Source organism: Aptenodytes patagonicus, chromosome 4, assembly GCF_965638725.1.
Source record: "Aptenodytes patagonicus chromosome 4, bAptPat1.pri.cur, whole genome shotgun sequence".
Lineage (NCBI taxonomy): Eukaryota > Metazoa > Chordata > Aves > Sphenisciformes > Spheniscidae > Aptenodytes > Aptenodytes patagonicus.
The window spans coordinates 68218757-68507114 of record NC_134952.1 but is presented as its reverse complement, the minus strand read 5'-3'; the positions used below and the strand labels follow the sequence as shown (position 1 = coordinate 68507114).

The 288358-nt window shown below is 38.7% G+C and overlaps 1 protein-coding gene across 1 annotated transcript; it reads right to left on the bottom strand.

The window, feature by feature from the left end:
- Positions 1-98007: 98007 nt before the first annotated feature.
- Positions 98008-203730, bottom strand: IQCM (IQ motif containing M). Its single transcript, XM_076337542.1, is given in 13 exon segments — positions 98008-98067; positions 98069-98142; positions 122261-122419; positions 161219-161353; positions 164381-164525; positions 165888-166132; positions 166248-166338; positions 182791-182882; positions 196418-196507; positions 202043-202147; positions 202706-202846; positions 202849-202933; positions 203635-203730. Coding segments are annotated over 13 exon segments (1518 nt in total).
- Positions 203731-288358: the final 84628 nt, after the last annotated feature.

Here is a 288358-nt window from a genome sequence, read left to right as displayed (position 1 = left end):
GTTTTATGCCACCTATGACTCACAGAAAGTATTAAACTGGTCTAATAAGGTGAATTTGGTATTATATAAAAGGTTCTTTTAATATTTTTCTTTATTCATCAACATCCTGTATTTATTAGTAAGGACATTGCCTGGTGACAGATCTCAGCTGCAGATTTCTTGAGGTGATACTGTTGCTTGTTTTCAAAACAGCAAGTGAACAGACAAGAGAACAAATGCTTTCCCTGTACTTTGAACTCTGTTACCCGCCCCCCCCCCCCCAATTTCACAGTAGCATCATTTCTATCTGTGTGTCTGCTAAGCAGAAGCAACATACTTTTTAATACAGCTTAACAGTTGTCACTTGGCTGATAATTTGCATTCTTAATGTTTCGACTTGCAGTCATCATCATTGAGCTGGCCCTTCACAATCTTAGGGCACTGATGTGATTTGAAGTATTTAACCTCTTGGATGAAGGGAACTGAAGCTCTGAATTTAAAACAGGAAAAAGAAGCTTTGCTAAGATTAAGCAGAATGGGGGTGCATGATACTAAAGTATTTGTATTAAGCGCTAGTTTCCTCCCTTTAAAGAGGCACACTGGGAATGGCTTTCTCAGCTGGAAGTATTGTTATGTGTATGTAGCACACATCCCCAGGGAGAAATGCTACGTATGATTTACTTCTAGTTTTACAGTTAGATTTTCTCAACATAGATTGGGAAGCTGCTTCCAGCCTCAGAGCTGCAGAACAGTGGGGAAATGCTGCTGACCGGAGCAGAGCAGCATCAGAGCAGGACCCCGTCCTGGGGTGGCTCATCACGGCCTCTGACTACACGGTATCCTATATATTTCATAGAGCTGAGATATATAAAGTGTCTCCTTCCCAAAATGCATCCCAGTTTCAGAGTATTGTTATGTTTAGAAATAATTTTTATGACTCTCCTATTTAAGGTAAAATATTATGGTTGAGATAAGCACATAGAGGATACATTTATGTACCCAGTAAGGTACCTATGATATGAAACACTATACATTGGCAGTAGATGAAATGATAGGTGATTTTGTTGGGTTTTTTTTTAAGTTGCAGATTGGAAAGACATTTGAGCGGCATCCTCATGGAGACCCACGAATCGCTTTAACCTTGGCAGAACAGTGTCAGCTGGCATTAAGCTTTACCACGGCGATAACACGGCACAGAGGGAGTCACCTTGCCCATCCCCGCAATGCCTATTATGTAAGGCGCTGTCTACTCTGCCGAGCAGTTTGGGATTTTTCCCTCGTGGAGAGTGACAGGTCCCGGGCCAGGTGATGCCGAGGGCGGCAGCGCAGCCAGGCAGCTGCTGGCACCCGGGCAGCATGGCGGCCACACCTCCCTCGGGCCGCAACGCTGGGGAAGGTCCTGCTGTGGCTGTACGTTCAAACCAGAAAACAGGTACTACAGGAGTGTGAAGGGAGCGGACGCAGGGCTCTCCCTCTTCGCTGAGGAAGCCGCTTGTAGCAGGTGGAAAAATTACTGAATAAATCTTTCATCACCTGTGGGATTTCCCTGCATCATATGAATGTTTGAAGGTCACCCTGAGAAACCCAGAGAGCTGCAGGACACAGACGTTCCCGAGAGAGCCCTTTCCCCTTGATGAAGTTTCCTGCTCATGAGCAGTATTTTCCCTGGGAGGCAATTTCTCCAGACTCCCTGTCTAGCCCCTGGCTCTGGGCAGGGGTGGAAGTGGCGAGTTCAGTTTTTTGAAGCTGAATGTTGCTAATTATTCCCCCAGTGAAGTACAGCTACAGGTACCATCTCTCTTCTCTGTTTCTAAGTGACTACTCTACAAGACCCAGAAGGCTTGGAGAAAAGTTTCAATAACCTACTTCAAAAATATACTAAAAAGTATTTGTTAATACCCAAATTACACGTTTCAGCTCAAATTATGCTTTTAAGCTTCAAAGAATTCGATAAACCCCTCACACACCTACGCACCAGGCCTCCTAGATGTGACTCCCACTGTTTTATAAAGAGTGGAAAGGAGCAGAGAAAACCAGACTGGTTTTACCTGGGCAAGTCTGTGAAGGGTCTGTCCCACGGCAGCTTCCAGCAAAGCCCCCACAAGGTCTTTGGTCACTGGGGGAGCGTACCCCTTTGCTGCAGCTTCTCTCAGCTGAAAGTCTAGTCTGCCTAGTGTGCAATTTCATATGCACTAATCCTGCAAGCTCTACTGTTTTGCTTAAGCATTGGCTATAGATAAAGGGGGTGGTGGTGGTTATACTGCATTATTCATATACGTTAACTAGCCCAATTTAAAACTTGCCTTCTTACCCCAGTATGGAAAAGAACAAAAAGTTTCAGTGAGTTATGTGACATCATTCATTAAAATAGTGGAAAAATACGTCAGACTGAGTTCTCCAGTTCTGCACTTCTTCTAAACCTCCTCATCGCTAGATTTAGGTGGATTTCAGTCTGGACATGGTCCTCACTCTACGTCTCCTTCTAACTTCATGGTCCAGAAATAGCTATTAACAAACAAACAAGCGGAGCATTAGCCCTCAGTATGCTTTTTCAGAAAAACACCACTAAGTGTCATCTCTGTCACAGGACTTTCACAAATAATAAGAAGCCTTCAAAAAGTCTCATTTTTGACAAAGCAATGATAAGTCACAGCAGAGAGGAAACTGAATTGTATTTCAACATCATTTGCACTAAGCTACTTTTACAAAACTTAACCTGAAATGTTGGAATGTTTTCTGAATTTTCTCTTGCTGTCCTCATATACAAGGATGTCTGAAAGCTGATTTCACGGCCTCTTTGCAGATGTTGCTAACATCCAAAGAGACATCATGCACTGTAGTGGTGGGATAAAGGTCTACTTTCTGTTAAATTACCAACTATCAGACAGGCCACCAACTATCCATAAGGCTAGTACTGTTAGTCAGAACTGATCTTGTCAGGATTTAAGATGATGGACACACAGTCTCAACAATTCTGGTCATGTCTTGCTGCCGGTGAAGGAAAGCTACCTCTGTGATTAGTTACACTCGCATAATGTAGTGTCTAATTGTTAGTCCCAGTCCTCCTTTGTACCTCTGAGGGCTTGTTTTGACTCTTAGTGCCTCATAAATTAGTTTCCCTGTAAAATCATCAAGGAGAGCAAGAGACAGAGGGAAAAGTCCCAGATAAGGTGACATAATTGCTTTCTCTGCCGACTGAGCTTTAATAGAGCTGCACAGTCACAGGTATTTAAAGTTTGTTATAAGAGTCCCCCCTGTCAACAAAGGGAGAGGAAAAATTATTATTCGTGAACTTCAATATTCAAAAATAAAAGAAGCTAAGGAAATAGCTGACAAGATGTTAAAAGCCTATTGGCCTTTTTGATGGATCACCAAAAACTTGCTGAAACACCAATTGACAGACATTATATAAAATCTAAAATCATCAAATAAGTGAAGAGCAAGTTGAGAATCTATAATTCTGAAATCAGCAGAAAAGACCCATTGACTTAAGTGGAAGGAAAACCTGGCCATTAAACAGCAACTTGCCACAATCATAATATAAAACCTAATGATGAAATCACAAGGCCCCTTACATTTTATTGCTCCTGTATTTCTGTCTCTTTCACTGACTCATAAAAGTGACAACAGAATAATCTCTATTCCTAAAGCAGTCCTCATCGATAATGGAGCTGATGTAAGTTTTCAAACTGGGCCTGATGACATAATTATGAATTATAGCATTTTTATTCTTCATTCCCCCCACCCAGCCCAATCTATCTCTGTGGCATTCCTGTGCTCTCTGACAGAGGTATAACCCCCCAGCACGGGATTAGTCTGCAATTGCCGCAAATGCAAAGTGCTCACTGAAGGGATGGAAGTAGTAACAGACAGGAGGAGGAATACCTCCACCTGCACCCTACTGCAGAATAAATTAGTAAGAGACTTTTAGTATTAGTGACAGAGATGAGTCAACTGATATCTTTTACTTTGTCTAAACGGCTTCCTACTTTCTTTTTATGAGTAGCTCTAAGGGACATCTTCAGGCTTTTTTAAGCAGACGATGGTTAGCTGCCTATTGACTTCATTTTTGGGGTTGCAATAGAGTGGAGATAGGTCTTTCAGAAGGGAGAGGAGTCACTATGGGACAAACATAGAGCTTTATAAAGCTTTAGAAAGCAATCTTTGGAGTCTACCCCTTAGTGTCTGGGCTCAGGAAAAGGTGAGAACCACAGCCAAGGGTGCAACAAGGATGGGCTGAGGACACTCAGATAAACATTTCCAGAGGCTAGTGGGGTGGTGAACGGTTGCTCCCCCTGGGCTCGTAGGTGGTATGAAGCTTGGCAACTTCATGTTCCTCACTGGGACCAGGCAACTCTGCTTGCAGCAGTAAGGGAGGGCTCTCCGCGCGGTTGCTTAAGTTGCAGCTGGTGCTTCTGGCTACCGAACCTGCATCTTTGGAACGGAAATGGTGCAAGTTTAACTTGGAGCCTTGCAGCCTAACTGCTTTCAGACTGCTTCTTCTCATGGATTTAGTTATGCAGCAGTACAGGACTATGCCCGAAGTTTCTCAGCGGCTTGGTCAGCAACAAACGTGCCACCGTACACTTCCCTCAGAAGGGCGTGAAACTCCCCTGCCTGGCATGGAGGGGAGAAAACTCTCATGCTGCAATTTTGAGAAAAGGAACAGTTATTACAATATACTAAAATGTTCTTGACCTGAAAAGGAAGAAGGACAGAGAGACATGTACATATTATGCTGCCATATGACCACCAAAAGCTAGTCCTTTTTCCAGACCCTGATACAAGGGAAACTCTCGTGCAACCTGACTGCTGTGTTGTGAAGACCATCTGCAGCTCGCAGGAGCATACGGGCCTGTAACAAAGTGCATAAATTTCAGTCCTTGCCCTGGTAAGGAGGCAAGGCATCCCTTTCTATGGGATGCCTCCTCTGAAGAAGAACAAGGGGCCACACCAGAATGTGTCCCTCCAGAGGAACACCAATGTCGTTGCAAAAATACTGGAAACACACATTTCCATTTTTCCTACAGTCACAAGGCGAGAGAATTAGGTATTTTGTATTATTATTTTATGCTGGTATGTTGTGTGAAAGTTAGTCCAAGGGAAAAAAGTGATATAAGGTGATTTTAAAATTTATTCCTGTGTCATTGTTATTGTTGCTGTTTCTAACATTTGTAGCAGGTCGGCAAAGCTACTCAGAAAGTAGCTGCCTCTTGTCTAATACCACAAACAGTATTATAATTTTAAATTTATGATTGCTTATCTTTTCAAATTTCATAATCACATCTTCAGTAGAAACACACTGTTTATACCCCAGAGATAAGGATAATGTTCCCACCCCAAATGACATGATTGTCAATTTGTGACAGTAACAGAAGGTGTCTTGTATGTGACTTCCACTGCTCTTGCTATTTTTCATTTTGAAAGCATGCCGTTGCCTTGTGTCAGGCAGGATTTTCTTCTTTCAGTTCAGCTCCTCAGCAAAGCAACCATCTGAAGTACCAAGCCAATTATGTATGTAGCCTACTCCATCCACCCTTTCAGTTGGCAATGGAAGAGAAGACGGTTTCCCAAATACATATGAATCTCTGTATTTCTGTAATTTCTGAACAACTTAATGGCATCTAAATGCAATCACATAAAAAAAGCTTATTTTTAGTCTTTCAGACCTGAGATAGGAGTATTGCATATATTAATACCCCGAAATAGTTAATATTTTACAAAATATTGAAAATTGCCACTGCCAGAAAAAACTATATTAAAATAAATATAAACCAGTTTTAAATTTGGAAGAAAAGTACCTAATTCCCATCAACTTGAAGGTTAAAGAAATTGCAGAGGATAAAGTCTCTTTAACAGTGTTACAAAATGCAAAGACCAGGAATATGTTATTTGCTTACTAACTCTGTTTTTATATTGAAGTGGAAAGACGGACAGACACACACACACACATACACACGTTTGTGCTTTTTTTTTATTGTAGCTGTAGTGTTGTAAAACCTATGGAGGGAGGGTAGATCAGTCTGAAGGTAATTATGCCATTACATTCACATACAGAGCATGAATCTACTTTTATTTGGAGTAACTGCATGCTGAGAGTTGTGGTACTTCAGCTATTCTGGTCTTGTTAAATCTGTTGGGTAGACAAGTCATCCTGTGAACCATACTTTGCACTTTCCTCAGGTAGACAGCTGTGTTGGAGGATTTTATTTGCCACTGCTATGCCTTGTGTTGTAATTCTCCTCATGACAACAGAGCACAAAATGTTTGATGAAAATGAATGAAATGGTATTTTATAACCATATTTAATGTCCTCCACCTACATGTACAGGAGGCTGTTGAAGAAAGAGCAAAAGAGAATAATTAGCTAGATAATTTGAAACAAAATATATATTAATGAATCAATGAGCTTGTGTCCTGGTTTTGGCTGGGATAGAGTTAATTTTCTTTCTAGTAGCTGGTATAGTGCTGTGTTTTGGATTTAGGATGAGAATAATGTTGATAACACACTGATGTTTTAGTTATTGCTGAGCAGTGCTTACACAGGGTCAAGGCCTTTTCCTGCTTCTTATACCACCCCACCAGCAAGTAGGCTGGGGGTGCACAAGAAGCTGGGAGGCGACCTGGCTGGGACAGCTGACCCCAACTGACCAAAGGGATATTCCATACCATATGACGTCATGCTCAGTATATAAACTGGGGGAAAGCTGGCCGGGGGTCTGCTGCTCGGGAACTGGCTGGGCATCGGTCGGTGGGTGGTGAGTAATTGCATTGTGCATCACTTGCTTTTTATATTCTTTTACCATATTATTATTTTCTCTTTCTTTTCTGTCCTATTAAATTGTCTTTATCTCAACCCATGAGTTTTACTTTCCCCTCCCCCCGAATCTCTCCCCCATCCCACTGGGGAGGAGTGGGCAAATGGCTGTGTGGTGCTTAGCTGCCTGCCGGGTTATACCACAACAGCTTGTAAATCTAGTAATTCCCTACTAGAAAGAGGTGTCCTATCCCCGCTCTCCTTCAAAAAGTGTTCCTGTTATACTAATAAGACATATTGCAAAGATGCCTGGAAGAGCTGGCCCTTTGCATATGTCCTGCATGTCTGCTTATAAAGTCACTTTAGAGAAGTCAGGACAGTCTCCATTTAAGAAAGCCCTCTCAAAAATAAGTTAGTAATAAGAACTCTTTGCAATTACTGTTCATGTCACAATTTAACTTGTTGGATCTTGGGGATAAGTCAGGTGCAGCGGCTGCTAAATTCATGCACTCAGTAGTGCGCTTCCATCCTACCTGTAAGCCAATTGTTAATACAGATTTTCCATTGATTTTCAGAAATGGACCATCTGGGACTATTCTTTGTCACTGCGTTTTCTGCATTTCAGATGTTCCTGTTTTCCTTCATTTACTCCTGTTGTTTCACCTCATCTTCTACTTGTACAGCCAGTGAGATAATCATTTACACACATGATCTTTTATCCTTGCAGTCATATTGAATCAGTATGCTCTTTTACTCATGCTCAGCTGTATTGAATCAGTCACTCAGTCATCTCACATCACATTCAGGTGGGCAGCCAGGCATATTTACTTCCAGACTTACTCCCAGTCATATTTCCTGACCTGTTCGCTTGCACTCATTTGTTACCGCTAACCCCTAAGCAGCAGCTTTAGCTCAAGAGAACTTTGATTCATAGAATTACTTCACCAAATTCTCTTTTGGAGTTATATTTCTCAGGCATTCATTAACTACAGGTTGCTTTATTTTTATGTCTTTGAAGGAAACAAACAAAGGGATCGTGTTTTGTGGATGCCTCCTGTGCTCGTAGCTTGAGCATGTTAATGAGACCACAGAATTTGTCTTTTAGTGGCTATATCTAGATCTGCATTAGCTTCCTAGCCAGCACGACTGGGACCAGACTGATTTCAACTCTGAGGATGGGATATAATATGATTGTGTATGCATATACACATGCATATGTACATGTACATAATTAATAGTGTCCAAATAAGAACTCTTGTTCTTTTCCTTTATTCCTCATAGATAGACAAGACAGGAAAGCTTTGTCCAGGGAGATGGTACACCTGATTTGATTAGCTGATGAAAAAACCCCTGTTGGCTAGTTGGAATAAACCTGACGCTTTCTGAGCCACTGAAGCCCATCCTTCAAGTTGCCACTTCTTCCTGTGCTTTTCTCTGTAAATTTCTCTGTAATCATATGTGGACTTATACCAGCAAAATATGATTATTCATCTAGTGAACGACAGCACAGAGAGAACAGTGTATGTGTAGTTTTGTGAAGTATGTAGAGATTCAGGGCAGATGACTGTTACCTATTTCTGTTCCTTGTGCAAACAAGGTCTGTGTTTTATGAGTGATCCCATGGAGAATATTTCAAAACAGGAATTAATTCATTAGTTCACTGCTCTGCTCCAGCAGTAGCAGCTACACTAGAAACCCAGCAGCAATTCTCTTTGCAAAGCTCTGCCACAACGTATTCTTAGCAGTGCTAATGAGTGCACATTTCTCTTTTACACAGGAGCTCTATCTGGTATTACAAATCAACTGAAAATATAAAACTTTGATTATGGATAACATAGATAGCATCATATTAGTAGTAGCAGCTGCAGATACAAGGCGACTGATGGAGTAAGAGAGCTACTGCTATTTTTCTCTGCCTTGTACTTTGCTGATCTATCTTGTCCGGGTAAATGCTGTGATCACATCCATTTGCCATCTCTTGGCAACCTTCATTTCTCTTCTACATCCACGACTGGTATTCTGTGACTTAATTTTGTCCACTGAATGTCCTGTTTTTGAGCTAGCTGTCCTACTTAGTTGCAATTACATCTCCATGTATCACTGATGAATAATTTCCTAGATGGATGTTTGTTATAAACCCATTCATTGATCTTCCTGACTTGCCCTGAAATATTTAACACCTTATATATTCCTCTGTGCTAAAAAAAAGCATTCTGTAGAGACCTTTTATTTCTGCTCTATACATCATTGTTAGCAGGATGCATTTTTTAAATACTTGAAGAGAGAGATGAGCTGATTCTTCAGAAAGTTACAGAATTTATGAGACACTACAACCCAGCTTTGTTCTCTGATCCCCCTTCTCTCAGGACCTGTGCTCTGAACACCTGTATTATATTTATCCCTGGTTTTGCTGGAATTTCTCATTCTACAGAAACCAGCATTTTCGATGAGATGTATCTACGTTCTCTGCATTTGCTTCATGCTCAGACTTTAATTTCCTTGCAGCAGTTCCCTTACCACAAACACGAACTTCCCATCATTATCTCCTTGAATATAAACGTAGTGAGAGCTGTGGATGTCAAGTGCTCGACCACTGTCATGCTTATGGACCACTCACGGAAAGCTTCTTTCAGGCAGGCTGTAAGCAATGCAGGTGGCATTAATATTTCTCACAAGCTCATGTTTCTACTTGCACCAGCTTGAATGTTCCTGGCTTCCTTTGCTGTCACTACTGGGACAATTCATGCTTGATATGGTGCCAGGAACTTTCTAACCCCAAACCAAGATACTTCAAATGTGAATGTTATGAACACAAAGTCAGGGAATCGCATCCAGTATACAGGCAGAGAAGCTGCAGTTAAACAGTATATTATTGGTCAGTATAGGTAAAACTGATGCCAGCCTCCTCATTAAACATAGGTGGGAAATTGCAAGGACTCTTGCTATATTCTGCCACCACTTGCAGTGGCAATATAAGATGTGGGCACCTTTTGTGCAGCTAATCTCCTGAGAGGAGCTGAAAGGGGAAGGCTGAATGAAGGACCTTGCATACAACCCTTCTCCTCACCAGTACACGCACTACGATAGTTGTCATCTTGGTAGTAAATCTAAAAATGGGATATTGGCAGTGCCTGAGCATCAAGGTCAATTCTCAACTACTCTTGTAATTCCCATTCGCCAAATTCTATCCCACTGCAAAGAGATAATGGGCTTGTGACAGACAGCTGATCTCAAGGGTATCACTGAATACTTTATCAGTTAATTTAAAAGGTTTCGTTCAAGTCGGGGCCATGATTTACGTAGTTGAATTTAGGTTTTTTTCACCCTTTTCCAATGAAGCTTCCTATTTGTTTTTCAAATTCTTCCATTGAAGAAATGTTCAAAAGAAGGATATTCCTGAAGTGTGCCCTAACATATAAGAATAAAGTCAGGATGGCTCAAACTCTGGAGGAGTGATTTACAATTTATCCAATGGGTAAATAATATTTTTCTTAAGTAGCACTGACTGCTCTTCTGCACTTGGAGGAACAGAAACTCAAGACTGTCACTGCCTAACTTCTCCTCTTTCTTCTCCTGTTTATTCTGCAGAGGCCAAACTCCCTCTATACCTTAATTAAGAAAACGGTACTTCTCTACATTTTACAATAGTTTGGGTTCGATGGTAAAAAAAAGTCTACTATGCAAGCCCCTATACAACACTGCAGTATAGATTGTTATGCTCTGGATAGCAATAACAGTGATAGTAGTTATGATTAATATACCCCATAATCAACATAATAGAGATATGTTCAGATCAGTAAGACAACCTTGATGATGATGGATGGTTAACAAGAAGTTTTTCTCAGCTCCAAAATCATGGATTGAATATTCAGGACAGAATTTGAACTACCTCGTTCTTAAACTGTTGTTGTTTTGGGCAATGAACAAAATTTGGCCTCCTGTGCATTATTGTTTTCTTCATTCTCCTGGGTTGTATGCTGCTCAGGGCAGGGACCTGCTATTCCTATTTGCTCTGTAAAATCCCAAGCATGCTCCCGGGTCTTGTAATAAATAATAAAAACCAGTTCTAAAACCAGAGCAATAGAACTGCTTTCAAACAAGGAATTTAATGCTTTGCATAGCACTGACTTCCATGTGTTTCTCAAAGTATTCCTTGTGAATTTAGTTGCTTTTGATAATTACATTGCAGGAAAAGGAAACAGTATTCATCTGGCTACTGTGCAAATGTAAGCTAGTGTGATAAATGCAGTCTTTCTCCTGTGCACATATCTTTTTACAGCGTCTTTCTTAACAGTTTATATGCAGTTGCTGTTCTTCTATCCTGAGATAAATTAACATTGAATAATTGCAGTGTGAGGTCAAAATCAATTAAATGGAAATTACAGTTATTTGTTTAAAACGCTCAAGTAATATTTTATATCACAAGTCTCTTAGGTGACAGGTCAAATGGGTTAATCAGCAACCAGTTTTCTCTGCAATCCTGACTCAAATTTGCCTTTAGCAGGAGTGATAGAAGAAAAGTCCCAAATGCCTACTTATGGTCAGTGGCAAAGATGTGGGGGTTTTGGGAAATTGCAAAAGTTATTGTCATCTACCACTGCTTTGCTATTAATGTGTCTTACTGCACCTGGATAGCATGAATTTTAAATGGTGGAGAACTATACTGTGTGCCCCTGAATGAACACATCTAGCCTTCTGGCTCATTCAGAAGTTTGAAATGTCTCAGGCCAAACACTGTGTTACACCATCTTTTGGGATGCAGATTTTTCAGCTAAACCCTAGGTTTTCCAAGTAGCCCTTGCCTGTCAGTAAAGCAATGTCTCAATTTCTCTATCTCCCCTCTTTCCACCCAAAAATTGTGTTTTTTCCAATTCCTCCTCATTTCCTGCAATCATCAAAATTGTAAAGCAAGTATTGTAATGCCAGAAGCAAAGATCCACATCTTTAATTGTAAAACATGATATCGGTATATCCATGATACCTGTATTGAAAAAATAATGAGAATGTTGCGAACTCAGTGGTTTGGCTTAAAAAGTGATTTTAACTAATTCAGAGCTTGTTAACAAAATGTAAAAAGTGTCACCTTCCACAAGCAACTAACTTAAAACAAAATATCTTCTTATAAAAAAAAAAACCAAACTAAACTAACAGGCACAACTAAACCTGGCTTACAAACTGTTCACAGAAAGTTTAAAAGATTACTACAGCATAGTGTACATGTATTTCATCCTCTCATTTATAACTGCCCTCTTTGAAAAAAAAAAAATCCCCAGTAGACCAGCCAACACACATATACTGTTCATCCCCAAACGTTGGCCATAGTTTCATCACCATGGAAGACATCAGCTTAAAGGTAGACCACCCAGTATTTAGTTTTGATGCCAAGGATGATGGGTATGCCTCTGCTGCAGGTTGCAGTGTGTGAAGGTGTAGCCAAGCCAGCTGTACTGCATTTTGGGGGCACTACCAGGAAAGGAACCACAGCAGGATGCAGTTCAATGGGGCAAGTTAAACAGGGCTAAGCTCTATGATGCTATGGCTGGAAGGTTTTCTGGGCCCAAGCAATCTGGCAACAGCCAGCTTGGTTATTTCTGCACTAGTTTCTGATGGGATAAAAGGGGGGTGAAAGCTTCCCGTGCAGCCTCTGGGGCAGAAGCAGAACATTTCTGCAGCTGCCTTTGTGGTAGTGGTGACAGTCTGTTAGATGCTGCATAATACCAGCACAAGGAGTTTAAACAATACTGATTCTGGTGACAAATATTATAAAAACAAGGCTTTGACTACTAATTTGAATGCTAGGAAGCATTTTTAATTTAACTTCTTCCATATCATGTCTTCTTCGCCCGGGGAAGTGGTTGAGTTCCCATCCCTGGAGGAATTTAAAAGACGAGTAGATGAGGCACTTAGGGACATGGTTTAGTGGGTGGTGGTGTTGGGTCGATGGTTGGACTCGATGATCTTAGAGGTCTTTTCCGACCTCAATGATTCTATGATTCTATGATTCTATGATTTTTCCTCCTATCATTGTGTCTGTAAAGTTCAAAAGTAGGGGAGAACATAGCCCTGCCTTTCAAACAGTACAATGTCCACCAAAAAGGCTGCCAGTGCAGGCAGTTGGTAGTTGAAGGTCTCAGGTGTGGTGCTGCTTGATGCCATAAAGTCCCAGGAGGCAGGTCCACTGCCTTCCAGTTCAAGTCTGATGCTTTCCATGTTTGCGTGGCCAGCAGAACTGCAAGGAATAGCGCCAGGCAGCAGGAAAGAGACACCACCCAGGCTTCATGTGCACAGGGGCTTAGGGTTATAAACAGCATCTTTCCAATGTAATGATATAATCTAGCCCTATGTCTTTGTCTTGACCAACATTTTGCCTCCACTGATAGCAAAGATGAATCTTAAAAACACCCTCAAATACAGTCATGCTGGAAATTTGTGGGTTAATCCTCTGTGCTTCACCCTCAGTTGCCATCAAGACTTCCAGTGAAAGTACTGCCAAACTAGCATTTCCAAGATGGTCCATTTCTGTTATGTATTTGCAATATATCAGGGGACAGTACAGGAAACCCCTTGCTGAGGGCCTTACAATGCACTACTATTGATTTTGAGCCCCTTCTACTCCCCTGTCCTCCCTCTCTCCTCCATAGAGTCAAGGTAAAGAGAGAAGACTCAGGTACCTATCTGATCTACTGATCCATATGATCTATTTCATATGGACCCCAGGAGCAACCTCAGTGTCAGCAGCTGAAATAGAAAATTCAAAGTAAGCAAGATGTTTTCTAGATGGTAGATGACCATTTTCCATGTGATTCTTGGGAAGATGGGGTCGTGGTAAGTCAGGAAGTTTGTTTGGTTATGCTAAATTTCTTACTGGCTATTATTCACTGCCTTGGTATATATTTTTGCTGTTGTTGTTGAAATGCAATTTGCAGCTCCAGACCTAATTACTGATGTCAATACAACTTTTTATAACCACTTGCTTTTCTCTAAATAAATAAAGCATAGAGTTCTTTGCTGTACCGTAAATAATACCATGGTGACCTCAGCTAGGTGCATAGTGAGATGGTTTCAGCTTGATTCAAAACACAGATAAATGTTTAAGATACCCAAATGGATTAGGGCTCAGAGGGATCTCCTGGATCAGCAAGTCCAGCCTACTGTTTTGGGCAACCATGCTCTCTAAAATACCAGCTCCATCTCAAAGCTGGAACAGCTTCTTGTCCTATCTGCAGCTAACGGGGTGATGCTCTAGAACCTGACACAGGAATGCTGCTCCAGTGGTTGGAAAACTTATGCTGTTTTTTTAGATTATATTTCTTTTGGGGTCCTTTGCCTTAAATAGTGTTTGTCCAACTCACACATTTACCCAGAAAATAATTTCTACTATACATTATTGATCCTAACTGTCCGTCATAGGTGGGCAGCACAGTTTTCTTTTTAAGCTTCTTGTTATTCATTTTGCTTATCACTGTGGGTATGGAGGGGTGGTTTATAAAAAAAAGAGGGAAGAGCTAAATTCTGTGTTATGATTTAAAAGATAATGGAGTGACGCTTAGCTCCTCCCTTGCCTGTAGCCCCAACTGTAGTTGCTTTTCTATACTCATCCTCTTAATTGTTCAATTTGTTTATTTAGTGGCCAAGAACATAGGCTTAAAATATGAAACTTGCATCAGTCATCAGGGTTTTCATTCACTGTTTCCTATAAAAGGAAGAGGACAGATATGTGTAATGTAAATGGATAACTATTTGTAAGACTTACACACTGAGATGATAAAAGAATTAGGTTAGTTGTTTAAATATTAATAGCTAGGCTGTTATGGGGTTACTTGTTTTCAGACTTCTTGTTTTTGCTCCCCCTTTCTTTGTTAAATATGAATCCTTTTTCCTTACTCTTCTTTCTTCCTCCTACTTTTCCATTCCCTTTGCTTTGCTGCCTTTACTTTTCTGCAAGACAATGCCTTACTTTCTATTTATTTGTTCCTTTCTCTTTTTAAAAAAAAAAATTATTTTGCCATTTTCTTTCTCTTTTTAGCTGGACAACAAGAGAAAAAACACATGGAGTGGTGAAAAGGAAGAGCAACATCCTCTGTGAAAGTTGCTAGCAAGGAATCCTCACTCTACTCAATTTTAGACTGGCCCAAGAATGTAAAGGAACCAAAAAGCACCGAATTCCTTGCTTTTTCTATCATTCAGTTACCTACATGTTTTATAGGCAATAGTGTTAAAATATTGCTGTTTCTTAAATACCTCTTGTTCTTAATTGTTCTTAATTGTTCTTAAATACCCAAACAAATAACTATGTCAACTAATTTTTCCAAGGGTTTTCACTGAGCTATTATTGAACAATAGAGCATTTCACTGCTTATCATATGATCAGTTTTCTAAACTGTACCTTACAGTCATAAGTACCAAATAAAATTAACAACCTTCTCTGATAATATAATTACTTATGGTCTCATATTGTCATACATTAAATTAACTGAGAATATGTAATTGCTGTCATTAATACCTCCTGTCTCCTTAAAGAAGCAAAAGGCAGAGGCAAAAGCTTATCCATTGTGTCTCCGTAGAAGCGTCTGGACTTGGCGGATGGATTGGGTCTCACCTCCAGGAACACCCCCTCAAACCCATCAGGTCTCACTATTTTTGCTTTGCTAAAAATGCATAGATATTAATCCCTTCACAGAGGTCACAATGTCAGGGGTGTGTTGTGAAAGATGGTGCATCTAATAGCCACGCAGGGTGTCATCGGGTGTCATAGGGTGTCAGACAGGATGATTTTCTGCCTGCAATAATACCATTGAGTAAAGCAGAGTAGAATCAAATGTGTGCTGCCTCTCCTTAGAGAATACATTTTCTGTGCACCAGACCATAGAGGGAAGTACAATGAGACCTTTTTACATGAATACTCAATAAAATAATAGACTTACTGAGGTAAGTTATTTTGAGGACACTAACAGGTGAAATGATACAAGAATGAACCCACTTAAAGAAACACCTGAAAAATAAATTCTGCATCTCAAACTGATATAAAATTCACATACCGGCAGGGAACTTCAATGAATATTCGTCTTGTGCAACATGCTTATGTGTGTAAAATGGGTTTGTACTGTACTTCGGCTTTAAAAACATTATTCACTGTTTCCTAGTACAAAGCCCCAGCAGGCATGCACTTGGCTAGCTAGTGAAGAACTCTGCCCCAGTTTTCCATAATGCATTCATGAAGGGATTTGTAACAACCAGTGGTTACTGCAGCAGAAAGACTAAAATGTTGTACTGTGGCACTTTTGAAACAAACACAAAAGTTCAACCGCTACAGCTCTTACAGGCTAATGATGTGCTATAAACAGTGGCATATTGCTAGCAATGTATAATCCATACTCAAAGCAGGCATTCATTAAGACTTATAATTTCTTTTCTATATACAGGTTCTTCAGGTTAAAACTATGGATTTCAGAAGCCTCTATTGGTGAGTCAGCCTCACTGTGGTAAGTACCTGCACCCTGCAGGGCTCAATTTACCGAGAGCTTTACGGAGAGTCCCCAGCATATATACCTCTCAGCTCCCTACATCTCTCAGCTCTCTTTTGCGCAGAACAGCCATTGTCTGAGCACCTGTGATGAGGCCAGGAAGGTCAAAGGGCTCATCGGCATATCAACAAAATGTAAAGCCTGGGGCTGCAGCAAACGAGCCTGGAGAGCGAGCAGCAAACTGCAGTCCAAATGAGGCTCAGGGCTGGGCTAGAGTACTGTAACTGTTAAGCAAGAATAATTAGGTCATTAAATACAAGCTGGGCTTAGTTTAAGGTGAAGAACGGCACCTCCTCAGCCAAGAAAACTTGGCTTATCAGAATTGGTGTCCTCCCAAACCCACCTTTCCTTCTGCCTCACTTTAACACTACTGAGAGCTTGTTTCTCTCTCTCTTCTGACTGTTTTCTTTGTTTCCAGCAGTTGCCAAGCCTCTCTTCCTTAGTTTCATGATCCCCTTTTTTATTCTTCGATTTTTTTCTCTTTCCGAAGGTCTCTGTATTAAATAAAGGTGTGGCCTCAAGCTGTATGAGGAAGAGTATGGAAAAAAGTTGGAAGAAAACTTTACCATACAAAAGATTTTTTCTAAATCGATATGGGAAGGTATATACAGTCACTGAGAAATAGATGTCATTTATGGGCATCTCTCTCTTCACACAGCTTAGATCTCCCTTTGAACCCGACTTCATCAAAAATAGAGCTCAGAAACCTGCTGAGATGGTACAGTACTCAATTACAGAAGAATGTGTCTTATGAGTGACAGCATTGACGAGCTATGTTATTGCAAATTCAAATAGTTGGTAAAATGCAAAAGGAGATGGATGACCACCCTCCTGGAACTTCTGCCCATGTACCCCAGCAAAAGAGCAAGAGCAACGTCTGCCCCGGGAGGAGTCTGGCCACTACTCAGCAGCTCAATCTGGGCACTGCAGCGTTGGTCAGCATCCCCATATGAAAAGGCATGATCAGGTATGGCTACACCAATAGGATTTCATTCTCAGTACCAGAAGAAAGGCTGTTGGATTGAATGAGCTTTATTCCTAAAAGGGGAATTAACAATAAGCATTGTCCAATACAACTACTGTGGGATAAATACATAATGTTACAATGAAGAACTTTGTAATGACAGGCCATGCAGTTTCACAGTGTTCACCCTGAAAGATGCAAAATCGATCATTTTCGCATTTGCAAGATTGGATTTAATCTATAATGACTGTATTCATATTTGATTTCAACCCTTGCAAATACTGGATAACAGCTTTCATCTGTGCTGTTTGCTGGAACTGACCCATTCTACCCTTCTGGAGAACCCAATATTTAGATGAAGAATAAAAAATACTGAAATTGGTAAAAGAACTAAAAACTTAGAGGTGTGTGTGCATTAACACTGGCATTAGTGCAGACGGTCTTTCTAGAAACTTGAAAGATGCGTGTATCTCTGGAGAAAGAAGGCTTGAATTAGAGGAAAAGTGCCTGTGAGGAAAGCATTTTGCTCTTGAATCTCGGAAGAGAATTTTTCCCTCGGAAATGAAACAAAGCATATGCTGCAGGTCGCATGGGGCAGCTATGGCAGAAATCAAGCTTCTTAATGTACAAGTCTTAGGAGCTCATACCTTTCTCATGTGCCAATCTCAAATTAACGCTTTCATACCCTGCAATTCATACACAAAAGATAGTTTGAAATGTCTTACGTACTTTATTTGCTTCCACAACCCTTGTGTTATTTCTGCATAGCCTGTTAACCTTTTATGGCAGGATGAGAATATGACAGTCATGTATTGGGATAATAGCATGTACGATGTGCTCAATTCTGAGTCATATAATTTATGAAGCAGCAATATCAGGGACAAGGGTGGAGGTTTGGGGGAATTGGGGGAGAGGTTCAATCCAGGAGCCTTAGCTGGGCCTCTTAATACTACTGTTATGTCAATAAATCCTAATAATAGCAAAAATGAACCGGTTGGGAAAGTGTTATCATCCTTTTTCACTGCAGGCCAAGGAAGTTATTAGTTTGATTTGCAGTCAAGTCTCTAGTAGAGCTGGATGGTTGCCTGGATCCAAAAGTATTCGCCCAGCACATACAGCGAGGGACATGGGACCCTACTGTGTGCACACCCTGTGAGGACTTCAGGCTATAGCAGCAAAGATGTTTAAAAGTCACCTTGCACAAATATCCAGGCTGCACAGGCGCTGACCTGAGTCACTGAGCCTTTTGTGTTTTTTTCCCTTGTGATAATAACTTAACTTTAAAGTGGTAACAGTGTGGGGTGAAGTCCATCTCCAAGGCTTAGCGAAGAGTGGTAAAACAGAAGAAAATGCTTCTGGAAAAAGACAGTTTACAAAAGTCTGATTACATTTTTCCAAATGATTTGCTGCTTGTTTAATTATGCATTTTTGTTCCTCCCGTGGTGGATCTGAACTTTGCTGACTGAAACCCAAAATTTCCCCTCCCAAATGGTGAAATGAACCCCCACATACTGAAGCTCAACAAAACCAGCAAAAACCTACAACTGGATTTTCTTTCCCTAAAATTACTCCTTACCTTTTATAACTCCTACACAAATAGCTGTGATATTGTAAATATGATAAATCCCTCTATGAGAGCTGAATATATTGATTAGGAGCAAAATAGTCATGTGGGCTGGACTAGATTGCCTTATTAAGGATTCAATAGCTAATTGCTTGCACAGTGGGATGAAAAAGAAGGAAGAAATAAATACAGAGAGAAATATATGTTTGTTTGTGGAATGGTTGATGGGCTGCTGGCCAGGGCAGGCTGAAAAAGACTGCAGGAGTTTTGGATACAGTGAGAACCTATTACTGCTGGTTGGCATGGAACAAAATTCAAAGGAAGACATCCACAGAGTGCGGTGCCTGGAACAATATAGCTGTGGTTCAAGGGTTTCTCTTTTATGGCCTGATTACAAATGCAATATAATGAAATGAACCTTATACTTGCCCAGCTCCTTTACTCCAATGATTTCAAAGAACTTTACAGAGCATAATTAAGGAAGGAAAGATATTTGACCTGAGAGCAAAACTTGGAGATGGACCTCCCAGCTTCCCACCCTTTCCTGTCTTCGTTGTTAGATGCATCTCTGTTTACTGGATTGTGAATAGTAGAGCATGGAGGCAAAGCTAATTAATAGTAAAAATCTTGTTTGTGTGAGGTAAAAAGGGCAGGATTATGTGCATTTGAGTGGTAGTCTGAAAGACAGAAGGTGTCAAGCAAGAATAAAGAATCAGGTAAGCAAAAAAGGAAAGCTAGAGGCAGAAAAGGAGCAGAACGAATACATGTTAGTAAAGGAACTAAGAGGAAATGTGGCAGCCTTGAAAGGATTCTGGGAAGAGTGTTGCACGTCAAGGTGGGTTTTGTAATATTCTTTGTCCACAGCAGCTCAGAAGAAGTGCTATCCCCTTTAATAGTAAACACGGTTGGTCTTTCTTCCTTCTAAATAAAGGTTTGGACATAACTCTAGCTAGTCCTCACCAGCCAACGCAAAGCAAAAATCTACAGCTTCAGGGAGAAAAAGGAAAATCCTTAAGTCCTCTCCCTACTATTAATTTTCTATAACTTCATCAGCAACAAGCAAAGGACTATGCACAGTGCACAGAGAGAAAACGATAGATTAATTAGCTCCCAGCAGATCTGCAGTTCCCTGGCTATGAAAAGCCTTCTGTTGAAAAGAAGTGCCCAGTCATCCTATCCCGAGCAAGCGGAAAAGGGAACGACTTAACACCTTCCACATTTTAGGCAAAAATGAATAAAGCAGAAGTGAGCTGGACTCTTAATAAATGAGGAGGAAATTTAAAAGTAACACCATAGTAGCTGAGAAACTGAAGTATGTTTGAAAAATAAGTGGTCAGTTTTCACCAGATAAAGTAAAATCCTAGAGCTGTGGACGATTTAGGTTTTATGCAGAAGCAGCAATTGCTATTGCTGCAGAACAGCTGAAGAAACTGTCAAAAACTGTGAGCAGTTGCTAATTGGCTGATCTGATGAGACAGGCCACAGGTCAGTGAGGTCTCTGTGTCACTGAAAATCCAGCAAAAATAAGGACAGTAGCCTTTTTCTAAAATTAGTGTTCCAGGACCGTAGGCTGCATGGCTTCTTCAGCAAACTGTCCAAGTGAAACAAAGCAGAGCTTCAGCAGCATAAATCTGTCTGTAATACAGTTAAAAATATGGAATAAATATCAGGATAAAGGTACTGCTGAAAACCTATAGGAGTGCAAACTTACAAGCTGTGGACAAATACTGTGTCATTAATTTTTAAAAATAAAAATGGAATGGTAAAAAAGAGGCCTAATCTGTAGCACTAGGACCTTAGGAAATTACTGAATAAAATGTCTTAAGGAATACGGACAAAAAAGGAAAGCGCACCAGGTTGCCAGTGGACCTGCAGGCAGCAGGGACACACACGCATCTGCCTGGAGCCAGGTGTGCTCCTGCAGGATCCTCTCCCAAGGGTCTCCCAGGATAAGGTATCGTCTGCAGCAGGAAGAGGAGAATCACTCCACAGAGATGGACAGTGATGCTCCATTCACGAATGCTCACAATGGGCTTGGAGATCCTTGATAAAAGGAGCAATGCAGTATACATGTGAAGTGTTATTATTATTTCTGTTACACAGGTTTATTAAATTTAATGAGGACGTTGAGGGATTCCATTAATCGTAACCGCAATACCAGTGTCTCTCAACATTTTCTTGATTAAGCTATTGAAAATATAACAGCTCTGAGTGCCTTGCGTTTTTACACCATGAGATTGTTAAGTGCACTCTACATACAACTGCATTTACTCATTACACTTGAATTCTATTCCGGCGCATACTTTGTCTGCTCGGCCTCTTTCACAGTAGAAGAATATGATCCTACGTAAAGTCCACAAATATATTTTTCCTGTAACACTCTGCAATAAGTGAACATTAATTTATGCTAAATTACAATGGAGCTTCCATAGAATTACATATTACATCTACATGAGTATCCAGGGAGCAGCTTGATTAATATCATTATCACAATGAATAGTAGAGGAATTAATGTGATTTGCTGCTAACTATAACAGAGAAGCATTTAAGTTTTACTTTTGGAAGACATCTTCCTTATTTTCCTACACAAAGTCTTTCCAATTTGCAGGTAGAAAGTGTGGAAGTGACAGTCAGCTGAGTAAGGCCTTTCAGGAGCAGAGCTGTTGGATTTTCACTTGTTATTAGGCCTTGCTTTTTTTAAAGCCCTGCTGTGAATACATGCATGTCTTACATCTACAATTTTTTTTCTGTAATTTGAAATACATTTTACAATTAAGTTTGCATTTGCTTATAGTGAATTTGAAAAAAGCTTCTCCAATACACTTGCAAGTAGTGATAATGACTTCTTTCCCTGTTATTAAAAAGCTATTAAAACTAAAAAAAAATTAAAATTAGATACAATCCTGGTCATAAATAACAAACAACCATTAAAAAACATCCCAGTAAAATACACAATTACTTGTATTATGTATTGCTGAATATTTCTGTTGCTGTGGCATCTACAGAGCTCAGTTCAACCAGGTAACATACGCTTACAGAGATACCTTTGCAAACTAAGTAGATGAGCCCCATAAAAAATTAGGAGAAAGCAACACAAATGAAAAGAAATTTTAAATAAATTTGCTGCTTAAAATACCTTTTAATGGACAAACAGTTTCTCTTAATATGTCATCAAACTAGCAAAATTTTAAGAATTTAAAGAAAATAAGGATACACAGCTTCAGTGTACAAAGCTATTGACTCTCAGATACTTGGTCTTCCTTCCAGATACACATAAACAATGAAAAAAGTGCAAGGGGTGGAGCGAAGATTGTAGAAGATGTTACAAGTTCCTGTTGTCTCATTTTTTTTATTTTACTACATCAAATTTTTGCAGAATACTACTAGCTCATTCTCCAGGGCGTTTTGCTTTTGAAAAGTGAGAGGGTTGGCATTTGTGCAGTCTGGAGCTTCAGTAACGCCCATCACAACCACAGCAGAGAGAGCAGCTACTCCTGTCTTTTATGAATGACATAAATACAGACTTAAAACATCCTGAAATGGTGATCTTGGGGACATTACTGACTGTGCTTAATCTCACTAACCTCCACCTACTTATGATTAGTGGCTGCTGATATTCTTGAGGGATAACTGGCACTCATTGGTGAATTTGATAGGAATGCCACTAACTACAGGGTTTACAAGCGTAACTTTCTAACTACGAATGTATTCACTATTGACAAAGACCATGTTGATTACTTAGGGATGTGTCAGTCATGTAGCCCCCTACTTCCAAAACAGCACCCAAACAGGAGCCCTCACAGTTTCCTGCTGTAACACAGAGCCATAAATGAAGCTATAAAAATAAGTTGGAATTTTTCACAGGTCTTAGAAGTGTAACATGATGACAATCAGCCTTCTACTTATCACTTCAGGGCTTACTTAGTTCACCTAGTACCTAGTTTTGTATCTAATTAAAAGGTCTTTGCACAGATTTAAAGGGAACAACTGCAAGGTGTGGTTGTACTGGAGCAGCGTCCTGCTGCATGTAGAAGAAAGGATGGACATGTGGGTTCACCTCCTGCAGAAGTGCCCAGTTGGCCTGGTTCCCCTTCCCTTTGCAAGCCACATGCTTGGGGTGAAGATCTGCTGCCCTGAACTGCAATTTCTCAGTTACTGGTTTGCTTTCCCAACTCTGGGGATCTGTGGAGCGAAGGGCCATGAAGATGAGTAAGGCACTGGAGCATCTCTCCTATGAGGAAAGGCTGAGAGAGCTGGGACTGTTCAGCAAAGCGGAGAAGAGAAGAGAAGAGAAGAGAAGAGAAGAGAAGAGAAGAGAAGAGAAGAGAAGAGAAGAGAAGAGAAGAGAAGAGAAGAGAAGAGAAGAGAAGAGAAGAGAAGAGAAGAGAAGAGAAGAGAAGAGAAGAGAAGAGAGGAGAGGAGAGGAGAGGAGAGGAGAGGAGAGGAGAGGAGAGGAGAGGAGAGGAGAGGAGAGGAGAGGAGAGGAGAGGAGAGGAGAGGAGAGGAGAGGAGAGGAGAGGAGAGGAGAGGAGAGGAGAGGAGAAGAGAGGAGAAGAGAAGAGAAGAGAAGAGAAGAGAAGAGAAGAGAAGAGAAGAGAAGAGAAGAGAAGAGAAGAGAAGAGAAGAGAAGAGAAGAGAAGAGAAGAGAAGAGAAGAGAAGAGAAGAGAAGAGAAGAGAAGAGAAGAGAAGAGAAGAGAAGAGAAGAGAAGAGAAGAGAAGAGAAGAGAAGAGAAGAGAAGAGAAGAGAAGAGAAGAGAAGAGAAGAGAAGAGAAGAGAAGAGAAGGCTCAGGGGTGACCTTATCAATGTGTATAAATACCTGAAGGGAGGTTTTAAAGCAGGAAGAGCCAGGCTCTTTTCAGTGGTGCCCAGTGTCAGGACCAGAGGCAGTGGGCACACACTGAAACACAGGAGGGGCCGTCTGAACGTCAGGAAACATTTTTTTTTACTGTGAAGGTGACTGAGCACTGGCACAGGTTGCCCAGAGAGGTTGTGAAATCTCCATCCTTGGAGACATTCAAAAGCCATCTGGACATGGTCCTGGGCAACCAGCTCTAGGTGGCCCTGCTTGAGCAGGGGCTTGGACCAGATGACCTCCAGAGGTCCCTTCCAACCTCAACCATTCTGCGATTCTGCAATTCTGTGATTTAGTGGTCTGCAAGGTACAATAGGCATGTAAAGTCCACAAACAAAATGAGAAAAGCAGGTATTCACTAAGATAAAGGACAGTGGGGCACTGGAATTGCTGGAGACCACCACTTTAGAGATGTGTTTGGCCCATTGGGCAGTACGAATCTTTTTTTGTTGGTATGTTGGCAGAGCAGGAGTAAGGAAAGACTTGCAGAGTGCAATTGTTGAGACTAGGAATAGGAAATACAAATGCAGAGTGTTCAAGATGCTTTCAAAGTTTATGGTCATAAAATTCAGAGCCTGCAAATGAAACATGCAGAAAGTCTACAAGCTGAGCTTCTATGACTTCTTTTTTGTCTGAGGTGGTCTCAGTAGTTATTTGCTTTTACACAGATTAGAGAAATGTCTTACAATAGATATTAATTTTCCTCCTATCACAATGACTATCAAATAAAGCAAGTTTTTGTACCTATTGCCAACAAGTAGTGGTATATTCCTTTATCATTATGTGCTTTGAATATCTTCCCAGAGAAAAATTAATAACGGATTTTTAAAGCAGTTCTGTGTCGTAAGAACCAACATGATAAAAAATCCTAACAGTGCCTTCTTCCTAACATGACTCCTATCCTCTCACTGCATCCATTGTGAGTTGGGTAAACAAAGGCTAAATTAGCGCATGAGTGCACTAGATATTATTTTGTGTGGTAATAAGGAGTGAAACTGAAAACAGGATAATTAAAGCTGAACTTCAGGAGACATACCCTGACTACAAGGTTTATTCAGTTCATTTTCCATAGCAGAAGGCAGAAGTGTTTCAAAATTTTAGGCTGCACTTGGACAAAACAGTAGAAAAAATGATGTAATAAGCAACTCTGTCTTCGCAGGAAGAAAAGGAGACAGATCTAATGCATTTTACCGATCCCCAGCTTCTCCGATAGCATGTTTACTTGCAGTAAGTTTTTGCTGGGGGGCAGAGAATGCCATTTACTTAGTTCACGAAATGTCTTCAACTCAGCGAGCTTTAGATGAAGCTTCTGGACATTGCAGACATGAGTGGTTAGTTAGTTCACAGTGCACTTCCATAATCCAGCACAGAAAAAACAGAGAATTTTTTTCCTGTCCAGTAGAGCAAACGTTTTATACAGACCTACGCTTCGCCAGGGCAATGAAGTTTACTGGCCCTATTCTTTTCTACCAAACATGAATTTTAGTCTTAACATAGGGGTTACGAAGCCTTGACAGAGACGTCATGGGTGATCCCTGCCAGTGGGCTGGCTCTCTCTTCGGCAGTGCCTGGTGGCAGCCTGGCGGCCCCAAGACCAGCCTGGCTCCATGCTCAGACTTTTTGAGGCTCCTAGTGTGGCTACTCCGCTGCCCAAGCCAGGGAGAAGCAGGATCTCCATTTACTGCACCGAGGCTTGAACAGTCTGTCTTTGTCAGGATTTTATGAACACTTTTATTAAAAACATTAAAGAAAATGTGAAATTAGATAGCTCAGTGATGTGAAATGTTCCATGCACAACAACAGACTGTGCAACATTTGAGTTTCCTTTCAGCTTTTACTTTTGAAAAAATGGATTCTGGGGAAAGAATTTTTTTTTTAATAAGGAAAAAAAAAGTCTTTATTAGTGTTTTTAGAAAAGGCTTGTCCTTTGGTAAAGCCATTGTGCTGCATTTATGCAGCAAATGGTGTATTAATGGGTTTTCATGTACATTTCCCTGATAGATAAGCAAAATTGTCCATAAAAATGAACAACTAAAAACATACTAAAGAGGTACCTAGAAACAAAAGCCTAAAGCTGCGAATATAGGTTATCTTCCCGAAGCAGGATTGTTAGCTAGGAAACAATTGTACAGTTCCAAACATAAAAAATATGATCTACTGCCACCTCCCTCTTGTGGACTGCTATTTATAGTGACAATTGGACAGCAGATAGCTGTTTAGCAGTTTGATGTCATAATTTATATTCCAAGTGACGTAGATAGCTTTTTGAATGTGAATAAATACAAATGTTGATTCCCATCTATCAACATGTATACATTCATTATCTCCCACGTTTACCAGAAAGCATGCATGCTAGGATCACTGCCACAGTAATAATTACTAATACACAGCAGGCTCTGAAAGACCTAAAAATTTTGCTAGTTACCATGAGAAATATTGCCCCCAGGAAATGCATGATTCAAAACCGGTTTGTACATGGTGAATGCCTACCCATAACCATGCATAATTCAAGTAATTCATGAACCATAGGAGCCTCACTTGTTACTCCTGAGACAACCAACAAATGTCATGGTATGAATAATAGAAGAACATGTATATTTGTACAACACATCAAATTATCTACTGTAACTCCTCAACTCATTGCAGCTACTGGCAATTATCCCTGTGTTAGCAGACACTGAATAAGTGGAATATTTACATGGTGGGCTTTAAAATTCTGAAACTGCTTGTCCTGAGTGGTCTCTGTTGCTTTGCCCTGCATAGGGGGCTCATCGAGCGCTATCTAATGCTAAGTGTTCCTTTTACAGCTTACAGCTCAGAGCGAGTCCAGTGCCCAGTTTCTTTTCCAGTGGGCTATTTTAACTTTGCAAATGTGGGTGTAAATAAAATTCATCTCACATCATTCAGATGCAGTCACCATCATTTAATTGTGTAACTAACTAAGCTGGTGAGGAGGAATGTATAATTTGTCAGGTCATCTACCTGGAGAATAATAAGGCTCTGATCTAGTGCACATCAGCACTCCTATGGGTTTGAGCACTTGTATTAACCTGGCTGGGTTTCATCTTCAACACTTCAGATTTCTGCAGTGTAGACATCAAGATCCCTGTAGTTGTCTAGGCTCCTTTTATACCCAATCGAAGAAACAGGCACTACTCGTTTCAACAGCTAACAAACATAATGAAAAAAAAGTATTCATTTTGAAGGTAGGTGACTAACATAGGACAGATTAATTTCTCTCCAGATGTGTCTATTCCTTCCACTAATTAGAAAGGGTCTAGAAAGAGCCCACCTTAAATGCAGACATCAAGCTTGCAAATGTACAAATTTAAGGGAGCTGAATCATACCTTTATTGTAAACAGAGCAACTATTCCAGGTGTGCTATGCTGAATTTGTATTTGTATATACTTAAGATCACAACTCCACTTTCTTTTTTTGGACCACCTGTTTCTTTTCTCCAAACATAGGCCAGATGTTAATAACTCATCTAGATTATATGAATATGAAAAAATATATTAAAAATCTTTTTAGAAGTCAGGTCCTCAGTGTCCCAAAGTCAATTGCTGACTGCGAAAGTGTTCTTCATTTTCTGTTCAAAAAAACCCCAAAAAACCTTAAATTATTTTCCTGGGTTTTGATTTACGGAAAGCACGACCTTACCAAAGAAGGTTGTATCTTCATATTTTGTTTCTTTTCTAATCAAATTGTTGATTTAAAAGGGTATATTTTCCAAAAATTAAAAACATTTTTAGCTAATCTAGACTCTTCCTGGTGTGAGCCATTTAGTGTTTTGAAATGAGAATAGTACAGATATTTGCCAGAAAATCAATGGAAAATCTCAAGCAAGAAGAAACTTGTGTATTTGCTTCTTAATAAGACACATAAGTTTGCCACTTGGCCAGATATTTCCTAGTACATCTGGGCTTTTCTCTGTAAATGCCAGGTGAAGTTGTCAAGATACAGAAGTGTTTTATTGTTGCTGCTTTTGTGTTTTTTTAAACTGACTAATAAACATACACAAACAGCCTGCCTGCGAATGCAAGTGAACCATATTCCGGACATTTTTCAGCCTTCGAAAAATAGTCTCAAGTTAAAAAAAATGTCGATCTAAAGCAACCCAGCAGTATCTGGTGTATTCAAATGTGCAGAAAAATTGCAGTACGGCAAGTCTCAGGCACAGAAGTTGCACAGAGTGGAGTGACACCACTGATTGGGATTTTGCCCAGTCTGACTCGCAAAGGCCGATACAAAGCCTGCTCGGTGACATGAAAGAAAAAGCCACTACACATTAAGGAGCAATAAAGAACATCATCTGCAGTTACTGAGGTCACAGATGAAATGGAGGATAATTTTACCCAACCCTGCAGAAGATGGAGGCTTTCAAGGCACTTCCCTGTTTACATGCAGCATCATTTTTTGCTTTGCCTCTTCCCAGGCTGGGCGCGCAGGAGCTGGGCTGGCCAGCAGGCAGGCGGCGGGTGTGAGGCTGGCCCCGGGGACGCGTCCCTTGGCAGCAGAAGCAAGCTGTACTGCAAAGGATCAGCATCTTCCCTGCGCCCAAACAGCCTAGAGCGAGCCCTAGATTCAGGCTTGTAACATCTACTTGATTGTAAAATAAATGGTGCAGTCTCTAGAGTAAGAAAGCTTTTTCCTGATGTCTAACCACACGTACCATTACCCAGTTTAAGCTTGCTATTTTTTATTCCGCTGACTGAGGATGTGAAAAACAGATTATTTTCTACATGCCTTATGTATACTTGAATATAGCCACCGGGTTTCTCTCAGTCCTCTCTAAGAAAAACCAAGTCCATATTTTCATATAGACCATGTTTCTAGATCCCTGATGATTTCTTAACTGCTCTCTCTGTTGGTTTCATATTTTTCCTAGGAAGCGATGTCTCAAACTGGTCATGGATTTCATCGGTGAGGAGTAAAGTGGCCTTACTTCGTATTTTTTATATATGGCACTCCTATTTATGCGCTTCAGGATGAAACTTGTTTTATTCCAACTGTAACTATTGGTTATTTTACTCATGTTGAGTTTGCAATCCATCAGGTTCTTTTCTGCAGAGTTACTGCCTACCACATCAGTACTCCTCCTGTAATTGTGTGCAGTTGATTATGCCTATTTAAGTGGAATACTTATCACTCATCTCTACTGAAATGCTTCTTACTGTATTTCAGACTATTTATATAATTTGACAAGAACTCTTTGATTCCTAATCCTATACTCTAAAGTTTTTACTCCCTTTTATGTTGTCTGAAAGTTTAATAATGTATTTTGTTATACAAGCAGTAAATGAAAACATTCTTCAGTATCAGATGTAGGACAGGTCTGCATAGAACCTGACTTGATACGTGTTTCATGACAAACCACAGACAACTTCTTGTTGACTAAAGGTTTCAAGTTGTTGCTTTTATTTCAGAGCAGTTTCAACTAGACCATTCATTTCCAGCTTTCTTAAGAATGTTGTCAGATGTTGCCCCTATTCACAGGCAAGTTACACTGGCTATAGGGGGCAACCTGATGGGACAGAGATTCTGAAACTGAAAATAAACGTTCCTTATGGTATTCTGGAACCATTTTCTGTGTGGTTCCTCTTGACCCTGCAGATTGTCCTAGCAGGTTTCTCTTCTGCTTACATACAGGACTCCTGGCCTAACTCTACTGCTTTCATGTTTGGCATGTAAATGGCAGGAAGTCTGCATTTTGGCAAGAGTCTGTTTGCGTTCTACTCATAGGAAAGGTAGATAGATAAAACCAGAATTCCCAAGAGGGCATAGCCAACAAATAGGCCCTTTTCTGAGTTTGGGATGCATCGTTTTCCTTTTGAGCTGCAGTTAGTTAGGTCTTCATCTACGTTTTTTCCTCCTGGTCTAGCCCTTTTTTATTAGTTGGGATTATAATCTCTGGGGACAAGAACTGGCTGTTTCAGGGTGGTTGTGCAGTGCTAGCACAGTGGTCACCAGTGCTGGCTGAAGTGTGTAAATACTACTTGAATGATGAATTGATAATAATCAACCATACTGTATATTTCCTAATGTTTTGCCAGGTCCTATTAAGCGGATCATGTATCACGGTATCCATAGCTTTTCTTAAGATATTTCTTAAGTAATCAGATCTTCTTGTCTAGAAGATTTCCTTTATATTTAATGAGCACAAAGGTTGCTCCTGTGGAGCAGGCAGCTTACAAGATTGAGGCCAAGTGGAATCCTGACAGCAGATACTCGTTTGTTGGTCAAGAGTTGGTCTTTGTAAAATCATACTGTTCAGCACTCATGTTTCCACTACCCTCTAGTTGCCTCCTTTCCCATTATCTAAGGTTTCATTTCCATATTTACTACTTCATTTTAAGAGTGAAAAAAATCATTTTAAGCGACATGTAAATAAAGACTTCAAAATAATTTCCTTGTGAATCCTTTTCTTTTTCTTAGAAAAGCAGTTACTATGGAAGAAAATTAACAGCTACTACTGTATAGTTTATTTCATACAATAGTGCTTTTAAATGTTAGTTTGGGATTTACATCTTTCTCTGCTTTATTTTGGATAAGCTAATTAACTTTTAAAATAGTCTCCGTTAAGATGCAAAACATGGGAGAAAAGATGGTGGAAGCCAAAAGGTTGACTACAGCAAGAGTTGCATAGAATTAAATTAAACTCCAGCACAGAACAAACTCTGTGGAATGCAGGAGGACAGTCTAATTTAAAAGGGTCTGTCTTGCTGTGCAGTCTCTTTAAGTGTGATCTGCTTTTGGCCTAATTTTCTGCAACAGTGTATTTAATAACAGTGGTCCCTTACTGAGAATACCTTCTGCCTGGTCTGTCACTGTAGAAATTTTGGCTCTGTAATCAGCATATCTTTGTCAATTCAACACTTACATTTCCTTAAAGGAATTAAGAACTCTTAACAGTTAGTCATACAGCTCCAGATGAAGAAATTTTATGCTGGTATTAAAGTACCTCAAATACAAGCCATTCTGCACCTGTTGCTCCTCTGCTTTGTTAGCTATCTATTAAAAAATTAGGAACTTATAAAATAAGAACGCTGCCTTATAAGACAGATTATTTAAAATCCTAGAAAGGACTCTCAAGGGCAGATCAGGAGTTTCACAACAATATGGATTAATGTGAATTTTTTTTTTGGTGTGCTAAAAATAGGTGGGCACCTCTGTTTGACAAGCGTTTTATGGGGAATGTGCATTTTTCATTTGTGAACATTCATCATTAAGTGGCTTTATATTTAAAACATTACCTAATGGAGCTGCATGGAGTTGAGAGCCAACATGTAGAAGTACTTCAAAGCTACTTGGTTTCCAAAGCAGCAGTCCTATTTAAATGTGTACATGCCTTCTGTGACCTTACATATTAGAGGTTCTGAATTTAATTTAGTTTAAATGTGCAATTTTCTCTTTTTTTTCTTCCACTGCAATTATGCAGCATATGAAGTGTATATAGTAAGTCTATGAACATGCTGTGTCTGAAGAGCCCAGCAGACATGCTGAAGGATTATTTTTCTCTCTCCTCACTATTATACAAATAATTGTAGGATTAAAAGTCAAAAGAATCTCTAATAACATCTAAGAGTCTTGCTTCTTGGCCTTTTAGACTGCCTATAGACACAGCAGGATAAAAACAATGCTTGAATTAAGTCAGATTCCTTATCTTAAGGAGTTCTGCATGCTGTATCCATACAGCACTTTATGTATCAGTAGCATATAACTGTTTTTGCCACTGGAACCATAACATGCACAGCTCCAAGCTCACAGCAGGAGTGCGAGGTATCCTGTCTCTTGCTGTATGAGCATCCTTGTTAACAGCAGTGGTGAGACAGGAGGCACACTGGGAGAGTCTCCCTTCCTCTGAGGGTGGCAGTCATGTCCCATCCCCTCCCTCCAGCCCTTCACACTCCTCCAGACTGGTGCTTTAATCCCTCAGCAGATTGTGGCCATTCATCTCAAAGGGGCATAAGAAGCTGAAGAAGGTGGACCTTGGGTGTGTCCTCTGGCAGGCAACATCAGTGGGGGATGCCTGCTCCTGGAGAAGGCAAAGGTCTGTGTTTGCAATCATGGGTGCAGAGCAATCTCCATCTGCATCACCAAGTCCTCCAGTGTAACGTAGAATGAGAGCAGGCACACTGATGAAAGACCAATTTAGTGGGTTTCCCATAAATGCTGTCCTGCACCGACGTACAGCAGGTACCTAACTTGTCAGCACTACTGAAGCTAACCTGTTGTCCATATTTTTACGGTTAAAATCTCCTGTCACATTCTTAGCTGAGGATCAGAGTAAGATCTGACTAAACAAAATTGAGAAATGTAGATTGCTTCATTTCTGTATTTTCACTTTTCATTCCGTGTGCACAGGAAAGAGGGCCGTAACAAACCGTGACTTGGCCTAGACTAGAGAAAATGGATTTCAGCACAACCCCATTTTGTCAAAGGGGATTTCAGTTTCTGCACTCTGAAGGCTTGTGGTTTTGTTGCAGTCTAGAGAAAAACTGTGAAACAGCATAGCCATCCTCATATTAGCTTTACCCGTCACCTATCACAGTTCACTGTCACAGAAGGCTAAGCGGAGATAGAAAACCAAGGTGGCAGCAATCCTGCAAGCGAAGATGACAGATAGAAAGCACAGGCTTAGGGGATCCCAAAGGGAGGTCTAATTTTAAAAGGGTTCATTATGCTACTACATTTCAAATAATAGTATTTGGGAGGGGTTGAAGTTATACACAATGAATTATTTCACATTCTTAAACCACTCACTAATTTATGCCAGACACATGAAAACTATATGCAACTTTTTATGAAGCATGCATCTTGTCCAAATTATCTCTTTATTACTCTCGCTGAGAACTATATGTATGCAGTTCAGAAAAGAGAATGCACATAACCAACAAGAAGGGAAAAAAAGAATTATTGGGAGGGTTACTTCGTCATTTGCTTTGTTCTTGATGCATCTGTATCAAGCCGAGACATACGATTTAACACTTCCTGCAGCACGTATGTCCCAGTGTAAAATAATCAAGGTGAGTTCAAAGGTACACACATCTACCTTCAGCACCATTATTTACCAATGAGTTTCACTCAATCTCAATCTTTTAAATATCTTTTCCAAAACGGAGTGCAATGACTTCTGGCTGGAAAAGAAAAGCCTCATCACTCTCAGCTGTCACCAATTGTCTCTCAACTGAGAAGAATATTTGTTATCTCTTCTACAGTGAATGCTGGCTTTATAACAACAGTCATAGCATGCATTAAATTTACTTAGTGATACATTTGTATGACTGGAGTAATGGCGATTTTCTCCCTTGTCCACATTGCCCCTATACCCTAACGTTAACTAAGCCATGTCTTGATGCACTCTTTTCTCAAGCACTGATTGTCTGCCATAGACACCTGTACTCTGTGCCACGTTCAAATGTTAACAATATAACTTACAGGAGTGGATTGATGTGAAAAGGCACAAAAGTCAAATGGAGCCATTTCTAATTTTATCTTTCTGTCATCCTATGGTGCATTCCTGGTCATGTAATAATAAGGAGAACAGAGGGAAGGTTGAGATTAGATGAGAATAGTAAATTGTTTTTTGACAACTGGCTTCTAACTTTAGGTTCCACACACATCCCTCCCTCAGTCCTACGAAAGTGTACTTACTGAATTCAGCACATGAAAATATAAGAAGCTAAGGCAATGTTTTCCTGAAGCAGAATGAGGGGCAAAGAAGCTCTATACAGGGACATAGCTAATGGAAAGCCCAATAGGAATTTTCAGCTCCTGCATTTTTTAATGCTTTCTTCTTGTTTAGGGGTGCTTTATTATAGTCAATTGCTCCTCCGTCATTAACTTATAGTTTGGCGCTGATAGCTCTATAAACTGCCCTAACAGCCCCCATGAGTACTGCTATACTGATGGATCTGGTTGTGTTTCCATTATAAACCTAGTTCCAGAGATATTTATAACTCAGCCATTCTAATTTGCATCAGGCTTTGGGGAACTTGGCTCATGGGTCAAAGAGTGAAACAATTTTCAGCTTATGTATTTGAAAATAAAAGATTTTAGCCAAGAGCAGTTTGCAGTAGAGAAAACTTTATCATGATTCAGAAACTTCCAGGATAAGAAAATTTATCTTCTCTTACGCAGTAATTATATAATGTGAATTATATATGTTACATTTGTGTATATAAATCCAGATTGATAAGAGACACTGTATTAATTGTTTAAGATGTTTTATTATCAGCATCAAAATATGTTGTGTTCACAAATTATCTAAAAGGTAAAAGTGTGGGTAGTATAATTTCACCTTTGATTTTTGAAAATTTGTAAAAAAATTTGCATTTATAACTGTTTCACAAAATATAGGACAAGAAAATGTTGATGAGGAATAGCAAAAAACCCCAACAACTATGAGGTCATCTAGTTGATTAGTTCCTGTATTATAATGATAACCCAATGCGTCTGTACAAGTAAAAATTCTGACATTTCCTTTTTTGGGGTCCTTACATCTGCCTTGAATGCACACAGTACCACATCCGATCTCTAGCCTATTAACAAGGAAATGAAAGCAGCTTAACTCTCTAAGTTTTGGGCTGGCTGATAGTTACCTTTACAGCTGGAGTGCTTTTCTTGTGTGGATATATTTACATAAATATATTTGTAACACGCATTCAAAGATTTGTTTGAATATTCAGTAATATTTGTCTTCTGGCAAATACTATTCTAACTTATATTTATGGTAATTTTCTCAGTTATTTAACTTGAGAATCTAATAAAATTTCTATTCTAGATTACTTCATTGAGATACTTCTCTTTATTAGTGTTTTCTATTGCACATCTGCTTGATGCGTGTATTTCATTTCTGTCACCAATAGTCTCAGCTCTACTCTAAATGACATAGTTTCTAGTCAATTTGCACTTGATAACTGGTCTTTCACTCTAGCTCCTACTCTGTCAGCAAGTTACATTACCTCCTCTAGGTCACTGATATAAAAACTGAACAGACTCATCTTTAATGATTACCCTTGTAGAGGTCCATTAGTTGCATTCTTCTTTCAGAAGTTCAAAATTACCCTCTGTCTTCAATGTTTAAGCCTATTTTGTATCTGTGCAAATACCTTATCCTTTTCCCCATACTTGCTGACCTTGTAGATTAGCATTTTTTCCACTTTGTATTGTCTATCAAGCTCCCTTAAAGCCCATGGAAATTGTGATGATGGCTTCCTCTCTCTTTTTTACTTCACCTGCCTTTTCCTCCCCCTTTATCCTTACCTGCTCCACTAACATCCCTTTTTAATACGTTCTCAAATGTCTGATCGGAGTTGTTTCCTGCTTTATACGGAACCACCTTCACTATTGTAAGGGCCCTTTAGTTACTTCCCACTCCATCCCTAAACCAAGCTACAAAACAAACTTTTTTTTTTAATTTTAGATGTGTAGGGGCTCTCTTTGAAGTAAAAGATGGTATCATATTGCTTTTAGATATGTATACAAAAAAGTATATTGCTAGTATTGCTAATTCCCAGGATAGTTTGGAAATTGTATATACTATTTACAAATATTTTCACTTGGTTTCATTTTGAATGTGCTTTTTAACTATGACATTTTACAGTTCAGCACTGGTTGGTATTAAATACGCTATTATCCATACTGGCCAGTTTTCAGTAATTACATATTAAATATTTCCCTGAATATTTTAAATCTGTTCAACATATATAAAATAGCTAGTTTCAGCGAAGAATAGTATATGCATATCTGCTTTATCTGCTTTATCCACAGTGTCTGTGTGTTCAGGTTTCTGTGTGCCTAAGCCTCTGGGTAATGGTTGACATGGTGGATGTATGGTTTATATACAATTGCAAAATCATGCCAGAAAATACTGATTTTGTTTCAGATGGACAGGTTTTTTAAATTTCTGTAAAACCCCAGTTCTGCAAACAAATATATAATTAAGATAATGAGTTTGTCCATTGTATATTGAGTACTTATGTATTTAAATTTTAACATATGCAATAGCATTTACAGAACTAGGGTCAAAGTTCTGAAAACCTGATACCACAATTACGTTTGCTAAAATCTCAAATTTTTCAATACCTGAAAGTTAAAAAAAATTGCACTTCCTTTTCATCTTGAAATGTAACGAAAGGTCAATAGCTCTAAGTTCCTGCAAAACTAGATTTCTGAGGATGTTCATTATCAAAACCTCAAAATAAACTTTTAAAAAATTGAGTGTCTGCTTTCATTAGGGTCAAAACAATTGTATGACCCTCGGTTGGACTTCCATCATTCCTATATGGGCATATAATATGATCTGACAGCTGCAAAAGTCAAAACATGCACTTCAACCTTATCAACCCAACACACTCAACCTTACCAAGACAAATCTTCACAAAGCCCATTCTCATTTTGACAAATCAGCATTTTCTGACTGCAAATCATTCTGATTGTTCTAGAAATAATCTAAAGTATTTTGCATAGTCATTGTGAAGTTTGATTCATGGCTACAGTGCTCTGAGATCCTCTCTTTATAAGTGGAAGCATATAAATACCACTGCAAAGAGCACTACAGTTTCTTAGGTTCTTTTAATTTGGTTTTGAACAACTGGGGGTTTTTCTCCCATGAAAATCCAGACTGGTTTTACAAATGAGAAATTGGGGAGGACTTTATCTAAAATATGGTTGAACTAAGTACTCATTTAAGAATTGTATGCAGCATCTTCCCTGGCTAGATCAGTGACAAAAAGGTCTCATTATCTTGACTCTACATCCAGTCCCTCTGTAACCTCCATTTCCAATGAGGATTTAAAACCTTTCTCCTTTGCCTCTTCCAGCTGAAATATAATTGAGCTTCAAAAGGACTGCAGAGCTTGCCTGCTCAGAAAGCCCTAAAATAATAACATTGAATTTTGCAGGACTTCTCAGATTTTCTCTTCTACAGTATCTTCTTAATCATTTCCCCAGCTGTATAAAGGCATCAGTGAGATAAAAGAGCCAATGATTTGGTTTTTTAAAGCTTGCTATTCATGTTTTTTTTCTTTTTCTTCCATGACCATTCCTCAGGAATATGCTCTCTTTCTCACTACAATAAATAAGACTTCTGTAAGTAAGATCTGTGTCTAATGAATGAGTGGACTGTATTATATTTTGACACCATAGTAAAATTTGTCTTCAAGGAGATCAAAAAAGACAAGAGGGAAGAAATGCCTAATGTATGCATTTGAAGTTGCTACAAAAAAGGGAATGTAAATAGTCATGGAAGAATACTATATTGTATTTTCACTAAATGGCAAGGGTCTTTGAGCTGTAGAAATGATCTACTAGACCACCCAAGAGCAAGTAATACATACCATGCTCTGTGCCTCATGTATTCTATCAAGTCCTTAACATGAGGATATATTTACCACACAAAAATTTAGCCACAGGAAAGATTGTTCCTATATTCATTTACTCTCTTATGCATGTATGTTGGAATAATTACTCATGTACTAAATATTGTAAACTAGAAAAGAAATGTTCAGCTGCAGTTATCTACAACCTAATAGCTAGTAAAATAAGCAACAGCTAGATATCTTGAATAAACATTTAATTATAATTAAATGTCTAGTTCTTTTCAATATCAAATTAAGTTCGAATGAATGTAAATTCAAAGAAGATAGCATTTGAAAAGTTATAGGAACAAAGATAAACAGCAATGGTTTGCTTCAAAGACTTAATCACCTGTTGAAGGAGAGCTATGGTGTTCACTGATGTTTGTTGTTACAACAACACACAAATATTGGAGAGAGAATACATTTAAAAAACAAGCCATTCAGATGTAAAATGAAGTTTCAAAAGTAGCTGAAGGAAAAAAATAGAATGTCTTAGAATCTGTGAGTTAACCTTGCAGACTCTTCTCTTACACCATGGGCTACAGAAAGAAGAGTCAAGCCCTGGAGAAGGTTGTGTTCCAACAAGGTAACACAAATGCTACATTGTGAACCAAACTCCTCAAGAACTCAAACCAACTAAAAAAACATATGGTTGGCATTCTTTCCCAAATTAATTGAAAACAGGGTTGCAAATAAATGAAATTCTGTTAACTGGTAAGCAGAGGGGAGAACATGCTGACCCTGATCCACAGGCCCCTTCCTTGACTCAGACACATACGGACAAACAGAAAATCAAAGTTATTGCAGTTAAATGATGTAACTTCTTCCCAATTTGAAACATCAACTTTTCAGAAACAAGTGCCCTTCATCTTGCAGATATGTCACTCAGAAGCTCTCCTCCTGTCTACAGGGTCATGATGCCAAACAGCTGATGCTCTTAGGAAGAGTGTTGGCATGAATTTCTGCAGCTGCTTAACTCATTGCAGGCTGCCTTTTCCCTATGCACAATCCCTAAAATTGCCTACTGGAGGTCCGTGCACATTCAGAAACAATGACAGCTACAAAGAGACATGAACCATGAGCATTGTTTGTATTTTCTGTGATATCTGCATGAACTCGCCAAACCAGCCGTGTCCCATTCCCATTCATTGAATCATTTGCTCTTACTCTGTACTGCATTATGTTTACATGGGATCACTTGCCAGTTTATTCCTCCTTTTTTCTTTTTTTATTTCTATTTTGGTTGGTTTCAAAATTTTTCCTACTGCTACACCCAGAACCTCACAGCACCTTGTCCAGAGGCTTGTGAGTAGACCTGCATCGAGAGAAGGACTGAAGGGAGCTTTCTCTGATTTTGATGGCACCAGGAATGCACTCTGCTGAATCTGCTTTAGCTCTCTGGGTCTGCCAGCATGGTTTCTCCTAGGGATCCAGGGTGTTACATCCAGGGCATTCAGAGAAAAGCCCTGTATAAAAATGCCCAAGTGCTATATAGACCTTAAAACTGTCCAGATTTCCAGCAGGTCTCCTGGGGAATTTGTATTTCAGTTCACCAAAGTTGGTTTCTAATTGTACAGATTCCTTCCTCTAGAAACACTGCAGTGAGGATGCTGTACAGATAAGCCTGCCCTACATTTCCTCTGTTAGAAGAGTCTTCTTGCTTTTCTTACATTTTCCTCTGTGTTGCAAATACATCTCATTTATATGCTATGCACCACATACAACTGAAATGTGCATTAGTCCAAGCAAGATAATAAAAACTGGAATCCTTCAATGTCCTTGCTCTCTTCATTTTTCACTACACTTTCAACAGAATCTCACCTGTCACAGTCTTCAGCATCCAGTTTATACTTTTTTTCTCTTTGCACGTTTTGACTGTCTCTACAGAAAAGGAGTATCATACTAAGGAATACATAATAAGTGCAAGACATATTCTGTCTCGATGATGAGGGACATTTTTCTACTTTCTTGTGGCTACACATTTCAAGAATAGTACTGCAAAAATTGAGATTGTTTCTGCTCCCTAGGGGTACTATACTACTTCTATATTTTCACACCACTTTTCTTACTTTTACCCTTTCTTAGACTACATATATTACCCCCAGGTCTACGAACAATTTCATTTCTGTGTGTACACATACAAGCTCATGTAGAAATCGGTTACAAATTAATGCAACTTGCCATAATAAATAGTATTTTCACCAATGCCAGAGTTTTTACATCTGAAATTTCAGATGTGTGATTGAAACTATTTCTAGTAAATCAAAGAAGCCACTTCAGAAAGATTCATATGTTCATATGTTGAGATGGTTTTAAATGATGTCTTTCTTTGGTGGTAGGTACTGCCTCTGCCTCAGATTAGCTCTGAGACCCCAGGTTGATATTCATTTTTTATTCCAAATTAAATGAGATCCCTGAAAGGTCTTCATGATCTGAGTTGAGAGGGAAGATTGTATCTAAACCTCGAAGGACATACGAACAAGGACTGCCAAATAAGCTAGCAATGGGGAAGTCCTCAAAAGGAACTTTACTACTTTATACCCTCCAGCTTGGCAGTGGTATTAGACCTGAAAGAAGAGTATGCTTGTAAAAGTATCCCATATGGAGGTAGCCATGGAAACATTACTTCTGGGTACCAGAAATCTCTGTTATCTCCTCATTGATACCACTGGGGTCCATTTCATCCCTTATCTTATATCTTCATGGTCCTCTAAGACTCCTTCTTCTGTACCAGTTGTTACACTCCATCCCTCCAAATGATTTGTCAGAGTCTCAGTCATGACTGCACAGTGTGAGGGTCACTTTCGTCCTTCCCCGTCCTGGCTCAGCTGTGCATAACATAACACTGGAGGTTACTCTACTCCTGCTCACAAAAACTCCTATGAGCCAAAATAGCAGATGGAAAAGAGGGAGGCAGAGACAGGTCCTTGCCTTTCTAGTTCAGATACAGACTCTAAATCAGTAGCAGAAGATATGTTGTGGGAGAAGTTGCACTGGTTCTAATTTTGTACCGTGGTGGTCTTTTTCCATAGTTAACAAAGGCGGCGTTTCCCCACCATCTGGTTGTACAGAGTCTTAGAAATTAAGCCTCAGACAGATCCTAGAAAACTACCTAGGCTGGTTCTCCCTGTTCCCTACTAACTGTCTTCTTAAGGCCTTACTTATAAGACTCCTGGGAAAGCAGGAGTCTTCCAGGTACTCAGCTTGGTCAAACATTTTACTGCACTGACAGGTAAAAGTTGTTCCCAATATCCTCTACCCTATTACCCTAGTTTTCTTTAGTTTTCTTTAACCTGCTTTCTACTCGCCCATCCTTTAATCTGTACGTCCAATGTCATCTCAATTTTATAAACATTTTGGGGCACTTTTATTCTCTATACTTCTTCTTGCTTGAATCCTAATTTAACAATAAAAAAGAAATAATAATCATTAATTATAATTAATGAGAGGTAGTTTCAAAATGGAAAGCTGTGCGGTCCCAAATTTCTCCCGATTTGGGACTGCACAGCTCTGGTTTTGGCAAGTGTCCATATCTAATAATAACAATGCTCAATGACACAATGACTTTTAAAAATGAGGTTTAAAAAAATCTGTTTAAGCCAGTAGCCACATTTGTCACCAAAAATTCCCAGTATTACAGAGAAGATGGATTATCATGAGAAGAAGTAATCCCATCAAACTGTCTGCTAATTCTATTAAAATTATGCAAGTGACAAGTACTCTCTTAAGTACTGAATAACCCTTTCAGAAGTATCCCCATCAGTCAGAGAATGTTGATTTTGCACTAACGCTCAGCAGCAGGAGAATATATTAGTCTCTATGTAGGTATATGCAATGCTTATTTCAAAAAGGACACAGAAGTTTTCCCTTTACTACTAGCATGCAATTGTCTTGAATTGCTTAAATTAAATGATTTTTTTTTGCTCCAATGGCCAATAGATATGTATCCTATACTTGCAAAGAGCATAACACTGCTTAGTGTCAATAGGAACATCTGAAGAATATCCTGCATTGATATTTATCACACGGGCTTTTCTTGTGATCGTGTGATATTTTTTTTTTTACTTTCTGCATTTCATTCAATAGCTAGTGCTTTAGTTAACTTGATGAAATTTTATAATGATCCTATGTCATAAGGAATAGAGAAATAGGCATACCTGAATTCAAAACCCTTCAAACACTGATCTTGCCTCTTTTGTCATTGCATTGCCATGTCACTGATGCAAAGTTATTTAAAATGGGTGCAAAGTCTTACTAGCCCCAAAGCAATCGGAGTTTCCTATCTCATTGTACTTGTCTAACTCCCACTGCTGCCAGCGGAAGGGCAGAGAGCCCTCAGACCATCAGTGGACTGAAAGCCATTATGGTCTCGATCTGAGTGTGACCTTGAAAGGGGGTACTTGCAGAAAATGCAATTCAGCAAGTACTTGTGATCAGAAGTTGTAGTATGCCTAGCTTGCATAATTTCAAAATAATTGGAAAAGGTGATTTATCTCCTGCCAACTTTTAAGGGATCTTTATAAAAGTATGCAATATGTCTTAAAGTGTTAAACTGTGTCCTAAGGCTGCTAGATTTTACACATTTACATGATTTTTTAAATCAGTCCTAAAGCTGTTGCTTTTGGTTATTTTTAATGTAGTCCACAGAACTGATACTGTTCCATTTTTACCATTCTTTTTGGTATCTACACAATGACAAGAATTGTTTTTTTGACCTTTAATCTAAAAAGTATTCAGACAAGACTGAGAAAGTGCACATTTGGAAATATTTCCTTCAGAGATAGGGGAGAGCAAAAAAAGAGAAAGAATATGTGTTTGAGGGGAAGAAAGAGAGACTGAGCAAGAGAGCAAACAGTAAAGCACCTCTTTCAGTCTTAGTCTCCAGAGTCTCTGCATTCAGAGAATACAAGCATGCAAGTGGTCTCAAGCAAACATGAAAATACAGTAGACTTCTTGCAAATGAGTCTATAAAAAGAATTAGAAAATGCTGTTACCTGCCAGTGCAAGGAAGTGGAAAGAGTCAAAATTTCTAATCTAAACTCTCAATTCAGAACAGTAAATACATTTTTTTTGAAGGTTGAGGATGTTGAGTTTGCTTTTGCCACTGCAATCCTTTCTCCATCAGCACATCCCCACTCTCTAGTTCCATGCATTTCAGGCTTGAAGTGGGAGTGGGAGTAGAAGTATGGAAAGTCTGCTGGAAGAGCTCTGCTCTCATCCTTTCACCCTTGCCTCATTTACTTGGCTCCAGTTGCACACATTTGCTTTGCCAGCTCTTCCTCTGGTGCCTTCTTCAATGGAGCCCCCCTGCCTGAAATTTCCTTCCTGACCCAATCCACTATGCCTCCACCCCTTATTCTTTAAAGTCTCTTCTCAAAATACTCATCTCATAAAACCTCTAAGCCCCAGTCCTCCCATTGAGTCCATCAGAGAAACAGAGATAAAAAACAAACAACCCCCTGCAGACCTACTAAGACATGAAAATGAGCCAAGTGCAAGTGCTCAGTCACTCTTCCTTTTTAAACTTTCTTACCACACTGTTTGTCTTGTTCTGTCTATCTAGACTGATTGATAATTGTCCTTCTGCAGTTTAATACCTAGACTATGAGTTTCCCAGAGCAGGGTCTTCCTTTTAATAAACGGAGTCCATAAAAGATATAACCTCCTCTTGGCACAGAGAGAATTTGTATTCAAATATTCTTTTACCAATTACTCAATACCAAAAATGACTGAAAAAGCTCACGGAGGGCTATCACCACAAAATTACTATCACAATTTATTTAGCTGAGAAATCCAGATAAGCATCTGCGTTTTCAGATGCTTCTTGAGACAAAGGACTGTATTCATCAGACGCTTGGAGACGCAAAGAAACCATAAACTTTTTCTGGCCAGGAAAACAGTTTTACAGCTGTTTTCTATTGTCAGAATGACTCAAACCATACGAATTAATCTGGTCCCAAATCTTCTGAGATCCACCAATCACTTGCTTTCACCTAGGCAGCTGCAGATTTAATCAGTTAGACTCTGACTTCTGAAAATTTAAAACTGCTATTTAAGTCTAGCAAGGCTCATCCTGAATCACCTCTTTTTTTGATCCCTCTTTCAGGATAGCATTCATCTCTGTGCATGTCAGGCACAGGGCTGATTCACAAAGGCTGTCCTGCTTACGTGCCAGAAGGTTTCAGTAAGACAGAATTGAGGAAAAGGCCTTCTGCTGACCATTTGCAAGGTAACAAGTTCATTCTTTGTTAGCCCAGGATTTGGTTCCCAATATATACAGAACAGAAGCTGGAGTCAGACCAAGGTCATTGCGCTGTGATTTTGTTTGAAGATGGATTTTACTGCATGATTTTAAAGAGCTTTGTGCCTTCTACACTTGAGGCCATTGGATTTCTCCATAGTTACATGTCACAGTTTGAAGGTAAATGTGTTTGATTAAGAGCATAATGGAAGAAGATAATTTTCATGATCCTGGGATGAAGCTTGAAAGGATCGCTGTTAGTAAATATTTTGCTATTCTATTTTTTAAAGATATAGGATCACTTCTCTAACCTACTCCAAAAAAGTGAGCTTTAAATAGCAGTAGATTATGTCATAAGTCCCCCAGGCCATTCTGGGGGACAAAAAAGGCAAATTTTTTGTTTGGTTTAAAAAATGTTTTTCTCTGGTCGTATATCAAAAACACATAAATCAGAGACAAGAACTACAAAATCTACAATCAAAACATGGAACTGACTATTTGCAAAATGCCATCAGATTTACAGAGGAAAAAATAGAATAATTTCTTTAACCATTTCACTAATACTTCTCCTTTTTTTTTTCCACTGGAAGTTGTCTTCTATAGTAATGTAATGCACAAAGTGTTCAGAGAAAACCATGATTTTTTAAACTGATTAAGCCTTTGGGCTAAGTATTAAATTGGTTATTGTTCTGAGGAGCCCATGTGCCAGATTGTGAGTGTGAAGCAGTGGAGAGCTCTCAGCAGCATGGTTCATGTTGATCTCTTTATAAAGATCTCCCCCCTTGATTGGAGTTCAGAGCTTTGTACTTGCAACTTGAAAGCCTGGTGGGCCTGATCGTTCCCTCATGGCGTGTGTGCAACCACAGCTAATGCTCATCCCACCAGCTGCAGGTCTGAGTGAGGCAGGTGGGATGTGTTTTCACAGCCGCCTTCTGTCTTCTTTACCAGGAAAGATCAATATTCACACAAGGAGTCTGATTTAAAACAATCATTTCAGGCTACAGGTTTTGGTACCTTTCTACTTCCTCTTTGCTCAGTCCTCTCTTTAACACTATCTCAGCCTTCTTCTCACAGGGACACTAAAGGTAAAATGTAAAATGATGACAAAATTTAAAATGCAAGTAAAATGTAGCTCTCGACCAGATTAGACTGCCACATACTAGAGAAAACCATGGGGAGGTCAGACAAAGTGAAGCGATCACAGTTCCAGTTTACTGTTGATCTTGGGCCAAACATTTTGCAGGCAAATTTTGCTGTTGCCCAGAAGGCTGAGTTTCTTATATAACGGAGTAATTGGCTTGCCCAGCCTGAGCTGTCACTCTGTCATATCTATCTTTAGAAACTGATGAATTTATTCAGTAATTCAAGACACTAGTTTTAAGGGGAGGCAGTTTACCACCATGGGCCAACTGCTGCAGCCCATTGCCTAGCCTAGACTGCACAGTGTCTCTGGCAAGCTCGCCCAACTCGGTGTTCTGTAAAGCTGATTTTCAGAGGAATTTATCCAAGACAAAGGTATGAGCAATGGAAAAGTGGGAGCAGCAAACATCTTGTGCAACTGACCTGCTGGTCCACATTCCACAAAGTAAAAAAAGAAAACCCCCATTTCATTAAAATACAGTACGCAAAGAAAGACATGAGATCCCATATTCCCATGTAAATCATCTTTTCTAAATACCTTTGCATAAAGTATTGTGTCTCCATCCGCCCCCCTTGGGTTCCATATCCATAGAAAAGGAACTTTTTTAAAAGCACCTGCTCATCAGGTTCATTTTATTTAGAACAAAAAACTTCACTCAAGACAAACTCTTTTTAATTGGCTTGCAATGGCATTATTGACCACTTTGTGCACCCAAATGGATTGCACCTAACTGCTGTATGTGACTTCACAAGGGTATGCATAGTTAGAGTCTGCCAGTCCACTGGCAGGTGGGTAACTAACTTGTTTCCTTTTTCATGGCTAGGTAAGACTGTTTTCCTTGTACAGGAAGAAGATAGAGATTCTGGTTATCTAAAACTGCACAGAGAGGAAGCCCTGGACCAGGTACTACAGCTTTCTAATGCTCAGAAACCCTTCAGTTCCTGCTCTTCAGTGGCAAAACCTGGGCATCTCAGGCAGCAGCATTGTATTCTGTACCTCCCACATTAGGATCAGCCTTGCTGGTGGCTTCTGCCTACTTGTGATCCTGAAGTGCATTTGTAGCATGAAGAGGACATTACATGACACTGCATTGTTCCCTTTCTCTGAGAGTTACGGAGATGAGAGATAGTGAGGTTCCTGTGATGTGTTTCTAAACATCCCTGTAAAGTTTACACTGGTATTTCAAGACTGGGTAGCGTAAATCGAAATTTAAATTCTTAGCTATAACTACAAAACAGTTTTGGTTATTCGCCTTATTTTTCCATTATATTTTTCAAGTGCTTCTATTTTTTCCATCCTTCTTTCCACTGTTTTTCTACTGTCCAGAGGGCAAATATACAGCTAGTGTGTGTCTTACATCTCTTTGACAAGGCAATGACATTTATTTCCTATCCTGCTTTCAAATCCTAGTTACAATAACATCAATGATGCTGTGAACTTTCCTCAAGTTTCACTGATGTGAGAGAGATTAGTAGCACAGCTATTCATTTTATTTGGCCACCTCTTTGCCTAATTAGCCCTAGCTTGCAGCAGAAGGAGAACTGTTGGTAAAGTAGTTTTTTTGGTGTGTGAAAAACAATCTTTTCCAAATTTCACTTTAATTAAATTGAACCAAAACCTAAAAGGTTTCACAATTTCCTATGAACCAGAAATTCTGAGAATTTTTTTTTCCAAACCTAACACATACGATACTTCCCAGATTAAACATTTTCCCCAGAACCTACATCCGCTCAATAAATTGTCATTTGCCTCATTTTCATTGATGCAAGGAAAGTCAGTTCTGCTGAACAGCTGCATGAAACTCCAAGGTTTGTGGCCTACTTTATAGCCAAGACTTCCTGGGCTTTTCTGCTCCCTGTGCCAAGCAGGGAAGGGCTAACTCATGCTGAGCTGATGACCCTGGACTGCCAAGGTCCCCAGCTTAGGAGCAGGCTGCCCCAAAAGTCAAAATTCCAAATTAGATCCTGGGATGCTTTTGGCAAATATTTTGTGACTGAAATCTTCTGGGCTGAACACAGCAGTGTGTTTTATTGGAAAATGTTATTCATAACACTAACTGAGAACAGCATGGGGTTGTCCCACTCCAGTGGAAATTCTGGGAGTTCAGAAGAAATCCCTGTAAATAGCTTACGGAGAAGAGCAAATACTTTCTTCCGTGTCTGTGCCAGTGAAACCATCAGGACCATGCCCAGGGCACATGCTAAAAGAGAGACTGTCTGCAGAATGATGCTAAGAGACTATTTTCTGGTGTCTATCATATGTCATGATCAGGGCTATAAAAACGATGCACAGAATACATGGTAAGTTTCCACAGCTGTTGAAGCCAGGCACTGCTGTTACACGTCTCATTTCCTCCTTGTCCTTTTCAGCGATGGTAGAACTCAGTCATGGTTGTGGCAACATCCTCTGCAAAATTTCCACTGGGAAAGGTGGAGTTTTGCACCTTCCCTTTTTGGGATTATCCACACAACAGCCAGGCTTGACAGGGTCCCTGATCTCTAAACACCTAAGAAATGCAAAGATGTTGCTGATGGCACTGTTATAAATCAGTTTTAGAATTCATTATTCTTTTTTTCTTCTGACCATGCATAAGAACAAACAACCGTACCTGGAAAAAAAAGAATGTTTATACATTATTAACATTATCTTTAGCTAGTTTCATAATTGCCAACACCTAGTGGCACCATGAAGGTCATATTTTATTAGGCAATGTTTGTGTACTTACATATATATCATGATGCCTCTCTCCTGCTTTCTCCATACATAAATATATGTATGTGTGTGTGCATATGTATATTTATAAAAGTACATACACTTTAAAAAGCAGTCCTTGCCTTGTTCACCTTGTGGTCTGTTGGAATGTCTACTGGTGAGATGGCACTTGGGTAACTTTGGGACCAGATGCAGCTGTTATTTGGATGTGCATGTATGCGTGCATGCGTGTGAACCACTAGCTTCCATCTGCAATTGCATTACTGAGACTGCACGTGTGTGTCCTGGTTTTGGCTGGGATAGAGATAATTTTCTTCCTAGTAGGTGGTACAGTGCTGTGTTTTGGATTTAGGATGAAAATAATGTTGATAACACACCGATGTTTCAGTTGTTGCTACGCAGTGCTTACACTAGTCAAGGACTCTTCAGCTTCCCATGCTCTACCGACTGAGAAGGCTGGAGGTGCACAAGAAGCTGGGAAGGGGCACAGCCAGGACAGCTGACCCCAACTGGCCAAAGGGACATTCCATACCACATGACATCATGCTCAGTACATAAACTGGGGAAAGCTGGCCGGGGGGGCCGCTGCTTGGGGACTGGCTGGGCATTGGTCGGCAGGTCATGAGCAATTGCATTGTGCATCACTTGCTTTGTATATTCTATTATTATTATTATTATTATTATTATTATTATTATTATTATTATTATTATTATATTTCAATTATTAAACTGTTTTTATCTCAACCCACGAGTTTTCTCACTTCTACTCTTCCGATTCTCTCCCCCATCCCACTGGGGGCAGGGAGTGAGCGAGCGGCTGTGTGGTGCTCAGTTGCCGACTGAGGTTAAACCACAACAGTGTGATACCATGTGGTGCTAATGGTGATAAAGAAGCCCATGCCAGCCTCTGCTTCTCTGTTAGATCTGGGCCTGAAGGTGATGGGGAAGTGGTCATAAACTGAAATAGCCACAGGTAGTAGTGTGACCCTTGGAAAGCATGGGGTCAAATTTTCAAGGGATAGTCTCTTTTGCTTTACAAATGCAATTTGTGCTTGTAATTACTGAGCTACATTTGAACAAATGGGAAAAGGGGTCAGTTTTCCCCTGCCTCCATCTCAGAAGCTCCAGGCTCAATAGCTGGTCCTTCTGCAGATACAGGCTTCTTACTATTGAGTCTAGGGGTTAAAAAAGAAGGGATGTACCTCAGTCTGAAGATGCTATACCCCTCTCCCACATTTTATATGCAGTCCATCCCAGAACAAAACAGTAAACACTAAAACAGCAGGAACCTTGTCTGTCTCACATGGAGCTGCTGTAATATACTTTGAAGCCAATGCAAATCCCATTAGTAAGTAGTTTCAAAGTCCAGTTAGTGCACAGTACAGCATAGACAAAAATTTTAAGTAGCTAAGGCAGTAACCACATTGAACTTGACTTTTCATTTCAGGAAGATGCCTACATTTCATAGGAAGAATTATTTTCTTAATATTGTTATAAGATGATGTTTTATTCATCTTTTAATTATGTTCAATAGTACTATTCTGCTTTATTCTGTTCTGTTTTATCTTATTCTGCACACGAGACTTCTAAAGAAAGAGACCAAGAGTGAACATGAATCTATGTCACCACAAACTAGGGTTTCCTATCCCGGTTTCAGGGGTGAAGGTGAGTGTCCCACATGTGTTGTGAATCCAGCCCTGGATACACAACTCCAACATTCGTGACATGCTGGGAACAAATCCTGTGGAATTGGAGACTGATGATTCCCTTACGTAGGAGAAGAGTCAGGGACAAGAGTGACGTTTGGGACAACAGAGAGGAAGGATTAAACATGAGGAGGGAAAGACAGTAGCTACAAGGGGGGGAAAAAGCAGAAGAGGACTGAGAAAATCTGGGAGGACACAATAAGAAGATACTATGTATACCAGAGCACACATTCTCACAGAATATACAAAGAGCTCATAACTGTGTTAATGTTAAGAATTATCATTCTTAATTATGTTCATTACTATATTAATAATTATTATCATAATCATTTTAATGGTAAGATTATTATTGACATAGTGCTAATAACTATGTTAATAAGTCCATTAATAACACAGATGCTCTAGCACCCTGAGCTCTGACATTCCTGTACTGTCCAGGAGATCACCAGTAAACCACTGGTGTGTCTCTGCTTGCCTTTAGGGCCAGCAAGCACCAGTTCATCACCGAGAATAAGCCTGTGTGGTGAATCCAGAAAACACAACTCTGCTGCTAAACTGATTTGTACCACACATCGAAATTTCAGGGTGGGGAATTCTTCATTTCAAGTTCTCCAGGTATTTATGATCCAGCATTTTAAAATAAGATGCTGAAAGACCTTTAGGCTTGCAAAATGCTTATAGAAGTGCCTAAATGGGCAGAATTGTAGTTCTTGCTGTCTATCTGAGATGCCTGAAGAAAACTTATTTCTAAGATGATGCTGAGCATCCTTGTAAAAGAAGGCTGTTCAGCAGGCAGCTCCCTGTGGCAGCAGCATATCATGAACTCCACAGTCCATGGAGAACACCAAGAGTCGCATGTCAAGATGGACACATTTACAAGTATTTCGGGATGTGTTCTCCTGCATTTTTAAAAAAGACAGTCTTGAATCTGTTAACAGTTTGGTAAAAAAAAAGGAAGTGTTTAAATACTCAGTAACATTTGCTTTTTAAGGATAGAGCACCAGCAATGTAATTTCAAATTTCATGCAAATTCTCTAGGATTCACTGAAGATCTGCATTAATATAGCTTAATGGAGAGTAGAGCAACAGAGAGGTGCATCCTGCAGCATCCCTGCAACCATTACAATTGGGTGCCTGATTTTCTTCCCATGGCGACATAGTGCCAGAGGCAAAAGGGAAAAGTGAGGAGGGAAAATATGCATCTTGACTTCATCCTAAGATGGAGCTGGTAGAGCATTGAGGGTCCCCTCATTCAGTTATAGCCAGAGGTACCAAAAACTTTCCTTTTCTGAGATGGAGAGGCTGGGTGTGGGGCAAAAGGGAAAAGAAGGAACATGAGACAAGGGCTCACACAGAGACATTTCAGAATGTCTTAAAAGATGCAGGAAAATGAAGAGTTCGTTTTTTTGCAGATCACCTTAACATTATTTTTAACCTCACTTCTTTTATAATGACCCCTCTGGAAGGGTGAAACATGCATTCTTACCAGCTCCTTTTATTCGACTTAAAACATGCGTGCTGAGTTGTTGTTGGCTTTTATACTTGGGAAGTAAAAAGGAGCAGGATGTTAGAGGAAAAATATATTTCTGAAGCATTATTTGTTAAAATGTCTACAAAGAATTTCACGGCCTTCACAAACAGATGAAAGGGAAACAGCTCACAGTTTGACCTTCCAACCTTTCCTGGGGCCTCAGTAGGCGATACTGCAAAACCTGGAGCTGTCTGTTTCTGGCTGAAGCTGCATTACAGTAGATTTGCACTGTAATTTGCCTACTTGCCATGCCCCATACAAATGATGGGCTGCCCCATAGTCTCAGTGAGACTATCAAGGATCACGTGTGCCAGGGCAGCCCTTGTGAAGCCCATCACCTCTGAATCTTGCTCCAGCAAAAATGAATTAATTTAAAAAATACCAGTCAGCAATGAGAACAGGCAATGAAACTGGGGTTCCTGCAGCAGTCTGTGTGGAGAAGATGATGACAACATATTGGCAAATTTGTTAGATGTGAGCTGAAAAAGAAGCAGAACCCTTCCCACCCACTCCAATCCCATAATCAAGCAGAAAACACAAGCGCGTTAGTGCTCATCCCTGAACAGCTGAAGACATTGTCAGACATATTCTGCACTCCCACGTGAGTGGAGACATAAAGCTGGGTGGTATTAATGGAGTAATTTTCATACCTACACCCACACTTTGAGGAACTGTGTTTTGATGACGTTGGCAGGCCCTTGATGCTTGTAGGGCTTGGACAGAGCAGAGCTGGGTCTACTTTCAAGACTATCCCTGGGAGTCTAGACACCCAAGTATGTTCTAGATCCAGACTGTTTCAAAAAAATTTAAATTCTAAAGAAAAGCATACTTCTGATGCAGGAGGTCTGTATAGAAAGGTCTGTATAGAAAACTTGGTCTAACATGTTCCCGTATCGATGGGAACAGTGAAAAACAGAGGGGAAAATACATACACATAAATCCATGAATACTTGCCACACCACTAGGTTTAAATATCAGTGAACAGAACTATTTCTCAAAAAGTTGGAAACTGAAGATTTTACTTGACTGTCTCAGACAATATTATCAACCTTTGATTTTCTAGAAGTTCAGATAAGGTCCCTGGAGATATTTTATCAGTGTGGATACAAAGTTTTTCCTCGCACAACCGTGAGTCAACAATATAATTACTATAGCCAGAAATGTAGACTCAGGAAACCTGTTCAGCTAAAACCAGAGACAGTTATAACCAGGGATGAAATGATCATAAAATTTCATGTGTTTTTCAGCCACTCAGTGAGAAGAGGAAATCGAGACAACTCCAGATGCAAGCTCAGCATCCCCTTGTTCTAAGATGAGGGTATTAAATACACATCACAATTACCCAAGCAGAATCCATAATGTAGATCAATAGTCTTACTGCTTCAGAAACATTGGATTTTATGAGTGTGAAGTGTAGCTAATGGACAAATTTCATATCAATAAAATCTCCACTTCTCCTGTCTGTATATGCATATATTAATTACTGATAATTAATATGCCAGTTAACCTCTTAGAATTCAGCGAAGGTCAGCATTCTTTGATATTTACCTCATGTCTGACTATTTCTTTTACAGAAGACAGGAAAAACCCCAGAAATTGTACTATCACAATGCTGGTCTGGCTTTAAGGTTTAGGGCAAGGCACGATGTTTTCTTTCTGCCCCTTACCAAGGTCCAGGGAGAAAAGGAGAGTCCACCGAGAGCAGGGTGATCACACAACTCCTTTCGTGGCTATTGCTGTTGGAGATGAAACAAGGGGATCAAGTGTGTATTTTGGCAAGTCCAAGTGATTCTCTGTGCATTACATCCCGGCGAACAAAAACACAAGCAATAAGACTGCCAATCTCCATCTGAAACTTAGTCAGTGGGATTTGAGGTTGAAAGAATAAACACAGACGGTTACAGAGTCCAGTCTTTGACCCCAGGAACGGTTGGAGATTTCTGGCTTGGATTCTGCAGGCACCTACTGCTAACCAGCCCTACTATGTCTTTTAAAATATCAGAAGCTCTTCCGGGTTGAATTGGGTATGTTTATTAAATGTACTTCTTGCCCACCTCTCTTTCACAAGCACAGCAGGCTAGTGCCCTTTGTCAGCCTTGCACAGAAGGTACAAAGTTCTTGCTCAGACTCCATGCTTTCTGTTGATGATTTTCCACAATATTGCATAATTCTACCCAGAGTTGCTCACAACACACTTAAAGCGTGTCCCTTATTCGGAGAACTTCCAGTATGAATAACAGAGAGAAAAAACCTGAAGCCGGAGAAAGAATACCAGAGCAAGACAGGAAGCACAAGGGATGGTTGTTAAAAAGGACCGTTAGCTGGAGGTGGCAAAGGAGCAGGTAATCAGACACTGCATCCTCGGATTGCAGAATGTGCCAGGTGGCCACAAACCCTGGGGTTTTGGCTTGGCCACTGCAGAGATAAGGCCAGCTGCAAAGCTTGGATCCTGATCAAATGTTTGCAATCCAAACACCCTGAGAGTTGGGATTATTCAGCGTGGGCCCATGTCTAGTTTATATTAATGTTTATTGCCCCTTGGCCATTTGGAAACTAACTTTCATAATTCACACCTCAGCAATGCATGTTTGGCTGTCCTGATGGCAGGCTACAAATCCGACTCGGCTATCTAGTAGCACTCCTTTCAGCTGTATGGAGCTGCCTTGCATGTGGCTTACATATTACACCTGGCAAGGGCTGAATGACAACTTCACGGCTCACTGTTAGAAGCTTAACCCAAAAAGCACAAAAGACGTGTGCAGACGAAAGATGAAAGGCTTTCATCTTTCACATCCACTCAACACTTTTTGCAGCAACTTTTTGGGTGAGAAGATCAGTGTCCTCTTTGCATGCCTTCCTTTCCAGAAGTCTCACTTGGCAGGCCTGTCACCCACAGCTGTTTCATTGGCTCCTTGGTCGCACGACTTAGAGGTTTAAGTAGGCTCTGAACTGACCTCTCTGCTCTTAAATATAGCTTATACCTATTATGTGATCTTGAAACTTTCACCTTAATGGTACTTAAAGATTGGCATAGATTAACCATCGGCTTCATGCTGGTCAAAGAATAAGACCAAGAACAAGAGACAACAGTCTGAACTCATGCTCCTTGGAGCAGGAAAGGAAGCCAATGATCATAATGAATAAACTTATTTCTTATGCTGCAGAAGATAAAGAATTCAGCCGAAGATCCTCCTGTTTCATTTCACTCCTCTGGTAAAAAGTATATTTTATTAACTAGTCTTTTACGTTTAACTCTGTCCTGTCTTTTCAAGCTGGGAAAAAAAAATCAGCAAAAGATAAATTTCACAGAGTCTATTTCTGGGAGCATGTTGGACACTTAACAAGTTCATCTTCCATGAGCAGCCATTTTGTGTATCAGACCATAATGATTGCTTGAGTTTAGGCTGCAGCACACATTTGCACTCTCTGTTAGATCCCCTTCCTTGATGCAGGAAAGCCAGAGTAAATGTTATCTTAATAATACTTTCTTCCTCTTTCCTCTCCTTGTCTGTTTTTGGTATTTCCCTGTCTTCCCTCCCCCTATTTATAGCATGTCTTACTGAGCATTGATGGGTGTCTTCACAGAAAGCGAAAAGTGAAGGAGGTAGTAATGCTGAAGGATAATGTTTTCTCTAGTGCTTCTAAGTCATCCCTGGAGATCACTTGCCTTTTAAAAAATGAGGTGTACTAGCCTGGGCAGCGCAAGCTAAACTTCCCTTAGTAGCTCCTCTACTTATATTATGTAATGGGGCCAAACCTGGCCCATTTCTGACCTCAAAGTCTATCCTAACTAGCATGACCACTGACGCTATACACTGTGTGAGGTACCCACCATCTGAGTTGTCCTGCTCCAACATTATCAATCTTTCCTTTAAGCAAAAAAAAACCCCAAACAAGCCCATCTGGGATGAACCGACATTATGATAACGAACAGTTTTTATAGTTACACATGCTAACACAAGGCAATTGCATCTCAGGCTCCAGAGGGCAGGATCTAAATAACCTTTTGATTGCCCTGCTGACTTCTGCTGTCAGGAAAGAGCACTTCCCCTGACTGGGGCACTGCTCAATTTATAGAATCTGTTGAGTTTTCATTTTAAAAAAAGAGAGGCATCAGGGGCTCAATTTTCTTCTTACCCCGTGGGGCCGCCTGCCCTGAGCACAGCTGGCACAAAGCCCTCTCGGATCAGGCTTACGGAAGTGCTCATGTTTCACACCCAATCATCAGTGCAAAAACAACCACACAAGGTTAAAAACAATTTTCCACTCATGGAAGTCAACCGGTGGGTGAGACGGACAACTAAACCTTCATAATAAATCCCAGCTGAACAGCTCTGAGTGAAATATTTGCTACTGCTTTTTTTTATACTGAAGCCACAGTCCCAGCCCAGCCCAGCATCTTTTTTGCAGTGGCCACCACCTTCCCAGCCCTCTCTCTACATCTGTGCCATGGTCTTGCCTGGCGCAGCTGAGGGCAGCTGAGGGAAATGTCACTGTGAGGCATTTTCCTACTCTGATTACTCCAGCTCTTGCCTGGCCACAGGCCAGAACAGGCTTTAGCATAGTTTAGGGTTGTCTTAAAATACTCGAGGATGCAACTTGTGTAGCTAGCTGGTGGGGGAGCCAAGGGGCTGCCAGGGCACTGCTCAGCACTGCTGGCCACCTGTACCCCAGACACCAGCCTTGGGGTGCTTGGGGTCCCTCCAGATGCCCCTCAGGGCAGGGGCAAGGATGGGACGTGCAGGGTGAGCTAGCCTAGCTTCACACCACCTTCTGGTGGCATTTCCTTAGGCTGAGGAGACTTTCGGCTGCCCTCAAAGTCCGCTCATCCTTGCACTGTCCCTGCAGCACAGAGAGGTCCCAAAGTGAAGCACAGGACACCCAGGTGTCCTTAAGATTTTCGGGGTAACACCCCTTTGGTATGGAGTACAACGAGTCTCCGGATAGTATTAGTTACAGAAAGCAATGGTTTGTAAATTTGCATCTTTATATTCACTGTTCATTTCAAATTCAGCATCTCTCTCCACACCACTTTCTCCAGCACATTTTCTCCACACCTGGAGACAGCCCTGCTGCAATGACTGTCCACAGATCAGACACCAGGTTAGGTTTGGGTTTAACCTTTAATGTCAAGAAATGCAACATCCTGAGAAAGGAAATATGACTAGACAATTACTAGACAATTACTCTTGTTCGTATACAGCTCCTTGTGGAGAGGAGCCCTGTCTCCTACTTGCTTGTGAATCTTAGTTACAGAAAAATATTGCTCTCCAGCGTAGCCTTGAGAGCTACATGGTGCTGTTTTCATTCAGCTCTGCTGAGGCCAGAGATAATTTGTACACTCTAAATACAAATTGCATCATGCTAATGAATTTGTAATAGTCAAAAGTACTCTATTCATAATAGATCTGAAAAAGCAAAAGACATAATATTAATATATTTTAAAGAAAATCTGTGTCAAGAATCTGGAGTTAATTGAATATAGCAATGCAGACAGTTTTAAAAAGATGCTTTGAACAATATTTACAAGAAATTTACATTTTAATATTTATTTCATCAAAACAATTCTTTACAATCTTGTGCAATGTACAGTCATTAATGTCCTCTTTGCTAAGATGCTAAGCAATAAGTGGACTTATAATTTTCCTGCTTCTGTCACAGTGTACACCTACTTAGTTTGCATACAAAAGACTCCATATGTTGCAGTGCATAGGAGGATCAGGCCCTGCAGTAGAGCAGACTCTCTGAGTACTCATTAAACCCAATTAACAGTAAATTGGATTGTTGCTTTATCATCAGCCCAACCTTGTAACCTCAAAGCCTCCTAATTTGTATGTGACCTCATAATCTCTCTCTGTTAGCATGTATAAATTAATGATGCATATTGCTTAACCAGTGTTTTAGTAGACATTTTTTCTCAACTTAGGATTTTTTTTTAAATAACTATATTTATTATTTTTATAACTATATAATGAAAGAATATGAGTATTGTGAGATTTTATGTTATTTTCCTTGTTTTATCTTTCTAGATCACTAATATACTTATATATAAAGGCCTAATCCCGTCTTCAGTGATATCAGTGGCAAAATTTACCCTTGTATCCGTAAGGGCCCATAATGTGTAGGGAGAAATATGACCCTGATTAGTAGGAGCCACAGAGGAACAAAAATATTCTCCCCTATAGGAAACTAGGGAGGGAGAAAGTAGGGGAAAAAAAAAATCCTGCATGGCTAACTCCATTTACTTACTAGGAAACTACGTTACTCTCACATACAAAACCTCAGCAAGATTTCTAAGTTTAAGCAAACATGTACATGTCTGCACGCACACACAACCCCACAGGAGGCAGCCGAGCTGCGAATAATAGCTATTTCAGATTAAGAATCCCTCCCCTTTGCCCTTGCTGATAATCTTTATTGCCGTTGTATATTCATAAGCAAGTAGATTAGGTTCTTTAGTCCTCTAACACATCAGACGTTAACCTTCGTTAAGGCTGTTTTAATTCATCATTTTCTTTCCTGATTACAACTTCCAGTGTAAAAAGCCTATCTTCACTTTTTTCCATAGACAAAATGGGACAAAAGGGCAAAGTCTAACTAATAACTGGTTCTTTCAAAGACTATCTGCATTTGTTTAAACAGTACAGATTCTATAGTTGTAGCGCCAAAAGATGAGTCTGAATTAGAGTCTTTGTCTCCTATAGCAAGCTCTCATTGAAACACAGGTTCTCAACTCATTTTGGGCTTTTGGGGGAATCAATGATGCTCTAATTTATAATGTATCCAGAACTATAAGAATTGCCAAAGAGGAGGGCAAGCATAGCATTCTGACAATTTTAGATGCATTAGCCCATACCCACCGTTTTGCACAGACTTCCTCTACGATATTCCTTTATTGGTATTACTAGGTGATTTGACCCTTGGAAAGAATAGTTCTTACCCATGCTGTATGTCATTAGGTAATTTTGATGTAAGATTCATGATTTTCATGTTAAGATGTCCACCCCCCAGTGTTTTGTGTTTTTTCTTTTTTTTTTTTTTTTTTTTGTAAAGTGAAAAACATTTCCTTAATCGATGTGTCTGCAGTGGGTGAATTACCTTCCTCAGAAACTTCTCCACTATCTGCCCATGGCTGAGATGTGTCTACTCTTGATAACAACCCAACACAATATTTTAAGTGATCAATTTTTAACAAGGACAGTAGATAAATGTTCTTGAATTTCCTGAGCATCTCATATTGGCACCTTTTTAATGAAATAATGTCACCATAGCTATATTTCAGAGCTCATTCAAAAGAGACCCATTCCTTGCTCAGGAGATTATGGAGCACCCACATAGAGAGGAAAGAGATGCAGCAGCTCTTAAAACATTGGCAATAGTGGGCAACTCAGGGGAACAGGGGTAAAGAGGTCCTAGGTGGGCAGCTCTGTGTGACTGTGTACAGTCTGGTGAAATCCTATCAAGCCTAAGCAACCATGTTATCTCATGAAGCCCGCAAAGGTACAAAGAGGTTTTGTTCTTAGCCTCACTGAATGAGAGGACCTTCCTCAGCAGTCATAACTCAGCTTTATGTCCCCAGCATCCCTTTTTTGTGCATTGTGGCAGAATAGCTTCTGGTCAGTCAGTTCATTACGTCCCCACAAAGGTAGGAGCCAGGAAGAATGCACAAGTGTAAATCAGAGAAGCTGAACTAGAGCCCTAAGTTTGCAAAAGACTTGGCATCGATCACAGACTGTGTGGGTGGACAGTATCTCTCTTTATGCACCAGGAACATGGAGTAATGATTAGGCTTCTGTTTTCTCCACTCGCTTATGCTGGCTGTTGGTACTGCACATGTGCTAAAATACTATGGTGCTTTACCCATAGTCAGTCTTTATGTCATGCCACAGATGGCAGGTAACCTGAAATCACCCAGAGGAGTGCACAACCAGCACTGAGTTAAAATAGGGACTTAAAGGAGAATACTATTCTCTTTCTTTCTCTTTTGATGGTAGCAGAAATATTGGAAATAGCACAGAATATTAAAGAGGTGGTTGACACTATAAAGACAACTGAGCATCTGCATAGTAATAAATTCTGCACAGGCTATCCAGAAAAGGCTTTTATTTTAAAATGTATCTTTAAATAGAGCTGGACTACAGAAGGAAGTTTGACTCTACTCCCTCCCTTGAACTTTGGGCTGAGCCACAGATCTAAACCACTCCCCAAATTATGGGCTACAAAGCCAAGAGGTGTCTATTTTCTAACCTCCACTCTTCTGGACTGTGGCTAAAGTCCCACAAAACCCATCACAAGTTTTCAGCATAGCAGAAAGCAAGGGTGGTCAGCTTCAGAACCCCAGGAATGGGTTTGCAAATGACCTTCCTGGCATCTTCTAAATTTTCAGGTAATTTGTCCGAAGCTGGAATTTACTGTATTCCTAAAACTGACCAGTTCCATCTGGCACTGGTCCCCAGCTGTGCCCCGGTTGCAGCCACGCACAGCTGGAATGTTTGGCCACAGTAGGACTTGCCTGCCTTATTTGTCCGCATGTATCTCTCATTCAGTGTTATTCCAGGATGCCACAACAGTCGAATATTTAGCAACGTGATTACCTTGAAATGTACAGAGCTCTTGATCTCGCTAGCTTCAGCCATTTTGGCTGGGGGAACAGTTGCATCTCCATTATGGCTAGGGCATTGCTATACCATGGTATGAGCCAATTCTCCTAATTTCTCAGCTGGGCTCTACTCTCTGTTCTTGAATCCTGCGCACTGAAAACATATGCAGCCCTGCCCACACTGTCGATTCAATTCTCCTGACAGGTACAGCTTTGTTGGTACAACACAATGTAGTCTTAGCTGTGCCCATTTTTCTAAGTCTTTGAAGTGCAGATCTTACCACAGGTAAAGTGGTTGTGAGTAGAATAAGGAAACTGGCATTTTTTATGTTTAAATCATATGCACCTCAGCGTACCTGTTCACAGGTAGATAATATCTTTCTTAAAAATGTAAGTAGTTGAATCCAAAGAACATTTTGAGGGGGCTCTGATCAGGAAACCAATAGCTATTTGGGCACAGAAGGAATTAATCCTGCTTTCTGTGGAGCTTTGTCTTATAAGTGGTCAGCTCTGGCACGCATGAAACAAACCCAGCTGAAGCTAACTCTGTGTTTGGGGCATTTACAGGGGCCCTTTTCCCATGTGGCTGTTCAAGTGCCTAATGATGTGAGATACCACTCTGCAGCTTTTCCCACAGTAAGGGCATTTACAGCATCTGTCTCCTCTACCCATTTGTCTATTTTCATGACATTTGTAACTTAATTATCTGGGAGAGCTTTAGCCCTCTGTCACATTTGGCTGAAATCTGCCACTGGGCTCAAAAAAAAAAAAAAAAAGACAGACACCCAGGCAAACCCTACGCTCCTATAAGCCTTAGTCCCTTAAGAAACAAATTAAAAAAACAACAGCAATGCTGCTGACAACAGCAAAACCACGCAGTGACAAAGATCACACACTTTCAAAAGCAATCCCCACGATTCTTGAGGAAACAGTGGGGAAGCCACATGAGGGGCAGTGCCTCCTCGCTGTCCCATCAGCAGGGACTGAAACCCCAGGCACGAGGTACCGGGGCACCTGGTCCAGGAAGTGCAGGGGAGGGGGACGCGTGAAAGCAGCTCCATGCGTCCTGTCAGCCCTGGGCTTCAAACAACGCCCTGCTTCAGACAAGGAGAGCAATTCTGGCAGCCTGCCCTCTCCTCTGGAAGCTCCTTTCCAGGCTCACACCGGTTGTATGTCTGGGCTTTATCTGTCTCCAAGCCCTGGCCCTGCCATCCACTGAGCCTTACCAAGGGCACCCTGCTCTCCCCACACACCACGGCCCACAGGGAGAAGTCTTCTGCCAGACCAGGTTTTCCCTCAGTGGCGCCTTTCCAGCCCTGCTTTGCCCACAGCTCTGTGCTGTGCCAGTGCCCCACAGGAGAAGACACTGGGATGGTGGCTTTCATGGATATCCCCAGAGCTTACGTGAAAGTAGCACATGCATAGGTTAGGAAATCTATAGGTTGCTCTGCCACCTACTTTTCCAAGATGATACATATCTGCTGAGGATCTCCTCCCTCTTCTCAGACTAGGTTCTGAACAGAAAAATTGCTTTTTACATATTAATTCTTTAAAAATGCACCTTTCCACCATTGGCTGCTTAGATAAGACAAGGCTGAGAGTTGTTCATCAACACAAAATACTTATTAGCTACTTTAATCTATCTAATGATAGATGAATATATATTTTTCTTCTAGATTTTAGGAAAATTATTCCATATATATTTTACCTTTCCTTTTGTGCCTTTCACCCATGCAGTGCAACTGTCGTCTGCAGCTTTCCTGTCACAGGAAGTGAGATCCTTGGATTAGCACAAAGAAAAATAAACCAACTCCCACCAGCTACAGTATAAGTGTAAATTACCATGTGGATACTTGGGAACTCAACACTTACGCCAATTAAAATATTAATGAAGAATTCTAGCTGATTTTTCTATATTAAAAAGGAGGAAATTCTGAAGTACCTGATTACTGTATAATATGCAATTTTAAAAGATCTCTTTGTTACTTGTTTGGTGCTCTAAATCACATACTTTTGAATATTGGGTTGGATTTTACCCCTTGGTCTTTTTGAGAGGCAGAACAAAAGATAAAAGCACAGGAAAGAAAAAGTATGAGGCAGCCCAGCTTCCCTGAAGTGATGGATTGAGTGGGTGGTAGCCATTTGTCAAGGAAGTTCATCTGGTAAATTCACAACTGACTTCATGTCAAAGGGAATAACTGCATTTCGGCTCCATGTTAGCCAGGCAGATCAGCATTTCAGAGATAACTGGACTGCAGTAATATTTCATAGCCCCCATAGTCTCTTATGTGGGAGGATCGTTTTGAAGAGCTCACCTGCCTGCAGATGCACTAGCTGGGCTGGAAGGGAAACTGGAAGGAAATAATGACAAAGGATTTTACAGGCTGGTTCTATTTCTAAGGCTTATATTTATAAAAGGCAACCAAGATGAGGAAAAATAATTTTACAGTTTCTCCACATTTACTTATTTCCAGTCTGAGCTGATAATAGCAGGTATGCAGACTTTCCTTCTTCAGCCTGTGATTTGCTCTCTGATCAATGTTGAGTATTGACGTATTATTGATGTGCCCTGAATGGTGGTTACCAACTCTGCTGGGACTCTGCAGGTTCAGGCATGCTCTCCATTAATCGTCACATGCCAGAGTTTTTCTGGTCACAGAAAGACTTTTTTTTTCTCCTTAGATCACTGCATTATTAACTCTCAACGCAGACTATTGCATCTTACATAGGCATATATCCTCTTGCCTTTGAGTATTACAGAGAAAAGTAGGCAACTGCTAGGTGCTTGTAGGGGTGGTTCAGACCTCTGGCTGTAAGGACAGCCGCAGTCACAAAACGTTTTGGTGCTAGCTAGTGACCTTGAAATAATTCTTCATTGAAGTTAGGTGAAAGTTAAAAGCAGATTACTTACACTAACAAAATCCAAAAAAGATAACCAACTGCAAAGACACGGATTACATACATGTAGACGACAGAAATAAAAGCAAGCTGCACTTAATCTATTTGCACTAAGGATAAATTTAAAAGACTGTTCTTCACTCCTCTGTATCCAGCTGACAGGCTGCAGATGTTTACCTAACCCATTTGGTAACAGAATACATCCTCTTGCATACCTACATCTCGCACTACAGCCTTGGAGTACGTTCTCTCTTGGCACCATGTGCTGGCTTGTATTTTGGGTTCCTGTCTTGGTCTCCCAGTCTCTTCCACAGACTGAACGCTGTGTCTCATATCCACATGGAAAATCACAGTTATGCTTAATGTAAACATATAAGCAGAATCAATGCACGCAGCGTACTTCTGGCTCTTCACTGAAACGGCATGCATTGATTTTACAGTGACACTGGATTTGGGGTGATGGAATCCTACCCCTCCCTGTAAGTGAAAACATGACAATGACTTACTAAAAAATCACCTTTGGTCTCTTAGGAATGTCTTTAGTTAGATGGTACCAATGTTTGCAAACGACCCAATCTGTGTGCAAAAAACTGTATATGGAAACGAAGCAAAGCCTCTGCTGCTAAGAAATACAAATTTTTGGCCACAAGATTTACAGGAACTATTTGAGAAGCACGTATCAAAGTGTGGCCATGATAATCTAAAGCCAGCTTTTGGCATCTAGTAGGAAGAGGGGGGGAAGACAGAAAAAAGGTAAAACAGCAATTTGGAAAATGGGTATATATAAGGGAGTAACTAAGACAGCAACAGTAAGTGGCAGAATTATCAACAAATTGAAAGACAATCTGTGAATTTTATTTATATCATTAAAAACTTCAGTTATATGGCCTTGAAAAAGCAGGACTGGATCTTCAGCAGTCTACTTAGAGACAAGCTTACTAACCTCATTGGAGATCATCTCACACCAGCTGAGGATCTGTCCCTGTAAGTGATGGAAAACAAAGGGTTAATATAGTGAAATGTAGCTTTCAGCATAAAAAATGTGATGAAAATTCTTGTTCATTGTAAAGAAATACTCTAATAAGCAAGAGCAAAAAACCCAAGAAATAGGTGGTTTGATTTTGAGAAAAAGCTGTACTTAGGGTTTTTTCATAAATATATCATGTTCTTACAACAAAATTGAGAAAATCTATTTTACACTAAAATCAAATGGACTAATTATTTAGAAATACTAAAGGAATAGAGGATGTCATCTTGCCTGTCTGCTCCTTTTGTCTGTTAATCATGTGAAAAATGAGTGCTGCTTGCAAAATTTTGAAGCCTTGAACTCAAACAGCAATGGGGGAAGAAGCTTTTTAACAAATGAAAACCATATTAAAGATGGAGATTTTACACAATTGCATTACAGAACTTTTCCTTATTAAAAAACTGCACTTTTAGGTTAACATTGTTAGACATAAATAAGTTTCCATCTTTCCCCTAGCAAATACAAAACCAACCTTTAACACAACTATGCAGAGCTTTTGTCTCATCCTGTGGGCTGCTAGTACAAGTTCCAGCACGGAAGACTATTCACGTATGAGTAACCTGACTTGCAAATGTATTTTCATTGACTTCAAGTAACAATGTCGGTCATAGCCAATGCTGAATGAGCTCCTTTTAGGAATATGTTCCCAAGTGTTGGTTCATCACACTGAAAATACCCACACTGGTTTATTTTATCCAACAACATTAGGACAATTTGGGTGGTATTATTGGAATATTTGTTTATTTTTAAGGTTTCTCATGTACATCTACATTCTTTAGGAGTCCGCATTTTTTAAACATGGGACAAATTAACTCAAACATAACAAACAGCTCAAATAAACTGGCATAAGAGGCCTGCAGGCCTTCTACAAAATCTTTTCCCCAGCTGTTTCCTCTGGGATACAAAGAAAAATCCAAATACACAAACAAAAACCTCAAATAAACCAAACAAAAACCCCTCAACAAACCAGACCCACCAATAAGCCTCCCTGGCCATTGCATACACGGCTTGAAAGAGGTGCTGCTGCACATATACACACAAGCACTCAATAAAATCACTCCCCAGGGAAAGCACAGAGCAGCTGGAAACCCTTTCTGCGTGCCCTGATTAGCCGCAAAACTGTGCAGCAGAGAGCTAAGCTGGCAACTGAATTTCAGTCCCAAGGACTATTTTACTCCCACATAACTTACTTTCAGCAAGAGGAATTATTCATTTCAGTGCCCTAGATAGAGAAACATATATTCTTTTCAAATAGCAAGACCCAGCATTTAATTGCACAGCAGCATTCAAGATTCAGTGATCTCGTCCACGCACCTTTGGCGTCATGGTATTTTGTGATTGATTTCAATGGGGACAAAGTCCCCCCCCAAAAGAATAACCCTCTCTCCTCCCTCCTTGCTCTCCACTCCATCCCCTCCTCCTGCGACACACAAACCCCCTGGACACTCCATCCCCTCCTCCTGCGATACACAAACCCCCTGGACACCTTAACTACACTCAGATACAATTTGGCTGCTGTTAAAGGTCAATGAGCAATGATTAATAAGGGAGCTGCACTAGCTCTAATTCCAATCACAGTCATTCTGTCAAACTGGTCATTTGGTGAAGCTGCTGAAATGTAGGCACTTGGTTAAGTGGCCATTTCACTTAGGTCTTTAACAGTGAATAAAACTTTCGGGTATTAGATCAAACGAGAGTGACACGAAATGACAATATGATCTGAATTCCAGACAGATGCATGAGCAGACTTTTGGAAAAGAGACAATTACATGAACTACAGAAAAAATAATCTTATATGATTCAGCTAATTGTTGAATTTAGCTATATCTAGAATCTATCTTTACATTGGCTACATCCTTTAATGCTCTTGTTTACAGCATGGGTTATACAGCTGGATGTTCAGGGACTGATATGGGGACCACCTACAGTATATTGCCCCCAACCTGTTATTTCACAGACGCTGGATCTAAATAAGATCTTTGCTTTTTTCCTGCATTGCTGTCACAATTTTTTTAAGACTAATCAAAAAGGGGGTTACCATCACTCTCCTTTTTTGAGACCATAAAAAAGTGCATTTTGCAGCCCTCAAAAGATGTATATATTCTGGGGGGGACGTGTCTTCAGCTTTCACTCTCACAGCAGGACTTAGAAAAATACACCTTATGTGTATGCTTTTTTTCTGCCTTACCTCTTCCTTCATTTCTCTGGCCAAGTAACCATCAGTAACCACTGAATCTCCAGGATACTGACCCCAGGCATGTAATAAGGGCAAAATCTTGACTAAATGTGACTCATTTGGTGGGACGGCAGCCAAGAAAAGAAGTTAGCAGCAGTCCTAATTATCACACCTTCTGTATTGGAGGTACATTTATCCTTTAATACACAAAGACAATATTTATCTCATAAAGAAGGTATTCTGATTTTGAAGATACATTTTTCAGGTTGTCAAATTCAGAATTAAAAGCAGAGGAGGACAAACTGAGTCTCATTAGGAAAATAGCCAACTGTAAGATAATATGGTTTGGCTTTTTTGTTTAACATGTATTAAACAAACATTATTTTAGTAAACTGAAGGGCAAGCAGGGATTTTGCTTTCAGCTTGCGGATTTTTCCTTTTCTTATCTCTTTTCATATATGTATGTGTGCATATTTTCTTCTTTTAACAAAGGGCAACACATGTTCCATATACAAATGAAAACATACTCCTTCTGCATGCACTAGGGTAACATTATGAATTCACTAGTTATGTTTGAATTAAACAAGATTACTTGTGTGTAAAGTTATTTCCATATGTAAATTTCTGTAGAATCAGTCTACACTATTCCAGTTAAAAATGTAAAAAAAAAAAAGTTACTCAACCATAAACAATGGAGATGTCCTATGATTCCAGAATTTTGTGACGTTCAGTACCTGAAAGCAATAAATTACTTATTCATCTCTGAATGAACGGATTTTTTTTAATACTGTGCTTTATTCTTCACTGTGTTCTCTGATCTTAGCATGACTTACATCTACATATTTTGGTGGAAGCGTAGCAGTATATGTTCAGTGGAACCTGATAGAGGAAAAAAAATCAGACCTTTTGTTCATGACAACCAAGTAGCTGTTGATAAAAGTAGAAAACAAGTAGAAAGAAGAATTAGACAAAGGTTAATTGAAGTACTGGCTGATAAAAAGAAGGGTAACATATTTGTAAGTACTTTGTAATGAAACATCCACTGTTAATTTTACATCAGAAATAACACCTATTGTGTGTATATCATTCCTTCTGAATTAATTAAACCAAGTTGAAAGATTATAAATTAAACTGCATAGATGTCTTCATATAAAGCCTATATATAAAGGAATTATTATTCCACTCCAACAGATGGCAAAACTGAGTAACCAAGATTAAGATCTGAATCCAGGAAGGGACTTAAGTATTGCAAGACTGACTGAAAAGCAGGGTCCTAAACACTCTTGCTCAGCTGCTATCTGATGCTGTGAATCCCCAAACTGGATTTTTTGCTTAAATGTGCTCAAGGCACCTCAGGCAGCCCCTCTGAGAATGCTGTTCTTGCCATAGTACCTCCCTCTGGTCCAAGCCCCAGCAGAGACCCAAGGTTACATCCTCCCTCCTCCACATCCCTGACAAATTTGTTATGGTGGGAAAGTGTTCCCAGGGTGGGCCTAGCAGCAAAATAATCAAAATAGCATGTCTCCTCTGCCTGCCTCCAACACACTGACTGTTGATGTTTGGAACGTTCAGGGAGGAATGGGGAGCTCTGGATGCAACTCCCTCCTTGGCCTGAGAAAGCCAAAGCCCCAGCGTCATCTCCCTGCGAGAGCACCCTACAAGTTCATTTGGGTAGGAACACTGCCCTCTTACCAAAGCCAGGATGCCCTGTGCTGAATATCTTAAGATTCATGGGATTGAAAAGGAAGAAGGGGAGGAGCATGCCTCGGTAGTGCCCGCTTCAGGCAGTGAGCTCATAATGGAGGCGTCCCCCTTTCTAGTCCCACTCCATGAAATGTTCATGCATGGCCTACAGCACCCAAACTGGTGGTTTGGGCATGCTCCTGGGGAAGCATTGCATGCCTGCTGGCAGCTGGCTCTTCCACTGTCAGCATAAATCCTGTACCGCAGGGCCATTGCACATGAAGAGATGCTGTCTCTCAGCTCTTATACTACCTCCTAAACTCATGCAACCAAAAGAGCTTTCCTTTAGCTCTTTGAGTACAAGGCTGTAGTTGTCTGACTTCTTGAAACCCAAGGGATATAAGAAACATCCATAAAGTACAAAATAAACCACTTATGTCCCCAAAACTGTTGGTATTTCAGACTTTCCCTTCATCCATTCTATTAGCATGCTGTAGACAGCTCCTCGGGTTGTCCATGCTGGGGTGCCATGCTCTGCAGCCACCTGCTAGGCCTGGGCTTAAAGGTCATAACTCTTACAGTTACTTCAAGTCAGTGGAAAAGCTGGACGTAGAAATCAGAACACCTGACTCCTGTGTGTATCCTTTAAGCTTTATACTATGCTTCGCTTAGAAGTTTCATATATAACCAGTTTGATGTATTATCCACAGAAACCATTAATTGTCCATTGGGATCATTGGGCAATTAATGGCTTCTGTGAGGGTATATCAAAAGGAACAAAGTGAACTATATTTGTTCAAAAGGTTCGTAATCTAGCATGCCAGGATTGACTAAATGAGCGAGGATTGACTAAATGGCCCCAAAAGAGCAAGTCCAATAAGGCAGAAATGTAACCATCACATCTGAGTTGTTCTGAAAAGAAGGCAACTACTGATCTTGAATTACTTACCATTAATATTTACAGGATAATATATGCTTTGCAATATGTGGCACACTCCAAAAATCATGCAGGGAGCGTTTTCACAGTCAATGAGGTATGCAGCTCTTCCTATGTGATTAAATACCTGATCCTAATGTTCAGTCATGTTACTAAATTATTATGCCCAAATCCTTGCCTTTTAGAGTCATGTATGACCTCTGTTTTATGCAGGAAAAATTGCTAGCAATATAAAATAATTGTTTTTATTCACACTTCTTCTGAAGGCAAAATCAGTATCTCGGCACAGTGGCCACTGTATTTGGAGCTAGCTACTCTCCTCACCTTCCTCAGTGCCAGCATACACCATACCACACTTTTCTCCTCTCAGTAGCAAAATTAGGTGAGACTTCACAGGGAAAGCTAAAGACATGAGGCTATTACCAATCTAGGGAAGAAAAGACTTTAAAAAAATCTGTGGTCCCAAGTGTGAGCAACCTGACAGCTACTGCTTCCCTTTTATAATGATGGGACTTTAGCTCCTTCATGGTGCAGTTGCAATCAGTTTATTGTTAACTGAGAGAGGCTGTCTCAGACAGGTACATCACAGGTCATTTGCCTTTTACTCATCAAAACATCTTCACATTGATCTGGAAACCAAGCAGCAGCCGGAGTGGCTGACAGAATACAGGTTCGGTAAGCTCCCAACAAGCCCAACAAGCTCAACATGTCCTATCCTGCACATTTGGTAGTGATGTGAAATTAAAACCTGGATGTTATTTGTGGCTTTTTTATTTCTGTGGCTATGAATAGAGAGACTCTGCTTGGATGTAACTGAAAGTTACTCTGTGCACATGCATGCTCTTTCCAGCCATTTCTTAAAGCCCTTTATGCCATCCAGAGCATTATATCAGCTGTGCTCTGCTGAACAGCACCTTCCAGAGAATATTTCTATAAAAGGAAAATTACATTGATCAGTTCTGTTACATTAGACATAATTTTTACTAAACATCCACTCAGCTGTCTGCTTTGTTCGAACCAACCACTGCCACGCTCTTTAAAGCAGGGAAGTTATGCTGGAGGAACCAGCCAAAGAATTGCAGTAATTGTAATCAACTGCAAAAAGTTCAGAGCCGGCTGGAGACTGATTCAACACCAGGATGCAACTTGTACATCAATCCTAATTAAAAGAGGAAATGGACTTATTGGACAAATACAATGTCTCAAGGCAATTCCTATCACAAACGATAACAGCTACCAAATTTTACAAATTACCTAGTCTAACACCACCCTCAGAAGAAAGCTGAAAGGGTAGAGTTGCTTGAAGAATGACATTTGAGCTAGGTGGAAAACTCCGCTAATGATTTCTCTTGCAATTTCTTTTGTAGCCAAAAAGAACTGTCTTTTTCAAAAGAGTGGAAAACCAAAACTTATAACTGAAAAAAGAAAGTTGGCCTTCTACTTTCCAGTTGTTGATGAAGACACAAAATTTCCAATGTATTTTCACTAAAGTATTTCATACTGGAGACAAAAAGAAAAAGGTGGACTTCTTCCAGTTAGCTTTACTGTCCAAGTCAGGCAGAGGAACTTTAGTCACTGCTCTGCTTTATTGCATAAGAGATCTGGTTTCTAAAATCCCAACTCTGGCTACAGGAAAATGCTGACTGAGGCATTGTAGAAGAATAGAAACAGTTAATTGTATGAGTTCAAGCTCCCTGCGCTGTTCAGTCACCACTCTGCAGCAAGGACCTCGGCAATCATTGTTTCGTTCCCTGTTTCCCCTGTGCACTAGGTACTGCGCAGGCAGTGCCGAGCACTTGTCTCTGAACAGCCCAGATGCCACATAGTTATCCCCCAGAGCAGCCTGTGAATGACAAGTGAGCAGTGTTTACGTAACACGGGATCCAGGAACTTCCAGCCTGTCTGCTAACCTACCTTAACAACAATGTCCAGATAGTCCATGATGTTACTGACACCTGAACTTGTATGTCTCCTCTGATACATGAATACTAACATCAAGAAGCAGCAAGTCATTTGTTTTGATAGTGCCATATCGTACCACATGCATCCCTCTGGCGTGACAGTCTCAAGGTGCAGCAGGATAATGCACGCAGCACTGCTATAGAAGTGGGAGGGCACTGTCGGCTCCGTAGTAGTCCAGCAGGAGCAAAAGCACCCCCCTCTGAGATGTTCTAAAGATATTCTTATTTATTTTGGCTTCTATCACTTCAGGATCATACCCCTGGATAAGATAAAAGAACTGGCATCCTTCTAACTCAAGAAGTAGCATTCACACCCTTGTTACTGTTTAATTGTGGCTCTACCTCAAATATTTCTTTAGCTGATGTGTAAATAACACTCTTTATCAGTTTATCTTCTATTTTTGAGGTTTTTCTTTAAGCTCTTTTAATAGAGCTTCTGGGAAGAGTGGTTTATGTGTCAGTGTGCAGCTGTCATATTTACTTTCAGGTTGACAGTCTTCATATTTTGGCAGAGCATTATTTGTTGCTACTATGTGGAGTTCATCTGAGCTAGAGGCATACTTCCCATCCTTTGCCCACGCTGGCCACACTCTGGGAATGTCTGCAGTCAATTAATAACATGGTGCAACCCATTGCCTTTTTGGATATATATTTCTTTTTCTGGACACCTTCCTTTTAGAGTGGTCGTTGTCCAATGTATGCAAGCTGCTGTGTTGTTCTTGTTTTGATCCAAGATAGAGCTCTGCATCCTTTTTTACCTTAAGAAGTTGGGGTTTTTGCATAGCAAATCAGGCCGGCAGTGTCAAAGAACTGTGGAGTTCACTCTGCAGACTGTGCTGAGTGACTTCTTTCCTCGCTAACATGCATTAACCAGCACCTTATAAGAGCTTTGTTCAGCTTCACTGTGGATTTTCCAGTAGCTCCTCTGAATTTTCTTCCCAGCTCCCATTAGGACCCAGTCTCCTCTTAGCCCTCAAAATTGCAAGACTCTGCTTAGTCTGAGCCAATCTCACACATATGTTTCATTTTTACATGGAATTCAGGGTTCCTCACATTTCTGTACTACCACTTCACAGTCAGCCTCTGCTCCACTTAACAGAAAATTATTAACTGCAACAGGCTTTTCAGAACCAGCCGCTGTCAAAAACAAGGTTACCTTCTGAATGTCTTCATTCTACTGGCACTGCTTGCTTACAAACACAGAGCAAAGTGCCTACTGAATTTCCTTCAGTTGTCTTCCACATTTCCGGAGAGTTTTGGCTCTGATAGAGGTTTGAAGTTCTCCATTCCTCTACTTAGGCTATTTTTATTCTTAGTACCATGTGGTGCTCAGTAACCACTTGGAGACAAGGTGTTTAACACAGATCTATTCCATTCAGTGTCTCTGCTCCAGCTGCCTCTGTATTACAGCAAATGAGTCTTTTACAGATATAACTCCTCACATCTTTAACTGCTTACAAACTATATTTGTGCAGATATGTTCTTTTTCTGATGAATAGCTTTTTCTGAGCAATCTACAGGCTGTATATGTGTGGGACTGTTCACTGTGGCAATTCGCTGTTCTTGCTGTGTGATTTAACACACTACAGCTTTTGTCCCATAGCTATTGCTTCAAAACTTGTTAGCTATTTGGGTTATTTTTGTAAGAATATGCAAGAAACTTCAGATTTTACAAGACAGTTTGCAATACCAGCTTAATTCTTTGCAAACAAGCTCCTATGAACATTACTAGGAAATACAATTAAAGATGTTGGAACTGTAGTTGAAATAAATCAGTTATTCAAATGGATAGTTACAATCTACTTTTTTGAAACACATTTTTGCAGCACACGTTAGCACACAGCTCTTATATTGCTCTGGGAAAAGTGGAAGAAAAAATAGGGACATTTTTTGACTGCAAAGATAAAAGAGCAGTCCCGGTGGAATCTGAATCACACATCCTTCAGGAGCTATAAGAGCAAACAGAAGGAGGCATCCTTAGCTGGTCCAGCTGGCACAACTCCATTGAATTACAATAGTTTCTCTCAGAAAGTAGTGACCAAAGCAAGAGAAAACTATCTGCTTTTTAAAAAGTCAAGGCAGTAACTAGCATGATATGAAAGCTGTGACTCCACAAACCTTCCTATAGTGATAAAGATAGATTTCATGCAGCTTTACATACCCTGCCAGCAGCTGAGCTGCAGGTTACATTGCATGACCCACCTGACGTGTTTACTGAGAACTAGAACTTCAAGTTCTTACAAAATGCTGAGCAATTTGATGGGACACAGTCCTTTAAAAAAGACTGGCTGATAAAAATGTACATGTGTGTTACACTTGTATACAAGTGAACATTTCAGTGCGTCCTCACCAGCAGAGGCTCTGAAACCAAAGATATGTATGAGAATCACAGATGTCGTCCTCTGGAGGTCTGGTTAGTTGGTGAAGACCATGGCTGCTCTAACACCAGCTGATGATTTCCCACATCAGCATACTCCTAGACAGGACTCAACTTTGATAAGACAGCTACAGATACTCCCGAGAAGGTTTGCTGGGACTACGCAGAATAGGAAACTCTGTGCACACACATTTATCTACCAACTAGAAAAGTTCCTTTGTGAGCTCTTATCTTAGACTCAGTTGGATGGTATGAATACGGCCTATGCTTTATAATTGCTTTAAAGGGTTTCTTCCTTTTTTTTTATCTCCTCTTGCAATATTTCTTAATTTCCATTGTTCATAAACTAATTTATTAGGGCTACTTTATGTTTTTGTTTTATACATTGAGCCCAATGCTCATTTCCCTGAACAGCAGAAGTCTGGTGTTAAACACAGCCTTCACATCACATATGTTACCCACTCCAAAGGCAAAAAGAAAAGGGAATAAGAGGGGCTAGACTGACTTGAAGGGGAAAGTAACAAACTGCACATTGAAAATAAATATTGCAATTACCTTCCTCTGGGAGCAAGCTGGAGGGCAACTGGTATCAATTTTGTACTCAGCAGCTGTAAAAATCTGGAAAATTGGTCTATAATGTAGGCCACCCCACCCTGAGCTGGAATTAAAGTCCTCAGTTCTGTCCTGAAGGTAACAAAAGAAACACTTCAGCATAAATATGTGACTATTCAGACTGATTGAACTAGAGAAACTACTGGAAAAAATATTGTCCAAGTGGTCAGATCAGAATGTAGTCTCTGTATCAAGAGCACGTTGTTTACGTAGATCACTGGCAAAAGGTGAAGGCGAGGTTATGTTTGGTTGGCTCTTTGCCAGGAAATTCCTCAGGCTGGTTGTAGGAACAGGCACAACCTTGATGACCTGCAAAATTTCTGAATATTCTTTTCTTAGCAAAGTGTATATTCAATGGAAAAGGCCTTGATGAATTAGATTTGGCTTCCATGGGGTATAAGAGGTACTGAAGCACCTTCAGTGGTGGGCAAGACCACCTAATTTCTAAGGGTTTACACCTTTGCAAAGCTGAGAATGTTTGTTACTAAGCAGCTTCTTCAGATGGTCACAAGCCTATGTAGCTGAAGCATTTTTATTTTAGATAACAATACAAAACAGTTAAATGCTCTCTCCTCCCTCAAATTAAGGTCTGACCTTTTTCTCAAGAGAGTCAATAGCAAAAATCCCCATACACTTCAGTGAGAACAGATGGGAACCTCCCCTTGGCAAGTGGGAATCAAATCCTTTCCACTTCTGATTTACATTCTGTCCACTCTTAAAGATCCTAGCCTCAGAAGAGAAAAAGCATTATTTTCTGATGACTTTGAATAGAGAAATAGTCATATTTCACAGATCTATTGACATTACTCTTAATAAAAACAACAAAACTTCAGTAGAATATGCAGCAAAAATTCAGAGGACTCCTACCTAGCAGATAGTTTGAGCAGTACGGTGCCATTTTACTTCACAAAGTTGCTACTTTTAAGGTATAGTAATGATTCCAACTAACGAGAGACAGCATCAAGATTGGATAGAGTGACAGAAATTATGTTAGGATATTATTTCAAGGTCTTCTTTCCTACGGGTTTTCACAGTAATTGATTTTGGATGAAAGTTAGTGAATTCGATATTCAGTTTATGAGAAATTAAAAAATGATGAGGAAAACCAACATCCTCTCTCACTATTAAATCACATGGAAACCTTTGGTAATGATTAAAGCTAATGTTCATGTTTTGATATCAGCGAGGCTGAAACATGTTGAGAGAAATTGTGAATATAAATCAAATTGAAATTCTAGGCCAAAGACCTTCATTTTTCATGAAATGGAGATTAAAAAACGCTGGGCAAATAGTGTCTGTCTATCAGTTTAAAAATGTCACATAAAGTAAAAAATACATCCATTTGTCCCCCTGCAAGAGGCTTATAAAGAATGATGATTTTATAACCAAAGACACATTGCCCTAAACAAAAATGGGTCAGCTACTCAGCTGCAAATTGGAGAGCTCCAACAGAGATCTTAGAATTTCCCCTGATAATGCTAGAGCCAGCTCAAAGGAGTCTCTGCTGAAGAGTTATGAGATGAACAGGTTGGAAAATATAGAATAATTACAAGTAATTTCCATGTACTGAGACCCAGGGTCATTTGTGTGTCAGCCCTCAATACCACAGCAAATGGGTTTGGGCTATCGTAATGCTGATACATTTAGTGCACTTGGCTTTCTGCTCAGAAGGTATGCTATGGTGCTTGGGTGGAATACTAGACTTTTGTAAAAAATTATCTTAAATGGGTTCACCTCAAGTATCTAATTTTTAAAGGGTTACTGTAAACCATTAAGCTTGTATAGACAATCATTTGCAGGTGATGCAAATGGAAAATAAAGGAAGGCAGTTATAGAGAAGACTTGCATTAAAAGGGCTGAGAATAAACATTACATCAGACATCTTACATGTGTTCTGGAAAGATCATGCAGAACAATAGATTAATGACTTAAAATGAGCTTAATTAATTATTAGCCAGTAGGCTTCATGAAGGCTCATATCTTTGAACAGAATATAAATCATAAGTAAACTAGATGTAGGGCCTGCATTATGCTGAGAAATAAAACTAGAATTCATTTAGAAGCAGACAAAATTGAAAAGTCATTGCTCAGTATCATCATTTACTTCATCAGGGACAACACCACAGAGTTGAAGCTGCACAAAAAATGAAGCCCAGCAATAAAATGGCAGTAATTCATGGCTGAAATACTTGCAGGATCTCCTTCACAGACTATGGCTGCTGCTTCACAGCTCACTTACAAAACCAGAGAGATGGAAACTTAGGCACAAATAGAAGAAACTGAAGTTCAGGCAAGAAACGTGAAAGAAATTCTTCCTGGCTGATGCTGAGGCCAGACTATTGGGCCACTCAGCCTGTAGTGAAACTGTCATTATGTCATCAATCCTCAGCAGTGTTGGGTTTTGCCACAAATTGCAGTTGTGAAGACATAACTTGCATGGCTGGTTAAGATACAGACCTTCAGGAAGGTTTCTTAGACTCCATGGGTCAGCTCTCCCTCTACGATACAGCTGCTGGTCTGGCACTGATGTTTAAGTAAACTAATTCAGGAAAATGTTCTGAATAAATTAAAAGTTACTCTATCCAATACCTGGGAATCGAACTCAAGTCAGTCTTATCTTGAAAAATAGCTGTGCACAATGATGGCTAATTCAGGGAAACAGCATTTCTTCCCTCCTTCAAACATGCAGTTTGACCAACACATTTAAAAAAATCTACTCTGAATGCACCATTTATATCCATGTTTCAGCTTCAAACTCCCATTCCTGAGCAAGATGACAGACCTAAATCCTTAGCTTCATAGCTAGGTAAAGATCAACATCAAACTTCTCTAGCTGAAGTTAGCATGAGATATGTTTCCTTTTATTTCTCATAGGCTTTGTCAATGCTTAAAAGATTCACCAGCATACATATGGGTATGTCTACATGCTATTTTCCAGGCAGATGTGAACTCAGCTGCCTGTGCTTCTCTTCGGACAGATGTGAGACAGCTCCGAAACAGAAGCCATGTTGCTGTGGTTAGTGCAGAGCCCAGAGCATATTTATTCCCAAGCTAACTGCAGGTATGTGCTTTCTTCTTCAGAAAAGGCTCACATCATGCCACTTGCAGGACAGACAAAAAAAAAAATCACGATTTCATGCAAAAAAGCAGTGTTGCCTGGCAGCATGAAAAGAAATCTGTCTTTATGCAGTCAGAAGTCTTACTACAGCAATTGATAGGCAAAGAAAGTCCTATTGCTGATGTAGGTTATTCTGTTGGGTGTTTAAGTTTGCCTCCTGGCAGCATTACAGTTAGCAAGGCTGGCTTCAGGGGACTTACCCTCAGGGATGGCTGTAGGCAAGCAAGATCAACACAGTTGCAATAGGCCTCATGCTTTGTAGGACCATGGGCTACATGCCTTCATGTGAACCCATGCTTTAGACGGCTCTGAATTCAGCAAATGCTGTAAGTCCTGCCGTGACACAAATCCCCTTGTTAATTATGGTGAGTGCCATAATTTACATGAGGTAAACCCACTGACAGACACCCATTTTGTCTGTTCAAACATACTCTATAAGGCAAAGCAAATTTGTGTTGGTCTGCATGTTCCAGCTTAAGCAGAACAAAGTGAATAAATAATAAATAGTAATCGGGTTAGAGCACAGCTGCTCTGACTTCCCAGGTCTTGTCAGATGGCTCTTCCTACGCTGCCAGCTGACCCAGTTCGTTGTAGTGCATGTACTGTGGACATGTTTTATGAATGATGTTTTTGTTTGCTTCTCCATCATCAAACCTTGGCAGACTACAATTACCTGCTAGACACAAGGTCTTTTGACTCCATTGTGAAAGTATCCAGGAAATAATGTTCAGTGCAGTTCAAACAAAAGCTTTCCACATTTGCTTCTTCTGTCCTTTCTTTTAGGTGGTTACCTACCTACCTACCTACCTATGTCCCTCCTCCCTGTGCACTCTTTCCAGTGACAAACATTTGTGAAAGATCTCTTTCTGACAGTGGAAATAATGAAGAAACAGAGTATCTGGGCTTCAGAAGCATATTCATGTCACTTGTTCACACATATTAATATAATGATTTCAGTTTTGATGCTTGGCTTTTGTCCTTCCTCTATCTAAGATACAAAATGCTAAAAGGGTGGCAGCTGAAGAGACAGGGACAGATTCATATAACAGGTCAGACTAATCGTTCTTGTCACATAGGATGGCTGAGACCATGTCTGCTTAAAAATGCAAATTAAAACATAGTGTACAATAATTATTGCACACACCAAGAAACTACAAGGTATGGAGGGAACAAAGAGAGGTGCTGCTTCATAGCAGCACAAAGTGTCTCAGGGCCTGGTGGGGCACATAGGGTACCAGGCAAACAAGCTGCCCGGCAAGCTGCACTAATGCTTAGCACCAAATACGATTTCCTATTCAAAGTACTCTACAAACAATAACAAAGGGAAATGTGTGTATGCTTGCATGCAAAATAGAGCTATTGTTGGGGGGAATTGTGTTTGCTTGTATGCAAAATAGAGCTATTACAGGGTGGGGGTCATGTTTTCCTTTTATGAAGGAAAAGAAAATGCTTTTTCATCAAAACACTTCACAAGAGTATTTTCCACTGAACTTTAACTTGTATAATCTCTCTTGTCCAGTGTGTAATTTTTGCCAAAGGGAGAGTGGAAGAGTCTGACTACAGAAGCCTCTCCCACCTGAGAAGCAGAAAATGACAGCACAGCCACTCCAACCCCGTCTCCCTAAAGACTGGGAAGATCCTCCATGGACCTACCTACAAGGAATGACCTTCACGCTTCACAAAAAGTCTTTGTAAATTTTAGATTCCATTCTGGTGAAAGGAATGGGAAGGAGAAGATAAATCTTAAGTTCTGCAGGGTGGGAAAACTGTTTCCTAGCCAGCTCAAACCCAGGCTAGTGAAATTCCAACTCTCAGGAATTAGTTCATCCACCTGCTGGATCTACTTGATGCTAGTTGTAACTCTAGACAGGTATTGAAAAATGAAGGCATTGTAACCATTTGTTTTGTATTTGCTCTCTCCCTCTGAATATTTAAATCTTCTTCCCAATGATTCCTACTATCTACAATATATAGGAGTTAGGAGAAAGAAGATCTTCCATGACTAACCTAATCCTACTTTTTGGGTTTATCTGGGCATGTTCCTGCAAGATTATTATTTTCCTTCTCTAACTGACTTGATAGGAATATGTATGTTTCCAGTGGTGGTGAAATTTCTTGTCTCTGGCTATAAAATCCTGGTCACAGAAACCTCAGGGGGTTTGTCCTAAACATAAAAATGAATAGCCCAAGCTTCAGTTATAATTAACTCCAAACTTCAGTTACTATTAACTCCAGCTGCTGGTTAAAGAACATAAATATATGTATTTTTATATTCATTTCATGTTGCTGCTTGATATATAAGATCAATGTAATTGCTGTAAATGTCTTTGCATTGCTTTAGTTCTATAGTATGGCAAATAACAGGTTTGCTTACAAGGATAACTTAAAACTTAAACATAATGGGGTGGATATTATGTCAAGCTTGCTATCTGCAAAGTTACAGTAAAATATTTTTAGTGTAATAATGAGGGCAGACTGGAGATCCTGGTCTAATCCATTTAGTCTCCAGTCAAATTCAGAGAATCAAAAAATGGTCATAAGCATCTTTGTGATTCCCTGATCTTTGCTCATTACACAGCAGGCTGGACCCAAATTTCAACTTAAAAGACATCCAAGACTGTTACTGTATGACTTTCACTGCAAGAAGACCATTCTGGCGCTGCAGGAGAGCGTGCAGTACAACAGCAAGTCAGCTACTCCCTCTTTTCTGTAGGTACACAAAAGGAACCCTGAAAGAAATGGTTTAAGGCAGCTTCAAGGTTATTCTGAGTCTTAAAGACCTACTGATTTAGTTGTCCTGCCTGTCATTCCTGTAATGAATACGCATGCTGGCTGTTGTCCTTTTTCTGTGTGTGGCGCTTTCCAAGACACTAACAGCGCTGAGCAGTATTTCTATACAGCCTTTGATTTTACATTTTCAGTAGCCTGTAAGCATCTTGACAAGGAATGGTCTTATCTCAACCTGTCAGGCAATCGCTGACCCTGTATCAGCATGGAGCCGATACACAGCAGACGCTATACATCCTGCAGATGCCGCCAGCTGCCATAAGCCATCTTTATTCTCCCCACAGTGAGTGCAGTATAGCTAGAACATATCACCCAGGCCATAGACAGCAATGTGGGTCCCACACTAGTCCAGCTGCTCACTGAAAGCAGATGATGTCCAAAAAGGGTTACTGCGCTTGTGAACTCCCAGTGCTGCCATCCCTGCTGGACTTGGGGCCTGATGGATGCAAGTTTTTCACTCTGAAAAAGATGAAGTAATTGCTTGTACTCAGCTTGACGATGCACAACTTTCTGATGTCAAATGGACAGCCGGTTCCCACGTAAGGGATAAGTGACTGAACCCGTTAAAAAGAGATCAAATTAAAGATGTATTTTTTCTCCCCACCAAAAGTAACACACAGTATTTGCTTTCCAAGGTACAATGACTTTTAAAATGAGGCATGATAGGATGATCGTATGCAAGATCCACTTTTCATACCAAATGTACCCCCTGGATGCAGTGCCACCCTTTTTGCTTGACTTGATGTCTGCTCTCCAAATGCAGGTGGGCATTTGTGCCTGCAGTGGGCACCTGGCAGGTCCCCCGAGACCACGTGCCGGGGAGCGGTAGGAGGTCCCTTATTTGCCTGCCGAGTGAGGGTGGGTGGGTCTAAAAAGAAAATCCAAAAGCAGTTACTGCTTCTCAGTAAATAAATTTTAAACCGTGGGCCCAAATGTTGTGTTGAGCTTTGCCAGCAGCCCTGGAAGGCATGCAAGAAGGGGAGGCTGGGTGGCCCCCAGGCCACCTGCAGCCCTGTGGCCCCGAGGCCAGCAGCGCGGGGCAGGAAGGAAGCGGTGCCAGGCTGAGTGGATGCATGGTCAGGGCTGCTCCTTCCCCTCGCTTAGCTTGGGCTTTCACTTAGACATCTCCTTTAATCCACTAACCATCCATGCACAAAAACCTTTTATCCAAGGTTAATTTGGTCCTTTCAGACTAAGTTAGTTGGCTTGCACACAGCTACAGGCAAGATTTCCCCTCAGACTGTGAACATTTTCTCTGCTGAGAGGGTTTAGGCTAAATCACGCAAGTGCTGACAGCTCTCCAACATTTTTCCACAGTCTCCTTAAGTGCCCCAAAAGTCATTTAACTTTCCCACAGTTCACTTGGGAGGACTCACAGCTTGGCTCGATGCAGGTCAGGGACCCAGGGGCTCCTGGACCACCGCAGCACTGGGTAAGCTGGCACTGGCTGGCTGTACCAGCGCTGCAGGGTCACATGGCCGCAAGGCTCACTGAGCACCCCAGAGTGATTAGCACGTTCATGCAGACCTCTGTACTGCTCATCTCCAGCTTCTGAATGCAAACATAGTCAGCCTTGAAAGCCTTTATCCCCTGGTCGAAGCCCGGGGACCAGCACCCCGTGTCAAGCCTGCTTTGGAGAAAATCACAGCCCCACAGCAAGTGGCCCAGCAATAGAAGGGGTGCAACCATACAATCAAGATGTGACATGCACCACTCTGAAACCAAGGATCTAAAAGTGTGATACATATTCTGTTGTTTTTCAGGATACCTTTGCTGGTAGGGGGAGTGTCTCTGAATGTCAAACCAGCAGCTGATTTGCTGGATCTTGGTAGTTTTTGATGCACACCCATCCCTGTTCCTGCACAGGAATGCCTTGATTCATTATTAGTTATTGAAACAGTGCCCACCCTTAGCTGCTGAGCTTGTCCTTCACAACATGGATTTGCACTTACAGGTGTTGCTTTGTAGCTCTTCTTTGGTCAATAGCTGCTTGGAGTCCTCTTTCTCTCCTGAGCTCAGTGAACAGAGGGCACAGAGCATCTGGTTGTTCACACCAAGGGCCCTAGTGACCCCAATCTGCATGGACTTAAAAATATTTCTAGTCATTCTTGGCACCTATGTTCAAGTCTGGATTACTTCTAAGTGTGTTAAATTCCTTATATAGCTTAAAGCAAACACTATGCTGATGTTTCCAGGATCCCCTTTGGAAACTTTAGGGAAACATGAGGAATGCTACAAAAAATGGGAGTAAATCAGGTTTATTTAAGGAGAAAAGGCAACAATTTAAGGGTAACTATCCAAGGTAAAAATGATAATAACCTTAGTTTTCAAAATCAGTGTTATAACAACACTAAGCTTCCCACCCTCTTCCTTTGAACCAGAGTTACTTTCCAGGCTCCTTATGGGTTAGAGGTTCTACCACAGCCAGGAAATCCTTCAAGCCAGAGCCATAAATATTCCTACATATCTGCTACCATAACATAATACAAATAATACATTGAAAAAGGAAAACCAAAATCCTGTCCGTAAAACCTCAAAACAGTTGTCATCTGCAGAACACTATGGGTCAGGCTTGAGAAGTACTTGGAAGGGGCTAACTGGCTATGTAAGAAGGGAAACACTGGTCCCCACAGCAGCAATTGCTGCTGCCAATTTGTCTTATCATGCCATTGAAGAATATGCATTGAACCCAAGTATTCAGTGCTTTCACCCTAGATTACTGACCCTGGATCTCATTTTCCACTTCCATCTATGGCAAAAGTGGCCAAAATCCTTGTGCACCCTTGAGGCAACCCAATTCAGTTTTGCTAGCACTGCTAGGAGGTGACCTTGGGCCACCCCAGGATAAGGGTGTAAGGTAACGTCTACCAGTGAGTAGAGTCAGTTATGAGTGGGATGCAGCCAGAGTGTTGGAGAGATGTTCTGTTTCTCCTGCATCCTGCTGACCAGCATCTTGAGAGAGTGGTTTTTCAGCTGTAAAAACACCACAGACACCGCTTCAGACAGGAGGGTTAAACAGGCCATAGTACTGCAGGGAAGTAACTGGACTGGGGGCAGGCTACCAATGTGATGCAAATACCATGACAAATTATTTTGACTATTATATTAAAGCAGTTGGCCAGTTTCAGATCTGCTGAAATGCTGCAGAAAACAGGCTGGTCACAAACAGTGGGGACCCGACACTCCAGGGACTGACGTTTTGCCATGATGAACTCTTGCACAGAATAGGTGCAGAAGGCCACCCCTCAAATCAGCAGTATTTTCTACTCTGTATTATTTTAGAGGCTGCAGAAGGGAAACTGTAGGTCAAGCTACAGAGAGGCCTTTCCCTTCTTTTTTGAGGCCAGTGATGACTATGCGGTCAGAACTTGTGCATTTAAAATTGCCTTTTAAATACTCTTTTGCTCATCCAGCCAGAAGCCTCTCATTCTGACATCATAAGGCACTGCTGCAGGGCACATTCTCCTGTCACAGTGGGAAGATTAGAGATGAGAGAAGGCTATAAAGAGTAAGAATTTGATGCAAAGAGGATGAATTTGCTCTATAAGTTGAGTGATCAGGAGAGATATCTAGAAGTAAGACATAGAGGTTAGATTACTTTCTTGGACCAGGAGCAAACGAGATATAAAAAGTGGAACAGAGACAGTGGCAAACCAAGACACACACAAGGACTAAATGCAAACAGGCATCCTCCCAGCTTTTCAACTTCTTATTCACCTGGCACAGTGGAGAGCCTTGAGTGTCACAGCTTTAAGCTCTGTTTACACTGCCCACCCCTTCTGCACAAATACTTGAAACACAGCAAAAGAAAAATGAGACCGAGCACTAACCTTTCAGACGCCGATGAAACCTCATATTCCGTAGCCTTGCCTTTATGCCCTTTTGACTGTGCATTAGGGAATGCCTCTCCCTGTTTACTCCTCTGTTGTCATGTGAGTAGCCCTGCTGGGCTTATAGCATATTCATTTAAGTAAATCTTCCTTGGTAGAATACACATTGTACTTTATTGTTATTCTTAAGACACTTGCATAAACATTGTGTCGTTTCTATAATTACACACCTAAGTAGTTAGGATGCCTGGTTGAGCAGATTGTTTACTGTTATTCTTCTATAAATCTTTTTATTTCAGTAGTTTTCTTTTTAGTAACATGATAATATGTGCTTTCACTCTAATACCGTACAAGATGCATACTAGGAGGAGCAGATTGCTCACTGTTGTTTTAATAAATATTTTTATTGAGCTAATTTATATTAAAGTGATCTCTTCTACTAGCAGGGAAAAAATGGTTTCTAGAATGACTAGCCAACTGCAACAGACATAATAATAGCCATCAAGTTTATAGCAGTACCTTCAAACAATCACAACTGAAGACATATGTTGTTTCACAAGAAAGCAGGTATTATGAAACATGAAATTGCATCATGTTTAAGGTATTCTGCATACAGTACATGTTAGTGAAGTGAAAGGGCACATCTGTGCTGTACTTATTCAGATGACTGTTTTATTCACTGGATGATGGCAATTTATTCATTGATTTCTGGATCCCAGATTGCCAAGAAAATATCAAATATCTGGCTGATGTTAAAAACAGTTGGACTTTGCATTTGAATCTCATTGTTTGTAGCTGTTTAAAAATCATAACTGAACAGCAAGTAAATGAAAAAGAACAAGGAAATAGAAATAAAACATCACATATCATTCCCTCCTCTCTGATCCCTCAGAGAGAACAATATGCACAGACTTACTCACAGGAGATTCCCCACACACTTCATTAAAACTGACTTGACCTGTGCAGATACTCAAGGTGAGGTCTGGACCATAAAGTGAAGATGTTACAGGGGATGGTCGTAATTCACATTTCTGACTTGCAGTGCCATAAGCAGGTTGCCTGCACCTAGCAAACATATAATAGACATGGTGGAGGCTTATACATGCTTTAATTTCCACTTTTTGCTTGAAGCCCAGGAGAGGGGAGGTCTCATGCCCTCCTTCCCAAGCTAAGAGCAAGAGGATCCATGGGTACATTCTGCCTGACAAACAAGGTGCAATATACACTGCTCTGTCAATTTGGTAGTTGCCAGAGCACCAGTATCTCATCATGGTTTCGCTTACAAATGTGTGGGCTGGGTAAGCGGGGAAGAATCGAGGCTAGTACTTCAGCCACCATGTGCCAGGGTCCTCCTCACGGTCTGCTTGGCCTCCATGAGTGGCTGTTGCCTCCCTGTCCCAGGGACCATATCCAAGCACCCCACCTTGCAACCTGAAAAGAAGAGTTCCCAATTCGATTTTCACGCCTGAGGGGTAACAAACCCATAGGAAACAGAACTCTGCCCAGAAGCATGAGAAGATCCTACTTTCCCCCACAATTATCCATTATTGTACAACCTTAACAACGTTGAACTCAGAGGGACAACACAGAGGGATACATCAAAGGGCCATTGGTGCTCTGTAAAAGTAAGATTAAGACACGGTCCCCCTTGCTCTCACTGCAATGTGCAGTCTTTGTAAGCCGTCTCTTCTAAGCCCACATAGCAGAATGTGGCTTAATGTTTTAAAAACAGGAAAGTATACTCCCAGCTTTCATTTCTGTACCTCAGAGTCTCCAAATATAACAAAATTGAAGTATATTGAACTGATATTTAGAGCGGAAAATGAAAAGTTCATTTCTACTAGCATTCAGATATTTTTCTATGCAAAGTATTCAATTTATTGTGGTAGAAAGCATCAACGTTTTCTCAAGTTATTTTACTCCTCTCCCCCTTGGGAAAAGAACATGCAAAATCTCAGCTTTTCCACACCAAAATAGTTCTTGATGGAAATATTAAAGGTGGAGGAATGATGTTTCTTCTGAGGCAATACACAACATTGTATTTACCTTTGCCTGATCAACTCCACAGAAAATAGTATTTATGTTTAGATATACCAAGCCAAAATGGAACATTTTTCCATTTTTTTTCTGGCCTATGCGGTTAAGGCAATCTCAAAGCTATAGTGGATTGTTTCTATTAAGAGGAAAGAAGAATGGTATCAATCAGATAATGTGGAAAACACAGTGCCTTTACCACACTCTTCCTTCTGCAATGCCAAAGCAACCCATCCACCACCAATGCGTTTCCAAATATACTCACAGCTGAACAAACACAGAGGAAAACAAGGGATGCAGGGAATTGCAAGGCATCCTGATTCACTCCTGTGTGGGCCAGCCCATGGCACAGGCATGCTGCGGAGAGGAGCCCTGGGGATGGTGGTGGGCACTGAAGGGCAGGAGTTGCGGGGAACCTGCAGCACCAGAGTGGGCAGCCTCTGCCTGCCCCACTGATTTAGGGCAGGAGTGTGCCAGCCTCAGCAGAGTAGCTGTGTTGTTTCTCTCTCTCTCCCCCATATAAGTGTGTGCATGTGATTTAGCTTCTAATTGGTCTGACCACAGCAGGCTTTGCCTTGAGCTGTGGCTTTCTCAACTACCACTAATCACCAGGGCATTTAGTTGTCCTGAACGAAAGGTTGCTCATTCACTTTAACCACATCTTCAGCTGCTCAGTAGACATGTTTACTAGAAGCCATTAACATCTTTCAGCCTAAGAGGAGAAAAAGCAAAACTCCTCCGCCTCACTGTGGACAGATTGTCACAAGTCATAGTTACAATTAAGCAATCATTGCTCTGCCACTAGCAATGGCCATTGCCCGTTTCCCCAATGATAGAGCAGTGACTATTAAAAATGTTTGCTGGAGGGGGACCTTGGAGGTGATCTAGTCCAAGCCCCTGCCTGTAGCACTAGCTCAGGTCAGCCATGGCTGTGCCAAGGCAAATCTCGAAAACCCCCAAGGACGGAGGTTTCACAGTCTCCCTGGATACCATTGTTCCACTGCTGCACAATCCTCCTAGCAAAGAAATTTAACTCTTACTGATTTCTTCCCTATGTTGGGCAAAAAAAGGTATGAAAGCTATGCCTGGCACACCAGAGATTACCTCTTCCAGGCACTGCATATTCCTGGTGATACCAAAAAGTGAGGAAGCCAGGGCAGCGACCCCTAAAAGATGAGCCAGCACCCTCTCCCCAGTGTGACTGCTGGCATGGCTAGCCCACACAGGAACAGCACAGGACGCCTTGCAGCTGTATCGTTGTGATCTTGTGAATGTATGTGAGAGAGAGAGGAAAAAAAAATTGGCATTATAGAAGGAAGAGTGTGGTAAAAGCCATAATTTGGCTGGGATTAAAGAAACCACTGGAAGTTCCTTAGTTTTAAATTTTGCACAGATGTCAACTATACTTGTTCCTACTGTCTTTAATTTAATGTCTGGAATATTGTGGTAATGTAATTCAGATGACATATGACTGGGAAACAGCCAGACCAACAGATTTGTGAAATTTTCTTTTTATGTTTAGATTTAATAGAAAAAAGATCTCTCGTGTGTGGCTTTTCTACACAACAGTGTAAGAAAATGCTCTAGAAAGCTATGAAAAATATCTGCGAAGTGCACTTGAACATGCCTGCAGACAGACCACAAGGCAGAGGCGCATTGTAGCAGTGGTGGCAGCTGCCATTTTCTTGTGTTTTCCCAGCTCAGCATGCCATGGCTCTTCCCCTTCCCACCGTGGAGAAGAAGCAAATGCCGGCACGCTCTGCATTTGCTTCAGTCCCTCAACCCTTTCACCAGGCATTGGGGTGAAGAAGCATATAGGCATCGATCCTGAACTGCTTCAGCTATTTCCAAAGTGATCACCCTCGCAGAACGCTGCACGTTTTACTCCATAGTATGCATTACAAAACAGTTTGGTATATTACAGATGCTCTGGATATGGTGTTTTGTGGTGATTTCTCAGGGAGAACTAATAAACAGTTCAAACAACTGTAATCAGATTTTTGGCCAAGTGACACAGATGAGCTAAAATCAGGGTCATGTTTATCTAAGTAGGTGGTGCTTAGACCTGTCTGTTAAGTTTCCATAGCAAACAGGAGCTGAAGTCATCTTGATCTCATAGAGATCCAAGAATTTAGCTTGCTTTACCTGCTAATATATGGAAACATCTTCAGAAATAGTTTTTAGCAAATGAAGAAATCTGTAAGGACCAAGTGTTTCCCATCTCACTGTCATTGAAAAAAAAAAGGGATGATTTTTCAGAAAAAACCTCTTGGAGTGACCCTACACAATCCTTTTTAGCCTTTCAGCTCCTTCATGACTTATTACAAAAATGTATTTGGAGGGCACCGTGCTTTTGGAAGAATAATACTAGTATATAAGAGAATTAAGACAAAATGAACCAAGTGCTGATTCCTAAAGTTGTTTTGTACACATATGAGATGATCTTACCATCACTGTGTCTCCAGTAAGGTCCTGCTTAGCCTGGAGTAAGGTATGAGTATGTGGTCCTACTAGAATACAAGTTAAATCACCCTCTCCACAATGCATTTACTACTTGCAACTACTTTCCCTCTGTCTGTGATGTTTTTACACAGTGGAGGGAGCACTGGTTCCCTAGCACAGTCCTCTGCATGTTGGAGGGAACATTAGTTTATATGATGCCCTGTGGCAGAGGTGTCCAGGCACAGCCAGTGCAGCACTGCCTTGCAGGAGCACATTTAGGTGAAATAAAACACCTCACACTGGTATGTTTAATGCTAAAGTTTGTGGAAGAGTTTGAAGAATTCTTCAATAAATGACTTTAAAATGTCAGTCTGGTCTCACTGTGTGTGCAAGTGCCTCGTATTGTTTGGGATCTATTTGCATTTGTTGCATTATGCAACTGCAATAATACAAATTTCTCCTCAGAAAACAGCTTTGAGCCCTGTTCACATGCAGCAATAGACTCCTAGCTCTCTTCATCAGCTTTCTGAGTTAACTGCTCTTTCTGCTTTAAATGGGAGTTTAGTGACATATTTATTGCCAAATTCTCTTCTTTGATTTAAAAAATACAGTAAATTATATGGTTCAAAATTAGGTGCCAGAAGAAAACCATGGCAATCTACATGTATCTTTCTGCTGATCTCTTTCAAGAAAATGTAACATACACAATGGCCTCAGCAGCTTTGACATCAAAACTGTTATTTCAAGAAATTTACCCTTCCACCATATTACTGTAGGTCTACAAATGCATACATTTTTTCACTTGAAATGCTGACTCGGCTTTAATCTTAAAACATACGGATGTCATTCTCTTTTTGCTCAGAGGCACTGATGCAACTGAAGAAAAACATTAAGTTTCTGGAGGGAGGCCAAGCTGGATAGTGGCAGCATAGAGTATACAGTGCTTCCATTGACATCAGATCTGGAAGCAGATCAGATATGAATGGAAGACCCATAGTGAGTCAGGTTTGCATGTAAACCTCCAGTGAATCTGGATTAGCTCCAAATGCTAAAGTGATATCAATGAAATAACTGCACTGTATCCACTTTCAGACACTTTTGCTGCAAAATCAGATTGGTTTTAGTTCATGGATTAAAACTTGGCCAAACTCTGGGGATATTTTTTTTAAAATGGACCCATCAAAACTTTATTAAAGGATTGTTAAGACATTGTACAAAACAATCAGAGCTCAGAAATCCATGGTTAAAGAGGGCACTGTGACCTGCTTTAGTTAAAATAAAGAAAAAGGAAAAAATAGAGAGATACTTTGGACTCTGCTTTCTGTAATACTAATTTTACCTTTCTACATTTGACAAACTTATTTTCAACAGAGGGTTCTTGTTATTATCTTTTATTTCCTATTGGCAATTTCAGGTGGTTTTATCCTTTGGTTGCTGACTAATGGATTTATTAGTTCCTGGAATCCAGGAAGATTTTTGTCTTGGGATTAGAACAATTTAGAGTGAACAAAAAAGTAATTCCTTTCTGAACAGCTTTCAATTATAAATATGTAGGCTATCAAGTATTCCCCTGTTTTTTAAAATATATTTGCTTTTATTGTTTTCTGAAATGTATATTTTACGATTACATCAGTGCTCTTCTCCTGCTCTCTCAGTTCTTGCACCAAGTTTTTGAAAAAGAATAAAGCAAATGAAGAAGCCAAGAAGAAACAAAAGCAGCCCAATTCCCATTAATAAAGCACCACCTTCTCTTTGTTTTGTGGAAAACAACATGCATGCCATGTTCTGCAAACTCAAAGCAAAGTATATAGATGTTACCAGATCCTCACTTCTACTAGAAAGCTAAGGCTCTTGCTTTTTATAACCTTGCAGTCTCAGAACTTCCTACTTACTGATTTCTTTCTGTTTCTGCTGAACAGAAAGGAAAGAAACATGAATCCATTCTCATTTTAGTGGGTAGGTTTAAATGTGTTCCTTACCCACTTAGAAATAAGTCCCTGCTGTGCAGCCCCATCCTAACCCACCATGCTGATGTCTCCCTGGGTGTCTTGAATGTCATTTTGTAGAGCACAGTGAACTCAATATTTGCTTTTTTGTGTGTGCTGTACTGTGTGTCAGTTACATAATAACAAGGTATTGCAAAAATCTATTCTATTTCATGGCATCGTCAAGACCAGAATAAATTTTACTACCTTTGCAAGAACCCAGTACAATTTAAATGTGTTTAATTTGGGATACATTTGCAGCCAGTAGGTTAGATGTGAGCAGAAGGTATAAACTCATTTGCTTGTGTCCCAGGTCAGCAGTAAGTGGGTGAATTCTACACTGCCCCTATAATATTGGAGGAACTCTCTCTGCCAATAATTACAGTTATTTATGCCACTATATCAAAGCTCTTAGGCTTACAAACAATTAGCAGATCAAGCATCACATTATGCATACAAGACATCTGAGATTGCAAGAAGGTCAGAGAGACATAGGTCTTCCATCAAGACCAGAAAGCCAACAAGCTACTCTGCCCCCTCTTCTCAAGTTTCAGGTATACTATAGGTATTCCCTTCTGTACTTTTCTCTTGACCCTAGCTCTGGGGCTGCCCAGAGGTTTTGCTGTTTGATGTCTATGTTGTAGCAAGGTCACAGCCTTGAAAGACATGAATGGAGATGCAGGATTTCTTGAATAATTTTGTTTTCGTATTTTTGTACCATGCATAAGTATGTATTAACAAACAGAGATGAAATCTGTCCTCGGGAGTAGACATTCAGTATGACATTCATTCATTCCTTTGTTCATTCTACAGCTATGAAAGAATACACTCCCACATATTTAAAACATGCTAAACATTGCCATGGTCCTGGTTTTAGAACCATACATATATAATCTGGTTCCCGAATTCTGCTGAAAACCTCTGGGAAAACACCCACTTCAAACAGACTCTTTTTGGGAAGTAGCAGGGCTCTTTGCTCTTTCCAGTTTGTGAATTTACTGGGTTCTTCATTCCCATCCACCTCTTCTCTCCTCTGCTACCATTACGCATGGACCCAGGGGATCGTTCCTGATATGACAGTTGGGTACAGCCTTCTCTTCCCTTCCTTGCAAGGGAACCTAATATGCTCGTTACATGCATTGCTGGGAAGTTTTTTAATGGTGCTTGAATTTCCAGGCTCACTGCTAACGCCACACCTTCTCTTCACTACATTTGTGAAATTCAGCTTCCTGTTTTTATAATGCAGCATAGACAGAGTCTGACACTAGAGTCTTCGCATGTGTGAACTTTCTAGGTAAATGACAGCTTGACTCATCCCACAATTAAAACTTGTCAGAAGGAGATCCCAGTTTATATATTTGAGCAGTGTTATTGTTCAAGGGACAAGCATAAAAAATTCATCTTAATTTGAGATGGCAAAGAAATGAGTGAGAAAGACTAGCAACAGACGTACTTTTCTTTTCTTTGTGCAGTGGAAAAACAAAACAGAAACTGAATCCCTGAGCTATTATTTTTGTATGCATATTAAAAAAGATATCAGACTTGAGTCAAGGTTTTACCTAAACAGTATATTTCATGCATTAACCCATTCCTTTTATGCACTGCAGGCTAAATGGTGTCTCCTTTCAGTTGTGCGGGAGCACTGTATGCATGGGAAATGGTAACAATTTCCCTCCTCCCTCCTCAGTGTGCAGGAGGCATCATTCAAATCCAAGTATAGGAATAACTAACCACTACTGATGACTGTATTAACGCCAGAGAGAGACAGTATTATTAGTAAAAGCCAAGGATGGCTCTACAGCTCCAAAAGCTTTCCTACATCCAGAGGAATGTCTGTGCATACATGACTCAAATCTAAAATGTGCCTTACTTTATTGATTTCCTCATGCACACTCTGAAAATACCCTGTATTGCAAAGGAATAACGCCTTGGGAGTACACATCCTTTCTGCCTATCAAGGCATTAGGTTACCATGTACAACCCCTACCCATGAGGCTGATGAGTGTGTAAAAACCTTTTGGCTGTGGTCACTTTTGGGTGGGTGTAATCTTGAGAGCTGGTCCTGTGATGCACAGTTATTTCAGTGTGGCTACTTACCTGCAAAAGAACATGGGACTGTACTTTTGTCTCATGCCCCATGGCATGTACATGGGGCATGTTACATGGGAAGTAACATGAAAAACCAAAAAACTCATTGGGGATAAACTTCCATTTTTCTCTACATCTGTAAGAGTTAGAATAACTCCACTGACACCTACAAACCACCCTTGAGTAAAACTAGTGTAAATAAAAAGATTTGACCCTTGGAATCAGATACGATAAACTCAGTTAATCTACTGAAGATAAAAGGATAATTTTATTTCTTGGTACTAATTTTTAAGTCAGAAGAAACAGTTAAAAAGTTGCTATACAATCCCTTCCATTTGAGCTCTCAGAGTTTCCAGTTTCACCCATTGTGTTGATCACATGATTTATGTACACCATCCTGATGATATCCTCAATACTTTTATCCCAGAAAATACCGATAAAGGTGTATGCGGTCTTTTTTCTAGGTTCCTCTGAAGTCTATGCCCTTTTTCAAATATATCACAAACTTGCTGTCTCCAATTCAAATGCTCTGTCACATTTTTCCTGTCCCTTCTCTACATCTCATTTTTCTTTCAGGGCAGCAGCTGCTGGGCTCCTTCTTTGAGGCTCTCGGCAAAGCTCAAAAGCCAAACAAAATACACAGAAACCTCTGAGCTAGATTTCCATTTTTCTACAGGACTCTTGACCTATTGGTCTTCTCAATCTTAAGGGTCGATCACCACAGGGATTAGCTCCTACCCTGTAACTTAATAGTGACCCTTACTGTAGACAAGTTATTCCTTGTCACCATTCTTCTGGCAAGCACGCAAAACCTGCTGGCTTCACATCTCTCCTCCTCACATCACTAGCCCCTTTTTATCGCAAACACCCATCTTTCCCCAGCTGCATCCACAGCTGTAAGAGTGGGGCCTGACACATGGGCAGACGCAAGGCGGCAGGCTGAACCCTCAGGACTCACTTAATTCATTAAGAGCTGCCAGACATGGATACTCTTGTTGTCAATAAGGGGGGATTCAACTTTGACATATAATGTTTCAAGTTGTAGACCTAAAATCTAGCTTTAAGTCCTAATCTGCTAAACAAGTAAGTTTACTTAAGTGTTGGGATTTCAGAAGAAAAACCCACTTAGATATCACTTGCATAAATACTCACATCTGTGGATGTTTATGGGATCACAGGCTCAGGGCAGGAAGGCATAGGTCCCAACTGCAGTCGAGGTCCAGAATTCACCTCTCCTTGCAAAGAATTTGGTCCATGAGAAGCAAACAATACTTCTTATAAATGGGGTATGTATACTTTTGATAACACAGTATAACAATATGTCCAAACACTACCAACTGCTGAAGTTTAAGAAGTCATAAAAGAGTTGTAAAAACAATTGAAATGCCAGTTTGCTCAGGGCATTGCACATAATTGGTGTGTCGTCTAAACAAGTGCGTTTGTCATTAAATGAATGGATTTTCACTGGTGAATTCGTATTAGCAAATTCATTGATGATACTGGTAACATCATGTTCATTTTCATACATGAGTGTAACACAGGGTGACAAGGTGGTTATTTCTCAATGGAGGTTTGCGAACACTCACTAAAATGGTTAGGCTGCAATACCAGTTGTTGATCTGAGGGATTTCTGTTGACTTCTGCAGAAAAAAGGAAGAAAAAAGATGGATCCAGGCATCAGTCCTTATAAACACAGTTTAAACAATGTGATTTCACAGTTGCTTAAAAGTCACGGAGCAGCTGCGTTGAAATTGTAAAATCTGCAGTTTTATTATGCCAATGACTTTCTATTGGCCTCAGTCATAAAATAACATACTCCTCACTGAAGTTCTCTGCTAAACAAAAAACACATCCAGACTGACTAAAAATCAAAATCAGACAAGCAAAAAACAATTTGGCCTTCATCTCACTGGGCTCGATTGGTCCAATAATAAACAATTTTATTTTTCTTCCTCACTGCTGCTCCTACTGATAATTACCTTATTCCCAATGGAGAAAATAAAGCACTGAAAAGTAACTATTGCTGAGAGGAATTCACAAATAGTACTTAGTCCTCCTGCAGGAGTTAATGGCGTGCTGAAATTTTTCTAACTTTTTCTGTTACTATTTTTGTACAAATTTCAAATTTGCCAACTGCAAAAGAAGATCTGCTGAGGAGGTTTCTCTCCAGCAGAGAAGACAAGCGAGTCCTAACCATTCACTACTGCTTGGGTATTCAGGTGATGGCTTTCAAACAAATTATTGCTTCTAGAGTAATAACTATTTTTAGCCTACATCTTCTGTGCCCATGTTAGAGGGTACATTAAGGTCTAGTGTGCTGTATACTTTAGGCAGAATAAAAATAGGTTCTAAATACAGCACTTACTTGAGCACAAAATAGATGTTCCAGATAATACTTCAGGCGGTGAAACTACTACAACACTGTACTGCTTATAGGTATAATGTCAGAGAATTGGGGAAAACAGCCCTTTCCATGATTTCATGATGACAGGTAATGTTTGCATCACATACTTCAAAACAAGGAAGACATAGGTAGGAATATTTCCCTTTGCTCATTTAAAGATAATGATCTAAATCTGATTTCTTTGTGCTTTTTAGCCTCAATTTTCTAATATTGCATGTGTTTTTTTCATGCTTTGTACTCTCTGACAACAGTGACTTGTCAAATATTTGAAGGACTGCATGCCAGGATAGATGGGGTACAAATCCTTCTTGAGGAGTCTGTAAACAATCTACTATGATTTGCATCAAATTATACTCGTATGGGATTGAGTCTGTTAATTTTGTATTTGTAATGGTATTTACCAGCCATATGACAGGATAAAAGATAACATGGTACACTGTGGCTATGATCAGAGTATCAAATATTGAATCAGTAGGAAGCCCCAAAAGACATTCTGATTATCCATTTACATTTCTTAGATTTAATTCAGTCTGTTGTTATGCATACCCTTAGATTTAGAAAACAGTGAATATTAATCTTCCGAAAGTATAAATAAAATTGATCTCTGTGGACATTATCTGATGACTCATCTGTTGGACTATGTAGAAATTCAGTTGCTATCAAATAAATTTTATTTTTGGAACAGCTACAGCTAATGCAGTCATCATGCTGACAATGTGTACCATTTAACCTTAGGGCTTATATTAATTTTACAGTGGAACTAAAATCATAGACCACGATCATTTAATAGACTACCTAGGTACACAAGCATTGAGCTGAATCTAGATTTCTATGCGCTCAAAAGGACACCGAATTGCTACTGTTCAGCTTTCAGGGTTAGTAGCCTATTGAATTGGAAGGGGTCTTTCCTACCTCTCAGAGATAAGGTTTCAGATTGCTTGCAGACTCAGCCTGATCCTCTTAAACTATTTCTGGTTTTATATTTGGACGGCAATGGCAAATGGATTATCTCATTCAGGTCATCAAGAATTATTCAGCCTTCTGTCTGAATCCCACCTTGACCTTCCACTTCAAAACTAGCACTCAAAGACTGAGAGCACCATACAAGCCTCTGCTTTGAGACCCACATCACAGACGAGTTACACTCCCTCAAGCATCATAAACCTGCACTGTGGAAAAACTGACAGCTAACAAAATTGATTTTTTTTTAATTATCTGGTGCAATGTGTCACATAGATTCCCAGGTAGTTCACACATCCCAGAGCTTTTGTTTCAGGTATGTGGAAACACAACTATGAATGCATTAATTCTCTGAAAATTAGTGACTGATGTGTTTCTTACAAAGCCAGAGTTTCCAGTACCAAAGGTGGCAACTGGGAAGAAATGCTGGTAGGGTGCACCACCATGTGTCTCCATTTGATCTCTGTACAGATGGAAAAGGAGGTGATCACAAGGAGTGCAGGATGATTCCTGGAAAGCTGTGATAAATCACACTGAAGATGATTCAGAGCACTCTGGTGCTGGAAATTGATGCTTCACTGCATTGCCTTCTGGATTCTCCATTAGCCATACAGGCAAACAAGGTTCTAATTTAAGTACACAAACTCTCACATACTGTATTTATATTTGGCATGTAAATTCTCTTGGGCAAAAATACTGAGCCCAGGTTATGCAGACTGTGATAAAAAGCATACATTTACCCCAATAATTTTTTTTTTTTAAATTCAGTAAAGCTTCCAAAAATTCTGGATGGTAAAAAAACTGCCAATGATGATAATAATAAAACCACAATTTTATAATAATAATAGTTTTCAGGTAAACTGGATGTCCTGAAATTTCCACATCTTTATCAGAAATGTTGTATGATTTGCCTTCCTTAAAACAAGAGACAGACATGTCTTAGCCAAAGCATACTTCAGTTTCATTTTGAAATGTAACATTTCACAGAATTAATCTCTCTTTCGTGCTTTATTTTCAATAATTAAAGAAAAAAGCCATCATACAGCAATAGACTGTAAAGCAGACTGTTACCTAATGCAGTGAAACACAATGCGTGATTTGTGTTTTCTTTAACTGATTTAAATCACAGCTGAAGTGCAAATCCCTCCTTGTCACAGAGAATGTAAAATCTGGGCAGCTCTAGAGTTCTAGCAAACCTGAACGTTGACCTTGCACATCTTTCTTTCCCTTTTTGAATGCTCATGAACTTAATTTGAGTGTAAGTGTTTCAAGGATCAGTCTGAAACAGTGTTTTTGAACTCAGCTGGGTCATAGGAACTTTTTCAGCACTCTATTCTAATTTGCAGTTTTGCTATAATAAAAGCCCCAAATATATTGCTACTGTCTAGACATTTTATCTGAAACAAGTGTCCTTTGTAGTCTCAGAGGACTTTTCTATTTTATTTCCAGTAAATCAAAGTCTGTGAAGAGCTTTGGTTCTTATTAAGACATACCCTTCACAGTCCAGTGACTGCCAACGGAGGCAAGCCATTGACAGTTCATTTACATATAAGTGATGACTTCCATCAGGTAGTTGGCTCAAAAATACAATGGACATTTAGAGCATATCCAATATTTCTTGTTCTTTGATGAGCATCAAGTGCCAATTTATACATAGAAACCGACTATTGGAAAGTGAAGACTTCTCTTCACTGACCTTACACTGTCTTTTGCAGATCTGGAGTGACATATTGTCATTCCACTAAATGCAAGTTCATTCCTCCAAAGAGGCAGGTAGAGCAGGCTGGTATCAAGAAACACCAAAACAACTGTAAGTTTCATAGAACAATGCCCTGGCTGCATTCATTGATAGTGCAAGTCACCACATTTACTGTGGTGACTTTTTTAAAGCAGCCAGCAAGGTTTGGACTGGGGGGGGGGGGCTGACCCCCGCAGTGGCACAGCACCCGGGCCAGGCAACGCAGAGGTGTGAGGGCTGCTGCTCCCTTGAGCACAGCTGGACAAGCAGCCGCACTCTCCCCTGGGGCTGGAAGGAGTGGGGAGAGAGGGCAGCCGCCCACCGAGGGTAACCTGGATGCCACTCCTAATAGTGGATGCTAATGGATTCACAGCTGGAACAAATACAGCTTGACAAGGCAGAAGGAGGTGACCGGCCTGCTGTGGGCTGCAGCTGGCTCGGGCAAATGCAAGACAGCGTTCAGTCCTTGATATGGTTTCGCACTTAGGCGCTATGGTGAGTGGAGGAGCAGAGGAACCAGTGGTGAACCGTACCCAAAGGTCTGGCAGTGATAACAGATGACGGACGTGCACTCGCTGTCTGGAGAGGGTGAGGGAGAGTAAACCACTCAGGTTAATGTTAGTTAGGGTGTTTGCTATTGGAAAGCATTATTTACAAGGTCAAGAGCACGGCAGAAGAATTTTTAGAAAATAATGGAAATACAATAGTAGATAATTTTAGTTAATAAAAAATAATAAGAAAAAATAAATAATAGAAAATAATAACAATTAAAGTATTGAAAAAGACTGAAACAGGCAAAGGGGAACACGTGTACCCTCCTTCTAGTAGCTGGACGGAGCCAGAGTACATGCCCCACAGTAGCATCTATTCAGAAGATTATTTTTTACATTTGTGTTAAAAAGGATGACAGAAAGGAGAGAAGAAGCCTTCCAATTACCCTACTATTTCCACTGAGAGAAAGCAGGCAGAATCCACACAGCAGCAGCAGCAGCAAACGCTTCAACTCTTCTGCATATTTTCCTCTGCACCCAGGTTACCCTCAAAGCTGCAGCATCAGTTGTTCATATGTAATATGCTTATGCCTTCAAACTAATCAGCAGGAGGGTGGTTAACTGATAACCTGGTAGGTCATTTTTAATCTCAGAAACGGTAATCGATTGGCTTCCTTCTGCCACATGCTTAAGCACCTTGTTTTGGCAGAAGGGGCATGAACAGCTGGGGATGGACTGTTGGAAACTCCTAAAGGGCGTCGGCTGGCAGTGAATAGACACTTCTCCCTAAGCAGCCCATCTATTTTAGAGGGTCCCCATTGCCTCTCACCTCCAGGTGGGCTGGATGCTGACCCAGCTGCTGGTGTGCCTGTGTGGCAATGGGGAAGAAAACTCTGTGAAAATAATATCCCTTAACGATTTTCTTGCATGAATTGTCAGCTGTGCTTACAGGACAAAAGAAACAAGCCCTGCCTGCAGTCCTCAATACTTGCCTCCGTGTTGCACAACTGATTTATGCCAGTTTCAGGGACAGAGGTACCACTGCACCCGTTAAGAAAAATCAGAGGTGCCATTTACTCTTTTAGGCTCCAAATTCTGAAGTATTTACTGAATTTTTACTGAAGGATGTTGCCTATCCATTTACAGGAAGACTGTCAGAAAAAAGATTTGTCCCTTATACAAGTTAAAGAAAAAAGACCTAAAAAAAGAAACCCACTGGCTTACATGTTGCCCTAAGAACATTACTGGTTGGTACAATTTTACATTTTTCTTATCAATTGACTATGTTGTAGTGTTTTGATCTTTGAATCTATTACGTACATTGCACACTGATCCACCCTATCATATGCAAATTGATACGTAAGTTTTTAAAAATGGTCTAAAATCATGTAACCTGCTGGATTTCCACATTTTTATGTCCTCGTTAAGGAGGTCTTCAACATGAAGGAGTCCTGTGTCCTGTTTACTCTCAGATGTAACACAAAAGAGTGTCTCTACACTGGAACTTGATTTCTGAAGACTTCATCAGCTACTTTTCATGCAGTGGCACCAGAAATCTTGATCAGAGAGGTGATTTTCTTTTCCACTCTCTTACCGAAGAAGTCGCTAATGCAGCTGACACTTGAAAATCAGCTTTCTTTGACTTTCGATGGGAAAATGCTGCAATAAAAAACAAACATTTATTAATTAGAAGCGTATCAAAAGTTTAATAATTAGAAGTTTGACAACAAAGGCCAATAACATTTCAATGCTAAAAACCCCAAATTCTACATTCTTGGGAGAAGACTGATAAATGTCTTTTCCCAGCCGAGATCATTCAGAAAACCTAGGATGAATTTTCAGACTGTTTCAGGGAGACCAAGCTCATATTCTAAATAAACAAATTATTAGCCAAAGTGACTTGATCTGTTTACAGAACTATGTTGTATTTGCAAGCAAAGCTTAGTTCAAGTGTCCAAGACGTGAAATTGCTAAGTTATTCCTAGTTTCAATTACTGGATTCCCCTAAGTCAGTAAGTTTGCAGGCCATGTAGAACTGTTTTCCATGTGATCAAAGAGAAATTACCGTTGTTTTGGATTACTCTCAATTCTTTGTAAAACTTTTCTTTTTTAATTTATAAACCTTATAACACATCCTTAATTTGGCCATGCTATAACATACAGTTTTTTAGTTTCAGCATTTGCTAACACAGTTGCTCAGTAACATTTTTTATTTTTTAGAAAAGGAAAAGTTGAGCCAGATATGTGAAATGCAATCCTTACAAAAAGAGAAAGAGCAATTTTTAACATTTTATAAAGCAAAATAAGTTAAAAGGAAGATATTTACCACGTGGTCCTGTAACTCCAGGAATCTCCCTATTTTATTTATTCGGCCTGAAGTGGGGGCTTGTTTTGGTGTATAGTAGAGGAATGGGAGAGCTTGTTTAAGAAATTTTTCTCATCCTGACCAAGCCAAGGACGAAAAACATCACCAGCACATGACAAGAGGAAAGACTTACTAGCACCCATCAAGAGGGAAGAAAAATAGGACCAAAAATACACTCCTGTAAATTAGCCAGTCATACCTACAGAAGGATATAAGAGTTGACATAGAAACTCCTAAGTACTAACACTTTACTTCTCCCAAATGGAATACATTTTCATAATCCTTATGTGCCCTGGAGAAACACTCCTGAAATGCAAGTAAAAGGGGAGTGCTACGTAGCCAGGTATGACTGCATTAGGCACACAAGGTCATGCTTCGCATGCTTCGCCAAGAATGGAAAAATACATATTTTTACAATTAAAAGGTAAGTTCACAGTAAGAGGAAGAAGAAATACAGCTTTCTGTACTGCATTCATAAAGCAGCCCCTTACCAACTCAGCTTGTTGCACAGAAGTGCCTCACACAGTAAATACTCATTTGGAAATAGGACCAACACCATCCAGAGCTGTGTTCTTGGTATGTATTTTGGCTTGCTTTAAAGCAAAATAAAATAACATATATTTAGCTTTAAAATGGCACATATTTGGCACAGTTTTGATGAATAGGAGTTTACCATGTGGATATTACTTTCTACAGAAAATAGACTATTCAAAAGAAATAACAAGAGCAGGATGCTTTCTAATATGTTCCAAAAGTAGAGAAAAAAAACACACACACACAGAGACAAACAAACAAACAAACAAGCAAAGGACTTTGTTCCACAAATACTTTCACATGTGAGAAAACAGCACTTCACTGCCTCCACGCAAGTTGTTACTTTTGCAGGAAGGAGGACCGATTCACTTCTGACAAGACTAGGATTAATGCCATCAGAGTAACAGGTAGTCAAATGACTTCCACAGACATAAAACAACTTTTTCTTTTGTCTTTTAAAACTATCTGTCATTAATACAATCGAGGATTCAAATGATGCGCACAGACACATGCATGCACACCCCTATTTTGTGCATTTAACCAGTACCACACCACTGAAGAAGGTTGGGTCAACAAGTCCCACAAATCCCGTTATTGCTGGTGGTGAACTTGCAAGGTGAGATTGGTGGGAGGCTTTGTGTGGCAGACAGACTTTGTGGGGTAGGTTAGGGACTAGGCAGGAAATTAAGACCTGTTTAAAGAGTTTTCCTTCCTGCATCACCCTGGTCAACACGGCCAACACCATTTTGGCCACTGTGTTACTCCTGCTGTGTCTCGATGTCAAACATGTTCCTTATGAATCCTCTTAAAAGATTATTTGCACCTTTAACATTCTGACTGAGCAATGCAATCCTCAGTGACGGTCTCCAACTGGAAAATACAATTGGAATCGCTGGAGAGTAATTATAAAGAGTATAGAAAGAAACAATTGCCAAGAACATTTATATTATGATTTCAAAGTCTAACCAAGCTTCTCCTCCATCAGTAGTGAAAACAAGGAGACAGGAGGAGAATAAAAACAGAAGGGGTAAGAAAGAGAAGCAGCTGGAAGAAATAAGCAGGAAGACCCAGAATGGAAACTCTCTTGGCAGGACCTGTGGAAAATAGACCCATATCCATAGAGCTGAACTGTACAGAATAATCCATTACCAAATAAAGATTCAAATAATACACATATTTAAACTTTGCTATTACCTATTCTGCTCAAGTAAAGAAAAAAAATGGACCTTTGATAGTTTAGAGAACAGTCCAAATAAGAAGGGTCAAGTGAAATTGATTTCTTCCTCTGCATGGTGCACTTGGTCTCTTCAGGTTTTGCACATGGAGGCTGTCTTCACCAAAACTCTCCTTGTTGGATAGAGTACTTGTGGCTTCTCAAAGTCTCATCAGCACTGCGTCAGAAGTGGGACTGGGTGGTGGGAAGCACAGGAAACAACGCCAGAAGGATTTCATTAAAAAAAACCCAAGAACCAGCATGTTGTTTAACCAACAAAAAACTAACCACACAAAGTATCTTTCACAATTACTCCTCAAGATACTTATAGAGCAGATAAACAAAAAGCTGCTGTAAGCCAGCTCTCCAAGATAAATCCATGCTACCTAAAAATTAACTTGTAGTGTCCACACATGAAGCTGTACAAGCATACTGCACAGCAGAGGCATCCACTTTACAACTTCTTAATGACACATTGTGATGAGATACTGATACTGAGTATTTTTCCTGTGGGCAAAAAAATTAGGAAAGTCTAAACCAGATCATTTAAGTGAATTGGGTTTGATGTGCCCATTTCTGCAACTGTTCGTTGCTTTTGATAAATGCCTTGAACACACTTTGTGACTGTGGTAGTGCACTGTAACAGATTGCCTTGGTCATCTGCCTCAGTTTCCTCATCTTGAAAGTTTGGATAATACTGAACCCTTTTGCAACCATTAATTATCTACTATTTTTTTAAAAGCTATAGAAAATTATGTATCACTTGGTGTTAAAAGCGCAGCAGCAAATATACACGTTACATTGGTCAGCATCAGAGGTACAGCAGCCTAACTCACCCTGAACAAAGTTACCCCAAACTGAATAAAGGCAGAATTGTACAACTTTGTCACATGGTCAGCTGCAAATCTAACTGCAAGTTCTAGTCACAGAGGAAAGACGAAGAACTACAAATGATTCTTAAGGGAAAGCATTTTTAGGTAGCATCACATATACAGGTATTCAGATTTTGCATAGCTGGCCACTGAAAACTGCTGAAGATGAAATCAAGCATGACCTGGAACACTGGAAGGTAAATCAAACACGGTCAGTATGGATCCTTCCACAAGAAGGAAGCTATAGGCTGAAATCTTGAGTAATACCTCTCTTGAGCTTCCTAGCTAACTCTTGCTAGCATGAATGCTTTTCAATTTTAAAATATTATCTGCATTAGAGAAGCATAGGTCACCTTGCCTGTTTAGATGGATGCTATTGCATCTGTTTACTGCCATTAGACATTAAAAGTACAGTTATAGTCATTAAAAAGGACTATGAAGACATGCCATTTTAGTTTTGAATCACTGGTGCTCCTGTAACTATTTAGGATCATAACTATTTATTTTTATAACAAAAATAATTTCTTGGTTTTTTCCTTTTTTATTTCTTTTTAACTTCAGCTCTTTGCAGAAGCGATGGAGCTATAAAAACAGCCTCAGTCCTATGCTGGATCAAGTTAGCAGCAATATTGTAACGTAAGTTTCTGTTGCAAAAAAATCATTAAAAGCAAAGATGACAGCTTGACTTTCAGATCACAGCCAGAGTTACAGGGTTGGCATGTAAAGAAAAAAAAATCATATTCTTATTGGATATGGAATTCCCTGAGATAATAAATATGGAAACCTGTAATGACATTTTTGGTCAGTCTTCTGAATATAACTAATAGTCAGATAGTCTGCTGTTTCACAACCTTGGCTGCAACTTATGGTTATACATAGGCAGATTTCCCAACTCACCACACCAGAAACACAAATAAAAAGTGAGATGTAGAGAGGGATGTGAACAATGGGAAAAAGCAAAGAATTCTAGCAGAAATGCAGAGATGGGTGAGCATTAGAAAGCTTAGACCTTTTGTCTACTTTTGTTAGCTAAATTTGGGGTTGAGAAGAGAGGGCTGGCCCTCACCCATGAGGAATGGCATTGCCCCACAGAGGGTCAGGGAAAGGCTGGCCAGCCCACGGAGACACAGCCTCACCTTGACTTCAGAGCAGCACCAATGATCAAAAGTTCAGGAGTGTTGCCTGTCTACAATGAAAAAAGGTTCCTCTACCTTAAGTATGTCTTCTAAAGTTGGCAAATCTAATGTAACAGCACTTTGAGAAAGGCAACTGGAGTGACCTGAGTCTCTGAAAGCTCCTGAGAGACAAATATGGTAATTTTAGAGGAAGCCTATACTTAACACTATAAACCAATTTCAAATTCACAAAGTGTGAATATGTACAAGTGTTATGTATGTGATGTAAAGTCATGGTATCCTCTTAAAATATGGTACTATGATTCTATATCCTCTTAAAATACATGCACTTAAGTATTAGCTTTCTCACTGTCCAGTTCCCCCAGTGGGTCCAGTGCTTACTATGTATATAAGATTGCATTGTGATCTAACAGCTTGGAAAAGCTGGTGTCTCAAATCATTCATTATTATTTTAAATCCAGAAGCACAAAAGCTAGAAGAATGTAATTTCAAAATGAGTAGAAGTGACAAAAGAAAGCAACAAACAATAAAAGACAAACTATACTGAAATATTAGCTGTTACAAACTTGAAAATATTCTATTCTATTTTCTTTACATATAATACAAAGTTGCTTCATCATGTCTCCATTAGCACTTCCCGTATCTTAGCTACAGTATATGTATGCTGATATGGGATTGTGTTCTGTGCGTTATGGCTGGTTTTATATTTCTCAAAAGTTAATCCACTTTGAAATTTATTAAGCAGTAAAACTAAAATTCTATTAACCTTAATGGGATTTACACGAGGGAATTCACACTTAATATGGATGCAACACTGATGCTTAAAACTGTTGCCAGGAAAAAAAAGACAGGCTTAGTGTAGTTAAAGCAAAGCCATCACATTTTCTATTTATGTAGTCCTTCACAAGGGTAATCCTCTGTGTATTAAGGAGAGAAGAAAAAGGCACAGACTGGTTAGTATTTAAGCTTCTCAGATGCCAAGTGAGATAACTGCATTTGCCAATAAAGGGTGGTCTTACTGGTGTGGGACTAATAGACATTGGTAGAAGGATAGGAAGGCATTATCTTCGGTTTTCTTACGGGTCCTGAAAGTGCTATTGCTCACATTTTCTACTGTATAATGCTGTACAATAACACTGCTGTTGGAATACGTTCCCTGTAATATAATATACATGTAATATAATGAATACAAATTCACATTCTCCCTGTACCAGCCATTCCTCACAACCAAACTAAAGTAAAACTCCTCAGATTTTTCTCAAGAGAATATTCATCTCTATTGTTTCCAGGGTAAAATTAGTTGTGGACTAGCATCTAAATCATCTAGTTAACACGTGGAAGATGATTGACTTCATTTAGAAAGGCTGAGTAAGCTCTGAGTATGTGATCCTGAATTCAGTTTTCCAAGAAGAAATTTATCGGATGCAAAGCAGCAAAATGTAAGATTGCTGAAGAGCTGAGATTTCAATGGGAGAGAACAGGAGGTCCTGAGTGTTGTTCAAAGGGGAACACTTAATGGTGGGTACATCAGAGTGAGGGCTGCACAGTAAAACATAGGGACCCTGGGGCCTGATGCCTCACCTGTGCCAGGGAGGAATGGCATTTGGAGCAGACCCTGCTGCAGGAGTGACAGCAGAAGCTGGAGAGCATTTTGGCTCCTGCAGGTACAACTGTAGGACTCCTTGGGCTTTCAGGCTTTGTGGGATGAGACACAGTAGCTGTAACAAGCAGTTAACTCTTCTGAGGATGGCCACAGTTAAGAAGTTGTCTTTGAAGTGGTATCATGCATTTCAAAGTGGCACGTCAGACACATTTTGGGTACTCGTGATAGAAAGGTTGAATTATTTGTCCTGTCACTTTGTCCTAGGAGTACAGTTCACTCAAAGCAAGCAGTGTTACCCAGGCAGTATCTTGCCCTAGCAGCCTTATATACCAGTCCCAATGAAAACATTTGTAATATTGAGGTCTAATCTTCTGCAGAATAAAATCAAATAAAAGCCCTTGGAACAATCATGAAGGAATTATAAAAAGAAAATCTTCTGTAAATTACTAGAAACATCTCAGACTTCACAAGGTTCCTAATTTGGATTCTCTGACATAAAAATAGCAGCCTGAAACAAAACTACTGAAATAATGCTGTAGTACAAATAAATTGGTACTTTTAGAATAAACCACATTGTAAATGCACTTGGATATACTGACATTAACATGCAGTCTGAAATGATGAAAAAGAATCACCTTTCTTATGCTACTTTTCTTTCATTAGGAATTAAATATTCACAAAATAAAGCCTTTTTCATGCTCTTAGCGTCTTTGCCCTTCTTTGACAATGCAACCCTGATACCCTAACACTAACATAAAGCTTTCTAATACGGATTTGCAGCTACAAGTCTGGTTTGTTATTCCATTCATGTCATTCTGCCCAGAAGTGTTTTGAAGACAACCATTTTAAAGCCAGTAAAGTTGAGTTCCTCTCTGCGCAACATGAACTGCTGTGTCAACATTCTTCATTAGCTAAGATAAACTACGCAATAATCTGAAAATGAAATTAGACGGTGCAGAGATAAATTTAATGGTAACTATCTTCTGAACACAGAGATAATTTTATTTTGGTCTTACAGTAAGCTTTCTCATACATAGAATCAGAGCCAGGTTACATACTGTGAATCTAAGCTTGGATCTTTTCTCTCCATGTGGGTAGAGGGTTCATTTGCAAGAGCATTTGCATTTGAAGATTTGGGGCTTCTGCATTTCGGATCGCGTTCTCCTTTTCATCACATAATTGCAATAATAGAAGCATGACAGAAAGTGATTCGTCTTACATATGTGTGCCAGGAAACTTGAAATGGTGATTGACTTTGGTCATAGCAACTGGTCTTCCCAGAAAAAAGAACAGGAAGCACAGGAAGAAAGTCCTGAGACAATCTTTTAATAAAATGTCTGAGACTGGACAGTCAGGTACCCAAACCTCCTTTTGAGAAAACACTCGATACAGCATGAAATAGAAGATTTTTTTTTTCATAAGCCCACCAAACTTAATGGACTCTTTCACTGACATCCAAAACCATAGGATCAAGGCTCGTATTTGTAAGCAGCAGCCTGTCAGGCCCGTGGGGGCTTGGAGCCTTTCATCATCGCAGCGCACTGCAACAAAGAGGCAGGACTAGGCATGAACCCACTAATGGTTTCGGTATCGGCTGCCAATTCAGAACATGCCAGCTTCTCATCAGAGCATATACTCACTTGTTTGATGGCCTAGATCGCACGGGCAGGCGAAGTGCCTGTGTGGTGGGTGAGGTCTCCATTCACTTGCTACTCTCGCAGACGAGCATTCAAGTTTCCACCAAACTCCTTTAATTCTAAGTTTAGTACCTAGTCCCACGTTGGATATGAACAGGAAGTAGTTCCTCACAGTGGCTGCACTCTCCAACCAGGGGTTAGAAATAGTGTCTACATACCTATCTGGTTCGGAAAAGCAGGTTAGCCATCCCACAGAGCTTTCTCTTGAACCCTCTAACAGGCAGGGTGAGAAAATGCAGTACGTCTGAACATTTATGCCATAGTCCCTTGTGGTGCACTGAACTTCGTGCTACAATCATTGAAACAAATACTGCATTGCTCATCTTGTATTTCCATTTTTTGTAGTGTATTTTTTATATTCAAATGCTATCTATCTTCAGTTAATGAGGATAAGAAGCATGCAGTACATTGCTACATATTTTCAGTAGCCCTTATGTTGTTTTCACCCTGTGAATGTTCTTGAGAGGAAATATACCACATGAAAAGACATATATGAAAGGAAAAAGTAGTTATACTGAGTTCTTTCTCCCTTCCTACTCATATATCTGTCTTTATTCTTTCTGCAAAATATCCACATGGCTGATGGGCCACATGAGAAAGGATAGAGAGAAATATTGAGCAAAAAAAAAAAATTGAAAAGGTTTATTTCCCTTAAAAAAACTGTGCAGCAAATGGAGAACAGGCACCATAATTCTTTCCTAATATTTTAAATTCTTTATCGTCTCCAATCATAGTCAGTGAGGACACAGCCACTGCATCTGTACTTCCTTGCTAATTTATCATGCTACACTATGCTCCAGTAACCAGCTTCGCCAAATGTCCAGATCAGGCATCAGTCTGGCTCAACACATATCCAGTCATAATTCCGTGCTGCTAAAACCCACATACCAGGAAACGGAGGTGAGAACAGGTTCGTGCACATGGATGCAGGAATTCAGAAGACCAGTAATCTGGACAAGCATAGATAGGACATCTGTAGGCTGGCTGTCCAAGACCAGTTTATTTTCTGCTTTATTTCCTGGTTCACCAGTCATGTTTATATATATGTGTGTGTGTGTGTGTGTGTGTGTAAGATCCACACATACACACATATATATGCATATATGTAAGTATACGTATAAGATCTTTTCTTCTCAAGTTTGTACCTATAATACCATCAAATACACAATTAAATTATTATAAGCTTCACTGTATTATTTAATACTTACAAGTTTCTATACATTCCATTGCATCCCTTTTTAAATACATTCATGAAATTATTTTTACATAGCATTGCAATTAATTTTAGTTGAATATTCAGCCTTAATGGAATTAATATTTAACAGATTTCTGCAATCTGTCCAAGACTGTTTGCTAAAGAACAATATTATTTCTACTGCTGCACTTGAAGCAAGAATTCCTTGAACTCTGAGAAACTGAGAAAATTAGGATTTCACAACAGAATATTAGATCATGTCCTCATACAACGCTCCTGAAACATGCACACATCTGGGAAGCTGTTGCTATAAAATCTCTCTCATGCAAGTAATCCTTACTCAGCCTTTAGTCAAATTCCAACCATTCAACAAAGCTTGTAATTTTCTGAAAAGTCAACATTTTCTTTCAGAGAAAGTGGCCGGGGAGTCAGGTGACAAAATAGAAATGCTGAAATAAAAATGCTAAATCAAGAATTTAAGAGATAATGCATACTACTCAATTAAATCCCTTTGCATTTTTTTCCATTTTGCCAAGATGTATTTTTCAATAATTTTTATATCTGGGAGCAAAAAACTCCTCATCAGTTGAAAGCCAGTACATAGTTAGCAACAAACACATCTTTTGTTCTATAAGGATTTACTATTTTATCAACAGGTGAATCTTGGGAAAACAACACTTAAGTCTTCTGTCAAAATTAACTGACCTATATGAATAACTATAAATAAAAATATTTTATGCTTTTGGGGCTTCTAAGTTTTATTGTTCTCTGTATTTTCAGCTCTCATAGATACAAAAATTTATCTAAAATAATTCTGCTCTGAGAAGCTCTGAAGATTAAACGCTATGATCTGTATATTCATGACATCAGACATCCACTGTCAGAAAATGGAAAACTTCTGTGTGAACTGCAGAGACTTGTGGCAATTACTTCTATCTTTCCTGATCTTTCCAGAGCAAGCAAAGAAATGGCAGCATAGTACAAAGCCTCCTTTTTTTTTAGGGCTATTATTACTAGTTGATGGAAAATTGTCTTCAGAATTATTATGATTGTTATAAGCCATGCATGGATGTAATGCAACCAACTAAAAATATATCAGACTGGGTTTCCTTGTTAAATCACAGTAACTCTCTCCTTTTGATGTACTCTGTTTATTTGAGCTGACTTCAAATACCGTTCCATTTATGGTCTGTATTTAGCCCTGTAAATAGGGTAGTTAAAATAATTTCTATTCAAAATCGGTAGAGAAATTTAGGATCCTTCCCTATTAACAGGAAAAACAGAAGGTAATGTTATTTGAGGAAACCCCTTCCAGTCACTGGAAATGCAAACTGGACAGTTACTCAGATGCCCACTTCCATGAGCAAGTGTATTTTCCCCTCTGTCACGCCCCAATATTTACTGTATCCTGGGCACATTCTCCAACCCTCAAAAAGTAGGCTGAGAGTAGAAACTGAGTTTTTCCACTCATCGTTATTGAGGAAGCGTCCTGAAACCTTTGCTTCATCCTTGCCAAAGGTGCAGCAGGGAGCCCACTTCTTTCAGGACCATCATAATATTTTGAAGCCTTTCTTTTTCAATTTTCTTGTCAGCTCACAGAATCACATAACGGTGGAGGTTGGAAAAGACCTCTGCAGGTCATCTTGTCCTTGACAAGAGAGCTTGAGCTTGAGCTCCCCTGCTCAAGCAGAGCCACCTACAGCAGGTTGCCCAGGACCATGTCCAGATGACTTTTTAATATCTCCGAGGATGCAGACTCCACAACCTCTCGGGCAAGCCTGTGCCAGTGCTCAGTCACCCTCACAGTAAAGAAATGTTTCTGGTTGTTCAGACAGAATCTGCTATGTTTCAGTTTGTGCCCATTGCCTTTTATTCTATTACCTTCCCAGGAATCAAGGTAAGGCTGGCCAGCCTGTAGTTCCCTGGGTCCTCCTTCTTGCCCTTTTTGAAAACAGGAGAGACATTTGCTTTCCTCCAGCTCTCAGGAAGCTCTTCCAATTGCCATGATCATTCGAAGATAATTGAGAGTGGTCTTGCAAGACATCAGACACTCCCTCAGCACTGGTGGCTGCATCCCATCAGGGCCCATGGACTGATGTATGCCCAGTTTGCTTAAGTATTCCCATACCTGGTCCTTTTCCACCAATGGTATGTCTTCCTTGCTCCAGGCTCTCCCCCGATCACCAGGGCCTTGCATGTCTGAAGGCCGTTCTTGCTAGTAAAGACTGAGGCAAAGAACACATTCAGTACCTCAGTCTTTTCCATGTCCTGTGTCACCAGGTCTGCCCCATTCAGCAGTGGGCCCATGTTTTCCCTAGTCTTCCTTTTGCTACGTATGTACTTGTAGAAGCCCTTCATGTTGCCTTTGACATCCCTCACCAGATCCAGCTCCAGATGGCCTTTGACACTCCTCACTGTGTCCCTGCATACTCAGACAGTGTCTCTATATTCCTCCCAGGTTACCCGTCCCTGCTTCCACCTTCTCTATACTTCTTGTGTTTGAGTTTGTCCAGGAGCTCCTTGCTCATCCATGCAGGCCACCTGGCATTTTTCCTTGACTTTCTGCTCTTTGGGATGGACTGCTCTTGAGCTTGGACGAGGTGATTCTTGAATATCAACTAGGTTTCTTGGACTCCTCTTTCCTCTAGCGCACTATCCCATAGGACTCTTTCAAGCAGTTCGCTGAAGGGGCTAAAATCTCACATAAAGAGCAACTCCGCCCTCTCATCTTCCCAGCCTGTCCTTCCTAAAGAGCCTGCACCACTCCATTGCAGCACTCCAGTCTTGCAAGCCATCCCACCATATCGCCATCATCCCAACAAGACCACAGCCTTGCACCTGCATACAAATCTCTAATTCATCATGCTCATTCTCCATACTGCATGTGTTAGTGTACAGGCACTTCAGAGAGGCACCCTGGCACATGGATTTCCCAGAAAAGCTCGGGGAGGGGGTTCCCCATGGTGGTGCCTTGCAGGCATTTCCTTGCTTACATACAAATGCTTGAGGTGACTCTGCTTAAGCCCTATTTTGTTGATTATGTGTTCCCTTCATTCACATCACCCCAGGCCCTTGCAGAAGACCCAAATGGCACAGTATAGCCTTGTCTTTTAGCTTCTATAGTCCTTTTTTTAGAGAGGCCCTGAGTAAAAAGTCCCAAAGCCAAACTACTTCCAAGCCTCACCCAAAAGATCTGCCTTGCTACCACATTTCAGAGCTCGACCCTGTTCACAGTAGTCACTGAGTCTTTGCAATAAAAACTGCTAATGCCCATATGTGGCAAGCATTTGCTGTTTACATAGCCATTAGGCAATCTTTCCAGAAGATTTCTTTCTTGCATGCCATTTTCTTACTCAGGTTACAAGTGCAAAAAACAGAGGCCTGTAGTAATATGTTTTAACAGGCAAAAACTCAAACATGAAGTCACAGCCACAATTTTTTTCAGATGTGCTTTTCAGCATAGTCTTAGGGCAACAGAAAAGCAAACTTTTTTTTCTGCTTTCATGGTAAGATTTAGTTTAAAAGATCTTTTCTTCAGACTGATATCTACATTGAAAGCAAGATTTAATCAAGAATTACATTGCTTAATACTGCTTTGCAGAGCTTTGATTGATTGATTCAGCCTTCCCTTAGTCATATGACAAATGAATGGAATAAAGGATGAATAGTCTCCCTATCTGGTCTCTCCATGCTCTGTGGTGTTCATACCAGCCTTAGCAAAACTGCTTTTTAAGATCAGTCTAAAAAAAAAGGTCAGAGCCTATCACAAACTACTGTATCAAAGAAATATGCAAATCTTTCCTTGTTCCATATTCTCCTTAGACTCCCACTACAATTATTAAATGACAGGGTATTAATAGAAACTAAATAAAGTACTCTGAAAAGACGAATTCCAAAGATGCAAAATTCGAATGCCAACTAGAGAGCATGCAATTAGGTTCTTAAATAATTCTTATCACATTTCATGCTAATATTAGCACTTCCAAAAAACAATAGAAAACTGCAATATTCCCAGAGATTCTCCATTGAAACAGCATAGTGAGGCACAGAGAAAGAATCCTAGTGAATTCTTATATTTTCATGCTATGCACAAATAACATTTATCTCCAGTTACAATAGTAAAAATCATTTTGCACTGCGAAAAGAATTCATAATATCTATATGGTGATACTAAGAAAAAATTGTTGGGTTTTTTTCTGAAACAATGCAATAGCAAGAATGAGGCTTTTCTGCTTAGATTTTTCAGAGAGCACAAATTAGCACAAACTTTTACTTAATTGGGCTCTTCAAGTAAGTACGCAGCAATGAGCATTAGTCTCTCCTCATTGCTTTTTAAAACCTTTATGTCTATCCAGGTCCCATAGCCTTACAGATTTTAATGGCCTTAATGAAGAAAAAGAGCATTGTTATTCAATTTGACTCAAGCAGATCTCCATTCAGAATGACAATGTCGCCATTCACAATGCTATTGTTAGAGTTGTGTCATCCTTTCTATTTTAAATCTTGTTTTTCAGGAGTTTTTAACTTGCCAGTAATTTTTCTTCCTTGAATCTCAGGCTTAGCAAATGAAGTTGGTCAGTCGGTTGGTCAGTCAGTCTGTCTGTCTGTCTATAATCTACATTCCTACAGTACACAATGCCCACTGACAGAATCCTCCATTTGGTGAGTTATTCAGAACATCACTTTATACAGCTCAAAATCACTGTTGTTCTAAAAAGTGGGGTTTGGCAAATGATTTACCCACCATACAGTCAAATTAATTTGGATTTCCTGATGACAAAAAGAATCGAACTGCATATTTTCAGGACTGAGGTTTAAATATTTGCTTCTTATGGCTTATGGTTCTTTGCAGGTACTAAATCTCCAAGATCTTTCTCACACAGAATGAGTATATAACAAGGTATCACAAACTGAGTGGACATTTTTTCTTTTGATTTAATATCTTATGATATATTAAGAAATTTTACCACATTCAAAAGCATATTCTGTATTGGAGACGATTCCATACCAGAACAAGTTCATGAAAATCAAGTTTACATTTTGCACAACTGCAAATGTACAAAGGGCCAAATCCTCATAATTCAGATCGCCAGGTTACATCAAGGAAGGCAAAGGGAATACAGGTCCCATCTTTTTTGCTAAGTGAAAAGAAGAGTGAAAGCCATTGCATTTCAGGAGGAAATGTAGGATCTGTGTATCCCTAAACTGTGCGAGTATCATTTCTCATAGGTCATCTTGGCCATTAGTCAACTCCTTTTGAGAATGGTCCTTTGGGCAGCCCTAGGAGACTGAGGCTTTGGTGCACCATGTGCACCAGGTCTGTGCACCATCTCCATAGACATAAATATTCCATGTTCCTCTTTTCATATTAGAACTGCTTTGGCCTCAGAGACAGGGGATCTTCTGTGATTGTGGATGCCTGATTACCATCCTTGAAGAACATCAGCACATCTACAATACAGCTCAGCTCTCACACCTTCTACATCCTACATTCCCACAGGATTTTCTTCAGCTAACCCAAACAGCCCATCTGCCTTGCATGCGGTTAGAATGTGAAGAACTTTTCTGTTTCATAAACCTGATCACTACACTGTTGCTCCTACATATTAATGGTGCTAGAACAGCTGCCTCAGATTTATATGTCCTTTGCTTCCATGTGCTGTATTGGTAACCCTGAAATGGATTTTCTACTTTCTAAGTGGTCTGTGATCCAAACCAGGAATTGACAGTAACCTGGAATTAGATGGCATCTCAGCATGATATCAAATATTCACTTTAGGGTACACAGTTTGCAATAACATACACCAAGAACTAGCTGGAGCAGGAATGAAAGTTGGGTATTAGCTGAGCATCCTCAGCAGTGCAGCTCTCGGAGAACAAATTACTATATCTAGAAGAAAATATTGCCTTCTAAATGTTGGACCAACTGCTGGGAAAAATTGGAAGGTGAGAGGAGCAGATGGTTCTCTCTCAGACCAGGGAAGACGGAAGGGAGACAGTAGGATTGAGAGCAAGTGAAAAAAACGAGTATCTGAACTCCCCTTCCCTCGCCTTACTCTCCTCCGCCTCTTCTCTCAGAAGAACTAAATAATGCAAGTTTGGAATAACTACTATGACTGCAGAAGTCACCAAAAGAGTACCAGAGCCTGGAGAAATAGCTTTCAGCCCATGAGAACTGCCCTCACAGAGCCACACTTGATCCACACAAAATTCTCAGTAAGTGAAAATGGGTTTCTGGAATAAAAGAATTACTTATACGTTTAGGCTTAGATCCTTGCTCTGGAGCTGACATCAGAGGTCAGATTAGATATAGACTTCTGTATCCTCCTTCATTTAAGAGGTGCCTACAATGGAGATTTAAATAATCTCTTCTTCCCTGAAAATCATTTTCAATATCAGATAACCAATATATCAGCTGTTTTACAAAATAATGTTTCTATACACATAGCTGTATCAATTACATATATCTACGAAGGCGGCTGACTTGATTTTCTAATCAGAAAGTTTTTTAAACGTGATTTCTTGCTCTAAAAGGTGATCACTTTAAGATCACCATTGCAGAAGTGAAAGTTTCCCATTTACTAGCTGGCAGTATAGTCAGAATATCCTTTGAGCTGACTAGATGTATTATCACCTGTCAGCTATTTAGAGCTCCTATTAAGTTAGAAGATAGACCCGCACTGAGTCGGGGAAAACTACATCTGCTTCCAGACATCAAACTGACATTTCCTGGAAAGAAAACGCCCCACCTGTTCACTATAGTCTTTGGAGCTGCCAGTAGGGCAAGCAGGCATTATTTTCAGGATAACCAACTGAAAACAGATTAGCGAATATTAAAACTTTGCCACTACATTATTAACTCCAGTACATTATTCAGGACTGGAAGCATTTATATTAAATACGGCACCTGCAGGAGACTATTCAAGAGAACAAATCAGATACAGGAATAAGGCCAGTAACAATGACTCGGGGCGGGGGGGGTAAATGCCCTGAAATAAATGGATTCCTATTTTCCTAGTACTTTGACTAGAAACTGTCTTCTCATTGATGCTTAGCACTTTCTTATAACGTGGCCAATGTTTTATTGATCTATGAGTCTATTAATGCCAGAGCCTTGTTTTATATGATGTAGCAATGAAAATAACTGGAGGTATGCAGCTTCTTATGTCTCTGTAGATAATTTGTCATACTCACCAGCCGTTATTGAGATGTCATCAGGAACTCAAACAATCAGATCACTAAAATCATTGGTTCAAATTTCTTAATTTGAGTTATGTCTTCTGAAATGTCTTTCCTGCTGATAAAGGAAGGAGTTTGCTAAGCAACAGCTTCAGCATTTCTTCTTGTGATTGAAACCCCGAGAGCAGTTATAAATACGAGAAAGTGGAATGCCTGGGCCATAGAAGATATTCAGCAGTCTGATTTCTGTTCTATTAAAAATTTCCATTGGCATCAAGTGAAATAGATGTAAGCAATGTTTTGCCTATAGTACCCAAAGCAAATGCAAGCAGGCATTTTAGCAGGATCACAAAGCATGTCGTTTACATTGATTTCAAAGACAGACAATTCATTCACTAAATATTTTGCATATTTTTAAACAATTTAATTTTTAAACATGATAGAAAAACAACATAAACATATTTGTGAAAACACTAACTAGGCAAAAAGAATATAAATAGGTGTATGGTAATAAGCAGTAAATATGTTTCAAGAGCCAAGAGAGTAGGATTTAAAAAATTTCTGGTTTCATAAAATATAACTCACTTTTAGGGGTTTAGAAATCAGTCTTGCCAATGGATTTCACATTCTAAGGACTGCAAACATGAATCACAGATTTGACAGTACCAAATTTCTTGACTGTACACATGAAGCTATATTTGTGTTTGGTTAATTGAAAAAGTGTTTTTTAAAACAAAAAGCCTCTCTAGTACAATTAACTTTCTCCCCCCCAGGCCATGCTTTTCTTAAAATTATCAGGAAGATACTAAGCTATCTCCAGATATCTATCTGGGAAGGGTAGGTGGTAATGGTGATGTTAAAAAACAATTGTTATTTTGAAACCATGTCTTGCTTACAGCTTCATCATTCTGAGTATCTTGTTCTTTAACTGTAATATTGCAATTTCAGTTTCTAATGGATCTGATTTCAGGGTTACACTTGTATCATTCCCAACAGAATTTTGAAATACAGCTCTTCTTGCTGTGGAATTCCAAAGCTTTTAAGTTATTAAAATTGTATGTCTTTGTATATTTGCTATAGATATAATACAGTGCAGTAATTTCTTTGAGGCAATTATGGTCCTCTGAAGTCAAGGCTTTGTTGCAACCACTAGAGTCAAACCTGAATGCCTTTTAGAATTTGCTCAGAATTTTCTTGTGCTATCTACCCTGAGCTGAGAAAAATGTTAGCAAATCAGTTGATTTACTGATTGCATAGCTATGCCAGCAACCACAAGAGATGAAACTTAAATTTTCCTTTTGTATCTAAAGTTTTAATACAGGGACTAAAAGATAACATGGTGTTCCTATTCTACCCGTTCTTCATAAAGAACTGCATGCTTTTTACTATTTTATATGAATTATGAAATCCTTATTCAAGGGAGCTTTCAAACGATAGGCAAGAACTATAACAAAATCCACATATTTTTCTCGTATTTCTAATGAATGGTCTAGTAGTATAGTTAATAAATGGGACAATTTAATTATCTTTCCTGTTCAGGAGATGAATTTAATTCTATATTCTTGTAACTAAAAGCAGAATTTTTTAGATTAAACTAACTTTCCAGCATTCTGGTTAATTTGCAAGCAAAAATGATTTTTACTCTTTTTTTTATAGCACAGATTTCTGCATGTAACTGTTGGGACAAAAATTACCTCCAGAGTATTTGCAGAACAGGACAAATATTTCTTGTTCTGCCATGAATTCATCAACAATGTTTCTCGGAACTCTAAATCCCTAATTCAAGGGCAGAATTCCAGCTAGGTTCATACTGGCATCCTTTATGATCTCTTTGTAAGACCTTTGCAGACCTTTAAGATTTCTTGGGTTTATAAACTCTCTAACAAAGGCTAACTTGACTCTGGATTTCAATTAGGATTCATGTTCTTGGCCCACTAGGTTGATAAGTAACTCCATTTAATCATGTAATTGCAAATAAAAAAAAATCTCTTTATGATACTATTTGATTATCATTCCTTAGAAAGGATTATATCTTGCTTCATGATGAGCAGCAAATGACAATCCAGTAATAAACAGCAGTTAAGAAAAGAACATACAAATATTTTTGGCTGTTATCTTTGATATTTTTAAAATTTGTCTTTGTTCACAATGAAATAATGATACTTCAGTTAAGTAGAACTTTAAAAAAGTGACAGCTTGATTAAAAATTTTCTCTTTTATTTTGAAGGGTTTGAAATTTGTATTTCAAATACATTGAAGGAGGTATTTAAACAAAAAAAGTATCACTGAAGAATACTGACATCTTTCACTCAGAGGATGCAGAAAAAAAGGATGCCAACTACTTCAGTCAAAAATAAAAATATTTAAAAAATCAGTACCTGCACTTTCCTGAAACAATTTGACGTGATAAAATAAATAATAATTATATATGTATAATGTTCATGTATTATATATTCATACATAATGCATGTATGTGTGTACATATATATACAATTCTCTATTTCTCATTATTAAAGTCTTTTGGAAAGTTTGTTCTTAGCAGATGCATTATGTTGCATTTGTTTGCAAAAACTGAAAAAGAAATGCTACACTAATACCAGTCCTCACAAGTTGCAATGAATTATGCTTTACATTTAAGAAATATCAGTTTAGTCTAGTAGATGTAGAACAGTTTAGAAATTATCCTAAATCTGCATTTCTAGGATTCTAAATAAACCTAGAACACTTCAAAATGGTTCAGGCTTGACACCGTGAATACACACCCAGAATAATTTGAATGCTCAGTGGCATTTTTCCATAATTCTACCTTGGGCATGTCTCTGCATCTTTTGAGCAAACTTTCAGATGAACAGGCTTGAGGAATGCAAAGCCTATTCGAAAGTCAGTATGAAGTCTTCATGCTCCATTACTTGTATTTCAGTGGGCTCAGTTAATCAAATCAGGAAACAGAAATAGAACTGTGAGATTTAATTGACTAGTCACAAACATGCTACAGGTCAGATTTCAAACTCCGATTTTGCAATGTGATGGATGAAATTTTAGAAAAATACAGCCACTCCAAGAACCTCTTAAACACAAAATTAGACAAGTGTTGATTTTCTCAAATCATTGGATATATTTAATTGCTAAATTATTACCAACCCAAGTGCCACATTCACAGAATCATATGAAAATAGGACTAGAAGGCATGTGACATCTCCCTTTTGCCTTCTAAAGAAATTTCAAACACTTTTTTTTCACTTTTCGTGAAATAAAATTCTTCCTTTCTGAGCAGCCAAGCTGTCATTTCCAATCTTTTAAAAGGACTTTTAGGCTGAATTTTACTTCAGATTCCTTTGATATCCAACACAGCTCAGGAAGCTAAGGTGTGCTTTAATGTGAAATGCCACATAGTAAAAGAGCCACAATTCTCACCTTAAGTGAGGCACTAAGATGCCACTGCATTATCTACAACTTCTACAAACACTTGTGTTGATGTGCAGCTTTTCTGTCCTGCTGCATACCCTGCAAACATTTAGAAAATAAAGGCCTTGCAGTAGAGAGCTTGAGCTTTCGTTTGTGAGTTCAAATGCTGCATTTCAATATGCTTTTTTAGAGACAGCTTTACAATCCCCCAAACTATAGCAAGCCACACGGCCAGACTGAGACAGAGGAAGAAGCAGCTTTGCAAAAATGTAAAGGAAAAAATATAAACATACAGTAGATATTGCTAGCCTAGCCCACTGGGCATATATTGTTGGTCACAGCATGGATCTGACACTGTGGGGTATATTTACAGCATGGGGTATGGAGAACTACACACACAAACAATCGTGAGAACAGTATATTTTTTCTTATGTGAAATGCATTGAAAATTGACCCTGTTGGGATGTAAATGCGGAATTGGATTGTTGTGGAAATTCTACTGGTTTGTGTGCTTTTTAAGTGTTGAATTTTCTTTTTAAGTGATCAAAAGTGTCTTTGAGTCACAACAGTCAAAGATGGCAAAGACCACATATTGCTCTAATTCTGGTCTTCATGACATCTTGCAGAGATTAATGTTTGAAAGATATTATTAGAACTTTTTATTCCTTTATCCCAAACTGACACCATATGAAAAGCTTGCCATGATAGCTCTTCAATATCTTCTCTTTTTATTTTCGAAGTTATACCATGTAAATTAAACTGGGAAAGTCACATCAAAGCTAAAAGAAAGAGCTAATATACACTACATACAGACATTTAAACACCTGCCATATCCTCTCTTGCTCAGGTAGTAGAAGAATCACTCTACCTCTTGAAGTATGAGTGCTTCAGCCTTCCGTTTTACATTGCTTCCTCTCTGCTTCTTTCTTTCCCAATGGAATTGCTGACTCCATGTTTACATAGCTGCTTCTCACGTACACGGTAAGACTGAACAATATTACAATTCTCCTAATCGGTAGGACACGGTACTTTCAGGGCCTTCTTATCACAGTTTAGTCTAGCAGCAAAAGGAAAGGTTGATGGAATTGTGTCTGTTCTGAATATCGCCAGGAAACCATCCCTGGCAGAGATTCTTTACACCCGTGAGATAGCTAGCAACGAGTAAACAGACTGCTGTGGGCATACACCAGCATGTCATAAGGGACTGATCTACATCACCACTGAACATTTCCATTGGCTTCTAGAGCCTCTGGTAGTAAACAGTGGGTTTCTAAATTAGTTTCTCAAGGAAAGGCTTCTCTTCAAAAACCTTTTGCAACCTTACTTCTCCATTTGAATTAACCACACTAAGCCCATTGCTGTACTATCAATATTGATAATTTCAAGGTAAATATATAATTCCAGCAAGCACAATAACATTAAATTTTTGTGGTATTGCTTCTTTGTTGCAGCAAAACATTGAAAAAAAGTCTTATTTTACAGGGGGAAAAAAAAAACCAAACACGTCCTGGTTCCATAGAAGAACAAGGCTTTTGTAACAGATAAAGTAAAAAATTGTGTCCTTCCCTTAACTATTAAAAGGAAATATTATACCACAAGCCTAATAGAGAAAAGCTGACTCTGTGTCATCGTTGATAGTGTTATACAGCTTAGTATTTATTTCAAATTGCTCACGCAGCAAAAAAAAAGTATTGATCAACCACCCATGCCATTATTTAAATAAGGAAACCATGCTTTCTTTCACCTAAAAGCACTTCAGAAAAGTGAATTTGAAATACTGTCCCATTTTCAAATATCAAAACTGGGATACATGGAAAGTTGAAATGCTTGCAAAACTTACCACAGTGACAAAATTCAGTGTGAATTAAACCTTGATGTCCTGACTCTTTAATCAGTAAAGCAATCTGAATACAAGAGCTGGCAAATAAATTGAGTAGGAAGATGCATTTTCATATAGTCATTTTTCCAAGGGGAAATGAATATTGTCTTCCATTTTCCAGTTAAAAAATACAGTGATTACTCATCCTTAAAAGAGATGTTAGCACACTACTTACTGGTAATGTAGGAGCAATAATAGCTGACATAAGTGGAGAAGTGTTATGAAAACATGCCTTGTATATCAATGATATGAAAAAACTATTGTCTTTTAAAAAGTTCAAAAGCTTAATTTCTGCTTATTTAAGCAGACTAGAAATTAACAGTGCACTGCACCAGAATCCACAGTTTACATATATGGTGTAAATATATGCCTATGGGAACTTCCACTTTTGAATTAAATACAATCACATTTGAAGGATTATTTATCTTGGCTTAGGTCCTTACCAAATAGTAAAAGCCCTGCCTACAGATGAGTTGGTAAGTGGGTGTTCACCGCTTCACAGTTACCCGCTGAAAGCTCAATGTATCTCAGAAGCCACAGAAATAGATACAGTAAGCAAAAAAGGGCTGTATGAATCTTGTAGTGTTTATGAGTATTAATGGTGGAACACACAATAAATTTCCAGAGCTATCCAGAGCTAAAATGCTTATTGGAAGATGAGTCTCTGAGCTACAGAAAGTCCTCCTTCAATAGACTAATCTCTTTTCAAGGCAACTACTGCATCTCTCTTGTCAACCAGTTTAATAACTGCTGTAACTCAAGAAGATGCAATACCAGTCTGGTCACTGAGCAAAAAAGCTCGAAAGCCCTCCAGAGGTAGATCTTACCATATACATCATAATCTCATTTGAAGATCTATTTTTGTCTCCTCCACTATTCTTGTCTGTATTATAATCAAAATCTTACAGACCAATATGCTGTCAAAGATCTGAATAAGCATTTTAAATGAAAAGTCATTATCTAGAATATTGACTAGCATGAGGAGAGCATTTAAATACTTCAGGTCTTGGCAAACTTCAATAATCTCACAAAAACGGCACCTGTCTACAAGCGTTGTATACCAGCCTTGCTGCATTAAAATCAATGGATTTATGACTATTTCCAGCAGACAGGGATCTGGCCCAAAGAAAGTATAATTCAGCATATCATAGTGCCAGTTCAAGCACAGTTAAAGACAGTGCTAATGGTACATCAAAAACAGGGAAAAGCTTTTGTATCTTTGCCTTGAAAGTACCTTTTATGTCTGCAGGTAAAAAAAAACCCTCTTTTTACATTTCATTTTCAGTCAGAGGCTTATAGCTGTTAAAGTCATGAATTATTACTTATGAAAATATAGTAATGAAAAATTAGTTTAAAAACAGATCCTGCAACTTAAAGTTCGAGTGAGATAGAAAGTTATTTTCTGAATAATAATTTCTTCAGCACAGCAGCTGTCATGAGGACACTTGTGAAAAGTGATGGGAGAAGGAGACTGTCTTGTTGACACATCAGGGATGAGTACAACGGTCTTAATTGCAATCCAGTGCTCTTTTCATCAGAATGCAGCACAAGAACTTTGAACGTTTTCTGGGCAAGGGATGGCTCCCACTGTCCTCTGCCACTTATTCCTTCTTTCCACCAATCTTCTGATTTATATACACATTTCAAAAATAATCTATGCTTGCAGAGATGGACGTCTGTCTTTCAGTGTCCTTAAATTCCACATTTTTGTGCAACCTACAGAGTGCTGTCCTTGGGCCAACATCCTAGAAATAGGTTTAGAGACTAAATGAACTGCAGGAAATTCCCATGAAGGTGTGGGAGTAACTGACAAGATTTTGGCCTTGAGTTTCTAACATACAGCTTGGCTGCTGTTACCTGGCAAAGTAAGGGGAAAGGGTATAAGAAGTGCAAATCATGGACCATTTCCCATACGACTTTAGTCTGATGTTTTCTCTGACTCCAAGCTTGTTACAAGGAAAACTCTTCTTATTCTGACATTAAGGAACCAAAAACCCAGCCTGCTACACACTTCATAGTTTTGTGGAGGTATTTAATTGTTTTTTTCCTTTTATTTTCACCTCTCTCTGGCTCACACAATCCCTGACTGCAGTTGTCGTCCCTTTCTCAGTGGAATCATGCCCTGAGACACACTAAGTGTATCAGCTTAGACTTTGCAGTAGCACTGTACCCTCAATGCTAGAACAACCCGGAGAGGCATCCTTCTCTCCTCTATGCTTTTCACCTCCTCTTTTCAGCACACACACTGTGGATCCTTTCTGCACATCCAGATTCATTTGCATGTAAATGTGGAGTTCCTCTGCCTGTGATTCTGAGGCAAAAGTGGCAGAAAAACAGCTCTGCCCCTGAATTTGAACCTTCAAAGAGATGACAACTGAACATGCCCTTCTTAATATTAACACACATAGAAAAAACGTTACAGGTTAAGTGTGAGGCTCAGTTACTGAGTTAGTAGGTTTTATGTTGGAAACTCCTGAAAACTAAGGGTTTTATCTCATCCTATGGAAAGCCAGTAGGTAAACTAACTCAATTTTTGGAAAGCATACATCAGTTCTTCAGTGGCAGGGGGGTGGTAGCAGTAAATTTGTTTGTGGAGATGTATGTACTACATATACAGATTCTGATAGATGATGTGGAAGGCGCAACACCTTCATGCCCTTCATTACATTCATATTCTTCTGAGGGATTGAGATTTTTACCTAATTTCTTGGATCCATCTTTTCCATCCGTGAGAGGGTGCACCCATGGTAGCGGCACTGTAATTAGGTCCTTCACTTTTGCACCAAGAGGAGAAAATAATGTGAAAGCCATTTCAATTGCTTGATGCTTTTTGATGCTTCTTACAGCAGCAGTGGAAGCTGAAGAAAAGAAAAAAATGTATAATGACTGACATCTTTCCTCTGATATATATACAAATGCAATTGATATTCACAGTAATAACCTGTACAGATAGATTTCCTTTTATTACTTAACTGAAACACATTAGGATGGAACTGTGAACTTCTGCAAGTTAAAAGGTTGAGATGTATGTAGGCTTATAAGCTGTAGAGCTGCTGGATGTGATTAAAAAACAGGACAAAGGTGTCCAATTTTGAAAGATTTAATTGATTACTGTTCTAATACTTCAGCTACTTCAATATGCAGATGTGTTCTGTAATGACACTCACTAAATAATACGGTTCAATCTTTTCTGAGTAGAGTCCAGTGATAAGCATGACTAAAATTTTCAAAGGCATTAAAAACTTAATGGGAGATGAATGTGTAATTATTCTTCATCCCCTTTGAAAATCTCAAGCTTGATACTTACTGTTTATCGATCACAAACTGTGGCACACCTGAAGTTAGACCATTAAATGACATGGTCAAATGAAATATTTGTTAACAATACCCTATTAAAAAAACAGAAAGAGCTAAAATTTCAAGTAAGAAACTGTTCTCACCACACTTTATACACTGACCTTCAACAGCAGCGGATCATAACTTATTTTTAAAAATGGAACAACTCTGACATGAAAAAGGAGTCCATAAAGGAGTCTGATCCTTAAGCGTACCTCACGCATGTACTTCTACTGCACTCAGGAAGCATGAGTCCTCATGAGACCAAGGAGCTTTGGCACTCACATATGGAGGGCTCACTTCCTTGGAAACGATAACCTTGTTCCTGACCGCAGGAACAGTTAAAGCAATGTAAATTTCTGGATATGACCTTTTTGTAGCAACAACTAGAATAATCTCTCTAGAAGCGTGTTGGGGGCAGGAGGGGGGCCAGTTTTCATAGAATCATAGAATCATAGAATCATAGAATCATTGAGGTTGGAAAAGACCTCTAAGATCATCGAGTCCAACCGTCAACCCAACACCACCATGCCCACTAAACCATGTCCCTAAGCGCCTCATCTACACGTCTTTTAAATACCTCCAGGGATGGGGACTCCACCACTTCCCTGGGCAGCCTCTTCCAATGTTTCACCACTCTTTCAGTAAAGAAATTTTTCCTTACATCCAATCTAAACCTCCCCTGCCGCAACTTGAGGCCATTTCCTCTCGTCCTATCACTTGTTACTTCAGAGAAAAGACCAACACCCACCTCGCTACAACCTCCTTTCAGGTAGTTGTAGAGAGCGATGAGGTCTCCCCTCAGCCTCCTTTTCTCCAGGCTAAACAACCCCAGTTCCCTCAGCCGCTCCTCATAAGACTTGTTCTCCAGACCCCTCACCAGCCTCGTTGCCCTTCTCTGGACACGCTCCAGCACCTCAACGTCCTTCTTGTAGTGAGGGGCCCAAAACTGAACACAGTATTCAAGGTGCGGCCTCACCAGTGCCGAGTACAGGGGCACGATCACTTCCCTAGTCCTGCAGGCCACGCTATTTCTGATACAAGCCAGGATGCCATTGGCCTTCTTGGCCGCCTGGGCACACTGCCGGCTCATGTTCAGCCGGCTGTCGACCAACACCCCCAGGTCCTTCTCTGCTGGGCAGCTTTCCAGCCACTCTTCCCCAAGCCTGTAGCGCTGCATGGGGTTGTTGTGGCCAAAGTGCAGGACCCGGCACTTGGCCTTGTTGAACCTCATACAGTTGGCCTGGGCCCATCGATCCAGCCTGTCCAGGTCCCTCTGCAGAGCCTTCCTACCCTCGAGCAGATCAACACTCCCGCCCAGCTTGGTGTCGTCTGCAAACTTACTGAGGGTGCACTCAATCCCCTCATCCAGATCATCAATAAAGATATTAAACAAGACTGGCCCCAGTACTGAGCCCTGGGGAACACCGCTCGTGACCGGCCGCCAACTGGATGTAACTCCATTCACCACAACTCTCTGGGCCCGGCCATCCAGCCAGTTTTTGACCCAGCGCAGAGTCCACCTGTCTAAGCCGTGAGCCGCCAGCTTCTCTAGGAGAATGCTGTGGGAGACGGTGTCAAAGACCTTGCTGAAGTCCAGGTAGACCACATCCACAGCCTTTCCCTCATCCACTAGGCGGGTCACCTGGTCATAGAAGGAGATCAGGTTGGTCAGGCAGGACCTGCCTTTCATGAATCCGTGCTGGCTAGGCCTGATCCCCTGGTTGTCCCGCTCATGCCTTGTGAGCGCCCTCAAGATGAATGAGCGCCCTCAAGATGAAACTTCTGATTAACATCCAAATGCAACCCATGTCCAGGATGCTGATACTGATGCTCAGGATAAGAACACCTGTTGCATCCTTTAGAAAAGGGAAATGAGCCAAATGCCCTACAGCACTGCATTGCTATCAGTCTTGGTCTTTAACCATTTGGGCTATATCTGAACCTACTTCTGGAGGCGAAGGGATCTATATTACACAAGCAATTAATTTCAAGGCCAATTCAGCACTGAACTTCCAATGTTTTGTTGTTACAGTTCAATAAAATCACTTTGTGTTACATTCACTTGTTTCTGTATAAAATAAAGTGAATGTCACACTTTTTTGTCATACCATTTTTATTTAACAGGTTTTTTTCTATACCCATTAGTTAAAAAATTTATAACAAGGCAAATCATTTATCAAAATGAAAAATGCTGTACTCCTTGAGCAAGGAAAGGGGAGTTTGAATAGAACGTCCCTGCTCTTAAATTAATGGAACCATCTTACATTTAATATTTTCTCTTAAGTAGTTATGTAAGCACTGCAAGATCATTAATGAAGAAGTACAGAATCACAATTTACAGCTGAAGGGCAAAACAGCTAAAAAAGCATTTCAGAATCACGTCATCGAGAGATACAGTCTAGGAAAATAAATGTAAGAATAATTGATCTCCGATATCATAACTAAATGTACACAATACATGACAAGGAGAAAGGAAAACAAAGTTCATTAAAACTTGACTTGGAACCTAAGATGCAGGACTAATCAAGCAGATGTACTAGGGAAGGATCAGGTTTATAAACAAGAAGCACTTTCATTTTAATAAAAATAATTTTAAAAATAGATTTTTTTGTCACTATTCCAATTTTAAACAAGAGTAATGGTAAAAAGTTATTATTTATAAAGGCAATTCGTTTGTGTGCAACATCCCCAAATGTACCATTGGCCAGTTCACCTGCCGATATCGTGATATATTACATTTCTGCCCCATAGAATCACTGCAGCTGTTCAGTTGTCCTTTGTAAATCCAGCTCTCACTTGCCATCTAGACACTAATACACACATTCCTAGCCTTCTTTCTAAAAAATCTGGTAGAACAGATTTTCCCAGGCTTTCTTAAGTAATGCAATAACTGATCTTTTAATATACAATACATTTATTGCAACAAAAGAAAATTCACAGAAATCAGATGGAATTCATCCCAGCGAGCTAATGGAACTTGCAGAAATAGCGTTGGAGCCACTGGCTATTATTCTTCAGAACTAATGGAGAACAGCCAAGGTCCCAGAGCTGGGAAATGACAAACCACATTACCTATTTTGAAGAGAAAAAATAAAAAACAGCCAACCTACCAGAGGAATTACAGAACAGAGAATTCAAATTCGAATTGCCAAGTTAGCTAGCAAAGCAGACAGTTTGCAACCTGCTACAAAGGCATGCTGAAAGGTGGATGATAAACAATAGAAATAGGACTTGGCAAAGACAAAGCATGCCTATGATATAAATATTATTGAACATGGGCGTCCTGCTCAGTGCTATGCTAACGTTCAACCCCTTAGTACAATCAGGATGCCTTAAGACACTTTCAGATGTGCCAGCAAGTACAATAGTCACCTTTTACCAGACTTCAGGAGGAACAATCTACCGATCTAATTCCTCATTGCTTCCCAGCACTTGGGCAGAAAAACTTTACTTTGGTAATGTCCCTTTATACCATTCAGACATTTTACAACATTAGGCCACCTTGCATTTGTCAAATACTAGGCTTTAAATTGCATGCTGAGTACACTAAAAAGACTTACAACATATAACAGAAGATGGAACATAGATCTAGCACACTCATATTGGAATATTCTTATATATGGATTAGGTTTACAATCTCACCAGTTACAAAAACCGTTTAAGAACCAATTGCCAGGTTTTGATTTGCAGTGTTTTAGGAAGGTCATTTCCCTGCCAGTTACAAGAAGCTTCTCATGTTGAAAATCAAACGATAAAAATAGATTCCTCTTTGTTCCCACAGGACATGGGAACTAGAAACCAGCAAACACAGAAACACTTAGAACAGCCAGGTTTATCAGGAAGCACAAAAAAATTGATTCCCTGTTTAGTTTAGCCCTAAAGTACTTGGATAAATAATGAGTTCATCTTTTCCAGAATATATCACAAAGTTCCAGAAAATAAATCATTTTCTCCACTTTAACAAACATATATATGTCTTTCAAAAAATCCAACAGCTGAACTGTCTTCATTTTTAAAGCTCCTTCTTTACATGAACATACATGCCATTTTATGAAAAATCAGACAAACCATTTTACTTTTGCTTCTTCATTACCGATAGCCTGTTTTCTGGCATGCCATAGCTTCCTGCATATGCCACAAGTAAATTCTGTATGTAGGGACTCAGTCTGGACTAGGGACTCAGATCCTAACTCTTGCTGTGCTGGTATATATGGTGGAATAAAGCATATAGGGAGCACCTTTTGCAAACTGATGGAGGAAAAAAAATTCTTGTGGTTCTTAAAAGCAAGTGAGGCAGGTAATCCCAGGCATAAGCAAGGTCACAAACCAGAAGGAACACAGATACCTTACTAAGCTATTGAAAAGTGCAAATTCAACTAGGCAAACTTATGCTGCTGCTAACTTAACATCTTTTACCCCATTCCTCAAGCAGTGAGTGAGTGTTCTCCTTGCAAGGACTAGAGCATTTGCTCTATAATTCTATAAAATAGAAATGCTTTCTACTACTGGAATCAGGTCTGTATCACCTGACTATAAAAGTCACAGCAGCATGTTTTACTTACATTATTTCTTACCGCTATTCAGAAATTTTCTAGTTGTTATAACTCATTTTGAAGACTTAACTTCTGTTAGCTATCCTGTATTCAATGAGAATATCTAAAAAGTGCAGAGATATGTATGCTTATAACTTATTTTAATACAAAATAATAATAATAATTCTTTTTAATGCAAGAGAAAATAATAGGCTAGAATGGTTAGACCTGACTAGAATGACTAATAATAAAATAAACATAAGAATGCATGCTTGGTTTGCTTATCATTAGTGTTGCATCTCTTTTGAAAACTCTACAGTGATATATTTGTAAAAATACATCCATTGTTCTTGCTTTTTATACTTTTATAGTTAGTCTTATCCTAGATTTTATTTTTTCTTAAAATATTATGCCTTTGCTATTAGAAAACACAGTTTACTTCTGAATATTCATCTGTATTTTCTGAAGTATGATTCCAACCAAATACAAGGTATTGCCATTTTTCCCCAAAACTTGTAGATATTCTATGTGTTATTTGCTTCAGAGGTAAGAAAGCAATCCACACCTGGTACCTCACACCATGCGCCACTTCGCATTTAATTTGTAAACAGAAGAAAAAAATGTGGAATCGGAAAGATCTACTAAAGAGAAATGTAAACAGGAATGTAAGAGAGATCCAAGCTAATTAGAATAATATACAAGAAAAACAGATGCAGGTTAGGCTGGAATCTCAAAAGTGCAGTTTCTTAATGGTGTACTCGGGGATTTTATTTTGCTCCCCTCCATTTCTTTTCCTTCAGTTCTTCAAGCCAAAATGTAAACAGTCTGTGGAACCAAACAGAATCCTCAGTTAATTTTAAAATGTTCATCTACGGGACAAAAATAAGACCTTTAAAAGCTTTTGCTTCAAAGTGGAGAAGCACGGTACAACTGCTAGCTCTTCCTTATCCACTGGGCAAAAAAGAAGCAGCAGAAATAACACTAAAATGACCATGAATCCCACATATTGCTTGCCTTCTCCAAGTATTTAGAAATACATTCACAGGATGAAGGACCCAAAAAAATAATTACCTGATAGTATTGAAACAGAAATCTAAGGAAATCCACAGAATTTGCCAAGTCCAGATCAAATCTCCAGATATGCAGAGATACCAAGAACATAGTAAAAAAAGAAAGGGGTGGGGGTAGAGGGTGATTTCACACTAAAAATGTGGAAATTTGTTCTTATGAATGTACCCTTTAAATCTTAAACCATGATTAAAGTTTGGATTCAGTGTGAAATGCCATGCATAACTCTAAAATACATTTTCATATTCCATAGAATGAGAGAGCTGGAACAGATATACAATACTCCTCTAAATGGATTGTGCTTCTGAAGCTCTGTTAGAATAAACTTTACATTTATTTTCATCAACATGGCAGACTTGTCTCATTATCCAGATTCATATTTGTTTTCCAGAGGATTTCAATTGTAAGTATTTGGTAGCCAACTCTGAAAAAAGAAAAATTGCATTCATCACTCCTCTAATATAGATATATGACAGCCTAAGGTGCAATAAAGCTTGTATTGCCTCCGGTTTAGGAAGACTCTATTAATAACAGGTGGCAGAGCTATAAGTTAGATATATGTATTCTCCCAAACAACTGTCAACCAAAACTTTATAGAATATTACATATGAAAGAACTGTGTTCTGATATCATTACTAAGGTTGCAAAGTCAAGTACTACTCAAGCATTAGGAATCCCTTTTGCATGTGCATTATGATAAGATTCTTAATTTCACAATCCATATGAGCCCTGTCTCCTTCACTGCACCAAGCTGACGGTGTTCACCTTATGAGCAGCTATTTGGTATTTTGTTTTCTCCTTTTTCAGTGTGTTATCCTAGGACTTGATCACCATACAGTACTCATGCTCTGAGCTGAAGATGGAATTAGTAGTTTCCTCATGAGCTTCTTCATGGGACTCATCACGCAAATTTACCTTTGCAACAACCTAAGGGAGGAATGGATTTTATTATGGCCATTTTACTGCTTAGGAGCTAAGGCACATCGGATCAGATTTTTCACAGTTAAATAGGTACACAAAAATGCATGAAGGAGCCTAATATTTTTCCCAAAAGTGCTAAAACACTTCATTTCCAGCACACAGGTGCTTTGAAATTTCTCCTATGAGACTATGCCCATCACTAGCCATGCAAATACATTTTAAAATCTGACCAAAACAGATGAAGGATGAGGGTATCCATGAATTGTGGGTTCCCACTCTCAGACATCTTGGATCTCATCTTCAGAGTGTTTGGCATTCTGCTAACATTTTATATGCTCTAAATACAAGCTTCAAGCTGCAGCAGAAATCTAAACATCAGTTGTAGCTCTGAATCCTCAGCATTTCTGCATATCAGTCATCAAGATCCCAAGTCAGGCATCTAAAAATACTGAACACCTCTGCAAACACTTTTACATAAATGAACTACCAGCAAAAAGAAACTCTGTGGAGATGCTGTGGGCAATTTTCAAATGCTCTAACTGTGTAACCATTCCCTCCCTGCAATTCTCATCATCATTTGCTATGTACCTTCTAGCTTCTGCAAAAAATGGAGGAGTCTTGACTGCAATCTCTTTCACCATAAACTCTGAATCTCTTGTACTGAATGGGGCAGCAATTTCTCACAAATACGTACATGATTGTGCAACTGAAGACCATTACACTATATATATACACAGAGGCCAATTTGCATATGCAGTGCAGCTGATGTGCAAACTACAAATCACTTGCCTTTGCAACTCCAACAGGGGTTTTTTAATGCTTTGTGGAGTTGTTGGGATTTTTTTTGTTAACATTTAAGATATTAGGAAGAACAAACAGATGAAAAGTGCAAGACTGCACTCATGATTTAATGCACTGACACTCCAGAGTTTTCAACAGGCACCGAGACTTGATGCCCCACATACATGCAGATGACCATTATCATCATTTCCATGATAAGAAGGAAGAATTCATGGCCTTGCCTTTGTGTTAGATGTGCCCAAACCAAACTTCAGGCTTCCACAGTCCTCAGAATAAAACTGCCACTTCAAGTCACTTCATTTCACCTATAAACATCAAAGAAATCCAGTTCTGTATCTAAACAGATATCTTTTTCTTAAGAGAATCAAAGATTTTTTTTCCTGCTTTATTTTCTTTGACATATATGAGTTATCCTGAAATAAAGTTATATTTGTAGTAGTGATATAAAGTCAATAGAACTAGTTCCGCACATGGTATACAATCCAAAATCCAAGACCTGCAGCAATTTCTTTATTTATTTTTGTCTACTGTTGTATAACTGACCTGAAATATTCCATCTTATAAATTCTTATATTACACTACAGATGAGCTGGCTTTTTACAATTATATAATGGCAATCATGACGTGTATTTCTACTAGCTGTTGTAATTATTACATTAAATCATCAAGCTAAGATCTGTCATATAACAGGACAACAAAACTTGAAGGACATCAGAGGACATTTTTGTTCCTGTAAAAATATTTGCTTATCACATCCATTTCAGACATAGATGTACAGAAGAAATAATAAATGAAGAGTCATAATTGAAAGCAATAGTGACTCCTGAATGCTCTAATAAATTTCCAGTGTACTGGAAGGATACTTCAATTGTTGGCTAACACAGAAACAGAGAGTAATCATAAGCATATCTTCACCAACACTGAAATATGTGTAAGGACAATAAAACTATATATATTCTTTTGTTCAACATCTTTGATGGAGAACTATCATTTAGAAATAATACATAACAGCTCTATAATGTATAATATATAATTAAGTAAATAATTAGTATAATCTTGAGATGAGATGAGGGCTATTAGTGGCAGTGGATACTTTGAACCTTGCACATTTAGTCAAAAAGACCAATGACATCCAATCAAACTTCTTTAAAATGAATTGCAACAAACAATGGCAGCACAGCTGCTATTAGAATTATAATTGAGTTTAGGAGGGAAACAGCAGCTGAATGCAATGCAGATAATTAAGGACCAAGCTTTTGTTAACACTATCAGTAGGGTCATGATTCTGCAGATTGTGAACTTATTATGGCTGAACAAACTAGTCTATTTTTATAACACAGGTATATTTCTGCTTTTTATACCAATAAAGTATATTCTGGCTACAAGATAGCTGATCGCTTATTTATTTAAACTATCCATTTAGAGAAATTATAAGCATTTACAAAATCTTAGATTACCATGGAAACCTTATTCTTAAACACTGAGGATTATGGGAACAATTGGTTATACAATTGGGTGGGTAAATAACAAGCCTCTGAGTATGACAAAGACTGTAGCTACGAAATTACATTAAGTAATTTATCTCTTTCAGGCTAATATACATTTTATGTTAACCCAGCACTGAAAGGGAAGCAATATGCCTTTCGTGGGTAAATAGTGAAAAGAAAACATTTAAAACCATAACATTTATGGTATGCAGACAGAAATTGCATAAATGCAAGTTCTTGTGGTCCTAACACCTAACCCAGGTGTTAGGGAATTACAAAACCCAGGACTGGGAATTACAAAAGTGATCTAAAATTTGTATTTCCTATTGTGTGTTGACTAATCTTGGAACAAAGGTTACCCATGTAGAAAAGACAAACAAACAAGAATCACCAAAGGATTCAAAGTCAGTCTGAGCTTGCAGCTTGGCACCACAGTCAGGCAATGCGAGATGCTTGACCATTCATAACCACGAGTCAGGGTTCCAGAAATGGAAAGGAGGTCATTAAAATGCCAACAACAACATTACATGCTGTTAGCAATATTACTGTTATAATATCATATTGTCAAAATAACTGTTACTCTTTAAACAAACTGAAGAGTGTAGGTCTACCAAAGATGTTATCGCCAGTATACTAATAACCCCTTTAACTCACATAGCACTGACTCAGGATCTTGTTTAAGACAATCCTGCTGACAACATAGGTCATTTCACTGGCAAATCTAAATTTGTTAGGGACAAATGAGTAATCCTGCTTTGGAATCTCATTGACCTCAATGTGTAAATAAAGCAAGCAGAATGTGTCTGACTGGCAGCAAGCCATTACCGTGCTATGTGCAATAAAATCACTAATATGTCAAAGTGATTTAAAAAATATGCTTTGACATTTCAACCTGCTGAAAATTCTATTTTTGACCCTGCAACCTCCTAAAACAATATAACAAAAAAAGTTTTAAAAAGTATTTTAACATTACTAAACATTTGCCCATGGCAAAGTCATTTGCAGGTTTTCCATTCCTGGTTCTGAACCTTCTAAGGTCTTATTTCACCTGACTGTGGAAAAAGTAAGCAAAAGCTTATCCTGATTTGAAACTACTTTTATGTCTGTTTCTTCAGGAAATCCACTCCCAGCCTCAATATAGAGAAGCTTAATTTGGTCATTATTGCAATGGAACTCAAATGTGCTTCAGTAAGACTCAAGAATGGTATCATTTCTGCCCCGTTCCTTTTATGGTAATCTGGAAAAGAATAGGTATCAGCCAGGAATAAAAACATGCCCTTCTGCTCATATGCACAGCGTGTTGTGATCTCTCTACTTGCAGATTAGCTCTCGTCCTATGTCAGCAGAAATCTGAAGCACCTTTCAAATTTTATAAAAAGTAGTGTTGATAATTTATTAAAACTTTCCTAATACTCTCTTCATGTTTGCAGTGGGAGTAAATGCATGGATGTATACCTAGAAACTTAAGAGATAGAGCCAAATGGAAGTGAAACAAACTTGCAGGTTTTCAAAAGCATATTATAATGGTGACTACTTAAGCCAACATATGTCAAGAGTTATGACAGCAGAATCTGAGTATATCCTGACTTTCACTTTATTTACAAAGGAAATTTCAGGGGAAAATTTGACTAATACCATCTATACCCTAACTGTAGATAGCAGGTTTGGTGTCCTGCAGAATTAAGATCCCTGACTTCAAGTGGCCACCAATATTTTCAAGATTACCATGGTTAAGGACCACCTTCCTAAAAGGATTCTGAAAATGAAAAGAAATTGGAGTCCTGGACTTCCCTGTTGTAGGTAAATTCTGGAATACTCCTTTGAAATTGATAGTTTTTCTAATTTATCTTTTAAGAAGTGCTGTATATTACAGCTGAAGTGCAGCCTGAATGAAGAACTTCAAATTTTAGGAATTCCATATCTAGTAAATATAAGGAATTGTGAAAATAACAAATGGACTAACATTTAGTTTCTGAACATTTCAGAGAATCGGTGCGATTCAGGTGTGAATGAGGAAATGGCATATAAAATGTGAAGCTAACATTTTTCTAAAGGCCATTATTAAATACATTTTTTTAGCACCTTTTTACTGGAATGTCTGGAAGCTTTCCTCAAGATGATCAGATTTCATTAAGGCAACAACACTGGGGACCTGTCCCTACAAAGCAAGGCCTGTTTTCCTAATCAACCTCTGTAGTCATCATTTCACAGTTTGCCACTTCAAGGATTTACAGCCTAACAGAAAATCAACAATATCTCCTTTTAGCAAGAAATTTTTTCTACCAATTTAAAATTAAAGACTGTTGCTATGATTGTATATGTTCTTATGACCACCACTGAAGACAGTGATGCAAAGCAACAAACAAGCTAGAGTTGCACTGTTTTCCAACTTCATTAGATATTGCTCTAATGTAAGGCTGATGTATTTGAATACTTTAACATACAAGGCCCTCTGAGAGAAATATGCTGCTCACCAACCAATTAAATCAGCTGGCTTTGAACATCTTTAACGTCCTTTTCTCTCCAGTTGGACATGGTTTTTACAGTTCTTCAATGATAATAACAATTTCAAATACTTTGTACAAGTTTCACCGTTGGAGCGTCTACCAGAGGCAATAAACTGCTCAAACCAAACCCTCTTCACTCCTGTCACAACCTCCTAGCGTCTTCTCCATAGTACCATCATAAAACAGCAGAGCATTCAAACAGACATCTCCAAAATTCTCCTACTGAAATATCTTCTACTTTTATATGATAGCCTGATTCAAAGTGCAAATGTTTCCTGTTTACACTGAGTACAGTTATGACAAAATTAACGGAAATTCAGCATTCCAATAAGAAAGTACTTTTCAAAAGAATAAACAGGAGTGCTTTTTTCCCTATGCAAAAGAGAAAAATAATCAGTCTTGCTAACTAAATAAGCTTGTAAAACTTAATCTGCTATAGTAGAAGCATGCACAGCAGCTAATGGATTTCTTGGTAGAGGCAAAAGTGTCTGGAAACAGAATCAACACATCGTCAGGCTCTACCTAACAGCTCACTGCCTACCTCAGCTGGTCTGATGTCCCATCATCAAAGGATAGGTGAATATCACTTGTGTCATTAGCAATTTTTTTTAAAATGTTTCTCTTCAATTAAAAATGCAGGTTTAGGTCTCCCATTCTTGCAGGGACAAAAATCCATGGTAAGAGTCAACAGGAGACAATTTCAGCAGTGGAAAATTCTGGAGTTTTAGTTTTCTTCCAGTTTTTCTTTTCCACTTTCTTTTTTGGAGAACTGTGAGGGGCCATGATTGAAAGGACTATCATATTGTCAATAATTTATATATGGAGGAAACCCACTTCCTTCTTGCACAACTGCAATGGATGTCCTGAGGCATGGCGTTACCTACTGGCATCCCAACACTGGATGGTCAGGGCACAGGCAGCATTTCACTTAAATAGATACCAGTGAAAAAAGAATTTGGTCTTCAGGATTTTCATTACCATGAAAGTATTATTTCTAATAATGCAGGAGGGATAAAAATCAAGCCTGATTTCCTTTGCTGTTGTGGAAATCAAAAATAGATTTACTGATAAGCAGAAAAGGTTTGCTGCAAAATAACTGACATATGATTAAACATGGAAGTCTTCTTAATGCAATCTGACAGGAAGATTTTTCAGCTGAAACCCATGTTTACTCCTCCCTTTCCTCCTGAATAGCAGTTAGCCCTCATTTTGGACTGATCAACAGGTCATATCTGCAATTTCCTTTTTATTGAGGAGAGCTTTCTTTCCATACTGATGTAATTGCTACTCCACAAAGTGGTTAAGAGCAAAGCCTGGAAGTTGAACCTCCCTGATCATTGTACCATACTGTCACTGAGCCCTCAATGGATGCAGTGGTCTGTAAAGCACATTCGGAGGAGAATGACTTCTATGTGGAAGTCTTACAGTACACAATTTAAACCTACTAGAGTAATGAGATATAGTACAGTACAATAGTATTTGTCACTTATATATCACTTTATTATTTTAAAACATCTTATGAATCTTAATCAAGCAACCTCTTTAGTATCCCAAGAGGTGGAATAACACCTACTGTAAGCAATATTGTGTTATGTGATCTATAACTCCATATGTAATACATAATTGAGTAAGATTTGCTAATAACCTTGAATTCTATTCAGATTTTCAATCCTACCTTCAGCTGCATGGAGCTGAAGCCCAGAAACTGAAATATATTTAGGCATGCAACTACCATTGATAGTAGTGCAGGTGAGGCAGGTAACCTTTGAGAATCTGAAGTGAAATACTTTCATGACATGCATTAAAGGACAGGAACTGCATTGTGTTTCCCTTTTTCTTTTTCTCTGTTTTTTTCCCAAGGGGAAAATTATGTGGCAGTTTTCAAAATTATTTTTCATTTATTTATTTTATGTCTGCTGTGCTTCACATGTTTGATATTGAGGCAAGGTTAATGACATGCGGCTTGCATTTGGAATTGAAAGTGGAGATGTTTAAGGTGGTTCCTAGATCCTGTGGGTATATGGTAGATATTACCAGAATATACAAGAGATTAAATGATGCTTATCAAAAATCAATGTATACTAATTTTTCATATCTGTGCAAATTTGCTAGGTTCACAACACAGCAGAGGTAATGCCTGCATTTCATATATACTAGCTACCCAAATTCAAGGTCAAATCCTAAATTACTTCTTGAGGCAAAACTCTCAGGTAGTTTATTAACGTTTTGGCTGTGGTAGCACGTTAGGTTTCACCTTATGCAATGATTATATATGAGCCATCACTGACGTCTTGTATGGAATCAAGGATGCTTGATTGATTCATTTAATGCCATTAAGGTGTTTCCATTTAAAAATACTTCTAAAAAACTGTAGCTGTAATTAAAGGCAGGACAATGGTTGCCTCTCCGCATAGAGCAGCATAAGATGAATTGAATCAGTAAAAAGAGACTTCAAATATATTTGACTCACATTTTGTAAGAGATTTCTGAACTGAATGTGTGCTAAAAAGAGATATGAGAGAGAAAGCTGTTAACACAAGTAAAACATCTGATTAGGCCACAGGGGAACCACAGTCAGAATCTGTTTCTATTGATGATTTCTTGTGTGACTGTTGGTAAATCCCTAATTTCTCCATGCCTTCATGTTCTGGTGGTAAAATAGGTATAAATCCTCATCTTTCTTCAGGGAAGTATTGTTGAATTCAACAGTGCTTGTGAGGCATTCACAAACTATTAATATGTAGGGGTGGGCGAATAAGATTTTCCTTGGCATTTTTTTTCCCTCTCATGACTGAGAACTAGGCTATATCATCCAGGAAATTTATTTATGTCTGGAAGCTCTCAGAAGGCTTGATTTACAATGTGAGTGTGGCTGAGTATAGTGCATATCTGTTATGAAGCACATTGACCAAGGAAGTCATTGCAGTTGAAGAAAGAATTAACTGCTCTGTTGGAGGGCTTCATAAACTCGTTTGTTATTACTGTTGCTCCACAGAGCCCCAAATGTCCAGCACAATCTCCTTCTTACTGTATTGCCTGCTAGGAACTTGAAAGCTGTTTTACTGAATGATGAGTCTTTTTTTTTGCTATATAATAATGCGCTTAAAACAACATGTTGGGAGCTGTTAGGCATTTATTTACCATGGTGGGTTAATCTCATCTGGGGAGGTATGGAAACTCAATCATGAGTGCTACAGTATATAAGCTAATTGCCAGGTTAAAACCAAATGAATAATTACTTAACTTCAGAATGAGGCCTGGGGGAATTTTTCTTTAATAAAGGTTTAATTCACCAGTGATAATGAATGCAGTCTCACATACTACTGAACAACACCATTAGCATAATGGCTAAGATACAAAAACTATAATTAGAACAAAACAGAAATGTTAATTACAGCCACGAAGGTACCAAACAAAAAGGGAGTTTTCCTTTACCTGTCTGTTGTGGTTTAACCCCAGCTGGCAACTAAGTCCCACACAGCCGCTCGCTCACTCCCCCCACAATGGGATGGGGGAGAGAATCGGAAGGGTAAAAGTGAGAAAACGCGTGGGTTGAGATAAAGACAGTTTAATAGGTAAAGCAAAAGCCGCGCACACAAGCAAAGCAAAACAAGGAATTCATTCACTATTTCCCACCAGCAGGCAGGTATTCAGCCATCCCCAGGAAAGCAGGGCTCCATCACGCTTAACAGTTACTTGGGAAGACAAAACACCATCACTCCGAACGTCCCCCCCTTCCTTCTTCTTCCCCCAGCTTTATATGCTGAGCATGACGTCATATGGTGTGGAATATCCCTTTGGTCAGTTGGGGTCAGCTGTCCCGGCTGTGTCCCCTCCCAACTTCTTGTGCACCCCCAGCCTACTCGCTGGTGGGGTGGGGTGAGAGGCAGAAAAGGCCTTGACCCTGTGTCAGCACTGCTCAGCAGTAACGAAAACATCCCTGTGTTATCAACACTGTTTTCAGCACAAATCCAAAACACAGCCCCATACTAGCTACTGTGAAGAAAATTAACTTTATCCCAGCCAAAACCAGTACACTGTCAAATGGGTTCCTGCCTGTGTAGCTTTAGTAATCCCTGTGAATGGGTAATCAATTCTGCTCGAATGACTGACAGGCAGAACTGAAAAACTGCGATTCACACAGGAGACTTAAATAGTTAGAGTACAGGTGAGGGCAGTAAAGACTCTACCTCTAATCATAAAGCTTAAAAATTAAGCTCCCATGTATCTGAATCCCACATTTCAATTCCTTTTCACAAAAAGGCAGGCCCATCATGTCAGCTCAGGAATATTAGATCTCTTCCAAGTTTATTTACTACCCCCAGACGTACTTGCTGTACACAGCACCATGTAGCTGGACAAGGAAACGTGGCAGCCTGTTGGCCAGGCAGCTGCTGAGAAGTTTACTGATAACAAGCAGCTTCATTTCCGGCACTAACAACAACAATAACAAAAGCTCTTTGTACATAAAAATTTGCACAAGCTCTTATATCTTGCTTAAATGAAATCTGTGAGATGTCCTCATTGAAGAACACTCTTTTGTGCCATTTCTGCTGTGCATTTTCTCTAATCTCATGCTACATAAATATTAAATTTACAGATTCAAGAACTCAAAATTTATAAAATATGAGAATTAATGTTGCATTTTTCCCCCTTACAGGACTTATTCAGTGTATAAAATGGACACTAACTGAATGGGATGCTATTCAGATTTTCTTTTTATCTTCATCCTTCTATGTTTGATTCCAGACCTTATTTAGCACACATCATCAAAACCCTGCACTGAATACAAAATCACCAATTTCTTCATAGGCTTTTTTGTGGTTTTCTCAGCTTTTTGGTGGTGCTCTCAGCTCTCACTATAATTAATCTATCCTCCCAACACCTCTAAGAAATCATATAATTGAAGCACAGAGAAATGAAGGCCACTTTGCTAAATATTCACTAATTTGGGTGCCTGCTTTGGTACAACTAAGTATTCTAAGGGGGAAGAAGTTGTAATTTATGTAGCAGTGCACATGTTTAAAATACATCCCCTATTAACTTGTACTTTACACATGAGCTTTTAGCATGTCCATAAACAGAAAATATCTGTAAAAAATCTGTGAAAACTCTGATTGAAGAAATCTGCTGCAGATCCCATTAGAACATGGTGGTGAAGGTAGGAAAGGAACCCAGTCCCCCACAGTGGCACTCAGTCACCTGAACCATGAGACTAACCCTTCCACCCTAACAGCTCTGCGCCTTGCACACTACAATTTCTGCAACAAATGAACAGGCAATCAAAAAAGGGTGGGAAGGAAGAAAGAAAAATAATAATAACCTGAGAAATTAGAGATATTTTTGTTAATGTGTTTTCTAATTTCCTTGCAAATTGGAGAACCTGGGGGCAGATGGTGTTGGAAAAGACACTTCTACTGTTCATCTAACACCGTTGCCATTAAAGCTAATGAAGGCTGACTTAAATACCTAAACCTGAACTGAATTCACAAACCTGGCAGGGAATAAACCTGCCTCATGATGGAGCCAGTCAGTGGCTGTTCTGTGAGCACGGGCCAACACGTAGCTACAGAAAGGAGCTAAGCACTGAGTGGCGAATGTGGCACTTCCACTAAGATGTCCAGGAGAAGGGTTAGTGAAAGTGCTTTCTGTTCTGTAACAGGCAAGCAATCAAAGCACTGATGCTAAAGCATTGATTGGCTAAACCGCCTTAGGGGGAGGAGGCTCAAAGTCCATCTGTTTGAACAGATCTCTCACCACCTGGCTATACAGGATATGATACCTTTCCTGTTTAAGCTGAACAACCTCAGCAAAAAATATTCAAGCTTCATTTGATGAAACTGTGGAAGAAACGAAATCCCAGAACCATGGCATGACTTTTTAATGCAGTAAACAGGATACTTCTGTGGGTGGCAAGAAACCTGGGTTATGTTTCTGTTCATGTACTTTATTGGGTGACTATTTAACATGAAATGCATACTAACAATTATTACAGTATGGACCAAAAGCCAAATGCCTCCTCTTCCTAGTCCCCTTCTCCCCTAGCCGCGAGACTAGACTCCTGCTGCCCCTAGATCTGTTTCTCTAGTCTAGTGATTTATGGAGTCCTTTCTGCCCAGCAGAACAATTTCAACAGGTAATACAGTCCAACCCACCCAACCAGCCTATATCACAATGATTATCAGATTAATCCGAGAGGCTGGAAACACAGATTTGAATCTTTTCAGGTTAGGTAAAGTATCAGAACTTGAAATAGCATGTCCCAGGCAACAAAACAAAGTATATTGACTCGATAAAAGGAAAAACTTATTGACCATGAGGGCAATCAAGGAGGGGAACAGCCTGCCCAGGAAGGTTGTGCAGTTTCCATTCCTGCAGGTTTTCAAGATCATACTGGATTAAATGCTGAGCAACCTGGTGTGACCTCATAGTTAAGCCTTCTTTCAGCAGGAGGTGGAACCAGAGACCTCCTGAGGTTCCTTCCAACCTGAATTAATCTATGCTCTCACAGGAAAAGTGAGTGGTGACCTTCCTCACCAGTTACTCTGTGGAAAAAGCAGCCGTTGAAACCATGCCTTAGGAGGACCTCAGAACTACCTGCAGTAGGCTAGGAATGCTTACCAGAGTCCTCCACTCTTATCCATCTGTCTCATTCTTTCACAATGTCTAGAGAAGTTATTTACAGGCAATTTCCACGTATAGTTCTTGTAACGGATTTTTATTTTCTTCTTTTATCTCAGTAATTCTGGTATTAATGACATGTTGGCTTTACTAGACAGTAAGAATATTTCTAAGTTGATTTTTATATTTCAGAAAAGTCTAGTTTTTAATTTTGGACAGAAGTGACCTATTAGACTAAACTGCCCACTCCATCAGAATGCTGTGCAACTTTAACAGATTTCAATTCACTCTGTTTAAATTATGATGCACAAAGCTAAACAGTCTTCTAGTATGAATTTGTCTTTTATGCAAAGTAAGGTTTTCTAGAAAAAAAATGCGTAAAACTAACAAAAAAGAACAAAGGAACAGCTGTAAGTCAAGAGTTCTTATGCCAACACACTGTTCAGCTGGGTTCCACATTCATTTCCATCCCCCACATCATGCTGATTATAAACTTAGATGCAGTTCTAATGTTTTCATTTAATTCATTTTTTCCATATTTTAAATTCATTGTATTTAGCGAACATTCAGTTTGAAACATGCAATATCAAAAGAAACCCCCGCAGGTGCAGGGAATTTGAATAATCAGGTCCACATAATCCATGAACCTCAATCCACTGAAGTCTCCCTGGGACCATTTTAAATGTGCAAAGGAAACAAATGTCCAAATTAGTCTAAACAATTGTGAGATAACAGATGAAATAAGGCAGATGATTAAAATATTGATACTTATATTACAGTAATGCCTTCAGTCCCCCACAGAGATACCAGCCCTATTGTGCCAGGCACTGTACAAGCGCACAGGACGGTGCTCTGCCCAGAGGAATTTACAGTCCAAACCTTGATTTCCCGTCAACATCCATGTTGTAACACCAGGTCAGGAATAGTCAAAACTCAGTGTTGTGAAGAAACAAAAATGTGAAACAACTATTCAGGTTGCCCAGTAAGACTGTAGCAGAACTGGGCATAATTCCCAAGCTTCTGCAGTTCTGTTTTTGTGCCCTGCTTCCCAGACCTGACTGTAAACTAATCCTTTTGTATGTTCTTCTGCCATCCATGGCAGCTAAGCACTGGCTGGCTGCAATACATTTTCCAGCCTTGTAGGTGCTTCAGTTTTCCCCAGACTATTGCTGTGTGTCAGAATTACTTATGCTACTGGATTCTCTACATTGCTGCTTAATTTTAGGATGTTTCTTTTACTTTCTTTTTTTGCAATACTGTAAGTTTTCAAATTCACAGGTTGGCCTACCATTATCTGACGATGTCCTCTAAGGCACTACTACATTCTAAAGATTAAGAACAAATGGGAATATGCAAAATGAACAATGTGGTGCATACTCTGTTAATAAATTCATCTTCTAAGCTCAGATTGCACAATTCATTTGATGTATTGATGAAATATAGCCAATGACTGGATATAGCCCAAAGAGCTGAAGGACAGTTTTCTCCTAAAAAGTGGCATAGTGAAAAAAGTGGTATAAAGTAAAGATTGTCATCTAATTGAAACCTTAAATTCTATCCTTTGGTATGTCGTATGACATAAATGCTGACGCACTGTTGAACATATAGCGGTAGAAAATCAAGAGCATCCATACCTACATTTCAAACTTGACTGACATCTTGGAAGTGGAATATTTAAGCAATCTCTCTGGACCTTTTATCCATAGGCCTTAAAGTGCTCCCAGTTTCATATCTGTTATAACTGTACAATCAAATCTGACTATTTTGTTCAATGGCAATTTTTATTTTATCTATTTACGTTTTTTTTAAATGAAAATTTCTCTTACTGAACTGGGTGGAAAAAAGAAAGACTTTTCTACATGATAACAGATGTGATCTTTATTATTCCAAGGAATGAAGTCTTTTTAAGCAAGGACTGCTTTATTGAGGTGAAGCAATATTATGCATCCCAATCTTTTGCTACAGCTAAAGGCTTTACAAGTAAAGGTTTATTCAAACCATATTTGAACCAAAAGTCATCTGCATAGTGCACATGTCATTCTCTACATCCATTTCACGGACAAAAAATAGCAGACATGCAGAAAAATACCTGATGATACAAAATGTTCCTTATTTATCGGAAGAGTTTCTTTAGATATGGCTAAACCATTACTTTTTATTTGGTGTATTGTTGCAGTATATCCAATGACTGAATATAGCACATGCCCAGTTTGTCTGTAGTGCAACTAGTAACTCTCTCTCTTTTTGGCTGGGTAAGAACCCAAACAGCTAATTTCCTAACACTCTACCTCTAAGCCAGGACATATCTATTGGTTTTTAACCATGTCAGGCCATTGCCATTTTTATTTACTCAATATGCCAAACAATTCCATTTACACAGTACATTTTGTTATGACTTTTTCTTAGACTTTTTTAGCACTTTTTGTTTGGGGATTCAGGAGGGAGAGTTAGGATGGTAAGGATTTTTGGCTCTGAATTATTTCATAACAGACAAGAATAGAAAACTATGATTCCTTTCTTATCTCTATATTTATTTTATTACACAAGACACTCTCCTTGACTCGGTACTAAATACTTCTGAAAATCAGGCAGGTTCCTAAATATGGATTTAGAAGTCTAAATTTAGGCTTTTGAATCTGAATTGTGTTTGCCTGCAGGGTACCCAAGCTCAAATTCACCCTAAGTATCAGTGAGTGCAGTTTCTCTGGCTTCATTTTTACTATCAGTGAATAAGTTTAGTCAGTCTTGAGAACGTACTTTACCACCCGTCAACACCATTTTTTGGTTGTGATGTTTTTATAATGAAGCTTTACCACCTTCCACTAATTTCCAAGTGAGCTCAACCTTTTCTTAGAACAACCAAAAGCTTTACAATTAGCTGTTGTTGGTTTGTTTCTTTTCAGCAATGTATCTTGCATCTATACTGATTGCTGGGCTTTGGAAATAGACTGAACATGTATTTATTGACTAATCAAAAATACAGTAAAAGTAGAAAGACACAGCAATATTTAAAATCTAGCTGATTACCCTTTGGTGGCAGATGACTAACAGCTTACCTCAGCAAAGCAAAAATTGCTGCCAAAGGTTTCTTCATAGAAATAATCCTTATTTATTATCCAAGTTCACAGCTGTATACACTGCAGGCAGTAACTAAAAACACTTAAAAAGCACGATGCTAAAAAAACAAACCCCAAGCTTACGTGACTGTGATGCTTATTAAAGGTCCAATCCTTCCTCATTAAAACCAACAGGAGGGGTTCTGCCAATGATTTTAGTAGTAAAGGAAGTCATCTCAGGCAAAATATTCAGACAAAGCCATCAAGCTGCATTCTGCTCATTAGCAGTAAATGTGTGATTCTCTTTGGCATGAGCAGGGAAAGTGCTAAACGGCTCCAAGAACTCTTAGGTTACTCAATAATCTCCTTTCTTGAAGTAATAGGACAACAGTAAAAGCTATTTTCTGCCCCCAGTGCACAAATGCAGCCCCAGCTGTCCGAACTCTAGTATTGCTTTCAGAAAAAAGTGATTATACACAGCTGTTGTAATAGCTCTTTTTGGGCTAAATCAGCAATTTTTACATGGAACAGTGTTTTTATAAGACCTGTTAAAATCTCACTTATTATTAATAATCACTATTCAGTTTGGTAAAATGTGTGGAATAAGACCAGATGAAAAGAATAATATTCACTAAGCAATTCAACCACTTAACATTGTTTGCCTGGAGGGAAGAACACAGGGAAATAGCCTACTATTCCTCTCCTACTATGCACCCCATCTTCCCCTCACATGGCTTTTATTTGTCCTTCCTATGCTGCAGTCTGCAACATTTTCATACAGTTTGCAGGAGCCAAATACGAAACCAAACAAGGTTAGGTGACAAAATAGCAGCTAGTGATTTGAAACAGGCTGAAATGAGGTAGAATCAAAGACTCTATCCCTTTCCTCTCATATCACTACTACAGAAAATAATTGTCTTTAGACAAGAAAAATCTGATCCCACTTTTCCTGATACTGGGTTTGGGAAGGATATTGTAAAGGACAGCTGTGGCACGTGCCTGATCCAGCAGTTGACCCTCTGAATTGCTCACTGTCTCATCACTCAGCTGCTTCACAACGACCAAGCCAAAACATGAAGGCTGGGAGCACTAATGAATAGTGTCCCCTGCACCCTGCACAGAGCCTGTGGCCCTGTCAGGACTGGAAAGGGGACCCTGCCACTGAAGATCCACCTGCTGGACCCAGCGAGACAGAGAAGAATGGAAAGGAGTCTGGATGAGCAAACTAGCCTCTGACATGAACTGAAGAACAGAAAATGTTGGCAGACTGAGTATGGATACAAAATTTAGAATAAGGATGCCAACTTGGACACCTTTGTTCCTTGAGGTTAAGCCTGGTCAGAGCCTAAAAGCTTCCATGCCGTAAGGTCTCCCAAAAAGGGAGCCATCTGAGGGTGTAGCTGATGACCCAGTCCACTCAGAGATCCCACAGAGAGCTCTGAATGTATTAGCAGGCTGACATGTTACCATGCAGCAATACCAGCTCAGCTCCGAGAAGGATGGTGAGATTTGGATTCCAGATTAAGTCTGGACTAATTAGCCACATGTCTTAGCAAGGCTAATTAGTCCAGGTTCCGCACGTGTGCTGTCATGGTGGTATTGTCCTGGTTCAAGAGCTAGCCCTGCAGTGCTATAAGCTATACTCCATCATGCAGCAAAAGCAACTCCTGAAGTAACACACACACACACACACACACACACGACATTTAAAATTTTACAAGTTCAAACTAACACTACAAACCATACTAAAAAAAATACAGGAATCAGTGCAGGTTGTGAATGAGAGGTGCTGGGTGTATCACAAGAGAAATGTGCCATACAAGGATTACCACAACAGGAGTCAGTAGCTTACAAGGCATTTTTTTCTAGGCACAGCAGTATTGCCAGCCTGGAAGCTACTCACCCGCAAGCCCGCTGTATGACTAGAATTAGACATGTGAGCAACACATTGATACAGCTGTTCATGCCCTATGCTTACCCACGCCACATCAGTCCACTAACTCAGAGAATTTAGAGATAACCATTGCTGGGAGCAGGTCCCTAGCAGGTACCATTTGGCATCATGCCAAAGAACTGACTGGGATCCCTGGGGCAGTTGGAGCCCCACAATTTGAAGATTTTTTTTAAAAATTTTTCAAGTTACTATGATATCTGTCTTTTTATTATTGTACTGATCTCCCGTCCTGATCTCCCGTCCTGTTCCTTCACTCCAGCTCTCTTTCCTACAAATTTTCCAGTTCAGGTTTTCTCTTAGCCTAGTTTTTCTGCTCTCTTCAGTACACTTCCTGCCTACGTTTATAATGGTCAAAACACCATTCAGTCCCACAACTCAATATGTTGCAGTAGCAGCTGCAAAATGCTGTTCAGAGCTTTATGGCCAGTTTTCAGACCTTCTGGTCATGCCTCTGATGAATCACAAACCTCCTTAGTTTCTTGCACAGGAAGCCACTGATGAACCCTAGCGAGACTTTGCAGTTGCCTACACAGCAGCAGTATACTTCCAAATCTGTAGATATGCCAGGAATTTTTAACCCTTTCAATTCATCTCCTAGTTATTTCAGTTGCACTTTTGTTTTTGTATACATAGTGTAGTGATTTCTGGTGTATAAGTAATTCTTCATATAGTATACATGCTTCATTTGCATATTCAGTTTTACTGTGGCTAAATATACAACAGTTAGCTCAGGTGGAGAATACTGTCTATGTTACAGCATGCATATAGAAAAAACAAATTCCTAAAGGGGAGAACACACCTATTAATTGTTGAAATAATTCTGAGATTTATTTTTTTTCAGTCAAATTCTGGAGTACAAAACTTCTACATTGTAACTGCGTTGCTTAACAAGCATATGCATTCCAAGTATATACGTTTTCTTAAAAGGTAACTATAAACAAAAGGACTCGAGGAGAGTAAATTCATATTTGCCTATTCTGTTATTATAAATTATGTGATCTTTCCAAATAGAAGCACTGGAATAATTAAACTAATTTTCAAAAATTATTCTAGTATATTCAATTACAGATTTTAATTATTTTGGAGAAATATTTCACAGCGTTAATGAAAGAGACAGTAGTTAGAATCATGGCAGAGTATGGGTTTCATGTTTCTGCATTCCATAAGCCTTATTAGAAATGTAAATCAAATATTTGATGAATGCTAAGAGCCTATTGGGACATTAAAATGAATATTACCATTGTGACTCTGAGAATCAGGTTGAAGTATAACAGAAGTCAGTTAAGGTAAGTGGATTTCAGTGCCAAAGGGAACATTAGCTGTTTTAAAGAGGCCTCTAGAGTATTATCCAGTATTAAATATGAAAAAAATAGATGTTTAAATGTTCACTCAGGTTGTGACACGAACCAACAAAAGACACCAGAATTTCAAAGTTTCAGCTGTTACTTCATATAAATTAACCTCATCTCCCATGTTAATAAAAATTAACTGAGGACAGCAGGGTGGTGGGGAACACATAAATGGCATGTGGGAGTTAACTCTCAGTCTCCCATGTTATCCCCTAATCATTCACCATTACAGTTAATGAGAACTTTGCCACTGCTCTTGAAGAGAGCAAGTCCTAATGCTGGCCCTGTCTTATATCTTAAAATATGATTTTGTATTTCATGTTCTGTAAAAGCATCCAAAGCTCACCATATTCTACAAAGGGCATTTTGATAGCCTGAAAGGTTAAACAGTGTTCAGTAATTAAGCCAGTCCTACATATTTACATTTCAAACCATGTGTAGTATTTGGAAAACTGTGCAAGCTGAAATTTATTCTTTCTAGGGGATATGATGCTTTAGAGAAGTGGTAAATTGAAAACATAGATGAGCTACATCTCCTAAGGCAACAGACAAAGGCTGTGTCAGGGAAACAGCTATTACACGTGTTATTCCATCTCAGGTTTTAAACAAAGCACCATGACTCATTATTTCTTGTGAACATTTAAGAAAAGATCTACTTCAATTTCATGTTCATTTAAAGGGGTGCAGGAGTTACACCAGCTAGAAAAAGAGTATAAAAATTCTGTGTGCTTTACTACCTCCTAATTGGGGTATACAAACAAACACTATTAGTAGTCTTGGGGTGAAGAGATAACTATATGCCTTCAAATTTGTTTAGGCCATGGATGAAGTGTGAAGATGAATTAGGAACATGTTTGCATTTGACAGAGCCAAGGTTATAAACAGTGATCCTCTAAAACTTAATGAAATTTCTACCTTTAAAGGTGGCAGAAGATAAGCTACTGTGCCAGATTTTTCACTATTTGGCTGAAATTTCATGCATGTGATAGTTCTTGTGAAATTTTAATTACGTATGAGCTGAACTCAGAAGACTAAAAGAATTTCATATTGTTCCAAATTGAACTTTTGTACTTTTTGTACCAAAACGTCAATTTACCTATTAGGATTCATATTCAGAAAATTTTGGGTAGTTATCTCCATTTTCTACATTCTTCCCTTTCCCTGTCATTTCTGTAATTATTTCTGTGGACAGTACATTTCATGAGTTATTATGTTAAGGTATCACTGACAATGTATTTAATAACTTAAAATGTACATGTAGATTTCGTCTGCATGAGGTATTGCTAGAACTACTCCATATTCAAGGGAAAGGAAGAACCAGTGTAATAAGCACTTTTTTTCCTAGTGCTTTGACAAAAGGCCTAATTCTGCCCTGGCTGACCAAGGGTCCACAGTTTTGAAGGGTACCAAACCACAATCTGTCGCACAGTCTAAACATAGCTCTATGAGCTTTTGAAAATCCCACTTCTTCCGTGTACAGATGTTGCATATGAACTTGGCAATATAAAAGCAGTGGCTTATATTTAAGAAATACAAGTTTACACATAGCAATGGCTTCCTGGTAATTTCTGAGAGTAAAAAAATTCTTTTCCTGTATCATTATTGTCAGCAGAAGATTTGTTTTCAGCTGCAGGAAGCATAGGATCAAGCTGTGAAAGTCTAAATAAATTTTAATTGTTACCCAGCTGCAATTTTATTTTAAAAAGGCAAAGACTTTATGCCATGTGTGACAGCAAAATTAATAAAAATGCAATTTCTATTCTGGATCGTGCAATTTCAAATGTTTACATGTGTCTTTAACACAGAACATACCATTAACCCTGTTAAATTCATACAACCAAAACAGGATGGTTCCCACTAATTCCTCTATAGTGAGATTCTTTTCTGACTCCTCATTGGAAGAAAGTTCTGGAAAAAAGCAGTCCTGAAACTGTCAATGAAATAGAATACTGTCAAAATACTTTCTCATAATAGATTGCCAATTTTCCCCTTGACCTAGAAATATTGATTAAATTGATAACTCCCATAAAATATCAGCATTTTCCAGGGACTTTGCTGCAATTGTTTCTACAGAATTTAATGGAATGGACCATAAGTAAAGCTGTGTAACACACATGCTCCTTTTTTTCCAGGATAAAGACATTAATAAAAACCTTAATTTTTAATGCTTAGGTTTTTACCTAGACCCTTTCTGTTACATTCAAATAGCTTTTCAGTACTGGAAAAACAAAATAGCAAAAGCAGCTTTAGTAACTGTATTCATTATACTAGCATAAACTTCCAACTTAAGTTTTACTGAGATTTAATCTGATATCATGAACCGTTTTAAAAAAGGGATATAAGTGACTTAAGTCATTATTTAATTACTTTCACACAAATATTTAACTCAGTGTGACAGTATTATCCCAATACTTAAATGAGAGTTGCCCATAGGTCTTTGAACCTATGGCCAAGACCAATTATTTGGAGTGATGAGGTTAATTTGAATCAGTTTTTCTATTGATGTCATTGGCCTCTAGATTAAATCCTACAAGTGAGGGCCTGTCTGCATATTTAGAAAACAATACACTTTGAAATACCTATTTGAGACTTAATCATTTAGTCTGGAATGTTTCCTAACAAAAGGGTTACAGATATTTTATCTATCATTGTATTAAACTACATATACTGTGATTGCATGTTCTTGGATAAGAAAATAGGAAATCTAGATACAGGTATTGTTAATTAAAAAAAAATCCATTTAAAATAAAACATTTATTAATATAGAAATGCAGAAAAATTCAAAGTGGCAAAAATATATTAATTGCAGTTTTTAGTTGACAGTGTTGACGACTTTCTTTAAGAAAATGCAGTCTGTTGATGGGTATCCTAAAGTATTCAGTCATCCACCACACAGAGATTCATTAGATGCTGTTTTGAACTACAGCAGAGAGACATCTTGAATCTTATCCTCCACATATGTTCTAGAGACTTTGTTTCAAGAAGTTGGATGGTTATCACAACATTATATAAAAGGCATTCAATGCAAGGGGTGCAGTTTCAAAAGAAATTATCACAAGTATGCAGCTTTCAGCACAACTTAAAGAAATTAACATAATAATTCATGAACCAGAGGAGAAAACTCCAACAACGATGGTCACGATGATAGGTGTCCCCAGTGCAGAAACATAGCTTCTTGCTGGGTGACAGACAATATTAGCAACACTACACTAAAACTCAATTTCGCATAGAACAGCAGAACTGAGACCAATGTAATCCCAGTAAGCCACATAACAGAAAACCAAAAAGTTACTCATCATTAAAACTGACAACCAAGTCTGTTTTCTTTAGGAGAAACCCAAATATTGATAGCCAAATCACATGCTGGTAGAAGGTAATTCTCTAGGAGAGTTATACGGTTAAAGAGGATGTTTTGTGTTGGTTTTGATCAAGCAGATATAACAGTTGATAGCCAGGCAAGGATGTAATCTTTCTACTGAATAGAATGCAAAAGATAATTTAGATGAAAAAAAAATACTTACTCACTAGATCGAGAAATACTACTTCATATAGAGTTACTACAATAACAGAATGCAGAAAGTTCGTAATCCGAAAGGAAACAAATGTCTTGATAAATTGTGATACCCAGAATGCCTAAATGATAGAATTCACGTAATATAGAGCTCTTTAATTACATTTTTTGTAGCTGTGTCATTTTTAAACCAGCTGTGAAAGGGGCAGAATCTTAACCTATAAGCTCAGGATATTTGTCTGAACATGAACTTAACAGAAATGGTTTATATCAACACCAATTGTTGATATAACAAATGGTTGATGTGATGATATTGCACAATATAATTTTGCTATAGAATTCTTTTTTGCTTTAGGTTTGAAGGGTGGATGAGTTGTTTTATAGTGGGCTATTCTTCAAAAAAGGAAGCATATCTATGTCAATCAAATGATTAAGTTTATGCCATCTAACCTGAGAGAGCTTTAAATGCAATGATGGATTACAGGAACATGTGACAGGACATTTTAAATAACAAAATGTTGTTACGCAAATAATTTACATAGCAGCCGAAAGGAAAGACTAGTTTTGCTGAAGTAAGGAAAATTTAAGAAAATATTGCAAATAAAATGTCAAGCAGATGACAGCATAGAACAATCCTGTTATTTTGTATAGACCAGTTTTACAGTTAAAACCATTTTGCTGTAGATATTATTCATTCCATTTTACAAGGGTTTTTTGCCACGGCTTTCAACTGGAAAATGGTCTTGTATAATAACATAGAGTTAATGAGCAAACTAATTTTAATGGGGCAAAGCCCCTATGCTCCTACTTTTGTAATCATGACAAAAAGCCTAATAGATTGGAATTTGCCTTAAAAGCACCAAGTTATCAAAACCTAACAGGAAAAAGAACAAAGCAAGGTTAAGATTTTAGGTTTCTATTAAACAAATCAGGCAGTTTCTCTACTTTGACAACCATTTTTCATCAGAAAAAACAAGTCTGATTTTTATTTAAAAACCTTTGTATCCTACTCAGTCTCCTGCACACACTCACTACTGGCAGAAAAAATTCAAGGACCATTTTTTCATGAGTAGTACCTGTCTTAATAGGCAACAAGAACTAGCTTAAGTTGAGTGCATGTGCGTTAAGTACGTGCCTGGCGGAGAGGACTAAGTATGAGTGTGTATGTGCATACACACATGAAAGACAGACAAAAAAATAAGCTGCTGCTTAGAAATCATCTATTTGATGACCATGGGCATAAGAACCAGTTCTAAGCCAATTTTAAACAATTCAGGCCAAATTTCTAACACCAATTCAGTATATGATCAGAGACAAATAATTTAAACTCTTTTCTTTATTTCTCCATCTAAGAAATGAGCATAATATATACTTATCTACAACACAGCAGTATTGGAAAGATCATTGTGCTTTTAAAGTATAGATAAAAATCACAAAAAAAGATGAAACTTTAACATAACCTGTAAACTAATACATAAACTGGATATTAGAATGATTCTGCCTTCATGGGGCCGGTCTTCTTCAATATCTTTATCAATGATCTGGATGAGGGGATCAAGTGCACCCTCAGTAAGTTTGCAGATGATACCAAGTTGAGCAGGAGTGTTGATCTGCTCGAGGGTAGGAAGGCTCTGCAGAGGGACCTGGACAGGCTGGATCGATGGGCCGAAGCCAACTGTATGAGGTTCAACAAGGCCAAGTGCCGGGTCCTGCACTTCGGCCACAACAACCCCATGCAGCGCTACAGGCTTGGGGAAGAGTGGCTGGAAAGCTGCCTGGCGGAAAAGGACCTGGGGGTGCTGGTTGACAGCCGGCTGAACATGAGCTGGCAGTGTGCCCAGGCGGCCAAGAAGGCCAATGGCATCCTGGCCTGTATCAGAAATAGTGTGGCCAGCAGGACTAGGGAAGTGATCGTGCCCCTGTACTCGGCACTGGTGAGGCCGCACCTCGAATACTGTGTTCAGTTTTGGGCCCCCACTACAAGAAGGACGTTGAGGTGCTGGAGCGTGTCCAGAGAAGGGCAACGAGGCTGGTGAGGAGTCTGGAGAACAAGTCTTATGAGGAGCGGCTGAGGGAACTGGGGTTGTTTAGCCTGGAGAAAAGGAGGCTGAGGGGAGACCTCATCGCTCTCTACAACTACCTGAAAGGAGGTTGTAGCGAGGTGGGTGTCGGTCTCTTCTCCCAAGTAACAAGCGATAGGACGAGAGGAAATGGCCTCAAGTTGCGCCAGGGGAGGTTTAGATTGGACGTGAGGAAAAATTTCTTTACTGAAGGAGTGGTGAAACATTGGAACAGGCTGCCCAGGGAAGTGGTGGAGTCCCCATCCCTGGAGGTATTTAAAAGACGTGTAGATGAGGCGCTTAGGGACATGGTTTAGTGGGCATGGTGGTGTTGGGTTGACGGTTGGACCCAATGATCTTAGAGGTCTCTTCCAACCTTAATGATTCTATGATTCATAGTTAGCAAACAGATGTTTTAACTCTTTACATTCATTGCCCTGTCAAGACACTTTGGCATATGGGAGCAGCAATTATTCACATTTCCTCCTGTTTAACAAGTGATTTCTGTTCACTGGACAGAGATCTTTTTTATTTCAAGATATATTATGCAAGTCTTCAACTTTATTTTTATATATTCCATATGTGCTATACATACATATCCACATATCTGTATAGATGCATAGTACTGTGCATATACTAAAATATATTATAAATATTATAATATATACTTTAATAGGGTTGATAGTTAAGTCAATTTAAATGGTCCATCTCCCCACAGACAGCAAGAAGTTCTTTGAACTTTTAAAAACTAATATGTATCTTTGTGACCAAGAATACTGCAATGATAAATCTTTTCATGTATTATTGGAGAATAAACCTTAAAGCATGTAAAAGACATATTTGTAGCAATAAATGATGAACATTTAATTTCTCTCCCACATACTGCTATTCTATGCTAGAATTTGTGAATCTCTTAATAGCTACCTAATCTTTAAGCTCCTATTTTCCGCTGACTCGTTTTTTCTTATTAGGGATCGAAATATCCTACTCAAAGGGTGGATAAATACTTTCCTGTCAAAACTGAGATGAAGTATAAAGTGAGGTCTCAGAGAGGTCTGTCCTGAGTCCGGTTCTATTCAATATTTTCATTAATGACTACTAAGATAATGGAATAGAGAAGACACTTATAAAGCTTGTAGGTGACACCATGCTGGAAGCAGTTACAAGCACTTTACAGGAGAGCAGTCAAAGTCAAAATTATCATGATAAATTGGAGAAATGGCCCAAAGTCAGTAAGATAAAATTCAATAAAGACAAGTGCAAAGTAGTAAACTTGGAAAGAAATAATGAAATGCTCAAAAATGGGGGAAACCGTCTAGGCAGCAGTAAAGACTTGTGCTATAGAGGACAACAAACAGAACGGCAGTTAACAACACAATTGCAAAAAGAGCAAGTGTCATCCTGAGGTGTTTTAACAGATACGCTGCCATTCAGGCATAAGAGGCAATGAACCTGCTCCGTCAGAAGGTGGGCCTTCAAGAGCAGTTTATGTAATTAAGGAACTAAAGTCAAATTCTACATGAAAAAAAGTTTAAAAAGCTAATGCCATTAAGACACAAGTGAATTTGATGAGTTCTCTTAATGGAAGGCACTTCATTTTTTACTTCATGTGGATACTAACACACCAACGGTCAGAGATTTCAACAGGTGAAAAGGATCTAGCCACAGCAAAGAGAAAACTTGAGGCCGGAGACAGATGAGGATAAGCTAGAGACAAATCAGTGGGTGCACACTGCTGCAATACTTCCATGTTTGTCCATAATAATGAAACAGGGACTGCCTACATGTACCAGTTGGCGATTTGGAAAATCTCCTAGATAAAGAGTCCGCAAATGCAAAATAGACAAAGCAGCATTATGGTTATTTGTTAACCATTTCAGTGTGGCACACATGCTAATTTACTTACACCTTTAAAAGGATTTTAAAATGTGCGCGCTATTGTATCAAAGGAATGAATTGCACTTGATATTATTGCATGAAATGTATTAGCAAACTGAGCCACTAGTATTTATATAAAAATATAAATTCCCTGTAGTGACACTAATGAAAACACCAACTACCATGTGGAAAGGGATGTGGTCTGATGAAATTGTCCTTCTGGGCCTGAGACAGGCCAAAGTGCTAAGAGAGAAGACAGGCAACTTGATCAAGCCACTCTATTGCAGTGATCCTAAATGGTGTCATTAGAGAGAGCAGGGAAAAAAACATCCTAAGCTTCAGTCAAGAGGTTACACCCCACAGATTTGTGACAAGCACTTGCAATGAAAAATGCTGGTCCAGGGAAGGTTCTTTCTCCCTAATCTTCAGCCAGATGGTCCCAGAAGCAGTCAGACTGGCACAGGCACTGCTCTGTGTTCCACCACTGGCCATACACTGATGGATAATACTGCAATCCTGTCGTGCTTCGCACTCATACCTGCCACTGGATTCACTGTGATAAGTATCATCTTTCCTATATTTGGGGGTAGAGAGACACAGCTGGCATAGAAAACAAGTCAGATATAAGGACTTATACTCTGCCTATATGGGTGTAGAGAAGTTCCATCATTTAAATTTAAAAATTCCCCAACTTTCTTTAAAGCAGATTTGGCAATGCATCATTATTTCTACAATCTATTAGTATTAGGAAAGTGTTCAGGAGCCCTAGGCACAGAACAAGACCCTCAGTGCCAGATTCTAACACAGATGGAACAAAAAGCCAGGCCAAGATTTTATAGCTTAGGTATAAAAGGAAAAGACAAGACAGGAGAATATAAATAAGACAGCATCAGTCTGGGTGACAGGCAGCAGCGTCAGCATACTACTAGTTCAACCGTTGTCAACTATTCTGTAGACATTGTAGCAAAGGAGAATTTTAAGGAGAAAATTTACTTCTCAGATAGTTGCATTGTTGTTCCAAAGTAGGTTTTTAGGATAATTCTAAATACGATGCAAAATGTGAACAGACTTGCAAAAACTCTCTTCATCAACTAAGTAGGTCATTTGTTTTGTTTAGGTCTCAACTTTTTTATCAAAACATCTTAATAAATCCACAATGATGTTTTGGACTATTATTACTGTCAAAAAGAAATAACATTTTAATCATATTAAAACAAGGTTGGTGGCTGGCCTAGGGTACTCTGGGCTGTGGGGGTAACCCCAATTGAATTTCCTGTTCCGATTTGCCAACCCAGGAGGAGCATACTGATGATATGCTAACAGCAAAACACTCAAGCAAATTAAGTTCTTAAGCATGAAATTTACCTTCCTTTAAAAGGAAAAAAACAAAAAGAGAAACACAGGCTTATGTTTGTATATATGTGGCAGGTTAGAAAGGATGCTTGTGGACAAACATTGACTAGATAGCATTTGGATCCAGCAGGGATCCTTGCATGCTTGTTGACAAACATTCCAGATGTTGTGGGAGTTCTTTAACCTTTTAAACTCATATTAATCTGTAATTCTTTTGGGAGAGAAACAGCAGTCAAGGAGAGGGGTATACTATACATATTTTATTTCCTTTTGCTGTAGTTGATAGTGAATGACCCCCAGTCTTCAAGACCTGAAGGGATCATTAGATCAGATTTGCATTTAGCCTTGATCCAGCAACCATTATGTAGGAAATGCAAAGCTTTGCAATGGCTCTATTAAGACATTTTATTAATGCATCTATTCATTATCACTAACTCAGTTGCAGAGTTCTTCCACGGTGGAATTTAAATTTCTTGATGTTATATTTGGCTTAAATGGCCATAATGATAGCCTACGTCTGCCTCAGGGTTCCATTACCACATAGGTGTGGAGAACATTATTGAACAACAGAACAATGAAAGAAACTCCCGAGTATTGTGTTCTGCCAGATGCATGAGAGCTATTACACCTTTGTTCCTATTACAGTATTCATAGCTTCCTGTTGCTTGTCCTGTTAGATTTTGTTTAATGAAAAATAAACAGTTTTAGGAGGCAATTTCCATCAGTGATGCAGGAAGCATATTTTTCTTCAGAATGTGCACGGTACTCAACACAGAAGGGTCCTGCTCTATAAATAAGGCTTTTCTGGCATGACTGCAACAGAAATTGCTATTAGGTGTTGTTTATATTTAACAATTTATGCATAAGATTTCACAAATATGAACCACAGTAAGGAAGAATTGAGAGAGAAAATAACTGCAGGGTGCATTGGGGAAAGCTTCAGTCAGACAGTGCCGTTTCTGAGCTGAACCTCCAAAAACATGAGAGTTTTCTAAAAGCCCCAGTAACAGGCACCAGTTATCATGGAACAGCCCAGTGGGACTGAAAAATGATGGAGGTTCAGCATGAGTCAAGCTCTGAACTACAGGTTGTGACAAGGGCAGCATGGGACTGCTCTACTACCCTCTATTAGCTTCATGCGAAGAAGCATTCCCTGGGGACCTCCTGCATCTCCCCTCCTGTCTGCAGCTTGAAAGGGAATTGGCATTGACTTTAATGAAGACACATTGCTTTAATGTGTCTGTTAGAGTTCATTGTTTCGCACTATCATTTGTTGTTTCAAATCAAGCCAGACCAGTCTGCAACCTAAAAGCTCCTGTAAAAAACCTTCCCTTCCACTAATATATGAAAATTTAAATATATGAAAATTCTGGCACTACTGTACTTAAATGAAGAGATGGTTTACTACCTCCCTGCAAATGTAGAACAATCAGCAATGAGGCAAGGCTGATATAAATTGAGATGGCTTATAGGCAATGATTCAAATTCAAGTAGAATATGTGATATTTCATATCCTTAGCCTAAACACTGGATGTTTTGTATAAATACAAGACTAGTTATCAAGATCACAAATACGAAGATGGAAAAACCTGGTTTTTAGTAGAGGCAGCTCAGAAGGGCCAATTGCAGAGAAAATCCTTACTGTGTTTACATTTTATTTGAAAATACTCCAATTATCAGGATGCTGCAACTGTGAACAGTTTGCCTTAACAACAGATACCAGGATCAGCTCACAACTATTTACGTAACCCAGTCTCAACCAGCGTTAATAGTAGTAATTCCAGTGACTGCAGAATACATTAAATAACAAGATATTACTGCTGGACTCTTTGGCAAATCTAGAAGCAAAATAACTAGCAGTCCCAGTATCTAACCTACATGTATGCATAGTTCCTCTGAACTCAATGTAAATATTTACCTGAACAGAACATGTAGCACTTTGAATCAATCAGAGAAAAAAAAGGATATTTTAACATAGGCTACAATACTGCTTTCTGAAAAATATTTAAAGACATATTTTTCATAACAATTAGGTATAATTTCAATGGATACTTCAAAGCATATGGCCAAAACTGATTGGTTAATTACCTCTATTTTTCCTATTTTATTCAAACAAGCTACAGCAGTGTTGCACTGAGGTTCTCTCCTGACTGCATAGTGCGTGGCATTCTGCTTTTCAACAGCAGAATGAAGTAGCAGCACAAATTGGTTTGAAATATGATGAAATAGCATCATTACTTGTGTATGAAATCTAAAAATCACTGCACTCTGACCTTAATTTTAATTGGCTTTTTCTTGAAACCAGCAGCTAAACCTCACCACTGATAGAAAACCATTCAATTATTTCTAGTCACTTCCTAACTCCTCAGTGAGCAATGTGTTAGCTAGTAATATAGTCACTTATTTTTCCTCACACTGTGGAGAACAAGACATGTATAGATACATCTAGAGAATCATCTGCGGTTAAATTCATGTGACCTAAAGGAAGCTCACTTTGTTCCCCAGAAGTTAAAAACCAGATTTCAAAAGGAAATCACAAACATGTTTTTCTGTATAAGCCTCCATTCAGCACCCGTAAGTCCACTCCAGGTACCAATGTCTTCTTCAGTTCCCGACAGTATCATTACTATCGTCTCATTTTGTCAAATTATTGTATTAGCTTTGCTTGTATAAACACAGAGACTCAAAACAGTATGTCTAGTAGCCTTCCATATATTCCATATTTTTTCTATCCCAACTAATATTTCTAATTCACATTTTGCAGGTATTTTATAACAGAAAATCTTCTTTCCTATTTTGACAGCTAGCTCTTTGTTATATAATGATGAATATTAGCATTTTGCTACAAATATTCTTATTTTATTCTGATAATTTTACCATCTTATCTTCAGTGTCTAACCTTTACATCAAATAAGCAGATCCCATACAAATCAGATTTATAGTTATGTATGACTGATGTAATTAAAGCTCTCAAGAGAACAAGTAAAATAAAAAGTCTTCAAGCATTTCCTGCCTAAATTATTGTTAGCCAAAGACAGTACTCATCATTTCATTACTGGCAATAGAAAAGTGACAGGACATTTAACATCTGGGCACTTATTTTCACAGGCCCCATTTTTTCAGCAATGTTTAGATTCATTTAAAAAAAAAAAAAAACAGTAAGAATAAAATGAGATGGAAAATTTTCAAGAGAAAAATCTGAATCTTCTTTTTCCCTGTGCTCAGACTAAATAGCCACAAGGCCAGGGTCCCTTTCCTTGTTTTAACCTTCAATGGATCGGTCACAGGGCCATACAGGATGCAATGTTCACCCAAAAAAGCTCAGTATAGTAATTATCAGCAGATCTCTCCACCATTCTGCCCAGACACATATGACCCCCCTCCCCCTTATCTTTCCATTCCTGAATAGGCAGTCTGATGGTATGGGATGCTCTGCACTGGCACAGAAGACAGTTGCATCAAATCAGTATTCAGCAATTCAAAACATTCAACCAGTTGCAGTATCTCTCTCAGGCAATTTAGCAAAGTTATACTCTGTTAATAACGTAACTTCAGAAATAATGACATTTGTATTATAAAATTGAGAAAGAGAGGGCACTTTACAGGTAAGTGCCGTTTATTCAAAATGCTTCCATGTTAGAAATCATTTTATGGATGCCCTTTAGACACAGGCACATCTCCATGTTTCAGCAATTATTCATCATTCACACGTTCATAATTTGGGAGTTTTGAACTCGAAATTAATAAGAAGCCTACACACTGCCTCAAATGGCCGAACAAGCCTTGATAACACTTCATAGCTAAGACACTCTAAATAAATTAAATAATGTGTAGGGAAGCATGAACCTTTCCTAGTCTGTCTGTGAACACAGTGAAAAGTAGCAATAGTCTCCCAAATCTAGGATATAAAACAGAAATCTGTCTCACAGTCACAAAATCTCCTGTTACCATAGTGATGGGGACTGAGCAAACGACTAAAAATACCTGGTCTTATTCACACTGTCTTAGGAATGTGACCTAAATGACATGTAGTACATGATTTTCCATGAGAAATTAATTGCATTTACTAGGAGCCAACACTGAGAAGCAGGTAATGTGCAAGCATGATGTGGGGTCAGACACTCAAAGAGACCACCTTCTCAAAGATGCAGCTTGAACAGAGAGCTGGTTGGAAGAAAGCATACAAAAAATTGTGATAAAAAGAAACCACATGTAGGTCATTAACAATCAAAAGCATCAATTAAACATGGGTTTCTCTCACTAAATAAAGTTGTACTTTAAAAGCATTCTTTGGAATTGCTGATACATAATATTAACTGTAACCTCCAAAGAAGATCGCTGTCCACAAGAATCTCCCGGTTGTGATGACTGTCAAACTTAGGAAGACACAGAGGTAACATAAATTCATGTTTAGACCAGCTTTGGTTCACAGCACCTACATATGTCAGTACGCAGCACCTACATATGTCAGTACAAACCAAAAGTGTGCTACAAAAGTGTGCTGGAGGAGAAATTGCAAGTGGCATCTCCCACCTCAACTAGTGATGTGCCTGAAGAGGCTGCCTCCATAAGTCTCACCCAGGAGCTGCTGCTCTACACTAAGAACGGAGCATTGCAGGTTCCTCCACTGACGGCCCTGGGAAAAAGAAAAGCCAGAAGGAAGATGAGACTCTAGATTTATTTGAAGGGCTAAATCGGTTACAGTTTTATTTCTATTTTTAAAGGGTAACGATCTCCCTCCTATTTACAGTACAGGATATCTTGTTTCTTGCCTTGTGACATCTTATTTTATTTACAGACATTCACCTATGAGTGTTTGTAAAAGTTTGTTGGGCTGAGCTCTTTAAGGATGTTGGAAGGTAAGCACCACTGACTTTACAAAGGGGGAAAATGTTTTGCCTGGAGACATCTGCAAGTGCAGACCTGCCACAAAATTGCTCTACACCCTCTTAAGTATATTCCAAGATAGTATGGGATTATATTCCATTGTGAGACACAGTGGAATTCTAGAAAATTTACTTTATTGCAAGTATAATGATAAAATGCTCCATTTTGAAAAAGATCATCAACATCAGGTAGGGTTTGTCCTGACTACATTTTTAAGAAAAGTAGCTTCTTTACCCACGCAAGGAAAAAACAAACAAACAAAAACCCCAAAGCCTGCAGCATCTGCAGGTGAAATTCTGTACTATTGCAAAACATTTTTAAGAAACCACTTACCTGGACAGACCAGCTGGAAGACACGCTGTATTCCACTAGCAGGTATTGAACATACACAGCCTCTCAAAAATTCAGGCAGATAATTTCTGTCCATCTTTTTGTCAGACTCGCTCTTGGAAAACATTGTTTCATAAACTGAAGAAGAGAAGCCTCCGTCAGATACATACTTACAATAAGTTATTAGGCACTGATTTTTTTTAGAAATATTTTCTTCAGAATCTTTTCTTCTTCTTTAGAAATATTTTCTTCAGAATCAAGTTAATGTGCTTGATAAACTTTGTATGAAAAAATTAGGCCTATGCAGAAGTCATATGGTGGGGTAGTTTGCTGCTGACTTACTCTTGCACTAAAGTGAAACTCACACATCATCCTTATCGAATGCAAAGGGGAACAGTTAGGCTGAAAAACATCTCTTGCCCATATTAGTATTTCTCAGTATGGGAAGGTGATGGACTGCAGAAGTAGGCTGGTAGAAAGACATCAAGGTAAATAGATAATTATAGTAGTTAATACTCTATTTTACTTGGCAGATACGCTCAACCTACCTAAAGCAGTATATTAAACTGCTCCCCCTAGGGTAAAAGGCAAGGGGAAAACTCACAGTGTAAGACATTGTCCCCAGTATTATCGTACTGGAAATGCTCATAGATGCCTTGCACAGCTACTTAAAAAAAGAACAAGGAGGACTTATACCAGTAGGCTAACAGTCAATTATTTTCTTGATAAATTTAATATATTAAATAATATAGCTTCAGTCAAAAAGACTAACTCAGAGATAGGTGTTGTGTGATTTATTTTGTAGTGCTCAGGGAAGGAAAAGTACAAATTAAAAATAAAAAACTTCAGTTTCCTATGCTTTCATGTCCACAGAACATTTCAGCTGATCTACCTAGCTCACAGATTTTTGCAGAATTGGTGCAATTCTGCAAATCTTTCTCCCTGAGAGACAGAGGATACTAGTCTAGCTGATTTACTACTAATTAACAAAAACACCAGTTTTCCTGTAAGGGCAATAGATCATATTACACTCTATGTTATGCATGAGCATCTATAACATGTCTCTGTCTTCAGCAAAGCAGAGCAAATTAATGTCAATTTAACATTTCAGAAAAACAGCATCTGGCTTTTAAGGCAGTTTGCCCTCTAATCTTTGAAGACCATCAAGACAAAACAACAAAAAAAGACAACACATTGGGCTGCAACATCTTATCACATCTACAAACAAAAAAGCTTTGAAGGTATAAATTTAAGACTTGCTATTAAAGCATCAGTGACTCGGCCATCAACCAGCATTTCATTACAATATGAAGAGTAGTACAAACTTTTCAGTCAGCCAGCATTAGACAGCATGTTATGAGTTATGCAGCCTAGGATAAGAATATACCTTTTTAGGAGGATATGGGTTATGTTTTAGGAATTAATTAGTTTTATTGATATTTTTTCTAACATATGGGGAAAATCAAATTATATATACACATTTCATACTTTTTTTTTCCTATGTGATGTTAGGAATATAAGACCTGATTATGGAATTCAGAAGTCAAAACTGAGACTATGCCGTGAATCTTCAGATTACATTATTTGTATCAGTAAGGCATTTGGAGGGAACTCAAAGTCTCCCCACTGAACATGTTCAAATTAAGTATTACAATCCTCCTACTTTATACTGAAGTATGAAGCTTTATGAATGCAGAATTAAAGTACTGAATGGAAATGGGAATCAAGATACATACAATTAATACATATCAAGCTCAAAAGGCATAAGAATCAATTAGAACCTAATTCCAGTATTTAATGGGTGATACATTTTTATGTCTCTGGAATGCTAATGCCTATTTCAAGGAGAGAAGAAAAAAAAAAAAAGCAGTACATTTCTAACCCTTAGGTATGAAAATGGTCACCGAAGTCCAACTTGCAATATTGCATTTTGATGCATGGTTGAAAACTCATACTAATTCTCTTTTTCTCAGCTTTCCCATCAGGAAAGCTATTTCCTAGCGTACACGCTCATCTAATCTTAAATATCATCTGTGATGAGATGGCCACCTCTTACTCCGGAAGAGAAATTTGAAGGGCAATGGATCAGACAAAAAGGAAGTTTAGATGAAATTTTGCAGTCTAAACTGCTTTTTATTTTCCTTAATATCTTCCTATAATCCTTAGAGTGATAAGGACTACACAAATAGAAACATTCAGAAGAATGCAGAAGGCAGTGAGCATCTGGAGCTAAGGAACCCGCAGTTTTAGTATTAGTCAACTATTTTCTCTTCTTTCAACACTTCTCTGCTTATGTATCAGGAGAAGCAGTCCTTGTGTCTGTGTCTTCTTGATTATGCCTTCAAGCTATTGTCATTTATGCTTCTCCTGACCATTGCTGTTTATTCTATTTTGTGTGTCCATGAATTTTCTACCGTACAGCTGAACAACAACATCTATCTTCTCTACCACACTTGCTTGACTGTACAGTGAGCCATCAAACTGATGAGGAAACAGGGGAAACAAGAAAAGGTATAAAAACTATTTCCATGAATAAAATACATAATACACGGGTTGCTCAAAAAATCTGCAAAGGAATCTTCTTTAAAGAGGCTTTCTAAACATACAAGTTATTTATTTCATTATGGGAGATGTTTAAGTGCTATTCTTTTTTCCACACAATCCCTCAAAAATACAATAGAGCAATAATACTAGGAAAAATAATCTTGGCAAGAATGAATGAAAAGGATAAAGTGTTAAGAAAATTGTGGTGATACTCAGTTTTGCACTTTCTCACCTACTATCTTGTTACAAATCCTCCTTCCTGCCAGTTTGTGACACTGCCCATCATTTAACAGTTAACACAGTTACAGTCTAGGAACTGCAACACAATGACACAATCACAAAGTGCAGCATGCAAGAGAGAAAATAGTTCATGATAATAGTTAATAATTAATCTCCTCATCAAGTGACCAGGAGCATCTCTTTATTCGAGCTAAACCCTACAGTTCTGCAGTGCCAGAATGACATCTTAGAAATGCAGCTGTGCATAAGGAGACACAAAATCCTCCTTGAACCAAAAATCGCTTTAAAATAATTGTGTTGCAGACATGGAATATTACTTAAGAATAGACAGACCACTGAAATTAAAATAAAAGATAATTCTATTAAAGAATTGGATGACATATCTTTTCTTGTCCATCCACTCCTCTAATTCAAAATACCGAAGTGGTGTAGAGCTATCCAAAACACCAGCTCGATATTTAATGCGGGCTATCATTTTACAGTAGTACCTTACAAATGCTGGTAGGGATGGTCCATGACTTGTAGACTGTACTTACAGATATGTTTCACTTTCACTACTGTAAGAAATAAGTGAAAGGTGACTAAAGAAACAGATGAGGAGGTGGAACTAAGAGGTGTACAGCGTATAAGAAAATCTTAAAAGAAAGCAAGAACAAATTCCATTCCTGTAAACTCATATGGACAGATATGTAAAAACAATTACTCCAGAGTGCTGATAAGGGATGATCCTTTCCAAAGGTGATTGGATAAAATTATTGCATAAAACTATTTTGGGATAAACACATTTTATCCCAAATTACAGAAGTAGATCAGGAACTATGTGAAATACTACCTGCACATAGAGTCTTGGGGGAAAGACAAGGTTCTGTATCTCAGCAGAGGAAAAGTGTAACAGTGAAGCCTGGCAAGGTGAGAAACTCTGTGTTCAACATTCATTTTTTTCATTAAAATTATGTTGTGGGAGGAAAAATACATATTTGTTTTCTACAGCCCAGAAGTAGATATCAAGAAATGCTGCCTCAACTCATCATTAATTATATCAGCAGCAAAAACTCTCTCTCCTCCAGTATATAAAGTGAAGGAATATTTTTAAAGGTTGATGATTACCAAATAATATGAACTGATTTTTCTTACCCTATTTTAGTATTCTGTAAAACTAATAAAATAGATTGTGTAATGGATGACTTAGTTCCTACTTGACCCACTTATTTGAATTAGGTACAAGCTTTCTTATGGTATACTTCTTAGATAGGAGGCTTAAGACATCACCAGAAAAATGATATCTTAACTGAAGTTATGCAGCCTCCATTAGCATTCAACCTGCAATGTGCATAAGCTCTTTTAACTTGTTATAAACTCTGAGATTGAAGGCAGAAGTGCATATTACAGCATTCTAGTATGTCATTTCTCACAAACTGGCATTTCATTTAGCAATACTAGATGACAAACATGAAAAATAGTAATTATACTATAGAATCCTTGATTTTTTTTTCAGTAATTGAAGCTTAAAACAGAGTGGGAGAAGAAGAGTGCAATAAACAGTCTGTTAGTTACAGCCTGTTTCTCCACCTGAATAACTGCAAGCCCCAGAATTAACAGTACAATATGCATGTACACCAAGACTCTCTGAAGGCAGAGGGATCAAGTGTAATACAGGCCATTCTCTTCTAAAAACAATAGAGAGCCTTCTTGAGATCTAGTGATGAAAATGGGTCCCAGCAGAGCACTCGCTATCACTAAATTCTCCCTAACCTTGAAGGTGTGGAACAGCCATGACAGAAAGAAGAGCTGAGCTTGGGGGTTTTTTTCATAGTAAGATAGTAATAATCAAGAATTCTTACACTACTAGAATATAAGTGGTACATGGATTAAACAATCAAGACATTACCTTAATCTTTACTCTCTTGAATGCCCTGTGTTCAAGCCACCATCTCACATATCTTTGAATGCAAAAGACTGCTTTAAGTACTTCTCTACTGCTAAGATGCTTTCTACTATCATGAGAACCTTCAAAGACTTCCAGGTGAGTTACATTTTTCTTCACCTTCTTCTGATTTTGAAGGTCAAGGTGTTTGTCACTAGAAATTAAAGTACAGGAGATTTGTTTTTCAGTTTGGTGGACAAATGCTTGAACTATGAATCAAAATTCTAGAAGACAAATTGTAACATGCACCTACAGAATCACGTAGAATCCTTTTATTTACATGAATAGCTTGAAAAGATTGAAAAGGAACTGTTGGTCATTTACCATCTACAATTACAGAATTAGCATCCAAATCTGCTTGCCAACTGTTCTGCTGCAGCTGCGTAGGTCTGTACAATGCCCATGGCTTTGTAAACTATAAGGATTAAGTTATTATTTTAAACATTGTTAACATTTTGAATTCCTATTCAACTGTAGTTTTTTACAAAATGGAGAGCACAAAGTCATATTTTGTGTGAAAATACACTATTTAAAAAAAATTAATTTGAGTAAGACTAAAAAAATAACTTACCTACCAGCTCTTACAATTGAACTGATAATATGAACTATAGCAGATAGACACATTGAAACCTCTAAGTGTCTCTTCCATCTGAATGCTAACTTCCATTGATTTTATTAATGTGTATTCACTAAAGTTGCCAGGAAATTTTCCCCCAAAACAAATGATTTCACAAGGACATAGAAAAGTATTGAAACCAATCTTTTCATAAGAACACACCAGGAAAGGCTGTACTGGAGATTTTCCTGTCAAAACAAGATAGCAGAAACACCAGAAAAGCCAAGATATTCAATAACCTGAACTGTACATGTATTTGCTACAGTAAAATTCCTAAAAATAATTTTAAAACCCTGAAAGCTCTCAACTTTGTCTTGATACAGAATGAGTAGAAAGAAACTCTCCAAAGTTTCATCTCTACAGTCCTCCTGTGTGATTACTTGACTATGTCCCAACTGAGGAAATGATCAACATATATATGATGAATAATCAAAATGCTAGATTTTGCATTTCAAGCAGTGTAACTGGCAGAAATGTAAACCAAAATATAGCTGAGGATTTTTCATTGACCACATTTAGAGCTTTCTTTTTTCCTGAAGGTACAATTGTGAATAGAATTAGTCATTTTATAGTTAAGGTCATAAGTAGCTGTATGCTGTAAAGCAGGTTGTAATTTTACTTACCACATCCAGATTGTGCCAAGACTAAACCAATCTGCTTGAAATATCATCGAATTGAGAGGAAAATGTTTTTTGATGCCTGGTCTTAATTAAGTAAGGTGCTAGTTGGATAAAATGCTTGAGAAATTGAGATCTGAGTATTTCTCAAAATCTTGTCTTTGGCTGGTTTTTTTTGTTTATTTTTGGTTTTGAGGTTATAATATATTGGGGTTTTTTTTAAACAAAATAACTTAGATGATGAATTTCAAACTGGGTATTTTCTGGTATTCTGTAGCACTTTCTCCCTCTAGCCAAGAGCCTGCAGGATTTCTCATCAGACCATCTTCTTATAATTAAAAAATATCATTTGCACTTATTCATCATTCCACTCTATGCCACAAAGACAAATCTGTTCCATCCATCTTGATCTCTCTACTGGCTAAAAATTCTTCCAGGTATTTCATATAACCTCACAGTATGGGCCCACAATTTCACCACACACTTATAATCTGGTATACCCTCTAACCTTTTCCACTGAGCAAAGACTTGAACCCTCTACCAGCTTAATTCAGCTTCATACCAGCAGAGGCTGTGCATTTATTATTTTCCCCAGCAATTCTATCAGTGAACAGCAGCATTTTAATCTGCTTGTAGGATTTCAAAGAAATTGCAGTTTCATAGGTTGCACAGGGAATGAGTGGACTCATCACCACAACTGTTTCTAGACAGGTCTAGGCAGTTTGCAGGTGATGCCTACCTACTCTGAGACATTAGAATGTGCCAAGCATGAGGATATCCAAGGGCTACATCTCTGGACTGATCAAATCCACTGTCTTTGAAGACCAAGGAACGACATTATGTCAGATGGACAGGAAGGGAACTACCTGACTTAGTAGATACATGGGTGTATAGAATATACACAGTATTTCTATAGGGGTTTTTTCCCAAATTTTGAGAAAAAGATTATCAGAGGCAATTATCTATGTTGGGAGGGCAGGTCCCATTGTGCTATCTTTCAGGAAGAAAAGTTTGAAATGTTTTCTTAACATTCTTTTCAGATTTATTTCTGATTCTAGATACAGTTTGACTTTTCAAGCAAGATCCTCAAATCACTATGTAAGTTGAGATAGAGGTAGGTTATTTGGGGAAGGCAGGGCACTCAGATGGAAGGAGAGAAAGCCTTCCTAAAATCAACAAATTTTTTTTTTTTTTAATGAAAACGTATTTCAAAACAATTCTGATTTTGTAACCATTACATTCTTTTTTAGATCCACGATAATAAAAATTATATGAAAGATATGGACAAGTGGCTGTTTGAAAGATCGAGTGTACAATCAAATCCTCACTTAGGTACAGCAGCTGTCTGCACTACAGATGTCTTTGTAAAATCAAATTCATGCTGCAGATCTGATGGCAATGCATTAAATGGCTCTTCCTACTGCATTATACATGTGGCAATTTTTTTTATAACCTCACAATTTAATTTCATGCAATTTACATATTCTGATTAATAGTGCTGTGTAAAGATATATTTAATATGCGCTGGTACTGCTATATAAATAATGTCTTATATCAGTATTTTGTGCTGTTCTTAAAGATTAATTTATTTTTAAGTTGTGTTCAAGTTACACTGTTCTTTCTCTTATATGCCACAAAAAATGCATACTAAACTACCTCTTGCTTAATGTGATTTCTCTCAGTTACACTATCTCTAATGATAACTTCTACAGGAAAATTTGTTGTTTTAATAGAAGAAAATAGCTAAATAGAAAAAAAATGGGTTTTATTTAATAAGTGTTTAGAACATACTAGAGCAGAACAAATACCAAGCATGATGTTTGAAAAGGAATTTCTATCAAACCAACAGTTTATCTGTATTAATATATATTCCATCACTTACAAATTTCAGTTCAGATAATGCTACTAATTAGTTTTGGCTGATATTGGAGTATTTTGTATGCCCCATTTATAAAAGCTGTTTGCCCATCTGTTAATAGGTTGGAAGTGATTAAAGGACACTTATTTTGGCTGTTGCAAAGGCCAAATCATTTTAAAGCTGCAAATATGTGACAAAATCAGCTAAAGGTTTGCCAAGTTCAGGACCTGATTTTCCTAAAGAGTTGTGGTGTCTGCTTCCTTTCCCTCCTGCCTAAAGTATCTATGAGTTTTCAGTATATAAAACCAAAAATTCAGTCTACTATGATATGACACACCTACTACCTATTTGTTTAAACAGACATTTTAATAAACTTTGAATGTTTTTCAGATCTCTAGCTAAAAAGCATTTCTGCTGTTTATATATTATCTTTGAAGCATTGCTTCTGAGATCTTAACTAAAATGTGGCTTACAAGAGTACTCAGCATCACTGTATTTTAATACCTGTGCCTTCTCTTCTTGTCTATTGTTTCATCAGCGTGCACAAAATAACAGGAAAATGAGAAATAAGTCAATATGGGAAATAGCAGAGGAAAAAGAAGATGAAAAAGAAGACAAAAAAGAGGGTAAAGAATTTGAATGAAAAGGACAGTCATGGACAGTGAGCTGGGAATCAACAGCAAACCAAAAACCCTAATGGCAAGAGATTTGTGTGTGCCGTTATTGCGAGATAATTACAGACCTCAGTTCCATCTGGGGAAGAGTATTTTAGTCATATGCTTAACTTAAATGAAGACGAGAATTAGCCTTGTACAGAGAGCTGGAATAACTCCTGTATAGCATTTACATCCTATGGCCTACCTGAAGGCAAATTTCACGTATTAAATTATACCCTGCTTTTTCTCCATATACTTAACTTGGTCCTTTACAGTATCAGGACAGAACCCATGTTGACCCTTACTCCAGATGAAAAGTAGCAATGGAGTTGTGAAAAGAGTATTCCAACAGATATTCTAACCCTGGTTTGTCTGCAAACCCCTGAATATTTTTTTTTCCTTGACTGGATTTAAACTGTAATACCAAAGGGAAAAGACCAATAACTAACCCTAGAACTATTTGCTTCATCTGCAAATTTAATTTTATAGATGAGCAATATAAAGTGCTACCGACATACATTAAAGACATACCACCTGCTTTGTACTACTTTAATGGAAAATCTGTCAAGCACTTTCTTTAATGATTATATGTCTTAAAAATTCAACAAATGAAAGGATTATCACTGAAATCATATTAATCTGCAAAGGATTAACAGCCTACTGTTGAAAGACTTCATGAACTGCAATAGGAGAGGATCTGAAATAAAAATGCAAAGAGCTTTTCACATAAATAGTGCAGAAAGTTTGTAGAGGTTGAAGCAGCAAAAGTGAAAATGGACTGAAACAAAGAATGGTGATGTGAATCAAACACTTCAGCATTGAAAATAAAACCAAATCATAGAAAACGTGCTATAAACTGTAACATCTTTACCACCTGTGTACAGTTTACTCATTTTCTTTCTAAGTTTCTGTAACCAGTTGCACTCATTATCATTTGTAATTTTAAACAGATTTAGATTCATTATCTGAAATGTCTTGTTTAAAGACATGAAACAGAATTTTATTGAACATTCTGAACTTAATGAAACACTGAGAATGAAGTCTTGATTTCCTACTACAGTCTTCTTTAAGGGATAGAAAGACACACCCCCCACGGTTTATAAAATACTTTATCTTCAACAGTACACAGTTTAGCTTTTAGAATTTCAAGAAACAATAGATTGTTTTACTTCTCTGTTATATTTTCCCTGCCTGTAGAACATTAATGAAATCATGGCCAGGCGTTTCTTTTTATTTAATGGCCAACAGAGTTCATTTCATCAAACCTCATTCAGCAGTTATCCATATTCATGAAGACACTTAAGGATGTGTTTGATTTTAGCTTCAGTATGATTTAAGGATATGCTTAAAGTTAGGCATATACTTAAAATGCTATGCTGAATTTGGATGGAGGCAATTGCGTGCTTACCTGAGCTAAAGTTAAAATTAAGCATATGCTTAAGTGTTTTGCTGAATACAGATGGAGTGCTGAACTGGAGCCCAGTGATTACTCATAAGTGTCAGTATGTTCTCAATCCAGAAATTATCACTTTACAAATAAAATCTGAAGATATGCATATACATAATCAATGTATGGCTGAGTAGAATTTTGATGACCAGCTAATTACAATTCATGCAGACATAAATTAAGAAGATGATGAAACACTGCTTAAACTCAAAGATACATCTCAAATTATTCACTCAGGATGTACACAGAAGACAAAATATGACAGTGAAACAACGTGGAGGAATAAAGGCAAGCCATAAGGACAGGTACAACAACAGCTTTCACTTCCAGTTGAAGACACAGTTTTCAACTTCAGTGGGCCCAGTTTAGTTGGTCTCAGGGCCTGATACTAAAATTTGCCTAGTTTCCTAAGGCTGTAATGATGTTAATGGGAGATTAAACAAACAGATCTTGTTCATCACACAGAAGAACCCAGAATCACCATTCTGAGGTTTTGCAGCTTAATGACATTGAGAATTTATGGATTCTACTTGCAAATAGCGTAAATGTATGACTAAGACCTATTCATGCTTTCTAATGCCTTTGTCCGTTTTCAGTATTAATTTTCAAAAGAAAAAAATTGAAAAATAAGTTTGAAAATAAGTAAATCAGTTTCCTGCTGTCATTTTTACAAAAGCTGAATAGGAGAAAAGCACCTCATATTCCTCCTTTCTGACTTAGCACTTGATGCAGTGCTCTGCTTTTTGTTGACTTGGAAGTCTACCATAATCTGGAAAGACAGAAGAAAGACCTAGTCAATTAGATAGGTAAAATATAAGACAGCTTATAACTGCCATATATTTCAAGCACTGTACATATACTTTAAAAGGTTTTAAATTTAGATGGGACTTACTGCTTTACTGAGCAAAACTAAAAAGTTCAAAGAAATAAACCCAACCTAATCAGTAACAGCAAATGTTAGGGATGAACCTAGCAATACTTTGCTTTAAATTCAGATGTACAGGTTCAAAAAGGGCAAATATTGCTTTCTTCTTTCCATCTCCTCAATGACTACTCCCTGTCCTGCTACCTTATAATTCTAACAGTGTTTTCATTTAATGAATTATGAAAACACAAAACCCGCAAATATTTGCTGTCACTTGGATATATCAGGTTGTTTGGCTTTCCTTGTGATGCATTTCTGATCTGGCTACCTCTTAGAAAGGGTACCATCATCTGTAAAAGACTCAGAGAAAAGAAAAAAAAAAACAAAACCAACCCAGCATATAACTGAAGCATGTAACTATAACCCCCTCAGATGTCCTTGCCATTTTAATTCCTGTGTTCCTGAAACACAGCGATAAACAAAGTGTGTTAAAGAACGGATATCTGACATCACACCAAAATACCACCCATCCCAATACGCTCTTCCTAACAATGGCCAGCAAAGGAGTACAGGCAGGCATAAGAAACATGGCACTTTCAAGGGTGATCCGTCTCCATTATAGACCTCTGATTATCAGCAGTTTAGTGACTGAGCTAGAGGCAGCATCTATACCCTTACGTTTAATAGCTACTGAACAACCAATCAGACATCAAATTGTCTAATCCCTTTTTGATCCCTTTTCTATTTTCAGATATTGCAACACCTGTGGCTGCTAGATCCACAATTCAATTATGCATTATATGAAAAAGGTTTTTGTATTTTTGTTCTAAATTTGCTTCCTGATGATTTCATCAGGCCCCTCTAGTTCTTGAGCTAGAAATACAATAAATATTATTCTTTATTAGCCTTTCCCCTACTTTCAAGATTTTTATTCCTGATCTGTTACCTCTGTCACGTAGATTTTACGATACTGAATCAATTACCAAAAATGGAGGGTAAAATGGTATATGATATCCATTATCATTAAATACAGCATGAAACATTTTCCCACCTGACGATCCCCAGCTTATTTAGTCTGGTTTATGACAGAAACTATTCCACACCTCTAGCAATCCCTTACACTACCTTCTAGATTCCTTTTCTTTTTAGGACAGTATGACTGGCATGTGGTATTTAAGACATGGGTCTTAAATAAGTAAGATCTCTATCCCTATCAGCAGCCAGCTACACAGGTACTTTGATATTGTTAGGAAATTCCAATTAGATTATCAGCACTACAGCTGGTCTCAGGAGTCTTCCTATCAGTTAAGGACCTGATGCATTCAATCAGCTGAAGGAAAGACTGCATGCCTGACAGGTGATTTGCTCCTATCCACCTCATGAAAAAGTGAGTCCTATTGGTTGCATGTTTCTACATATTTTTGGCTACCTCATGCTTCAGATCCTGCTCCCTAGTCTTATTTACTCAAACCAGAGTCTCATATTCAACTATACACTAGCCTTGCCTATTGTCTACAACCTTAGACCCTACCCTGCTCCATGGACTTCCTGATACTTCAGCCCAGCTCCCAGCCATGCTATTCTCCCAACACTTCCACTGATTTTTCTTCTGACCTGATGTGCTTGGCTTCTGTCACTAACTCCTGACTGTAGCCTCTCTCCACACTGCTACCTGCCTCGAGGTACACAGGCATGGCGATGTTTTCTGTTCAGCCCTAAGTTCTTTTCCTTTCCATATCCAACCTCCAACTGTGTTTGGTATTCCCTTTGGTTAGCAATTTCAGACAACTAACCACAATGATTCCAGGTTCCCGCCTGTGTGAAAATGCCAAATTCAGAGCTCATTAAGGTGTACGTGTATAGAGTGATTCCCTCCACCAAACATTTTCATTACTTTTTCAATTACCAGAATGTTTTGATGAACAAATAACAAAACATGATTTTGTTTGAAAAATCAGATGTGGTACATGCTAGATTAATGTCGGCAACGCATTAACTACAACTAAACCACTCTTTCAAGCATTCTATTTAGCAATTCTACCCACAGAGCTTGAATGCTAGACACTGATTATAATTTTTTAATCAAAGAATGCAGGTTTTAAAGGCTGCAAGTCAGTGCGCTGACTTGTATTGCAGATTTCAAGCAGTGAGGTATGAGTTACCCCACTGTTAGAGAAAAGCATTCTTCTTAGGAGGCTGCTACTGCAGTTCAAGCAATTGCTATTGCAAATAGAAGACCTGGCTCTGCACACCCTTGTGTATTTTAGGATCATCAGCCACCAGTGCAATTAACTGTTATCTGGTGGGAGAGCTAAAATGCATGCACATGCTCAGGAATAGTCTTATTTAGTACCTCATTTTATAGGTGTATAGTTCTTTGTTCATTTATTTATTAAGTTCTGTGTCACCACTGAGCAGTCTTGTCCAGTTTGGTTGGCTTTTATAATAGCTTGCTGTATTTTGGTCTTCACTTCTGGTTTTGATCTAAGGATTTGAGTCCTGAAGTTGCTCCTCCCAGAACTAGAGTGGCTAAAGCCATCATTTTATCAACCCCATTCATCCACTTGGAAACCCTGCCAGGCATGTAAGGCATATGCTGAAAGGCAGTCTACATTTTAGTTCATGTGGTCTAAAGCCAAGCCAATGCCTAATAAAGTCACCACCTATGATTTAATATGAAGATGAAATTACACTTCTTGTGCAATTGAGATGTGACTAGTTATTTTAATGCAATCTGAATGTTAACACCAGCTGTCTGAGAGCAAACATGAGAAAAGAGTGGACATAGAGGTGCAATAATCATACTATCTGCATAAGACCTCAAGAGTCATTCTCCAAAAATGAATTTCTGGGCAAAGATCCAACACTACAGTAAGTGACTTTGCACATGTCTGGGTATAAATGTATGAGTTCAGAGCAAGATAGAGACTTGATAACTTCCTAAGTTACTTCAAATGTATCTTAGTAATTCACACGAGATTTCCCAAATGCTATGAAGACATTGTCCAAGGGATTCTTAGGTCTTCCAGCTGTGCTTATCAGTACGTGATTCTGATTATGAGCTGACAATAGAAACTATAATCCTACTATGCATGTGATCAGTATGTGCCAGGACCAGATCTCTGAATATCTCTGATATTCATGAATCAAGTTTCAAACACTTACAAGTATTGTTCATTTCAAAAATGAACATTTTGAGAAGATAAATCTTTGATCAGCAGACTGCTACCCATAAGGCTTAATACAGCTGAGGAAAAACTATTTTCACCTTACTTTCTTAAGTATTAAGTATTCTTTCTTAAGTAAGGTATATTTTACCTTACTTTCTTAAACTAAGTTGACCACATAGTTTGAAGTATGTTCCCTTTTAACAATAAGGAAAATCATATCATCAACCCCTGAAAAGTGGGAGGTGAGAAATACATGCAAAGGTTCTTTACAATTTGCACTCGCCAGGCTATTTGATACACCGCTATAACACAGGAGTCAAATGGCTTTATCTTCTCAGAATCTTCCATATAAAACAGCGCAGTGAAGCATGTGTTTGACTCGGAATGAGCTATTCCCACTTCACGCTATGATGAGCCACTTGCCAATTGAGTTCAGTCTCCTGCCTCCCATTTGCAAAAGGAATTTAATTGGCTGTTACAGCAATCTGTCCTCTGATAAGGTTGCTGCGAGAGAGGAAAAAAAACCAAACCAAAAAAAAACTATCTCATCTGAAGACCTCATATAGTATTTTTCTTCCACAGCCCTCTGTGCTGGTCCACCATCTCAGTGTGTAGCTACCCTTCGAACAGCCATTCCTCCCTCTAGATTTCCAATTTTTACCTAGGGCCATCCAAAAGTTCACAACTCTTTTACTTTACTTCCCAAACTACCTTTCAAGTCTCCAGTATGTGGTCCAGTAGGTTGCATATGCTTTCATGAGAGGCTACCTCCCCCCTTTGAATTCAAAGTTTTATTCTGCCTGAGACAAGGGTGGCCTACAATAAAGACCTTGCTTCCACTTCACAAGCCACCTGTTATCTTCTTCGCCAACCTGCCAACTCCTCTATTGCTTCCCAGTCCTGCTGCTCCCCAGCCCACTGTGCCATCTGCACAGCAGGAATTCAGAGATAAACTTACGAAGTGTTAGAAGTCTCAGCTTTGTCTCAGAGCCGGTGCTGCTTTGTGAGCAGAATAATTATTCTGGAATAAAAGTAACTTTTATTTAAGAATAATGTCTGCATGGAAAACTACTCCAGAATCAGGGGTAGCAAACTAATTTATTGCATTCTAGCTCTGCTAGTCTGCTTCCTCTTTTGTACAGGGCCCAAGATCTATTTGTGAATACCTTAAATTTTCTTACTAGGACAGGATATATATGGATATAATAATCACATTAATATACAAAAAGAATTAAAAATTACTCAAAATATCATTTAAAAATTTCCAGCAATTTCTGAAAGTAACATTTCCAGCATTTCTGAAACTGGGGAAAAGCTGAAATGCAGGAGTCTGATGACTCAAAAGGCTGTCAAGACTTAGAATCATGGAATCATAGAATAGTTTGGGTTGGAAAGGACCTCTAAAGGTCATCTAGTCCAACCCCCCTGCCGTAGGCTCAGAGCCCCGTCCAACCTGACCTTGAATGTTTCCAGGGATGCGGCATCAACCACCTCTCTGGGCAACCTGTCCCAGTGTTTCACCACCCTCAGCATGAAAATTTTCTTCCTTATATCTAGTCTAAATCTACCCCCCTTTAGTTTAACGCCATTCCCCCTTGTCCTGTCGCAGCAAGCCCTGCTGAAAAGTTTGTCCCCATCTTTCTTATAAGCCCCCTTTAAGTACTGATAGGCTGCAATAAGGTATCCCCAAAGCCTTCTCTTCTCTAGGCTGAACAACCCCAACTCTCTCAGCCTTTCTTCACAGGAGAGGTGTTCCACCCCCCGATCATTTTCGTGGCCCTCCTCTGGACCCGCTCCAACAGGTCCATCTCTTTCTTATGCTGAGGGCTCCAGAGCTGGACGCACTGCTCACCAGAGCAAACTTCTGTCCCAAAGTTAATAAATAAATAAATAAATAAATAAATAAATAAATTTGCAGTAAGACCACAGATCACTGCAGCCCAGAAGAAATCGGACTAAGTGTGTCACATGAAAGACTGGAAGAGGTGACTAGGTTGCAAGCAGAGAAAAAATTCAGCTCATCTCTTACAGTTAGTGGTACCACACCACAGAAACTCAAGACCTTAGTCTTGGTCCCAGTGCCCCATAATGCTGGACACTGCTTAAATACAATAAGTATAGAACAATTACCATCTCAGATAATTCACAATTGCAGTAAAAAACCATGAGACAACAGAGGAATACAGACAGATGAAGTAACACAAGGAAACAATGAAGTGATTTGGATTGGCATGACACAGAGTTGTCACAGTACATCAGGAGCTTAATGGTTGTTACTTTAGAACAGACAGTGCAGTAAAGGTTAATCTTAAAAATGAATGTAAAGTGCATTAAAAAGGTTGTTTTGGGCCATCTACAAAGAGTTTCTGCCACGCCTACAAGGTAGCACAGGAAAAACACCTACAGTTGCATGCTGGAACATTGAAACTGCCATCATTTATCAATCGGAAGAATAGAAGCTGATCATTCTATTGTGAATCAGAGATGATAGAGTGGAAAAGGATGTTTCATATTTTGTTCAATTCAGATTATTATGGTATTCTGTCTAAACTGGTGAATTTGAACCATGAAACCACTTTGCATGATAAACAGTAGAACTCTTTATCAGCCTTGAATCATAATGCAGAAATGGGTAATTCACAGCTAGCTTTAAAAGAGCTTTCAATTTAAATAACTGTCTCATATTTTAGGTCAAGTGCAAAACCCTACTAAAGTGCAAATTGCAAGCAAACCAAGCTATCTCAGCTCTCAAAACAGCACAGCTATATCCTATCTCCTCCCAAAGAAAATAAATCAATAATTCAAAATAATGGCATTCTGGTAACGTAACACCTTGTCTATAACCCATTCTTCCTTATGTGTCTTTTGGGAAAAGACTTTATTAAGCATATTTTAAAGTTTAATGAACTACTCTCACTTTTTTGTTTCTGTTAATTTTTCAGAGAATACATGAAAGCCGTTCTGAAACAACAATACCCCTCGTGTAGATTTAAGCAAAGCTACAGGCACTTTCTGAGCACACTCACTGTTTTATCCAGATTCATAAGTTACAGTGATCTCTGTTGCCTTTTCTCATTAAAGAAAATGCAATCAGACATGGAAATACTCTGCAAGGTGATTTTCTTTCACATGAAATGTTCAGTAACAAAGATGTCTTTCTGCATGGCATGCTTTCTACTTCTTCCCTACTTCTTGTCTGCATTTTAATCCAGGTTAGCTTTTCTTGGTAGATTAGACATTGTAGCTAGCTTTAATCAAATAAAAATGCCATGAAGCAAGCACATAAGTTTACATGGTAACTTACCTACCAGGAACATGGGTATTGCAAATAGAAAGCTGAATTGATGTTGAAAATAATTGAAAGGATGTGCCCCAGATTCAGTTGTGAGAACAACGTAACTGCATTGGCAATACAGGCCTATCATCAAAGCCTCTTTAGAGAAGGTAGTTTACCTATGTTTATCTATACAAATAAAGAGCACTGTCCTGTCTTTGGATAATGTGTTCATTACAGGCTCACTCATAACTTCACATGACATTTCAAGATTTTGAAGATCGGTTTTGTTTAGTTGCAGAACAAAATCAAGAGATTCTACACAGTGGCTAAGGCATTCACTTGTGATGTTGGAAACTCATATCGAATAAAATACTCTGAATGAATTAGCAAAGTGATTTCAGCTTCACTTTTTCACAGCCTACCCAAAGCCCCCTCTGCATACATGGTTTCATGAAAGGGTTAGAATTTCTGGTTTTCTCCTTTCCTCCCCACAGCAGATATTCTAGGCCTGAGAAATTCTTCTTGACAAAAATGCCGTTGAAACTCATTTCTGTGGGGTAAACATTTCAGCTGTAGAGCTTCAGGATTTGCCTAAAGTCAGGGTATATTCCTCAGTCATTTGCTCCTTGTAGAGGAAATGCTGGCTTATCCTTGCTGAAAAAAACACTTTTCAATAAGCACTACACAGTAAAGTCAGCCCCTGTTCCTAACGCAAGTGTTTGCAGTGTAGCAGGAGATACTCTGACTCCCTAAATTCCATAAACTCACCCTGGGACATACTTTCTCAGCAATGTCTGCTTATGACACTTAGTCCTTCCTTTCACTCCTTCCATGGAAGTAGCATTCCATGCTTATCTCATCCTTAACACCAAGCAAACTTAATAATCAAGAAACTCTTAATTTAATGAAAGATAAGGTCAGGCATTTTGGTGCAAGATTAGAAACAACACACAACAAATAAATATAAAATGCAATTTTAATTTAGACTCAATGATCGGGTGCCTCTCTAGGCAAGAGGTAACCTGTTTTATCTAGACTCCCCAAGACTCTTCCATGCTGTCAAAGCTGAAAAATTACTGCATTCAGCAGTAAATTCTTCTTCTGAATATTATTCTTGATCTAAAGCTGGACAAGAATACTAATTCCATCCCATCCTATCTGATTTTTATTTCTCCTTTTTCTATTTTTTTCCATACTATTTTTTAAATGTGGGTATAGTCTGTGGAGTTTCCACTCTTCCTCAGGAAGGCTTCCGCAGAAAGGTTTGCACATCATCAGCTAACAAGGGTTACTTCACTCTGTCGTGTCATACATCTACAGGATTCTTCAGTTAACACCTTTATTGCAGCTTAAATGATCTTAACATAAATTTCTAAGACATTCCAATTGTTAGAATACTCTTAAGGCTGAACATTACATTTTGCTTTTAGTCACCATCAGTCTAAGCTTGTGGCAGAGACTAAATATGACATCTTTGGGCATGCCATTAATATTGACAACAGACTTAGGAATACAATAGTGTTATTGAACTATCTCTAGAGACATGCTGGCACTGTCCCTGTCCCTGTAATCTTGAATCATTTTGACTGATCAGTACTGTTTAACAAAACATTTAATGAAATATTACCAAACCAATCTTATCTTCAATAAGTCTATTCCATACTGTAAACTAAATTTTAGACTCAGTGTCTTTACTGATGAATGTCATCCAAGAGATCTTTAGACAACCACACTTTCTAGTACAGTTTTCAAATCAGAAACGAGTCACCAATTTGCAGATAATTTCTGAGGCCACTTGTAAAATACAAAGTTTAAGATGGAGAACAAGTAAATCTCAAAATACATCCATGAGTTCTTTAGTATGCATAGGTGCACAGTTATTTACCCTTTCAAACCTATTTTTTTCAAATACAATAAAAAATTAATTTCTTAGCTATGCCATTTTTTACATTAAACCAATTCTAACTCCGATTTAGTTCCTAGCTGTGGTTTCTCATTATTTGTAAGGTGGCTAAGGAGCTGAGTAAAGGAGATCCAGTGGTGCATTGATCTAAACAAGAAACTATGGACTAGCAGGAGATTACTGGTGGATTTCCTCCAAAATCTGTGTCACTAGTGAACATCATAATACTTCTATTAGTATTCAGCATAGAATAAGAGTGTATCAGTCAAGTGACACATAGTTGGAGTAGAGCACCAATAAACCTGGAAGATCAAAGTGTCATATAGGAAAAGAAGAACTGGATGATATTGTAGACTGGAGTTATAGAAACAGAGTGACAGTAAAAGTGCAAGTTTCTAAATTGATTAATGAGACGAAATTCTATACAAGTTTTTTAGTTAGAGATAATGGTGGGGGAGGAAGACCTGGATGTCTCAGCAATTTCCAGCATGACAATAAGCCATAGCTGAGTAGAAGTAAATTTGATCCTAGAAATATCAGACAAGGAAAAGCTTAAAGCTACTCTGTGAATTGTTATATTCTGTATCACTGTGGTCACTCAGCGTTCCAGCAAGGTGAATTCTGACTGGTTAAAGTGCAGAGAAATGGCTGTTAGGACAATTAGGGCAATAAAGAGTGTCTCATATGAGAGGAAAAAAGTAGTTTCACATTTTTCAGCCCAGAGAGGCAAAGGCTGACAGTGGACACAATTGATTCAGGCAGGAGTGGGTTTAAAAAGTCAAGGAGGGAGAAGAGCTATAAAACCAAATAGCAAAGTTGACAAAATAAAGAGTAAGTACAAACTGGTCTTGCCTAAATTTAGGATGAAAACTGAAGGTTTCTGACCACCAAAGGAGACAAGAGCTGTTTTCCCACGGAAGTAATGGAGGGGAAAAAAAAAATTAACTAGGTGAAAACTAGTGCTTAATAAATATCTAAATGGCAGGGTTGCCTACAGCAAGGTCCTGGATTCATTAGGTGAAAATCCCCTTATCAGTCCAAAGCCACTCTCTTTGTGAATTAACTGACTGTTATGACAATTTACAAAGAGAACTGAATTACAGTAGAGAAAGAAAAGTCCTTGTTTATACAAAGGCTAGGTTCATAGTGTTTTCCAAAGAATATGGAGAACAATTATCTGACTGTATCTATCTGAGGATGACTCATTTAAAAGTAACTATCATTATAAGACACCTTTAGGGATAACATCTCTCAATTGAAGAAGGTGCTAGAATTTCAGCTGCCACTATCCAGAATCCTGTCCAACTCAATTCAAGTGTCAAACCTCTCTTCTTTTATATTCTGCTTTATTCACAGACAGAGGCTCCTTTTTAAGAACAAAAGAAATATTTAAAGAAAAAAGAAAACTTCCACTTCTGCTTCTTGCAAGCCTTTCAGTCTTCACAAGTGTTTTCCAACAGGCTAAAATGTTTAAAATTATTTTATTAAATCGTAGGATCTATTCACTTCTACGGTCAAACAGAAAACTTTAAGTAAGGAAGTTACCTCCAACAGCTGCTTGCTACCTTGAATTGCTTTTAACATTTAATCTTTGTACCTCAAAAACATATAGTTTCTAAATCTTGTGTATAGAATGTGTCAAGTTTTGTTAAATGTTTCTATTGCTTTCTGAGCTTTACCTCATTTTAACTATATGAATTTGAGAATCTGTAATCTTTGCAGTGTTTGCTATTTTTCATAAAATATTTGTTAAAATTGCTATAAAGGTATTGTAATTTAAATTATCCAGTTTCTGCCTTACATTACATGAGGCTAGGTCAAATAATTTCAGCTTTATTATCCCACTGGGAAAAAAGCTTACATTTCTGGATAGTGTGTTGTAAAAATCAAGTTGGTGAAACAATGAGATAGCCATGCCATGAAGATGCAAATACTGGAAATTAAATATCAGTCTACATGTCCCTCTTCTTAAAGAAAGGGTATACCTAGATAAAGTTATTTCAATTTTGACATTAGCCTGTGTTATGCAACACATGGTAACTATCAGCATTTAAAAGTCTGTGCACTCCAGAAGTCTAGACGTACTGTTTGGTTTAGTTTAAAACAGGGATCTGCTCTTTATGTGATGGTCTGTATGCATATACATAATGCAATAGACTTACATTCATGGAAGTTCTACTCATGGTAGTGCACCAATACTGAAGCACTGCTTTATCCATAGTAACGGATAGAGCATGGTACTCATAATAATGTAAGGATATCTGGTAAGCTGAGAATTTTCTGGACCCAAAATCTTGGCTATTGCTCCAACTATAAACTTTGTTCCCCTGTTTTAATAACAACATTGTTTATATTATAGATCACTGATGTAGAAAGCAAAGTTCATTACTAAAATGCAAGAATTTCAAATGTACACAGAGCTGATCCTTCCTGACCAATACTTGGTCATTTTACATACCTCCTTGCCCTTCATGTTTTTTTGCCTCGCTTGGCTGTACTCCTTCACAGGATTTGGTACAATCATGCCTCTCCAGTCCTGGTATACTTTGCCTGTTGGGAAGATAGGTGTGTTTCTGAAAAATATGTCATTTATCCAAATGACTTCACATTATTTATTTGTACTCAAGCTATTGAATTAGTAGTTTCAGTTCCCAGAAATGGAGTTGACATCTGCTTCCTACTGGGTCAATCAGCAGTTTCCATAAATCACTTCAAATATTCTCAAGCTCATTGTCTAGATCAATGACAACAAAACTAGTAAAATCTCGAAGTCTGAATCTCACTGCATAGCTTTTAATGCAGTCCCAAAAGTATTTTCAGAAAAAAAGTAACAAGCCTAATTTTTATCCAGTTGTCCTCCATAGAAAAGCATAAAAGCAGCTCTGCATTCTTCCATCCACCTTACCATGGAGAGAATTAGCAGTTTCCTGGTCTTCTCTTCAAGCATGTTGGCTGCAAGACTTCCTGTTCTTTCATCTCCTCAAAATTACCTAACTAGTACACCTCTTTTCAGATCAGGGCTGAAACCAGGAACAGGGCTGCTTTTGAAGGTTTTTTGAAGAGCCAGTCTGATTTCTTATCAAACTCCACCACAGTCAGGATAATATGAGTGCCTTGGCCAAGTCACAACTTAGTTCTTGCTCTAATGTGACAATATACTCTATCTTCAAAATATTCTGAATGGTAAAATACACATACACTACATCATTATTTCCTAAGAAAAACCTTCCCTATCAGCTTCAACTGCATTCAATTCCTGGTTCCTTTACAACCTTATTTAATGAAAATGCATGCATTACTTAAAATCATGAATTGCCAGCTTACATTGTAAGGTAAAGTACTTAACTATAAAGTTCTCAAAAACAATTAGGTCATCTAATGTTTTTGAACAAATGAATGACTGTAAGCAGTTATTCCATGAGATGGTAGTGATTGTTATGTTCTGTATATAATAACACAAATTTGAAATGGTAATATGCTTAACCCATACCGCAATAGTTTTGATACTGATGGGAGAAAGAATATTCTGCTCTAGATTTTGAAAAGAAAATACATCCTTGATTTCAGTGAGTGCACTGCAACACCAGTGAGCTTGATACCTCTTGCAGTAGATGTGACCATTTCAGAAAAACAGAATCAAGTTTGGCTAATGAAATGAAAATCTTAATCATGCCAGTTTTGCTCACTACATACATAACAATAGAAGCTGCCTTACTGAAAGAGGTCAACAGTCCTTCTTGTCCAGGACTTATTCTCCAAAAATAGCACACACTAAACACTTCTGAGCAAATTTTAATTGCAAACCATATAGAGAAATATCCAATCAACAGAACTCCTTCTTTCTAGATTGGCTGGTCTTCAGTCATGAAGTTTGATGCCACTAGCACATTTTAGTGTTATAATTAATAATGACTGTAGCTATTCTTGGTATTTTTACATTTTGCTATCAATAATTTCATAAAAAAATGACCTCAAAAAGTAATTGCAGTTTTGTGAAAAGTATGGGAGTTTATTTTCTCTTTTAAAAATCCCTTTTGTTTTTCCATTAGGAACAAGGGGGCACATGAAGATGGAATTTCCCGATCCCTCTTTTCTTTACTACTCAGCATGCCTGAGACATATGTACATGTTTAAATGTCCCTTCTTTGTAGTATAGTCCTCTTTTCTGAAACTTTTTCCAGGTAAATTTTGTCAAGGCCTTGGACTGTAAAAGGGCCATCCTGCTTCTGCCACATGCTTTTTGGAATGCTGTGACCAGGACTGCATACTGTATTTCAGATGAGGCTGCATCAGTAATGTACAAAGAAACTTTATTATTCTTTCTGCATTTGCCATATTAACCCTTAACAACATAATATGCTTTCTTTTATTCTACTGGTCACACCACTTACATTTAATAGCATGAGAGCTTAGCCTTCTACCCAAAACCAACAAAAATTCTGCCAAGGATCCACCAATGATAAAAGATGAAAAACACTAGGGAAAGATGACCATGTAAAGAATGCTGTGATATAATGCTTAAGACTCAGGCCATGCTCATCTATTTTCCTATTCTGTCAGATACCTTCTGCAACCTCTGCCAGCCTAGGAGCTGCCATCACTGCCAGCTAGATCCAGCATTCTCTCTAATGTAACATAATTTTAATTCCTACAGGGAACTGACGGTAGTCTTATGGCTGCTACCAGGAGAGATGAGTTTCCTAACTACTAAGTTACTTAGGACTGAATGACCTTCTAGACTATATTTTAAAAAAACAAAGCAAATTCTGCTCTATATTTGATAGAGCAGGCACAGCATACAATTAGGAAACATGCAGCTAAATGATGTTGAGTTAAGCCTCTACATGCGAGAAAGAACAGGATTTAAAGATACATCTCTTTCTTTTGCACCTTTTATTTATTTGGTTAAGCATGTTTCTGTTTAGTGGGATGGATTTTACGAGTTCTAACTCTGTCTGTGAATGCCTAAGAATCCACTGCAAAGTTCAGTTATTTGAGTCACTTCTAAAAACCTCGATCATTTAGGAAATACTGCAGAATATTGTCTATTGTTTGTATTTGCATTAAATCCTCCTCTATGAAAAGAAATTATATTTGAAAAATCTCTGAGACACCGAGGTATGAACGATAAAGGAGTCATGGCAAAAACAAAATAAATCCTTAAAAGAGTGATACTTTCTCAAGAAAACTTTCATTTCTAAAAAAGGGAAAAGCTTAATAGAATCAACAGTTCTTAGTTTGCAGCAGTCTTGAAAGAGCAGAAACATAACCTGAAAAAAAAAATGAATATGGAGTTTTCCATTGCAGTGTACAACTTGTGCTTGCAAATGATGAAAATACTATGCCACTACAACGGCTCACCTTCACCAAAGCAAAATTGGATTTACAAACAAAATAGAAGTTAAACCAGCACGGACCTGAATACCTCGGGGGTCCCTCACTGGCATTGCACTGGCACAGGGACGTTGATGGACGGCCCTGAAAATTTCCATTTCGGAAAAGATACTGTGTCTTCACTGACACTCCTTGACATCTCTCCTGCTACACCTTGCACACCTTTTGTTGCTCCCTGCTACTCTCTAAGTCTGATCCCACAGTTAATCTTCTCTCTTCCATCCTTTGTATACCTGATCCCCTCCTAGCTGATCCAGCTCATTTCCAGCCTCCCAGTGATACCCTATTTCACGGCCTTTCTTTACTTCAGTCATACAAACCTTTCCATTAAAGAACTTGCTTTCTGCCCACGAGGCACTTCCATGGACCTATTTTATTGTAATGAAAATGCAAACAACAGGGAAAAGAACCTTGTATACGCATGAATGAATTATGCTCCCTCAGAAAAAGCCCTTTGAACTGCAGTTTCTTTCCCTTCTTCCCCATCTCTTGTCACCATGCGTTATTTTTCAAATGTGCTTTCACAGCAGCTCATCATTGAAGTGAATGGTACTACTTTGGGACCTTGGTATTTGTGCAGTAATTACTATTGTTCAGCCCTGTATTTAATAGGCAAGTGAGAGGACTACTAAAAATATAGCAGCACTCATAAAGATTGCCTACAAATCCCTTTAGAAATACACACAAAGCTGTAGTCCCAAACAAATCCTGTTCCATTCAGCGAAGCTTTTCTGTTAAACTGTAATGCAAAAATACAAGACGAAGAAGAAATTATACTGGGTCAGAAGAAACAGAGGAAAGAATAAAGACTGTAGTTCAAACAACTATGGCCTTGGTTGGGAGAGCAAAAGTCTGTTTTATCACTGCTGCAAACTGGTCTCGTATTTTAAATTGCTTCAAAATCAAGCTAACTCTAATTTGCTCTAAACAGCTTTTGATTTTATCAACAAACCATCAAAGGGCCTGAGCAATACGTAGTGTGAATATCTTTTGTAAAGGTCAAATTGTTTTCCTGTCTTAGAAAGTGAAATCTCCTCACCTTTTTTATTTTATGATTCAAGCTGTACTTGAAAATGCACTGTTTATTTGCAGTGCTATAGCTCTGTCTTCTCCTTTCCTTCCTGCAAACCTTATTTCCAGCTAACACTGTCCTTTATGAAATGGAACGTTTTACCTGTTTTCCCATGAAAAAGCCCCATCAGTTGTGTATCTTCATGTTATTAAACAAGCATGTTTTTTTCTGATAGATGTATGACCATGAATTGCAATGAATCAAGCAAGAAAAATAATCGGTTCCAGAGTTTCCTGTTATAAGATGGAAGTGAGCCATCATAAAACGTAACCCCCATAAATTGTGCTAGATGGTTTGAAATTATACTTGTAATAGCATTAATTACCAATAGCCCCACCATTTTAGTAACACATAATTGAAAATCAGTTATGCTGGAATCTAAAACACTTCATCTGACACTATTTTTTTTTCTTTTTGACAGAAAAATTGGCCATTTCTCTTACAAAATAAGAAAAAATTAGGTAAATGTGCCTGAAGCAGACAGGAGTAATTTGATTGTTTCTTAAAAACCCATTTATATTGAGGACTCAAATTGAATCCCAGCCTTTATTTTTTCCATTCTACCCAGGTGTGACTGACTACCGATCACATAAAATGGTGACACAAAAGGGAATTAGAGCTAGACTTATGCTTCTGTTGAAGCTCAGCAACTAGCCGATGTCTCTTTATAGAGGAAAAAGGGGGTGCAGATGTTTTCACACTGAGTGAACTCAAGAGAGAGTGTGATTCTGCAACCCCTATTTAGTAGTGAGCCTGAGCAACATACTAAGGCCTCCAGCTTTTGGCAGTCCTTCAGCTCTGAAGATCAGATTTTCAAAACTGTTCAGCTGTCGTAGATAAAGCAGTACCATCCAACACTTGGCCTTTTGGTTTCTGGCCTCTATTGCACCAAGTCTTTCATTCAGAAAACAGATTTCTTATTAGCATCATCTGTTAAGCCAGGGGAGGAAAACTGACTTTCGTTGTAAAAGTTAATTTCATTCAGAAGTGCTAGTATTAATGTATTTTTTCATATAGGACCTATTTGTAGAAAACATAGGTTTGGCAAATATTTATAGATATATATCTTCTGGGATTCTGTTTTCTTTCCAGTACCAGATCTGTCATAGCCTAACCATGAAAATGTATATATACGAACAGTGACTTGGAAAAAGCACACTATTTCAATTCATTAGAAGAAAGGTGAAGACTGAATCAGGCTTTGTTGGTCAGGATCAGCCATTCTGGAGAGAGCAGTATTACCTTATTGAGTAAGTCCAACCATAAAAGATGGGTGGTCTTGCAAGTGTTTCAATCATAGCATTATTTTTCAAAGTATAAATCTGATGGCTTATTTGAAGCATCTCACTCAACATTGAGAGTGTTGCTAATATGTTCAGTGAGCCTTTCTTCAACCACGCTTTTGCATGAATGGGTGACGTGAGCATTGTTACCAGCCCTTCCCGTCAAAATTGGTCAACGCTTTTCTATTATGATGCTTTGTTTTCAGCTACTTAGACGAACTTCAGCTAATGAAGCTGAAGTTTTCTTTGCTGAGCATATGCATCTTTAAAAACAAACAAACAAACAAAACAAAACAAAACAGCCTACTAGACAAAAACTGAATTCCAAGTTGCCTCCTTGTATTCTGCTAGAAAATCGTTATTCCATATGACAGAAATAGAGGTGGGCAACAGAATGAAAAAGCTGAACTAAGTTCAAGCCAGTGCCTGACTGTGACTCATCTCTGTTCATGAATAAGGATGAACCAAGTCAATGCAAGGTTTCTGGCATTATTTCCTTATCATCAAATGTGTTTGATTTCTCACATATTTGTCATCAGCTCCTTTGGCTTGGATTGTTTTTGGCTGATAGAGATAAGCTAGACCCTTGATTTAACTCACATCTTTAGCTATCTATCTCATTGAAAGAGAAATATTCTGCATTCTATCGCCTTTATATGAGGAATAACTTATAGCAGCAAATAAAGAGAAAAAAACAGTCTCAAAGTTCTGTTCAAAAGATTTCACGCTTTTTCTGAGAGGAGGAGGAATGAAAAACAGGCTCCAGGTCAACCTGCAAGCCCCTTAGGCTTTTGCAGGCCACAGTGGACTACCAGAAGAAGAGAATCAGGGTTACTCCACAGTTTACACTACCTTAAACCCATCTAGTTCCTCTGTATCCTATTACTCATATGAACTTTATTCAACAAAGGTGAGTAGAAGATAGCAAAAGAAGCACTTCTACTCTCCTTCCTTCAGTCTCTCCTCACTTGCACACTTCTGCTCCTGTGGAATGTCTCTCCAGGGTCCTGGAGGAAGACTGCCAGCAAGAAACACTGTCAAAAATATGTGTTTCCTCTCCATCATGCAAGATGGTAGTAAGAACCGTAAGAGAGTCATGGAAATACTGTAAGGAGCTATGTTAATAAGCTCACAGAACATTAGTGAGAGTTATTCTTCTTGTTATTAATGTTTAAAAAAAGGCAGGTTGCTAATTATTTGGCATTAACAAATAAACAGATCATATCCATTCTGTACTATCAACAAAGTATCTGTATCCACTTTGCTGTAACTGTAAGCAAAGTGGATCAGTAGGTCTTAGGAGTACATGTGTATTTTTACGTGTGCCTAGTGATATACACACAAACACTGATGTGAACGTACAAGAATTGATGTTTGCCTATAGCCTTAAAGCTCTTGCCTCATATTTTTAACTGAATGAATTATTTAGCTTTTTTAACAGTGTATCAAGCCTCTCCTACAAGAGGAATGACAATATTCATAATTTAATATGCAATTTAGACTCAAAGAAATACAACCAAATCTGTACAAACATTTACAGAATTAGTCAGTTTTTGTTCCCAGGAGATATGGAAAAAGCTCTGGTCCTCTTACTTTACAAGGCAGCTGGACTAATGTCATTTGCTAAAAACATTTTAGAATTAATCCTGACATTTTTAATCAAATAATTTACTGTTTTTTACTGAACACTTAGGTATTCAGCTAGTTTGACAGTTGCTTGAATATTGTTTGAGGAATATTGGCACTAGTCATTGAATAAATTATTAGAAAACATATTTTTCTTGCATATTCCTAGCCATTTTCACCACTATTTATCAATTCCTAGCTCTTAATGATAAAATCCACTAAGCCTACGGGAAGAATCACTTTTACCTCAAAAAGAGGGATAACCTGCAGTTTGTGTTCTTTTAGTATATTTTTTTTTAAAAAATCATATTTTTACAAATGCATGGCCTTAAAAGCTTTAAAAGCATTAAACAGCAGATTTTTTTAAACTTTTTCTTTGAAATCAACATTTTTGCAGATACTGCAAGGATATAATTATGAGGCTTTTTTATAAAGATATGTAACAAACCATCTCATAGCTGAGCTGATGCTGAGCTTCAACTTTCTCTATCTATAGTACAAGTGTACAGGTAGTAACAATAAAATTATCAGTTATTTTGTTTTAAAATATGCTGTCAAATTATGTTTCTCTCTTTTCATTGATGACCCCAGAACTGCAATCTAATCTGCCAGCATTCACGTAGGGAAATTTGCACACATCTAGGGCTTGCTCACATATATCAGCTCAAAGAACCAGAGTATATGTTTTGGACTAATAGATCCAAATAGGAGACTATCACAAAATAAAAAAAAACTATGTCCTTTAAAAAGTACAGTTACAATTCTTTGAATGTGATTGTCTCACATTCTTCTGTTCCACTGAATAGCATCACAGCTTTCTCAGTGACTCCACAGGGGTTTCTACTCTTCATTGCATACAGCGATATGCACAGCATGAGTGGTGGGAGCAGGATATCCAGCAGATGTGGACCAGATAGTAAGGAAAAGTAATCCTGTGCTGAATAGACTGTAACAGATTGCTTCCTCCTTGTAATGAATGGAGGACCAGAGCACAAACTGTAATTGAGAGCTAGCTCCCTGCCTGATCTGATCTGGGGGTGGACAACTATAGGCTGCTGCTGAGTTAGTTTAAGGCAAGTTGTCATGCTGCAATTTAATCCTAAAGAACAATCAAATAAAGGTTTTCAGAGCCTCTTTTTTTTTGCCTTTTTAAACAATATTTGCAAAAACACATTGTGGATATAGTCATTCCCATTCATTGAGACAGCAGTATCCTATTGGTAGTAGCTTAAATCAGTTCTTTTTTGTCTGCTTGAATGAAAATTTAGATTTTCAAATGTGTAAAAGACCTAAACAGAAGGCATTGGAAGGCAGAACGGATGTTAACTCATTCTTAATACCTGATTGTTTCAGAATCCATTGGCTTTTCATAGTCTTACATTTCCTTATACAAAAATTGTAGAGTGCAGAGAAAAAGGGAAGAGCAGAGCAGACAGATCATTTTGCTGCTAGCAACAGCCTACCTGGGGACTTTTAAGTGCAGTAGATTAAGAAAATGTTTAGTGACTATCATGATTCAGAGCCCAGTTAAGTCTGCGAAAGCCCTAAGAAGTATTTATGGCAAACACATTTTTGTTATTGTTTCTGTTTATCAAGGAAAACTTGGGTCAGATAAGTGTTTTATTTTCACAAGAGTCAGATCTGTTTATCTATTTCTCAGTGCCCTTTGACTGAAAGAGATGGAACTGAGTTAAGTTCCTTAGGTCTCAAAAGCATTGTCTCCAATTTTGCATCAGGAGCTTTTACTGCAGATCTCTTTTCAGTCACATTATTTTTAGTGAGTTTCCATGGAGGAATAGGAGTTCAGGATGTCAGCTGGCCCTTATACTACAGCAGCTTAGGCCAGTGAAAAGCTAATACAAGCCAAAGTCAGGATTCAAGCAGTCCATGCTGGCAAAGGGAAGACTCAGCTGAGGGTTACAAGATCCATCCTGCAAGATGGAGGTGTCGAACAAAGAAGGCTGGAGCAGAATCAGGCTGGCTGTTTGGGAGCAGGAACAATCTGTGACAGGAGGCAGGACAGAGCGATACATATCCAAGAGTCAGGATCAAGAACCAAGGCTGGAGCAGATAGAAACAGGTGTTAGGTCTCAGGATCACAGACCAGAGCTACACCCAAGTGCCTGACGGGGAAACCCGACTGATGGGAAAACCATCAGCCAAGCTTTCAAGCCAGTATCTAAACCCCTGGGGCACAGACTGTGACCAGGCCATTTGTTGTTTGGATTGACAGTGATCAGGTGCCCAAGTATCCAAGTAAGGTTTGGAAGGGGTTTGATGCATGCTAGAATTACATACTCATCCCAGAGAACAAGTTTGTTCCCATGGCCAGTTTCTAGAACTGTTGTGAAATAACTAAGAGCCACAGGAGCCTCCACGGGATATGCACAGCTCAATTTCAGCTCTGGCTTGGAAATAAGGCTATCAAAAATCGCCATAGTGAACAGTAACACAAAGTGCTTTTAAAACTTGAGCACTTTTTTCCACACCTGCTGTGCAACCATGGTCACAAGGACCCAGATATTATCAAAAGATCAACAGGAAATTCATGGAAAGGAAATCACTATCACAACTCATGTATGTAATTGAGTTTGGTATTTAAGTATGCCATCTTGTAAAGAATACATTTTTTTCCTATTTTATTTAATAGCTGAATTCATGTTCATGAAGACATATACAATATGTATAGAAAGTTACTAGAGGCTTATCAGATTTCATGAGTGTTAAAGGTATTTAACCTTCTGCTTACCCCAATACCTTGTGACACCCACCAAGAACAGTTATCATCCAGAAGAATAGTGCCCAATTCTGCTTTATTACTGAGATATGTTACACTTTCCAAAAATAAAATCCAGTTTATAGGCCTTAGTTTTAAATCTCTCATGTTCTTTTATAATGTACTCCAGGAGTGATCAGGAGGCTGATCTTAAACTGTTTGTGAATTCCAAGTGTGAAGGAAAGGTTACATGAGATACTCAGGCTGAAAAGAGGTTACACTGAAAGCAACACAAGATGAAATCACAATCACAGCTATATTTTATTTTTCCTTGGGAGTGTCACCACTGGAACCTTACATAAATTCACAAGCATTTGGGGAGACTAGATGAGATTTCCTGGAATTCTTGAAGAATCTTAAGAGCCTGATGTAAGAGAAGGCAAAAGAGAAATTCTGAATAGAATTTTCCATTGATTTTGAGTTTAGAGTTCATGTACTACTGATGATGGTGGGCCACTACCAATCTTATTTTCAGCCAGGTCTCTGCACTTCAATAGATATATACAATTGCAGTGGATGTGCGTGTGTCCTTAAAGTAGCTAGGCAATGTGTTCATATTACTATCTTCACGTAGAAAACACATAAGAAGGTGCAAATGCAACCACAGGTGTGGGAGACTGTAACAGGCACACACAAGGATTTCCAGTAAACAGGGTTGTGTCTGCAAAATGTTGTCACAAAGGTGCAGGTAAACTCAAAGTAATCAAAAAAGAAGCCCAAAAATTCAGCATTAGAGACCTCAATGCAAAATCCATTTGCACATAGACATCCTTCCCCGCTACTTTTTCTGCTTTATAGTGGTCTTTGTTTGTTACTCCCTACTTCCTCCCATCATTATGATTCCACTTCTCTTTTTTATCTAGGTGCACACAAGAATTGGGGGATGGAGAGAGGATACTAAACAGTGGAATCCCTTCAAAATCACCAGATAAACATTTTAGTAAATATATTAAGGTTTGTTCTTTTTGGATGGAACCAAAATCAAATGAAAGGTCTTTCATAAGCTATAATTTTGGCTTCCTTTGAGGATATGGGGAAAGAAGCAGCCAAAGCTCACTGATACAGCTAAACCGTTTCCTGTGAGCAGCCATTTTACTGTGTTCATCCAAGGCAAATATAATTACCCTGCTAAACACATAAAATTATAAGTCTCTAAAGCTACACACTTAGACCTCCATATTCTCCTACCAATATTTTAACCTCAAATTGAAATTGAAAATGTTCTACTAAGAATGTTCCTCAAAGTGCTAGACTTCAGATGATAAAAGGAAGTTATTGTCAACAGTTTTGAGGCATTATTAGAAAGGTGTGTGAAATGGTAATAAGGATGTTTGAGAAACCTTTAAAATTATCAAAAGCATAAAGCAACTTTTGGGAAGATTCAGCTCACAAAGTATCAGCCAAGATTGCAAATAAATATCCATAATGGGTTAGAGTGTGCTCCATTACTCATGTTGGTGGGTGGGCATGTGTTCATACACATAGTCTCATTGGAGCACATGGGCTGCAGCCATGAGTAAATACCAAAACAGTTAAGAGCTGCGCAGCCCAGGTCTATGCAGATTCACAAGAGGTGGTGCTACCACAAGGGAAAAATGTGCCACAGAATGATTATGCTATGCTGATCAGAACAGAACAAAGGGGAAAGCTCATTTTTGGGAGCAGAACTGGATCAGCAAATATATTTATTAAATATATTGTATATATATTATATATAAATATATATATATTGTCTTCAGCTGCTGTAAATTATCACCACCTTGTTTAGGTCAAGGCAACCAAAGATCTTGTTCTTCTTGTAGATACAGTAGATTATTGCATAACTGATGTTTTAAAAAGGCAAAGTAGGTACTCTAAAAATTATATAGATGCATTTTTCTTTTTTTTTAATTTACATTTCAGTAGTGTTTTAGTTTAGGTATAGGGCCTGACCAGAGATCACAGGATGTAAATATGAGTTTGACCACTAAAATCAATGGGAAAAAAAATCAGGAAATTAAACTAGTAAGTTTATACATATAAAAAGGAAGGTTCAGCTCTTCTTACTATAAGAACTAAAGTCTTTAAAGTGTGTAATTGGAAATATAGCTCATCCTGCATTTTTCAGTGAGATCTTGGGAATAATCTATATATAGAGAGGAAGCAGTCAATGACCTGCTACGCCACCTGGATGCTCACAAGTCTATGGGGCCAGATGGGATCCACCTGAGAGTTCTGAGGGAGCTGGTGGAGGAGCTTGCCAAGCCATTCTCCATCATTTATCAGCAGTCCTGGTTAACGGGGGAGGTCCCGGACGACTGGAGGCTTGCCAATGTGACGCCCATCTACAAGAAGGGCCGGAAGGAGGATCCGGGGAACTACAGGCCTGTCAGCCTGACCTCGGTGCTGGGGAAGATTATGGAGCGGTTCATCTTGAGGGCGCTCACAAGGCATGTGCAGGACAACCAGGGGATCAGGCCCAGCCAGCACGGGTTCATGAGAGGCAGGTCCTGCTTGACCAACCTGATCTCCTTCTATGACCAGGTGACCCGCCTAGTGGATGAGGGAAAGGCTGTGGATGTGGTCTACCTGGACTTCAGTAAGGCCTTTGACACTGTTTCCCACAGCATTCTCCTAGAAAAGCTGGCGGCTCACGGCTTAGACAGGTGTACTCTGCGCTGGGTCAAAAACTGGCTGGACGGCCGGGCCCAGAGAGTTGTGGTGAATGGAGTTACATCCAGTTGGCGGCCGGTCACGAGCGGTGTTCCCCAGGGCTCAGTTCTGGGGCCGGTCTTGTTCAATACCTTTATCAATGATCTGGATGAGGGGATCAAGTGCACCCTCAGTTGCAGACGACACCAAGTTGGGCGGGAGTGTTGATCTGCTCGAGGGTAGGAAGGCTCTGCAGAGGGACCTGGACGGGCTGGATCGATGGGCCCAGGCCAACTGTATGAGGTTCAACAAGGCCAAGTGCCGGGTCCTGCACTTCAGCCACAACAACCCCATGCAGCGCTACAGGCTTGGGGAAGAGTGGCTGGAAAGCTGCCTGTCGGAAAGGGACCTGGGGGTGCTGGTTGACAGCCGGCTGAACATGAGCCGGCAGTGTGCCCAGGCGGCCAAGAAGGCCAATGGCATCCTGGCCTGTATCAGAAATAGTGTGGCCAGCAGGAGTAGGGAAGTGATCGTGCCCCTGTACTCGGCACTGGTGAGGCCGCACCTCGAATACTGTGTTCAGTTTTGGGCCCCTCACTACAAGAAGGACGTTGAGGTGCTGGAGTGTGTCCAGAGAAGGGCAACGAGGCTGGTGAGGGGTCTGGAGAACAAGTCTTATGAGGAGCGGCTGAGGGAACTGGGACTGTTTAGCCTGGAGAAAAGGAGGCTGAGGGGAGACCTCATCGCTCTCTACAACTACCTGAAAGGAGGTTGTAGCGAGGTGGGTGTCGGTCTCTTCTCCCAAGTAACAAGCGATAGGACGAGAGGAAATGGCCTCAAGTTGCGGCAGGGGAGGTTTAGATTGGACGTGAGGAAAAATTTCTTGACTGAAGGAGTGGTGAAACATTGGAACAGGCTGCCCAGGGAAGTGGTTGAGTCCCCATCCCTGGAGGTATTTAAAAGATGTGTAGATGTGGCGCTTAGGGACATGGTTTAGTGGGCATGGTGGTGTTGGGTTGACGGTTGGACTCAATGATCTTAGAGGTCTTTTCCAACCTTAATGATTCTATGATTCTATGATATTGAAGAGGCAATAGTGAACTCCATAAAAATAAATGTAAACAAGCAATCAAACAGAACTTTTGTTCCTAGATTTTGTAGAACTTTATAATTTCTCAAAGAATTTACAGTAAGAGATTTACTGTAAATATAACATATAACCTGTAAAAAGGCAGAGTCAACTTCTTATTCAGCTTTGAGAGGAAAAACAATTAATAGTCCAGTCAATTATCCCAGGTCCTACTTGAGAGATGAGAAGTTTTCTTTTTCTTGTTCTCCAAAGCTCTATTCACAGAGTTAATCCCAGACAACAACTCAGTTATACTTATTCTTTCTATGAAAAAGGCAAGTGATAAAACAAAGATTTAAACTATATTTATTACTATACGTATAAGCACAGCCAGCTCAAGAGGGACACCAAGTCATCATGTTTTTCTACAAGAGTATGAGAAACTTCTCAGGAAAACTACAAACATATGCACATACTGCAGACAGACATCTTCTCCAATGTCACTCTGCATTTAATTTTGGACTCCAAACCATTATGCAAGTGGACCACACACTCCACATAGCTCTGTTTTATATTCACAAGCACGGAGAAAACTAAACCACTTTTAAGCATAAAAATTGCTTTAGAAAAGATCTTATTAGGAATGTACGCACACAGCAATTGCTTTAGAAGTACCAAAGATAGCAAAAACATTCAATAGCCTTCAAATATGCACACTGTAAGTACCATTTCTTTCCCCTCGCTCCCTTCAGAAGCTTTCTTTAAACAGTAAAAATATTCCCTCTGTATTTACTTCCCATTTACTTCCCCAAATTAACATATTCTAATTTTTTTAAATGTTTTACATTTTGTTCTGTGTTCACACACACAGACAGATGAATTTGGAAGCTTTCTGTTTCTTTTAGTACCCACATAATCATACGACAGTACACTATGTGCAAGGTAGAACTGAAGATGCTCATTCCTCCAAGCCCCACCATGCCAGTTCAGCACACTGGCAAACAGAACATTATTTAAATAAGTCTCTTGCAAACTTTCATACTTTCCAGAGAGAAACAAAACACTGGGAAGAAAAGAAATGAAGTCCCTTAATTTCAGTAAAACAAAGTGGAATACAAGTATGAACTGTAATTTGAAAGTAAAGAATATAGGGGGATTCAGAAATCAGTCGATTCCAACTCATGCTGTGAACTCCTCTCACCTCGCTGCAGCAGATGCAATGCAGCGCATGCAACTTTCATCCAGTAACAGCTCACTCCCATTAGCCTGGCAATATGCCTGTATAGTCTTACCACACTCAAGTATCAGACAGAAAAAAATACCACCAAAGCATGTATCTCTGGTAGATGGAGTGCCAAACCCAGAGTAGCAGTGCTGATGTCTTGATTTGTACCTGCTTAGGAATGTAAAGTTCCCCCTGATTTATATTGTACTTCATAATAGATCACTTTGAAATCAAAGATCATTCCTCTTTTGCATTTAAAATGTGTACATGTTGATTTAACACAGGTAAAAGCTTTTTCCAGTTTCAGTGCCATAAGTAAATTCACATATTCCACAGGGGGAGTTAGGCAGGCTGCATATTTTTGGTCTTCTCTTTATTTTGGATATTTCCTCAGTTTTGTGTTCAATACATTTATGCATTTTTGCAAACTCTGTTTTAAACAGAATGACCCTAAACCCATTCTCCTCCGAGTTGTACAACATTTAGTCTCTTTGTTCTTGTGATTATTAACATGTCATTAGCTCCTCAATCAACAGAGAATTTTCCTTGGAGAATAAGAATTTCAAATGTAGAAACCAAGCAGAAAAAATCTCTCTTTGGCATAAACCTTTCAAGATTTCTTTATGTATCATCAAGTACATGGAAAGGCTTTATACGACATCTGTAACTTCCCCAGCATGCAGTACACTACTGTTCCAAATGCCAGGTACACATCTTTTATGAGAAGACTTAATATTAGCATTAATCCCATGGCTTTTCCAGCTGATACTGTCTTTCCTCTTTGCAGGCAAGTTTGCAACATCTCTCTCACATTTTGGCACTTTCATTTCATACTTCACAGTTTTATTAGCACTTTGAGCTTTGAAAGATAGCTCATTTATTTGCTATATCTAGATGCCACAAAACTTTGAATACACTATATAAAGATGTAGAGCAAGATAGTGATGGTGTACAGTCAGACACAGATAATTATCCTGAAAGCAATCCAGAAATCGATCTACTATAATTGCCCTTTGTCTAGAGTAGCAAAACCAGCAGTCCTGCCAGACTGCAGATTCATGTCTGACAATTTGAGCATTGTATTGTTTGCTGAAAGATCAGCCATTCTAGTATTAATACACAAGATATAGTGTCAGGTAGTGACAAAAGTTCCATCAAGACTATGTGTAATTGTTCTTTAAGATATTTCTCTTATATAGCCTCTATACAAATACACATTTGCCTAAGTACAAGAAAGAATGGTTGCAGGCTTCCACTGCTAGATTCCTTTTCAGCCATCTCCTAAAGAAGGGGTGGTTTAGGTCACTACTGTTCCCTGAGATCTGCTCTCTCCTTTTCTCACTATCTATCTTCAAGCCAGCCTTTTCTTCACCTCGTCTCTTCTCCCCCTCTGTATCTCTTCTTCCCTCAGCCATCCATCATGGTAGATGGCAAGCTGAAATAAGTGGGTCTGCAAGAAGATTCAGAGGTGTTCAAATCCAGAAGCATTATTGTCTCTAAATGAAGGTAGAAAGTGAAAGGAAGGGTTTGGTCATGACATGGGGGGGGGGGGGGGAATGAGTATCAGTTACCTTTGAATATATGGTGCAAGTTCTAAACAAACCTGTATGGTTCTGATAAAAGTAGGTCTGTTTCTGCAGCATTGCTGCTGTTCTGCTCAATGAAATATTCAATAATGGCAATTCTCTTGCTTCTTGCAACATGTAGGGACCTTACTCTCTAAAAGTACAACCATTTAACAGCCAGAAACATTGGCCAAGACTAACGCTAAGGCAGAGCATGAAGTCATAAACATGCACAGATGTTACTATTTGAAAACATTAAAGAGGTACTGAAGTTCCGGAGCACATCCCAAGTTGTGTTGATTTCAGCAGTAACGAGTCATAAGGGAAGAAGATACTACTAAAATTACATGCCTGGGACACTGTTCTTTGCCACTTACATTTAGGAAAAAACCAACAGTGTCTTTAGAAAAACTTAATGGGGAGGAGAGCACTCTGAAAGACTGCTGTTACCAAGGGCTAAAATGAATAAATCTGCTTGCCTGTATTTATGTGGTTAAACAAATACAATGCTAATGCATTACACATTTCTGATGATATCATGGAAGGCTCAGGAGATCTAATTTCACAAGTATCTAAAAAAGGTTAGTGCTGAAGGTTACAGGAAGTTATGAAACTGATTGTTTTAGGGAAAAGTTTATTTAATGGAATTTGGGCAGTTTTATAAACATAGCAAAGAAAGTGGGTCTACTCACACATTCTGTGCCAGTCCTGCTCTGATTAATAATTGCATTGAGTCTACTGAAATATTCAGTTAGGTGAGCGAACACACTCAGGAGGTCTTATTTTTTTAGAAGTCCCTGAACCTTTTCTGAGTTCACTTTAGTAGCAGCTCAAGCCTACTCCAACATGTGGAAACAGGGATTTCATGCTGAGCATGAAAATGTACCAGTGTGCTAATGTAGGCGTAAGCCTGTGCTATCCTTTCTGTAGCTATCTTATCCTTGTATTCCAGAAGAAAGGGCTCCCAAATAAAGAAAATATTAGAAGAGATGCAACCCAATAATTCTGTTCACTTTGGCAAGTATAATTCAAGGTTTCAGAAAGTTTTCTTTAGGGGAGAAAGTAAAATCTCTGAGAGCTGTCTTGGCCCATTATCTACTAGAGAACTGGAATTTTAACTGAGGCAGAGAAGAGCTAATATTGTCCATTTTGCACTTTTACCAGTACAAGAGTAAAGACACACAGAAAAAGAGATAATTTAAGCTATCGCTGTGTTACTAACTCAAGGAATAGGGTACCAAAAATGGAAGAAAGTATGAGGTCATGAAAATAGAAATTTCAGATTTTTTTCCCCTTGTTTGTTGTTGTTCAGAGATTCTTTTCTTCACTTTTCATTGTTGTTTAGGGAACGTCTTTGTAGAAACAACTTTGCCCTAGACACTTTCTCTCCAGAAACTCTCTCATTTTCTCTCATGCCTAGAGAGAACTACCTAACCACACATACTTCAATAAGATAGCAGGTATCAGTCAACATCTCCTTGCTGGGCCCAAACTTAGCTAATGAAATGAACCAGTGCAAGTTCCATGTCACCTTTTAGAAAGTGGTCACTTACATATTCACTTACATGTCACAGTATCAGTCTCCACTACCTATTCCTGTTTGCTGTAGTTTGACTCTAGATATTTAGATATCTAAATTTAGATAAATACATTTAGTTTTAGTTATCTATCTAAATATATAGATGGATACTTATGGAGAAGCTGGTTTGATTCAGAGTATTTGAAATTAGGTGCAATCCACCAAAGGTAGGTGGTACACTCTTTCTTGATGGGAAAAAAAAATTAAATACAAATCTAAATGTAAAAGTGGATCTTTGGGGCTTCAGAATTGCCAGGTAGACTTTCTCAACATTCTTATTAAATTGCAAAGATCTTTTTTTTCCCTCAGAACTTGCCAAATTTCATAGCACAGTGGGACTTGGGCCACCTGTACAGAATATAGATAAAAGTCTATAGGTTAAAGATGACAGGAAGCTGGATTTGGTTTATATCTTGCAGTATTTAGTGGCTTCATTCCTTTTATCTCTAAATAAATACTTGACAAGACCAAAGGAGTAAAGCTTGAAGGCATTTTCCTGAAAATGCAAACAGTTTTCTCAGTGTTGAATGGCTTGAACATCTGCTCTACAGAAAAGGAAAAATCAGACTTACAGATATTTTCCTTCAGAGATAAGCATCCAGCAGCCCTTTATAACCCTCTATGAGTTTTACTTTACCTCAAGTAGAACTACTGAAAGTTGTTAAACTTATCAGCTGGCTAGGTCTGAAATGCTGTAAATATTTCTACTTGTCTATTATTACAGTAGTTTTCTTTTTTTAGCAGATGGCAGGGGAACACACAAAGCCAGGACATTCATGCTTAAAAGGGTATTAAATTCCAGTCTTCAAAGCAAAATCAACAGAGAGATGTGTGGAGAATGTGTCCCGTTCTGACATACAGAGTTCAGGGTCTTCAGTGAAAAAAATCCTTTAACTTCACAAAAAGTGAAGTTCCCTTCCACATCATGGAATAAATAAATTGAGCCCAAACCAGGACCAATCACATGACATCACATGAATACCACAGAAGAGTCACATGATTCACATGGCATCTTGCTTCATTTTGTTCTACATCAGAATTACTCAGAGAGTCATTGTGAGAAAACAAATAAGGGTCATATTCAATATAAAAAACTGTTGGCTGAAAAGATACCTTTTTGATGGAAACTGGAGCTTTTAGCAAATTAATATTTTATATCCAAATTATCTGCTTTCAGCAGAAAAAGTTACGTGTGAGAAACAGAAAAAAAAAAAAGCCTTTCCAAGATTGTGCTCTGTTCAAGATGTTTTTCACTCTGTAGTTTTGCTAGTGTTTGTTATTCATAAACCAAGCTACACTATGCTTACAGACCGAGACGATTATAATGTAGCTCATCAGCTGCATAAATCTATTAATGGACATGGAAAAGTACCAACGTCAAGTCACATGAGAACATGGCCTCATGACAAAGGCGGCAGCAGTGGGCAAACAGTAAAGTGCTGAATTTCCTCCTGTTTAAAAAATTACATGTGAAAGGGAAAACTTCTCACCTTCTTGCTCCATAGCATACTGTGGAGATAGGTAGATGTAAGCCTTGCAACTTTTGACAACCTTCTCAGGGTATGTAGGGCTGAATGTTACTGTCCTGGTTTTGGCTGGAATAGAGTTAATTTTCTTTCTAGTAGTTGGTACAGTGCTGTGTTTTGGGTTTAGTATGAGAATAATGTTGATAACACACCGATGTTTTAGTTGTTGCTAAGTAGTGCTTACACTAGTCAAGGACTTTTCAGCTTCCCGTGCTCTACCAACTGAGAAGGCTGGAGGTGCACAAGAAGCTGGGAGGGGGCACAGCCAGGACAGCTGACCCCAACTGGCCAAAGGGACATTCCATACCATGTGACGTCATGCCCAGTACATAAACTGGGGGAAAGCTGGCCGGGGGGCCGCTGCTCGGGGACTGGCTGGGCATCAGTTGACAGGTGGTGAGCAATTGCATCATGCATCACTTGCTTTGTATTATTATTATTATTATTATTATTATTATTATTATTATTATTATTACTATTACCATTTTTTTTTAATTTCAATTATTAAACTGTCTTTATCTCAACCCATGAGTTTTCTCACTTTTACTCTTCTGATTCTGTCCCCCATCCCACCAGGGGCAGGGAGTGAGCAAGCGGCTATGTGGTGCTCAGTTGCCGGCTGAGGTTAAACCACAACAGTTACAGAAAGTGGTCTTTCAGGTAACTTGTATGACCTTTTTTCTAACCAAGAACCTTGCTGAAAAACTGTTTTCCAGCTTGCCTTTCCAAACGCTTTGGTGTTGCAAGAGTTGGCATTATTTTCCAAAAAGAAGGAGCACTCAGAGGAGTCTGAGTTGAGCCCCAGTTGCAATAAGGTACAGACAGTTGCTGGGAAGATACAGACCCATTGCATTTCTGTTGATAAAGTGAATATATATGTTATTAAGATGATGATAGTTCTTTTTATTCTTTTTTTCCATTTAAGAGAAATTGTTGATTTTGTTGAATGACAATCACTAGCTTGTTCCTAAATAAAAAATATGAAAAAGAAAAAATGAATAAATTGAGCTGCAGTTTTCAGATCTTGAAGTTTCTTCTGACTGCAGAATTTTTATATATAGGCTAAGTGCCCAAATATGAAAATCTTTGGCAAGAACCCATCCACCCTTGACCCAGAACTTTGAGATTAGATTTTACACCTATTTAACAGCTGGTCACTTAGCATTGGCCTATTTTATGCAAATAGTCTTCCATTTAAATAACAGTCATTTCCATTTATTACAGTAATTCAATTTCCTAAGGCCAGCCTAATAATACAGCTGCCCCATTATGCCATGGATGAATGTAGTCAAATACTTGTAATTATATTTTAAATATGTTACTGCTATTTAGTATTCTATCACACCCACAGCATGGTTGGTAGCTCACAGATATGAAGTAGAGAGATCCCTGTCTTATCTAGAGAACATACAGTGTAGGTCCCTGTTCTAACAAGGATCACTATATTGGTGCATTTTGTAATGCTCATGTAGGTAAAATTACTAGAGCTTTAACAAAGTTAAATTGACAATCATTTTACACACATATCTATCGGTAGTTCAGCAGAGGTGAATTACTGTAGTCATTACACGGTATTTTAGAGAGTCCTTCTTCCATCTAAATTCTGAGCCTGGTTTTGCCGCAAGCTGTGATACCACAAAAGAGGGGTGCATTTACAAGGATTCACAAGGCCTCAACTACTTTTATCAGCAGGTGAAAATATCCTAAAGGTCTTTTATAACTAAGCCAGTTCCTATTGGAACCAGTAGGAAGGGGCTGTAGAGAGAACCAGTCTCTGTGCTGGAACAGACAGCACAGACCAGACTTGAAAAGGGTAGCAGCTGAGCAGAAAAAAAACAAAGGGAGAGAGGGTTTGTAAGACAGATTCCAAAAGAAATGGATCGTGTATCAATGCATTCCATGTCCCAGAATTTCCAGCTTCAGTTAAGGACACAAACAAGTCCCCCCTTTGGTGGGAACCAAAATTCTCCCTTTTCTCTCACTCCCCTGAAAATAAACTGTCCTTGATAAAATGTGCCCAACATCCCATCCATCCATCTTAAATTCTCCCCACTGTACATTCTGAGATAGCCCTGCAGTGACTTCCTGGGTTCCTGTCCAGGGACCCAGCAGGTAACACATATGCTCCTGCCATGGCTACACCACCTCACAAATTGCTACCCCAAGCGCAATCCTGGGGAAGGACACTCTCGCAGCATGGCTTCCTGACCAAGCCTTGGCTGTAACCCATCCCTGTGTCCCTGCCTGGTGTTGGTAGCCCTGAGCTGCCCCGCTTCCCTCACTGGGGTGGAGGGATGGGACCTGCTGGTAGTCCCCCAGCAAGCTCCTGGCTCCTCTCCTTCGGAAGCTGCTGACCTGTGCTGCAACCCAACAAAAGCCACGTTTGTGCTGCTCTGTATGGTGGCACATGCTTCTCCATGCTGCTAACAAGCAAGTTGACCACATCTTTCCACGGCACAAATACAGTAGGCTAATGTGCTCAAGCTATGCCTGGACTGCCCCTCTCCATCTGAATATATGTTAATAATTATTTAATAGTCATGGGTGATGCAAGTAAGCAAGCATGGTGTGATGTACACTAAGCAAGGGAGATAACTTTTAACCAGTTCTATGACAATTTGTATCATCTGAGACCTTCCTCAAGAGGTTTATCCTTAATCTGAATTTGTTGTAGGCTCCTTGAAGCTTGTGACTACCTCCCCCACCAACCGTCTGTTCAAGATGCAGTAAGAGAGACTTTTCATTCTCCTGTTGACTTCATCCTTTTGAAGGGGCCACATTCCTTCCTTTAGCCCTTCTTCGGTGCCCAGATGAAAAAATTTTCAATGGTCAGAAACAATGGTGTCTTCTGCTTGGTAACTTAGAGGCACTGCGTGATATTTACACTTTAAGAGCTTCTCAGCTTAATGATGCCTATTTGGATTCTAAATCAGGAGAATCATGTGAGTTTTCAAGTATTTTAATAAAAATCACCATAACGATGCACTCTTTGGAGAAGGCAGCTAACAGTTATTTGGCTGTATGTGCTAAACACAGCAAGTAGTAATATTTTGAATATTTTACAATGATGATGGGTTTTGTTCTTCATAAGTCAAGAGAATCTTTTCTAAAAATTATCATCTGCATCCTGGGCTAGTCACTTTCCAAACTTGTGTACAAATGCAATCCCAAATTCAAAGTACTTACAATCAAAGAAAAGCAACATTAAATGAGAGGGGAAAGGAAGAAAATGCAGCTATCCTCAACTGCCTTTTCCCTGAACATTATGAATTAATTATTTTCATGAGGCATTTAATTTGACACCAGCTTTAGAAGGGATGTGCAAAAGGGAGCAGTTTCCTATATAGCTTGTCTCAAGAAGGATATGATCGTCAGGCACAGGAGAGGCACAAATATAGCACTCATCAAATTTGTTTTCTTTAGAGAGGTTTAGAGAGTACTGATGATGTAGTAGAGGTAAAAGAACATAGGACAAAAGTAAAGCTGTGGAAGAAACTCAAAGATAATGAATAGAAACAATGTAGTTTAACAAGAAGGAAAGAGACAGTAAAAGGATTGAAAGGGTATGATGGGCAATATAAATGATCTGGAGCGATACACAGTCTGGGGATAGTAAAGCTGGAGACAGGAGGACTACCAAAATGGGTGATGAGAACCAAGATCAGTAGTTGCAGGAGGTGGGTCAGAAATAAATCAGCAATACAAAAATGGTAATGGATGCAGTGCGAAGGGAAAGCCCTTCAGGGACAGATAGAAAGCCCGTGGCATTCTCACGGTATGAAAAACAACTGAAAGAGATGTTGTAGAATTAAGTAGAGAGGTGGGCAGAAAATTAGAAGAATGTTTCACCAAACCCTGCAAAAGATACTATTTTCAAAGGAAAGATTGAATTGAAAGTGTCAGTGGCATAAAGCAAATAAAGGAGAGAAAAGAGTGGAAGATGTTCCAAGCAATTCCAAGATTTGGCTAGCTGAGAGGAGTTTCAGGAAAGTGTTGAGACAGAAAGCTGACTAGAAGTGACTCGAGGTTTAGTTACAGAAATGAAGTAAATAATTCTGTTTGGAGAGCCAATGAATTTAGATTTATAAAGAGATGGAGCTGTGGAAATTACTGAAGGGAGACTTGCCTGCATGTTACAGCTTGAGGTATTGTGTACAGATAGAAAATTATGTGGCCCACAGCATCTATAAACTGCTTAATCAGATTGAACCGCTCTTTTTATAGTACATGTTTCTATGGAAAACAATGTCACGTATTTAATTTCAAATTATTTACCCATAGAAATAATTATCTGTAAATGCATGTCACTTTACCTTGTAAATGCCCGCTACATCACACTTCTCTGTGTAATTTCTATGTCTACTCACATAGCATAGTTTTGTTTATTACAAATAAAAAATTAATTATCACCAAGATGGTGCCTGCATGACAAAAATTAATGTGCAGTATGATAAAAAATGATTTATCTCTTCTCCTTACAGCTGCTTATACATTTGAACTATTTTGTGAGCACTAGCTCCATAAGGAAATGTTGCAGCTGAGTAACTAAATCCTTCCTCTCCCAACCCACCATTAGCAGGAAGGTAAGTCCCATTGACTCCAGCAGAAAACACAGCTAGACAAACCCAAGTATTTTTTAAGATCCTGCCAGTCTAAGGATTGGAAAATCATGTGATTCCAGTTTACAAAATGGAGAAGCACAACAGACCTAAAAAAATTGGCACGGGCTGCTAAATTTACACTGATGATGACCTTTCTCAGCTCAGACCGTGTTCTCACACTCCTACTGCAGAGCTGAGCTGGCCAGGTTCCTGCATCATCATCATCACCATCCTCACAGTTTTGAGCCAGTTTAACTCCCCAAGGCTGCTTACCACAGATCCAGGTGAACACTGATAATGGTACAAAACATGCAGCTCTGTGCAGTGGGAGAGAAAAAGGACTACAGCAGCTCTGACTTAGATCAGCTTACTCTGTTTTGGAGCTCCTTCAATAGGAACAGATCAACAAGGAGACAGAGGTGCCACCATCCCCATAACCAAAACACCTGACACCATTTGCTAGCTTCAGATTTCATTCTTCACGGTCCAGCAGGGACATCATAATGCAGTAAACTTCTGCAAGCTTAGAATGAACTACTGTTTTAAAATTTAAATAACATTTTGGAGGTTATATCCTACTATTAGAAAAAAGGATTGTGAAATGTGGCTTTCTTATCTTCTCCAAAAGTTTAATTGATTTTATGGAAATGGAGGATTGTACCTTGAGCACTCTGGCTGCAAGCTTTAGAGTTTTTCTTGAGAGTAGAAAATTGGTTAATATACTGTACTTACATGACTGTAAAGCATTTGGCTTATTTCCACATTCTGAGCTACCACATACTTGCTGATTTCTTGGAGTGAGGGGTGGGTAGCATTAAATACAATAATGTAAATGGTATTTAAATGATTAAAGTTTATTTTTAAAATCATTAATTAGTTATTAGCTATAGCTGCTCTAAATATATTCTACATTCCTCTTCAGCTATAATGGAGGAATGCCTGTCTAATCACAGTATTTCTAATATGGGCTAGCCAGTATCTAATTTTTAAGTCCTAAGTATCATTTTCAGTGATCTGGAAGAAAATACAAAGTGATTGCTGGTAAAACTTGAAAAGCATGCAAAAATTGGTGGAGTGGCAAGTAATAAGGCAAATGTTCTATAGAATGATCTGTCTCGATTGGTTAGGCGGTTTCATTTGAACAAGATAAATTTTAATAAGGACAAATGCAAAGTCATAAATATAGGCACAGGGAATGCAGGACATATTTATAGGATGGGACACTGAAAAAAAGTGATTCTGAAACTGTAGGTGGGTAAGAAACTGTCTGTGAACTCCCAGTGCAAAGCTGTTGCTAAATGAACTAATTTGATCCTCGGAAAAGTAAAGGAATATTGAAAAAAAGTAGATGCTTTTCATTATTTCCATATTCAAAAACTGATGTCACCAATGCTGGAACACTATGTTTAGTCTGGCATTTGAATTTTTAAAAACATATTAAAAAATGGTAAATATTAAGTCAATTAAAGCATATTTTGACACCTGAAAAATCTGCCTTAAGGCCAGAGGAGGTGAATATACTTAGTTTAATCAAGAGAATGCTAGAAAATTATTTGCTCATGTTGAGAGAAGCTAGAGTAAACCAGCAGAAAGTGTGGAAGGCAATAAGCTTAAAGTCTCAGCTGTTTAGAGGAACATGTATGTGTTATGTATACAGAATTCATACAGAGAGATGGCAATCAAACTATTTAACAGCTTTTAGTTATGTACCTGCAGAAGGTGTTTTCCCTTGCTTTCTGTTAATACTGCTCAATATAAAGGGTATAATTGCTCTTAAAATGAGAGATTGGCAGTATTAATTTCCAAGAAATCAGGAAAACAGACAATACCAGAGTTAAGGAAAAAATGTTGCCTTATCACCACTCATGTGCAGACCAGGCAGAAAAGAAACAAGTTTAGTCACCAGCTGAAAACACTACGAGGAATGTATTTTCTTTCACCACTCACTCAAAAAGAAGGGACAAAGGAATCTGGATTAGCCAGTCAAAGAAGGATTAAGATAAATTCAGATCTGAAAAGAGGATGAAACAGTGTATGGAGACATTAAATGGGGTTCAGAGGTTGGGGGGGGTGTTTTGGGGTTTTGGTTTGGTTTGGTTTTTTTAAAGAAACACAGCACCGGAAACAAAGAAAAATCCAGAGAAAGTTGAAAGGACGATTCCTTTAGAACCACCTCACCAAATACAGACAATATCTCTAAAGAAATCAATACAAATTGAATTGCTTGCTTGCTTGCAAACCAAGAACACTTACTGTGTTACTCCCAACAAACAAAGATTCAGTAAAGCTTGAGTGTCAACTATCAACTTCTCATTTCCCTATTTACAGTGAAGGAAAAAATCTTCTGTAATAACAGAAAAAGGTTTGTGCAACAAATCACAGTCTGTATGTGCTTACATGGAAAGATTTCAAATAGTAACTGGCTTTTTAATCAGAGAGGCGTAGCAAAACCCAACATGTAGAATTAAAATGAAGCGCATTCTTTACATTGAAGGTACCTGTTGCAAGATAAAACACACCGAGAGGTGTTAGATTTTCCATAATCTGAAATCTTCAAGGCAAGACTGGATGTCAAGCTAAAAGGTATATTTCAAAAGTTATGGCATCGTGCAAGAATTCCTCAGCCGTGTTATGCAGGAAGCCAGTCTAGATTATTTTTCCAGCTTTGAATTCATTGAAACTATGAAGAATAGAAGGGTTCCTAAATCCCACTGCAACAGAAAAGATAAATTGCACCAGAGAGAAATGGCAGCATATACAGACAGACAGTATACTAAGTGAATCCTCGTCTGCTGGAGAGGGGTAGGTGACCCAGCATTTTCTGGCTTTCTTGTAAATATATTTTATAAGAGGAATGGGGGGAAGGAAGACTCAAAAGGGTAAAATGAACATCCATATGTTTTCATATTTCTTCAGACTGCATCTAGTAATTCCAAGGACACTCATAATTAAGCAAGGATATAGCATTTCATTTTCAAAGTACTGTACACACATTGACTACTCACCTAGAAATACTTTTAATTTGTTAGGCTTTCAGCATCAGCTTCATTTTTGAAGGTTTAAATATTGTTTATTATAAGCCTGAAGTATTCTGTGTGATGTTTCCAAATAAACTTTTTTGTATCTTTAAAAGATTCTCTGTTATAGAGAACAGTATGAAATATTAAGCTGCAGTAATGTATTTGAGATTATGCCGATTTTATTTTGTCAAATACATGTTATTGTTTATTGCAATAAATAATAATAACAATGTAGATAATTTCTTCAGGGAAAGAAAAAATATACAGAGAAGAAATCTATAATTATGTAAAAAATAAAATGTAATATTTTCATGACAGCAGGTTCCATGATAAATAGCCAGTAGGAGGCAAATTGGAGGGAAGCAAAGGAGCCAAGAGAAAAATTATCAAGTTATTTAGAAGTATGAGACAACCATTTTCTTCCCAAATATGGACTGCCATATTTGAAAATAAGGCTTTGATCAACATCCCTGTCCCTGAATTTAGAGCTTCATGGGTTATTTTTCTCAAAAATCATCTTAGAATTACAGCACAGGTGAGAATAATTTTTCAAAATGTGAAGGGGAATGCAGAAAGGAAGTTCACCTTCAACCTTCACATTGTGGCAATTCCAGCCAAAACCAACACTACATTATGTGACTGTAAATTCTGCAGAGCCTTTATTTCTCTCTTTTCCCAAAGATGTCCAGAAATATAACCTATTCCCTTATCCTCCCTATCTGAACAAAAAAAGTAATCCTATTTTCTTAAGACATCAATTTTTACCTCTTTCGTGATGATTTATAAGGTTGCAGTTTTCCTTTTATTCTGTCAAACAGACTTCTGTATTCTCATTGCAGCTGACCTCTGAGTGCACCATAGGGAGCAGAAAAGTTTGATGCCATCACTGCAGGGTAACTTCTTGTTATTGAAACAATGACTAGTCAAGCAGCAGGAGACTCTGTGAGAAACCTCTTAATTCTAATCGTTGAAAAGACTTCTTCTTCATCAAAATGACCCTGGAGTTCCTGATCTAATTCTTGAAAATGACAATGTTGAAGTAGCAGTGTTTAGTCAAAGGAGGATTTTACTATGAGCAGATGCGGTAAGCAGGGCCTTATTTGTCTGAGATGACTCTTAGAAATGAATCTGCAATTCTTTATAAATTCACCACATTGTTTTTACCTCCAAACTATTATTTTAACCCAGATTAGACTCACTCTAACTGTGCTCCCTACTGCATTCCTACCAGTTATTAAATAGCAAGGAATAACTTTGGACTGCTGTCATTAAAGATATTGCTTCTCACCGTATGTTTGGAAGTTAGCTAGTGGGAAGGCACACAACATGTAGGATGAAAGCAAAAGCAAACTTTTGGGGAGACTCTCATTTAATTTCCCTTTCTCCCTCCATTCCTGTTCACAGAAAATCGCTTTTATTCATACACATACACACACGCAAAGACGCCTTAACTTCACAAGGACAATTAATAAAACGATTGAATGGGAAAAACAAAGGGTTTTGTGCATAGTTATCTGTAAAGGGTATACTCTATCCACAACTGACAAGACAAGAAATAAACCACTAAATTTGCAGCAGGGTACGTATAGGTTAATTATGAGGAAAAACAGTGTAATAGATAGGAAACACTGGACTGGATTGTTACGGGAATCTGCTGAGCACCATTGTTAGAGGTTTGGCAAGCATATACAGGATGGTATAGCTACAGCTGATCCTGCTTTTGGGTGGACACTTAGATATATATAACTGTCTTTGTAATTAATGAGTGGATGATGGATTTGAGAAAAAAAGGGTCATCCTGTATCTGATTTACCTGGCACATTCCAGAAAAATTATAAAAAAAAATAAAGTATTTAGCTTTTAGGTAAATGAACTAACTGCTTTGTAAAATGTTGTTTAATGGAACATTCTGATCTTTTTTAATGATGATACTTGAGCATGCATTTCAGCTGCTCATGAGTATATGTGCAGGGTTTTCAGATTTGGGAGTCATTTTGCAGATCACCTTAAGAAGCTTTATGAACTACCACAGATCAGCTGCTTGGAGGTTGACTAATACTGCACCAAAAGTCCTCCTGAGGGTCTTTTCAGCTGTATTTTTCTATGGCTTTATTTAAAAATAAAATTAAATTTTTTTTTAAAAGACTGCTTGGAAACCATATGACCTGAAACTCTCAGCAGGCAAAATCTCACTTGCCATTACCACCCCTTATTAAGATAGGCTTGTGTTACAGCTAGATGGTATGAGACTGAAAAGATCTGACTTAACACAGGACTACTAGGTGGCCTTTCTGGAGTTCCTGTCCCAGCTCCGGCACTTCTTTCAGGTGGGTGCTCAACACTCACTTTGAAGCCAGGGGAATGTCTATAAATGCCTTTATGTCTACATATGGTGTAAATGGTGGTCCAGGACCAAGCCCCAGCTTGGAGGCCAAGGGATGCTGATTTCTCTTAGAGAAAGCTGTTTGGAGTAGTACAAATCACAGCCAGCAGGAGTCCAGTGTTTGAACTGGACTGTTGTTCTTTTATTTGACAGTATGGATAAATATGGGCTCAGAGGAGACTACAGCCAAGTGCCCAGGAATGTGGATGTGGCCACTCTGTGCCATTTGACCTCAAGGACCAGAGAACAGATCCTGGCCTTCCTTTTATTTAACAGTACAGAAACAGTCAGAGGTGCAAAGAAATATACCTAAATGTGACAGGTGTTTCTCTCACAAGTCAAAGATGAAAGGCACTAATAGGACAAAAGCAGCTCCTGTAAGAAGACCAGCATGAGTCAGTGGTAGTAGGTGGGCTGAGTATCTTGCATCTTGCGTCTTGCATCTTGCAAATTGAACCCTTCTTCCTTTGAAGTTCCTTGAGTGATTGGCTCAGGTGGAGCTCAGTGGCAAAGGGCCTGGAATTTGGCCAACCCTCTGAAAAGAAGATCGGGACAGGGGGAGTCCCTGACTATTCATAGGGCAGACGAGCTCAATGCTTAAGCTTTATGACTGAAGTACTCTATCTTGTTTTCATCATCTGTAGAATGGTGCTATGGACACCACCACAACCCCTGGAGCAGTTGCAAAGCATTCTATAGCTGTTAGAATGTTAACAATAGTCCTGAACATCACCCACAGCCCTCCTGACTTCTCTTGGGACTGCACTGGCTTTTTCATGCTTTTCCTAGTATATATAAAATCAACTAATTACCATTTATGAAAGGCTTTGCTAATCTGGTATATTTAAACAACTAATATTTTTAATAAAGAAGTTTCTCTTAGTTGTTCTTCCAAGAGACCTGTGCTCAGCTCTTTGCTTTCTTTGGGGTTTTTTGTTTGTTTGTTTGCTTGTTTTAATGGGGGAGCAGAGACGAGAATACTCTGTGGCCATTGCAGAAAAATACAACAATGACATGATAATGCTACCTTCTGCAAAGTTGCAGATCAATCCCAAAATGGTATTAGCTCTAGCAGTCACTTGGGAAATAAAAGTGTCAGGTTGACTCATAACTGCGAATGTTAAAGGCTAAGAAAAAAGAGGAAACTATAGGGTCAGCTGCAAATATTTGAACCTGCTGGAGAAAGAAAAGCAGCATGAAAATACTGCATGTCAAAAAAAATTGCTGGTGAATATTAAATACTGTGCAGGTCAGCTGGATCAAGTGGCTCCTTTCCAAAAATAAAAATTAACAGGTAAGAGAAGTTTCTCTTTTGTTGCCAAAAACCTGTCTGCCTTTCCTCATTTATGGGATATGACTAGCGATAAGTGAAGAAATACATGTATGTCTAGAAAGAGCTATAACTTCCAAAGGAATAACTGAAACTCTCTCCTTCTGTGTATAGCATTGATAACACAGGTAGTAACACAGATTCGAGCACTGAATTGTCAGTTGAAGGAACATGCCATAGGATGCTATCCTTTTTCTGCTCTTTGATGATTTATGTTTAGGGGAGCTCTAGGCCTTCAAAATCCTAAGTCACTTTTTCTTTGGCTATATCTGGGGATTTAGGAATCTCTGTGTCCCTCCTGTTATCTCAACTGTGGAATGAATCTACTTTACTTTTCTGTTTAGCTTCCAAGTGCTGAGGCACAGTTATCTACAGTCATCAGTCCCCAACTCTCCCTAGCATAAACAACTGCTCAAAACAAATACCAGGCTGTAAACATCATATTATGAGGGGGGGGGGGTGTCAGTCTAAAGATACATGTATCTATGGAAAAGAAAATATAAGATAACAAGCAGTACTGCGGGAAAATATCACAACAGAATAGGTACCACACCACAGATACATCTGAGATAGAATGGTGTTAGCAACAAGACACACAACTAGGAAAAGTCCAGCATGGGAGAAATACAATGTCAAATATAATAGATATAGCTGACAAAGGGTGGAAAAGGCAAAGCAAAGGTACTCTGAAGCAAAAATAAAGCCATGCAAGGTTTTAATAGCAGCTCTGAGCACCTGCAGTTTAACTTTTCAAAACAGAACTTCTGAAGCTTTCCTACAGGTGGTTTGAGATGATGAAAATCATCACTATTCGCAGATGTGTACAGTTGTTTCCATTTGACAGTGTATAGATGGTTTACATCTATGCCATAAGGGTATGCAGAGTAGTCCTTCATAAAGAAACATCAAGTTCAAGACATAATATAAAAGACCTAAATTTAAGTTTTTCAGAAACAACATGCACGCTCAGAACCTTATGACACTGGGACTTTCAATATTCAGAGGTGCAGAATAATATTCCTTTCAGAACCCCAATATTGAGATACTGCAGTTTTCTCCATTTGTTTAAGTTAATGCCTCTGTTTATCTAAATACTTTTAACAAATTAAAGTTTTAAGAAGCATGAAATTAAGATTTACAGCTCAGTTCAACAAATATTTAAAGTAATATTACTTTCACCACTCTGTGAACGTATCAGAAGTTAGGAGAGCATATCTTTTTAATAGAGAAATCCCCCACAATGACAGTCATCTAGCTACTTTAAATCTCTGAGCGGAAGACTTACTAAGCATTTTGTTAAAGGAAGTAGAAATCGTTAACTATAAATGGCTTGTTTAGCACAGCCAGGGACATGTAGGTATCTTAAAATCTAATTGTCAAACAATGTGTAAAGGAGACGCTGCCAGTTTAGCTCTTTTTGGTAAAGCAGGTGCCTTCAGTAACCATTCTACCACATGCTGCAGAATCTGTCCTACTACACAAGGTGGAACATCACATTTTCTTTTATTATCAATTCTCTGGAAATCAAAATGTCTCTATGAAGTCACAATACTTATTGACTCATTCTGAAGCAACCTGCAGTTTGCTCAGCTCTTCCTCTAGCCCAACACCATTTAAAGACATCATTGTTCTGAGGCGTATTCTCAAGTACCAAATTAAGTAAAGCCCATAAACTTCTCCCTTCTGCAAATTTAGCTTAACTCTTCATTTTTCTCAACACGTTGTATCAAAAAATTTTAAAAAATAAAAGCAGTAACTGCAACAAAAGATGATTAAGACATCAGAAAGGTTACCTCTTTTGAGATCGTTTCTGTGAAAGTAGAATACTGAAGCAGCACAAAGATCACTGTCTAGTTCTGGAAAGGAGAGAGAGAAAGGATTAAAAATATTTATTTTCCTGCTCATCTGTTCCAGTTTTAACCATTGCGAACTTTTCATTTAGAATTATTCAGAAACAATTTCACTTATGAAGATCTTTCCATTGAACTTCTCAAAGTCAAATGTCATTAAAATTTGAAAAACTAAAAATTAATTAAAATATAACAAGATTTCTTTCCTCAGAGCCTCTTTGCAGGTTCTACGCTCTACCTGAGGACTGGACCCACTGTCTAATTGGCTATCACCACTGGAATTTCATCCTTGATCTAAAATATCGCTAAAGTACTACTTTGGCTGCAAAAACATTAAAAAGCACAATAGCTTTATTAGTCATAGTCACTGATCTTCTGTACAGCCTTATAAAACAGTGACATGGCCTTATATACCAAAAAGGAACTTTTCTAGCACTGGCATCTCATGTAAAAAATTATATACCTATTTGCAAGGCAGCAGCACATTTTTCAGTCCGAGATCTCCAAATACACAAAAAGATACTTCCAAACTAATGCTCCATTTTACCAGTCCTTTTAAGTCTTCTCTCAGTTTATTCTACAATTCACTTATTAAGCCACCAACTAAGTGAATACTCAGATAGTGTAATACAAGAACTTAGTTTGTCATAAAATTTCTCTGCCAACATCAAAAGCAAAATGCATGAGAAAGATCAAAGTAACTAGAGCACCTGACTTCACTAAATATGCAAGTTTTGCTCCCTAAAAAGTTGTGTACCTCCAGACTGGGATACAGCTGAACAGAGCTGGGCCCGCAAGGAGGCAGAATGCAGGGACAGGTCACAAGCCAAGGTGGAGTGGGATCTGGGACACAGAAACCATGGGCTTGCTCAGTTACAGAGATCCTTGCATATTTTTGGCTTACACCCATAAACCAGCAATTTCCTGTTATTCTTGGACCCTCTGTCCACCTTTCTTCCCCACAATGTAAGGAAATGTTTAGTTTAATTACTGCATAAGGATTTCTGCCTTCTTTGACATTCTTTACTTAAATGGCTGAATTTTGTGTGAGAGTCTACAAGGAAGTTTGAAGTAACCTGTCACTCTTACCAATACAGTAACTAAAGAAAGATTCAAACTAAAATTATGGATTTGAAATCAGGGGCAGAGGGGCAGGGGGAAGGGAGAAAACTCTGATTCAAATCCAAAGACATTTTCAGGGACATTGATGTTGGAGGTGTAATGTGAAAGTCTGGACCTCCTGGCAGTAGGTGTCCTTTGTCTCTTTTCTTCTTGCGTTTGGCAGGAAATATTACACCCTTACGTATAAAAGAATAGGAGGCAGGGACTTAGCATCCATAAGGGTCAGCAATGGAACCTTGGTGCACAGAGCTCACTTCCAAAATAGCTTTTATAACATCATGGAGATTGCACTCTATCTTCAAAGCACTGTACTAATTTTTCAAACTAAAATCAGAAACCTACATCCCTAAAAAGTGAAAGGGTTGCCTAAAGCTTCAGCTTTTAAGTCACCAGTTGGCAAGAGAGCATATATATGCAGAACATTTAAAAATATTGACATTTCTATTGCAAATTAATACTGAAATATACTAACAGATCATGTTAACCTGTTACTCCATCTTGTTTCTGTGACTTCAGCAAGGTATGGCCATAGTTGCTTATAATATCATCAGAACACATCACTGAAATGAGAACCTCCTGGAATAAGTCCTGGGAGATTCAAGTTAGAAGTCAAGCAGAGCTTCCTAATCAGTAGATTTCTTTTTAAAAGCTACTTGGATTAATAAAAGAACAATTACTTTCACTCTCAATCTTCTTCTAAATTGTTGTAAATTTGGATAAATAGAGTTTAATGAGATCACCTTATGTTAAATTGATTTTTCTATTCTACAGAGCAAAGTGCTTTTCAGTTCAGAACTCAGCAATACATGCAGTGAAGTTGTCATGATCAAAATATTACTTTCAGTATATGAAATGTGAAGACATGCACCGTATATTGCTTTGCTATGAAATTCTAATATAAATGTGGGTAATTTCTATATTCAGATTCCTAAAATGAATGTTTCATTCCTTGCAATAAATTAATCTTTTTCCCTTTTCAGTGCAGGATTTTCCAAAAACAGATACATTGCTTTTGGAAATCACATATATCCTCATGAGACAGATAAAGTCATCTTATGTTGAATTGAAGTCAGGACCTACCAAATGTAATACAACTTTTGAATCAAATATATGATCTACTAAATCTTACCAGTATTATGTATATTGAAAGCTAAACTGATGAATCACTGGATAAATTAGATAGCAAATGCGTGACAATATAGTATTTATTAAAATGGATCAGTGATTCATTTCAGTTCACAGAACTTAATATATCAAGTTTTGAAGAATTCTTTAAAATTGCAGAGATTTTGTAGAAAGGCAAGACACAGGTAAAAATAGACTAGAAAAAAAATGGTCCATCAATTCATTCCAATTTACACACCTGCTATATTTTTTGACCTTTTTAATTAAGAGGACAGGCAAATAGATGTTTGTGGTTGAAATGAAAGACAGTAACATGATAAAACCCAGAAAATATTGCCAGGCATTATATTTGTGATGGTTTATCTTAGCCATTAAAAAGAAAGCATTCAAAAATATTTATATGGGTAATACCCCTAACACTATTTTCTATGTATTTGGAGGCCAGATTATGTCTCTAAAGACAGGCTGAGATAGGGCTGGTGCATCAATCGCATTAGAGACAAGCCCAGGGGTTAGTCTTTTCTGCTCTCACCCTTAAGTGGAAAATAAGTTCCTGAAGATCTGAAGATGTCCGTTTTGCCTATGAAACCTATCTCCCAACTTTAATCTGCAAGTACAAGAAGCAGAAACAATTTTGCCTGGTCTGGTTGATGATCAGGGATAGGACGTATTTTTTCCACAAATACCTAACTCGCTTGCTGAATTAAAAAAGGACATAATATAAGTGTCAGCTATACATTGAAGTCAGCCAATTAGCCCTCCTGTACTGCACAAGGGATCCTTACTTGCTCTGCTGAACACTTTCTCAGAGTAATCCCACTTGGTAGTCATATCTTAGCCAACCATAACAGAAGTCTGGGGTCTCTAAAGAGGCCTGCCTCTTTTCCTCTCTTTTGTAACATCCTACATTTCCAGTACCCTGTAAATAATTAGGCATAATTAATTTTACTGAGAGTTTTCACAACTCTAACAAGAAGTATTTAAAAATGGAAGAATCACTCAGTATATATATGTTTTCTCTACTCAAAGCTTCCCTTATACAAAATAGCATAGTGTACCTTTATTGTCATGTTGCAGTATTTCTAACTTTACAGTCACATCTTTGTCTACCCATCTTCCACTCAGCTGATGTATTGGTGCAACCAGCCTCACTTGTCAGAGGAAACCAAGTACAATACCCACCTGATTTAATCTTTACTTGCAAAAGGGATTAGACCACGTCTGGCTCCCTTGACCCCCTCGGAGTCCTCCAACATTGTCCCGTGAGGCTTCACATGCCTGCAGGAAGTGTTATAACTCACTGAGGCAACTAGACTCCCTGGAAGAGCACCAGCGCATTTGGGAGTTGCCCAACCCTGTCCCATGGCCAAGCCGAGCCCAGCAGCAGCCACGACCGGCAAGGGCTGTCCCCCAAGGTGGCTGGGGTGAATGCTCATGTTAGTAGGAAAGAAGAAATAGTTTAAAAAAAAAAAAACAAACCACAAAAAAACCCACAAACCGACTTGGGAACAGGAGTAAATAGACTGCCAAGGAGACATGCATGGCCAGGTACAGCAGGTGACTTTGGCAAGCGTGAGGCTAAGGTCGGCAAAGTCCCAGCAAGCTTGGTAAAGGCACAAGCTGTGAAGGTGCTGCAGTGGATGAATGAGTTTTTTGCTCAGCATGGGACAGACGAAACTTCTTAGGCTGCAGAAAGCGGAGGCAGCTAAGGCCAGACGGTTCTGGAGCTGCTATAAAGAAAACATATTGGCATGCCACCACTCAAAATAGGTCACCAGAGGTAATACCAAGGCCCTGCCCATGCCCAGGGTGGGAACCTGAGTATTCGCTCCAGTGCTGCTAACAAAGACAATAAAAACCTAGTCACTGTGATGTTGCCAGTTGTAAGTGAAGGGGGAAAACTAACAGGTCAGTTGTATAAAAGGGTATTTGTTTGCATCAAGGTCTTTTTATGCTCAAAAAAATCACAATGGCTGGCTTCTCGACTGACCTGACAGGGCACACCAGAGTACATCTTTAGGCACCCAAATTTGAAAGAAATGGCTAGCACATTTATGCTAATTAACTTTGCCTATTGTCTGTATGGAAAGTCAAATGGAATATTCATATGCTTACCTATTGGGATGTGCTAGAGAGCCTTGCTACCCTAAACTGATTTAATCTTCCATTCTGTGTTCTCATATATGTCTGTACAAAGATTTCTGCTACTACAATTTGTAAGCAGACTCTCCTACAGATTACAGCGTTATAAATAGGTGATAAGGCAGAACAAGAACTAGCTGAATGGTTTCAACATCTCCAAAATCTGGTATTTAATTTTCTCTAAACTGAAGCACCAAGAATACTATGAAAGAACACTGAAAGATAAGAGATAGGGCCAGTTATTCTACCCAACTGCCAATATGCTGTATGAATTTGTGACTTCCACATGTTTTTGAATTTATCTTCCTCATTTTTCACAATTTCTGTGTTATCTCTTAGAATGAAGCCATTTCTATTAGAAAACATTCATTCTCATGCTGCTGGATTCTCATTAGTTTTCCCGATCTCTGAGTATTTTTCGTGGTTCAGATGCCCTAAGAGATTTTTGGTTTGTTTTGCAGCTCTTGAAGTCCAGCACAGGATTTAAGAAGGTAATATGTATCATAAAAGATAGTTATTTTGAAATTACTCTCACTGTAGTTTATGCCTTTTCCCACAAGTTTTTTGTCCAAACTATCTCACAAAATAATAGCAAGATGATAATCTCTAAATGGGTGTATACCGCAACAGCAAAATGAGAAAATGGGAACACTTAGGCCAGCATAATTACAGCTAGTCATCAGTACCTGTCCTGCAAAAATTACTGCTTGAATAAATACCCGCATGATAAGAGGTCAGTATTGCTGGCATCTTAATTGTGATACATTCCACAGTTTTCTTAATGGCTCTTGCCTATTTGCCAGGTTTCGTCATTTCTACGGGAGTAAAGTGGGACAGCCAGCAATCAGTTTGTCACCTTGTTTTAAACAGAGGTTGATAAACTGAACACCACAGAGCACAATGGCAGTATACGGTATGCAGTACCAAAGCAAAAGGGGGGGCCTGAGAGCAGTATTGTTTAAAACTTTTGAAAATTAGAGAATAGAAAAGCAACATATCATGAGATAATATTCAAAGCTGAAGATGTTTCAACTTACCGATCAATTGAATTGCTATATTACAAACTGCTATTTGGAAAGACCTGCAGGATGTATGACTTAACATAACTTTTTTTAACTCATCTGATTTTTATGGTTATAATACGTATATCCATACATTCATATATACATACATATCTAATACATATATGTATTGCAATATATGTTATCCTTATCTCCCTCCCTGCTTAGAATTAATTTACTTGTGCCTTTCTCACTCAAATTCTGTAAAAACATGCTTACACATTTACCTAATTTAATGCCCTACTAAATATTTCTGAGTCTTTGTAAAATGATGTTCCTTTTATGCCTCTTTTGTTTTATGGCTCCTACTCTCTTCTTCTATAATTTGCTAATAATATCCACTGGTTTGGGTTGCTTTGTTTTTGGTTTTTTTAATGTGGCAGTTAATCTGAAATGCATTCTGCTTTCTGATAGCCAAGGAAAAATTCATATTTGCCTTGCAAAGAAATTGAACCCCTACTTCAAAAAATGCAGCATATAACGTTTCATGATTCCCACTCTCAATATAACGCTGGCATGTGTCAGTCTATAATTCTGAAGAGCTTGTGTTTTTCACAGTCATCTGTGGATAAAACTTTTTAACATTCCTTAGGAGTCTATGTCACATTTTCAGAACTCAATTATGAGTTTTGGAGCCTAATTTTATTTGCTTTCAATGGACGTTAGGCTTCTTTATTCTCTTTAAAATTAGGATATTGGATACTTTTGAAAATTTTACTTCAATATGACCATTCTTGTTATATTTACTGCCTGATAATTAAGGCAATTAGAATATCTTCTACACTGTTATTAGCATGCATTTGACATACTCAGCTAATTTTTGGATACTGGACTACTTTATATTTCTGAATTAACATCCACATCATCAAAAGTAGCATCTTCTTGATAAAAGCTAACAGCAAGCTTTGAGGTATGGCAAACTGATAATACAGTTCCTGTTCACTGCACGGTACAATTCTCAGTGCTCAATGAACAACATAGTGACAAACTTGTAAGAGCGACAAGACAGTAATCCATGTGTTAGGAGGTTTTTCACTTTCTTTTATACTAGGTTACGGGGGGGGAGTTAAAGGTGAAGTTGTAAAAAATTTGCATAGGAAATAGCAACTGCAGCTCAAGATAAATCTTATATTCATCATAACTTATGTTATTAGACTACCTTTAGCATAGCTCATCAGAGGAGCACCTTTCTTCAGTTCTGTTTCTTTAAAAATCCTATAACGCAGATAAATTAAAACATATGCAGTAATTTAGCTGAGATGCAACACTGTGTCTACAATGAAGTCCTTCTGTGACCTTGCCAAGTTTACAGAGTGTGCCAATAACAGAGCTGGGACTAGAAAACTGACTGATTAAAATTTTGCTCACTAGGATAAAACACTTGAAATGAATCATCTAATTTTCCAGTATGTCCTTGGGTTGCTGCAGGCACAATAAATTACATTCATATAACAGCAAACAACTATAAAAAATTAGAGTTAATATATTTCATATATATTGTAACACCATGTCCTATTTTTAATATTCACAATTACCTTAAATTTTGATGTTCACAGATAATGAAATATATGACCAGTATTTTTCAGGGTGAAATTTCAGAACCATCAGCCTGATCCACAATACGTACAACTCCACTGAAATCTTTCTCCTGACTCAGTAGACTTGAGAACAAGCCCTGTCTGCACATTTCTGATTAACATCAAATGCTGTCCCTAGTATCTCCACAAAGAATAGACTTGCAGAGATGCTGAATGTTCTGGGTATAACCTTGCACTCCACTGAAATGAGCAGAATATAAATAGACAACAGCAACAAGCGATTGCAGTGGAAAATAATCAGCAGAAGTAGTGATGGAATTAATGGCTGCAAAAGCCCTGCACATCATGGCAAAAATGCAATCTATCATGCAGCTGTTTGTCATTCTTGCAAGGGGTTCCAAAGGGTTAAGGTTCACCTAAGGCGGCAAATCTGCTAGGTTTCCTCTCTAATAAAGAGATGTAGTGTCCTGGTTTCAGCTGGGATAGAGTTAATTTTCTTTCTAGTAGCTGGTATAGTGCTGTGGTTTGGGTTTAGTATGAGAATGTTGATAACACACCGATGTTTTAGTTGTTGCTAAGTAGTGCTTACACTAGTCAAGGACTTTTCAGCTTCCCATGCTCCGCCGACTGAGAAGGCTGGAGGTGCACAAGAAGCTGGGAGGGGGCACAGCCAGCACAGCTGACCCAAACTGGCCAAAGGGACATTCCATACCATGTGATGTCATGCTCCGTCCATAAACTGGGGGAAAGCTGGCCGGGGAGGGCCGCTGCTCGGGGACTGGCTGGGCATCGGTCGGCGGGTGGTGAGCAATTGCATTGTGCATCACTTGCTTTGTATATTATTATTATTATTGTTATTACTATTTTATTTCATTTCAATTATTAAACTGTTTTTTATCTCAACCCACGAGTTTTCTCACTTCTACCCTTCCAATTCTCTCCCCCGTCCCACCGGGGAGCGGGGGAGTGAGTGAGCGGCTGTGTGGTGCTTAGTTGCCGACTGAGGTTAAACCACGACATGTAGGCTCCTCCAGAGGGAGATTAAGAGCAGACTCTACCAATTTCCTTCTCAAGGAGCCCATCTACTCCACCCACTGTAAAGACAGCCCAAGAAGATTAGCCTCCATGGGGTAAAAGCCTATTATTTGCAAAAGCAGCTACACAGAACTCAATTTTTCTAGCTGAGTAAATAGTTAACATCTACATTTATGTAACAACCTCTAACTTTTGTCAAGATACTGACAGAGCTACTCAGCTAGTTTGGTGGGCCACTAAACAACATAATCAGCAAAGTGGTCTATTTTAAGGTTCTTAAAATTTAAATTAAATACTTTTTGTTACCAAAAATACTATTTTTCATTGTATCTATTTTTACTACATCTGTTACAGTAGTTCCCAAAAGTTTCAGAGAGAATTATGGTGGATGCTCTATAAAGACATCAAAAAAACCCACAGCATCTCCTTAAAATTCTCTTCCTTTTCTGTTCATCTGATGCCATAAGTAACTCCCGCAATTGCTGAAAGGTACAGGAGTTACATTTTGCACCCTGTGCATTAATTGGATTTGAAAGCACTTGAACACACATATATGTCAGAATGCCAGCTATCAAGCAAACTGGGGAAATGCCAAACCTAAAAGAAAAATGTAAAAATGAAAGCATTGCGGCAGTTCTCATTGTGCTCAAAATTTATAATAGGCTTTTGAACCGGATTTGAAAGCATATGTACTCTCTTAAAAGGAGCATCATCATTTTTTAACTCCTGAAAGGCAACTTGTACTCTTCAGAATATCCTACCATTCTGCTGCACTGAGAACCTGGTACCTCCAAGGTAACAAAGATTGCTGTGTATCATGAAATACTCTATCGTCGTTCCAGAAAATGACTGTGGGGTAATGAATTAGATCACAGAAGTAATCATGCTGAAAACTAACAAGACAAATTCTGAAATAAAAATAGGACAAATTCAAGACAACTTGAAATCCTAAACCTCAATCTAATGTATAGATCTAAAACACAATCACTTCTCAATTGTTTTGTTTGTTTCTTTTCTGAATGAGGTACAAACTAGAATTCCTTACATAAAGAGAGATTCACAGGACTACCGTTTTTGCAGAGACTGGCTCCAATCAGTGTGCTTTTCAACAGTTTTCAAGAGTACAATATTAGAATTTCATTGCAGATTTTAAGACACCTGAATTTTGTAAAGGATACCCTAGGATTTTTGAAGAGAAATACAACACAGACTCAGAGACTTTTTCTTTTTTTTTTTTTTTTAATGAGAGGAAATATTCTACTGGTGCAAGCAATTTACAATCTCAAATGCATTTTCTGGAAAATAAATGTTCACAATAAAAAATTACATGCAATTTTAAAAAAAAATATTACAGAGAAATTCCTAGAAACAATGTGTACTCTTAAATACCTTCTAAATTTTGATAACCGATATTAGATTTTTTTAACATCGCAAATTGCATTACCATAACAGGGAGTCAATATATCACCAATTTTTTTAGATCACAACCACAAAAATATTAGCAAGTTAAAACTGGCTGCTGGGCCTCAGCCAAAATTATTTCATTTTTCATGCTACAAATATTTGCCTTCATTTTTAAAAATGACAGCCATTGTCATCACAGACAAACAACAAGTTAATCCTAAACAGCCATTTATCTAAGCAGTAATAAGGTACAAATATAATACCTTTAAAGAATGCATTTAAAAAAAAAATCAAAACCAACACTCCTTCACTGACTTTGCTATATATTAGCTTTAATATTTTATAAATGACGGTACAGGTGACAAATGAAAGAGGCTTCTCCAGAAAATAACCAAAGGTAGACAATAAGGCCTGTGAACTAAATCTCTAATATTCATGTAAGTTAATAAATTTATAGACAAGTGATGAGATGCTAGTCCATTTTAAAGAGTATTTATTCCTTTACAGCCCTGAATTTGTTTGCTCTAACAGTAATATAATATGCTATAACTACAGAAAAAATATGCAGTTAAAAAAGGAATTCAATCCATGTGATCCAATATTTCTTTCTACATTAACTAGAAAGAAAAATATATTAACAGAAGCTCAGACTTTGGCATGACGCTGAACTATTACATGGAAAAAGATGTTTACTCTTCTCATGGTGTGCATTCACTTTAAATTCTCATTCAGGAAAGCATCCTTATTCAGGAAAACACTTAAGCACATGCTTAAGTTTAAACACATGCCCAGCGAAGTACATGAGATTTAATCACATTCCAAATAATGATGGATATAAAGCCAAAAGATATTAACGTGAATGGTTTTCAGATTCAGGCTTAGCATTTTTCAAGTCTTAAATATACACATACAGACATGTACATACACATATACATACACCCCCACACAGACACATACACAGAGAGATCTGTCTCTAAACTAAGCCAAAACATGAGAAACTAGAATTCAAAAGATAATTTGCTAAGAAACCAGAATTAAACTGAAAACAGATTTTTACATACAGTGGCCACTTCATCTTACTGGCTCCTTATTTCCCAAGTTTACTTACTCTAAAGTAAACATTTACGAAAGCCTGAGCATTTCCTATCCAGAATCTTCCTTCCATACTCTCACGCCTCAGGTTTTGAGCTCACAGAAAAGAAATGGTTTGGCTCTAACAAAAATCCAGTTTACATAGGTTTTTGTCATGTTTGGCTGCCAGGAACGAGAACCAATTCCTCTTCTAAAGAGATGAGTCTCCTGATAAGAGACTGATGTTGGCAAAAGCACAGACTTTGCATCACAGATCGCTTTATGGGCTATTTTACATGAGATACAGAAGAAAAAATAAGGCACAGTTTATAACAGTATGATAAATCTTTACAATTAGATTACTCTAACCATTAATTACTCAATCTTTTATTGGGTTAATCATTAATCATTATTTTCCTGATAAAGAAAATGAGGATTCCTCCCCCCCCCCCCCCCCCCTTTATCTCTCAAATAAAGAAAAGGTGCCTTTTTAGAAGCAATTGCTAAAAAGGGGGTTGGATGAAGCTTCATTGAAACTGTGTAGCGCAATAACATCCTTTTTCTGGAGTACATTTAAAATGCTGTTAAGCTCTTTTTAAAAGCTTAATAATAACTGAAGCTGTAAGACTTTCCCCCTAAAACACAGCACTCGCACAAATCTGCCCAGCAGTAAGACTGTAAGTTTGAGGAGTCTTTAACTGTGGACTGAAGATAGAGACCTGATTAGTATTTGATAAAGATCTACAGATGTGTGAACAGAGGCAACCAAACAGCCAGAAAAGCCAGGGGAACAGCAAGAGAAAAACTTACCATCTGACTATCAGATAGTCTGTGCTATTTGGAAATCGGAATGAAACACAGAAAATAAACTGCCATCTCTTTCATTCCTGTTGTGCTTGAGGAAACAGTTTGTTACATCTCCAGTAAACAAGCAAAGTGGCATCTAAGAAATACTGCTTAATACCACCAGTTTCTCCCCATAACAGGAAAGAGAAAAACAAGCAAAAAAACCCCAAACCATAACATTAGAAAGAAACAATTTCTAATTGTTTAAAAGGCTCACAGCTGTATAGAAGGACCTGCTTCAACCAAATGACTTACAAAAGTAAGTGGAGAAAGTTCCGTGCCTTGATGTTCTGTAACAGGTTGGTCTAATGGTTTCCTGCACACTTAAAATTTGCAATTTTATAAAAGTTATAAAACCAGGATATATATCTCCAAAGCCATAAGGAGCCCATTTCAGCCAAACCATATCACGGAGAAATATGGAGCACAAAGAGATAGAAGGTGAAAGAAGAAAATCAGCTCCTTGTAGAGGAAAACCTACACTAAGCCTACGCAGCCTAGAGGTCTGACTGAGCACATGTAGACTGACTGCAACTATACCAGGAGTACACACAAGAGATTCTTCTTCTTCTTACCTGTGGCAGAAGACCCCATCTCCAAGAAACATGATGTTCGGGATTCTATCTAAAAACCCTTTCTACACTGTTTTTTTGTAAGAGAGAACAGTATGGTATCAGTTGTGTTCTAACAGCCTGAGAATGAAATGCATTGAAAGTAATGCAATAAAGTCTGTCTGATTTCCTTTCTATGTTTCCACAAAAACAAAAGATGATCTTGTCCCACTAATCTCTCTCTATCTGGAGCACTGATGAAAGCTGATATATCTAGAAAAGCGATCTATGCTAATTTCAGTAAGCTCTGCAACAAGGTGACTTACATTTTCAGCATCGTACAAACTTAAGTGAATAATTCCTGTCTTATTTGCAAAGCTGCTAACTTCCAAGGGTGGCTTAGCAAATATGCAAGGAAAACACAGCTGAAAGGCATCCAAAGGGCATTCTATAGCATACATGGAAAAGAGACAAAGATGTCCAAGCTGGTAAATTCATGTATCACATATACAACAATAATTTTCAAGCTTGGATTCAGAAGCTATGCAATTCTCAGTGCTTGAAAACAGCTATGCTGCTCTAAAGACCGAGATGAAGATGGTTTCTGGGGATATGAAGAACTTTTCTCCTTGCTTTTAGTATATTTGATGACTCCTAATACACAAGAGTTATCAAACTTTCACCTGTAAAGAGTGTTCTGTTAACATCAGCATTATAAAACCTCCTTTTGGCAGAAAGAAAGGGTTGGACTTGAAACAGGAACAAGAACTAAGAAGAAAGACAGCATTTCAGATACAAATTAAAAATCTAGTTTCTGTCTACACAGCTATATAAACATTCATATCAATGACTAGAAGTTTGGGATCCATAACCAAATGGTGTTGGAATTTTAGGTATTATTGTGGTAACTGATTGTTCCATTTCTGTTCGATATTTAATCCGATTTGCTGTTTGATTCGATAATTGCTTTGCTTTATTCTTTATGTTAGCATAACATAAAGAACAGTAGTTCTTGACATACATTTCCCTGAGTGTATTCGTATCATTCAATAACACTAGTCATTACCCCTAAATTTAATTATATTGGTATAATTTGAATGAGCTTAAGCACATCTACAGTAATGAATTCTCTTTTTTTTTTTCATAAAAATACGTGATTCTCTATTAGACAACCCAGAATTTTACCTAAATGTTCTATTTGCCACTTGTATCTCAAGTATTGCTTACATGAAACAGCGGAGAAGCAGGGGACATACAGCCCACAGCCAGCTTAGATACTTAAAATGACAAGCATTAAGACTCCCAAGTGCCCAAAGGAAGGTTTCCACCTGGAGAAGCAGTTACCATTTGTCTCTTTCCCAGAGAGAAAAAGAAATATACTCTTTACAACCATAGTATTTTACAACCTGCCCAACTAAAAAACACACTATTCTTTTTTCAGATTGCCCCCCCCCCCGAGAGATTACTCTATGGAGCATGATTACTACATGAATTCAAAATATTTTATCGAAATGTACATAAATATGCTTCAACGGGTTTCAGTCTTACTGAAATAAAATGTTTCCAGAAAATCTTTTCAGTATACCCTGAATGAAAGTTTCAGGAATCTTTTTATTAAGCCTTTCAGTTTTTTATTTTGATTCAGGATGAACAGACAGAAATTCTGAGTTTTGACCAGCTTAAAAATAGCTAAATATTGTTTCCTATAATTAAATGTTACCATCACAACTACATATCTTTAGAGACTCCAGGATGGAAGTACTAGGAACTGTATTAATACCATTTTACTTTTCATCATATCAACTTGCACACCTACTGACAAAGATCTCAGTTTATCAAGATCAGGTTTTTCCCCAAAGCAGATTTTTCAAGCTGTTTTGCATTTTAAGTTGGAATTCAACCTCAAAACAGTAAGGGCCAAGCAAAGTATCTACAACGGCTCATAAGCTACCCCTAACCAACGTTGCTAATGTTTTGCAGTGGTTTATGACATTTCATTTACACTGCTTTCATTTCAGCTCCAGTACTCTCAGTGCACACTTCAGATATGACGAGGCAGTATTTACCCAAGTACAGGACACATTTTAAAAAAAAAAAGGCAACATCAAGATCTTTTATTTCTGATGACATCTGTACAAAAGAAGATTCTCTGTGCTTTGCATGCAGATTTATTGAGATCTGATACCAATTATCCTTGACTGGCGACCTTGACCAAAACTTCACTAGTATTCCCTCCCCTCTCTCTCCCCAGTTTGGAAGTAACTGATTGCAAAGGACATTTCAACTCTTTTTGCTGTATTTATGTAACAGCAAAGAACAGGGAATATTTGAGCTCTGTTAGGATGAAAAATGGAACATATTGTGCATGCCTTGAAAATTGGGTGTCCGGTGCCTACTAGTTGAGCTGCTGTAAGGATAATCAGGGAACCTGCACCCAGAATCTCTTAGTTACATGGATCATTCCTCTGTTTGTTAGGCACAGCAGATTCCTGAGAGAGAGAGAAATAGAAAGTGCTCAGACTGCTGGAAAGAAAATAATTCAACAACAGCATTTTATTCAAGTCAACGTCCCTAGTGTTTTAAATGAAGCCAGTCATTAAGGTCTTAAAATTAAAGCCTTGCACTAGTATAAAATAATTAGGGCCTGATCTTGTAACGTCTTCTCTCTGGAGAACACACATATCAGATTCCCTTGGAATACTTGTACACTAGGCACAGCCGCTGCTAGCATTGATGTATCTAAACTAGCTTTACACAAACTAGCTTGAGTACTGGGTAGCAATAACAGAGAAAAGCTCGGAAAAGGCTACCATCTTAAATATTTACAGGTCTCCTTGAGCACATTTTTTGTAGTCCATACTGCATTCTGTTGCTGTAGCTACTCTACTAGCAGAAGCCAGCCTAGACCATTTCAAACTGCAGTGTAGCTCTATATTACTCTGATGAGTATATGCTATAGTAATAATTCTAAGCCTCTAGTTTTCCAGACTGCCTAAGGATGCCAGATATCAATTCCTATAGTATTAATAAACAAAAGGATTTTAATAAAAAGAACTATGTCCAACTAATCCTTAGGGCTTTACTTACAAAAGCCAAATCAGAACTGGGGAGGTATAACTGAATTATCTTTCGTAACAGTTTTTCTTAGCTACAGTGAATGTTAAGACAGGGAAGTAATGTTTATTTTCCTCCATTTCTCTTGGATTCTAACAGACTTTATTTGTAAAAAGAGAATTTAAAAAAAAATCAATGTCTACCTATAGCTATGCAACTGGATGTCAGGTATCATTTTAGAAGCTTCACTGGGCATTCAGAGCATAATCATACTTCAAATGATGTCCTTATTTTACACCACAGAAATGGCTGCATGAAAATGTAGTAACAGCCTGAGAAATAAAACTCACGGTCCCCTGAAATGCTTTGGAAATTGTCATTCTTGCATACAGATTTCACACAATGAAATTAGATGCAGGTTTTATAACCAAGTGAAAACTAAAATATTAGAAAATACAGGTTAACCTCTCAATATCCTTTCAGAAATGGTGATTAAGGATGCCTTACTTAATGTTAGTAATAAGGCTTTGAAGATATAAAATACTGCTAAGAGCTAACTATTGTTCTGAACCAGTCTGTGTATAATAGCCCCCCCAGAAGGGACTAACTAACCAGAGATTCAAGCAATTCAAAATATATGCCAAGCAAAACTACATTTCACTGCCAAAAGTTTTCCCCAAGAGGTGAATAACATTTTCCATAAGTCTGTGGAAATGACTGAATTAAGTTTGGTAATGAAATACTCATAGCTACTTTTTATGTATGATTCAACATTTCATTTCTCTACTGAAAAATATGGGTTGCATTAATTACATAAAAAGGAAGCTCATATTTATTATTCAATGAAAAGATTAACAGTCTAAAACACAATATTTTAATACACTAGGGAATATTTATCTCACTGTTTAAAGCATGAAATTTGCTTATCTTAACCTACTTTTCATCCTGAAAAATTATTTATATTATTACAGTTTAATTTTACAGAATTTCAATTACATATAAAATATATTGAACACATTTTGTATTAAGTGGTGCTAATTATACAGTGGATATTTTGTAATTAAAATAGCTTAGTTCTAATTTTCACAAAGTTCTGACCAATTCAACAACCACAAATCATAGCACTACTAATGGGTTCAGGAACAGAATATTTTTTCATGTTCTTTTTCCAGCAAGAAATATTGAGGCAACCCTGAGTGTGTGTGATGCCCAGCATTTCACCTGGGAATCTCTGCTTTGCTTTCTGACCTTTTTGGGGTTACTTCCTACACACATAAGCTTCTCTACTGATGTTGGCTATTCTGTTGTCCCACTGGAATATAACTCTTGCAGGAGGTGAAAGCTATGCAGAAAGGCAGCTTTTTGGTTAATGTAAATTAATATAGTAGAGGCCTGAAACTATGAAAACCCAACACCTGCATTTGACCTAGTGGATTAAGAGAAAAGAGCAATGAGATGAAATATTCTTGGTGGACTTCATTGCTGAGAAAAAGCACTGAGCTTTCATGCTCAACTCAGTTTAGCATTATATACCTGCATAATTTGATTTCTGCAGTAGACACATGGATGTTCACAACAAAGCCTGCAGGTAACATCTGCTTGGATCATACTACTAAAATCCAACAGAAGATGACTTCTGGTTCCTCCCCCCTGCAAAAAGGCATTTTTCCAATTATTAGTATTGAGTGGCTGGAAGGAATGAGGATCCCAGATATCAATGGTGCTGTTAATAATCTGAAAATTATTTCAGCAGTAAATGATGTTATAAACTGGCAATTTCTTGGAATAACCAAAAAACATCAACTCAAAGTTTCCATGATTAGCTTCAACCAGGGGCTCCTCATCCTGCTCACAACAAGCCATTGCATGGCTGGACAATCATTCTTAAGACTTGTGACTGTCAGTCTCACTGCTGTTGTTGACATTAAACTAGTACCTTCACCTTCTGTGTAAGAAAGATACATTCATTAAAGTGAAGGACAGGAGATGAGTCTTCCCGTCTTCCTTCTCCACTGTTATTAAAAATATAGTCACTGTGGGAGAAGAACTGGTTGAGAAGACAGTCTGGAAGGTGAGAAGTCCTGAGTGTCAACATGAGGACATGGGGCCCTAAAGAAATCTAGCCCTTCTTCCCATCACACTGTGAAGCACACAGCGCTTCTGACTGGCTTCCCTCCTGATCCCTAGAAAACCAGGACAAGCTGAGGTCTATAGAATTGGAAGTACATAGGTGATGGCCCACAGTGATACAGGGGAATAAAGTGAGTTAAATGAAGCATTTCTTCCTCACGGCAAAGAAGGAGACCTGAAAGGATACAGACGTGTTAAAGAAACTTTGCAAGATGTTAGGAGCAAGTAATTAGTTTTGCTTTTTCTTTATTTGGCTTTTTATACAATTGTGTTTACTTAGAAGTGCATCCTTCTGGGAAGAGGATGAGCTAATATTGGCTGTAATTAAGCTGTGCTCCTCTGCCTGATGTAACACCACTGAAGTCAATAAGAAACTTAAAGGCCTCATTTCTGGACCCATTTGAGAGCTGCTTCTTCCATCCTGCACTATGTACTTACTCATATATTCCTTCTCCACCCATTCTTTAACTTAAGCTTAATCTGAGGAACTCATGTAATCAGTTAATTTCTTTTGAATTCCATGTCTTTTTTTGTTTATTTGGGTTTTTTAAACACATTTATGATATGCTCTGAATGTAAAATAAACTGTATTGCAAGGTTATGTCACAGTTTATTCAGGATAAAGCTAATGAGTTCTCACATATAAGTTTTACTGTTTGCTATAAATTCTGCTCACAAAGCATACCTAAATACAAATGTAGGCATCATTTTAATTTATAAAAAAATCGGACAGTATCAAAATAGAAATATCAACAGCAGCACTCTTCTGGTCTAGCTTTCTCCATGAAATATGGAACAGCTAAAGTATTCAAGCAATTCCTCAAATTTATGTGCTGAAAGCTATTCAAATATAAAATAAGCACTAACAAACGGGCAACCTTGTCAGTTGCAATGCTAATAAATCAAATTCACCAAGGTAAGTTAGCTACATTTTCAGTACAAGTGGATATATCATAAGAGCCTGATAATGATACAACTACCAGAAAAATAAATGTGCGTTCTCTGACCTTGACAATAATTCACTAACAGCTTGCCTCACAATTTTCCTAACATTGAGCCACTCTTCACAGGCTATCTAAAAAGTGTTTATATTTCTGTGGATGGAGAGTTTCATCTGTGTCATCACTACTCTATTAGGGATTTTAATGCAGTATTAAGATAAATTATAGAAAATAATAAATTTCAGGATAATATTCTATGAAACTGCCTGAGGGACTTTGCAGGATAGGGGTCAGAGGAACACTAAGGGGTTTTGTTGTGTTTGGTTCTTTTTTTCTTTTTCTTTTGGAGGACTGATCTGATACCCTTCACAGCATTTCACATGGCTCTCAGCATTTCACATGGCTCTAAAACAACCAAAGCTGGATTTCCTCTATGGATTTGTTACTCCCTAAAACAGGTAATGAGTGGGATTGCTGCTGAGCCTGTAAGTAAGAAGCACCTTGCCACTATTGGACCCCTAGTAAATCTTACTGGGACTAACTTCGAATAACAATGACTTCGATGAGGAGAGACCAAAAGAATGTGTTTTATTTTAGATTGGTGAAATGATGGGATATGCCCTGTATTATTACTTTACAGGGTAAATTACAGACAGGAAGAAGAACTATTTAAGCTAGAGGGTGGTGTCAGCACAAGAACAGTTGGTTATAAACTGGCCATGAAAAAAATTCAGGCTCAAAACTAGAAACAGAAGAGTATAGGTCTTGACAAGGAACCTAAGCAGTTAGAAGATGGAATTTGATAACTTCATGGAAAGGATTACATGAAGTAGTTCCAGAAGAGGCAAGAAACTGAATGTGGGGGTCCTCACATTGTTTCTAATGTGAGCTTCAAAGAGGGGATAAGGGAATAATGCAGTTCCTTTGTATGCTCTTTACAGCCTAGTAGGGTTAAATAAGGACTCCTTTGTCTTTACCAATATAAGTATTTATCCCCTGGTGATTGTTCTCCTTTTTGGTAAGTCAGTTTAAAACATGCACAGAGGGTAGCAGTCAGGCTTTCCACAACACAAAGTAGCAACCATCACTGCCACCACCATTTGCCCCGTGCTTGCTTATCTTCCCATGATCCTGTGTTGCGAAGAGGTATTTGTAGTCAGGATCCCTGTCACAGAACTGTTCCCAGAATCTGCATGCAGCACCATAAAATGACTCAAAAGAAAAACCATCAAGTAATCAATATGACCCACCACATCACTTTAGGATCTTGAGCCACAGGTTCAGGCTTTGCAATTGTGGGTATAGAGCAAGATGCTGAGAGCCAGCTGTGGGATTGCTAACATATTGCCTCAGCGTAGAGTGTGGATCTACATTGCATCTCCCTCTCTTGTCTCCCTCCACCCTCAAAGCACTGAGCACTGTTAAGACTGTGAAAGACACTGATACACTGTTAACAAAAAAGCCTATCAAGGGAGAATGGGGTTAAATGTCAAGACCAGTATCTCATCCAGATGTACCTACTCTAACGGTATCTGTTATTAAAAATAACATATAACCATTAGTAAACAATATTGATTACAATTGCTTTCACAAAGCTAGAAAAATGTTGAGAAATGTTTTTCCATTGCTTTTTGAAGAAGCCATGCACAGAAAAAACACCTTACAAAGTTAATTTTCTATAGAAATAAACTCAAAGGCCAGTATCTCTGCCCTGACTGGAAATATATCAACATGTGCAACCAGCTTTGGGGGTACAGAATGCAATTACAAAGAGGGCTTGACTCACTTTACTATGATTTTTTTCCATTGTCTAGAAATCTAAAACAATGGGAGAGAGGGAAGAAAGTGTACTTATCTAATTTTGAGATTTATTTTTTTAAAACTGAGTCAAGGAGCATTGCTTTTCAAGGGAGGTTTAGATTTTTTACTTTTCAGCAAATACATTTTTCTCTTGCAAAGTGCAATGTGTGTAGGAGTCAGCTCACGTAGAAAGTGGTTCCCTGATCAAAACAGATGGCATGCTGGCAGGGTAAGTTTTAAATGGCAGAGTGTTGATGTTGAAAGATTTCAACAGCAGCTTCCATGACAGGGACAGAGACATAAATGACAAATACAAAATACAAAGACATTTCAATAACTTACCAGTGTATCACTCTAAGTTAATATTTCTCTCCTTGGTTCTGAAGATGCTAGAGGGAGTCTTCCTAGCTGTGGGCACAAGACTATATTCTAGCTCAATAAATCTCAAAAAACTAATGAGGGTTCTATTTTTAGGACAAAGAAGCATGAAAACTAAGGCTTTACTGGCATGGGGAAGGAATAAGCTGGCTACTGGAAAGGTTTTTAGCAAAGCTCTTGTTGAAACAGTGACCAAGTAATTCTTCTCCTGACTTACCGATCTCATCGAATTCTCCTGGAAGAAGGTTTTTATTAGACTCTCTGAGCTTTTGTTACATGTGTTTTAGTTATCCATCCACTAATCTGTGAGGCACAGTAAACCAAAGTGTTCAAACTGGGGAATCTGTGAGGGGTTTTTTCAGTGTGTGAATAACATTTTCATATTTTCCCAATTTTAAAAAACATTTAACCACATAAATTATTTTAGATATCCAAATTTACATATCTCCTGTCCTTGCTCTTGTCTCTCCAGTTCTCATTCCTTTTATATATAACTGTAAGTCAATATTGCTTTTAATATCTTAAGTCATCATTGCTTTTAATATCTTAAGTCATCTTTAATAAGTTCTTCTTGATATTTGTTATTCTCCAAACATTTCCTCATCTCCCCCTGTTTTCACAGCCTCTTCCCTGAGCCTGTCTTTTCTTTTTTTTTTTTTTTAAAGACTGAGGCTGATCTGTCTTTTCTCTAACCTTCTTATCAGTACTCTAATGCTTTTCATTTTTTCTGTCTTTCCAGATTCAGTTCTGCATCCAGCTGTCCATGAAAGATTTACTACCAATAAGATATGGCAGGCAGTTTTGCATTCTTTAAGGCAAAAACAGAGAAACTGAGCCTTAATTCAGCTCCTTGCAGTAGAGGGGGATGCACAAACCGGAATGACAGGGATGCTTGGTAAAGCTCTGGGAAGCAACGAATCACCAAAAGGAGATCAACAATTTCTTTTTCCTCTGCAATGAAAAAGGTGTGTATCTGTCAGCTTGTACAGGAGGTACTCCCTGATCAAAAGAAGTGATATATAGCCAAGGCAAATTTAAAGTATTTTACAAGAACATTTTTCTCATAAAATAATCTTGGCAGGAACCTATGCAGAGGCCTGACATGAACAGCAGTATTAAGTAACTTCTTTGTAGCATGCTCAAAGAGATAATGGGGGGAAGAGGGAGAAGACATGATAGCTGTTAAATTTGTCCTTACTTGTTATATCCGGTAATGCTCATGGCCAAAAAATGAACAGTGAACAGATTCTAGACAGTCTCCAAGGCATTGGTTTTATGCCTCCGATAGATTATAGATGACCTTTTTCACAGTCTGTGCTTTCTATGAAATACACCAGAGTAAAACAGTACACAAGGTTTTTGTTTGTTTGTTTTTTTCTTCTTTATTCTCTAACTAGTTCCATGGAAATAATCCCATCTCTATATGCCATTGATATGAAACAGAAAGTCTATGTAGAAATAGATTAATAAATACATAAATACTAAATACTGAGTAATACATAGTAAATAATAGTAATGCATAATAATAGTAATACATAGTAAATACTAAAGAATATAATGGTCCCAATTTAAAATTACTCTGAAAGGCATGTATAGACCACATATATAAAACAAGTTACTAAGGAAGGCTGCATCCCTCTTCATAAGACAAAATATACTGTATCTTCAAGGAGCTACATCCCAGAAATTGAGTTGCACCCTCGCACTGTTAACAAGCTGCCACCTATCACCACAATAACAGTATTATTGAAGGGATATGATAAAATATGGGGTGTTGTCTCACCCATTCAGCTAAAATTATGAAAACCAAACTACAGCAAACTTAAAGGTGTTTTAATTATTTGATATGAAGAAACTTGAACTATTTTGTCAATAAGATACTCATTAATTGACATGAATAAAGCAAGGTTAGGGAACAGCAAAGTAATGAAACTCCCAGTTTTCAGTAAACTTCTTTTCACTTCCCCTTCCAAAATAATTTGCTTAGTGCTAATAAAACCATACAGCCACAAGCAACCTCAATTATTGGTCTCCAGAGCAATTGTTAGCAGTTCTCAAATTCAGGTGTGCAGTTACATAAATATAAGGTTTTGCCTTTATATGTATATGTAAAAGGTTGAGTAAACTTGAAGTATCCTTGCCAAGTGCCTGCCTTAGTAGGAGTCAGAACTGCTAACAAGATCTTTTAGACAAATTTGGCAGAATTAATCAGCTATGAGCAGCACAATATTAGACTTCACAGTTACATGCCTAACCAAGAATTCATACATTAGTTTTTAGCAGGCAGGTTTGAATATTTAGGCCTGTGTTTCCAGTTTTGCACATAATTCCACTATTTTGCTTTGGTTTGGATGCTCAGACTTTGAATAACATGCCACCCTTTTTACTAGCATGATCTGAACCCACAAAAATGGCACTCACAAACTAGATGGCCAAAATCAGTATAGTTTTCCCCTTGAGTTTTATGTTTAAAAAGTAGCCTTTACAGACAGTCTTGTAGAATGAAATTCAATGAGAAGCTTTGTGATACGGTTTTATTTTCATTTATTTGCCATTTCTATGCCAAATAAAAGCTTTATTTTATTCAAGCAAAAGGGGAATTACTGATTGTGCTCTGGGTTTACTACTGCTAAGTGTCCTAAGAAAAAGCAAAGTACTTTCTGAGTAGAATTTGAGGGCAGAAAGGGGGAAAGCAGAGGCAAAAATGAAGTGCATTTACCACCAGTCACTGCAATTTATGGTCATAGCAATACAGTTTGGCAAGGTGTCAGTATGTCATGAATTCCCCTTCAAAACCTGACTGTGCCAATTAGTGTTCCACTACTCTTTTCAGGTTTGCTGTTCACTGTCTGCAATCCTTCCTCTACTAGGAAAAGCTTAGTGATTCATGCCATTGAGCTCTCTAGTTTGTCCTATCTAGTGCGAAGCAGCTAACAGCTGAGAGAAGCAAGACTGACAGTATTGAGTCTGTCTGTCTCAAGTACTCAGAATCATGAGTCACAGTCCAATGTCCTGAGCTTTAGGGAACAATCTGAGGGATCCTCTTATTTGCCTTCCAGTCTTTGAGACTTTAGTATTTTCAGACTTTTCTCTGCAAAACCAGAAAAGCTTGAAACATAGCTTTCAGTAAATAAATAAAGAAAATACAAACATAAGTCTTGAATTTAGTCACTTTGCTTTAATAAAAGCACAAAACATCTAAAGGCTTATAAAATGTCAAGATCTGGCTGTTATGCTAACCTGTTCAACTTCAGGCAGCACCCATTCTAAAAGAGGAGAAATGCGGCAGTCTGGGCATTGCATCCCTCCCACTTCTCTGTGAGAGAGTGAAGTGTTAGTAAAACAAAAGCAGCTGGCAGCTAGCAGTAGGGAACAGCTAAAACGGCCAGTGTGGGACAAAGGGAGAAATGCAAGAAAGGAAATAAAAAGCTGCAAAAGCCCCAAAACAAGCCAGAAAAACCATAACCCTAATATTTGTTCCTAATAACATTTATATCTGGATCTGGCAAAGTCCGACAGAATAACTATATAATAACTCTGGGAGACCTAGCAGTCCAGGATATTAACTGAATGCTACTCAGATCCCCAGTACTGAGGACCAGTGTTAGGAAGAGCTTACCATTTAACTCTTGGTAACATAACAGTTATTGCTGCTTCTGACATCAAACTGTAGAAAAGGTTGGTGACTATTTTAAATTGCTTAGCATCATTTTTGCTCCAGCTGGCCCCAAGATCAGAACTCACGTGGGTCAAGATGAAAGTGCACTTAGAGGTACTTTACTTCCAACCAGAGCTGCCTTAATTGGACAAGTTTGCTACCACTGAGCCTCTGACCCACAATCATCATAAACCGCTCAGCAAAATGAGTCACTATACTCATTTCAGTGGCATAAGACTGCTTGTTTGCTTGTTGTACTGTTGCCCAAACATTCCATCCATTCAACCCCAAAATTTTACTTGACAGAACCCTAATGATTTTGAAAAAAAAAAACAGAAAAATGGAATAGGAAAATGGGAGATACACAGAATCAGACAGCTGGCCAGCAGAGCCATCATCACCAAGCAGGTGTATAGTCAAGCTACTCAGCAATGAACTGGGTGATGGCACCTGTTGACAATTTCATCATCAGCTATTCTCCCAACGGTTTAATATGATGACATCCTGATAGACTAACCATCCAGAAAAGAAAAAAGAAATAACATTAGTTGAAGTGAAGGGGAAGTAGAAAGGCAACACTACAGAAAGGGAAGCCCAATCAACATCTGGAGCAAAGAAACACACAGAGAGAGCCTGTCGACCTGGCAGGTGGAAATGGAGTACATGAATACAAGAATGCTTGTAAGTCAACGCATGGGAACAATGAAACACACTTAAAAACATACTCCCTTATAACAGCTTTTACATCTCTACAAGAGGCTGATCAATTCCTTGAGTATTACAAGACCCAAGTCATTTCTAGACTGAGATCCTAGCACTCCACAGATTGATTTGATCCCTAGCTCCGCAGCATCATATGGGAGACAATTGCCAGAGAAAATGGACCTATCCCTCTTTAAAGGGGACAGCTAACATGCACCAGTGGGATAAAAAAAATCTCACAAGAAAACAAGAATTTCACATATCATGTTGAATTGAACAAAGAAAATAGGAGAGTTGCTGTTAAACCAACATGAAGAGAGCTATGATTCACTGCTCCAAAGTAAAAACATGTGGATAGAGATAAGGATGCCATAATTTAAAAATTAAATATTGTACCTGTGACTTACTTGACCAGAAAAGCCACAGACATACCTTCCTCTTCACCCTTTAACTCAGAAAAAGAACTGAAACCACAAAGCAGCTCAGAGTCAATACTGAACTGTAAGCCATCTAAGTATTCCCAAATATAATTTTCATGATCACATGCCAGTTCTACAGAAGAAAAATACCCACGTTGTACCATATAAAAAACACCTTATTTCTATACCATGGTACAACCAAGGTTATTTATTATACTTGAGCAACTACAACCCCTACTTTATAAGGAGATATTATCACTGTTGCTCTAACACTATTGCAGCATGTATTGTACTGCTGGCACAATCTGGAGATGGGCATATTTAGCACCATGACAATTGACTCTCCTAACAGCAAAGTCTTGTATCTTTCGCTTCCACTGGTGAACATACACTGATAATCTGAAAATTGTTAAGACTCGCACTATGAAATGCCTATTCCTATTTGTCTACCATAGTAACTTTTTCAAAATGACACGCATTGTGAATAGATTAATCTACGACAAAATGTTCATTCAAAAATAATTTGATGTTCCAGGAGTCTTCAAAAAGTTCTTCATATTCTGCAATCCATCTTTTTAAAATGCTAATTTTACAACCTAAAAACCAAATCCTTTTGCTGTGTACAGCACACAATTCAATACACATTGACTACCGGACAAGTAGCCTATTACAAAGAGGCGTTGTTCATGGCTTATAGTACATAATAAGTACTTACAATGAAACAATATATTGCTCTGATAAGATTATAAACACAATATCAGAAGAAAATCCATAAAAATCTAATTATGCACACAAAAGTTACAACATGAAAAGCTAGCTGAGGCTTTTGGACTGAAGGTTTGAAATTATAATTAATTTTAAACATATAACACTACTGGTGGACTCAACTCCTACAGGAATTTAATTTTAAAATTTTACTACTACATGCTGATTAGAATAGAGCTCCAAGGCCAACAGGCTTTTAGTATTGCTCTTAATTTAATACAGATGTTTAATATAAACCCAGCTCAGGTTAGTAGAAATAGGGAAATCAGGTGTTTAAGAGCTTAGTGATTGAAAGTTACCTGTAATGAACTGCTATAAGTCAGTCTGCAAGTGGCTTTTCAACTACCACCTTTGAAAAGCTGGGAACAGGGAAGTACAAAAAGCAGTGCACAATCCAAACTGCAGAAAGGGGTAACAGAATGAACTCGTCACTCATGCTGACATAACCACAAAACTCAAGTGCTCTATCCAGATTGCCACAATCATCTACTTGGGCTTATATTAATATGAAGGACGTGACGCATAAATTTTTCTAACTGCCAGTAACATGATACAGGAGTTTCACTTCTCTATCACGACCATGACCTCACATGAGTAATGGTAAAGTAGCTGGATGACAAGCTAAAAGTAATGCAGAACACAGATCATTAAATAAACTTCTAAACAGGCAGACCATCCCTACATGTCTTCATCTGTTCAGCTGCTACAGGAGTAAACTAGAGAAAGAACAACATCGTAACCTAGGATAGTATAGGGATGATATGAAACATTTATTTGGATACTCTCCCCCTTCCCATCAGCAGCAAAGAAGAGGATAGCACATACGAAGGAAAACAAATAATCACCTTGCCAAGAGACAGGTTTGTTAAGTTTTTAACCTCAAATGCTATGGAGTCAGACCTATTAAAGTTAGTGACAAGATTTTCATTGACAAGATGACTGAGCGCTAAAATCTCAACAGGACACAAGTGGAAGAAACCCAATTCTTTGTTCTCTATGGTAAACATCAAGACCTCCAAGATATATATATCTATATATACATTTATATATATAAAACCAGGATATATATATATTTTTATATATCCTGATGATAAGAAAAAATGTGAAGACATGGAAGTCTCAAGAGAGGATGCCAAAATTTGAGCAGAAAATGGAAGCAGCAAGAGAAGAGGTGAAGTTAAGTTCTCTGCAAAGGCTGATAACTCAGAGTATAGTGCTGAAGGTGGTTTCAAACAGGGAAAAAGATTCCGTGAAATTGATGGATTATATGTACAAAATCTTGCCATGGTATTCTTAAATTTTAAGAACAATTTTTTAGGAAGACTATTAAAAACAGGAATAACCAAGACAGGAACATGCTACAGGCGCGAACAAAATCTGACTGCATTCCTGTCACAGCACTCTGAAGATTTACAGAAAGAGAAAAGAATGAAGAATTTTTTTTTTTTTTTACTAAACAGGCTTTATTTAAAACATCGGAGTCCCTCTGTCATATTATGTTCTCTGTTCCTCTTGCCTATCACCCCCATCACACAGACATGAAGTCTAATTCTCCTTTTAATTACACTATTGTGAGCCTGTGATGTTGCAAGAATGAAACGGGTGAAGAATGTATCCTGTAGCCTGTGATACCCAAGACTGAAACTCTGCAGAGAGAGAAAGGAAAGCAGGACAAAGGTGAAAAGAAAAGAGGAACTCTGCTTATTTTTCTTTTGACAGGAAGGAGGAAAGCCACATGAAAAAAAAAAAAAAAGGATGGAAAAATCCTTTTCTCCAAGAGATACTGTGAATAACAGAAAAGATGGGATGGTTCACCTCAGGTGTTAGAGCCATTTTACTGAAGAAGTCACAATCCAGAGAAAGGGAAGACAGTAGCATATATTTCTATACCATCCAAGGACAGCAAATAAAGCAGGCAGATCAAAAATATTAATGAAAGTATTAAAAAGCTGTATGCATTAATTTTGTAATTTCTTGAATTTAAACTCTTTGGTTTCTGTTTTCCAAGTGACAAACCCTAGAATTCCACAAAACAGTGAATTTTCAGGTGAACTTTTGCAGAGAAGTTTTCATTCATATCCTTCCTTCATTAAATCTTTGTAAAAAGTCACATCACAAAATGCATGGCCTGAACCTTGAAAATAGGAAAATAGAGTGGTGATGCAATGAGAAAGTAAGGAACTTTCTCCATACTATATCTCTTGTACATATAAAGAGCCATGGCTCATAGGTAAACAAATATTTATTTTCCCAGCTTATGCTGGCATAAAAAAAATGAAGCAGGAAAAGCACAGGACAGATACCACTAGGCCAGCTCATCAGAACAGCCAATTATTTTGTAGCTGTGCAGACAGAGTGAGTATGCTGCACCCATAAACTTGAGTGTATATGGCTCTGCAAACTGGGGAAGACATTATAATTGTGCTGCTTGGTTTCTATACTTACTTCTTATAAATTGCCATAAATGTATGGATACCGTTTTTTTTTTAATGAATCTGCCACATGCTTGATTCCATTGACCCAAGCAAGCAGTCTTTTGAACCCACGTATTTTCATGTCACTAAGTGAGGAGCTTGAAAAGAGTAACACAATGGTAAAGTGTCTGAGTTACCTGTCTGCAAAGTTTGGAATTGAATGTATTGCCTGTTACAGCTGGCTCCCAGTTAGGAAGTCTCTTTCAGAACAATAAAAGTCAAATTACTGTTTGTTTCTTTAAGAGAAAAGTTATGCTCTACATACATATGCCCTTAAGCCCACATTCACCAACCATCTACCTCAGTCATAAATGTCAAGGCTTTGTTGTTTCAAGATGCTGCAGTGAAAATTAGATAAATACCACACTCCCCCAGAAGAAGAGTGTAAGCTTCATCTATTCGCATGTTGTTCACATACAAATCTATGTTGAGTAGGTTTAGGCGGAACTACAGAGCAAATCTGCAAGGGGACCCTTCCATAGTCTCAGCACACATTTAGTATTGACAAGTCAGGCATCAATAAGGCCAAACACATCACAATCCAGGCCAGTGTCAGTAATGTCAAACACAGAGCTTTCTGCCTACAGTGAACCTAAGAGCCAATGATTTGAACAAAATCACATCTAATTAAGCCTCCTGTTGGACTACTTGGTCTAAACATAGCCTACATCTGGGAGACGTTAACTTTAATTCAAAGAAAAAGGAAAAAAAAGGGGGCAAAAAGGCATGTGAATTTAATAACTGTATTCACCAGGAATAAACTTTGAACTTGGTGCAAACGCTACATGCACGTGGTGTTTAGATGGCCACCTCAGAAAATCCTGCCTCACTTAACAATAACAAACTGTTAAACTCAGTGATTTGCTCATGAAGACAGACATGTTAAGGTTTCTTTTGCATTCAGTTATTGTATTGCCATTATCTTGCTACAATACTACTTTATTCAAAGTAAAAAGCCAGAATGTATATAAATATTTACTTTAATTCATCTTTTCTACTTCTTTTCTTCGTCAATGCTGCCACCTTCTGATAGAAGTTTCACCAAGCGTCTCAAGTCCCGTGTTTAGGTTACAGCACTGTGTACAACTTCGTAATTGCAGTCTTTGCGGCCTTTAGACTCAGGAACCTTATCTCCCCTCCTCAGTCCCATCTACCTCAGTGGGATTTTGACATATGGACGGAAGAGAGGATTTGCAGGATATAAACTTGTAACACAGCAAATGAGACCAAACCTGAAAGACGCCTGAGTTGACATTTGTTCATCAGTCTGGTTCTAAACTGCCTGCACTCCCATGTCACTGAAGCCAGTGAGAACTCTTGGAAGCTGCTGGAAACTACACTTTCTGTCTTTTTGCTCTTTCTCCTGGAACACTTACCATGGAAAGTCCTCGGTTTTGTGAGTTTTAGCCCCTATTTACTGTTTCCCAGTCTGAGTTCCTGGGTCTGTCTAAAGTATTGTTGAGCCTTTTCAGTTTAGTCAACTGTTTATGTGTTCTATCTGTCAAGGTCAAGGCTACCTAGGGAAAGGCAATGGTTCATATCGACGGAATTATTCCCTTGAATGATATTAAATACTGACCTACAACCTTGAACTGAACAACTCTTCTCACTAGGAAAGCTGCCAATTTAATATGCTCTCATATCCTTAAAGATTTTCAGCAGAACTCACTTCATTTAATAAATTCACAAGTATTGACATCAGTTTGGGGGGGAAAAAAATTAAAAAAAAAGGTGACTCACAATTTAATAGAACTCCAGAAATCCAGTTTTATGGAGCTTTTATCCTGCTGAACATAAACATGTACAATGTTTGGATGGTAAATAGAACAGCAGTATTTGATTAAAAATAAAGAAAAAAAAAATAGATTTTTTTTTTTATCGGTGTTAGAAGACACGTCTACATCCAAAGCATGAAAACAAACTTCATAGCCAATGGTCTGTCACAGCATCTCTTGCAGGCTCCCACAACCAAGTGCAAGAACAGGCCATGTACATGTAAAGCAAGCACAAATTTCAAACTTAGCAGAGAGAGCACACAGGAAAAGAAATCATAGAAACTGTAAGATGATCTTACCCTAAATTCTTTCACTGGAAGAAGAACCTATACATAACTTTCTTATATCACAGTTAAATGCCCCAGCCTCTTGTCTACTGAAATAGAATCAGTCATTCTCTCTCTCGTTTTCACTCAGGGGCCTAATGAATATTTAATGTAAAGTGGAACTGCTCTGATCTGACTCCAGAGCAGACAGATATTTTAAACTGCAGTCTCTCATACCCCAGGCAAGTCGCCTGATCGCTAAACCATTGGTAAACAGGGTGCCCATGTGCCTGCCTGTGTTGACGGCAGGCATCAGAGTGTTGGCCTCCAAGTGAAAAAGGCAGAAGAACTCTCACTTTATGAAGGGTAGCAAGATTCAAGTAACAAAATACCCAGTCTTGTCAGAATTTGACATTTCTAGGCATGGCCAGAAGTAAAAATGTACGTGACACAAGGACTTTACTGACAGAAATCTAGGCAGTCCTGGGATTAGCCATCTTATTCTTGTACCTAGATTTTGGACTAAGGTGCCCAACTTAACAGTAGCAAAACTAACATGTCTGTAACACATGACAGTGCAATATAGAGAGGGCTTTTACATGCCATTTGCAGATCCAGAAGCAGCATAGCTCTTCCCAATGGCACTGCACCAAAAGAAGGACTGCTGAAAGGAATTCCTTTTAGTTTAGTTCTTTCAATTTTGTTGAGAATATGTTCACAAGGGACTCAGCAGTATAATATGGTCCACATGTCTTCCGGCTTGCATATGCAGCTATAATGCACAACAATATGATAGCCTGTAACTTGTTGAACGTTTGCTACTCTGATGAATTATTTTAGCAACCCAATAGAACAGTGCACTCCGTTGGTTTTTAAGTGCTTTACAAGATCTCCAAGAAAACAGGTTACTTTCACAGCTGATTATTCATCAGAGCCAAAAAAGCTAGGTTGTATGTCATTAAAAAAAATCTCAAAGTTTAACAAGTTGAAAATACCAGATAAGCTTTTAATACCGTATACTGAAAGTGGTTTGTGACACAGAAATCATCTTAGTTGAGTACATCTCAATACTCACTGATTATTTTTACAGGAAATCTTCTGGAAGAGCCACAACTCCACATGAACGGCCTATCAGTCGTGCCAGCTGGCTCATCATAGTGAGAAATGAAAAATAAAACATCTATAGATTTTTAGGTCATTTTAAGACACAGTCTGAGTGCAAACCTGTGTTTGCTACATAACCAAAATTTCTCTGATAGAGAATGCAGGTGCAGAGTCAGCTGCTAGAAATGTCTATATTGTAATAAACTTCCAAGATTAGTTATATTCCTTTTAGAAATTAGCAGTAATACTGTTTTTAAAGAGAAGTTTCCACAGAAGTTCTTTGAACTGTCTGCATAACAGCCAATAGCATAATTTAACTCTGGGGACTTAAATTACTGCCCAAATTCTTTATTCCACTCATTTTAAAGTTATTTACAAAGGGCAGATTCCACTCTTGAGTAAAGCCTTTCCCTTTAAATAGGTTCAGAGAAAGGAATACTCCCAAATAAAGGTATTCTGTCACTTGAATAATAGTTACAGAATAGAATAGTTCCAGACGCAAAGGAAGAAGAAAAGCAAATGTATCATCTTATGGGGCCAGTAGTGTGTTAAAAAAAGAGAGGCATGTACAGTATGTTCATTGAATGCCATGGCATATAAAAAAAAAAGCCTGATCCACAGATGTCAATGACTACTGAATTAGGTCTAAAATATGTCAAGGGAAGGAAAGCCAAAAGCTGCAACTCTCATTCTTGAGAACAATCTCCTCAAATTTCCTTAACAAAATACTTTTAATGTTATGTCAGTATTTTTGACATTTTCATTTGCATTATTCTTTGAAGATATATGCTTTTAATTATCTACTATAATACATATAATTGAAGTGTACAGTAATGCAGTAAAATAGTGAGCTGTAATACTATATATGGGTACACAAACCCATTGGAAAATACATGTATTTATTTCTTTAATAGCATTTAAAAGATACAAATATTATTTTGTGTCCTCTAAAAAATTTTTTGGACGACACATTTCTTCACATTTCTTTTGCTTCAAGTAAAAGATAGTAATTTCCAAAAGATATTTATAAGAATTATACTTGACTGAAATAGCTTTAGGAGAGGGATTAATAAATCTGACAGCTAGGCAGTGAACCTAAATATTGTTGCTTTAGAAAAGGGGTTAGGGTTTTCCAAGCCTTACACATTTGATTTATCTTTTCATACCTAATCAGATGTAGAGAGAAAAAGGATTGTGCAGAAATGGGATTTTATATGTGGAAAAAAATGGTGTGCAATTCAGAAAACTGAAGGAGGAGGAAACAACATAAACAGAGATGGCAAGGAATAAAAATCCAGATTGTATCAGTGCAATGGTGATATCAAGTCTTGAGTGTGGATTATGAGCTCTCCCTCATGCTGGTCAGTATCATCTCACAGAAAGGAAACCCAACAGAGTATCTGTGTGAATAATTGCTCATTGCTGCAAGGCAATCACAAGGCAGCACTAAAAAGAAGTTACCCTGAAAAGCCTGCTGTACTGGGAAATGTATTCATACCTAGCTCCTTATGCTCCATTTCCCTTCCAGCAATATATTTTGGGAGATCTCCATTAGAAATGCTGTATGGAACCAACAAGCAAGTTGCACAGCGTGTTGCTGAGTTGTAAGATAAGTCTGCACATGTAAGTGAAAATGCAAATACAACAAAGGTAAAAATATTTGAGGTAATTCTGATCTATATAATATAGGTACCACTAGCAACCAGAGTACACACCAAGAGCCAGGCTATCTTCTCCAGGATAACTCATACCTGTGAACTTGTGTATTTACCTGAACTATCCATGGTAAAGCCATCACAAATAAGCCTGTCTGCTTTACATTCATTCACACATAATTTGTTTCTGTGACCTGATCTACTGGAAGAATTTAGCAATGTACATTTGCCATGTGGATGGAAAGGAAGCATAGGGAAAATTTGAGCTGAGCAGTCCAACTGCACCTCCCTCACCTGTAAAACAGAACTCAAATCAGCACTTCTACAGGAAGCAGTCTACAAAATATTATCCTCATTTCTGTGTTCTCTGATCAAGAATGGACCTGTGAAGGCTTCCCTGTGCTCACACGAGGGAACCTTTCAATCTATTTCTGTAACCTTTGTGATTATGAAGAAAAATATTCCAGATGTGCAGATGATGTAGTGTCTTCTACCTGAAACTGCGGGTAGCAAGGCACCAGGTGCACAGAATCAGCAGTAGTAACCTAGATATATCAAGTGCCCCTGTTGTCTCAATGGAATTGCCATTTATTGAAACCAGTACCGCCCTCCTGTCATACAAGCTATAACAGAAGAAACTCCTCCTGAAGGGGAAATAGTAAAAAATATAGTGGAAGATAAACATGAAAATCTGAGCAAGAGGAAGTGACTGGAAGGTGAGAAAGAGAAGATTTGCACAAACTATTTTCTGAAAATGCTTCTGGATCAGCAAGTGTAGAACTGCATTGCCACTAGGTGTACAAGCACTAAAAAAACCAAACCCCAAAAAAGGATCCTTCCAGCTCTTAAATAAGTCTACTGTTATTTCGCCTTTGCCTTTCCAACCCTTCTGTTGTGTTGGCTTTTGCTGTATCCAAGTAACAACCTCTGATCTCACTCTTTGACTGTTTTTTCCTCAACAATTATTTGTTCATTTCAAACCTTATGCTGCTCCCCAAATTGGTTGTTTCAGCTGTTTGCTAAACCTCTGGAAAAAGAAAGGCAACAGTCCCCGTTACCAGGCAACAGCCAGTTTCTGCTATGCGTAGTTGTGACAAGGTGCAGTCCTGCTGCCACTGCTACTCCGGCTCCGTGGAGTTCACTCAACAGCACCTGAAGCTGGCAGGCAGCAGTTAGTCTTTGTACTTTGCTCTGATAGCTGTTTTACAATTAAATCAGGTAATATCAACTTTCTGCAGCCTGATTTCTGAGCAAAATTTACAGCAGCAACAGGCCAGAAAAAGCACTTAAGTGTAGTTTTAGTAAGGTTATTAGATTAACCAGGATTACATGAATAAAGTATTATATCTAAATAAAATCTCATCCTTCAGCATGCAAGCTGATTGCTTTGGGCATCACAAATAAATCATTTGTTCCTTTCACTTTTTTCCTTTCTTTCTTTTAAGCCAGGTGCCTTGTTCACTTCTTCTTCAATGGAGCCTAGCAGATAAGGCTGGACAGGCTGCAGTCTACCCAGATGGGGAGTTCATAGTGGGTTTCCCCATGCCTTGTGCACAGCCAGCCTAGCCCCCGAACTTCTCAAGCCTCCAGCACTGCCTGTGAAAGTGAAATTCAGCCCATTCTCCATTCTTCTGGGTGAACAGAATTCAATGTTTAATATTTTTGTCAAATCATAAGACATGGGATCCAGAACACCAGTCACAGAAAACTTTTACCTTCCTCTAAAATGTTTTATCCAGTCTGTACAGGCTTAGCAAGATGAAGGGAATGTCTGTGCTGATATGATTGTACAGGCTGTAGGTATGTCTAAGCCCACTGTAAACTACCAACACCAGCACAGTTTCAGCACAGCAGTCTCAAGCTTCACCGCAGGCTAATTTACCCAGTTTCTCAGGCACTGCCATAAAGGCAAGCCCTAACAATCCCAAATGACATTGCATATCTTAAATTCCTGCATGCAAAACTCTTTACAATCTGAAAATATCTCACTGCTCACAGAGATGATAACGTATCTTGCAGCATAGAAACAAGACTTCACCCTTTAGTTAAATCATTCCCTTCCTTCATACCCCTTTGTATAAACTGCACCAGATAGATTCAGCCTGTCCCTGAACATAGGCTGCAAACACTAATCAGACCTCCAAAGAGGCCTTCAGGATGATTGACGGGGAAGCCCTTAATAAAGGCTTTCTGGTTTTGGCAGGCAAGCAGGAGAGCAAGCAAGAAAGGAAGCAGCTTGAGTTCCTTGAAATGCTGAGGTGGAGGCGTTTGAGAAACTGTGAAGGGAGAGGTGTTTGATGAGCCCTGAGTGGAGAGCAGCTGCAGAAATTCTGATGGGCCTGCTGAAATGGCCATGGAGTAAGTGGTTGTTAAGTCTTGATTTTCCATTCTTGCTATTGGCAGAGAGGAGTGTATATATAGAGTACAGTCAGCAAAATACAGATGAGCAGAACCATCCTAATTTTCAGTTTCCTGTGAAACAAGGAGCCTGGAGACCTCCCTGTGGTTTACAGGTCATGTCTGAAATCCTTGCTTTGTCAAGGTCTCGGAGATGGACACTCTTTTCAGAGCTCTCGCTGTATTCTGTGGTAGATTTCTAGAGACGTGAGAGGAAGAGAATTTATAGTTTTGCTTCCTCATGCTGCAAATAGTGGAAAGGCTGGTGAAAAGACTAAGAGCATCTCATAACAGTACCAAGGCAATAAGGCACTGAGAAGTCACTGTAGAAATTGTCCATGAAGAAGCAAAGAAATGCTCGTAGCATCAGGTGTCCTGAAGAGTTTCTGAAGAAAGAGTTATATTACAGAACAGCCTCAGACATTACTCCAGGCCAAGAGGATTTAGAACATGTTATCTTGATTGAATAATTCACAGCAAATGGAAAGGCCTGAGATCTTCCCTCAACTTTTAGCAGTGGGAACTAAAAGCATTTGGTAACAACATGCTATAGATAAACAAGCAGAGAGAAGATGCAGAAAAGTATAGGGGAAGGTGCTGGCACTGCATTTCACCAGTTTTCGTAACAATGAAACTCTTACTCTGACGTATTCCTAAAACATTATTCAAATTGAGACTTAACTAGATTTCCTGATCAGCACTATTACTGTGTAGCATGAGGGTTAGAACCTGATTCTGTGGCACTGGCCTCAAGTGTGCTTTCAGAACTCTCTCTCATTCCAATGCTTACGTTGAACCCAGTTTTGCAGTATTAGTTAGCTGTGACACTGAGTGACCACGTACGTTTCTCACTAGCAAGGCAGTTTGTTTACTTCGTGCAACACCAACAGACACTACTTTGCTTAACCAGCCAAGGAGTGGAAATAAGTGATGTTTAACAAGTGAAGGTTTATTCAAACTTCATTTGGAAAAAACAGATGGAATTTGATTTTCTCACAATTACTATGAGCTGAGAATAGCTAAATTGTTGCTATGGAAGTGGAAAGGTACAACGACAAAATAACATAAAAGTCTAACAGTCTTGAGGCTGAAACATAAAAATATGGCTTCACATACAGATTCACCACAAATGGCACATTATAGTAAATCAAAGGAGGATTACACCTAATTATATAATGAGAATAGGTTACTGTACCTATACAACCGTGTTTGTATTTTTCCTGACTCGGTTCCATTCTGCAAGACAACAATGGCGAGGTATGCATGACACAGCATTCATATCCCACGTAAAAGACATGAGACTACTGCTAAATGTACGTAATTACTAACCAGTCAAGTTTTCTCTCAAACTTAACTCCTCATATTATCTCAGTAATGCATCTTTGACACCTTCCAAGCTTTATACCTGGCTTCTTTGTGTCCATTCTTACAGCAATTACAGGTTATGCTCTCTGACTTAGTCTAGAAAGGGTTTTACTTGCTTCCTTTCAAACACGGGGGCGGGGGGGGGGGGGGGGCAGGGATTTTAAAATAGGAGGTAATTCCATTGGGCATAGTTCAATCTCAAACTATTCTATTCATCCTATAATTTAATTCCCAGTACAGATCCATACACACTGACCCAAAAAGTCTAGCCTCCAGCCCATGGAATTTTGCTACTAACTTCACGAGGATTTTGCCTGAAAGAAATAATAATAATTTATTTTACCAGATTGAAAGGCTGAGGTGCAGAGGGCAAAAAAACTCATTGAAAATTCAACAGATGCATCGCTTTTAGAGACAATCAAATTAACCCAGATAACCTCAGTTTGCCCTCCTTTATGACCTAGTTTAATGAAATATTGAGTAAAACTTCACATCAAAATGTCGCAGAAAATACACAGACGTACTCAATGTTTGAGACTTTAAGGGGGAGAGGCTATGGTGTTATCTTAGAGGATATATCTTACTGGTACAAAAGGTGAATCTCTTCTTATTTTGACAACTAATTTATTTCAAACTTGATATTAAGACCTGCTGGGGATAGAAAGTTTTCGCTGGTATCTAAACTGGCTAAACCAGTATTTACATTTTTGCAGTAGTGTACAATGGAATCATTATTAACAGATGAGTCACAGCTTGGAATCCCTTTATCACTTTAAAAATATACATTTTGACTGACATTTCTAAATGCTAACTTCTCTAGCTAATAAGGGAAGCAAAAGAAGTGATTAAGAATGTAACACTAACTTTATGGATACAGGTTTCTTCTTGAAATATCAATTGTTAGCTAAGATTTGCCAAGCACCATGGATCACAATTCCAAGAAATTCTGAAATATGGACAATATTCTTGAAAAAACTTATCAAATTCCCAAACTTTGTGTTAATCCAATTTGTTCTGTGTGCCTGGGAATTTTTCAGCTGAAAATTATTCTTAAGAACATTTTCTTCTTTGTTAAAAAAAAAAAGCCAAGCCCCCAAAAAACAAGTGGGAAAAAAAAAAATCCCTGTTTGATTGTTGGCATTAGAGGAATGGGTCTCCTCATCCACTCCTATTCCCAATCCTCTGCCGAAATTTTCACACTTTATAGCATAATTCAAGTAAGAATATTATTTAATATAATAAAACCTGTGTTATCTTACGTAATATATAATATTTTTATTCTTATAAACGTATATATAAGAATAAATGTATTCTTATATATACGTTTATAAGAATAAATGTATTCTTATATATATAATTTTACACATAATAACAAAATATTTTATCTACATAAATAATATAGATATTATTTAATATTTATTAAATGCTCTGTTTTCATTCATAAGCCTATAATATATTCTATGTAAAACTATGCTTTTGCTCCGTAATCCTATTCATAGTTCTTTTGTAAATATAAAAGTATCTATAACTCTGCTGTTCAGTTCAGCTCTTGGCTCAATCGTATGCTGTGTCCCCCACACCAGCTACATGATTTGTTTGAAAGAGTACAAAGATCAGAGAAGGTGGAATGAGGAAAATCAGGATACTAATCTTAAACAACTAGAAAAAAGAAAAAGGATGGGGCTATATGGAACTGCAGAACAACACACTAACATATTAACAGTGCTTTCAAATTATATTAATTTTTCCTGCTTTAATATTCAGTGTATTTTTAAAAGTTTACTTTAGAAATAAACTCCATGGGGTTCCTGGCAGAGCTGCTCTGCCACAACAGTTTATACCAACCATCTGTGATGTGCCAGAAGCTTCCCGAATGTTCTGCCACCTGACTCAAAATCCTGAAGCTTTTCACATTTTTCTGCCAACTTTCATCCATACTATGTCTGTTTCCAACACTGAAAACCTAAAAAAGCAAAATATATATCTAAAAGATGCACAGGATAGTAAATTCAGCCACAATATCATGGCCAAAAAAAGACCAAAGACTACATTAATCTGCATCTGTGGGCTTTACTCATCGAGGACAGTTGCATACTCTGAAAAGAGAGTTGTTAAAGAGCAAGAGGGCTCCTGCCTTTTCTAGGGACACAGAACATACAAAACTCAGTGTCATTTCCTTTTAGCACATAATAATGTCATGCCAGATGTAAGGCCGACTTCTGTTTTTGTAGGTGACCAAAAACTTTTTTTTGTCATCATAGACAACATTTCTTCTGTCAATGTTTCAGTTTCTCACGTGTAAAGCATAAAGAATATAACTATGCTTTGATAATTTTGGTCAATTTGCAATAAATGAAGACCCTCTTTTGGAAAATACAGCAGATGATCAAAGGGAGCGCAAGAAAAAAAGGACACTAAAATAATTGAACTGTTATGCTCGCCAACAACAGGAAAGGCCATGATTCAGGAAAAGATTCATATTTATGCTGCATGGAAATCGAGTACCAGGGAAACAGATCAGCAGCACGTGCTTAAGCTCAGTTCATGGAAGTGTTTCTGCTGAAGAACAGACTCTTGAAAATGAAGCCCTGTTTACATCGTGAAAGAAGGTAAGACTAATTTCACTGAATGGTGACACTGAAGGACTTAATTAGTACTGAAATAGGGAGCTTGCTAGGGAACATGTAGAAAATAAATATGATGTGGTGTGAAAGAGCCATCAAGAGCTAGTAATGGCATGGAATTATCATGCTGCCAGTATGGATGTGCATATAAGCTTTGCTTTTCCTTCTGATTTAAGCACCTTGAAATGCTGTGTTCCAGTAAACAAGCAAAAGCTGCCTTGTTTGTAAAGATCATCCTGTTTTTCTGAAAAATGTCTGCTCTTCACATAGTCCCAAAATAAAGTCCCTAACAGGTTCAAATCCTCATGGAGTCTGTCTCAGCAGCAATTGATACCCACATGCAAAAAAGTATGAAAGCCTAGGATGATGTACTAGAAGAGCATATAGAAGAGCAGCAGTATAGCAGTCAGAAGCCAGTTTGCTTCTTGATCCATGCGAGCAACTCTACAATAACTTCCTTTTCAAGAGCTAAGAATAAACCTCTATCACAGATTTGGTCCAGCTGTTTCTGAACAATTCTATTAAGGTTAGACACGTGCTGAAGTATACATATCTAGATTCAGATTAATTTTTTTCTAGTTAAGTTATATTTTAAAGCAGATTATAAAAACACTTTTTGCTAACACAACATTGATGCCACAAAATAGGTAACTATAATTCATCAATATCTTATAAATCCATCTGACGTTTGAGTAGTGATATCCAACTTGCTTTTATGAATAGCTGGCCAGTAAGCATTCAAAAACCACTTCTGTTTTTAAATCAAGGTACTATAAAGTACTGCTCCCTGGCCACTTCCAGCACAGAAAGCTTTTTTTGCAGCCCAAAATGACTCTAATTGTGATGTCCCAACACCACCTGTTGAGTCTGCAACCGTCTTCCAGCTGGGCACCCAAGAACAGACAGATTTCCCAGAGCCCCCAGGTGATCCTTTCTTAGACCCTGTCTACTCTTGAGCAACACTAACAACATAATTTAAAGACAAAAAAACAAAAGAAACGGGGGTCATTTCCTAGGCCTTGATGAAATAAGCCTCCTCTTTCCAGTGTGATCAGAAAAGGGCTGCATTGCAGATTTGTTTTGCCATGGTATACCCCAGATCAATGTCTAACCCTAACCAGGATGTTGCGATCCCATGGTTGAAACGCTTATCTGACTGGGTGCTGCAGAAAGTTTCCAGACATGCTTTTCAATCAGCGTGTTTGAACAACACAAAAAAACCCAAATATATATTTCAAGCACCTACTGCTACTGGAGTTTTGGGGGGAAAGGGGGGTTGTTGGTGGGTTGTTTGGGGTTTCTTTGCTTTGTCTATCTCAGCTAAAGGATTTTGTCAAATTGCTTGGAATTCATACCTTGTGTAAGCCAAGCTTTTAAAAGTCATTTAGCTGAACTATTCTCAGCATGCATTCTTATACAAGTTTATATAACTCCTGAAGCTCCTGTGAAGGAGCTGAGTGTTCAAAAGCCAAAGTCTTTTTCTAACTTTCCTCACATACCCTTTGAACTTTTTTAATGGGTAATGAATTTTCTCAGCTACATGCTTCAGCTGGTTTCCTTGGATTTGTTGCTGATATTAAGAACACCACCAGCTGTCACTTGCTTTACCAGACTCTAGACAATGAGTCAGAAATGTGTTGGCCTTTGCATGTATTATCCAGCTTTTGCCAGTGTAGTGGTCTCAAACCTGCATTGACAATTTCCATGCTACCAGATTAAGTGTGCCTTAATAATGCACATATGAGCTTCCATACTTTCTACTGAGCCTTTCCCCCTATATTCTCTCTTCTATTATTAGAATCATATTTCTCTTTACCTTTGCTCTTGTAAAATTTACCATGGTCTTTTAGATACCAGGAGTTTGCAAGTTGTTCAACAAAAGCCTATGAGAAGCAGCATGACAACAAGAAAACATTCTGGTTTCAAACCAACACTCACTGCATGTTCCGCAACAGCCAAAATATTTCCAAAAGGTAAGTACATTCTCCTGCCATTAACAGCATGCTATTCCCTGTGACTATACAAACATGAGTTACCTTTCTCTCATGCACAGCTGGCTGACTGTGTTCTGTCATAAGCAAGAAACCTGCTGCCTCTAGTAACAAATTACTTTGTCCATGTCAAAAGCTACTACTGATTCTTTTCTCCACATAAAAATAGCTCGCTCTCCTTCCGGCCTACATGCATCTTTCCCACTGACAATTACCCCCCCCCTCTGCCCCCGCTCCTCCCCCCCAAGAGAGACCCCAAATGTTTACATTTCTTAATTGAATTTGAGTAGAAAGGAAGTCCGAGTGAGCTTTGGCTTGTGTTCAACAGTAATTCAGATAAGACTAGAAGGAAGTTTGAATTTAAAGGAGAGAAATTGGAAACTCTAGCCACCAAATGTTATTCAGTGGCATGTCAAATGCTTATCAAGATACTATTTATGACATATTTAATTGTTTCTTGTAATTTGAGTAATATGAAAGACTTTAGTAATAACGGATGTTTCATTGTGTTTCATTTTGAAGTGCTGTCTGAAACCCTGAAACATTTAAAGAGGATGCTATAATTAGACTTGGCTGGAAACTTCTTAATTAAACACTTTTCATTTGAAAAACGCTGATTTGTCAGAAGTGCAACTTTTTGCAGAACTGTATGTGTTTTAATGAAACTTTCACGAGAAAAGCTTCTCAAGTCAGAACAGGAGATAACCGGAGATAAACCATGACAAGACTCAGCTCACAGAGGCAAGACGTTGTTCTGCTGTGTCCTGAGACAGTGGCCTAACCAAGACGCCGTTTCGGTCTGGGTTCCCTAGTAAGTGATACAGGATAAACTGCCACAGTATTGGACACTAACTGGCAGCTTATCTTTCCTTCTACATCTGATCTTGTCACCTACTTCCTCCATAGCCATCTATGCATTTACTTATTGTAGAAACTTTGCCACTTTGGCCTTATCAGGTTGTCCTGTTACTGCATTCTCCTTGGCTATGCCAGTTCATTATAATCTGAATTTTGAGTACTTCTGAATCTGTAACATTTCATTCCACCAGGTCACCCTCCACACTGCACCCAAATTAGGGAGAGCTTATTTAGTTGGTTATCTTTCTTTAACTGGTGTTTGTCAGAACCAGTTCAAACTGGTGTTTTCTTCATGTCACGGAATGAAACCAAAGATAAACCCCTCAAATCCTGCATGACTTTAAGAGTTCACAGAGCTATCTTTACAGCTTCATCTGCAGTAAGAAATACAGTAAATCAGTCAGTCAGTTAATTAAGACTGAAAAACCACTGTGACCTTTTCAATCTACTTATGAAATTCATAAAGAATTGCTTTCCAGAATGAGTAGGATTGCATGATATAGTGTAATAGACTGAAGCCAAAACTAACAAGATCTTTGAAGGTCTTGAATAGTCTGCTTCCAGTGAAGTCTAGAGTCTCCCAGACTTGTTACCTGGCACACGAGCTATACCATCAGTTCTCATGAACAGATTGTAAAATTTGCAATTTCCTAGGAAAATTTTTGTGCTGCAATCTACCCTGATTTTTTTCTGTTGTCAGGCTGCTCACTTCTCATGCCAGCTGCTCCGCCCACCTGTTCCCCTGTGTATAACTTAATAATCTCCATTTGATATAAACTAGAGCAGACCGAGGAAGTGTAAACTTTCAGTGTAGGATGATAGTACGGGGCGACTCTGGGGGAGTAGAATGTCTGGCAGTATACATACAGCAAGCACAAGATTTTGATCAGCAGTAATGAATAGATTGGTTCAGGGATAATGCTCATTAAGTTGGTTGGTGTTATAGGGATTGATTCATCTTGTAGCCACACAAACATTTTTGAGCAAATGAAATGTTCTTCTCCACTTTCCCATCTTCTAGCATTCCTCAGAAGTCACAGTAAGGATTCTGTATCCAAGCAGGAATTCTAGCTCCTACAGTCAGAGGATGAACAAACTGACGGATGCATCTTCCAGTCTTTGATTTAAAAAAAAAAAAAAACAAACCCAAAACACACAACCCACACCAAAAAAACACCCTACTCCCACACCACCTTAAATCTCCTATGGAACTTCAAAGTCTCATGTTGAAGTGATGGTGGGGATTTCCTAGAGTTTTAATAACTTGCTGTTTCAATCCAATGGTATGAATTCTTTGGTAAAAATAGTGATTTAATGTCAGAGAAAATTGTGATCTTTCTCTCTTCAAACATCAGCTGCTGAAAAGTTAAACACCAAAGGTAGCAGGCAAGCTGCCCAGACTCCCCACCACTAACAGTAGAAAGAGGAGAACTTTCAAATTGTCGTTCATCCCATCTTTCATAAGGTGGCAAGAAACACATTTCAGAGTTCCTTATTTCTCTTCTTTGACTAATGAGGCAACCTAAATTAGCAAGGTGGAGTAAATGTCTAACTTGAGAGTTAAACTTTTAAAGTTGGAGTGTGACACAAAGTCCACCCTAGAAATTTCCTTGTACATACCACTGCATATATGTACAAATATCTGTGTAACATTACATAAGAAATGCCAATGTACTTTCATATCACCATTATAAAGAATCAAGTCTTTGAAGATCAACTGTAAGTACATTAATTTTCAAGATTATCTTTGAATAATTTATTAATTAAATGAAAAAGTTTTCATAGTTTCTCAATCTGGTGGCAAATTTTTCCCCTCTAGAACCAGGAAATACAGCACTAATTAGTTTTCTAATTTTAGATTTGTATATCTTGGTTTTGATTTCACATTTGTTTAATGGCATTTATAAGTATTGGTGAGGGGTATAGATACTGAACAAAGGTAGTTTAGCTAAGTAATTTAAACAACTTGTTTGTTTGTTTAATTATATGTTATCAGTCTACAGCCAAACACTTCACCTATTTAGTCAAGCAGTGCCACTGCCTTTGCTAGATTACTTATGCAAGTAAAATGAGCAGAAGTTGTCTGCCATGACTCTTAATTAGATGAGTAACTCATCACTGAAATCTATGGGGAATCAGAGGTTTAAAGCTGGACAATTGAATACTTTCATGCACCTGGGCCTCAGTGGCCTCAGCATGCTGAGCCTGCTCTTCTCTTACTGATTTCAGTGTGAGCCAAGGTTGCTCAACATCTCACATTTCTCTGCCTGGATATGAACTCCATTAAAAGCTGGCAGTAGCTCTAAGGACTAACAGTTGGGAACACAGCTAAGTAAAGAAAGAGGTGCAGAGTCCATTTGGACTACAACAGTGGAAGCAGGAAATGTATCTTGGGGCAAGAAAATAGATCTCAGTTGATATAATCTGGAGCACTTTGGAAGCAGGATACAAAAAGCAGATCAGCAGAAGCTCACTGTGGCACTGTGGACTTAGAAATTACAAATTAAAGCCTATGCTACACAGGCAAAAATAAGGACCATTTCTGACAGGCGAAACATTACTAACTCTTATTCACCACAGGCTTAAGAGAAATAGTCCAGAGCGCAGTATATTCATACCACTATGAAAATAATAAACTAAGGTTACCAATTAATTTAGAGAAAAGGGATAGGATATTCTTATCCCTTTTGGATAAGATCTGTGATCTGTTAGCACTATAGGTATCTGTATTTCATTTATTGCTTCACTGCATAGAAATATTTTAGCCTGGTTTTCCTAATCATTATGGATTCACAATGTGGGCGCAGGTCCTTCTCTCCCTAAGTTTTCTAGCACTCTGTTGGGTATTTTTCCAAGGAAATCCATACCTCAATTATATTAAGGTACAGCATTTATTTCTAAAATCTGACGACCACTGCTACTGGTTTTCCTCTAAATATCCAATTCTGTATTTTAGGCATTGTTACACAAGGTGGCAGACAGGAGCTCTTTTTTACTATAACGAACCTGAAAGAATTTTTATTTCTGCAACTGTGACAAGATACAGTCCTAAAATCCCAACCACACCCAAACACACAAGCAGCATATTCTATAATTTTACAATACAACACATGATGGGTGCTTCCAAAAGCCTTCACCTGCGGTATATTTCCACACTTAAAGACATATATTGACATGGATACGTTTTATGGATTACAGTTCTAAACTACTAACAGCTGTTCTGTGTGGGCCTGATAAATACTCCTTACATGTATGACACACTTTGTTAAATTATTACACTGTTACACTTAGGAAAGAACAAATCCTGCCAACATTTATGTATGTGCTTGACTTTACCACCCTGACTACTCCTGGCATCAAGTATGATGTTCATAAGCTCAAGGCCTAAGATATCATATGCAATAACTTGGAATAGAAATGCCTTCTAAAAAAAATAACTCTTGCCCTAGCTGAAAGCTACTGAGATTTCATTGCAATTACCAGCAGCAGCCTGGTGAATAAACATGAGACGCTCAGGAGTTTACTCTGGTCAGGCATCAGGGAGAAGAACAGCATGAAACAAAGGAGGGAGAAATGAGGCAGAAGGGCAGAAGTGATTCTTTATAGCTTCTGAGTGTTGTAATTTATTTTGAAATGTCTGGTTATTCTTAGTGAAAAGTCAGGCAGGCCTAGAAAAGGGCCAAATGTGCATGCTGGGACAGAATTTAGTGCTAGACAGATTTTGGAAGTAAAGCTCTGGAATCACAGTAGCTTTGCCTCTGGATTCTGCACCTGGTTACTACAGAAATGTTTAATGTATCTAACAGGAAAAGCAGATCTGTGGCTAAAGGTTTTCTCTTTATTGTTAAGTGTAGCGGAACAGAGGATGAAATAGGATACAGGTGATTAACACATAATCTCATGCTGCTCCACGTTTGATATGACCTAGATTTGGGAAAAGCAGGTATTTACTAAAATGAGTTATTTAACATCCCAAAGAACATAGGGAAGCTGTGTCATGGAGTGGCTTGGAAATCAGACCAGCTTATGCTATAATTTCTTGTATTACAAAGAAAAATTTTTTTTTTTATAGCTTTGCTGCTTTTCACTGGCTACTTCCGAGCTTTGCACTGCTACTTCTCATCATTAGACCTTCTCTTGTTAAATCACCCGCTCACTTTCTGTCAAATCCCACTTTCCATAAGGGATCCATTATTAAATCCCTGCACTAAGTGACAGAATCTGGGGAAGGTATCCAATAAACAACCTCAAATTACTGAGATAATTTTAAATGGTAAGTCACGGACAAGCTAAACCAGTGACTTCTACTACTTCTGCTGAAATTCCTTAAGTTTTTGCATCTGTTAAAAAGGACTCCAGACTGTCACATTCCTTGTACCTGCTTCTAGCAGCAACTTATTTAATATTTTCTTATATTCAATGTTTCCTATCTATAAACTGCAGAATCTGGGAGTCCTTCCCAGCCATTTAGTCTAGCTGCAGTATCTGTCTGCATCCTGACCCCATGTCAAGACAGGCGTGCACAAACTTTCTGGCTTCCTCCACACTTTTCCCCATACCTTGCTTCCCATGGGAAGAAAAACAGACATGAAGGGTGGAAGAGGATTGTAGTATGCTGTGGCCAAGTCTTTAAGTAGGACAATCATGTGATCAGGTCTCTGGGTGTATCCCAGTGTTTAGACATAGTCTTTATTCATCCAGTGTTTAGAGTATGTGGCCACAGTATAGGCCACTGAGCACCACACAGCCGCTCGCTCACTCCCCACCCCCCAGTGGGACGGGGGAGAGAATCAGAAGAGTAAAAGTGAGAAAACTCATGGGTTGAGATAAAGACAGTTTAATAATTGAAATAATAATAATAATAACAACAACAACAACAACAACAACAACAACAACAGAATATACAAAGCAAGTGATGCATGATGCAATTGCTCACCACCCGCCAACTGATGCCCAACCAGTCCCCGAGCAGCAGCCCCCCTGGCCAGCTTTCCCCCAGTTTCTATACTGAGCATGACGTCACATGGTATGGAATGTCCCTTTGGCCAGCTGGGGTCAGCTGTCCTGGCTGTGCCCTCCCCCCAGCTTCTTGTGCACCTCCAGCCTTCTCAGTCGGTAGAGCATGGGAAGCTGAAAAGTCCTTGACTAGCATAAGCGCTACTTAGCAACAACTAAAACATCGGTGTGTTATCAACATTATTCTCATACTAAACCCAAAACACAGCACTGTACCAACTACTAGAAAGAAAATTAACTCTATCCCAGCCAAAACCAGGACAGAGTAGTACAGTCACTTTCCCTCACGTAGAATGAGAAGCTGTTGGAAGTAATCAGAGCCCAGTTCCTTCCTTTTATGAGGGACAGACCCAAGTGATTGGAGTAGCACCCTGGAAGATCTGTGATAACAAAATCTTTGAAAGATGGATCACAGGCAGAGTAATTAATGTCACTAGGACTTCCCCCAGTGCTGAGGAAGTTATTCCTCATTGCTAATTTCTACATTAGCCACATTGGAATTGTATTCTAATTTCCAGATGTATGTGGGTGAGATGACAGGAAAAGGATTAAGGGACTTAACATGAAGGTGTTGCAACAGTTATCTGGTGGGGCAGCTTGAAAGGGCTAAAGCTACTGCAAGGAACAGCTTGCTTAGCCATGGTCCTAGCTCTGAAGGGACTTGTAAAGTAAAATTGAATCAGCAATAAAACTTATAATTTCTAGATGACAAATGACATTTTACACAGGGAGTTGAAGGAGAAGGAATAAAGTGTATCGTAATTGCCCACTGCCTGTGGAACTGTTGAACCAGTTTCTGGTGGTTTTTTTTTTCTTGCCTTTTTATTTCTCCATTACCATTCAAAGAGGTTTCTAAAAACTACACCGCTGCTAGAGCTTTTAACTTCCTGCTGTGAGTTTTGGGCAGCGAGACTGTTGTACTCCTCTATTCTTCTTTGGCAGTGAAGAATGAAGAAAGAGATCGGAGGTTTCTTTCTGAGACACTACAAGAAAAGACAGAAGAGAAGGAATTGCCTTGCTACATAAGGCAGTAAAAGACTGCAAATTCTCTTCAAACAATCTTCTGAGACAAGCAAAGGCAGTAGGATCACTGAATAAATGATCTTTTCCTTGAAAACTGTTAGGAGAGAGAAGCACAGAGAGAATATTAAAATTCTTAAAGTGTTGATAGATTATGGCATTACCTCAAGGAGAAGATCTGGTTTGGAAGGAGATACACTCTGAGGAATCAAAAGAAAATGAATAATATTGTCAAACCAGCTGCTGAACATAGAAAATGAAAGTCTGCTTCATCTGACCTTTCTCTCTGTACAAACAAAAACACACACTATACTGGGCTTAAGAGACCTGAAATAACGATAATTTTCCTGGGCCTTTTTTTCTCTAGATAGTCAAAACAGATTGTGAGCAGGAATTCAAGAAATTCAAACCTTATCCTAAGACCTAAAAGTTGAGAGAACAAGTAATAGGAATTGACAAACGTTAGTATAAATGCAGAGATCCTAGTATTGCTAAGAATTATTTAGGATTGTACCTAGCATTTTCTAAACTCCTTGCTTTCATACCTGTCATGGTTCTCATTAAGTGCATTAGAAGCCTTTTAGAAAGGAATTCTCATTTTGTTGTGTAAGAGTTCAAACATACGTGGGCAACTGGATTCACCTCACCCTGTTCAGTAGGTATTCCAAAATGACAACTGTCAGAAGCTGGACTGACAGCCTGCTGTTATCTATCCTATTCAGTCAAGTACAGTCAAGGACAGCCTCATTTGGAGATCTGCCAATCCGCCACTCAATGAGCTATTCAAAGTCTAGCCCCCCAAAAGAATTGCTCCTCTAGTTCCTCTTGGTTTCTCTCGAGTTATTTCAACTTTTCTTGACCAGCAGCCACACCATGCTGGGATATAACTCTCCCTTGCTGAGCATGTGGTGCAGTAGAAGCAGTGGTAACAGAAGCCCACTTCTGCCAATGCAACAGTACTCCTCCTTCTTCTCTCACCAGACTGTCTAGACAGCCAACAGAAACAGCCTATAGCTGCAACAGGCTCATGGAAACAAAATAGTTGCATCCAAGGAGCAGGGTACAGTGCCACGTGAGACTGAACAGGCCCTGGGTCAAGGACGAAGGATATTTAAAGAAAGCACAGTTGAATCCCTGAAGAATTCTACTTCTGGAGAATATTTTTTGGTAAAGAGGTCACTGAGGCAGACAGCTTGCAATCTTACTTAATTAAAGCAGGCAAGTAATTGTGAACAGCTAAATTCATGACAGGAAAAAACCCCCACATATCAGTCTACAGATACTGATACAAAACTAGTTGTAATTGAACTCACAGACAAGAGGAAAATGTGCTTGTGTCAAAGATGTATCATTGGATTATCCTGAGTAGGAAGAGACAGACTTTGCTGTTGAAAGAAAATGGTTTCTTAAGATATTAAAAGCAGATCCTTGGGTCAAGTCAACAAGCTCATTATCACAAGACCAGACTCTGGTTTGCTATGCATATCTGTGACCAGAAAGTAGCCACTCTCATGCTGACCAGTCTACTCTTAGTGCTTCTATCACACAAATGTTCATGGTTTTGTCAGATTCATCGAAACAGAAATTTCCAAATAGGTAAGGAAGGGTGAGGGCATAACTGCTGTTCCACTCCCACACACACTGTGTTCCCTTCCTGTCATTGCAGTAATGTCAAACTCAAGCTTTCAAAAATAATCATAAACCAGGACTCTCTAAAGTAATAAAATGACTTCATAGAAGCAGAACTAAAAAAACCCCAAACACCACACTGCATAAATAGGCAGGGAGTGTACAGGGCAGGGAGTTGTTTCTTGTTATTCACCTTTTACAGTGCATTGTTCCAAGTTCTCTTAAGAAACATTTCTCCAAGCATACTTTAAAATTAGTGGCAGATGATACTACCTACAATTAGTTAATTGCCAGAGATGTTTAGAAGATACATTGGGTATCTTCAGACTGCTTCTTTATAGCATTGTCCTTCCATAGCCAATACATAAATGTTCTCCTGTTTCATGCTTTTGTCAGAACACCTTAAAATTCAAGATTCAACAGGAGTCAAACAACATGGAAGAGAAAAATTGGCCAGACATCTTTTCTAATTAAGTGCACTGAACAAAACAGTTAGAAACAGTTTCAAAATACATTTTCTACCTATGTATCTTGGTAATATGTACTTGGAAAAATATGTACTTTCAGTGAAATACCAGACATGCACAAGATTAAAGATACAAAGTTGTGTGTATTCAGATGTAGGGTAAAATTAATCACTAACACAGGAAAAGGAGAAAAAGTTGTGAAAGTATCTGTGGCCAGTGACTGTGTATTAAAAAAACAAAACCAAAAAACAACCAATCAAGTATTAGTTGCACACATGTTCCACACAGATGACTTGTTCTGCTTTTAGTAGACCTGACTGCCATTTGCAATTAGAAAGGTTTTATCCAGTGTCCTCTGCTCTGCAAAAACAAGATTATATTATTAGGACCCCTCTTAAAACGTACCAGACAGAGTTTAAGTATGACACAAAAACCTGAATTCAGTATGACACTACTCTAGTGTTCCTGAACTTTAAGATATACATACTGGAAGTGACATAGAGCTTTGTCTTCCTTTCATTCGAAGTAGAAGTAACAAAAAATTCTTCCTGCTATCCCCCACTAAGCTGACTATCTCCTCATAAAATAACACTGAAACATCACTAACATTTTATTGATACTAAGAGCAGGTTGGCCAGTACTGTGCAAATGAAGGACAGCCTCTTTGCAGATAGTTTTCCACTTATATTTGCGGGCCTTTCAGATTGTTCAAGCAGGAGCAAAATTTGCTCTTTGCCATATGTAACTGTTAGAATTATTAATTTGCCAAATCAACAAGTCTTCTAAAACAGCATTGTTAGGGGAGTTACAACAAGAAACATAGCTTAGCAACACAGGAAAAAATTCCTTTTGTAATTTAAAAGGTGGTGCTAGCCATTCTGCTTCTGTACTTTTTCTTGTATATGTATATTCTTGCCAGCTCATGGAGAAACTAGCTGAGAGAGTTGAACCCCGCAGGAGATGCAGATGGCTCTTTGATTTAGTTATTGGTGAAATAAAAAGAAATTCTGCCTGCAGACAGACAAGTGGGTTTTGTCCTTTATTTTCCATTTACTGAAGATGAAAGCTCCCATATAAGAAATGTAGAAATCCATGCTGCATTTCTTGCTTATATAGTCATCAGTGACCTAGCATGCACACAATTGTCAAAACCTAGATTAAACATTGTAAATGACCACAGCATTTTCTTCCTGGAGCTAAAGCTATGATGTGATCTACAGCCATTTTTCCCTTATTTGGAAACTGCAGGGTTCATACTCCGGGCACAGTAAAAACACAACACAGAGCTATCAAGCAAAAGTAATCCTCTTTATTTCAAAACAGATGACTCGCTATTTGCATGGTTAAAAATACCAGAGTTTTCCCTGGGTAATCCGCTAGCCAGTCTGGTCTACTTTTTTCCCCCACAACTCTAGGTCATTCTTGGATTAAAAACAAAAGACTCCACCCTTACTGAAATTTTCTTTAATACCTTCACATCATAAAACAAATAAACAAAAATCCAAAACAATCACCTAGACCTTTACAACTCATTTACTTTTTTCTTTCGTTAGCTTTTTTCCAGTTATATTTTTATATAATGTTGTAAATATTCAATATTGTAAACTTCTTATGTATGGTAGTTCAGCTTTTGCAACTATTAGATTTTTGTGCTTCCTGTAAGAATAATTAAGGTTTCTGCAGGGATAAACTTAGTAGCAAGATGTCTGCTACAGAAACTGCAAGAAACTAGAGAAAACCTCCCCATCACTTTGTGAACTGTAGAGAGCCGGCACCATCCACGAGAGTGGGTAATGCTGGTTGTCAAAGAGGCTGGGCCATATCAACCAGGTAAGGATTCAGCACCTCAGAGGAGCCACATCTCCCAGCAAGGCCCTAAGAATTGCTTAAAACTCCTGTCTACCAAAGCAAGCAAGCTCCTGAGGACATGATGGTAGACACAGCTTGCCTCCTTTGTTGTGCACAGAGTGAGGATTTTGCAAAGGAGTCCAACTTCTATTGTAATGAGTGAGATCTAGTGAACATAACTGTAAATAACCAAGTGTTCCTGGTGTGACAGTGTTAGATATTCATTGTAGGAATAGATGGATCATGGCAGGTAAAATGACTCTCTCTTTGGCAATTTTACAAGTTTCGAAGTTGTATGCCAGAGTATACAGTAGTCACATGAAGCAGGAAGAAATTAACAGGCTTGTTTAGAAGTCAGTAAGACCCAAGCCATCAGATAGATGGTTTGAGATAAGAATTAATTCTTAGGTAAATCCTAAGTGCTGACAGCAATATTTTTTCCACCACTAATATACATAAACCCTTTTTTTTAATAAAAATAATTATATGAAAGAAAAGTTGACCTAGAAAGGGAAAAATTCATCAGAATCTAAATCTTTCTGAAGTAAAACTAAAGAGAGAAAAAAAAATTAAAAAATTAAAGGGCACACAAATTAGCTTTCTGAGAAATTTCATGCTAACTAGCAATAGCACTCTTTTTTAAGAAAATAAGTATATAAAACTATTAACCCCATTTTAAGACATAACCTATACTGAGAAATTACTGGCAAGGTATCTTTTATAACATTGCACTAATATAGATCTCTGGTAACAGCCTTACACAGGCTGTCACTGCAATTCTCTGATGTAGGAGGGAGACAAGGATGTGAGGCAGCACAGACTGGCAGAGCAGGCTATACACACTACACTTGCCAAGATGCCTGAAGTATAGAGCAAAACTGTGCCATTCAGCCAAATATGGAGCCTGTGGAAGTCTAGCAGCAATAAATAGTGACACCTAAGGGAAGGAGTGAACATTTCCCAAGGGAAACAAACATTCATGCAACGGAAGAAAAAACAGCTATCCAGGTCCTCTCAAAATTACCTTTACGATTCCCAGGAAAAAACAGTTTTAAAAGGGCAAGTTGTCTATCACACTACCTGCCCAGAATAGGAAAACTGGTGGAAAAAAACCTTCAGTCATTGGAAAGGCCTCTAGTCATCCAAAAGGTCAAAGCAGGTGCTTCCATTATCACCTAGGGCAACTTCATCCACCTTTGTCCTATGTGTAGAGTTTAAAAAAACCCTGCTATCCAAGAAAATTTCCACATCCAGAACATTAAAAGTAATATAATATAATAATGTCAATATTAAGATTGATACCACATCAATTCCACAGCAAAACAATCTCCTCCAAAAAGGTCAAACAGATTCATCCTCTCTGTAGAAGAAATTATTTCCCCCTCTGGAAGAACATGTTTGTAGCTTCATATCGCACAGAAACAACAAAGCCTGCACATCCTCTAGACAATCTAGGTGCTAGCAGGGAACAGGTGTATTTTCTGTTCTGCTGTTGATGGCCTACACTTCCTCAGGAATGTGCTTCTCACTAATTTTCTCCTCCCCAGCTCTGATTACCAGCAGATCCCCCCATTTGTCCCATGCAGCAACCATAATGCTTAAAGATGCTGTCACCTGAAATAGAAAACTGTACTGGCAAAAGAATTACATAGGTTTACCAGAGGGTAGGAGACAAAAATCTCTCTTTCTTGCATTAACACCTCTGAACTTAATTTTAGCTCGAGCAATTCTCTGATGATATAAGTAAGATACTTTAACTGAGAATAAGACCTCAGAGAATACTGCAGAATTCAAACTTAAGTCACAGCCTCACCATTCTGACACGTCTTCTGTATCTTACTGTGTCATGTTCTTGTTTGTCCATGTCCCACAATATAGCATCTGTGTGTTTCTCTATCTTAATGTCACCAAATGCTAGTTTACACAGAAGGGCTTGCTTAGGTTCTAGCTAGTTATATACTGTACAAACACAAATTAGCAGCTTACAAAAATTACTCTGCAATCTTCAATATCTGAGAACATAAAAATCGTCCATTTATTTTCTGCGATACTGGTATAATAGTAGATGCTTAGGGAAGACCGCATAAGAACAGAGCAAACATGCAGTGATGTACCCCAGTACTCCTCCAGCTTCCAGTGGTCTGTGACTTGGGGAATTAACTTCATCAGCTAGAAGTCTTATCATTGTGTTTAATAAACTTAGATGGGGTTTCTTTCATGACTTTGAACCTGCGCAAACCTTTTGGCATGCACAACATCCTTCAGCAGCAAACTCCACAGTTCAGATGCACACTATGTGAACACATTTTATTTGGTTGGTTGGTTTGTTTTGAACCTCCTGATAGTTCCTTTTGATGCCCTTCTGTCACAGACCAGAAAAGACAATGATCACTTGAACCCTATCTGTTCTCTCAATGTCACTCATCATTTTACAGATCCTATTATATTCCCCATCAGCAGACTTTCACAGACTGTAGAGTCATTAGGTCTGTAGTCACTTCGCATATGGAAGTCAGTCTGTAACTTCAGTCTTCCTTGTTTCTCTTTCTACTGTCGACTTCTGCGATCAGGAAAGTTATGGTATTTTTTTTGTTCTCTGTTCCATCTTTATCATTCCTAACACCTACCTGCTTTTTTGTAATCACCACAGAGCACTGCGCTTACATTTTCGTAAAAATACTTGTAACTACTGTATCTCTTTCCTGACTGGTAACAGCTAATTCAGAACTCTTCATCACATATCTAAAGTTAAGAATCATCTTCTTCATCTATGTTGCTTTACCTTTCTCTACAGTGAATTTAACCTGCGATTTTACCACTCAGTGTCACGAGACCTTTCTTCTTTGCAGTGTTTTCCTTTTTTACTGCTCTGCACAGCTTAATGCCATCAGCAAATGTTGTCACCTCCCTCTTTACGCTCTTCCCCAGATTGTTTACATTGAATAGCATGGGCCTTAATGCAGATCTCAGTGGAATTTGCCTGGTGAAAATCCTACGCTGAGAAAACTGAACATTTGTTTCTACCTTCTGTTTCCTATCTTTTCAACGGTTACTAATCTATGTGAAGACCTTTCCTTTTATCCTATGGCAGTTTGGTTTCTTTAAGTATTTTGGGGGGATTTCTGGAGGCCTTCTAAAGTCAACATCAATTAGATCACCTTTGTCAAGCACACAACAGTGATTCCTTCAGGGAACTACAGCAGAGTTGTGACATGACTGTCCCCTGCAGAAACTACACTAGCTCTTCCTGAATACATTATATTTATCTACGGCTTCACTGCCCTGTACAGACATCAGACTCACCAGTCAGGAATTTTCCACATCTTGTCCAAAGTCCTTTTAAAAACTGGTAATGCATTTGCCACCTTCTCTGGTACAGAGGCATTTCTAACTGGTAATTTATACAACACAAGTAATGGTTCAGCACTACCTAAATAACAACCTCCAACTGTTCACTCACTTGCATCTGTATTTCACAGTTACATCACCTTTTTCAGAATGTCACAGTAACCTTTGCTTTCCATCCTCTAAGGAATGCCTAGAATCTACATTAGCAACAATTTCTTATTAAAAACTTTTAATTTTTTTTTTGTTTAATTCTTTTAATTCCTACATGAAGAAGGCCTTCTCCTATATGAAGAGGGCCAGCTGACCAAACTTTCTAACCTGTACACAGCAGGTGCATTACAAACAGAAACATCAACCTTTTCGATGTTCATTCAAATCTTGACCTCAGCTAAAGGATGGTGCTGAACACCAAACAACAGCATTTGCAGTGATAAACATCACATAAACAGCGGTCGACATCCACCTGCAGGGGAATTTGCATGCAAATAACTCAGCAATGATAAAAACATAACCATTAGGAACTACAGGTCTGATCAGCTGTAAAGTGCAGGTCTCTTCAGATTTTAACTCTTATTTAGGTTTTGTTAAGAAAATCTAGGGGAGGAGAATAGAAAATTTTCAGTGGTATAACTCTTAATGATGTTTAGGCATCAAAAGCTCTATTTTGTGCACTTGAAATCCCATCTCCTTTCAGTAATCATCATTACTGAAATAAAAAAAATCAGTACAATGAGAAAATCGGTACAAGAGGTGCTTCCCATTGAAGTTCCACTGTTAATATTCTGTTATGGCAGACTTAGGACTCAGCACAATGGAAATGTGCCAGAAGTAAACTGTACTTATGTGTTCTTAAAGACAATGTAGCAGTTAAAAAAAAATTAGAGATATAAGCTGCTGTGTATCCTAGTGAAATGGTATGTTTGGCATTTGTTATAAACAAATGAAGGTGATATCCATGTAGCTCATCGAAGTCTTATGCATGTTTTACCCCCTTATGTAACTAATCCATCTCTTCTGTGTCTTCTTCTAACAGTCTGACCCACACAGCTTGCCAGTAAAGTGTTTCCAACTTCCCTCTCCACAGGCTTCCTCCCAAATCTAATTCTCCAAGGTATATAACTGATGCAACCCAATACAAGACCAGTAACAGATCAAAATTTAACAGTATTCTGGGGAAAGGAAATGAGAATTGCAATACATCAGAAAGATGGAAAGTTTTCTTTCCACCAGTCTAAGAAAGCCATTTCCTTCCTTACCGTGAGCATCTTATTTACAAACTACCTTCTTACTTTGGCTTTCAAGTAGCTGTGAAGACACCAAAACTGTGATGTGTGTTGTATGCAGCAACTATGTTCAGAGACGTTTAGAGATTCAGTAAAATTATGGTATTAAAGAAGTCTGACTTTTCACATGGAGTAGTACAGCAGTTAAAGCCAATTTTAGAAGCATATCTAAGGTGATGTCTTCTCTTCCACTTGCAGAGCAAAGATACCCAAGGAAGAAGACTGATTTACAGAATACATAAGTTAGTAACTGGATTAAATTAAGCTACTTTGACTAAGAGTCTAAAAACTGCATGAGCATGCTTTAAATGATAAAATTATTCACACAGATTCAAAGAACAGTTTTATTAACAGGCTATTTATATCTATTATCATATATAAAAATATATAATATATATAATTATATAATTAAATATATAATATTATAATACAAAGAAATTTCCTGCAGGGATTTTAATGAATAATTGTATAAAGTATTATAGAAAATTGTATCTTAGTTATAAATAACAACAATATAAAGTCTGTTCTTATAAATGGTATGAGAACTAGAATAACTGTAGAACCACATTGCTTTCATCTTTATTCAAATCTATTGGCTTTTTTGTATATATCAATATTCAATGATTTTTTATGATTCATGGATGACAATGAAGATAAGTCATGACAGGGGACTCCACAAAGCAGAGTAATCACACTTTTTGGTATCAAATTTGGTGCCTAACTTAGAAGTTTAGGATTTGACAGGTATCTCCCTAACTTGAATGCCTACAGTTAAATGAGCCTAATCTGCTCTATACTCAAGCCACCTCTTCCCAGCTGCCCACTCATCAACACACAATAGTGTAAGAAGATAGTGACACAAGCCTTTTCAGAATTAAGTCATTTTTGAGGTATTGTGCCCTTTTCTGTAGAAATGCTAGGAACATAAATTGAACCTGTTTAGAAAGGACTCCCTAAGGTAAAGTCTCTCATAGTCCCATCTTTCACATTCCTTTATCCTCTGATAACAGGTGAAAGATGCAGAGCACACTTGTGAATCTCCAGCAGGTAACGTGCAACCAAATCTCCTTTCCTGGGATATTTACTTACAACTATCTCCTTTTGCCTGCAAATTTCCAGACACAATAAAGAAAAAGTAAACTGACTGTTTACAGGGCAGAGGTGCTAAAACACATTCCTTTAAAACAGTAAATTGCTGCTGACAGTCTCCCATTTAACTGGAAGTTTTGTGAAATGAAACAAAAGGAAGCTTAGGCTTAAATGTGTTTATTTGGCTAGAACCTAGAGACTCATTTTTCATCTATTCTGCTAATTTGAATAGAATTTATTTCACTCCTCAAACATGCAAACAATTCATTATTTGGGAAAAAAAAAAGAAAATAAAATGTGTCAACCCTTTCAAGTTGCTATTTGTCATCACAGATAAGTCTAAGACCTTTTCCATTGAGCACAATCCTCTCAGAAAGCAAAAAGGAAGACAGATGTCAAAACAAATCTAGCAGAGTGGTTCACAATGTAATCCAAGTGCCTAACCAGGGCAAACATCAATGCTGCTCAGAAGTTCTTCATTAGGATCTTGCTATTCTCTGTATTGCAACAAACTGCTCTATTAATGGTGCTCATTCGGTAATCCACTCCCCCAAGCATACCAGCTTTCTAAGAGAGGCTTTCCTGAGCTGTCGACTCATGTCCTTGGGATAGTCCCTCACCCTGCAGTTTTGCAATGGTTTAGTCCCTCACCACCAAGTTTTACATAATCCTGTGCATAGCACTGATATGACAAATTTAAAATTGTAATATGTAGTAATGATCACACCTCTCCTATCATCACACAGTCCTGACTTGTCTTACCTTAGCACTGGCTGATACAATGTTAATGTCTTTCTTCTCAGTTTGAAAACTAACTTGAACAGCATGAGCAAACTGAGATCCTCCAGCCAGCCACAACACTTTCCCTGCGGCTAAAGAAATTTATAATCCCTGCTTGCCTGACCATAGCACTACTACCTGTAGCAAACAGATAAGAAAAATGAAGGAGAAGGAGATGAAGGAGAGAAAGAAGATGAAGGAGGAAGGAAGGAAAATATGGAAGAAATTGAATACAGAATACCAGAGGCAGATTCAACAGGGTTCAGTTGATAGAGGCTTGGCAATAGGTGTCTGATGATAAACAGTTGCTCTGTTAATTCAGTAGAAGTCAACCCACAACTCCTGCCAGGTTTTAGGATCAGCTGGGGACAAGTTGTTCCCAGCTTCAATAGTTATCACAGCATAGACAATTCATCCAAAGGAAAAACTAATTCTCCCCATAGGCAGGGAGTCTTGGTCTGAAGAGCTCCTATTAAACCCCAAGCGGAGTGTAAACAGCTCTCCTAAATTATAAAACACATGAAAGGATTGCAGTAGATTCTTGACCTTTTGTCCTCCCCTGGGGTGAGCACTTGCAGTAGAGTAGCTGTCCATCTGCCCTGTTAACACCCTCTCTGTTTCAGTAGCATACAATATTAAAGCTATTCAGTATCGGGCAGTGTAAAGCTCACCTAATTTAACATCTGGTACAAAAAGCAGCAAGCTATTATTACAAATGGCAAATACACTGGAATGCATTTCAAGGAAAAAACAATACAGACCCATGATTAATAGACTAGTCATGCCACAACTAGACAGTCAATTACTAGTATCTTTCTATTTCATTTGAGTTTTAAACACAAAACAATGACACTAGTAACCTCCATTCAGACTGACTAGAGTAAACTCTACTCAGAGTGCTAGCCATTTGGAATTATTGACTCCCATTGACTTGTCAAAAAATTGTCATTTCTGTAATTTCTCATTTATGTTTGACAAAAATTAAATGGAACATTTTGTGAACACTGCTTTGCAAGCAAGGTTATTATCAGCTGTATAGAAAAATTTCTGGAAAAGAATACAAGGAATAGGAAGCAATCAGGGAGTAATCGTGAATCTAAGACTAAAAGAAAATTGAGTAATAGAAGCAACAGAATACAAATATACAGAGTCTGCCACTGCAGCAAAGAGAAGGGCAGCCAAAATGCAGAATGAATTAGTGCAGTCAAATCAGTTAAGAGAAAATTGGACGGGTTATAACAAATCATGAAAAGAATAAAACTGGAGACAACGAAGGACTTTTAATAAATGAGGAGGCTGCTGAAATTAATGAGACACATCAAATGGTTGAGATATTGCACTGCTTTATGAAAACGTGTCTTCTGTGAGGCAAGTTAAGAACAGAACTGGCAAGTCACCAAGTGGTAGAGATATGTAATGCATTGTATTGACTGTAGGTAAGAGAGGACTTTTAAACATGACCATATGTACCTAAGAACTTCTGAACTCAGGAGGGGTATTTCTTTTTCAAGACATGCATGCCTCAAGAGATACAAACCTATATGAGAAATGAAAGGCAAATATGGTACCATTTTAACAAATACAAAAAAATTCTTGAGATTGTCAGTAAATTCAGCTCCAGTTACTGGCCAAATAATGGAACTAAACGATTTCCCGTGCAGGAGGTAAGTGAGCTGTGGTCTAGAAACTTCATAGGTTATAAATTGTACCCAATCATCATTTTAAACATATCTTAAAAAAAAAAAATAGGGGGCAATAGGAAATGGAATTTTTGAAAATTATTTAATAGAATCTTTTGGGGTTTCAATTCACATGTGCATGATAGTATTGTGTTAAGTCACCAGGAAGCAAAAATCCAGACGAGGGAAAGAAAAAGACTAATGGCCACATTCATGAGGGATTTGCCTGAACTGACCTTCTGAAAGTCAATTGATGGAAAGCAAATGAAGAATATTGATAAAGTTTCTGTTTATTGAGCTGAGGAGGTGTATCAGAAAATGCAAGCATTATATCTACACTTAAATATTTGCCTAATTATAGGAAGCATAAACCCGATTTATTCCTGACAAACATCATGTATCCTACATGTCTTGCCATTAATGAGTTGGCAGGGAAGTAAAACAGCGTAATAATTAAAATTACCAGAAGAAAATAAATTAGGAAATATTGCAAATACCAGAAAGAACAATATAGCAAGGCAGAAGACAAACAGCTCAGGGGCAGGAGGAAGAAACTGAAAAATCCTGAAAGGAAATTTAAACTATCTTTCAGAACTCTGATTTGTCATGGCCAAATCGTGGCAAAATTGTTGCTGAGAAAACTAAAAAGGTGAGTAGCAGCTATTAAAGGTGTTCCCTCATCAATCCTTCGGGCATCCTTTGCCCTGACTCTGCTATTCAAAATCCCTCACATCTGCCACAAGCCCTGTATTTCATACCTAGCCCCCATATTCTGTGCCATATGCCTGCCCTGGCCTTGCTCTGCCAATCTACTCTAGAAGGGTGAAATGCAAGTCAGAACAAGACAGACGGTATAACAATATTTCTCTATTCTTGTCATTGACTGACATTATGATCTTAGTCAAATTACATTCTGTGGATTTCCTCACCTCTGCAACAGGACTGAGGGCTAGTAAAACAAGAAGGGCTTTCAGATAGTGTTTTGAGAATTAATTGCTACATATAGAAGACTTAAACCTTGTGTTAGCAGTCCTATAGAAACCCAGAGAACTGTAATCTTTTGCCCAGTCAGTACATGCAACTTTGCTTTCAGCATGGGGATTCTTGTTTGGATTTAGCTGCCTGTTCAACCATTGTCACTAACATGCACTATTCAAGTCTCCTTATTTCTTCATCAGTGTTCAGGGAGGAGACTAAAATCAGCACATTTAGAATATGACATTTTTGTTTCAGTTCATATAAGTAATGTCAGGCCATTGTATTTCTGCTCTCCCTGATGTGAATAGTTTCATGAACTGAACAGAAATAGAAGCTTTCAGAACTTTTGCAGTCTCAAACACAGCATCTCCCCTAAGTGGCTAAAGAGCAAAAAGGGCAATTCAACCTCTGAATAGCAAGAATGCTAGAAAAGGCAAATCTGACCTATTTACTCAATGAAAAGGATATTAGCAGTACTTGTAATCCTCATTGATACTGACAGGAAATGTAAGATTTCTTTTTACTTCCCTCACATCTTCAAGAACAGGAGGAAAAAAAAAATCATTTTACCCTAGTACTGAAGTGAACCACTCCTGTCTAGAGCTTTTATTTTACCCTGAGACATCAAGATACTCTACAGGTATTTATGCAAGAATTGTCTCTGCTTCACAGATGGAGTATGTGAAACAGATTCTGGTGACTTGTTTAGCAGCTTTACATCAAAGGAATGTCAGAACTCTAATTCTGGCTGTGTAATTCTCTGCTCCATGATCTTGACAAAGTTGGATCTAACTTTGAAGCTGGTTCTGCTTTGAATGGGAGGCTGGACAAAATGACCTCCAGGCATCTCTTCCAATCTAGTAGTATTCTCTGATTCTAATTTGCTTTGTATCTTTCAGCTTTCCAGCCTCAACATACAAATCACTATGCAGACTTCAAACCCCAGATACAACATATTGCTAGGCTCTCCACAAAGTCAGTGCTTAATCAGGAACCTAGTAGTACATAGAATTTTAAATTTAAAAAATCTGGTCCTGAGCATTTAAGCATCATAGTATCTGTGGAATGACAATTGAATATCATTACAAGTTTTAAAATAAGTGCTAGCACATAGCACATCATTGTCCTCCACAGCACAGAACACCCAGCCGTCCTCAGTTAGAAGAAAGCACACCTTGACTTCACTAAATGTAAATAAGGGTATCTTATTTGTAAAGAACAAGATATGTTCAACAATAAAGATCACAAATCTAGTTTTAAAATATCAATTTAATAAAAGAATTCTAAATTTCTCCACTAGTACTGAAAGGGGGACATCTCTCCTGTGCTGCAGTTTTGTTTGGATGTCCATCAGCATTCTGTCATGAAGTGGTTTGTTTTCTCTCCTCTAGGAAAACGACTTGAAAGCATAGAAAATATTAGTTGAGAAGCAGGATAGAATGGATATATATTAAAGCAAAGAGGCAGATGACCTTGTAGTAGGTAGCTTGACTGAAAGAGCTGAAAAAAGAGCTGAATACCTTGTTAGCATTATAAAAATTCAAAAATAAAATTACCTTTAATTCAACTAATACTTTGCAAATCAGTACACAGGGTGGCTGATACCAGTGCCTTTTTGATATCACATTGCTCTGAGTAAGTGGTTTTTACTCCAGCTCTGTAAAATTATGACTTTTTTTTAAACCCACTCTGACCAGCTACCTTGCAAGTCTTCTGATTTTTGTTGATGTAGCTGTGTTTTCATAATTATCTCATTTGCCTTTTAGCAAGGACAACACATCTTCTGATTTGTCTAATGCCAGGGTTTTTGCTGACCATGCTCTAGCATCAACATTCTTGTTTTGTTGCTGCTTTCTCTGCAACATTTGCAAGAGATTCTTAAATCCTTGCGACTACAACATTTTTTAAGTTATTATTATAATTTTAACCTTCTTCCAAATGCATTTTTAGAAAAGTTAATGTAAATTGTCATTTTTGTATGCTAACTACAGTACCATTACCTAAGAACCACAAAGTAATTTCTTTAATTATTTTGGTTCTTTGCTTTTTTTAACCTTCTATTTCAGTACTGCTTGTTTCTTCCAGATTTATTTTCTCTTAGAGGTTCAACAAACTATTTAACCACAAAACTAAACCACAAAACCCACTTTTGATGAGATGAAAAAGAAGTTTGGGATCTGTGGAGTACTTCCCCATTTACAGCTAAAAATCAGTTACAGGTCATCATGTCTTTTAACATATGATCTTTTCAACTTGGACGCACTTGATTAAACAGTTACCACCACCTACAGTCTTCCCTTCTATGAAAAGCTATTCCCCCATAACAATCAAGAAAAGCAAATCTGTAAAACTACTCAAATGTCAGAGTTCAGAGTCTGCTATAGTTGATTAATTCACCAGCAAACACAATACCACAGCTAGTACCTTAGGTAGGGAACAGAGGGAGCTGAAAAGCTGACAGGAAAAGTAACCTTCTTCAGAGACAAAGACAGATGGAGAAGTAGCAGCTTAAAGCACCAGAGGTAAAACTGACAGAATCTGTCTATCAGAGCCTTTGTATGTTTTTAAAAAACGCACACGAGCTCTGTTTCCTTTGAGAAGAGGAACAAGGCACACAGGGATGTTTCTCTGGCAACAATACCTCTGGCTCCTTTGCAGAAGCAGCTACCTTGTGCCACTGCCTTTAGGGTTTCATTCAAGAGAAACTATTAACATCCTTTGTGCATTTTTTTCTTAATACTTATTTGCCCTCTGCTTTCCATCAGAGAAAAAGCAGCCCAAGGAGCAATAGCCTGCAAGGGTGAGTCTGCATGTTTGCTAGCTTCAACCGTCAGAAAAAGGTTTGGGCTTTTTTTTCTTTTAACTGGACTTCAGAGCTGCTTTTTTACCCTTCCAAAGAATAGCTTTCAGTTCTTTTATTCTTAGAGTTCATCCACATGGACAAATTAACAGGAAAAAGTATTGTGGAAACAAGTTGTCTGTAGTAGCTACGAAATCTCTCTCTGTGGATACTCAGAGACACATAAGGGCACCTTTCCCTGAACTAGTTGCTCTGTAAAGACTGGACAGAGGGACTGGACATAGAGCATACCCAGAACGTCTACTGCAGTTGTTCAGTACTGGGCTGACTTGAGTGACTGGATTGGGCTGGGCTGCAAGTTTTCCCTTCAAGAACTGTGACCAAAATTGAATGCAGTGATTCATGCTAGGGTGGGTTTTTTGGGGGGTGTGGTGGTTTTTTGGGGTTGTGGTTTGTTGTTTTGTTTTTTTCAAAAGAGAGTGACATTTAATTAGAAACAGCAGGAACAAATCATAACCAAGGCAAAATTTTTTTCAATTGAAAGATTTATGCTCATGTTTTTTACTTACAGCCTTATTTCATTCCAGGTATTTCAAATTCTGGGGGCTAGGATGTACTCTGCCCCCATTTCTACCTTGTTCTTTCCTGCTTTTCAGGACTATCCTGTAGTTCACATTTTGTTCTGTTTTCCTGTCTGGGTTCCAACTAAGCCTTCTGATACGTTCAACAGAAACACCCTGAGGTACTTGACACCCACCGTAAAGTATTAGTACTTAAAACGTGCAAAGTTTATTGTCACCATTCCTCACATTGTACCATCCAGTCTCAAAATATTTGTTGTTGTTATATTTGGGCATACAGTATTCACAAAATACTGTAAAAACATCAACACATTCTTCAGCTTCAACCCATAAAATAGCTGTACTCTAATGACTTCATACCACTTTTCAGTCCTCTCATGGAGAGCTTCATCTTGACACATAGCCCGCTCCTTAATGGTGCAAATCACTAACTTCTTTTGTTCCTAGAAATGCTTAACTACTATTTCCATTCAGTTGTTCACTTAACTTGCTGTATGTGATATGATTTCTAAATAAGGACCAACTCACTTGTTTTATTTTCCTGTTGGTCTGATGCCATTGTAAATAGTCCACAATATGTAAAACTGTGAAGATGAAAGGGGTCTAGGAAAAAGGAGATATGAGTTCTAGCTCTAGGAGTCTTACCACGTTATTGCTGTACTAATTCCTTTTTCTAAAGGGAAGATAAGATGCCCTTTCTTCCTCCCCTCTTCTGTCTAGCCTGCTCTAAAGGTAAACTCTTTGGGTACTATACATCATTATATATATATATCTATATATATACCTGATCTAGTTGAAGATGTCCCTGCTTGTTGCAGGGGGATTGGACTAGATGACCTTTAAAGGTCCCTTCCAACCCAAACTATTCTATGAGTCTATGATATGTTTGGAGAGCACCTCTTACAGCTCATTAATCTCAGCTAGAGCCAGCATACTTGTGCAATAGCAATAAGGCAACAAGAAGTCACCTGACATCTTCCAAATGTTCTTTTTCTGAGTTGCACAAAGAAATAGGTCTAGATTAATCAAGTTTAGTGAGTTATGTTGATGTCTACATCCCCAAATAGCCTTTCCCCATGCTTTTTTTTTGGGGGGGGACGACCATCAGAGACATACACAACACAAAACACCTATTTATTTTCAGTACATAACAGCACACAGCCTGAGATAGGCTAGCTAGATCCAGTTTGTGAGCTAGAGATTTCTATAGTTGTGCATAATCTCTTACTGCTACCCTTCCTAGCTCTCAAGTTAAGAAATGTCCAATAATTTGTTGTGAACCAGCCTAATCCACAACAGGACTGACAACGAGCATAACAGCAATAGGTCACACAGTACTCCTCAGTGATAGAGATACAAAGATACAACACTCAAGCAATCGGTTCTAAAAGGAATCTTTAAGACAATAGGGGGTTTTTGTTTGTTTGTTCTGTTTTTCTGGGGGGGTTGTTTGGGGTTTTTTTTCCAATAGACAAAGAATGGTACTCCAGAAAGTGAGATTTAAGTTTCCCTTTTTGTTACTGTTAAATGCCATAGGTAGCAAATACGTTCCTTAAGAAAAGCAACGAAAAAGGAAGAAACAACAAAGCTGTGTAATAGGATACAAACACATGATTAGCTAAAGAACCAACATGCATTTGGAAATTACGTTATTTTCACATTTGTTCCTTTCTTATAACAATACCAAAATTTTCTTCCTGCAAATATTAACCCACACAAATATAAAACTTGTATGTCTAAAATAAGCAAAAATTCTCCACATCCTCGAATTATCCACAAGATGGCAGTGCTTACATCATACAGAATAATCTGACCAAACCGATTATCAGTACAACCTGTCTTTCCCTGGCTACACATACAGCTGTCAGAAGATGGTATTTTACTCATATCCAGACAAAACCCCCACCATTCAGCAACTGGCTGAGCAGTATTTAACATGCTGTAATGTTAACATGTGTCAGGCTAACAACTGACAGCCAGATTGGAGAAGGTCATTTGGGGTTGACTCTTCTGTGAATGTACTGGCCTCCAAACCTTCTAAAAAAATAATTATAGGTTTCATCTCTGGTGCAGAGAGTAATGTAAGGGCTGCTAAATTGGTCAGTTTATCCCCTCCAGCCAGCTGGCTAGCTATCCAAGACCCACTCAACAGCTTAGTTCAGACTGGTGACTAATCGTAGTAATTAAATACCACCCTGTGTATTCCTATGCAGCAAAATAAAGGCATGATTTTGCATGTGTTACAATGTGTGTGCTAGTTCGATAGAGCTATTGCAGTGAACACAAAACAGCATATGCTGTCAACTATAGTATAAACTCCTCACACCCCCTTAGTTTTCATTCACCTTGCTGTTGTTGCTCATGCTAACAATATTAAACTTATACAGAACACCCACATGGCCTACAGCCATATTTTCATTTAGCTGCACAGATTTTCACTGTCCAGATTAAATCATCTTTTATCTGAAAAGCAAGGAGCTATCATGGTTTTTGACAAAGGAACAAAACACGGAGAATATTTCTGCTATTGCGAAACTATCACCACTCTGCTTCTCTTTCATTACCTATCTACATATCTTCAGTCTAATGCTAAGTTGGGGCCACCATTTTTTTCCCAATTTAAAAATCTTCCCTCAGGGGGAGAGGGGAATCAAGTATCAATCAAGAAAGAACAAGATTACGTCCTTTTATCTGCAAATTTTTTCACATAAGAAATACTTTACAAACTAAATATTAATCCCCTGGTTTAATCCACAGCATATTCTTGCAATAGATGTTCCAAGGCGTGCTGGTTTTGGCTGGGATAGAGTTAATTTCCTTCACAGTAGCTAGTATGGGGCTACGTTTGGGGTTTGTGCTGAAAACAGTGTTGGTAACACAGGGATGTTTTAATTACTGCTGAGCAAGTGCTGACACAGAGTCAAGGCCTTTTCTGCCTCTCACCCCACCCCACCAGCGAGCAGGCTGGGGGTGCACAGAAAGTTGGGAGGGGACACAGCCGGGACAGCTGACCCCAACTGACCAAAGGGATATTCCACACCATATGACGTCATGCTCAGCATATAAAGCTGGGGGAAGAAGAAGGAAGGGGGGGAACGTTTAGAGTGATGGCGTTTTGTCTTCCCAAGTAACTGTTACGCATGAAGGAGCCCTGCTTTCCTGGGGATGGCTGAACACCTGCCTGCCGATGGGAAGTAGTGAATGAATTCCTTGTTTTGCTTTACTTGTGTGCGCGGCTTTTGCTTTCCCTATTAAACTGTCTTTATCTCAACCCACGCATTTTCTCACTTTTACCCTTCTGATTCTCTCCCCCATCCCGCTGTCAGGGGAGCAAGCAAGTGGCTGCATGGGGCGTAGTTGCTGTCTGGGGTTAAACCACGACAGTCCTTTTTGGTGCCCAACGTGGGGCTCGAAGGGTTTGAGATAACGACAGGTTTGATTGGAATGTGCTAGATTAGATTGAATTTATATGGCATCCTGGCCTGTATCAGAAATAGTGTGGCCAGCAGGAGTAGGGAAGTGATCGTGCCCCTGTACTCGGCACTGGTGAGGCCACACCTCGAATACTGTGTTCAGTTTTGGGCCCCTCACTACAAGAAGGACGTTGAGGTGCTGGAGCGTGTCCAGAGAAGGGCAACGAGGCTGGTGAGGGGTCTGGAGAACAAGTCTTGTGAGGAGCGGCTGAGGGAACTGGGGTTGTTTAGCCTGGAGAAGAGGCTGAGGGGAGACCTCATCGCTCTCTACAACTACCTGAAAGGAGGTTGTAGCGAGGTGGGTGTCGGTCTCTTCTCCCAAGTAACTAGCGATAGGACGAGAGGAAACGGCCTCAAGTTGCACCAGGGGAGGTTTAGATTGGACATGAGGAAAAATTTCTTTACTGAAGGAGTGGTGAAACATTGGAACAGGCTGCCCAGGGAAGTGGTGGAGTCACCATCCCTGGAGGTATTTAAAAGACGTGTAGATGAGGCGCTTAGGGACATGGTTTAGTGGGCATGGTGGTGTTGGGTTGACGGTTGGACTCAATGATCTTGGAGGTCTTTTCCAACCTCAATGATTCTATGATTCTATAGCTGTTATTGCTGTTTAGCTATTAATCGTCAGGCTTCTGTGCTTGCCATGGGGCTTGCTTGCCTTACTGTATATTAGAGCCTAGTGCTCGTTAGTGGCTGCTTTTTGCTTTTGCTGCTTGCTGTACTGCTGATCATCTTACTCTGCTGTGTCTGGGAACATTTCAATAACAGCAATGGCCATGCACCTGGACTGGCAGATGGCCAGGGCATCGCTGCTGTTTCTGTGCTGCTGTACGGGACAGGCTGGAACTCCAGTGTGAACTCGAGTCGAAGGTACTGTGACCTGTGGGTGAGTCCACGCAGGAGCAGGACACCCTGAAGTGTCTATGGCCGTGAATAAGTCCACACCAAAGCAGGTACATCTCGAGTGTCTGTGGCTGTGGTTATGTCTGTGCTGCAGCAGGTATACCTCTGAAGGGATTGTGGCCCAAGGGTAAGCCCACACTGGAGAAGATACACCTCGAAGCATCTGTGGCTGTGGATAAGTCCATGCTGCAGCAGGTACACCTGGAAGCGTCAGTGGCTATGCATGAGGTCATGCTGGAGCACCTCTGAGCGTGTGGCCAGGGATAAGCCCACGACACAAGGCCAAACAATATTGACCTACAATTTCAGGGGTTACTAAGTCTCTGAGAATTTCCTGCTCTACAGTAAATAAGCAGCAGAGTGGCAAAAGTTCTAGCATGTCCACAGGACAGTTGTTTCCCTGCTATTCAAACCAAAATAAAAATGTCAGTGGGCAACACAAGTGTCCAATTTAAAAAAAAAAAAATTGAAAAAATTCAAACTAGAAGTATTTTCATAGTATAACAACAGCAGACTCTCATAACTAATTTGCCAGTAAAGGATCAGACAACAGAACAGAAAACCGGACAGAGTATCTGTTGAGATATGTAGGTTTGCACACCAATCAAGTGTATATCGTCCCAGCTGGTGTAAACCCAGCTCACGTTGGACAATAAGACTGTATATTAATGGCTGAAACACTGAAATAGGACAGTTACTGCACTTGGATTTGGACTTTGAATTAACTAGTATGCTTATACTCTTTTTTACCCCTGCATGTCTTGCTAAATTTGAATTCCTCTTATATAAGCATAGAATTACAAACTAGCACAATTTAAACTACTTTGGCATATGTCCTTGTTAAGCAGATTAATAGCCTAATTCCCTGTTATCTGCTCTGGCTAACTACTAGTTTCCAGGTGTTACAGTTTTCTGTTCTACAAAGTAGTAAACATGCTGAAACTAAATATATATATATATGAAAAAAACTTTCCATTTTTTATAAAAACCTGTAAGAACTATCATATTTCCTAAGAGTTCTCTACTAGAAGAGAATAGAAGTTCCTAGAAAGGTTTTTCCCATAGATTTTGCTCACCTTTAAAATTCACCACTAGCTTGTACAAAATAGCCTAGACATGTGACTTTTAGACCACTGAGGGAAAGAAGAGACATAGAACACCTGTGTGTATGTAACAGAAAAAAATTGAGTGGCAATGAATTTTTTTTGTTTTCCCTGTACTCCAGTCATTTGGTATTTTCTGTACATGGCAGGAGAGGAACATGGGAGTGACTAAAGAGCTATCTACTTTTGGAAAAAAAAAAATCAAACATCTAATGGTAAGGAGAAAACCCTCTCCAGGGCACTTTATTGCAACTCTTGTGTTTGTTGGCTGTATTTTGGTTCTTGTTCTGCAAACACATGGGACAGTTTTTGAAGTCAATGAATTACCATTCGCATGCATACCTTTCCAAGATAATAACTTTGGACTGTAACCTCTATGAGTTTAGGACTAAGTCCTTTCAGTGTGCATGTGGCACTTAGCCCATTGTCATTATGGAAAGAACAAATAAAGAAGGGATAAAACTGAGTACTTCAGGCACAGTTTCCATCTCCTTACTTCTACAGAACCAAAGGGTTATATTGCGTTTAAAATCTCCCATCTCTAAGATTTGAGGAAGTTCATCATGAAAATCAGATTCAGACTCCTTGAGTTCTCTGAGAAGGCCTGATTTAGAATTAACCCCTAGCATCTGACTTTCCTACGTGAAAACAAGAATCAGAATTCATAGAATCATAGAATCATTAAGGTTGGAAAAGACCTCCAAGATCATTGAGTCCAACCGTCAACCCAACACCACCATGCCCACTAAACCATGTCCCTAAGCGCCTCATCTACACGTCTTTTAAATACCTCCAGGGATGGTGACTCCACCACTTCCCTGGGCAGCCTGTTCCAATGTTTAACCACTCCTTCAGTAAAGAAATTTTTCCTCATGTCCAGTCTAAACCTCCCCTGGTGCAACTTGAGGCCGTTTCCTCTCGTCCTATCACTAGTTACTTGGGAGAAGAGACCGACACCCACCTCGCTACAACCTCCTTTCAGGTAGTTGTAGAGAGCGATGAGGTCTCCCCTCAGCCTCTTCTCCAGGCTAAACAACCCCAGTTCCCTCAGCCGCTCCTCACAAGACTTGTTCTCCAGACCCCTCACCAGCCTCGTTGCCCTTCTCTGGACACGCTCCAGCACCTCAACGTCCTTCTTGTAGTGAGGGGCCCAAAACTGAACACAGTATTCAAGGTGCGGCCTCACCAGTGCCGAGTACAGGGGCACAATCACTTCCCTACTCCTGCTGGCCACACTATTTCTGATACAAGCCAGGATGCCATTGGCCTTCTTGGCCACCTGGGCACACTGCCAGCTCATGTTCAGCCGGCTGTCAACCAGCACCCCCAGGTCCTTTTCCGACAGGCAGCTTCCAGCCACTCTTCCCCAAGCCTGTAGCGCTGCATGGGGTTGTTGTGACCCAAGTGCAGGACCCGGCACTTGGCCTTGTTGAATCTCATACAGTTGGCCTCAGCCCATCGATCCAGCCCGTCCAGGTCCCTCTGCAGAGCCTTCCTACCCTCGAGCAGATCAACACTCCCACCCAACTTGGTGTCGTCTGCAAACTTACTGAGGGTGCACTTGATCCCCTCATCCAGATCATTGATAAAGGTATTGAACAAGACCGGCCCCAAAACTGAGCCCTGGGGAACACCGCTCGTGACCGGCCGCCAACTGGATTTAACTTCATTCACCACAACGCTCTGGGCCCGGCCATCCAGCCAGTTTTTTACCTAGCGCAGAGTACACCTGTCTAAGCCGTGAGCCGCCAGCTTTTCTAGGAGAATGCTGTGGGAAACAGTGTCAAAGGCCTTACTGAAGTCCAGGTAGACCACATCCACAGCCTTTCCCTCATCTACTAGGTGGGTCACCTGGTCATAGAAAGAGATCAGGTTGGTCAAGCAAGACCTGCCTCTCATGAACCCGTGCTGGCTGGGCCTGATCCCCTGGTTGTCCCGCTCATGCCTTGTGAGCGCCCTCAAGATGAACCACTCCATAATCTTCCCCAGCACCGAGGTCAGGCTGACAGGCCTGTAGTTCCCTGGATCCTCCTTCCGGCCCTTCTTGTAGATGGGCGTCACATTGGCAAGCCTCCAGTCGTCCGGGACCTCCCCCGTTAACCAGGACTGCTGATAAATGATGGAGAGTGGCTTGGCAAGCTCCTCCACCAGCTCCCTCAGCACTCTCGGGTGGATCCCATCCGGCCCCATAGACTTGTGAGCATCCAGGTGGCATAGCAGGTCATTGACTGCTTCCTCTTGGATTATGGGGGGTTCATCCTGCTCACCGTCCCTGTCTTCCAGCTCAGGGGCCAAGTACCCTGAGGATAACTGGTCTGCCTGTTAAAGACTGAGGCAAAGAAGGCATTGAGTACCTCAGCCTTTTCGTCATCCTCGGTGACAACGTTCTCCCCCAATTATTACTTCCATTCTAAACTCAAGCCTCAGCAAATATATAGAAAACTCTGGAACAGCCCAAGGTTACTTTGTGCCTATAGCCGTACTTGTTCTTTTGTCAGCAGCTAGCTTCTCATGATCTCCTGTGCCCTTCAGCTAGAAGTATGACTGAGAGTTATTCCTAATTGATTCACAACTGACCTTGAAATTATTTAGCTTAAGGTTTTGCCTTCTCAAGAATAATAGTTGGCTGCACTTGATGATCTCTATGCAAATACTTTAATTCTATACTATTTCCAGCTCTTTGCAAAGCAGCGCAGACCACTACCCCTTCTGGAAGAAACATGACTTGTTTTGCAGCAAATTGTTCACTTTCTAGCCCATACACGCTACCAGGACCTGAGAAACTCACCAGATTTTCTCCACTTACCTCTCATGATTTCTTTATTTATTGATAAATCAGATTCTTTTC